We start from the raw sequence: 284,567 nt of genomic DNA, 5'->3' as shown, positions 1-284,567 counted from the left end.
TAGATATTCCACCATAAACTGTGACTGGTAATATTGTAAAGGGGAAGAGTTCAGCAACTACAGCAACTCAGTCATGGAGTGGAGACCACGTAAAGTTACTGAAGGAGGCTACTGAGTGCTGAGGTGTATTGTAGTCTACTTCACACTCGCGTTTTGCTTTCCGTTTGTGAGATCCGTTCAGGGCTCTCATAAGCGGTCCAAAACGGATCAGTATGCATTCCTGAATGGAAAAGGATCCGCTCAGAATGCATCAGTTCAGTCCTCCATTCCACTTGTCCGTCTGATGAAACTGAGCCAAACGGATCCGTCCTGGCACACAATGTAAGTCAATGGGGACGGGTCCGTTTCACTGACACAATCTGGCACAATAGAAAACACAGACTTTCAATGGTGTTCAAGACAGGTCCGTCTTGGCTATGGTAAAGATAATACAAAACGGATCCGTTCTGAATGGATGGAGACGTCTGTATTATCTGAACAGATCCGTCCACGTGATTCCGCACAAAACGCAAGTGTGAAAGTAGCCTAAAAGTCACCAACGCTCTGCTGACTCCATGACTGCCAGAGTCCAAACCTCCTTTGGCATCAAAATCAGCACAAAAACTGTGTGTCGGGAGCTTCATGGCGAGGGTTTCCACAGCCGAGTAGCTACCTACGAGCCTTACATCAGCAAGCATTGGATGGAGTGATGTAAAGCAGAGCCCCAATGGCCTCTGGACCAGCAAAAACGTGTTCTGTGGAGTGATGAACCACGCTTCTCTATCTGGCAGCCTAATGGACGAGTCTGGGTTTAGTGAATGTCAGGAGCACGTTACCTACCTGACTTACTTGTGCCAGCTGTAATGTTTGGTGGTGAGGAGGAATAATGCTATGGGGATGGTTTAAAAGGGTTGACCTAGAGCAGTGATGGCTAGCCTCCGGCCTCCAGCTGTGGTATTTTGCCCAGCCAATTTTCAACATGTTTGCTGGGTTTCAGCTGGTTCTCCGCTGGACAAAATTATAGTTAATGGTGCCGGACAGCGTTCCAGCAGCGTCCAGCAATGCCAAATCCGTCAGGCTGTTCCCAGCAGGAACAGCCTGTCTGAACGGTAAACGGTAATGTGACACAAACTTTAGCCATACAGGATGCATTGGATTCCATACTGGTGAAATACTTTTCCCTGGCCTTAGACAAGAGCCCCCCCACACACAAATGTACCTAAACATACCGAATTTTAAGGGTACTTTCACACTTTTTTGTTGTCCAGTATTGAGTTCCGTCACAGGAGCTCAATACCGTAAAAAAAACTGATCAGTTTTTATCCTAATGCATTCCGAATGGGGAGCATTCCGTTCAGGATGCATCAGTTCAGTCCCTCTTACGTTTTTGGACGGAGAAATACCGCAGCATGCTGCAGTTTTCTCTCCCGCCAAAATACTGAACACTTGCCGGAATAATTTACATTGAAGTGTATTGAATGGATCCGGCTTTCCAGTCTGCGCATGCGCAGACCTTAAAAAATGCAAAAAAAAATTATACCGATCCGTTTTTTCAGATGACACCGGAGAGACGGATCCGGTATTTCAATGCATCCGTCTGATAAATGCCATCAGTTTGCGTCCGGATTGCGGATCTGCCTGCCGGAATCCTCTGCTGCAAGTGTGAAAGTACCCTTAACTGTAGTCTGTGAATGGGATGCAGATTACAAACCACTGTAAAATGTCTGTAGTCTGTGGACCCACAGCAGGGCATTACAATTTCCGTTTCAGCCTTGTATGTTCTTAATCGGATAAATGGAGAGATTCCAGTAAAAACATTATAATAGGGAGAGGCTGAAATACTTCTCCCTTCCTGCTGCTAACTAAAAGCTTCCTGCTTACAGCATTTTATTTTGTATTTGACCCTTAAAAATCTTTTAACATTTCTGGAAACTAAACATTCCATTGTTTTGCTTTTTTTGGTCCAACGCCTCCCTCGTGCTTCCAGCGCTGTGGAGGTTAAAAGTGAATGGGTAGCTCCATCTTTGAGGACTATTGTAAATAATACGGTATTATAGCTAAGCTCCTATTAAAGGGGTTGTCCAGACTTTTACTAGGTGACGGCCTTTCTCCTGTGGTGGAGGGAGTTCATTACTACAGAGTTGCTCCCATTGACTTCAATGGGAGCAGTGCTGTAGCAGCGAGATCCCTCCACTAGAAGTTCACCCAAACAGCTGATCGGCAGGGGTGCATGGTGTCAGATCCCTGCTGTTTGGCTAGTGATGGCTTTTTTTTACTGAGAATAGGCCATCGCTTAGTATAGGCTGGACAACCCCTTTAAAGAGTAACTAAACTTTTATTCAACTTTTTTTTAAATTGTCCAAGATGCACTAAAACTATATATTTTAAATATCCTTATTAATTGATTTTGATTTTTACTAAAGGAATTGACACCGAAAGGCCTGATTTCCACTGTACTTTAAATTCACTTTTCTTTCAGATCGCTGACTTGTCAGAGGGGTATGGACTCTGCATTGTATCAATGGGGCCGCAGAGAACGGTGTACGGGCAGGAGCACACAGTGCCTACCTGTATTCCCTGAGGTTAGCTAAATGCTGGCATAGCACATCAGTACCCTATGTGACCGTGTGCTATGCCAGGATTAGCTGAGCTGAGCGGGCTCCTGCCTGTGCCTGCTTCGCTAAGCTAAGAGTATTGCATATCAGGCACAGACAGACCCCGCTCTGCTCAGCTAATCCTGGCATAGCACATTGTTACATGGTACCCATGTGCTATGCCAGCATTTAGCCAACATCAGGGGGCACAGGCAAGAGCAGCAATGTATGCTCCCACCTGTACTCCATTTGCTGCGGCTCCATTGATGCAATGCAGAGTCCGGACTCCGTACACTGTTGACAGTTCAACGATGTGCGAATATAGGGCCACATTTATTAAGAACCCGCGTTTTAGGACACCGGTTTAATAAGGCTCTGCGCTGGTGTGTGTCCGCCGAAGTTATGAAGAGATGCCGGCCTCTACATAACTTCGGCACATCCACTGTCGCCTCTAAAAGTAAGGCGTCCTTTCTTGTTGTCTTACATTTAGACCATTTTCTACACCTACTTTTTTAGACCTGGCGTGAGTGGGGAAAAGTCGCAGATTGCGGCGCAAAGAACCTATGGCGTAGTTCTGGATAGTAAATTACCCCCATAGTGAATTTAAAGTGTGGTTGAAAATAGGTGCAAATTTCTTTAGTAAAAAGTCAAAATCAATTAATAAATGACCTAATTTTTTTTTAGGGCATTTGGGACATTTTTTTTCCCCTTAGGCCCTTTGCAAGACGAGCGAGTATTTCGCACAGGTGCAATGCGTGATGCGAACGCATTGCGCCCCGAACTGAATCCTGACCCATTTATTTCAATGGGTCTGTGTACATGAGCGTTGTTTTTCACGCATCACTTGTGCGTCGCGTGAAAATCGCAGCATGTTCTATTTTTCTGCGTTTTTTCACGCAGCCCTGGCTCCATCGAAGTGAATGGGGCTTCAGTGAAAAACTCATAGCACCCGCAAGCAAGTGCGGATACAATGTGTTTTTCACTGATGGTTGCTAAGAGATGTTGTTTGTAAACCTTCAGTTTGTTATCACGTGCGTGCAAAACGCATTAAATCGCAATGCACTCGCATGGAAAAAACGGAACAACTGAGCGCGATCGCATACAAAACTGAATGAACTTGCTTGCGAAATCGCGCATTTTTTCACTGAAGGCATCTGCAACGCATCCGGACCTAATTCGCTCATGCTCGTCTGCAAGGGGCTTAAAGTTGAATAAAACGTTAAAGTGGTAGAATTAGTTTGTTTCCTACAGCAGATATCATACAGTATCTGCTGTACAGATGGCACTTCAATGCAAATCACCAGAACAAATTCTGTACCAACAAAGAGCCAACAAGGAATGCTGGGAGATTTTGCTCTAAAGCCTTCAGAGTTGTGAATGCAGCACTGGAATGTAATGCACGTTGTAAAGGATCAGTACAAGACAAGTAATGGAATGTATTGCAAAGTTGCTCCATTTTTTTTTATTCCGCTTGTACAATGGTGTTCAGCATTGGGGTTTGCCAGGTGTTGGCCCCCACCAATCTGATGTTTATGATCTAAGCACAGGATAGGTCATGAACATTAGAAAGTTAGAATACCCCTTTAAGAAACAAACTAGGTTTCATTCTTAAAGAGGGCCCATCCCCTATCCCTGCCATGTCTGTTTTTTTTGTAAATAATTGTGTTCCACATGAAATGACAATGCTGGAGCTATCTATTCTTGTGATTCCTTGTTGTGTCGTTTCTCTATAATTCCTACTTAAAATTTATAAATAAATGTACAACTAGGTGTTAACCAGTTGGGGGTATTCCTACACAGTCATACTGTTCTCCACATTACATTTGATGCAGATTTTTCAGGTTCCATTGGTAGTCGAAGATACTGTATACATTCTTAGACACAGAGCTCTCCTAGGTGGTGGCTTTGGAAGACACTTTAATAATATACTGTATGAAGTAGCTTTTTTTTCTAGCAAATAACACAGTCATTGTATGGCGAAATGTATAAATCTTTTTGACATACTCTGTATGAATACCTCATGGTTCTCAACAGCTCTGTTGTACTTGCATGGATCCTTCGTTACTTATTTCCAAGAGAAAACAATGTGTTCTGACCACACGATAGTCACAAAGGCCTACGCTTATTACAGTACAGTTAAGCTCTGTCTGAAACAAGCTGTGTACCTGTGGGATCATTCACATGGTCAGGACAGATTTTCTGCCACAAATAAGCTTTACTTGCTGAAACCAATATTTAAAATCAACAAAACACACTGTTATAGCAGTGGGTGTCGGACCACTGTGCTAACAGACGGATTAATCTTGGGCTTAATCCTAAGGACATTATCATGGCAGTCCCCTGGTATTCACTTGGTGGGTGTGACCTCAGGGCCTCCTTTATGTTGGTGTGGTGGAGCTTGAGGTCAGTTTGATTTTGTTGTCAGTCTGTGTTGGAGCTCTGCTCCCTGGCTGAATGTCTTGGTCTGTGTGAGCCACCCTTATTTATTACATTGTTTCCCTTGCTTTGTCTGTGTGTCCCCTCCGGTGTGTTTCTGTTTTGCCTCCACCTGGTGTACGTTGTTATGATTTGGGCCTTGTTTGGAGGTTTGTGTTGTGGTGTGTTTGCTCCAGGAGGGGCTTGCTTTCCCGGAGGGGTTTAAGTGAAGGCAAGACTGTGGGTTTCCCAGCTTGGAGCCTCCTTCCATCACGGCTGCGGCAGGTAAGTGTGGATAGCATTGTTATGTTGCTGTGAAACTTACCTGCCGTACTGTTTATCCCATGGTCTTGCATCCTGTCTGCTACTGGGCCTCTGGAGACACCATTCATCCGTGGTGAAGGATGAATGGGTGGTCTCTGCCCTGTCACCAGGCCTAGGGCATAGCAGGGATAGCAGGGTCCTAGGTTGGTGAGCATAAGCCCCCTTACCTTCTGAGGCGGCTTATGTGCTAGGAGTCTAGGGAGAGCTTAGGGTTACATTAGGAGGTGACCTGCTCCCTGTTTCCCTGCTATCTGGCATTGCAGCCTCAGCCATTGCACGGTGGGGAGGGGTTTCCCACTCCCCGCCGTGACATCAGGGCTGGCAGAGTGCATGCAATACGGTAAACACTCCGAGGTCGAGGCAGGAAGAGTGCATGCAATACGGTAAACACTCCGAGGTCAGGGCTGGCAGAGTGCATGCAATACGGTAAACACTCCGAGGTCAGGGCTGGCAGAGTGCATGCAATACGGTAAACACTCCGAGGTCAGGGCAGGCAGAGTAGAATCAATCCGATAACAGTCACATATCAGGTTAGCAGCAGAGAGGCAATACAGGTAAATGGAAAGTGGTCAGTACATAGGCAGACAACAGGACGTCTTTTGTAGAGAACTAATTAAGCAATATAAAGATTCTTTATTGTTCAGACACCTTTCAACATGGGAAATGTCCCCAACACTACCAATCATTGGCTGAGGAAAATTACGGCAGAGATTGGGTGGCTTTGCAGGCATGGAGTGATTTGCATTACAGGAACAAGAGGCAGGTCCGGACCGCAGCTGCAACTATAACACATGCAAAGTCTTTAACAAGAAACAAAACATTTGAACCTACGGTATGCAGTGTACGTGAATCATATAATAATCTTTTTTTAGTATGGTGACACGCCTGTTGACATAGCTAAAGTAGTATTAATTTTGGCATGACACAGTAATGTTGAAGCATTGTAAGAAATGCACCCAGAATAATGACTAAATCTGTCTGTAAATCAATGTAAGTGACACTTAATGTACTACAGAAATTACAGTTAATATATGACATAATCCATATTTACTCCAACTTTGGTCTCCACTTGTTACACAGGAATTCTTATGATGCGTGTTGTGACTGTCGCACTTAGTTTATATAGAAATAATCGTTGTGTTACTGAAGATGTGACATGACAAATACAGATGTACAGTCCTGTATATAGCATGTAATAATAGAAACAGAATCGTAGTGAATGGATGGAAAGTAGGCACATTTAAATTGGAGTTTATACACCTCCAGGCATCTCTATGTATACAAACTGAAAAGAATGGTGTGGTATTAAACAGGCAGGAAGTTCTCAAACCCACACGCAGTTGTGCATATATATACAGGGGAGCAAATCCTGCACTTGTGGCCCGTTGCTAATGACGATCCCCAGCAAAAATGCATACAGTGCCTGCTTTCCATCTACAGGCTACATTTAGGTGCACCTGTGAGGCCTGGGCCATACCAGCCAGTCTTGAGTGGGGCTCGCAGACTCCTCCCTCCTCCCATTGCTAGCATGGTTACATGCTGGAGGTAACTAGTGAGTTGTTTGTGAGTCGGCCTCATGCTCCTGTAATTTGCCCACTGGCCCCTGGTAATGCCCATATGGCACAGTAGGTGAGTGTTAGGTCCCGAGCTACTTGAGAAACATTGGCGCGGTGCTCGGGCTCAGACATGTCCTACGCCGTAGGACATGTTGGCTAATCTCTCAATTTTAAAGTCAGTTTGAGGGTTTAGTAAGACCGCAGAGTGCACCTGTCTTCCTATTATTTTGTTATATTGTTATATTGATTATCACAGCCACATAATTGCTATCTTGTGTAGGATGTCTATTGTGGTACTTTTGTTTCGCTGCGGGCATCCTCCACTGTATGCATTTTTGCTGGGGATCGTCATTAGCAACGGGCCACAAGTGCAGATTTGCTCCCCTGTATATATATGCACAACTGCATGTGGGTTTGAGCACTTCCTGCCTGTTTAATACCACGCCATTCTTTTCAGTTTGTATATATATTAGTCCTTTAGTGCAACGAGGCGTCATCATTGCTCTTGTTGCCCCCAAGCTCTACTCCTTTCTATGGCCAGACCCTCCCTGGCTGCTTTGATTGACAGGGTCAAGCAGTGGGGAAAATAGCGAGGGAGAGGCTGGCCACAGAAAGGAGTGGGCTGGTGCAACAAAAGCAACAGTGGTGTCCTCATTGCGCCAAAGGCACGTGCCCACTGCGCGCGCTGTCTCCTCATACAGCTGATCGGCCGGGGTGCTGGGTGTCTGACCCCCGTCCATCTGATATTGATGACCTATCCGGAGGATGCAACTTTTTTTTTTACAAGGTGCATGTTTTCTTACCCTTTTTTGTTTGTTCATGCAGTGGGATTATATGTAGCCGGTCAGGTATCAGGGCTAATCCATATGAGGAGGTTTAGCAGCAGTTTTGATATTTTCTACTGCTTTTAGCACCCTTTTAATGGTTCTGTTAAAAGTTTACACTTTCCGAACAATGGGGGAGATTTATCAAACTGGTGTATAGGAAAAGTGGCTTAGTTGCCCATAGCAACCCAATCAGATTCCACCTTTTATTTACAAAGGAGCTGTGAAAAATGATAAATGACCCCAATCTTTTTCAGGATTACGATTTCCTATTCTACAAGGAAGTCAATTCAAACCTAAAAACAGAATATCTCTTTAAATCATCCTCTAGATGGAATATGTAGAACATGACTGAGCTGGTGATGGCCGTATGTCACTATGTTTCCTGATTGATCATTAAAGTATTAGAACTCTTTATGACACATTACTGTAAAGATCTTGTCAGTTAGTACCTGCTCGTCATGACGTCACGTGCACACCTCTTTATGGAATTCTTGTAAATAGGTTTCGGGTCTATATAAACATATTTCGATGAACACAACGTATTATTGATGACAAATATCCTTCCTATGGTGCATCATAGAAGCCACATGGTCTGTCTGTATGGTACATACACCTGTCAGACTAGTTTATCTCTTTATTTTCTATTTTTACCTAAAGTGATATAACTTCTATTATATTATTACCCTTATAGCTACATTTCAGTCTCTGAATAGCATCATCGCAACAAAACAATACAATATATAAAATGATGGGCATATTCTTCAGAAACTTAGATCAGTGTCTTTTTTTTATTTGACCAGAAATGACTCCGCTGGATATCTGTCCCAGGACAAAGTGTAAAAATAACTCAACATCATTGTCCCATCTGTAGAATTTTATAGCAGCACCTGCTTCTTCACTCCATTTCCTACCAATGCCTCTTCTGCTCACTGTATGACACGGCAGAACAATTGGTGGCACCGCATTCAGTCCTTTGTGGAACTGTTCAATGCCCATCTGTCATTTCTATATCAGAAAAGAACAGAGGGGAGTCAACTGTATTATAAATCATTTAACCCCCTCTACTATCTGTTACAGGCCCTCAATGTCAAGACACAACTCATAATTGTATTTATGCTCGGTTCAGAAGATGAAAAGTATTTGTTTTGTACAGAAATCCTTGCTTCATTAACCCCCTTATCCTCTTTGCATTTTGGGGCTTAGCGACCAAGCAATTTTTTTTTTTCATTTTTTTCATCTTTGCATTCCAAGAGCTATACTTTTTTTAATCTTTTTGTCGATGTAGCCGTATAAGGGCTTGTTTTTTGCCTGTCTTTTGTAGTTTTTAATGGCACCATTTTGGGATACATATAATTATTGATTAACTCTTTGTGGTAGGGGAAAGCAATACCGCCTTTTTAATTTTTAAGTTGTAAATGTTACGACTACAGATGAGCAAATTTCTCAAAAATTCGATTCGGCCGTTCGCCGAATCTTCCGAATAAATTTGGTTCGATCCGAATTTATTTGTGGCGAATCGTGTTAAAAAATCATTAGCCAATTCTGATGCACAATATGGACCATGTCATGCAGGCCTTACAGCTGTTACATAGACAGGATCCGTTGTACGTCTAATTTTTCCTTCCTTCTGACAGATAAGAAGAAGGGTCAAATAAATTATGTCAGCCAGGCCAAAAGGCAAAATAGTGGCCCAGTCATGAAGTGGGGAGGGCGGGAACAGCATGAGAAGTCCACAGAGTGGCCCTATGACATAGTGGTGAGGTGGAAGCAGCATCAGGAGACCACAGACCACAGGAGACCACAGAGTGGCCCCAATGACAGAGTCTGGAGGTTGCAGCAGCATCAGAAGGAGGTCAAAGAGTGGCACAATGACAGTGTGGAGGTGGCAGCAGCAGCATCAGGAGGCCACAGAGTGGCACAATGACACAGTGTGGAGGTGGCGGCAGCAGCATCAGGAGAGGCCACAGGGTGGCACAATGACAGTGTGGAGGTGGCAGCAGCAGCATCAGAAGGCCACAGAGTGGCACAATGACACAGTGTGAGGTGGCGGCAGCAGCAGCATCAGGAGAAGGCTGCAGGGTGGCACAATGACAGTGTCGAGGTGGCAGCAGCAGCATCAGGAGACCTGAGTGGTGAGGTGGCAGGAGCATCAGGAGACCACAGAGAGACCCATTGACAAAGTGGGGAGGTGGGTGGCAATGCCAGTACCAGCTGAAGATGGTGGGTTAAAGAAGGAGCACTTGGCATCAGATGTGTGGGCATCAGGCGGGTGGCAGCATCAGAATAGTAGCTGAGGCAGGTAGCCAGAAGAAACCAGTCTCTTTTGTCAAAGTGTTGGTGTGGCACCATGGATGATCTAGTCTGATGCATCAGGCATTGGTGGGTGGAAATCCCGGCTAATCCACGCCTGATTCATCTTGACAAAGGTCAGTCTCTCCACATTTTGGGTGGACAGGCGAGTTCTTGGGTAACTATGGATCTACAAATGGCCATGTTCACCTCCTCCGGCGCTTAACAAAAAAAATGCCACACCGCCAAGTAGGTGATTTTAGCCCCAACACTTCGCACTGACTGACTGCTACATCACAGGGATGGCTGGCTGCTGATTGGCTGCATGCATGGCATGATTCGTTACCACGAAGCGTGAGGAAATTCAGATTCGGTGCGAATCAAATTTTTCCTGAATTCGGATCGAATTCCCACTTCGTCAACTTTGATTCGCTCATCTCTAGTTACCATGTTCACTTTGCGGCATAAATAACATGATAATTGCATTCTCTGTTTTTGCATCGCTGCATCCCAAGACCCATAACTTTTTTTTTCCTTTTACAGAGATGTGTAAAAGCTTGATTTTTGTGGGACAACTTATAGTTTTTATTGTATCATTTGGGGTACATAACACGTTTTGATCTTAACCCCTTCCTGACCTTTGACGTACTGTTACATCATGGGAACCACTGAGTTCCCGCAATTTGACGTAATAGTACGTCATAGTAATCGCACGGGCACCGAAGCGTGCGCGCGCGATCACTGCAGGGGCTCGGCAGTCCGTGGTAGTCGGGCCCCTGCTGTATCCGCCGGATCGCTGTAAAAGCCGATGCCGGCGGATTAACCCCTTCTATGCCGTGGTCCGCGCTGACCGCGACATAGAAGAGGTTTGTGTCGGGGCAGGGAGAGCATCGAGTCCCCGCGCTGCTGTGGCGGGGACCCGATGCGACACAAGGCAGCCCGATGCCATGCAGAGGCTGCCCAATGCCTTGCACGGCATCGGGAACTGCCTTCTACAGGAGCCGAGGAGATCCAGCCTCAGGCTGGGTCTCCTAGGCAACCTGTTAGTGTATGACTCAGTGTCATACACTAACAGGCAATGCATTACAATACAGATGTATTGTAATGCATTGCAGAGGGGATCAGACCTCCCAAAAGTGAATTTCATAAATAAAGTAAAGCAAAAAAAGTAAAAAAAAAATTGTTTTTAATAAATTAATAAAGTAATAAAATAATAAAGTGAAAAAGAAAAAAAAAAACGCCCCTTTCCCCTTATTTTGTAATAAAAAACTGAAAAAACAAAACAAAACCCACACATATTAGGGATCGGCGCGTCCGTAATGACCGGCTCTAAAAATATATCACATGATCCACCCTGTCCGATAAACACCATAAAAAATAAAAATAAAAACAATGTAAAAAAAAGCAATTTTTGTCACCTTACATCACAAAAAGCGCAACACAAGCGATCAAAAAGGCGTATTTTCCCCAAAATAGTATCAATAAAACCATCACCTCATTCCGCAAAAAATGAGAGCCCCTACCTAAGACAATCTCCCAAAAAATAAAAAGACTATAGCTCTCAGAACATGGAGACACTAAAACATCATTTTAATTGTTTCAAAAATGCTATTATTGTGCTAAAGTGAAATACATTAAAAAAATATACATATTAGGTATAGACACGTCCGTAACAAACAGCTCTATAAAAATATTACATGATCTAACCCCTCAGATGAACACCGTAAAAAAAAAAAAAAAAAACTGTGTAAAAAAAAAGCCATCTTTGTCACATTACATCACATAAAATAGCAACAGCAAGTGATCAAAAAGGCGTGTGCCCCCCAAAATAGTACTAATCAGACCGTCACCTCATCCCCCAAAAATGAGACCCTACTGAGAGAATCGTTCAAAAAATTAAAAAGCTATGGCTCTCAGACTATGAGACACTAAAATATCATTATTTTTATTGTTTCAAAAATGATATTATTGTGTAAAACTTAAATAGGAAAAAGTAGACATATTAGTATTGCCACGTGCGTAACGATCTGCTCTACAAAAAAGTGAAATTCTGAAATTTCATCTCCATTTTCCATCATTCTTGTGGAACACCTAAAGGGTTTAACAAAGTTTGTAAAAATCAGTTTTGTATACCTTGTAGTGTGTAGTTTCTAAAATGGGGTCATTTTGGGTGGTTTCTATTATGTAAGCCTCACAAAGTGACTTCAGACCTGAACTGGTCCTTAAAAAGTGGGTTTTGGAAATTTTCCGAAAAATTCAAGATTTGCTTCCATACTTCTAAGCCTTCTAATGTCCCCAAAAAATTAAAAAAATGATCCAAACATGAAGTAGACATATGGGGAATGTAAAGTAATTACTATTTTTGAAGGTATTACATCTATTATAAAAGTAGAGAAATGTAAATTTGGAAATTTTTCAAAATTTTTGGTAAATTTGGTATTTTTTTATGAATAAAAATGTTTTTTTTCTTTACTTATTTTTATCACTGTCATGAAGTACAATATGGTGACGAGAAAACAATGTCAGAATGGCCTGTATAAGTAAAAGCATTTTAAAGTTATCACCACATAAAGTGACACATGTCAGATTTGCAAAAAATGGCCTGGGCAGGAAGGTTAAAACAGGCCCGGGGTTGAAGGGGTAAAATTTTTGGGGCAAATACACATATATAGCAATTCAGACATTGTTTCTATGGTATGTTTGTTTTTTTATGGCGTTCACTGTGCAGGATGAATTACATGATTAAGTGCATAGTACAGGTCGCTATGCGCAGTGCCAAATATATGGAGGGGTTATTTTGGAATTTTCTTTCCAATGAAAAGCATTTTTTTAACTTGGAGATTTTTTTTATTCTTTTTTTGTGACAAATACACAAAATGCAGCAATACTGGCTTTGTTTTTAACAAATTTTTTTAACGGCATTCACTATGCAAGATAAATGACGTGGTAATTGCATAGTGTGGGTTGCCATGAACACGGTGATGCTAAATACGTATGTGGAGGGGTTTTTATTTTTGCAATTTTTTTCCACTGAAAAGCATTTTTTTTTTACTTTAAATCCGGTTTTCTCTCAGCTTTTCCTAAGGCCTCTTTCACACTACCGTTTTTTTCTTCCGTTTTGCGGTCCGTTTTTTGCGTTCCGTATACGGTCCGTATACGGAACCATTCATTTCAATGGTTCCGCAAAAAAAAACGGAATGTGTTCCGTATGCATTCCGTTTCCATATTTCCGTTTTTCCGTTCCGTTGAAAGATAGAACATGTCCTATATTTGGCCGCAAATCACGTTCCGTGGCTCCATTAAAGTCAATGGGTCCGCAAAAAAAACGGAACACATACGGAAATGCATCCGTATGTCTTCCGTATCCGTTCCGTTTTTTCTGAACCATCTATTGAAAATGTTATGCCCAGCCCAATTTTTTCTATGTAATTACTGTATACTGTATATGCCATACGGAAAAACGAAACGGAAACACAACAGAAACAAAAAACGGAACAACGGATCAGTGAAAAACAGAACGCAAAACACTGAAATCGACATACTGTAGTGTGAAAGAGGCCTAAACCAGTGACAACACGTTCATCGGTCACATGGCCTAGGAGCTGCTCATATTAGTGAATGAGGCTGAGCTGCGATAGCAAGCATAGCTGCTATACTATGTGCTTGGTGAACATGGAGAAGACTGTGAGCGCTTATGCCTTCTAAATCCTATCCACAGGATAGTGTTCAAAGAAACAGTAACGGCAGCATCTCCAGATATTCTTTATTGGACGTGCTTCAACGAATGTGTACAAAAATTGCAACGTTTCGGCTACATGGTAGTCTTTATTCAAGCATAGTAACAATTGATATGCTTGATAAAGGCTACCATGTAGCCAAAACGTTGCAATTTTTGTACATATTCGTTGAAGCACGTCCAATAAAGAATATCTGGAGATGCTGCTGTTACCGTTTTTTTTTTAACGCTAATCTGTGGACTGCTGAGGATCTGCGGTCGTGGTTTGGCTGGTGCATTCCGGTAATGTCGAGAAAGCCAGTGGGTGCTGCTCTACATTATCTTTTTCACTATCCATAGGATAGGTCATCAGTATTAAAGTCTTGGAAAACCCTTTTAACTCTGTTTATTTTTGTACCATTTATTAGTCCAACAAGGGGACTTTGACTTGCCATCCTTTGATCGCTCACATAGTACACTGTACTACTTATGTATTACAGTGCACTATATGCTGTCAGTAGCACACTGATAGGCACTATTAGGCTGCGGCTCTGGCATAGCCTGATAGGCATACACTGCAGGCAGACATGGGGTCTTCATTATGCCCCTGGCTGCAGTGTACAGACATTAGCACCCGACAATCTCATTAATGGGAAGCCGATGCCTGACAGAAGGAACCCCCATGACTGCGGCATCCAACAGGTTAAACGACCGGATCCTTGCTTCTGCAAATTCCTGCTGTTAGAGCAAGACTGCCCTCTAAAAAAAGCCAAGTAGTGACCCCCATAGAAAAACACGCATTAAACTTTATTAAGGAGTTAATCAAACAAATTAGAGAGTATAAGGGTGAAATCATACATCTGAATGGGGTTGTTGTGGCGGCATGTGCATGTTTTTCTGCAAGCCCTATCCAGATAAATAATATACCTGCTTCCACAAAATACTGATTAAGGGGTTTGATATACCTGCTTCCACAAAATATTGATTGAGACCTGCGATATACCTGCTTTCACAAAATACTGATTAAGGGATTTGATATACCTGTTTCCACCAAATATTGATTGAGACCTGCGAGATACCTGCTTCCACAAATACTGATTAAGGGTTTTGATATACCTGCTTCAACAAAATATTGATTGAGGCCTGCGATATACCTGCTTCCACAAAATACTGATTAAGGGGATTGATATACCTGCTTCCACAAATATTGACTGAGGCTTGCGAGATACCTGCTTCCACAAAATACTGATTAAGGGTTTGATATACCTACTTCCAGAAAATATTGATTGAGAGGTTTGATATACTTGTTTCCACCAAATATTGATTAAGGGGATTGATATACCTGCTTCCACAAAGTATTGATTGAGGCCTGCGATATACCTGCTTCCACAAAATACTGATTAAGGGGGTTGATATACCTTCTTCCACCAAATATTGATTGAGGCCTGCTAGATACCCACTTCCACAAAATACTGATTAAAGGGTTTGATGTACTTGTTTCCACAAAATATTAATTGAGGCCTGCGATATACCTGCTTCCACAAAATACTGATTAAGGGGTTTGATATACCTGCTTCCACCAAATATTGATTGAGGCCTGCGATACACCTGCTTCCACAAAATACCTATTAAGAGGTTTGATATACCTGCTTCCACAAAATATTGATTAAGGGGTTTGATATACCTGCTTCCACAAAATTCTGATTAAGGGAATTGATATACCTGCTTCCACAAAATATTGATTGAGGCCTGTGAGAGACCTGCTTCCACAAAATACTGATTAAGAGGTTTGATATACCTGCGTCCACAAAACATTGATTGAGGCCTGCGATATACCTGCTTCCACAATATACTGATTAAGGGGTTTGATATTCCTGTTTCCACCAAATATTGATTGAGGCCTGCGAGATACCTCCTTCCACAAAATACTGATTAAGGGGTTCGATATACCTGCTTCCACAAAATATTGATTGAGGCTTGCGAGATACCTGCTTCCACAAAATACTGATTAAGGGGTTTGATATACCTGCTTTATAAAATATTGATTGAGGCCTGCGATATACTTGCTTCCACAAAATACTGACTAAGGGCTTTGATATACGATTGAGGCCTGCGATATACCTGCTTCCACAAAATACTGATTAAGGGGTTTGATATACCTGCTTCCACAAAATATTGATTGAGGCCTGCGATATATACCTGCTTCCACAAATACTGATTAAGGGGATTGATATACCTGCTTCCACAAAATAATGATTGAGGCCTGCGAGATACCTGCTTCGACCGGTCCTGCACTGCTTTCAGCTCTGCTTTCACAGGCCGATCAGTGGCTAACTCCGCTCAATTTGACAGTTGGTATAGTGGTGTGTACCTCTAGCAACATCATCACAAGTTCTTTTCTGTCAGGTAAATGCCTGATTTTTGGGGCCTGTACTCCAGTGGCCTACAGTAAAAATTGTATCCAGTGACCGCCTAATGCAGTGTTTCCCAACCAGTGTGCCTCCAGCTGTTGCAAAACTACAACTCCCAGCATGCCCGCACAGCCAAAGGCTCTCCAGGCATGCTGGGAGTTGTAGTTTTGCAACAGCTGGAGGCACACTGGTTGGGAAACACTGGCCTAATGTACCTCCAGCCACCTCATCACAAGTTCTTTTCTGTCAGGTGAATGCCTAATTTTTGGGGCCTGTACTCCAGTGGCCTACAGTAAAATCTTTATCCAGTGACCGCCTAATGTACCTCCAGCCACATCATCACAAGTTGTTTTCTGTCAGCGGAATGCCTAATTTTTGGGGCATGTATTGGCCTACAGTAAAATTTCTATCCAGTGACCGCCTAACATACCCCCAGCCACACCATCACAAGTTCTTTTCTGTCAGGTGAATGCCTTATTTTTGGGGCCTGTACTTTCGTGGCCTACAGTAAAATTTGTATCCAGTGACCGCCTAATGTACCTCCAGCCACATCATTACAAGTACTTTTCTGTCCGGTGAATGCCTAATTTTGGGGTCCTGTACTGGCCTACAATAAAATTTGTATCCAGTGACCGCCTAATGTACCTCCAGCTACATCATCACAAGTTCTTTTCTGTCAGGTGAATGGCTAATTCTTGGGGCCTGTACTGGCCTACAGTAAAATTTGTATCCAGTAACCGCCTAATGTACCTCTAGCCACATCATCACAAGTTCTTTTCTGTCAGGTGAATGCCTTATTTTTGGGGCCTGTACCTCCGTGGCCTATAGTAAAATTTTTATCCAGTGACCGCCTAATGTACCTCCAGCCACATCATCACAAGTTCTTTTCTATCAGGTGAATGCCTAATTTTTGGGGCCTGTACTCCAGTGGCCTACAGTAAAATTTTGTATCCAGTGACCGCCTAATGTACCTCCAGCCACATCATCACAAGTTCTTTTCTGTCAGGTGAATGCCTAATTTTGGGGTCCTGTACTGGTCTACAATAAAATTTGTATCCAGTGACCGCCTAATGTACCTCCAGCCATATCATCACAAGTTCTTTTCTGTCAGGTGAATGCCTAATTTTTGGGGCCTGTACTCCAGTGGCCTACAGTAAAATTTTTATCTAGTGACTGCCTAATGTACCTCCAGCCACATCATCACGAGTTCTTTTCTGTCAGGTGAATGCCTAATTTTTGGTGCCTGTGCTGTTCTTTTCAAATTGAATTCCTGCACTGCATTATTATCTCCTTTTACCATGTTGTTTCAATGTATTGTTCTCTGCTGCCATCTGCTGGCCAGAATTCGTATGCTGCACGCCTTGTTCTTGTTAAATAAAGTTTTTTTCTCTGGGCGTGGTTTTAGCAGCCTTGGTCCTTGTCACTTCCTGTAGCCATTTTCAGTGCTGCATTCCTTTGTGACTGGAGACACACACCTTGGCTTGTGAAGGCATCAGTTTTTGACCAGCAGTTAGCCTCAGGAAAGACATCCACATGACAGCATCTACTCTGCTACTGCATTCCTGTATTGCATCACCGTATGTCGCTGCTTTGGATCAAATAAACCCACTGTCACGAGGGTATCTAGAACCACGCCTGACTCCGTTATACCCGGGGTCAGGAAGTCGCAGCAGTCAGGTGCCAGGGGTCACCATCTTTCCCTCTCTCTTGGGCAGGGCTTTCCCTTTTCCCTCCCTGTGCGTGTCGCCGGTCATTACATTATATCTGGCCCTTATTTTGTGTAGGTAAAAAAATAAAAATAAAAAAAATATTTTTTACCTATTTAGAATCCAGTATGGATCAAATTGCTGCTCTGTCCAAACAGTTTCATGGCCTGTCTTTGGAGGTGGCAGGATTGAAGGCGTCGGTCCTCCAGCAACAGCAGCAATTACAACTGACCGCAAGCCTAGCGGTTGCTACTGGTAACCAGGTTGTTGCGGAACCCAAGGTCCCTCTCCCTGACAGATTTTCTGGGGGAAGGGACAAGTTTTTGACATTCCGTGAGGCCTGTAAATTATATTTTAAACTGCGCCCTTACTCCTCTGGTAATGAAGAACAGCGGGTGGGGGTTGTTATTTCCCTGCTGCAGGGGGACCCGCAGTCCTGGGCGTTCTCTTTACCTACTGATTCCCAGGCTCTTCGGTCAGTGGATGAGTTTTTCGGGGCCTTGGGTCTCATATATGACGACACTGACCGAGTTGCACTGGCTGAATCAAGATTACGGAGACTCCTACAAGGAGAGCGGCCGGTAGAGGAGTATTGCTCTGACTTCCATAGGTGGGCTACGGATACCCAATGGAACGACCCGGCTCTCAGGAGTCAGTTCTGCTCTGGGTTATCCGAAAGGGTTAAGGATGCGCTTGCATTATATGAGACCCCCTTTTCCCTTGATGCGGTTATGTCCCTTTCTATCCGAATAGATAGACGCCTTAGGGACAGGTTGAAAAAACCGGAGCCATTGGTAACCCCTCCCAAGCAGCAGTTAGTCTGTACGTACTTAGACGAGCCTATGCAGCTAGGAGGAACTACTCGTCAGGTCCGTCCTCCTGAGGCTCGCCGTAGGCGTGGGGTTTGTTTTTTTTGTGGGGAAAGGGGTAATTTCATTAAGGTCTGTCCTTCTTTCCTCAGAAACAAAAGACCGTCGGAAAACTACTAACCCCAGGCTGTGTGGAGGATGTCAGCCGGGGGGTATACGTTTCCTCCATACGTACATCGCAATTTGTGTTGCCAGCGGTTATTGTTTTTGGTGATAAGACTGAGACTATTTCTTTCTTTCTAGACAGTGGAGCAGGGGTAAATTTGATAGATGCCCATTTTGCCCGCACTATGGGTTTGTCTCTCTGTACGCTACAGAGACCTATTCCCATATTCGCTATTGATTCTGCTCCTCTGTCTCAGAGAAACCTCACCCACATTGTTCATAATTTACACCTTCGGGTAGGGGACCACCATAACGAGATGCTTTCATGTTATGTTCTGGAGGGGCTTCCCACTCCGGTAGTGCTGGGTCTTCCCTGGTTGGTAGCGCACAATCCAGTGGTGGATTGGCAGGCCAAGGAGATATTGGAGTGGAGTGAGCAGTGCAGAGAAAATTGCTTAAATAGCAATTGCTTAGTCGCCTCCATAACTACCCTACCTACATTTATTTCGGATTTTGAGGACGTTTTTTCTGAAAAGGGTTGTCAGAGGTTACCACCTCATCGTCCTTATGATTGCCCGGTTAACCTTATTCCCGGCGCAAAATTACCCAAGACCAGGTTAGGCCTCTTTCACACTTGCGTTGTTGGGATCCGGCATGCACTTCCGTTGCCGGAGGTGCCTGCCGGATCCGGAAAAACGCAAGTGTACTGAAAGCATTTGAAGACGGAACCGTCTTCCAAATGCTTTCAGTGTTACTATGGCACCCAGGACGCTATTAAAGTCCTGGTTGCCATAGTAGGAGCGGGGAGCGGGGGAGCGGTATACTTACAGTCCGTGCGGCTCCCCGGGCGCTCCAGAATGATGTCAGAGCGCCCCATGCGCATGGATGACGTGATCCATGTGATCACGTGATCCATGCGCTTGGGGCGCCCTGACGTCACTCTGGAGCGCCCGGGGAGCCGCACGGACGGTAAGTATGCTGCTCCCCCGCTCCCTGCTCCACTTTACCATGGCTGTCAGGACTTTAGCGTCCCGGCAGCCATGGTAACCACTCTGAAAAAGCTAAATGTCGGCTCCGGCAATGCGCCGAAACGACGTTTAGCTTAAGGCCGGATCCGGATCAATGCCTTCCAATTTGCGGCAAGTGTTCCGGATTTTTGGCCGGAGCAAAAAGCGCAGCATGCTGCAGTATTTTCTCCGGCCAACAAACGTTCCGTACCGGAACTGAAGACATCCTGATGCATCCTGAACGGATTACTCTCCATTCAGAATGCATTAGGAATGCATTAGGATGCATTAGGATAATCCTGATCAGGATTCTTCCGGCATAGAGCCCCGACGATGGAACTCTATGCCGGAAGACAATAACGCAGGTGTGAAAGAGGCCTTATATAATCTTTCAGGTCCAGAGAGACAAGCCATGAAAGATTATATCTCCGAGAGCTTGGCTAAGGGACACATCAGACCCTCTTCTTCACCCGTGGCTGCAGGGTTTTTCTTCGTTAAAAAGAAAGATGGGGGCCTGCGTCCTTGCCTAGATTTTCGTGAATTAAATCAGATAACCATCCGAGACCCATACCCTCTTCCTCTCATTCCTGACCTGTTTAACCAGATTGCGGGTGCTAGGTGGTTCTCCAAACTTGATCTTAGGGGGGCCTACAATCTGATTCGTATTAAGGAGGGGGATGAGTGGAAGACAGCGTTTAACACCCCTGAGGGGCATTATGAAAATCTAGTTATGCCTTTCGGTCTGACCAATGCTCCTGCCGTCTTTCAACATTTCGTTAATGACATTTTTAGTCATCTAATCGGCAGGTTTGTGGTAATATACCTAGATGATATTTTAATTTATTCGTCGAATCTGAAAACACATGAGGTGCATGTCAGACAGGTACTGCAGGTCCTATGGACGAGTGATAAGGCTGGCCGCAGGTTAGCCTGGATTTGTGGGAGGGACCTGTACCTGTTTTAAGCGGTCCACTTCTCCCAGGCAGCACGTCGACATTCGGACATCGCTACTTCCGGGTGTGACGTCATCACCAAGCGTCCGCTAGTGTTGGAGCTCCTAGACGCCGGGTGGTGCTTTTCGTTTGCTACAAGCTTTTTCCAGCGTTGGTCGGCATGACTGAGCCGGGTGAATGTCGTGGTCCTTGACAGCCTGCTGCGGCTTCATCCCGTTCAGCCGTTCCGCGCTTTTCTGGTGGAAGGTTTCTTACGGGGATTCCACACTGGGCTCATAGCCTTGCCTCAGCAGACACATGAATGCCCCAATCTGCAGTCGGCTTCCAACCATGCTGATCTGGTGGATCTGCTGCTGGCAAGTGAGCTGGAGAAGGGCTTTATCATCGGTCCTTTCCAGTCTTCTCCATTTTGCACTTGGAGGGTGAGCCCGGTGGGGGTGGTGCAGGGTAAATACTCAAATAAATTCCGTTTAATTTATGACTTGTCTGCTCCACATTCTTCCCACGTTCCTAGTCTCAACTCTCTGATTCCGTCTGAAGAGTTTTCATTGAAGTATACTTCCGTGGATCAGGCTATCCAGGTCATTCTACAGTCAGGCAGGGGCGCTTGGCTGTCCAAGGCAGATATCTCTGATGCGTTCAAACTGCTGCCCATTAGCCCATCTCTTTGGCAGTGGCATGGCATCAGATGGAGAGATGCGTACTATTTCGCCACAAAGTTGACGTTTGGTTCCAAGAGCAGCCCCAGTCTGTTTGACAAGTTAGCGCAGGCTCTGGAATGGATTTTGTTGGAAATTCAGGGTTGCCAGAATGTCATTCACTACCTGGATGATTTTCTGTTGATAGAGGAACCCTCACGGGCGCCTGCTGACTTGCAGGTTCTCTTGCAGGCGTTCGAGGAGTTAAACATTCCGGTGGCTGCCCACAAAACGGAAGGGCCTGCGCAGGTTGTCACATTCTTGGGGATCTCTCTGGATTCACGCACCATGTCGGCAAGTTTACCATTAGACAAACTCGATAGGATCAAATCAGGTGTCCGTTCCTTGCTCAGGTCTCAGGTTTGCACCAAGAGAGAATTGCAGTCTCTGTTGGGCATGCTGAACTTTGCCATGAGGATCATTCCTCAGGGCAGATCATTCATTTCAAGGTTGTTAGTCTTACTGCAACAGACCAGTGATTTGGACGCATCAGTGCATCTTGATACTAACGCCCGGGCAGATCTGTTCATGTGGGACGGATTTCTTAGTGGGTGGAATGGCATTTCCATGTTTATTCCGAGGGCCACTTCTGATTCTCCACACGTATTTTCAGACGCGGCTGCCTCGATTGGTTTCGAGGCCATATTCGGCCCTCACTGGTTCGCCGGCTCATGGCCCTCGCACGTACTACAGATGCCGGGGTTTTCTCAGACGTCGGCATTGTTCGAGATCTATCCTATTGTGGCAGCCGCTACAGTTTGGGGGCGTAGGTGGTCGGGTCACACGGTGGTTTTCCACACTGACAACATGGCGACCGCAGAGATCATTAACAAGGGTAGGTCCAAATCGCTACTCATCATGTCTTTCATGCGTAGGTTGACCTGGATAGCTCTGGATCAGGGGTTTAATTTCCATGCACAGTTTCTGGACGGGGTCAGCAATGTGGCGGCTGATGCTTTGTCCCGTTTTGACTTTGCACGCTTTTTCTTACAGAACCCAGAAGCAGACGAGGTGGGCACCCCGGTACCGGACTGGCGGCGGCTGGTCTTGGACTAGACTCTCTGTTGGTGGTTGCCAGTTCTCTCATTACGAAATCTTTGTCCACCAGTACTTTGAAGTCATACCGCCGAGCATGGGTAGTTTTCTTAGACTTCCAGTCGGTATACCCTAGGGGTGACGCTGGTCAGGTCAAGTACATGGTGGCTTTCATATCTTACTGTCACTCAGTACTAGCGTTATCCTACAACACCGTCAGGCTATATTTGGCAGGGGTGCAACATTTTTTGGCACTTCAAGAGCCAGATAGACCCTCCATTTTTTCAGCTCACCCAATTAAGGCCATCCTCAGAGGCATCCAGAAAAGCCAGGTCACGGGCAAGCCGAGCCGTCAACCTATTACGGGGGTCACATTTCGTAGTCTGTCGGACGTCCTCTCGTTGTCACCGTTCGGGGCCCTGCCCAGCCTGGTGATCAAAGCAGCGATGTACCTGGCCTTTTATGGGTTTCTCAGACCTGGTGAGGTGACACAGGCCAGACGAGGGGCGGTGGCTCTCCGCAAGGGAGACTTAGTCAGGATGGGCAGTATCTTCCATTTGCAGTTGCCTCACAATAAAACCAGGCAGGTAGGTCTTGGCCATGTAGTCAAATTCTTCCAGACCACAAACACCTGGTGTCCAGTAGCAGTCTTGGACAACCTCGCGCTGGCCCTTAGTCTCCACGGGCCCACCGACCCGTTGCTACCATTCCCTGTTGAGCCACTCACGACCAGCCAGTTCACCAAGCATATCCGTACCCTGTTGGCCAGTATTGGAGTGAATCCGGCGCAGTTCTCGGGGCATTCTTTCCGCATTGGTGCGGCATCCGCAGCGTCCAAACATGGAGTTCCTGCGCACATCATCAAGCACTTGGGGCGCTGGCGCTCAGGGTGCTTTGTCCGGTATATCCCGGAGCCTCTGGCAGAATTGGTCCAGGCATTTAGTACGTTGGCAGAATAGCACGGGGGCCATCCTTCCCTCACTGGTGGGTTTTTGCCCCCTTTTCCAGGCATACCGACCTAGTGAGGCCATGGCACACCTCAGGCCAGTTAGGTAGGGGGGGTTGTGGTTGGGCGTCCTCCATTCGCCAGGTCCTGACCACAAGTGATAAGGCTGGCCGCAGGTTAGCCTGGATTTGTGGGAGGGACCTGTACCTGTTTTAAGCGGTCCACTTCTCCCAGGCAGCACGTCGACATTCGGACATCCCCTGCCCACCCATGCCCATTTCTTCAGGCAGTCATCCAACTTTCACATCCAGGGTATGCCCCCTTTTCCAGGCATACCGACCTAGTGAGGCCATGGCACACCTCAGGCCAGTTAGGTAGGGGGGGTTGTGGTTGGGCGTCCTCCATTCGCCAGGTCCTGACCACAAATAAACTATATGCTAAAATTGAAAAATGTGTCTTCGCCGTTCAGGAGATACAATTCCTAGGTTATTTTTTTATCTGCTTCAGGTTTCCGTATGGATCCCAGGAAGGTCCAGGCAATTTTAGATTGGGATCTTCCTGAGAACCTCAAAGCACTGCAACTGTTCTTGGGCTTCGTGAATTTCTATAGGAAATTCATTAAAAATTATTCACTTATTGTAAAACCCCTTACTGACATGACTAGGAAGGGGACTGATTTTTCTAAATGGTCTGACGCCGCTAAAGTTGCTTTTTCCTATCTAAAAGAGAGGTTTACCTCAGCACCTGTACTAGTCCAACCTGATAGACCTTTTATTGTTGAAGTCGATGCGTCAGAGGTGGGAGTGGGGGCGGTGCTGTCTCAGGGTCCGTCTCCTGGCAAATGGCGTCCTTGTGCTTTCTTTTCTAAAAAACTATCTGCAGCAGAAAAGAACTACGATATTGGCAATAGGGAACTATTAGCTATTAAACTAGCGTTGGAAGAATGGCGTCACTTTTTGGAGGGGCAGTCCACCCCGTCACTGTGTTTACGGATCACAAAAATCTTCTGTACCTCGAATCAGCTAAGCGTCTCACCCCTAGACAAGCTAGGTGGTCGCTATTTTTTTACCAGGTTTAACTTTGTGATTGGTACAAAACAAGATAGAAAAAAGGGAAATAGCTCACCCTCTCACAGTCACAAAGAGGTGCTCTGGTCTAAAATGATTCACCCTTCAAAATGCAAGAAAACGTATATGATTGAAAAGACCGGCACTCTCAACACACGGGACCATATGGTTAAATGCAGATCACAATGTTTAATTGATATATATATAAAAGAATAAAAATATATAAAAATATAAAATATACACTAATATTGGGTGATAATTAATGGTTTCACACAATATTGTGCCAATCCTACAAAGATGACATTAGTTTAAAACGTCCAATGTTCAATACAGGTTTATATCATGTAAAAAAAGATCGCTGTAGGTAAAAAAGACCATGAATATTCACATATAAATTCCTAGAAGGAAAGAGAATAGAAGTCCTTTTTGGTTCTGTCCCGAATATAGACGGACAGTGCAAGGTGGTATTTGCTAAAATAAAGTCAATGTTATATTATATATGACTGTCTTTTTCTTCATATGGATATCGCTTTAGCGATTAATGGTCATATGCGCTTGATGATCACCCACTGTGTGGGCTTACCTTCCCTTTCTGCCGGTCTGTCAGTCGGATTCCTCGGGGCTCGCTGAGAGCCGGCGTCCCGGCTGAAGCGCTGTCAGCGTCCCACGTGGGTTTGGAGGAAAAGTTTGTCGCTCCGGAAGTGACGTATCGGCATGCAGGAAGGTATTCGATACTTCGCTCAGACTCGGCTGTTCGTTGTAGCGGCTGAGGTAAAACTTACAGTGCACTGTAGTTGAAATTATTTGTTTCTCACAGATGGGTCATATTCTGATCTCCAATTTGGATCTCTTAGTACCAAACGCGTTTCGGGAAGCACTCTTCCCTTCTTCATCACCACTGAAGAAGGGAAGAGTGCTTCCCGAAACGCGTTTGGTACTAAGAGATCCAAATTGGAGATCAGAATATGACCCATCTGTGAGAAACAAATAATTTCAACTACAGTGCACTGTAAGTTTTACCTCAGCCGCTACAACGAACAGCCGAGTCTAAGCGAAGTATCGAATACCTTCCTGCATGCCGATACGTCACTTCCGGAGCGACAAACTTTTCCTCCAAACCCACGTGGGACGCTGACAGCGCTTCAGCCGGGACGCCGGCTCTCAGCGAGCCCCGAGGAATCCGACTGACAGACCGGCAGAAAGGGAAGGTAAGCCCACACAGTGGGTGATCATCAAGCGCATATGACCATTAATCGCTAAAGCGATATCCATATGAAGAAAAAGACAGTCATATATAATATAACATTGACTTTATTTTAGCAAATACCACCTTGCACTGTCCGTCTATATTCGGGACAGAACCAAAAAGGACTTCTATTCTCTTTCCTTCTAGGAATTTATATGTGAATATTCATGGTCTTTTTTACCTACAGCGATCTTTTTTTACATGATATAAACCTGTATTGAACATTGGACGTTTTAAACTAATGTCATCTTTGTAGGATTGGCACAATATTGTGTGAAACCATTAATTATCACCCAATATTAGTGTATATTTTATATTTTTATATATTTTTATTCTTTTATATATATATCAATTAAACATTGTGATCTGCATTTAACCATATGGTCCCGTGTGTTGAGAGTGCCGGTCTTTTCAATCATTAACTTTGTGATTACCTATCGTCCTGGGGCAAAGAATACCAAGGCTGATGCACTATCTCGTTGTTTCCCTGGAGGGGGTAATGTGAGTGATCCGGTGCCCATTCTTCAAAGAGGAGTGGTTGTTTCTGCGGTACACTCTGTTCTGGAGGGGAAGGTGTTAGAGGCCCAGGGGGACGCCCCGGTCTCTTGCCCCTCAGAGAAATTGTTTGTACCGTTGAACCTGCGTTTCGAATTATTAAAAGAACATCATAATTCAGCACTTGCTGGGCACCCGAGTAGTAAAGCAACCTTGGAGCTATTGTCTCGTCGTTTTTTGGTGGCCAAGGTTGCGTCAGGATGTATTGGATTTTGTGTCTTCTTGTTCTACCTGTGCGCGCGCAAAAGTTTCACATACACGTCCTGCAGGGTCTCTATTACCACTCGTCATTCCCAATAGACCATGGACACATCTGTCAATGGATTTTATCACTGACTTACATTTGTCTGCGGGTAAAACAGTTATTTTGGTAGTAGTGGACAGGTTTAGCAAAATGGTACACTTCATTGCGTTACCCGCACTACCTAATGCTAAGACTCTTGCTCAGGTATTCGTCAGTGAAATCGTGAAGCTTCACGGGGGGTCCCCTCCGATGTTGTTTCGGATCGGGGTACCCAGTTTATTTCTAAATTTTGGAAAGCCTTTTGTTCCCGTTTGGGGGTACACTTGTCCTTTTCCTCAGCTTTCCATCCTCAGTCGAATGGACAGACTGAGCGTACCAACCAAAACCTGGAGACATATCTAAGATGTTTTGTGTCTGAAAACCAAGAGGTGTGGTCATCATATTTACCGTTAGCTGAGTTTGCCATAAATAATCGTCGTCAGGAATCCACTGGCAAGTCACCATTTCTTGGTGCATATGGTTTTCATCCCCAATTCTGTACCTTCAAAGAGGGAGGGTCTTCTGGGGTTCCCGAAGAGGAACGGTTTTCATCATCTCTTTCATCGGTATGGCAGAAGGTGCAAGCTAACTTGAAAAATATGGGAGGTAAATACAAATGCATGGCTGATAAGAGACGGTCGCCAGGTCCGGACCTAGGAGTGAATGACTATGTGTGGTTGTCTACTAGGAATATTAAATTGAAAGTTCCCTCTTGGAAACTGGGTCCTAGGTTTATTGGTCCTTACAAAATTGTAGCCATCGTCAACCCCGTGGCTTTTCGCCTGGAGTTACCTCAGAATTTTAAAATCCATAATGTCTTTCATAAGTCGTTACTCAAGAAATATGTCCCACCTCTAGAACCGTCACCGCTGCCACCCCCTCCTGTTGTTGTGGATGGTAATCTAGAATTTCAGATATCCAAAATTGTTAATTCTCGTCGGGTCCGCCGCTCTCTTCAATATCTGGTGCATTGGAGAGGGTACGGTCCCGAGGAAAGAATGTGGGTTCCTGCGTCTGAGGTAAACGCCGACAGGCTAGTTCGGGTTTTTCATGCCTCTCATCCTGAGAGACCTGGTCCTGAGTGTCCGGAGGCCCCTCGTAGAGAGGGGGGTACTGTCACGAGGGTATCTAGAACCACGCCTGACTCCGTTATACCCGGGGTCAGGAAGTCGCAGCGGTTGGCTGCGCGCTCTATGTAAGATAGGGCTGTTTCCTTATGGTAGCTTTCTGGGTTTGCTTTGCAAACCCTTTTGGCTCACTCAGGGATCCGTAGCTCCTTCTCCTCAGCTGTTCCTTGTCCAGCACTCCCAACCTCCTTATATTCCCCTCTCACACTTCTCTGGTTGCCAGATATAGAGCTTCCTGCCTGGACATCTATTCTGACCCTCTGGAGCTGTGTTGCTGCGTTCTCTGGTTGTTGGTCCAGAACGCTACCCTCCGGATCCCTATTGAACCTTTGTGGTCTGCTGTGGTCGCCCACCTGGGTGTATGTGTTTGTCTGTATTGTCTGTCCTCTCCCTGGTGTTTCCCTCTTAGTGTCAGTGGTGCGGACTAGCGATCCCACCGGCCCGTTCACTATCTATCTATCATATCAGGGAAAGCCAGGGTTTAGGCACGTGATCGCGCACGGGTGAGGAACCCGTCTAGGGACATCAGGGCAGTCAGGTGCCAGCCGCAAGGTGAGTCAGCGGTCACCACCTCTCCCTTGGGCAGGGCTTTCCCTTTTCCCTCCCTGTGCGTGTCGCCGGTCATTACACCCACGTTTGATTGCATCCTCATGTCTACGTCTGGATCCATCTAACCTGAGCATCTGCCGGTCCGGTCTGCTCCACTGCTTGGATACGAAGGTAGGACAGTCACAAAGTCATTATCAGTTGCACCTTCATTCGCCTTCATGTGGGGACAGAACAGTCAAAAACTGCCTTAAAGCCTTATACCCCAGTCAATATCTGTCTGAATGTCCAATGCCTGGCTGCAGGTTCTCTCAGATCCCAGTGCCACACTCAGGAACCTCCCCTGCAACAGGCCCACTCCCAGCAAATCTGCCCAGCAACAGTGCATGCCCCATAAGCCTAAGGGGAAGCACGGCGTGTCCGCAGTAGATATACTCTTGCTCGGAAGTCCTCCACTACTCACTAAGCCACTTTCTACATCCTATATTAACCCTTGCTCGCATGATATAAGAACTGTTCACGCACGCGGGGCCTCCCTCAAACCAAAACCCCGCAATTCACTCAAAACACTTTGGTAACCTTATTGGGGTGCCTCATCTGAGCCGCACTGCAATTTTCAGCCCCCAATTCGAAAGTTCATTTTCTTAAAGAGACAGCGCACCTTAAATCAAAATGGCCGAAAAGGACCTCGTACAGTTCCCCAGTGATGAAACAAAGCAAATGCAACCTGATACTGATCATTATGAAGAGCAGGAGGTAGAACCGACACTTCCAGTGGACCAAGTCGCGTGACCAAGGCGCTCTCTCAAACCAACTATAAAGATCACGGAAAACTATCACACCAGGAAAGATGAGCTATGTGACAACCTGGAAGAGCTATGGGAACGAGTTTCCTCCCTCATATCAGGACTTAAGTCCTCCTCAGGCGATGCCACCAGTTTACAAGTTGCCGTCGGGCGGCTGAACGCAGCCCATGAAAGATACAAGAGACTGTCCACAAGGTACAGTACAGACCAAAAGTTTGGACACACCTTCTCATTCAAAGAGTTTTCTTTATTTTCATGACTATGAAGGCATGAAAACTATGACTTAACACATGTGGAATTATATACATAACAAACAAGTGTGAAACAACTGAAAATATGTCATATTCTAGGTTCTTCAAAGTAGCCACCTTTTGCTTTGATTACTGCTTAGCACACTCTTGGCATTCTCTTGAGGAGCTTCAAGAGGTAGTCCCTTGAAATGGTCTTCCAACAGTCTTGAAGGAGTTCCCAGAGATGCTTAGCACTTGTTGGCCCTTTTGCCTTCACTCTGCGGTCCAGCTCACCCCAAACCATCTCGATTGGCTTCAGGTACGGTGACTGTGGAGGCCAGGTCATCTGGCGCAGCACCCCATCACTCTCCTTCATGGTAAAATAGCCCTTACTTTCAAAGTTTTCCCAATTTTTCGGCTGACTGACTGACTTTCATTTCTTAAAGTAATGATGGCCACTCGTTTTTCTTTACTTAGCTGCTTTTTTCTTGCCATAATACAAATTCTAACAGTCTATTCAGTAGGACTATCAGCTGTGTATCCACCTGACTTCTCCTCAACGCAACTGATGGTCCCAACCCCATTTATAAGGCAAGAAATCCCACTTATTAAACCTGACAGGGCACACCTGTGAAGTGAAAACCATTTCAGGGGACTACCTCTTGAAGCTCATCAAGAGAATGCCAAGAGTGTGCAAAGCAGTAATCCAAGCAAAAGGTGGCTACTTTGAAGAAACTAGAATATGACATATTTTCAGTTGTTTCACACTTGTTTGTTATGTATATAATTCCACATGTGTTAATTCATAGTTTTGATGCCTTCATAGTCATGAAAATAAAGAAAAATCTTTGAATGAGAAGGTGTGTCCAAACTTTTGGTCTGTACTGTATATAACCTTTCTAAAAGACTCTAATATTGAAGAAGCCCCGTCAGAATTGTGCAAGGCAGAATCAATAGACAGACAAAGAGACGCCATGGTGCTGGATGCTAAAGATAAAGTGGAACTCCGCATCTCTCATTTGCAAGAAACTAGATCACACAGATCGCATTCATCCAAACATTCCTCGCGGTCCTACAGATCATCATGCTCTAGAAGCTCCGCCCTGAGCGACAGATTACTAGAGGCCCGCATAAATGCAAAGCAATCCAAAGTGAGGCGTTCCTTCACCGAAAAAGAAGTCCTTGCGAGGGCAGAAGCACAGACGGCGGCGGCCAAGAGGGCAGAAGCGGAGGCAGAAGCCAAGAGGGCAGAAGCGGAGGCAGAAGCCAAGAGGGCAGAAGCAGAAGCAGAGGCTCGAATAAAGATCCTTGAATCAAAGCTGTACTATGTGATGACGGGTGTATACCCAACACAGTTCTGTGGACATAATGTTTGAACTGTTAAGGCTACTTTCACACTAGCGTTCGGGTGTCCGCTCGTGCGCACCGTTTGAAGGGGCTCACGAGCGGCCCCGAACGAATCCGTCTGGCCCCAATGCATTCTCAGTGGAGGCGGATCCACTGAGAATGCATCCGCCTGCCAGCGCTCAGCCTCCGCTCCGCTCAGTGAGCGGACACCTGAACGCTGCTTGCAGCGTTCGGGTGTCTGCCTGGCCGTGCGGAGGCGAGCGGATCCGTCCACACTTACAATGTAAGTCAATGGGGACGGATCCGCTTGAAGATGACACAATATGGCTCAATCTTCAAGCGGATCCGTTCCCCATTGACTTTCAATGTAAAGTCTGAACGGATCCGCTCAGACAACTTTCACACTTAGAAAATTTTCTAAGTTTTAATGCAGACGCATCCGTTCTGAACGGATGCGAACGCCTGCATTATCGGAGCGGATCCGTCTGATGAAACATCAGACGGATCCGCTCCGAACGCTAGTGTGAAAGTAGCCTAACACTGTTTGAATTTGCACATGTCTCTATTTTGATTGTACCGAAAAATTTCAATAAAACCTAAATAAAAATAAATAAAAAAAGATCCTTGAATCAGAGAGGGAAGAGGAAATCGCATTAGCAAAAGTAAGACTACTTGAGCAAGCATTGAGCCAAGGCTTTGATTCAGTCTGCTTACCACCAGAGGAGATAGGCGATCAAGTCAGCTCTACCTGCAGTGCCAGCGATACCCAGAACACCCGAGCAATCCAATAACAGTCGCCCAGACGCGCCCTATCAAGGGCAGTTATTACAGCAAGATGGCTACCAGGTGTTTCCTGGCCTACCTCCACAGCTCAAGCAGCAGTCATCAAAATCTACAGAGGCTAGACCACAGCTCAACCCTGCAGCAACATCATTCTACCAGGAAGCATCTCACCCTTTCACGCCACGCAGCCTATACGCCCCAGGGGCACCACAAGTTGTCATGGCAACAAGCAGTGAGAAATCAGATATGTCTGAGTTTGCCAGGTTTATGGTGAGCAGAGAGCTAATTAACACCAGTCTCTCAAAATTTGATGAACGTGCGGAGAGCTACAGAGCCTGGAAGGCAACCTTCAAAGCCGCCATCGCCAACCTCAACCTAACCGCAGAGCAGGAGCTCGACCTCTTGATCAACTGGCTGGGCCCAGGCTCCACAAATCGCATCAAGAGCCTTAGAACTGTCTATGTGGGACAAGCAGAAGCAGGTCTCGCTGCAGCCTGGCAGAGACTCGAACGCACCTTTGGCAGTGCAGAAGCAATAGAGAAGGCACTATTCAGAAGACTGCAGAACGTCCCCAAGATCAGTCTCAAGGATGTCCATAAGCTTTAGGATTTAAGTGATTTGCTCATGGAACTGGAGCTCGCCAAAAGAGACCCTCGTCTGTCCGGGCTGTGCTACCTGGATACAGCCCATGGGGTGAGTGAACCCAATTGTCGTGAAGTTACCATACAGCCTGCAAGAGAAGTGGGCGGCATCAGTCTCAAGGTACAAAAGAGTGCATGACGTCACCTTTCCCCCATTTATTCATTTCTGTAGGTTCATCGAAGAACAGTCCCAGATGAGGAATGACCCCAGCCTCGACTTTCTGGAGTTCAATAATACAGCTTCAGTGACACCATCATCAAGGTATGAAAGTATTGTGCATAAACACAGAGATTTAAAGAGCAGCGTGAGTGTTAGAAAGACTAACCTACCATCATCTGCAGTACCCACTGGTAAACAGTACACTACCTCATCAGGAGACAAGGCCTTCAATCGTGAATGTCCCATTCATAAAAAACCACACTCACTGAACAAATGCAGAGGATTTAGATCCAAAACCATACAGGAGCGTAAGAAAGTCCTCACCGAGCTTGGGGTATGCTTCAGGTGCTGCGCTTCATTGGAGCACATGGCTAAGGACTGTAAATCCTCTATCAAGTGTGAGGAGTGTCATAGTGAAAGACATGCCTCAGCTATGCACCCAACTCCACTCACAAGGGATTCACCTGCTGCTGTCACCACCAGTCCTGCTCAAAGTCATGGCGGGGAGCCCCAGAACCACGCTAACACAGCCACTGCTGTTTCCTGCTCATGCTTGGACGTATGTGGGGAGGGCCAGAGTCAGAAATGTTGTGCCCGCATATGCCTAATCAAGGTCTACCCGGAGGGGCTACCAGAAAAGGCAGTAAAAATGTATGCCATCATTGACGACCAAAGCAACCGCTCCCTAGCAGGACCTAAATTCTTTGAAGCCTTTGGAATAAAGGGATCGTCAGAACCCTACATCTTAAACACCTGCTCGGGTCGCATAGAGACTAGCGGCAGGAGGGCACAAGGATTCATCGCTTGTTCCGTCAGTGGAAATACGGAAATACCTCTACCGACGCTGATCGAATGCGATCAAATACCCAACCATAGGGATGAAATTCCTACCCCGGAAGCTGCATTTCACCATCCACACCTAAGGCACCTAGCCAACGTTATCCCACCTATGGACAACAACGCCGAAATTCTACTCCTGCTTGGCAGAGACGATCTAAGGGTACACAAGGTGCGTCAACAGTGTAATGGTCCCGACTATGCACCATACGCCCAGAGACTGGACTTGGGATGGGTAGTCATAGGAAACGTATGCTTGGATCAACCAAGAATCCGCTCTTTCAAAACGTACGTGCGTGGAGATGGACGCACAACTTGCATTAAGCCTTGCCCTCATCACTATGAGGTGAAAGAGAAGCCTCCAGACCTCATACAACCACCTGACGACATTCCTCCCTTCTTTGCCGACAACTTGGGATGATTAGTCTTTCACACAAGCAAGGACGATGATAAAGTAGCTTCGTCAGTAGAGGACAGAGAATTTATCAAGATAATGGACAATTGGTTTCATCTTTAAGGAACTCATCACTGGGTTTCTCCACTACCCTTCCGAGCTACCAGGGTGAGACTCCCGAACAATAGGGAACAAGCTCTGTCTAGATTTAACTCTCTTCAGCGTACCATGAACAGTAAGCCTGAGATGAGAGAACACATCGTTGCCTTTATCGACAAAATATTCCGCAACAACCATGCAGAACCAGCTCCATTCTTAGGGAAGAACGACGAGTGCTGGTACTTGCCTTCATTTCCTCAGGTTTCTGCGGTACAAGAATAATGACACCAACGCAGAGATGGCAGAATATCGAATGAGGGTACACGTATTTGGAAACAGCCCTTCACCTGCCGTGGCAACTTACGGCCTTCGGCGCACTGCATTAGAGGGAGAATCCAAGTACGGTAAAGACGCCAGAGACTTTGTAGAAAAGGACTTCTACGTAGACGATGGACTCAAATCACTACCGACTGAAGAAGAGGCTATCGATCTGCTTAAAAGGACTCAAAGTATGTTGTACCAAGCTAAACTTAGACTACACAAAATTGCTTCAAACAGCCTGGCCGTTATGAGGGCCTTCGAATCAGGCGATCATGCACCAGGATTCAAGGACATTAACTTGGGACTGGACAGTCCACCTGTGCAGAGGAGCTTGTGCCTCAGATGGGATCTCTCGGCTGACTCCTTCGGTTTTCAGATAAGTTGTGCAGACAAGCCATTCACAAAACGAGGTGTCCTATCAGTGGTAAACAGCCTATTTGATCATACACCATACAAGGTAAATCTCTACTGAGACAGTTTTCTGAAACAGTCAAGGATTGGGATACCCCACTTCCCTCCGAGAAAGAGCAAAAATGGGAAGCCTGGAAGCGATCCTTGTGTGCCTTGGATGAGATCCACATCCCGAGATGCTATATTAAAACCTCACTTTCCTCTAGCATAAAGAAAGAACTCCACATGTTCTCGGACCCCTCCACGGAGGCCATCGCAGCGGTTGCCTATCTGAAAGTGACAGAACCCAACAACCAAAATCACGTTGGATTAGTCTTTGGTAAGGCTAAGTTAGCCCCCAAGCCCGATCATACTATTCCCAGACTGGAACTTTGTGGGACTGTGTTGGCAGTGGAGATTGCGGATTTCATACAACAAGAACTGGTTGTCGACATAGCTGAAGTCCAGTGTTACACTGACAGTAAGGTCGTTTTAGGTTACATCCACAATCGGACCAAGAGATTTTATGTGTACGTTAGTAACCGCATAGAGAAAATCAGGAGGTCCTCCAAACCTGAACAATGGCACTATGTATCATCCAAACTTAATCCAGCAGATCACGCCACTAGGCCCATGTCTATAGGTTCCTTTACTAACTCTACTTGGCTTACAGGTCCAGAGTTTCTGCTTGGAGAGGCGGACGAATGTGTACAGGAAGTTTTCAGCATCCAGGATCCGGATAATGATCCAGAAATCCGCGCTGAATTTAGTGCATTAGTCACTGGAACAAAGAAAACCGCCAGCTTCGGTTGTCAGCGCTTTGAGCGTTTCTGCAGTTGGATGAGACTCGTCAGAACTATTGCAAGGTTAGTGCACATTGCAAGATGTTATCATAATACTCACCAAGATAAAGATTGTCATGGTTGGCATGCCTGTCATAAACCCTTCTCTGCTGAGAACATCTCTCATAGTGAGTACCTCATATTACGTCACGTCCAGCAGAAAAATTTCAACATAGAATGGAAGTGCTTGTACAACAAACAGCAGATTCCTTTAAAAAGTCTTCTTGCCAACTTAAATCCAGTTATCGACAGTTTTGGCTTGCTAAGAGTTGGTGGTCGTTTGAATCAAGCCCACCTGGGAATTGCAGAACAAAATCCTCTCATCATTCCCAGCAAACATCATATCACCGTCTTGCTAATCCGACACTACCACGAAAGGGCCGAACACCAAGGCAGGCAAATTACTGAGGGCAAATTACTGTCTGCAGGCCTTTGGATTATAGGTATGAAAAAACGTGTGGCCCAAGTACTGCATGAATGTGTGCACTGTCGTAAAGCAAGAGGAAAACAACTACACCAACAAATGGCCGACTTGCCTGCGGATAGACTATGTACAGAGCCGCCTTTCACCTATGTTGGCCTAGATGTCTTTGGGCCATGGATGGTGTCCGCACGCAGGATCCGCGGCGGTCACGCAAACAGTAAGCGTTGGGCTGTACTATTTACTTGCATTAGTGTGCGAGCAGTTCACATAGAGGTGATAGAATCTATGGACACATCCAGCCTTATTAATGCCTTAAGACAGTTCTTCGCAATCAGAGGACCAGTTAAACAATTGAGGTCTGACCAGGGAAGCAACTTCATCGGAGCTTGTAGAGAACTTAACATCGACACCAAGTCCATTCAAGATCAGTTGGCGGAAAAAGGTTGCACCTGGATTTTCAATCCTCCTCATAGTTCCCACATGGGGGGCTCCTGGGAGAGAATGATCGGCATCTCACGCAACATCTTAAATTCTATGCTGATGGATGTAAACTCGTCAAGACTCACACATGAGACTCTAGTCACCCTTCTCGCCGAAGTTTCGGCGATTATCAATTCAAGACCCCTTGTGCCAGTGTCTATGGATCCTGAAACACCAGCCATACTGACTCCGGCTATTCTACTAAGGCTACTTTCACACTAGCGTTCGGGGCTCCGCTTGTGAGTTCCGTTTGAAGGGGCTCACAAGCGGCCCCGAACGCATCCGTACTGCCCTAATGCATTCTGAGTGGCAGCGTTCAGCCTCCGCTCCGCCCAGCAAGCGGACACCTGAACGCTGCTTGCAGCGTTCGGGTGTCCGCCTGGCCGTGCGGAGGCAAACGGATCCGTCCAGACTTACAATGTAAGTCAATGGGGACGGATCCGTTTGAATTTGAAACTATATGGCTCAATTTTCAAACGGATCCGTCCCCCATTGACTTTCAATGTAAAGTCTGGACGGATCCGTCTGAAGCTACTTTCACACTTAGAATTTTTTCTACAATATAATGCAGACGGATCCGCTCTGAACGGATCCCAAGTCTGCATTATATGAGCGGATCCGTCTGGGCAGGCGCCAGACGGATCCGCTCTGAACGCTAGTGTGAAAGTAGCCTTACCCAAAAAACTGAGAATACGCTAATACCTAGTGGAGAATTTACTCATGCTAACATCTATCAACACTGGAAACATGTACAATACCTGAGTTTAAAGAGACAGGGGGCACACCAAATACTAAAAGGAGTGCAAAGGGTGGAAAAGCTACATATGACAAGTCATCTGACCCAAAGAGAGAGTCAAAAAGGGCCACCCCATGAATGCACATCCAACCATAAAGGATATAAAAATATATATAAAGTTTATTGGACACAACAACACACACGCATTAAAAAATTGTATACAACATAGAACAAAGTGCGGTATGCAATAGAATGTATGAAACCGACACACACAGGTCCACTGAGCTATCGCATATAAATGTATGCGTTATCAACCAGCATATAAAACAATACAATAAGACACATATAGCAAATGTAAGGTAAGGTAAGACCACTAAAATTGAAGATACAGATAGACCAACATAAGGTCAAATATCAAGAGCCAAAACCTACATATCCAGCTGGTGCAGTGGACCTGGAAACATGAAAAGCGCCCAACGCGTGTCGCCGGAGCAATTCGGCTTCCTCAGGGGTAAAGCAGATTACTTCTGGAAAAGGGGGCGAAAGGAGTACCTCAGTATTCTTCAAGGAAGAAGAAAATGGCAACACCACAAACCAAACTTGAAGGAAGGAGATCTTGTATTGATGAAAGAGCAACAAACCGAAAGGATTGACTGACCTATCGGACTAATTTCAAAGGTTTTCCCTAGCAAGGATGGCAAGGTTTTAAGGTGGAGTTGAAGATCTTCAGGAAGGGCGAGCTTAAAACGTTCTCAAGACCAATTAACAAACTCATTTTAATATTACCCATCGAGAACGTCCCTGCTGGGTGAATAGAACTGTATCTAACTCCGCAGATCTCCATTCCAAGTTGGAAAACAGGACTAAACTACACTGCGTGCAGAATTATTAGGCAAATGAGTATTTTGACCACATCATCCTCTTTATGCATGTTGTCTTACTCCAAGCTGTATAGGATCAAAAGCCTACTACCAATTAAGCATATTAGGTGATGTGCATCTCTGTAATGAGAAGGGGTGTGGTCTAATGACATCAACACCCTATATTAGGTGTGCATAATTATTAGGCAACTTCCTTTCCTTTGGCAAAATGGGTCAAAAGAAGGACTTGACAGGCTCAGAAAAGTCAAAAATAGTGAGATATCTTGCAGAGGGATGCAGCACTCTTAAAATTGCAAAGCTTCTGAAGCGTGATCATCGAACAATCAAGCGTTTCATTTAAAATAGTCAACAGGGTCGCAAGAAGCGTGTGGAAAAACCAAGGCGCAAAATAACTGCCCATGAACTGAGAAAAGTCAAGCGTGCAGCTGCCAAGATGCCACTTGCCACCAGTTTGGCCATATTTCAGAGCTGCAACATCACTGGAGTGCCCAAAAGCACAAGGTGTGCAATACTCAGAGACATGGCCAAGGTAAGAAAGGCTGAAAGACGACCACCACTGAACAAGACACACAAGCTGAAACGTCAAGACTGGGCCAAGAAATATCTCAAGACTGATTTTTCTAAGGTTTTATGGACTGATGAAATGAGAGTGAGTCTTGATGGGCCAGATGGATGGGCCCGTGGCTGGATTGGTAAAGGGCAGAGAGCTCCAGTCCGACTCAGACGCCAGCAAGGTGGAGGTGGAGTACTGGTTTGGGCTGGTATCATCAAAGATGAGCTTGTGGGGCCTTTTCGGGTTGAGGATGGAGTCAAGCTCAACTCCCAGTCCTACTGCCAGTTTCTGGAAGACACCTTCTTCAAGCAGTGGTACAGGAAGAAGTCTGCATCCTTCAAGAAAAACATGATTTTCATGCAGGACAATGCTCCATCACACACGTCCAAGTACTCCACAGCGTGGCTGGCAAGAAAGGGTATAAAAGAAGAAAATCTAATGACATGGCCTCCTTGTTCACCTGATCTGAACCCCATTGAGAACCTGTGGTCCATCATCAAATGTGAGATTTACAAGGAGGGAAAACAGTACACCTCTCTGAACAGTGTCTGGGAGGCTGTGGTTGCTGCTGCACGCAATGGTGATGGTGAACAGATCAAAACACTGACAGAATCCATGGATGGCAGGCTTTTGAGTGTCCTTGCAAAGAAAGGTGCCTATATTGGTCACTGATTTGTTTTTGTTTTGTTTTTGAATGTCAGAAATGTATATTTGTGAATGTTGAGATGTTATATTGGTTTCACTGGTAAAAATAAATAATTGAAATGGGTATATATTTGTTTTTTGTTAAGTTGCCTAATAATTATGCACAGTAATAGTCACCTGCACACACAGATATCCCCCTAAAATAGCTAAAACTAAAAACAAACTAAAAACTACTTCCAAAAATATTCAGCTTTGATATTAATGAGTTTTTTGGGTTCATTGAGAACATGGTTGTTGTTCAATAATAAAATTAATCCTCAAAAATACAACTTGCCTAATAATTCTGCACTCCCTGTATGTTTTGCATTCTAACATGTTCTTTTTACAGGTTGTTTATATTTTATGGACATTCGTCGTAGTGAAATTCCCGAAGTGAATTTCAGACGGGGAGTGTGCTGTTCTTTTCAAATTGAATTCCTGCACTGCATTATTATCTCCTTTTACCATGTTGTTTCAATGTATTGTTCTCTGCTGCCATCTGCTGGCCGGATTTCGTATGCTGCACGCCTTGTTCTTGTTAAATAAAGTTTTTCTCTCTGGGCGTGGTTTTAGCAGCCTTGGTCCTTGTCACTTCCTGTAGCCATTTTCAGTGCTGCATTCCTTTGTGACTGGAGACACACACCTTGGCTTGTGAAGGCATCAGTTTTTGACCAGCAGTTAGCCTCAGGAAAGACATCCACATGACAGCATCTACTCTGCTACTGCATTCCTGTATTGCATCACCGTATGTTGCTGCTTTGGATCAAATAAACCCACGTTTGATTGCATCCTCATGTCTACGTCTGGATCCATCTAACCTGAGCATCTGCCGGTCCGGTCTGCTCCACTGCATGGATACGAAGGTAGGACAGTCACAAAGTCATTATCAGTTACACCTTAATTCGCCTTCATGTGGGGACAGAACAGTGCCGGTACTCCCGTGGCCTAAAATACATTTTTTCTAGGCGCCAGCAGGGTACATTTTTGAGAGTGGCCCCTGATTAAAATACATATTTTTTTGTGGGAATTTTTGCCAATGATCCCCCTCTGGCATGTCACTATCCATGTGGTGTACTTCTAGTAAGTATTTGGTGGCTGCAAATATGACCTGAAGGTTTTTCAGGTTCGCCTGCCATTAAAGTCAATGGGGCCCGCCTTAAATGTCTATGGGGCTGAGCTGCTCCTAGGCCACATGACCCATGAACGTGCCGTCACTGGCCTAAGAAAAGCTGTAAGAAGACCACGGATCTCACAGGAATGCTGGTGCCTTCTCAAACAGCTCATCGGCGGGGGTCCCAGGTGTTCGACCCCCACTGATTACATACTGATGACCGATCATCAGTTATAAACTCTCCGTTCTGTGATTTTGCACACTATAAGAAAAAGAGTTGGCCCCTGGTGGTCAGAACCGTGTAAGTGTCATAGGTTGGCGCCTTTTCAATAGGGGGCAAGTACGACCACCACTACTGGATTGCAGGGTGGTCGTAACCATGGAAACAAGCAGTGTATAATGTGATGGAAAAATGAATCAAGCCAGCAAAGTAGGCAATATGGACAAATACATTAGTAAGTGTCTTACATTTCTCTACATGATAAATGCCATTTGCTGAAGTGAGACAAACCCTTTAAAGGGCTTCTGTCAGCCCACTAAACCGTATTATTTTTTTTGTTTTGTTTACTAATAATCCCTACACTGCGATCTCTGCATACATAAGTAAAATAATAATTTTCGTTCAGTAGAATTTGATAAAATGCTATTTTTATAATATGTAAATTACCTTGCTACCAGCAAGTAGGGCGGCTACTTGCTGGTAGCAGCCGCATCCTCTGACCCTAATGACGCCCCCTCCGCATCATTCAATATCTGGCGCCTGCGCCGCGGCCGTACCTATCTTCAATCTGCGCAGGTGCACTGAGAGGCGGCCACTCACTCGGCCGCTCCATCCTCAATGCGCCTGCGCCGATGACATCACATCTACACCCGGCGCAGGCGGCCGAGTGAGTGGCCGCCTCTCAGTGCGCCTGCGCAGATTGAAGATAGGTACGGCCGCGGCGCAGGCGCCAGATATTGAATGAAAACGGGCAGGGCCAGCAGAGAACGATTCCGTTCCCTGGCCCTGTCAATCACAATGCGGAGGGGGCGTCATTAGGATCGGAGGATGCGGCTCCTACCAGCAAGTAGCCGCCCTACTTGCTGGTAGCAAGGTAATTTACATATTATAAAAATAGCGTTTTATCAAATTCTACTGAACGAAAATTATTTTACTTATGTATGCAGAGATCGCAGTGTAGGGATTATTAGTAAACAAAAAAAAAAAAAACGGTTTAGTGGGCTGACAGAAGCCCTTTAACAACAGTAGGTGGATGAAGGTCATATTTAATGTACAGTTGTGGTCGGAGGGGGGGTGATATAGCATTTCCTTCAACAATTAAATGGATCTAATGGATGCCGTCACGTTTTTTCAGAAAATAGTGTACAAACCACAGACATTATATTCACATTTGTATGGGTTGCATTTAGAGAAAAGCATTGCAATTCAGTTCAATGAAAAGCTTCATGAATTTGCTGTAATGTTGTATAATGGAATCAAATGGTTGGTTTTAATGAATCTCAGGCAACTTACTTATCTGAGGTGCGCGCTCGTCTCAATTTAATTGTTTTAGAATGAAAACACCCTTAGACCTCTTGCACACAAACTTTTTTTTTTTCCGTTTATGTTCCGTTTTTTGTGTTTCGTATACGGAACCATTCATTTCAATAGATCCGCAAAAAAAAATACGGAAGGTATCCCGTATGCCTTCCGTATTTCCGTTCCATTCAAAGATAGAACATGTCCTATTATTGTCCGCATAACGGACAAGTATAGTACTGTTCTATCAGAGGCCAGCTGTTCCATTCCGCAAAAAACAGAATGCACACAGACGTCATCCGTATTTTTTGCAAATCTGTTTTTTGCGGACCACAAAATACTGAAAAAGCCATACTGTCGTGTGCAAGAGGCCTTATTAGGGACATTAGTAGCAGTGACGCATTACATTCCAGAGCGGAGGAACCTATTACCAGCACATCATGGACCAAGTCAGATGAAAATCCTGTCTAAACCTTTTCCCGTGCTGGGAAGAAGCATTTATGTAATCATACATCATTATCCCCAGTTTAGGGACAATCATGTCTCTGATCTGACGGGGACTTGTCATCTGGTGTGAGTTTTCTAGTAGGAGCCAAGTCACCCACTGCAGACATGACCTTCCGTCTGGGCTTGTGACCCCCCCAGGTCACTTTTGGGTTTGAGGCCATTAGTTAGAGAGTATGATTATAGGGGCGGTGATTCGGGCAGTGTTACTTCATATTGGTAATTACCTACATAATGACTTGCCTGTGTAATCTATAGAAGAATACATCAGTATAACTGGAAGCAGATGTCTGATCAGCTGTAATATATGCTATTTCTACATAAAAGGAAGGCCCCTTTCACACGTCTGTGAATCACATGCTGTCCACGGTCTCCACGGACCGCTCACATATTCAGCGATTTTAGTCTTAGGCTACTTCCACACCAGCGTTTTTACTGGATCCGGCAGGGTTCAGCAAAAACGCTTCCGTTACTGATAATACAACCGTCTGCATCCGTTATGAAGGGATCCGGTTGTATTATTTTTAACATATCTTTAACATAGCCAAGACGGATCCGTCATGAAGTCGAGTTTAAAGTCAATGAGGGATGGATCCGTTTTCTATTGTGTCAAAGAAAACGGATCCGTCCCTATTAACTTGCATTGTGAGTCATGATGGATCCGTCTTGCTCTGCATCCCAGGACGGAAAGCAAACCGCAGCATCTCCGGTATGAGAACGGAAGGGAATGCATTTTGGAGCCCTCCGTTCTGTTCCGTTCTCTTCCCACTGACAATGAATGGGGACAAAACAAAAGCGTTTTTTTCTAGTATTGAGACCCTATAACGGATCTCAATACCGGAAAATATTAACGCTAGTGTGAAAGTAGGCTTAGAGGGCTTTTTCTTTTTTTCCTCCCTGCCATAACTTTTTTTTTTTCCGTTCACAGTCATATGAGGGTTTGTTTTTTTGTGGGAGAAGTTGTATTTTTTTTAATGGCACCACTTACTATTGCATGAAGCTTGAAACAAAATAGCAAAAGGGGTGAAAATGAAAAAAGAAAAAATTGTTTTATGGGTTTTGTTTTTACAGCATTCCCTATGCAGTAAAACTGACCTGTTCCCTCATTCTCCAGGTCAGTACTATTATAGCAATACCACATTTAGGCTCCATTCACACGTCCGTAGAGTGTTTTGCGGATCCACGGATCCGCAAAACACGGACACCAGCAATGTGCATTCCACATTTTGCGGACCGCACATTGCCGACACTTAATAGAAAATGCATTGCGGACAAGAATAGGACATGTTCTATTTTTTTTCAGGAATGGAATTACGGACCCAGAAGTGCAGGTCCGCAATTCCGTATCCGGGCCACACATCGTGCGGCCCCATAGAAATGAATGGGTCCGCAATTTTGCGGAACGAAATTGCGGACGTGTGAATGGGGCCTTATATAGTTTTTCTTTAGTTTTCTTTAGTTTCATTACTGAAAAAAGTATAAAAACTTTAGCAAAAATGTTATTTTTTTCCATTGCCATATTCTGACCCAATGCAACTTTTTTTTATATTTCCATCTAGGGCTCAGTTTTTGTGGGGAGGTAGTTTTAATTGATGACTTTTATTGTATGACTTTTTGATCACTTTCTATTCAATTTTTTTGGAAGGTGAAGCAATGAAAAAACTGCATCAGCCATTTTTTATTAAATTTTTTTCTTTACAGCGTTCACCGTACAGGATGAATACATTTATATTTTAATAGTTTAGGCGTTTTGGGATGCAGCGATGCATATGATATTTTTGTTTAAAGAGTAACTAAACCTTTGACAAAAATTTTAATAAGATGTCCCTAATGCCCTAATAAAAGTTTTTCTATTTTTATTAGACTTTTCCCTACATAATGCGCACCATCCCTGTGCACTTAAAGTTCAGTTCTCTGTACACCGCTCAAAAGGGTTTTGGAACCGCGCTGCTAGAGACTATGTCTCCCGGTCATCAGTGAATGAAAAAGGGTGTCAGCCCCTCTCCTCAATACCCGCCGGATCCAGTCCTCCCCAGAACTCTCTCACTGCAGGATTGAAAGGAAATGGGCAGAAAAGTGAAGCACCCTTTACACTCTTTTTATAAAAGGTTTTATTCTACTCACAAAGGTTCGTAGACAAAAGGCATAAAATCAATATCAGTCGTCACATTCCTGCCCGACCCGGGTTTCGCTACCTTGCTTCTTCAGGGGCCTGAAGAAGCAAGGTAGCGAAACCCGGGTCGGGCAGGAATGTGACGACTGATATTGATTTTATGCCTTTTGTCTACGAACCTTTGTGAGTAGAATAAAACCTTTTATAAAAAGAGTGTAAAGGGTGCTTCACTTTTCTGCCCATTTCCTTTCAATCCTGCAGTGAGAGAGTTCTGGGGAGGACTGGATCCGGCGGGTATTGAGGAGAGGGGCTGACACCCTTTTTCATTCACTGATGACCGGGAGACATAGTCTCTAGCAGCGCGGTTCCAAAACCCTTTTGAATTGCCTATATCGGTGTGAACGACCTACCACACTACTTCGGGACCTGCAGCAGCGCAAGTAACTTGTCCGTGTTGGGACACAGGACTGACTTTCTGTTTTTTGTATTTGCTCTGTACACCGCTGACTGCTTCTGCCTGCTCCGCTAAGCTAACAGCTGACATGCAGTTCTCTTAGGTTAGCGGAGCAGGCAGAAGCAGGAGCCACTCCGCTCAGTTAATCCTGGCATAGTACATGGGTACAGGGTACCTATGTGCTATGCCAGGAGTTGGTAAACCTCCGGGGGGCACGGGCAGGAGCAGCAATATGCACTCCAGAAGTAGGAGGGGCCAGCAATACCATAGGGCAGGCAAGATACCGCCCCCGCTGAACCAAATGCCACAGTACAGCACAAAATACTGCCACCTATGTCACAGTATTCAACTGTATTGCTGTCCTGTCCAGGTGCATAAGAGAGAAAAAGATCATTATGTACCCAGCTGCGGCCGTGAGGAGGGCTTTAGTGGCCCTCCTAGGCATTGGCCCACCGGGAAATTTCCCTGTAGGGTCAATGGCCAATCCGACCCTGGCTTTAGGTAGGGAAAAGTCTAATAAAAATACAAAATTTATGAATAAAGTATATTAGAAAAACTTATTAAAATTTTAGTCAAAGGTTTAGTTACTCTTTAATTATTTTTATAATGGGCAACGGGGGTGATTTAAATTTCTATATACTTTAGATATATTTTATATAGTTTTGTGGGAAAAGATTCATTATAACTTGTATTTTAAATCCTTGCTCATTCTGGGCTTTGAAGTCCAGGAGGAGGTCCTATCAGTGATTGACCTACAGTCATAGAGGGAAGGCTGTCAATCACTGACAGGACCACCTCCTGGACTTCAAAAGTCACATAAAAGTATATATCAATCTGCTCAGCTCCTCCTGCTCTGTAACCTGCTGCCTGCAGATTATTTAGCATCTTCATGGTGAGAAAGTGATGAGAAGCTCGAAAAGTCAAAAATTGGAGCGCAAATATGGCATGTGTCATAATTAGCGGATTTTTAACACCACAAAAATGGTGTTAAAACATTAATAATTTAGTGTTTGCTTTTTTAGGCAAAAAAAAATAAAGCCTAACTTGATCAGAGTTTGAGGGCTCAGTTCTAAGGATAGGTGCTAGTTGCAGAGGTGGGACCCACACCTATCAGACTATGCCTCCTATGTATGAGAGGCCACAACCCCTTTAAGGGCGTATGCACGCGGCCGTTGGTCAGCCATGCTCGTATTGCAGCACCCCGCATTACGGATCCGGAAGGCCGGTGCAGAACGGAGGCACAGAACCCCAACTGTGTGCTTCCAGGGGGTTTCTGTCCATGTCTCGGCACCGCAAAAAAATAGAATTTGTTCTATTTTTTTGTGGTGCAGATGGATCACGGAGCCATTCAAGTTGAATGAGTCCGGATCCGTCTGCAGAATCCGCATGTATGTTGTCCGTGTGTTGGGGACCGCAAATCAACGGCTGTGTGAATCAGTCCGCAATAGATGGGCACCAGCCGTGTGCACCCCACATCACGGATGCGGACCCATTCACTTGAACGGGTCCGCAATCTGGGAGAAGCGGTGCGGAATGGAGGAACGGATCGGAAGCCCACGGTAGCACTACGTCTGTCTGTTCCTCCGCACGCATGCACTACTTTTTTGCGGTGCGGACAGTCAGATGCGGATCGTGGACCCCATTCAAGAAATTAGTCCGTGATTAGCATTCAGCTGCCCCACAGTCGGTGCCCGTGCATTGCGGCCAATACATGGTGGTGTGCATGAGCCCCAAGTGTGTAGCTATGTGAGCGGTCTGTGGAGACCACTGACAGCACAAGTGCCTGAGTCTGACATGGGGAAGCTGTCACAGTTTGGGCTGCATGGTGTCCACCCCTTCAGCTATGAGCCGGGTGACCAGGCTCCAGTATACAGGACTGTACATGACATCTCCACACATCACGGGCCGGGCTGCCAGCAGACAAGCCGTCTCCATGGTAACTGACCCGCGCTGTGCTGCGTATCCCTCCGCCGCTTGCATTTCTGGGTGTGCTAAAATCTTCTCGCCGTGCACCTAGCTAAAGTATAAGACACTTATCTCCTCTAAAGGAGCCACAGGTTCATGGAATATTATGTACAGCAGGTGAGCGACAAATAATCCAAACGCCGCGGACTATTTCTCCCCGCGGATGGATAGGCTGACTCTAGTGAGTTTACTTTGCAAAGTTTTGTTTGGCAGAGAGTGAGGTAAGGCGGAGGGCGCGAGCTGCCCTGGAAGATGGCGAGGGGGGTGCGATAGGAGGAAGAGCAGGCTGGGTGGTCTCACCTCAGAACACATTGCTAGGTATCACACATGTGGGGGACTACAACACCCAGTGTGTATACTATATGTATCAGTGGGGGACTACAACACCCAGTGTGTATACTATGTATCAGTGGGGGACTACAACACCCAGTGTGTATACTATGTATCAGTGGGGGACTACAACACCCAGTGTGTATACTATGTATCAGTGGGGGACTACAACACCCAGTGTGTATACTATGTATCAGTGGGGGACTACAACACCCAGTGTATATACTATATGTATCAGTGGGGGACTACAACACCCAGTGTATATACTATATGTATCAGTGGGGGACTACAACACCCAGTGTGTATACTATGTATCAGTGGGGGACTACAACACCCAGTGTGTATACTATGTATCAGTGGGGGACTACAACACCCAGTGTGTATACTATGTATCAGTGGGGGACTACAACACCCAGTGTGTATACTATGTATCAGTGGGGGACTACAACACCCAGTGTGTATACTATATGTATCAGTGGGGGACTAAAAAGTGAGGGACTACAACACCCAGTGTGTAAACTATATATGTATCAGTGGGGGACTACAACACCTAATGTGTATACTATGGGCCAGATTCACCATTCCTCTGACGGCTCTCTCCACTTTCACATATGGCTAAAGTCAGATTTATGATTGGCCCTTTAAGACTGTAATAAATCTGGTTTGACGGTAGCAGTTTATCCGTCAGTAAGCAGCTTTACAAAATTCGCACGTCTTTACGAAAAAGTTGCATGTTCTATTAAAAAGTCTCATAAGATAAGCATGGTCCTCACTGGAGTGAAATAGCACAATTTTTGTGACTTTTTAAATAGTCGCAATAGTAAATCTGTCTAGAGATTCATTTACATAAGAAAACACGCCCACTTTCAGAAAACTGGCGAGCATAGCGCAGAGCAGAAAAAAGTCGCACATTTTTGTGACTTTTTCACTCCATTATTCTGACTTGAGCTAATGATAAATCTGGCCCTTGGTGTGTGTGTATATATATATATATATATATATATATATATATTTCTTGAAGAGGCATTTGGTGGATGAGACTTGTTGGGTGTTTTTACATTTTGCATCATTTTTCAACACATCCTGTCTTTTTTTGGTTTTTCGGTGTTACTCCTCCACACCTCCCATCTTTTTGAACGTTCAGAGGAGGACACTTATGGTTCATTGTGTGACAGATCCGTTTTTCCTGCATATCTATAGACTTCCATGGTTTTCTCTTACTAAATAGTGCAAAAATAATCTGAATATAGACATTTCTAAAATCCCAACTGCATCAAATAATGAAACCAGATAGGAGGCGGCTCTAATCTACAGAGACCTGCATCTACTGGATCACTATTGTAAATGCAGTAATGAAAATCTAGGACACTTGGGGGGGGTCTGCACATTTATTCACCTGTAGCCGCGTCGAGGACCTCAGTAAAGCCGCACACGTTTTTTTCTGATGTAGTTTCAGGCGCTGTCCACACGTGACTGAAGTGATGCAGATTTGCAGTTGCAGATTTTTGTGCAGTAAATCCACGGCGTAGCACGGTACCACAAAGTGTAGAGGACACTAATCTCATGTACACGTTGCAGGTTGTTTCTGCAGCATGTCAATTATGTTTGGATTTCACACTTTTTAATGGAAGGATGAGATCTGCGGCAAAACCGCATCACATCTGCACCTAAAACGGCTGTTAGACATTGAGGATTTTGGTGCAGATATGCTGTAGAAACGCACGGATGTTTGTGCGGATCTTACGTGTATTCACCCGCAGTCGTGTGCAGGTGGCCTTAGGGTCCAAAACTGCACAAAAAGTACTGTCTCCTTCGAAAAAGGTGAAATCTGTGGTGGAGAGCCACAGCATCAGGGCTCATCACACGACCGGACTGGCTAAGTGACCGTATTGCAGACCATAAACAGCCGGTCCACAATTGACCATTGACTTGAATGGGTCCACAATCCGCAAGATACGACCGAAGATAGGACTTTGCGGAGTGGAGGGACGGATTGGAAGCTCTACAAAATGCTTCTGTGGGCTTTTAGGTCCGTGCCTCCACACAGCAGAAAGATAGAACATGTCCTATGGCGTATCTTGGGTCCGCACCGCAGCACAAAGGTCACACGGCCAGTGCCTGGGCACAGCATGGGCACTAAGCCATTATGCCCTAAGGCCTCATGCACAGAGCTGTACTTGTGGTCTGCATCTGATCAGCATTTTTTTCTGGTCGGATGCAGATCCATTCACTTTAATAGGGCTGCACACCGTGTGCTGTATGCATCCATATGTCCCTTCTGCCGCCCCGCCAAAAAACTTGAAACACAAGTTCGCTCATCCCTACTGTTCGGTTACGTGTAGTATAAGAGCTGTTGCACACGAGCGAGTCCACTGCAGGATTTCCACTCCGTGTGTGAGCGTGGTCCTCTGTTTCGGACATTGAGGAGCGCATTGTATCATTATAGATCAATCTTCTGCTTGACCTTACTTCTACAGGATCATACTGACCTAAAGCTGCCCCCATGATTCTGTAGAAGTAAGGTCAAGCAGAGGATTGCACAGCATTATAAATCATGATAAGGCCTCATGCACACGACCGTTGTGTGTTTTGCGGTCCGAAAATTGCGGATCCGCAAAACACGGATGGCGTCCATGTGCGTTTCGCAATTTGCGGAACGGTGCGGAGAAGCCATTAATATAACTTCCTATTCTTGTCCGCAAAATGGACAAGAATAGGACAGGTTATATTTTTTTTGCGGAGCCATGGATGCGGACAGCACACGATGTGTGCTGTCCACATCTTTTGCTGCCCCATTGAAGTGAATGGGTCTGCATGCAAGCCGCAAATACTGCGGCTCGGATGCGGACCAAAACAACGGTCGTGTGCATGAGGCCTAATGCTGTGTGCTCCTGACAGTCCAGAACAGAGAATCACACTCACACACTGAGAGTGATTCCAACAATTTACTGGCTCTTAGGAAATGGCCCTAAAGAAGCACATTTTTCCTGCCTCCTGTTTTGGAATGTGAGGGGTGCACAGCTGTGGGGTTTAGCTTTGCTCAGTGGCTCCACCTGTTGACCACTCTCTGAATGCTCTCAATGCTGTTCATTAGAAATGAGTGAATCGACTTCGGATGAAACATCCAAAGTCGATTTGCATAAAACTTTGTTCTAATACTGCAGGATCTCCGTACAGTATTAGAATGTATTGGCTCTGATGAGCCGAAGTTACTGCTTTGCGGAGTCTCGCGAGACTTCGCATAATAACTTCATAAAATAATTTGTACTGTAAAAAAAAAATTAGACTTAGAACTGAACCCGAGTTTGGGAAATGTTTTTTACAGTACAAATTAATTTATGAAGTTATTACGCGAAGTCTCGCAAGACTCCGCAAAGCAGTAACTTCGGCTCATCAGAGCCAATACATTCTAATACTGTACGGAGCTCCTGCAGTATTAGAACAAAGTTTTATGCAAATCGACTTTGGATGTTTCAGCCGAAGTCGATTTGCTCATCCCTACTGTTCTTGTGTTGTTACTTGACGCTCCCTCTAGTGGTCAGTCTGTGGAATGGTGCGGGTAAGCTACTTTCTGTTGAGCCTGGTCTGCCTGCTACCCTGGAGTAAGGCCGCTTTCACGTAGTCAGTGATTCATTGACTGAGAAGCAGAAGTAGAGCCTATACAGACATAAGGTATAATGGCGGGGTTGCTCCTGTTCTGTGTTTAGATCTGCACCTGGTTTTGGCTCAGTCACTGACCAAACGCTGGGGGTCATTTATGACGGGCGATGTGAGGCCAGGGCAGGGGAGCAACAAAGACGGCTGGTCTTTGTAATGAGTAATGTGTAAAAGCTTCCTAAGAAAAGGGAGGAGGAAAACTTTCTGATCAACTAAAGATTAATTCAGAAAAGCATTATAGAATGCGCCCGTATTCTGTCCGCTGAAATCTGACTTTTACTTTTCCTTTCGTGTAGCATCAGCATTGCCTGTAGCTCTGTTCAGTTTGTCCGTTTTTCTGTCTGCATGGCATCAGTATTTTGCATCAGTTGAAAAACTGAATGCCCATCCAGCGCCATCCATGAAGAAACAGATGTCGTCTGTGCTGTCTTTTTTCCCCCACAGACCAGTTGATTTGAACGGGTGAGGCTAGTGTCAAAATAGTAAATGCTGCAAATTTCTCTGGACGGATCGATGGTACTTGAAAAAAGTCAGACATGTTGATTAACCCACTGGGGGTCATTTACACCTGTTACTTTTTACACCATTTTTACGCCATCCTCGTCACTGGAGAATGGTGGAGACAAAGCAGAGGCCAGGCCAAAGGCCCCAACAAATTCACGAACATTTACGCCTGGAAACAAGCGACTGAAAACGACTCCACTCAGGGGCTAAAGTAGTTTTCAGTCTAAGCGCATGGACTGCCGGAGGATGCGGCTAATTTATGACAAGGCGCACACCTCGTCATAAATAAGGTGCATCCTCCAGTGGTGAAGAGGCTATCGAAGGCTGGTGTAAAACGCCGGTCTTTGATAAATGACCCCCATTATCTTTAAAGTTCAAGCGTTCAGTCCATGTGCCGTCCACCTTACAGGCGCTCGTTTGAATGAGCCATTACATATTGTGATCAGTTGTTGGACCACCCCTGCTTCAGGGTGCTGACACACTACGTCTTTTTGTTTGAGTTTTTTGGCTTTTAATAAATGCCATAAAATTCTGGTGTATTTTACAGCTTTTTCTTTTTCCTATAGTGAACTCCGCACTCGTAGCATACTGCAATTTTTTTTTTTAAAAGACACGGAGGAAGAAAAAAATGCCAGCAGACCGTCTTATAGAACCACTACAAAAAAAAATATGTTAGTAGGGCATTTTATAAACTTATTGGCCAAAACGTAACGTCTGGCTGCAGCCTTTGTTGTCCATCCCCCCTCCCCCAACAAAAAAAAATACCTGAAATTGTATTTTTTCTTTAATTTCAGCATTTTCCATCCCAAGATCTTCTGGCTCCATGCTGAGTGCCTAAGTCTTACGTTGCGTTACCAGCAGGCACTGCGGTCGCAGATCTTGTCTCTAGGGAAATGATTGCTTCAGAGTCTGAAGAGTATGACAGCGGCCTCCCTACTGATAGTGAATCCAGAACCCAGCAAAGAACATTTTCTTCACAAAAAGATGATTTGTCGGATTATGGAACTGACCGCTCTTCTCCAGACACAGGTAAAGTGCTATCGGAGAAGGGTGGCCCATATGAAGCTAAGATTCAAGCCACCGCCATGGATTTAAGACAGAAGGCTGAAGAAAGACATGAGGAGTCAGCAAGTAAAGAGAAGTCCCACACAGTGACGTGCACAATCACCATCTGTTTTGCCATCCCATCACCACCCAAAAAAGGTACATTTTAGTGTTACTTTGCAAAGTAATATACTTAAAGAGGTTGTGCCATCTCAGACAATGGGGGCATATCGCTAGGATATGCCCCCATTGTCTGATAGGTGCGGATCCCTCCTCTGCGACCTGCTTCTATCTAATAAACGGATCCTTGAAAGTCACAAAGGGTGCACCGCACATTCATGGCCACCGATTCCATTCATTTCTATGGGGCCGATGGAAATAGTCGAGCGCTGGCTCAGCTATTTCCGTCTGCTCCATTGAAATTAATGGGAGCAGTGGCAACAAATGCGCGTTACGCCCTCCATGATTTTCTAGGCTCCGTTTATGAGAGGTGGGACCTGCACCTATCGGACCATGGGGGCATATCCTAGCGATATGCCCCCATTGTCTGAGATGACACAACCCCTTTAAATAGGGCAAATTTACTAATTGGGGGTCATTTATCAAAGACCAGTGTTTTAAGTCGGCCTTTGCTATTCCCTGCGCTACAGGAGGATGCGCCTAATTTATGATGAGGAGCATGCCTCGTCATAAATTAAGCACATTATCCGCCTGCGCGCCTAGATTGAAATCTGCTTCACCCCCTGACTGGAGTAAATTTCAATAGTCATTTATGCCTGAAAACAGGCATAAATATTAGTGAATTTGCTGAGACTGATGGCCTGCCTCCTTCGCTCTCAATGGTGAGGACAGGGTAAAAATGGTGCATGGTCCTAAACTTAGAAGCACGGACGTTCAAGAAGTCTCAAAATGGGCCCGTGTGACTCTTTTATGCCAGTTTCTGCCATAGTCCTCTTAAATAAGGGTACTTTCACACTAGTGTTATTCTTTTCCGGCATTGAGTTCTGTCCTAGGGGCTCTATACCAGAAAAGAACTGATCAGTTTTATCTCCATGCATTCTGAATGTAGAGCAATCCGTTCAAGACGTATCAGGATGTCTTTAGTTCAGTCTTTTTGCCATTTCAGGACGGAGAAAATACCGCAGCATGCTACGGTTTTATCTCCATCCAAAAAGACTGAACACTTGCCGGAATGCCGTATCCGACATTAATTTACATTGAATTGTATTAATGCCGGATCCATGATTAAGTGTTCTGGCAAAACGGATCCGGCATTCTGGTCTGCCCATGCATGCAAAAAAAGTTTTTACCGGATTCGTTTTTCCGGATGACACCGGAGAGACGGATCCGCATTTCAATGCATTTGTCAGACGGATCCGCATCTATCTGACAAATGCCATCAGTTTGAATACGTTTTGCCGGATCCGGCAGGCAGTTCCGGCGACGGAACTGCCTGCCGGAATCCACTGCCGCAAGTGTGGAAGTACCCTAAATTACCTCCATTCCATCTAATTTTTACATGTAAATTTAGGGGAAGATTTATCATTAGGGCACTTTTTGAAGTGAAAGTTGCACCAAATTTTTCAGACTTTGCACATTGTTTGATAAAGTTGTTGAATTCTTAAAGGTGTTTCTCGCCCATATTCATTGGGGGACACAGAGACCGTGGGTATAGCTATGTCCTCTAGGAGGCGTTGACACTAGTAAAAGCTGTTAGCTCCTCCCCTGGCAGCTATACCCCCTCCAGCCTGGAGAGGGAGCTTCAGTTTTTTCTAGTGTCAATAGAAGGCAAGACCTCCCTGCTCTGCAGGGTAGCTTCTGAAGATTTTTTTATTTTAGTTTATTTTTTTCCTTCTGTTTCAGATGGGAGAACAGTGGATGCCTCGCCTCCCTGTTCTCCCGGGGTCGAGTTGCCCCCACAGAAGACAAGGTGGACCAGGGCAGCCTCGCTCCCCTGCATCCCGCCAGCCAAGGGGTCACCCATCCAAGCCCCCCTTTTCCAGCGTCCTGCCACTACGGTGCCAGTAGCTGAAGGGGTGACCCTGCTGGACCAGAGGAGGGGTGAAGATGGCGGCAGGATGAGGTGAGTACACGGGAATAGGTAAGTATTAACCCTCTTCCCCCTCCCTCCCTAATTCATTTTCACTCAGGGGCCCACTCCACATTGAGGGCAATGGGGAAAGGAGAGAAGGTTGCACTCCCCTTGACAAGGATGGAAGTGGCTGCTCGACCTTCACAGCACACGTACGATTAAGGCATTGCCGCCTACCTCGTGGCATCTCTAGCCAGTTTAACCATTCCAGGGGCAGTCCCTGTTGTGGCGGCTTTCTAGTTCCCCCCCTTACTAGGCAAGGGCACACTCCATCGGAAGTTAATGACAATGCCTGCGCCATTATACAAAAAGATGGCGTCCGACATAGTCACTGGTCGGCAACCATCTCTGGTCTTTACCCACCTCCCCCTGCGATGTGCCTAAGATCGGCGACTCCAGCGGAGGCCTAGAGAAACGGAGACGGGCGGCTGCACGGGTTGCTGAGTAGAAGGAGTTAACTGCAGCGCAATACCAGAGGACAGCTGAAGGGGGGGAGAATCGAGACGCTCGGTCACACATCAGAGGAGGCTCCGCTCCCCGATACCTACCACAATTTACACCACTTGGAACGGACGCCGGAGCGCCGCTCCGGAAGGGGTTAACTGCTGCGCGATCGGCCCTGCACCGCATCGGTGTTCCGGCCCGCGCTTTTCTCTCCCCTACCCGCGTATCGCCTCTGGTGGACGCCCCCAGTCAGTCCGGCCGGTGCAACATTCGGCGGAGGGGGGGGCACTCTCAATACAGTGAAGGACCACTGCAGGATCCCAATCCGTCCTCCGGGGCCGTTTGGTTCATAATTCTCCACCTGCTCAATACAGCGGAGAACCTCTGGAATTCCCAGACCACTGCAGGATCCCAATCCGCCCTCCAGGGCAGTTTTGGTTGATGTTTCTCTACCTGCGCAATCCAGTGACGGACCGCTGCAGGATCCCAATCCGTCCTCCAGGGCCGTTTGGTTGATGATTCTCCACCTGCGCAATCCAGTGACGGACCACTGCAGGATCCCAATCCGTCCTCCTGGGCCGTTTGATTGATAATTCTCCACCTTCGTACATCACGTGGAGGACAGCTGAAGTATTCCAAACCCACCCTCCGGGTCGTTTGGTTGATAATTCTTCACCTGCGCAATTCAGTGAAGGATCTCCGCAGGATTCCCAATCCGTCCTCCGGGGCCGTTTGGTTGATGATTCTCAGCCGGTGCAATTTTATACAGGACCTCTGTTCCCATTCCACCCCCTGGGTGGTTTGGTTGTTAAGCCCCCTCCTGCGCATTCCGCATCTGCCAGGGGCGAGATTCTGAGGGGCAGACCTGCGCGCTAGCGGACCACAGCAGGTCATCTTCTCCTCGAACATCTCCGCACCCCCTCCCTTCCTCCCCAGGTCACGCTCAGGCGCACCCTCTCTCACAGGAGCGGGTCCGTCCGAGGGGGGGGGGGGGGGGGTAGTCAGAATTGCTGATTCAGACCCGGACATGAATCCGAAGCAATCTCCTAAGATTGCGTCTACGGTAGCCAGCAGCACTTGCCGTAGGCATTACCCCCTTCCTTAGGCGGAGTAATTGCACTACTTTGGGTTACAGTACTGACCTTATACATTGTTCCCTGTCATGGGTGGACTAAGTACAATAACACTGATTTCAGTGCCGGACGTATACATTCCCCCTTCTGTAGGTGGTGAAATTGCATCTCCACTGGGTTCAGTACCTGCTGTATTCATTAGCTCCTTCCATAGGTGGCGCGATGACATTATCACTGGTTACAAGGTGTGCTGTATGCATTACCCCCTTACTTAGGTGCCAATTGCACTCCCACAGGGTACAGGACTCACCATATGCACTAGTTCTCGCCGTGGGCATTAACCCTCCTTCTTAGGTGGGGTATTTTCCCTACCACTGGCTTAAGTACTCCGTACGCATTCCACCTTCCATAGGTAGGGTAATTGGACCACCATTGGCTACGGTCCGACTGTCGCGCTATCCTCCCATAGCCGGAGTGTTACACATCACTGTGCTTCCTGCCTGCCTTACTCCCTTTCGCAAGTGATCCACGAGCGGGGGAATAACTGAATATCTTCAGATATGGCAATTCAACAGTCGGTACTCGACGGTGCCCGGTACTCTTACTCTAGTGCTATATGAGTGCCGCCAGTGGATACGGTGGCTATTCTCATTGTGTTCTTTTTGGTGCTGGTTTTGGCCATGATTATAACCCCTCTGTCTTCTCAGGGGGTTTACTAGCATCACTTGTGTCCTAGAGACTCCCATCTCCATGGGTCTTCATTGTTCCAGTCGGTCATGATATTGTCCGCATCAGTAGTAGTGCGTACACCATTGCACATATATGGTGAGTACGTTCCAGCGAGTCAAGTGCTTCACTGACTGTATTCTCTATCCACCACTCCTCCTTCTCTGGGAAAGTGGTTATGCTGGCGCTCTGGTAGCAGCTACAGCGTGTTTTCCTCCACATGTGCAGCCTTTCGCTAATGCTCGAGTTTGTGGTTGCTGCAGTGGGACATCCCCTGGCGCCAGCTTGACAGTTGCTCCTGTTCAGCGCCGTTCAAGGTAGAGTTTTTAAGGTTGCTCTACTTAAACTGGGGCAGTATGGTACGTAGCTTCTATGGATAGTCTCAGGCCTCCCTCTCAGTTTTTATTTTTTATTTTTATTTATTTTTTGCTCTGATGGGGCAAGCACTCGCTATTACAGTGGGAGCGGTATTGTATACCACTACATACTTCGGGTCTATCTGTTTAGTTTTTTCGTCAGGTGATGGACTCTTCTACAACTGAAATCCTTGGCTACTTCTGTATAGCGCCAGTCTCTACGGGAAATGGGCTTGGACCTAGCCTATTCTTCCCCTGTCCCTTTCCTCCTCTGGATCATGTTTGGTAGTTCCTATGTTACTACCTTCCCTCATCTGCATCTGCACGGGGTATTCTTTTAGTGGCCTTCCATTCCAGGCACGCTCCGGTCCCAACTGCTGGGCTGTGGCGCCCTCCACATCCCTCCTGTTATGGGGACTCCTTCCATTCCTGGTGCCCATGGAAATCTTCCTTTACCGCCTTGGGATCTGAATATAGTTCTCTCAGAGTTCCTGTCTTCTCCCTTTGAGCCCTTGGGGAGATATCTCTCCGGCTCCTGTTCTAGAAGGTAGTTTTTTCTTGTGGCTCTCACATCCATCAGACGGGTGTTTCGTGTTGGGGGTGCTCTCTTGCAGAGAACCCTTCCTGGGTCTTCACAAGGATAAGGCGGTTCTCTGGCCCAATCCTTTTTTCTCCCGAAGGTGGTCTCTGTCTTCCACTTTAATGTAGAATTGGTCCTTCCTTCACTGTTCCTCTCCTTCACTCCCTAGGGCAGGGAGTTACGTCATTATTGGCAGCCTCCAGTCCCTTCCAGCGAACCCCTTTTTTGTCATCCGGAGGATCCACGCGAAGGATTGGCGGCCTCCGAGGTGTCAATTGCACGATGGATTCGGTCTGCAAATGCTGTACCATTCCGCACCGGTGCGGGGTTCCGCCCTTAGGTGTCACGGCTCGCTCCTCTGGGCGGTGGATACTTCTTGGGCTCTGAGGCATTGCGACTCGGCTGCGCAGTTGTGTAACGCGGCTACCGGTCCTCCTTACACACATTCACAACATTTTTCCAGGTGCATTCTTCTGCATCGGCGGCCGCTGCTTAGCTTAGGTCTTGCAGGCGGCAGTTTCTTAGATACCAGCAGGGACGCTTGCTTCCATGGGTCTGTGGCTTTTTCCCACCCTGTGGACTGCTCTTGAACGTCCCACGGTTCCTGTGTCCCCCAATGAATATGGGCGAGAAAAGGAGATTTTTGTATAACTTACCAGTAAAATCTCTTTCTCGCTCTTCATTGGGACAGAGCACCCACCCAGTATTGTTGTTCGGCCACAGTTGTAGCTGTTTCTGGTTTGGACCCAGTTGGGTCCTTTGGCATGGTTGGTGTTCCATGTTTTCTCTTTGGTTGGCTTGCTTCTCCTACTGCTTGTGCACAAACTGAAGACCTCTCTCCAGGCTGGAGGGGGTATAGCTGCCAGGGGAGGAGCTAACAGCTTTATCTAGTGTCAACGCCTCCTAGAGGACATAGCTATACCCACGGTTCCTGTGTCCCCCAATGAAGAGCGAGAAAGAGATTTTACTGGTAAGTTATACAAAAATCTACTTTTTCAGAGACTTTTTAACTGATGACCTGGATATCAATTTGTTATCTGTGGAAGTCCAACACCCAGGACCCCACCGATTAGCTGTTTGCAAAGGCATCACTGCTCCTGTAAGCACGGCGGCCTCCTCGCAGCTCACCACACACAGCGCCGTACATTGTATAATGGCTGTTCTTGGTATTACAGCTCAGCCCCATTCACTTGAATGAGACTGAGCTGAGCGTAGGCCATGTGACCAATGAACGTGACACCACTGGCCTATGGAAAGCAGCATGAAGACTTTTGAAAACAGCGGGTCCCTGGTGTCGGACCCCAAACTATTGGTTAATACGTTTTGGAAAACCGTTTTAACCCTTGTGGTCATTTTATATAGATCGATGTTTCAGGAAATTATCGGGAAACAACCAAATGTTCCTGATAATTGCCTGATCGTCAGTGGAGATGAAGCTGCATTTACTTGCAGCAATCTCCTCTGCAGTGGAGGGACAAGCTATCGATACAGAGATCACTTACTGGTGTAAAGTAGAACTGGCTTCGTTGCCCATAGCAACCAATCAGATTCCATCTTTCATTTTCCAAAGGAGCAGTGAAAAATGAAAAGGTGGAATCTCATTGGTTGCTATGAGCAACGAAGCCAGTTCTACTTCACACCAGTTTGATAAATCTCCCCCATTGTGTTTTATACTGGAGAATCTGCTGCCCAGAAACAATGATTTTTTTTTGTGTTGGCTCAAATACACAGTCACCCGATCATTGACACCTTTGAACCGGCCAGTCATTGGGAGCCAGCATTCCTTCAAATGCTCATCCTCCATCATTGGCCCAGTGATCGGTCTGTGTGAGGGTCCATTCACACGTCCGTAGAATGGTCTGCATCCGGGTGCGGACCCATTCATTCTCTATGGGGCAGGAATGGATGCGGACAGCACACAGTGTGCTATCCGCATTTCCGGAGCACACCCCCAATCTTCCGGTCCACGGCTCCGCAAAAAAATAGAACATGTCCTATTCTTGTCCGCAGTTCTATGGGGGTGCCGGCCAGGTGTATTGCGGATCCGCAATGCACTAAAGACATGTGAATGGACCCTAAAAGGACCTTAACACTTTTGTCTAGAAATACTACTGCAATTTTTTTATGCCATCCCCCTACTGGAGTGAGATTGTGACTTTTTTAAGTCGCAGTGATAAATCTAGAGTGAAAAAACCCATGCCCACTTTCCCACCCACTAAAAAATTAGTGGCGTAAAAGGGTAGGACAGTTCTACAGAGGCCAGGACATTCCGTTCTGTAAAATGCGGAACGCAGACCGCAGAAGCTGCTGCGGCCGTGTGCATGAGCACTAAGGCATATTTTATGCCAGAATCATTTGCCAAAATTTTGACCCATTTTGTTGCATCTTAAAGGGGTCTTCCACCTTTTAAATATTAATGACCTGTGTATTATCCTTCTTTACTTTTTATATTTTATGTAGAAGACTACGAAACCATTGCTGATCATAAAGGGAAGGGAAACGGTAAGCACCACAAGAAGGTCATTGAAGCTCCGAAAGCCCAGAAATATTTCCACTTTGAGTACTTTCTTCTCCCTGAAGACACCGAACCCACCAAAGTGGATGTAGTGATGTTTGGGGTTGTGGCCAAGCTGTACATGGAGCATGAGACTCGGGTGAGTTGTAGAATATTTGAAATGGGCTATTATGCAGTGTATGCACTTATTAAGGAAGGAATCGTATCTATAGTGAGGTAGCTCTGGCTGTGATGATGGCATCATTAGTGGTTTCTTACAGTATACTGGCCACACACGTAAGATCAATGTCTGCCAAACCTTATCATCTTCACCTGCACCAGCCAACTATCTAATGTGTGTGGGGACCTGACGGCAGATGTTGGTGGAAAGAACAATTGGGCACGAGAGGTGTCTGGCAGCAGCTTACCCCATCACCCCATTCAGAATACATGAAAGTGTGGCTGAGCCCAGCATGCATGTATATGGGGTGCCTAGTAGTCAGTGTTAAGCTCTATTCACATCACATTAAAGGGGTATTCCCATCACAGACAATGGGGGCATATCGCTAGGATATGTCCCCATTATCTGATAGGTGCGTGTCCCACCTCTGGGACCCACACCTGTATCGAGAACGGAGGGGGGAAAGTGGAGGTTTCCCAGGGTCTGGCCACCGCCAAGCGCTCTCCCCATACAAGTGAATGGGAGCACACCGTGCTTGCATGGCCACCAATCCCATAGGGCTGACGGAAATAGTCGAGCACCCCACAGAAATGAATGTAGGGCGGCTGCGCATGAGCACCTTTTCCCGCTCTGTTCTCGGTGTAGGTGCGGGTCCCAGCAGTGGCCGCACCTATCAGACAATAGGTGCATATCCTAGCGATATGCCCCGATTGTGTGTGATGGGAAAACCCCTTTAAGTGCCTAAGGACGTATATGCTCCAAATATATCCGTAGGGCTCGATTCAGCTGATAGAGGTGAAAAGTCTGTCCTTCTGGTGTCAGACCAGTATACATGGTATATCTTTTTTTTGTGGTTTTGAATAGAAGAGTATAGTAGGGAATACAGTAAAAAAAAATACAATGCAGTACCTGTTTTTTTCTACAATGGGAACCTATTAGGGTGTCTTGTCACAGCCCCCATCACAGATCCTGCCAATGTGTACCTCCAGCCTAGGCTTTTAACGTGGTGTGAGTAGTTCCCTAATGTCCATTTGTAAGGACTGAGAGGGGAAAATACTTTTCTCACCTAATGAGTTCAACTGACTTATCCGTCCACTGTATTCTTTTCTTCTATAAGCCAAATGGCACAATCTTCTTTTTTTTGTGCTGTTTTGGCTAATGGTAGAACTGTCCATGTCTATGCTTCTCTTACATAAGGTGACATATTCTTGTGACATCTGTGCTTTAAAGGGGTTGGCCAGTTTCCAGGGGTCGACTCCCAGCACCCCCGCCGATCAGATGTATGAAGAGAACACAGCGCTAGTGTGAGCACTTCTGTTTTCCTGCTTGCTGTTGACATTGCAACGACGAGCAAGTGTAATTACAGCTCCCCTGTCCCATTCACTTCAGTGGGAAGGGGCAGATGGAGTGTAACTGCGCCTGTTCACCCCTGCGATGTCAGCGGCAAGCAGATAAACAGAGAAGAAGACACATACAAGCACTGCGGTCTCTCCAATCAGCTGATTGGATAGGTCATCAATATTGGAAACTGACCAACCCCTTTAAAGGTTTTTTTTTCCTCTCGCCTCCACAACGGCATGACTTCCGTTTGTGTTCCGTATGTCTTCAGTTTTTTACGGTCCGCAAAAAATCGACTGAAAAAAAAGAGAGGAAAAAAAAAAGAATGATTAAGGACTTCAAAAATACAGAAACGGATCCGCAGAAAACAGATGAAACCATTCCGTATGTCATCCGCAATTTGCAGATCCATTGACTTGAATGGGGCTGCGGACAATAGTAGTACAAGCTTCATATTTTTGCGGACTAGAAATGCGAAAACACAGATGCGGACAACATACTGAACGTTGTCCGCACATTTTATTCACCCATAGAAATGAATGGATCCGCATCTATTCCGCAAAATGCGTAATGGATGCGGATAAAATTATACGGTCGTGTGAATGTACCCTTACCTGGAGGTTACTTCGCCTTCTTCAGGGGCAGGAAACAATTAGATCAGTGCATAAAACGCCCTCTCCCATGTCCTGCTCCAGTTATTTCCTGTCCCTCAAGGAGTGCAGGAGAGTCAGTGCAAGCAAGACCGCAAGGTTTGTTATCCCGGTCCTTGTACCGGAGGGCTGGTGCAGGGGGTAGGGGCTCGGGACTTTCGCTTGTCCCTTCTACCTCTAAGTATAAGTCCGGCAGATGCCGGCAACTCCGGGCTGATATCCCTGCTCCAGGATGCGGGAGCATGTGAGGTGTTGAGAGCGGAGTTCCAAACAGGCGCATGCGCAGAGGCACTGGAGAGCGAGACGTCGTCTAGACGGAAGTGAGGGCGCGGCGTGATGACGCCAGACGATTTAGCGTCCACCACTGCTTTGACGAGGAGGTGTGAACGCTGGAGCATGGTGTCCCATACACGCTGCTGGACATTAGGTGGTGTGAAACGTCCCTGGTCTCAGTGGGAGATGTTGGCCACAAATCTTCGGATCCTCCCAGGCCCTTCAGTCCGGTAAGTCTCCTCCAGGAGGGCCCTTTTACTTGGCAATGATTAATAATCACTGGGGGATTTCATGCAGGTTCTGTCTGCTCTTAGGTGACGGCTCCTTTGGTTACATCCAGTGTTTTTATTTTTTTGGGCTAAAAGTCTCCTTTGCATTGTAGGGCAAAAAGAGTGCAAAAGCCATTGGAGAGCCGTCACAAAAGAAGAGATGTGCCATCTGTAAAAAGACCCTTCCTGCTTCCACAAAAAAAACGGCATTACCTGCAATTATAAATTTAACAAACACATCCAATACAAAAGATTCAAGATGGAGACAATAAAGTCTACGATCAATCTACTTCAGAAAGACTGCTTCATGGTAACCCTAGATCTTACAGACTCATACTATCATGTCCAGATACACCCGAGATAAAAATTCCTAAGACTGGCAGTCTGGCTGGGGGGAGAAGTGCAACATTTTCAGTTCCAGGTCCTTCTGTTCGGCCTCTGTTCAGCCCCCAGAGTCTTTACAAGATCATGGCAGAGGTAGCATGCTTCTTTCATCACTCTGAGGTATTGCTTATACCTTACCTCAATGATCTTCTGATTGCCGCTCCTTCAGAAGAAACTCTAAGGCTGAACTCCCAAAAATCAAATCTCCTTCCAAGCCAACGATGTGTGTTCCTAGGTGTGCTCTTGGATTCGGGTCGGATGACCTCTTTCCTTCCAATAATAAGACAAAAGGATCTAATTTTCAAGGTATCGGAATTTTGCCAAAAACACAATGTGTCAGAGACATAATCACCATCTTAGGCCTCATGACTTCAACGATACCTGCAGTAAAATGGGCCCAGGCTCATTCAAGAGTACTTCAGTCTTACAGACATCATTAAACATAAAACTAGTAATACCTTCAAAGATAAAACCATCTTTTAATTGGTGGCGAGATCTTAAAAATCTTTCCAGAGGAGTAGAATGGTGTCAAAAGGATCAGCTTGTCTTAACGACAGATGCAAGCAGGCAAGGCTGGGGGACTCACCTAAAAAATCAAGTAAAACAAGGACTGTGGAGTCCCTATCTGGCCCAGTCATCCCCAACATGAGGGAACTTTCAGCAGTGTGGCAGGCCCTAAAAGCCTTTTCCCCACTTCTAAACTTAAACCATGTAAAAGTCTTATCGGACAACACAACGACTGTAGCCTACTTGAACAAGCAAGGGGGTAAAAGAAGTCGTTCCCTATCTCTGATTTCAACAAAAATCTTCAGGTTGGCGGAGAGAAACCTGATGTTCCTTTCGGCTGTACACCTAAAAGGAGAACAGAACTGTGTGGCAGATTTCCTAAGCAGGAGAACACTAAAAGAAGGAGAATGGAACCTTAATCATAAAGTCTCAGATGGGGTCTCCCAGAAATCAACCTTTTTGCCTCAAAAGAGAACAAAAAAGTTCCAACATTTTTCTCCTTATCCCACCAGGACCAACCATTACAGGCAGATGCTCTAACGGGTCAGTCGCCGCAGGGCCTTCTATACGCCTTTCCACCATTCGCCTTAAATGGGTTGTCCGGGTTCATGCTCCGATGCTCTCCTTTGCCCTGCGCTGGATTGCACAGGGCAAGGGCACTTTTATTTACAATAACACACTGCCGGGCAGAAGCTTCCGCCCAGCAGTGTGTTCGGTGACGTCACCGGCTCTGATGGGCAGGCTTTAGCGCTGCCCTAGCCGTTTTACAGGTTAGGGTAGCGCTAAAGCCCGCCCATCAGTGCCGTTGACGTCACCGGGCTCACTGCTGGGCGGAAGCCTCTGCCTGGCAGCCCTATGGAGAGCCCGGTTCGTCACCGGAACTCCAGAAAATGCCTTTGCCCGGAGTATGAACTGCTCCGATGCTCAAGTCAGGGGGGCTGCCTGGGAGAAAATGGGGATATGTCCGGTTTCAGCTCTGAACCAGGACAACCCCTTTAATACCAAGAGTACTAATGAAAGTGATGGAGGACAGAGCACAACTAATTCTCATAGCCCCCTTCTGGCCGAAGAGGGCCTGGTTTCCCGTTCTGAAGTCCCTATCAAAACAGGACTTTTGGCATCTTCCTTAAATTCCGGATCTCCTATACCAGGGCCCAGTGATACATCTAGGCATTCCTGAACTTCGGCTGATGGCTTGGAGGTTGAACGGGCAATTTTAAAAAGTAACGGATTATCGAATGCAGTCATAGATACATTAATGCAGAATAGAAAGCAAGTGACATCAAAAATATATCTTCAAGTTTGGAAATCTTTTTTGCTGTCAGTGTCTGAAGTCTGGAACCCATCCATGGCTCCGGATGTCAATATAATATTGGATTTTTTGCAAGCAGGCCTAGAGAGAGGCCTCAGAGTAAGTACCCTGAAGGTACAAGTATCTTCCCTAAGTGCCTTTATGGGAACCAGATTAGCTGAACTGGAATTAATAAAGAGGTTTTTTAAGGGAGCTAGTAGAGTTCATCCTTCCATTAGGTCTAAGGTACCCCCATGGGACTTAAATCTGGTCCTCTCAGTTCTAATGAATACTCCCTTTTAACCTCTTGCCGATATTTAAAAAAAGTAATTGTCTTTGAAAACTGAGTTTTTACTGGCAATTACCACCGCCAAAAGAGTGGGAGAAATTCAAGCCTTCTCGATATCTCCCCCTATCCTACAATTCTTAAATATAGAATAATTTTACGGCACTCTCCAAATTTCCTTCCTAAAGTGGTCTCTAAGTTCCATTGCTAAAAATAAATATTTCTTCCTTCTTTTTGCCCGAGGCAACTTTAGAAAAAGAAAGAAGATTTCAGAATTCGGACGTTAGGAGATGCGTCTTACAGTACCTTGAAAAAACTAGAGACTTTAGGAAGTCGGGTCAGTTGTTCATTCAGTACCTAGGCCAGAACAAGGGGAGAGCTGCAAGCAAAGACTCCATAGCAATCTGGATTAAACAATGCATTTTGCTATAGGGAAAAGAACATTTCTCCCCCGCTGAAACTAAGGGCACATTCAACCAGGGCGGTTTCTACATCTTGGGCGGGGGGCACCTATGCTTCCTTAGAGGAGATTTGTCAGGCAGCCACTTGGTCTAGCCCGTCTACTTTCTTCAAACATTACAAACTAGACGTAATTTCTAATAAGGACTTGAGCTTCCGGAGGAAGGTTTTGTCTGCTGTTATCCTGCCCTAGAAAAGTTCTCTGTTAATCCTCCAGGTAATGCTGTTGTGGAGGCGAGAGGAAAAAAACTAAATTACTCTTACCGGTAATTGGATTTACCTTTTAGCCTCCACAACGGCATGGATAATTTCCCACCCCAATTTTCCTGTTGTGTTCATATTATTTTGTATGGATGATATCCTTGTTCTTTATTACTTCATTAAATTGATTCATCTCTTCTTGAGTTACTAGGGTATTAAATGGAGCAGGACATGGGAGGGGGTGTTTTATGCACTGATCTAATTGTTTCCTGCCCCTGAAGGAGGTGGAGTAACCTTCGGGTAATGCCCTTGTGGAGGCTAAAGGAAAATCCAATTACCGATAAGAGAAGTTTTCGTTTATCCTGGATTGATGCCCTTATTTAACTGGCCCCGGCTCCCTGCCACTGTGTTCCGACACCCTGGTTTCATTTGGCAATCTTCCAGTCCTTGGCCTGTTTACTTCTGACCTGGGTACAGACAGGATCACATGTGCTGCTGCAACCAGTGACTGACCTCAGCGGTGATGGGTCAGCAAGTGGCAAGTCACTGCTGTGTCATGTGCCATTGGGGAACTTGTCAATGCTGAGGCCAGTCATTGCAGCCATGACCCCATCTGTACCCAGAACAGGCCCAGGACTAGAAGATCAGCAAAAAAAAAAAGCCAGGTTGCCGTAACAGAGCAGCGGGGAGCAGAAGAGTATGTTTTTTTTCATCAAGTACCACATGCTCTGGAGGCAAAAAAAGGGCCATAATCCTGGAAACACCTTTAACCCCTTGGATACCGGAGGTTATTTTGTTTTTGCTTTTTCGTTTTTCTTCCCTGTTTTCCCGGGCCAACATAGGATCTGCAGTTCTAATACGATGGGTCTCTTTAAAGACTCGGCATATTAGAATGAATAACCGGCATCCCCAATCGCCACATGGGGATGCCGGTCTTAACCTGGAATTGCATGCTTCTGGGTTTTTCGCAATTTAGATGCCATGGTCGCACTTGACCATGGCATCTGAATGACTGCGATCGCCATTATTGCCAGTTGCGCACATTACCATTAGGCCTCTGCTGTTTGAAACAGCAGAGACCTGCCGGCTATGGCACCCGCTGCACGCGTGAGCGGGCGTCTTGTTTAAAGACCTGGGAGCCTAAGGGTTAATGTCCACACATAAGCAAACCAGCACTATTCAAGTAGGTTAGAATGTGGGCATTGATATGAAGTGATTGCTCGGGGAAGTCAATTAAAAAAATGTAAATCGACCAAGTCAGTCGATTCCTTTTTTTTTTTTTAAAGGGAAGCTGTCACCATGTTTTCCCATATAAAAGTTAATGTACCTTCAAGCTTGTCTACCTTGATAGTTCCTAGCGATCCATCCATAACCTTCTCAGGACTAACATGTCCTATTAGATCACCCTCTAAAGCTTTCCTGCCGTTATGCTGATTTGCATAAATAATTCCTTCCCCTCACACCATCAGAGCCTATTCCCCCTCGACTTTGATTGACGGCGAATCTTCTCCTTCACTGCTTGTAATCTCGTCTGAAATCGCGCACTTGCCCTTTCTTAGTTAGACCAATCAGATACTTTAGCGTTTGTCCCCTCCCTCTCGCGCCACTCCGTGCTGGAATGTTCTCAACTATCCGCTCCCCCTGCGACAGAAGATAGCGCAAGTAATTAGGGAGTGCGCATTGCTGCGGGCACTACGTAGTGGTAGTGTGGAAATACTTACACAACGTCGTCTTGCCTGTACTGAGTATTGCGCATGCGCAAGATTTTATCTATAGGGGCGTTTCTTAGGCGGAGCTGAGGAGCTTGACTCCGAGAAAATATGACTCTTCTCTGGTCACACAAGTAAGATATGACTCGTCTATGTTAATTTGCATAAAAGGCGGGAAGTACAAAATGAATCATACTTATTTAATTCGTCTGCAGATGAAATTAAAAGTGTAATTTATATGTTTAGGGCAACACAATGAACATTTAGAAACGCATAGTACAGATGTAGCAGGGTTAACACTCAAACTCAACTCTAATTTATTAACTCATCGCGTTATCTTGAAACAAATGCCATTAAAAAGCAATTGAAGGTGTTTGCTTAACGCATTTAGTTTAGATAAAGCCACGAGTGTTAACTCTACTACATCTGTAGAGGTGACAGGTTCCCTTTAAGCTAAATCAGTTGCAGTACACCTCATGACCAGCAGGTGGGGATGTGGAATGGACAGATCTGTTTTCTATGTTTATTTGAGCTTCTCAAACTGAAGAGACAAAATAGTACATGCTGCAAATCTATAGTAACAGAAAAATGAAGACCATTTTTTGTAATCGGTAATATGAGAAAACGATAAGATCCAAGATATAATGAATAGGCTTAATGAATAGAGCATTCTGCCAATTACAGGGCACCCTGGCACCCAATGGATTTTAGGACATGACCCTGACAGATGGAACCATATAGTTGTAAGGAAGCAGTTCTTAACAGCTTGTTTCCTTCCGGGTGCTTAGAGCTCTCTAAAGCATTCCCAGGTATATAGGATATTTTCTGATAAATATTGAGGCGTCCCTGTCTACAGAGTTCATATATTTCAATGCATGTTATAAGGATATTAATATATTCTGCTGAGATCCACCTTTAAATGTTGTACGTCTTTATGCTATGATTTGATATTACATACAGTATGTGATGTAGATGTAGCTTTTAAGCTTTGTAATATGAAAGAATGAAGATATTGTACAGTAGATATGTACCTATAATTTAATGTGAGCTGTACAAACCTGTCAGGCAAATTAATGTGTAACAGCGTCAAATACGGTAATTAATAATTCTGCCTCATTATTTCCAGTTATTAAAACCTTGGCAAGAAAATGAGAAAATTTGGTTGACATGGAACCACAGCGTTGAACTCTGTGTCACAAAAGAAGTTTTATTAAAAGCGTTAAAACATCAGATCCATGTGAAAGTGTGGAGCACTAAAGACAAAGTGTCCGCTAAAGCTAGATTTGATCGACCAAAGGCTTTTCGAGTGTCAACTGTGAAACAAGGGGAAGACCCTGAAGGTATGCTGATGTTAAAGAGGACCTATCGCCACCAAATGCAGTGCAATCTGCAGGCAGCATGTTATAGAGCAGGAGAAGCTGAGCAGATTGATGTATAGTTTTATAGGAAAAGATTCAGTATTAGGGCTCATTCACACAAACCGTTTGGTCGCTGGGCCTATGTTGCGGACCGCAAATAGCAGTCTGCAAAATACAGGTACTGTATGCGGACCCATTGACTAGAATTGGTCCACGATCCACAAGATACGCCAAAAGATAGGACATGTCCTATCTTTTGCAGTGCGGAGGCATGAACCTAAAAGCCCACGGAAGGGCTTCCAAGTGTTTCCATGGGCTCCGCAAAAGATAGGGCATGTCCTATCTTTTGCCATATCTTTCGGATCGCAGACCCATTCAAGTCAATGGGTCCACATTCGTGATGCAGAGTTTACGCGGCCGGTGCCCATGTTTTGTGGACCACTATTTACAGTCCGCAATACGGTCATGTGAATGAGCCTTTGCTTGTATTTCATTCATTTATAATCCTGCATACTCTGGTTTTGAAGTCCAGTTGGCGGTCCTATCAGTGACTGGCAGCTATCTCCTTATACACAGTCATTGAGGGAAGGCTGTCAATCACTGATAGGCTAATCACTAGGCTAATCAGTTTTAGTCTAGTGTTCGTAAGAGGCAGACATGACCTGCTGTTTTATTGCAGGTCTTGCTGTTTTTCTTTATTTTTATTTTTTTCCATTTTCTTTTCGTCTGCAGGTCTCTGCCTGCTGCAGGATGGGGCTCTATCGTGGATAACCACTTTAGTTGCACCCCCTGCGGGCGCGTACATTGAGTACCTTGCCGGTCACCCAGTTCCCCTTTACTGCATCCGCAGTAGCATGCCGGCAATCCCACGTAAGGCTCCCTTCACACGTCCGTATAATGGGTCCGCGTCCGTTCCGCAAATTGCGGAACGGGTGCGGACCCATTCATTCTCTATGGGGACGGAATGGATGCGGAGAGCACACTATGTGCTCTCCGCATCCGCATTTTCGGAGTGCGCCCCCGATTTTCCGGTCCGTGGCTCCGGAAAAAAATAGAACATGTCCCTTTCTTGTCCGCAATTGCGGACAAGAATAGGCAGTTCTACGGGTGTATTGCGGATCCGCAATGCACTATGGACGTCTGAATGGACCCTTAGTGCGAGTTTGCTAAAGGGGTGACCCTGCGGCACCTGAAGATGCCGGGAAGGTAAGTATTTTCCTCTGCGTCCCTGCTTTTTTCTCCCCCCTTCTGGGTTCCCTTCTCCTCCCTAGCCACCCACTCCTCACCATCCTGGTTCTTCCTCAGCCTCTCCTTCTTCTAATTCAGTCCCCGGCTTCGGCTGGGACTAGGCCGCATGTTTCTCCGGCCTGTACCCGGCTCCCAGGTGCTCCTTTTGCCCCCCCGTTTTTCCCCTCCCCTTGCGTCGCCTACCCACAGGAGGCCCCCACCTAATTTTCTTTCTCCGGAGGGCCCCCATTTTTTTCAGCCACTTAATAAATCGAGGCCCCGGATTTTCCTCCGTCTAGGCCGCATTCTTCTCCTGCCCCCCATCCGCTTCCCGGGCTTTTTTCTGAGCCCCTTCCTGTCTCGGCTCAGGGGAGGGGTCCCCTGCCCCTCCTATCACAGTTATGCGCGGGCTTTGCCTGAGGGGGTGGAATATTTGCTTTTCTGCTCCTGTACTCTTCCAGTACTCTGGGGATCTCCTGGTACAAGCTTCCTGCATGTTCGGTGGCTGCTGCAGCATCTCTTCGGGGGGACAGAACCTGGGGTCTGGTAGGGAAGCCTCTGGCTGGCAACTTTTTTGCTTTTCAGGCTTCCCCTTAGCCACCATGTCCTCTTCCTGAGTAGACTGTCTGTCCCAGCCTCCCCCCGGGGTCGCCACGTACTTATGTGCACCCGTTGCAATAGGAGGTTGCTATGCGGTTAGCTTTGTGCGCAGTGCCTTGTCCCCAGGCTCCCTCAGGGCTCCCCCCGCCCCCCTACTGCATAGGTCCCTCCTGAATGGACCCCTTTTCTGTCCCAGGCTATAGGGAATTTAGCCCTACCCTCCCAATCCATGGTGGAGTTATTGGACCGCTTGCCTGCCCAATTGCGTCCACATGTGCCCCCCCAGGGACTCCTCTGCTCACTGGGTACGCTCAGCTCAGACACTAGGTCCAGTAATCGACCTCGGGTTGTCAACTAGGTCCTGCTCCTCTTCTGTGTCGTCCTTGGGTCACTTCCAGGACAGAAATCCCTGCTCTCATGCGGCAGCATCACCCCCCCTTGGAGTCCTTTGCTTTCTGCCTCGGTTAAGATCAGGGGCAGAGTCCAATAGCGGCCTAGGGTCTCCCCTCATAGGTCCCGCTCACCCCCTGCATCCTGGTTTCCTCCCAGGATGGGATTAGCACTGAGAGAAACGCCTCAAGTTTCTCCTGCCTCATTGGGGGACTTCTCTGCACCGATTCTGACTCGGAACAGAGCATCAGGCGGTCTTCCACCATACAGAATCTCTCTGGGTGGTCAAAGACAAATGTCCACTGAGGAACCTCTCCTCTCCAGGGTTGGTATCCCCTTTAGTGCATTTTCAGATGGCACTCCCCTGGTTGCACAGGTAATTATCCACACAGGTAAGTCAGCTTGCCACCTCTTCTGTAGGTGGTGCTTTACCCGCCACCGTGTTTAGCACGCCGGCACACCTATGTGGTGTCCCAGGTATGTACGCCTTCCCCTTCACAGGGTGGTACTTGTACTACTGCCAAATGCTGTATTTGGCAGATCTTCCTGGTTCCAATCCAAGGTATCTCCTTTTTAGCTGGAGTAATTTAACTACAGGTCCTTCTCAAAAAATTTGCATATTGTGATAAAGTTCATTATTTTCTGTAATGTACTGATAAACATTAGACTTTCATATATTTTAGATTCATTACACACAACTGAAGTAGTTCAAGCCTTTTCTTGTTTTAATATTGATGATTTTGGCATACAGCTCATGAAAACCCAAAATTCCTATCTCTAAAAATTAGCATATCATGAAAAGGTTCTCTAAACTATTAACCTAATCATCTGAATCAACTAATTAACTCTAAACACCAGCAAAAGATTCCTGAGGCTTTTAAAAACTCCCAACCTGGTTCATTACTCAAAACCACAATCATGGGTAAGACTGCCGACCTGACTGCTGTCCAGAAGGCCATCATTGACACCCTCAAGCAAGAGGGTATGACACAGAAAGAAATTTCTGAACGAATAGGCTGTTCCCAGAGTGCTGTATCAAGGCACCTCAGTGGGAAGTCTGTGGGAAGGAAAAAGTGTGGCAGAAAACGCTGCACAACGAGAAGAGGTGACCGGACCCTGAGGAAGATTGTGGAGAAGGACCGATTCCAGACCTTGGGGGACCTGCGGAAGCAGTGGACTGAGTCTGGAGGAAGACTGGGGAGAGGGAAATGCCAAAATGCCTGAAGTCCAGTGTCAAGTACCCACTGTCAGTGATGGTCTGGGGTGCCATGTCAGCTGCTGGTGTTAGTCCACTGTGTTTTATCAAGGGCAGGGACAATGCAGCTACCTGTAGCTATCAGGAGATTTTGGAGCACTTCATGCTTCCATCTGCTGAAAAGCTTTATGGAGATGAAGATTTCATTTTTCAGCACGACCTGGCACCTGCTCACAGTGCCAAAACCACTGGTAAATGGTTTACTGACCATGGTATTACTGTGCTCAATTGGCCTGCCAACTCTCCTGACCTGAACCCCATAGAGAATCTGTGGGATATTGGGAAGAGAAAGTTGAGAGACGCAAGACCCAACACTCTGGATGAGCTTAAGGCCGCTATCGAAGCATCCTGGGCCTCCATAACACCTCAGCAGTGCCACAGGCTGATTGCCTCCATGCCACGCCACATTGAAGCAGTCATTTCTGCAAAAGGATTCCCGACCAAGTATTTAGTGCATAACTGAACTTAATTATTTGAAGGTTGACTTTTTTTGTATTAAAAACACTTTTCTTTTATTGGTCGGATGAAATATGCAAATTTTTTGAGATAGGAATTTGGGGTTTTCATGAGCTGTATGCCAAAATCATCAATATTAAAACAAGAAAAGGCTTGAACTACTTCAGTTGTGTGTAATGAATCTAAAATATATGAAGGTCTAATGTTTATCAGTACATTACAGAAAATAATGAACTTTATCACAATATGCTAATTTTTTGAGAAGGACCTGTATTATCCGGGGCTATTTTCAACACACCCTCCTAGTCGGGGAGTGTTCCAGGCCACCGTATTACTTCTCCAGACGCTGTAGTCAATACACCATCCTGGTGCTAGTGTGCACCACGCAACCATATTACTCCCTTATTAAGCGGAGTACCTGTACAATCTCCAGAGGCTGTATCCATTGCACCTATCTGGTTCTAGTGTGCACCATGCAGCCACATTACTCCTTTCTTAGGTGGAGTACCTGTACCATCTCCAGATGCTGGGGTACCTGTACCATCTCCAGATGCTGGGGTACCTGTACCATCTCCAGATGCTGGGGTACCTGTACCATCTCCAGATGCTGGGGTACCTGTACCATCTCCAGATGCTGGAGTACCTGTACCATCTCCAGATGCTGGGGTACCTGTACCATCTCCAGATGCCTGGTGTACCTGTACCATCTCCAGATGCCTGGTGTACCTGTACCATCTCCAGATGCTGGGGTACCTGTACCATCTCCAGATGCTGGGGTACCTGTACCATCTCCAGATGCTGGAGTACCTGTACCATCTCCAGATGCTGGAGTACCTGTACCATCTCCAGATGCTGGAGTACCTGTACCATCTCCAAATGCTGTAGCCATTACACCTGTCTGGTTCTAGTGTGCATCACGCAGTCATACTACTCCTACACAGTTTCCCCTGTGATCTTTGCTGGGGTCTTCCAGATCCAGGGCTATAGGGATATTTCCAGCATGGAGAGTTCTGGAGAGAGCCCTAAGGACCCAGTCACCCCTGCACCTATGGTAGGAATGGGTATGGGCCTGAAGAAATGTAAGTGATCTACATTTATCTTCTTTCTCTAGAGATAGTGATTTTTTGTTTGTTTAAATTTCCAGGGTGTAACTGAGAAACCCAGAAAAGCTACCGCTAAGATACGTCATAAGGAATGTGGTATCTGTAAGGCTAAACTAGTGCTTCATACACTAAGCCCCTATGTAAAGGGTGTATTGAGAGTACCATAGCGGAAGAATCCCCTAGTATGGTCAAAAGTATGAAGAAAATGATCAGAAAAGAGTTAAGTCTTATGTCAAGTAAAGAACGCAGGCGAAAGAGCGCCAAAGATAGCACATCTTTTTCAATTGTAAATTCTGACCTCTCTAGTTCAGAGGACGATCTTGAAAGCGGTGAAAGGAAGTCTGTTACATCCTCATCAGATGAGGAATGCAGTGGTAGGCCCTTTTTTCCTGTTCAGGAGGTAGATCAATTAATCAAGGCAGTCAGGGCAACTATGAATCTGGAGAATGCAAAAGAGGTTCGCTCGATTCAGGATATCATGTTTGGGGGCCTGCAGACTAAGAAACGAAGAGCCTTTTTTATCCACAAGAATGTAGGGGCCATGATGAATAGAGAGTGGAAACATCCGGATAAAAGAAGCTTTATCCCATCAGTAATCAAAAGAAAATATCCGTTTGAAGAAGGTGAATGTTCTCTATGGGATAGGGCTCCCAAAATTGATGTGCCCATAGCTAAAGTGTCTCGAAGGTCAATCCCTACCCTTTGATGATTTGGGCAATCTTAAGGATCCGATGGACAGGAAGGTTGACACCTTTTTAAGGAGAACATGGGAATCCATAGGTGCATCCTTTAAGCCTAATATAGCTTCCACCTGTACGGCTCGGGCACACATATTGTGGATTAAACAGCTGGAGACGCTGATCTGGGATAAGACTCCTAGAGATAAATTATTAGAATCGGTTGAGGCTATTTGAAAAGCAGCCGATTTTTTGGGCAGACGCCTCTGCGGATGCAGTTAGGTTGTCCGCTAGGGCTTCATCCATGGCTAATTCTGCTCGTAGGGCTATTTGGCTCAAGAATTGGTCAGGGGATGTGACGTCAAAAAAACGCTTATGTGGTATCCCTTGTGAGGGGAAATATTTGTTTGGGTCTTCCTTGGACGACATATTAGAGAAGGCAGGGGATAAAAAGAAGGGGTTCCCGTCTTCTTTTCAGTCGTCCTTTCGTAAGCAGGACCTTTTTCGCAGAGAGGCAGAGGAAATAGGGATAGGAATAGGAGTCCAGCAAATAGAAGTGACAGATGGAAATTCTCCGGGTTCAAAGGGCTGCTGTTCAAAAATCAATCCAGGGACCCCCCTAAGAAAGACAGCTCCCAATGACGCCAGGGTGGGAGGAAGATTACAATCTTTTCTCCCAGCCTGGTCCAAAATATCCAACAGCGCTTGGATCCTGCGCTCATTAGAAGAGGGATTCAAGCTAGAGTTCAAAAAGTTCCCTCCGCAACCATTCAAAATTACGTGAGTAGATCATTCAACTCAGACTGCCTTAGAAAAGGAGGTTTCAAAACTCATTCAAAAAGGTGCACTCATTCAGTGTCCGGAAGAGGAAAGGGGCACAGGATATTATTCTACTCTGTTTTTAGTAAGAAAACCAAGTGGAGAATACAGGACTATCATAAACTTGAAGTCTCTAAACGAGTACCTGTTATACCAACGATTCAAAATGGAGACTATAAAGACGGTAATTCAGCTTCTTTACAAGGACTGTTTTATGGCAGTTTTAGACATCAAAGATGCCTACTATCACCTTCCGATTTTTCCAGGGCACCAGAAATATCTCAGAGTGGCCTTAAGATTCCAGGGGGAGCTGAAGCACTTTCAATTCCAGGTATTACCTTTCGGAATCTCGATGGCGCCAAGGATTTTTACGAAGTTAATCTCAGAGATGGCAGCCCATATCAGGGAAAGAGATATCCTGTTTGACCCATACTTGGACGACTTTCTGATTGTCTTACCAGAGATGCTTATTTCAGGTCCAACAGGTGGTAGAAATCATGACAACCCTGGGCTGGATCCTGAACAGAGAAAAATGGAGACTTATTCCAGAAAAGAAACAGTTCCTGGGAATCTTACTGGATTCAGTGTCTCAGAGATCCTTCCTAACCTCAGAAAAAATTCTGAAAATAAGGTCAGTGGTTCACACCCTGATAAACAATCCGTGTGTGTCCATAAGGAAAGGGATGTCAGTACTGGGAACTCTGACCACCTGTATACCTGCACTTCAATGGGCTCAGATCCATTACAGAGCCCTCCAAGAGGAAATCTTGGGGAACTGGTCAGGAAAAATGGATGACCTGGAAAACAGTATAGTGATATCAGCCCAGACTTGTCAGACACTGAAGTGGTGGCTGTCACTAGAGAACCTGGGGCAGGGAGTCCCATGGAGGATCGAAGATCCCCTTATAGTTACCACAGACGCCAGCCCAGTAGGGTGGGGGGCTCATGTGGGAGAGACCTTGCTTCAAGGATTATGGGACTGCCGGATTTTGGACAGTTCTTCAAATCTAAAAGAGCTTATGGCGGTTTTTCTGGCCCTTCAGGATTTACTCCCTCTGATCAGGGGTCGACACGTGATAATTTTATCCGACAATGCCTCGGTCGTAGCATATTTGAATCATCAGGGTGTTACCCGGTCCATGTCCCTGCAGTCCCTGGCGGTTCAGATTTTTTCCCTAGTGGAGGGGGTAGCTTTGTCCCTCCCGACCCTTCATATCAGAGGTGTGGACAATTGGAAGGCCGATTTTCTAAGCCGTCGATCTCTGGATCAGAGGGAATGGTCTCTGAACCCTTCTGTTTTCAGCAAGATTGTCAAGTTATGGGGGATGCCTCAAGTAGATCTTTTTGCCACCGGGGAGAACAGGAAGGTAAAAAGATTCTACTCCCTGTCTCCCAGGGATCGACCAGATGCGATAGATGCTTTGGTTCAGCCTTGGAGTCAGGGTCTATTATATGCCTTCCCTCCACTTCAGTTGATACTGAGGGTTCTCAAGAAGGTCAGGGAAGACAAAGCCAGAATCATCATGATTGCTCCCTTCTGGCCACGTCGAGCGTGGTTCTATTGGCTGAGAGTGATGTCAGTAGCAGATCCTTGGGTCCTTCCGGAGATCCCAGATCTTTTTTTTCAGGGTCCTATTGTCCACCCCCCTGTGAAAAGGCTCCATTTGACGGCGTGGCTTTTGAACGGCGCCTTTTATTAGATAGAGGTCTTTCTGAATCGGTGGTTGCTACCATGCTGTTAAGTAGGAAGCCGGTGACTACTAATATCTATGCTAGAACTTGGATTACCTTTTTTAAGTTTCTAGGAGTCCCTCCTTGCACATCCTACCCTCTTCAGTTAAGTAAAATCTTGGATTTTCTTCAGAGAGCTGTGGAGAAAGGTCTAGCACTAAGTACTAAAAAGGTCCAGGTGGCCGCTCTCAGTGTTTTATTCGATTACAGGTTGGCGTGTCATCCTTGGATCATAAGGTTTTGTAAATCAATATCTAGGAGTCTCCCTGCCAGGAATTTCAAAGCTCCTCCTTGGGATCTTAATCTGGTGTTAAGGGCCTTGGTTAAACCTCCCTTTAGTCCTGTAGACTCTCTGCCAATTAAGTTCCTGACCTTGAAATGTATTTTTTTGGTAGCTATTACATCAGCCAGGAGAATTAGTGAGCTTCAGGCTCTTTCCATTAGCCCTCCATATACGATTTTCCAAGATGATTGTGTCCGTCTTAGGCCAGACCCAGCATTTTTACCCAAAGTAGTATCGGAATTCCATAGAAGTCAGGAAGTGATTCTTCCTTCCTTCCTTCTATGAGAATCTGAGGAACGAGGAAGAGGCAGATTTCCATTCTTTGGATGTTAGAGAATGTGTCCTACGGTACCTAGAGGCTACAAAAGGTTGGAGGAAGTTTTCTTCATTGTAGTTGTGGAGAGAAGTTTAGAGTGGCACTGCACAATGTATCAAAAACCCCTCTTCTTTGACAACAAATCATCGACCCGAGTACTAGGCAGGTGTACTTGCGCTGTGAGCGATGCCGGCGGTGCTCTGTCCCACATGTAACCAGGCAGTTACGGCTTCATAGTTTTGCACACATAAGAGATAAAAGGATGGCACTCACCGCTTATGCGCTGAAACAGATACTTTTATTCCTGGTAGAGAGTGGACAACATACAAGCGTGCTCCAGCTGAGTTAGGCGATGGCCGTTTCGCACCTCAGTTCTTCGTCTGGCCCATGTATGAGTTGATCTCCATGTCTGGCTCAGTTCCCTCACATGGTGGGCCTCTAACTCTATCACATCCCGCCTCCATTTATCAAAGGGCCTATCCATCGGGAAATCTAATGTCGCCATTAGTACAGCATACAAGGTAGACACTGGTTTGTCTAGATGAGTCCGCCTTATTGTTGCCTCCACCGGACCGCAGTCTAACGCAAGTGGTCCTCTACCAAATTGGGCACTGCAGGCATGTCGAAGCTGGAAGTATCTATATAAAGAGTGTTGGGGTAATTAAAATTCTTGCTTAAGGCTAATAAACGACCTGAATAAACCCTCTCAGGCCAGAACTCAAAGTCCGGGAGAGATATCAATTCCGGAAGGACTTTGTTCCTCCATAGGGGTAAATATGGTGACGAGCTCTCCCCACTCTCTTGCGCTATATGTACCTTTACTCTCTTATTCCAGACTGCTAGCGTCGCAGCCATTGCAGGTGTGAATATATGCGCTGCATAGGCTCCCTGTCTGTATGCTAAATTTGCGAGCGCTTCATAAGACCCCACCAGAGCCGCTTCTAAAACAACTGCCGGATTACTCGCATCAGCTCTAACCCACCATCCCACATAACTCAATTGTACAGCTTCATAATAGATGCCTGGAGGGTTTGTTTTGCTATTCTGGGAGATTGATTATGCCACAGAAATGGGGTGAACATCTTGTCCAGCAGTGAGAAATGCTTTTTAGGTAGAGACATTGGCGCCGCCCTATATAAATATAATAATTTTAGCAAGAGGATCATTTTAATAATGTTCACGCGTCCCACTAAAGTTAGAGGCAAATTTTCCCAGGCTTCCAATTTCCTAGCAATATAAGCCATCGTAGGTACTATGCTCAGTTGGTAAAACTTTGTCGAGTCTTTATGGATGACGACCCCTAAGTATTTGAATTGTTCTACTATTTGCAATTTAGATGGTCTACAGACTCGGGCGGGATTATCATCTATCAGGCAGAGGATTGACTTTCTCCAGTTCACCCGTAACCCAGAAAAGCGCCCAAATTCGTCCACTACATAGATATACTAACATGTCGTCTGCTTATAAAGAAAGTTTCTTGTTATTCCCGCCACTTCCCATCCCTCTATAGCTGAATTAGATGGAATTAGCAATGACAGAGGTTCCATTGTCAAAGTAAAGGGGAAAGCGGACAACCCTGTCTAGTGCCTCTCCCTAAGGGGAAGGGGTCAGAAACATACCCATTGACTTTTACCCGGGCAGTTGGAGAATTATAGAGTATCCTCAGCCATCGCAAGAAATTTGGTGGAAATTCCATTCGCCGAAGCATGGCCCACATGAAACCCCATTCCACCGAATCAAATGCTTTTTCATTATCTAGCGACGCTAGGGCTCTCCCACCCCTGTTATCGTGTTGTATCTGCAAGTTGGTGTATAGTCGTCTCAAGTTAATATCCGTGGTTCTCCCAGGCATGAAGCCCGACTGGTCCACTCCTACAACAGAGAGGATGGCATCCCACAACCATAGCACCAGTACTTTTGCCAATATCTTAGCATCTAGATTCAGCAATGATATGGGTCTATATGAACTAGACTGCTCCGGAGGTCTCCCAGGCTTATGGATCACCACAATAGGGGCTTCAGCGAACGAGGAGGGCAAAACGCCCCGATCAGAAGCATAGGCAAATAGCTTCCCAAGTCTGGTACTGTGTTCTTTAGGATTGAGCTTATACCACTCAGCCGGGAACAGTTTCTTTTGGTTGTATTCCGTAAGATGCAGGCAAAATCTACGCTGCGCCTCTAACCAAGTCCCCTTATTGTCATTGTTCGGATCCCTTACGTACTGTTGCTCCTTGTTAGAGACTTCCGTCTCAAGTTTAGTCCTCGTGGAGCGTAGTTCCTTTCTATGCGTCACTATAGCAGTTATTAGTGACCCTCTCATAACAGATTTGAAAGCATCCCACTCCATCAAGGGATCTGAGGTCCCCTCATTATTCGTCCAATATTGTACCATACTGTCATAGTTAATAGCCGCCACCGGAAGAACATCAAGCCACATCGGACTCAATCGCCACCACCTATTAGGAGGGGCCATAGGCTGTGAAAGAACCAATAAAAGGGGAGCGTGATCAGAAAGCCCCCTAGGTAAGTAATCATTATTCTTAAGATAGGGTAATAGACCTGTGTTTATAAAAACTAAGTCTAGACGAGACATAGATCCGGTGGAGGCAGAGCAACACGAGTACTGTAGAAGAGCGGGATGAAGTTGCCGCCACGCTTCCACAAGACAATTTGCTTCCGCCCAATTTGCGAGTGCCCTATTGTGGGATGCTTGCGGCCGTAACCTATCCTTAACAGGATCCAACGTGGCATTAAAATCTCCCATAATAAGGAGAGGGATCCCTGGGAACGATAGAAACTTCCCGTGCATAGTTAGAATGCACTGCATGGTAAACTGACCCCACCCATGGGCGTCTAAGAGCTAGAACTTTCTGGCCACTTAAATGTGTTTCTTGCAATATCACTATGTCAGGGTTATACCCCTTCAAATAATTGAATAATGAACGTTTGATCTGATCATTGAGACCCCTAACGTTCCATGACACCAGCTTAACTAATGCCATTACACCACTAAAGAAATGTAATGTAATCTGCGGACCCGTGAAGGAATAAACATTCACATACATACAGTACAGACCAAAAGTTTGGACACACCTTCTCATTCAAAGAGTTTTCTTTTTTTTCATAACTATGAAGGCTTCAAAACTATGAATTAACACATGTGGAATTATATACATAACAAACAAGTGTGAAACAACTGAAAATATGTCATATTCTAGGTTCTTCAAAGTAGCCACATTTTGCTTTGATTACTGCTTTGCACACTCTTGGCATTCTCTTGATGAGCTTCAAGAGGTAGTCCCCTGAAATGGTTTTCACTTCACAGGTGTGCTCTGTCAGGTTTAATAAGTGGGATTTCTTGCCTTATAAATGGGGTTGGGACCATCAGTTGCGTTGAGGAGAAGTCAGGTGGATACACAGCTGATAGTCCTACTGAATAGACTGTTAGAATTTGTATTATGGCAAGAAAAATGCAGCTAAGTAAAGAAAAACGAGTGGCCATCATTACTTTAAGAAATGAAGGTCAGTCAGTCAGCCGAAAAATTGGGAAAACTTTGAAAGTAAGGGCTATTTGACCATGAAGGAGAGTGATGGGGTGCTGCGCCAGATGACCTGGCCTCCACAGTCACCGGACCTGAACCCAATCGAGATGGTTTGGGGTGAGCTGGACTGCAGAGTGAACGCAAAAGGGCCAACAAGTGCTAAGCATCTCTGGGAACTCCTTCAAGACTGTTGGAAGACCATTTCAGGGGACTACCTCTTGAAGCTCATCAAGAGAATGCCAAGCGTGTGCAAAGCAGTAATCAAAGCAAAAGGTGGCTACTTTGAAGAACCTATAATATGACATATTTTCAGTTGTTTCAAACTGTTTGTTATGTATATAATTCCACATGTGTTAATTCATAGTTTTGATGCCTTCATAGTCATGAAAATAAAGAAAACTCTTTGAATGAGAAGGTGTGTCCAAACTTTTGGTCTGTACTGTACATACGACAACATACAAATACAGATAAACTGCTCCTAACTCCCCTAAACCCCCACCCTACCCTATCCTTCCCAACATGGATGAGCCTAGTCCCTCAAGTACAACAAGAACTCTCGGGTTTAGAATAACCTGTAACCTACACTCCCGCTCCCTACAGAAGTATCAGTGTACTCATATAGAGCCACAAGAAAAAGTGGGATATAAACAGAAAACACTTAACTCCTCAACCAGCGTGTCTCCTCACTCAAAAATTATTTTTGGCTACCCGCCAACCTTTGCATAACTTATACCTCAGTTATGTGAACCGACCATTGAGAACACATAAGATACTTAAAGATAACAAGGCCGTCAAATATCTACGTCTAGATCTCTCTCAGTTCAACGGCGCGGTCTGACATCTGGCAGCTTGTCAATCCAATCTGCAGCTGCTTCAGGGGATTCGAAAAAGCGTACAGTCTCTCCATCTTGAACTCGAAGTCTAGAAGGATACATCATGGCGTACTTAATGTGCAGATCTCGCAGACGCGCCCGAACCTCATTAAATTGCCGCCTCCTTTTTTGAACTTCTGAGGTAAAATCTGGATAAAAGGATAATCGGACATTTTCATACGTAACTGTGCCTTTCTGCCGAGCTGCTAACAGGATAGCGTCTCTGTCCCTGTAGTTTAGGACTTTCATGATGAATGGTCTTGCAGGGGCACCTGCGGGGAGCGGTTTGGTTGGGACCCTATGAGCCCTTTCGATGACGAAACAGGTGGAGAGGGTCGCAGGCTGTAGAACATCTCTTATCAGCTGTTCAGCAAAAATTTCACGAGTGTCCCCCTCAGCCCTTTCAGGCAAGCCTAATATACGAACATTATTCCTTCTACTTCTGTTTTCTGCGTCTTCAGCCCTGGCCTGCAGCATCTTAACTTGCTGCTGTAGTTGTCTGGTATCAGCCTCTCCAGCTCAAGCCAAATCTTCCACATCCCCCAATCTGCGCTCCGCTTCGGCGGTTCTTTCACGTATTTTATCAAAATCATGCCGTAGGCAACTCAGATCAGATTGAACATGATCTATCTTGGCAATAAGAGTCGCCTGACATGTCGCTTGCCTTCATTATCTGGAATGTGCCCTCAGAACCAGCTACCGCTTTAGGATCCATATCTCCTTGTTCTGTTTGGCTTTCAGTATCCATGTAGGATTTAGCAGCTGGGGGAGCAGCAGGAGTGTTGGTTTTGTGGCCCATATAAAGCAGGCTCTCACGTGCTGATGCAACAGTGTACAGATAAGATTAACTCTGCCTACTCTGCCTTGGTCTTACTGTTACACAGCTGTATTAGGTTAGTAGGCACTCAGCAGTATAGAGAGAAATGAGAGAAGACACTGGACTCATGCACTTACATGCAGCAGCTTCCCAGGCCCGGAGACTGTAATTGATGCTGTAGCTGGGATATTTAGAGGGCTTGAGCTCCAGCCAGGTCAGGGGGTACTTGAGAATATGCAGCTCTGCCCGTCTGTCCCAATGTCAGCGCTAGCTCTCCGTCTCTGCCCCGCTCTCTCACCTCCAAGATGGCGCCCGCCACGTGTCCACCATCTCTCTCCAAGGCTCCCGCTCCACTGCTTTGCCCAGCACAGACTCCTGGAGGACGCTGGAGGGTTCGCTGCCGGACAAGACCTTGTCACTAGTATCCAGGTAGGGAGACGCTTGTGTTCTCTCAGCAGTGGGGGGGTCCCTCAAGAAGCCGCTCCGTACTTCACCCGCTCGGCAGGCCACAGGCCACGGAGGATTCAAGGTTCGGCCGCGCAGTTGTGCAAGGCGACTACTGCTCTCCTTATGCGCATTCTGTAAATTTTGCCAGGTGCATACTTATGCATCGGCGGGCGCTGCCTTGGGCCGCATAGTCTTGCAGGCAGCAGTTCTTAGTTACCTGTAGGGGCGCTTGCTCCATGGGTCTGTGGTTTTCCCTCCCTGTGGACTGCTTTCGGACGTCCCACGGTTTCTGTGTCCCCCAATGAATATGGGCGAGAAAATATAATTTTTGTAAAACTTACCAGTAAAATCTCTTTCTCGCTCTTCATTGGGGGACACAGCACCCACCCAGTATTGTTGTTCGGCCACAGTTGTGGCTGTTGCTGGTTAGAACCTAGTTCGGTTCTTGGCATTGTTGCTGTTCCACATTGTTTCGTTGGTTTACTTGCTTCGCCTACTGCTTCTCACAAACTAAAGCTCTCTCTCCAGGCTGGAGGGGGTATGGCTGCCAGGGGAGGAGCTAACAGCTTTATCTAGTGTCAACGCCTCCTAGAGGACATAGCTATACCCACGGTCTCTGTGTCCCCCAATGAAGAGCGAGAAAGAGATTTTACTGGTAAGTTTTACAAAAATCTCGTTTTTCCCACCTGTCTTACAGTGGAAGGAGGCTTGCCCTGGTTCTTCAGGCATTTTCTCTCCTGCCAGGTTCCCTCATGGTCTAATTTTTCTTGTGGGCTCTGTCCTCTTATAGAACCTCCTCCTGGAGCATCCTTCTATATGCAGAATGCTAGGTCATTACCAACAGGCACCTTCCGGTTGTGCTGCTCTGCTGTTTCTTCAGGGGGGGCCCTGGTTCTTCTATATCAGGCATGCTCAACCTGCGGCCCTCTAGCTGTTGCAAAACTACAACTCCCAGCATGCCCGAACAGCCTACAGCAGGGAATTGTGGGAGTTGTAGTTTTACAACAGCTGGAGGGCCACAGGTTGAGCATGCCTGTTCTAGATCCTTCCTCGGGCTCTGTAGTGCGCACTAGTTCAACTCTTGGTTCTTGCGCAGGACATCTAGCCCTGCTCCTTATTCTCTAGCTTCTTATTTTTCCCACCTTTGGTGGAGCTGGGTGTTTCCCTTTGTTCCTTTCTTGCATATAGCCTTTTTTACCAGGCACTTGTCCTTGGGATCCTGGCAGTCTCCCATAATTTTTTTATTTGGACTCTTCCTGGTCCTGGAGCCTCTCGGCTCACTTCCTTCGTTTTCTATCTACCATTTCATGCTATGGCCTCGCCTGGTCTTGTTTGGTCACAGGGTTCTCCAGCACCTGTGCGTCCAACTTTTTGCATGAGATTTCCCTCTCTCCCTCGGGGACTGCTTTGGGACGTCCCATGGTGCTGTGTCTCCCAATGACATTAATGAGAAAATTAGATTTTTGTACCTACCGTAAAATCTGTTTCTCGTTCAATTCATTGAGGGACACAGGTCCCACCCTCTGTTTTCATTTCTCTTACTGTCACCGGGCTGCTGTTCTTCTTCCTTCCCCGGTCCAGGACGTGTTGGTTGTTTACTTTTGTTTCTCTCTCCTACTGCTATTGGTACAAACTGATTAGCCTAGTGGCTGTGGAGAAGGTAAAGACCACCTGGGCGAAGCCAACCTTTTTGATATCTAGTGTCGCCTCAGCGGTAGCTGGGCATATACCCATGGTCTTGTGTCCCCCAATGAATTGAACGAGAAAGGGATTTTACGGTAAGTACAAAAATCCAATTTTCTTTTTATTATTGTGGTGGGTCAAGAGGTTGTCTCACTTCAGCAAATAGCATTTATTATGTAGAGGAGGTTAATTAAAGGCACTTACTAATGTATTGTGATTGTTCATATTCCTCCTTTGCTGTCTGGATTCATTTTTCCATCACATTATACACTGCTCGTTTCCATGGTTATGACCACCCTGCAATCCAGCTTGCACACTATAGGAAAAAGCACCTGCCTATGTGCTGTCGGGTATATAAAGCAAATGCTTTATATAAAGATTTAAAAAATTAACGGATCAAAAGAAAAATTATGCAAACGATATTGATCCAGGAGATGGACATAATCATCTCAAAACGAGTTCGATCAAGAACCTGATTATTTTGTGCAATCAGTAAAACAGGGTACAAGCGTCTATGTAAAAATTATTATACAATAGTTTAATATACAATCAAAAATGAATCAACATAAATTTAAATAATATACAATGATATGCAGTGCCCAGAATTCACCACTATATGATGCCAACAAAACAATACTCAACCAACACAAGAATATTATGCAATACAGCTTTAAATTTGTGAGAGATATACAATCAATGGATTATGCGGAAAACTCAATCAAGAAGATGACAGATACGAGCCCTTGCTTTGCCCAAAATTGATGACCAAACTCAGATATGGGGTAGTATTGCAACAAAACTTATTGGCTTGATATCAAACTAGGGAATACTAAGATTCACGACAGAGTTTCTCCAATATTATCCCCTTTATTCAGTTATATGCATTGTAACTGAAATCAGAGAAAATACTGATGTGGCAACTAACGTTACACGTCCGCAAATGAGCGGGTATCTGACTAAGTATCAAGCCAATTAATTTAGATCAATACTACATAAAACAAAAATATACATTACCCAAGGGTCAAGTGATGTGCAGAGCCTTGGGGCAGCCAGCTCTCAAGAGTTTTTCCCGATAATCCAAATGATTCTCCAGAGATCTATAATCCAAATGTTTCTTTGTTTGTTAGTTTTTTTCTTTCCTTTCTTTTTTTTTTTTCTGGTAACTGGTTTCTTAACCCAAAACTTATCAGATGAACACGCCCTCCGAGTTTGGAACTTCCAATCATTGTTGGATGGGTGTGTGCATTGATAAGGAGCCTGACGTCATAATACTACCCAGAATGCACTTTTGCTACTGATGTAGTATTAACTGCTCATATCTAGGTGGCACTGTTGTATTAGCAATAGGCATCATACCATTAAGGGTTAACTCATACATGCCTGATATTTTCACTACTACACCTCTGACGTCTAGAGGCCTTGTCTCAGGGCCGAGGAACAAACTTTGATACATGAATATATACTTTGAGGAACATCTAGACAATTCTTACACTGTGGAATTCATGTTCAGATATGAAAAACAATGAAGCCTCAGAATCTGCAGGTGCGGTGTATCTTCTAACTTTATAAATGTATAATATATTGTTACTATAACACTAGCTCTTGAACAGCACAGTAATCTTCTCATGGACTTACTTTGGCCTACATGAAAATCCATACAAAACAGTGAATATAAATCATCATTGCTCTTAAAGGCAATGAATACCCATTATAACTAAAATAAGTAGATATAACTGTTTATACTTATGAAAAAGCACAACAGTGCGCTCCCACGGTTCTGGTAGTGTTGCCTCCTAGTGGTAGCTGGGCGTATACCCATGGGCCCAGGGCCGGCTCCAGGCTCATTTGGGCCCTTGGGCGATAAAGTCTCAGTGGTCCCCCTTGTGGCATTTTGCACTGCACTTACAGCAATGAAACTGCATGTATTATAGATTAAATACCTTACACAAAGCATGCTACAGAGCGGATATATGTGAATCAGTCCTTATGTGCCTACTTTTATTTTCTACCCAGTGTTTCAGTCCCTCAGGTCTAATCACAGATATGTGCCCCCTCACAATAGATATGCCAAGATATGCGCCCCCTCACAGTAGATATGCCAAGATATGTGCCCACTCAGTATATATGCCCAGATATGTGCCCCCTCACAGTAGATATGCCAAGATATGTGCCCCCCTCACAGTAGATATGCCCAGATATGTGCCCCCCTCACAGTAGATATGCCTAGATATGTGCCCCCCTCACAGTAGATATGCCTAGATATGTGCCCCCTTCACAGTAGATATCCCAAGATATGTGCCCCGTCACAGTTGATGCCAATATATTTGCCCCCTCACAGTACATATGCCAAGATATGTGCCCCCTTCACAGTAGAGATCCCCAAAATATGTGCCCCCTCACAGTTGATATGCCAAGATGTGTGCCCCCTTCACAGTAGATATGCCAAGGTATGTGCCCTCTTACAGAGGATATGCCGATATGTGCCCAGTGCCCTCTTCACAGATGTGTCCCCTTCACAGGAAGTGAAAAAAACAAATGCTGTGGAGCGCTGGCGGCTCAATGGTGGAGCAAATGGTTCCCTGCTTCAGTGGCATGCCTATGGTGTTTGGCACTCGGGCGGGTCCTTTCTCTGTGCCCCCTTCATAGTAATAATCCCCATTGTGCCCCCTTCATAGTAGAAATCCCCATTGTGCCCCCTTCACAGTAATAATGCCTCTGTGCTCCTTTCATTGTAGTAATGCCCTCTGGCTCTGTGCCCCCTCCATAGTAGAAATGCCCATTGTGCCCCCTTCACACTAGTAATGAAAGCCCTCTGTGCCCCTCCTGATTATTAATGCCCTCTGTGCCCCCTCTAGAGTAGTAATGCCCTCTATGCCCCCTCCATAGTAGAAATGCCCTCTGTTCCCCCTCCATAGTAATAAAGTCCTCTGTTCCCCCTCCATAGTAATAAAGTCCTTCCTTGCCCCCTCTGTATTAAAAACAAAAAAACACAGTAACTACTCACCTTGTCCCGCTCCTGAAGCTCATAGTCCTCTCTTCCCTCTAGGCACAGATCGCTCTGCAGCACTATGTGGGCGGACCCTATGCAGGTTACCGGGCTGCAGGCTCCACCCACACAGGCTGGCAGCGCGATCCGTGCCTGCAGGCTGAATGATGAAGCGCGGAGAAGTCTTTCTGCTCTACCATTCAGAGCGCCGCCGGCCTGAAGGAGGGGAGGAGCGCGGGGAGCTGAGCGGTGAGTGACAGGACCCAGCTCCCGGACCTCCAGCAATGAGCCTAGTCTCAGTATATCAATATCTGATTGGCGTGGGGCCAACACCTCCACCAGTCAGTTGTTCCAGTAGCTAAGCTACACAGCTCTGTCCATCGTGTAGTGCGGGGATGCTCAAAATGTGGCCCACATTCAAGTGATTTTAGTCAGAAAGCAAGTGAATTCTGATGAGGCTGCCAACATCAATCAATAGGGAGAACTTGTGCGAGCTTGCAAAGCCAGACTTGGAGCACTTCCTGGGATTGGAACTGCCCCTGGGGTACTTGCAGCTATTTTGCATATAGAATAAAACTTCTTGCCAATGAAAAGGCTAAGAAGAAACATAAAGGTATGTGTGAACACATGGTGGCATACTCTACCATGCATTGAGAGTTGTTGTTTTCCAAGAGCTATAACTTTTCAATTTTTGGATTTGTATAAAAATGTAGTGTACCTATCCATGCAGACATGCTGGACTGTTCAATATATACATTTCCATTCTTCTCTTTTTATGTCTTTGGCTGCAGTAAAGCATTTAGTATTGAATCAGAGAAAACTTTTTGAGGACAGTCTGCCCCGACAGAGTTTTTTTCCTGAAAAAAATGGAAATGTAGTGTATAAAGATGACTACAATACTGAAGGTAAGAGCGTGTTTTCTGTTATATCTGGGTACTAGGGCTGGGCGATTATGACAAAAATGAAAATTGTGATTTAATTGAACATGTAACCTCGATTTCGATTATAGAATGGTTATTTTGGGGTGTGGCTTGGCAGTGCTCCAGACTAAAAAAATAACCAGGAGCCATTGTCTCCTAAACGGAAAAATTTAGAAGCAAATTTACATTTTTAGTCGCCAAATTTAAAATGCATATAATTATAATTAAAAAAAGGACTTGGCGGAGAAGATGAGACGCAGGTCACAGTAGTGAGCCAGCACTACATATAGGAGAATACATACCTCTTACCTCCAATGACATCTTCTGTCATGTAGACCTTCTCTTTCCTCTTCTCCTCTGTTTGACCCAGACCGCCATGACAAATTCTTTCAGCCGCATTTTGTCTCTACAGAGTTTGTTACACAGACACGTTAGATTTCTAAATTTTTTCATCAACCTCACCATCCTGGTGTCCCCACAATGTCTGCCACTCCTAATACTGTGCCCATTGTGCTGCCAGTAATAATAATAAAACGCTAGATTGTGCTCCAGGTAATAATGCTTGTATAGTGTTCCCAAAAATAATGTCCCCTAAGGCTACTTTCACACTTGCGTTGTTCTTTTCCGGCATAGAGTTCCGTCACAGGGGCTCTATACCGGAAAAGAACTGATCAGGTATGTCCCCATGCATTCTGAATGGAGAGTAATCCGTTCAGTTTGCATCAGGATGTCTTCAGTTCAGTCGTTTTGACTGATCAGGCAAAAGAGAAAACCGCAGCATGCTACGGTTTTCTCTCCGGCGAAAAAACTGAAGACTTGCCTGAACGCCGGATCCGGCATTTTTTCCCATAGGAATGAATTAGCGCCGGATCCGGCATTCAGAATACCGGAATGCCGGATCAGTCGTTCCGGCATGCGCATGCGCAGATCGGTAAAAATGTGAAAAAATGTACAAGACGGATCCGTCGATTCGCATGACAAGCGGAGAGACGGATCCGTCCTTGCAATGCATTTGTGAGACGGATCTGGCGGGACTGCCCGCCGGATCACACTGCCGCAAGTGTGAAAGTAGCCTAATATGTCGCTGTAATAGAAATGCTCCTACAGTGCCTCCCCAATAGTAATTTCCCCCACACTGCCCTCACATAATTATTTTCCCCCACACTGCCCCCACATAATAAGTTCCCCCCACACTGCCCCCACAATAGTAATTTTCCCCCATACTGCCCCCACAGTAGTAATTTTCCCTACACGACCCCGACATAATAATTCCCCCCCTCACTGCCCCCACAGTAGTAACTTCCCCCCTCACTGCCTGACAGTAGTAATATGCCCCACACTGCCTGCACATAGTAATTTTCTCCCACACTGCCCACACTTTCCCCCAGTGCCCCCCTTCTGGCCAGTAATGTCCGTCAGGGCCACCCTTCTGCCCAGTAATGTCCGCCAGTGCCAGCCTTCTGGTCAGTACTCGTCTGGCCAGTAATGTCCCCCAGTGCCCCCCTTCCGGCCAGTAATGTCCCCCAGTGCCCCCCTTCCGGCCAGTAATGTCCCCCAGTGCCCCCCTTCCGGCCAGTAATGTCCCCCAGTGCCCCCCTTCCGGCCAGTAATGTCCCCCAGTGCCCCCCTTCCGGCCAGTAATGTCCCCCAGTGCCCCCCTTCCGGCCAGTAATGTCCCCCAGTGCCCCCCTTCCGGCCAGTAATGTCCCCCAGTGCCCCCCTTCCGGCCAGTAATGTCCCCCAGTGCCCCCCTTCCGGCCAGTAATGTCCCCCAGTGCCCCCCTTCCGGCCAGTAATGTCCCCCAGTGCCCCCCTTCCGGCCAGTAATGTCCCCCAGTGCCCCCCTTCCGGCCAGTAATGTCCCCCAGTGCCCCCCTTCCGGCCAGTAATGTCCCCCAGTGCCCCCCTTCCGGCCAGTAATGTCCCCCAGTGCCCCCCTTCCGGCCAGTAATGTCCCCCAGTGCCCCCCTTCCGGCCAGTAATGTCCCCCAGTGCCCCCCTTCCGGCCAGTAATGTCCCCCAGTGCCCCCCTTCCGGCCAGTAATGTCCCCCAGTGCCCCCCTTCCGGCCAGTAATGTCCCCCAGTGCCCCCCTTCCGGCCAGTAATGTCCCCCAGTGCCCCCCTTCCGGCCAGTAATGTCCCCCAGTGCCCCCCTTCCGGACAGTAATGTCCCCCAGTGCCCCCCTTCCGGACAGTAATGTCCCCCAGTGCCCCCCTTCCGGACAGTAATGTCCCCCAGTGCCCCCCTTCCGGACAGTAATGTCCCCCAGTGCCCCCCTTCCGGCCAGTAATGTCCCCCAGTGCCCCCCTTCCGGCCAGTAATGTCCCCCAGTGCCCCCCTTCCGGCCAGTAATGTCCCCCAGTGCCCCCCTTCCGGCCAGTAATGTCCCCCAGTGCCCCCCTTCCGGACAGTAATGTCCCCCCGTGCCCCCCTTCTGGCCAGTAATGTCCCCCCGTGCCCCCCTTCTGGCCAGTAATGTCCCCCAGTGCCCCTCCCTTCTGGCCAGTAATGTCCCCCCCCCCCCCCCCCCTTTGGCCAGTAATGTCCCCCAGTGCCCCCCCCCCCCCTTTGGCCAGTAATATCCCCAATGTCGGCACTTATAAAATAAAATCCCAAATCTTTTACTCACCTGTGTCCACATAATAAGTTCCCCCCACAATAGTAATTTTCCCCCATACTGCCCCCACAGTAGTAATTTTCCCTACAAGACCCCGACATAATAATTCCCCCCCTCACTGCCCCCACAGTAGTAACTTTCCCCCTCACTGCCTGACAGTAGTAATATGCCCCACACTGCCTGCACATAGTAATTTTCTCCCACACTGCCCACACTTTCCCCCAGTGCCCCCCTTCTGGCCAGTAATGTCCGTCAGGGCCACCCTTCTGCCCAGTAATGTCCGCCAGTGCCAGCCTTCTGGTCAGTACTCGTCTGGCCAGTAATGTCCCCCAGTGCCCCCCTTCCGGCCAGTAATGTCCCCCAGTGCCCCCCTTCCGGCCAGTAATGTCCCCCAGTGCCCCCCTTCCGGCCAGTAATGTCCCCCAGTGCCCCCCTTCCGGCCAGTAATGTCCCCCAGTGCCCCCCTTCCGGCCAGTAATGTCCCCCAGTGCCCCCCTTCCGGACAGTAATGTCCCCCAGTGCCCCCCTTCCGGACAGTAATGTCCCCCAGTGCCCCCCTTCTGGCCAGTAATGTCCCCCAGTGCCCCACCCTTCTGGCCAGTAATGTCCCCCAGTGCCCCACCCTTCTGGCCAGTAATGTCCCCCAGTGCCCCACCCTTCTGGCCAGTAATGTCCCCCAGTGCCCCACCCTTCTGGCCAGTAATGTCCCCCCGTGCCCCACCCTTCTGGCCAGTAATGTCCCCCAGTGCCCCACCCTTCTGGCCAGTAATGTCCCCCAGTGCCCCACCCTTCTGGCCAGTAATGTCCCCCAGTGCCCCACCCTTCTGGCCAGTAATGTCCCCCAGTGCCCCCCCCCCTTTGGCCAGTAATGTCCCCCAGTGCCCCCCCCCCCCCCTTTGGCCAGTAATATCCCCCAATGTCGGCACTTATAAAATAAAATCCCAAATCTTTTACTCACCTGTGTCCTTTCGCCGGCGCTCACTCGCTGCTGGTACGGCACAGGATGATGCGATGCAGATGCGCACACGTCAGTGCTCTGCGTCCCGGCACAGGAGGGCGCGATGGGATTTTACTACCACATAGGCCTCAGTCTTTCTAGGCCTGAAGCCTATGACGGCGTCGGGCAAGAAATTATGGGCTCCCACAATATTCAGCTGCAGCGCGGCGGTCCAGTCGCAAATGGCGACAAGACTAAAAAGTCTTGTCACCATCTGCAAATTTCAGGGCGCACTGCAGGGCTCCAGATGGCGACCAAAATAAGAAGAAGGCAGGAGGAGGAGGGGAGGGGCTGTGGCCACTGCGCCACCAATGAAGAAAACTGACCTGAAATACAAATACAGGAGGCGGGTGCTGGAATCCAATAGCCGGCACCCGACCTCTGTGACAGGGAGCTGCGATCAGCTGCAGTTGAGTTAACCCTTCAGGTGCGGTACCTGAGGGGTTAATTGTAGCTGATCGCAGCCCCCTGTCACAAAGGTCGGGTGCCGGCTATTTGATTCCAGCACCCGCCTCCTGTATTTGTATAAGAAACGTTGGTGGCACAGTGCGCCCCCCCCCCCTTCCCCAGTATAATAAACATTGGTGGCTCAGTGGGAAGTGCCAATGAGGGTTAAAAATAATAAAAGAAAATTAACTCACCTCCTCCAGTTGATCGCGTAGCTGCCGGTCTCCTGTTCTTACTTCTTTCTTCAGGACCTGTGGTGACGTCACTGAGCTCATCACATGGCCCATTACCATGGTGATGGATCATGTGATGAGCACAGTGATGTCACCACAGGTCCTGAAGAAAGAACCATGCGTGAAAATCGCACTGCATCCGCACTTGCTTGCGATTTTCACACAGCCCCATTATCTTCTATGGGGCCTGCGTTGCGTGAAAAACGCACAAGTGATGTGTGAAAATCACCGCTCATGTGCACAACCCCATAGAACTGAATGGGTCCGGATTTAGTGCGGGTGCATTCCGGTATTTTGAATGCCTATGGGGAAAAATGCTGGATCCGGCATTCAGGCAAATCTTAATTTTTTTTTCGCCGGATATAAAACCGTAGCATGCTGCGGTTTTATCTTTTGCCTGATCAGTCAAAATGACTGAACTGAAGACGTCCTGATGCATCCTGAACAGATTACTCTCCATTCAGAATGCATGGGGATATGCCTGATCAGTTCTTTTCTGATATAGAGCCCCTGTGACGGAACTCAGTGCCGGAAAAGAAAAACGCAAGTGTGAAAGTACCCTAAAATATTAAGTTTAAATCCCCCCTTTCCCAATTTTACATATAAAATATATAAACAATAAATAAACATATTACATAGCGCTGTCCAAACTATTAAATTATTCAAAAATATCTCCTATGCGGTGAGTATTCGCCATTTTTTAGTCACCTTGTCACCCCAAAAAATAGCATAGGACTGTTCTATTATGGGCCGAATGTTTCATAAAATGCGAAATGCACGCAGCTTTTTTTGGTGTTTTTTTTTTTTTTTTTGCTCGGTATTGAGTATCGCAATACTTTTTTATGGTGACGAAAGCGAATCAAAATTTTGGTTTCAAAACAACCCTACGCCGATCTGATCGGCGTAGCGTTGTCACGATAACAAAATTTTGATTCAGTTTCGATTTGGCGACTAAAAATTTGATTTGGCTCCTAAATTTTTCAGTTCAGGAGCCAATGGCTACTAGGTATTTTTTTTAGGCTGGAGCACTGCACTGGCTACCGTTTTGGTCGCCATCTGGAGCGCTGCTTGGGGGCGTGGATCAGGGAGTGGCTGAGCACAGGGTGTTATACAACACCAATGGTTTGGGATATTTTTTGTAATGGAATCGTGCATATTTTAAGGATGTTCTCTTGTTCTCTCCTACGTTACTCACTATATGCTACCCATTTAGTGCCCCTTACTACCTCTCAGGGTATATACAGGAGTACACAGCAATATAAAGGCCCTGTATATTGCTGTGCACTCCTGTATATACCCCTCTATATTTCTGTATTCCCCTGTACTCTTCTATATACCCCTCTATATTGCTGTATACTCGTGTACTCCTGTACAAAGGTAGAAAGCTTAATGGGAGGCACGGATCAGAGCCCAGACTTGGCCACAACAATATGAGGAAATAAAGGTAGAATCCAGGTTCCCATAAAAGCGATGTCTTTATTTCTTCAGCGGTAAAAGCATATACCTAACACCAAAGGTCTACGCGTTTCGGACAGTAAAATCTTAGTCCTTAATCATGCCGTTTGATTTCACAGAGCTGGCACAGGTAGCAACCCTTCAGGAAATGTGTCGAGAGCAGACTTCTTATACACAAGACATTTCAGAGTCTCTAATATAGATTTTTACCCTATCCATTCCAGATCCCCTGCTCTCGATAGATTTCAGGAATTGGTGGAAAAGGATCTCTGTAAGCTCCATGAAATAACCAATTGCCATGATAAAAAGGACAATGATAACTCTCCTGAACATTTCAGGAGAAGTAACATGTCCAAGGAGGAATTTGTAGCACTGCGGGACACAATAGTGATAAAGGAGGCTGATAAGGGGGGGTCAGTGGTGTTGCTGGATAGCGATGTGTACAAAACTGAAATCTTAAAAATGTTGCAAGACAGATCTGTATATAAACCGCTTAAAAGCAACCCACTCCCTTTCTATCAGCTTCGTTTGAGAGAGATTTTGCAGGAGAATTTTAATCTGAGGATATTAAATCAAAAAGGAGTAGATTTCATTTTTGTAGATCAGCCTATTATTTCCATTTTCCATGTGTTGCCAAAGGTACATAAAGGAGGGTTTCCACCCCCTATGAGACAGATAGTGGCGGGCATTGGCTCGTATTCCGAACGGCTGTCGGAGTGGGTGGATTCCCTCCTTCAGCCTTTGGTACCTCAGATGCCCGGCTTTCTAAGGGACACAGTGTTAAAGTCCTTTTAAAACTTTACATGGACTAGGGAATATGTTTGGATTACGGCAGACGTAGTCTCTCTTTACACCAACATCCCTCATCATTTGGCAGTCCATGCGCTGGTTTTTGTCTTCATATAGCAAGTATACGCATGAATTACAGGATTTTCTCTGTATGGCACTTGATTTTTTATTAAAGCATAATTTTTTTCATGGCGTGGTGGGAGAAGTATATATATATAATTTTTTTTTTTTTTTTATTATTTTTTTTTTTTACAGAGACTAACCCATTTTTAATCTCCATTAAATGGTATAGACGCTACATCGATGATTTGCTGGTGGTATGGAGAGGAGATGTGGCGGACATACCATTTTTTTGAGATTTTTTTAAACCAGTGCATGGACTCTATAAAATTCTGTTTGTCCTATAATACAATATCCATACCTTTTTTTAGATCTTTGCCTTCAGGGGGATGCGGCCACGGGAGTGGTTCTGACTTCCACCTTCAGGAAAAATACTGCAGGCAACATCACCCTCCTTGCCACGTCCTGTGCATTTGCTGTGGATATATGAATGTCAGTAAAAGCGTTACATCCACAGCCAATGGCAAAACCCACAAAATAAATCAACTCCTGAACTGCAATACTGATTCTGCAATATATGTTATCAACACCTTTCAGATATTCCTCACTTTAAAACACGAAATGTTTCTGCCGCTAGTTTACACTTTGCGGTAGTTCACAAGCAGAATACTGCGGCTTCTTCGGTCCAGGGAATAGAAAGAGTGTCTCGCCCTATTAGAGGAGGTGACCACAGAGCAGAGAAGCATATTGGATGTTCAGTTTGGGGAGCTGCGCGCTCAACGGTTTGAACAAAAAATATGACTTAGTTTTACAATATAAATAAAAAAAAAATTAAAAGTGATTTTCAGTGCACAAGTTGGGTGTCATTGTTGAGGTTTTCCCCCGTCCCCCTCACAATCATGTGATGTGTGTGGATAATCAGCATCAGGTTTTACTTTGTTTAAAATGTAGTGGTTTTTCTTTTCAATTTGTATGTCATGATTAAGGACTAAGATTTTACTGTCCGAAACGCGTAGACCTTTGGTGTTATGTATATGCTTTTACCGCTGAAGAAATATAGACATCGTTTTTATGGGAACCTGGATTCTACCTTTATTTCCTCATACTCGTGTACTCCTGTTACAGTTACTAGTAGCTGGATCTGACTTTTCTCTCTCCTCTGTCAGGCAGGGAGCTGACGGGCTCCGTATCTCTGCTCTCTGACATTATAAACACTCATTATAGCTCAGGTCTTATCTTACTGATAAGAATGTGGCTTAAAAATGTGTTTATGACCTGTTAGTAATTTAGAGGACCAGCACAAAGTGAAAGTAGGATGCACACAGCTAGAAAAACAGTTAACCCTTTGTGTCAGAACGGCTCAATGTTTTTAGTAAAAACCAATTGAAAAATTTTTTTTTAGCCCCAAATGATGAAAATGCAGTCATAAAAAGAAATGGCTCCTGAAGGTGTAAATAACCTTTAAAGAAATTCTCTTTTTCACGCATGTTTCTGAGTAGGGTTAGTAAAGGTATTTCCAGTTAAAGGATCATTCATATACAGTTAAATTCCTGCCATGTAACGCTGTCCTTTGTTCAGTTATCATCATTATGTACAATGTAATTTCCCAGCAAGATGTAATGTGACCAGCTGTACATGTAAAACAGGCATTAGCAAATTGTAGCCAGTTCTTACATCCAGCTCCAAAATCTACGAGCCATCAAAACACATTGGGCCGACCCATCAAGTTAAAAAAAAAATGCAGCAAATACATTGCAACTTAGGATGTGCAATCCTAGCCTTAAAGAGGACCTGTCACCACAAATGCAGTGCAATCTGCAGTCAGCATGTTATAGAGCAGGAGGACCTGAGTAGATACTGTGTGTGTGTATAGATTCAGTAAAACTAGTAATTTATACATTAACCCTTTTGCTACCAGCGCTGTACATATACGGCACTGGAACGATCTCTAAACATGGCGCCTGCTCGCACGTGCAGCAGGTGTCATGGCCGGCAGAGATGTTTCAAACAGCAGAGACCAGCGGCTAATTACCGTGACCGTCAGTAATGTCGATCGCGGTAATTAAGTGCTTTAGTTCAGGCATCCTCAAACTGCGGCCCTCCAGCTTTTGTAAAACTACAACTCCCACAATGCCTTGCTGTAGGCTGATACCTGTAGGCTGTTCGGGCATGCTGGGAGTTGTAGTTTTGCAACAGCTGGAGGGCCACAGTTTGAGGATGCCTGCTTTAGATGCTGTGACCAAGTGAGATTACGGCATCTAAATGCACAAAAACCCGGAATTTCCTACCGATACCCTGAGTGGCCAAATCTAGCATCAGTACTTGCGCTGAACACTTTCAGCCTCGCTGATGAGGTTAAGTGTTCATGCTGCAGTTCTTATTTTGGCCACCAAATGGCAGGCCAGGATAAGAAATGAGCAAATAAGAGTTTAAATGGCATTTAAAAAATCCCTGACAGACCAAAATTAAAAAACATAATTTATAAGCTCATATATGAGCCACAAAATCATAACCAAAAATTCAAAAAAGTATAAAAAAATATATAAAAGTTTAAATAACCCCACTTTATAATTAAAAAATAAATACCTGGGGGCGGAGCCTAGCGGCGCATGGAGTAGGACGCACGCCGCACTAGCTCCGGCAAGAATCCTGAATTAAATACCTACAACGGTGGCGATATTACTTACAAACAGCTGTAGGAGCGGGGGACATAGCCAGCAAGCGGTCCGGTGCTGAGAAAAATCATTATGCCTGCAAAGAGAGGCAAAACGCCGAGCCGGCAGGACAGAGGCAAGATCCCAAGATGGCGCTGAGGAGGAAGAGTGGCCTGATCTGAGGGCAGCGGTGAGTCAGGGAGCGGCAGCGCGGCTAGAGCGCTTCGCTCACAAGTCACACCAGTCCCCCAGTCAGGTATGGGGAGAAGGAGAGGGCACCCTGGCACAAGTGGAGGAAGGCTTAGGGGAGCAAGATGGCCCCTGTAATGACGACCAGCAATTCCCAGCTCAGCATGAGGGGGGGGCGAGTGCCAGCAGGTGCAGCACTGAGAAGTGCCTGCCAGTGATCAATGCCCCTGAGCCCACCTTGAAAGATGTGATGGCAGCTATTGCTAGTTGCAACGCCACCCTCCAGAACATGAATATTAATATTGGAAGTCTAAAAGCGGACATGTCCATTATCCGTCATGACCTGCATAAAGTGGCTGAACGCACCTCAGAAGTAGAAAGGAGGGTCTCGGATCTGGAAGATGGGGCTGTTACCCTACAGAGAGAGAGCCTGGCTTCGTCAAAGGATATAGCGGCACTCTATGCTAAAACCGACGACCTAGAAAACCGCTCTCGCCGCAACAATATAAGGCTGGTGGGCATTCCTGAGAAATCTGAGGGCCCAGAGGCTACTGATTTTATTGAAAAATGGCTTGCGGAAAAATTCCGTGATAGAGGACTCTCTGCACTTTATGCTGTGGAACGAGCACATAGGGTCCCCACCAGGCCTTTGCCGCCAGGACGTCCGCCACGTCCAATACTGGCCAAAATCCTGCACTATCGAGACAGAGACACTATACTGAGGGCCGCAAGGTCTCATCCTGATTTAAAAATTAATGGAGTTCAGGTGTCTCTGTTCCCTGACTATTCGTCGGATGTACAGAAAAAAAGAGCTCGCTTTGTGGAGATTAAACGGAGGCTGAGAGATTTGCAAGTACAGTACTCCATGATGTTCCCGGCCAGACTCAGGGTGGTGGCGTTTGGATCCGCGGTGTTCTTTGAGGACTCGGACGCTGCGGTCAAGTGGCTGGATCAAAATGAGCGTCGCCTTAGGATTCCATCAACAGACACCTGAGACTGTTGGATATTCCTGCTCCTGATTGAAGTTCTGATGTCCACTGGACCGTCCACCCACCGTTGTGGACATTTTCTTTTTTCTTTAGCCGGTTGCTGAAGAAATTTTGTGGGTAGAGCATACGCCCGAGGTTGCTCCCCACCTTTCTAATGTGCCTGAGTACGGTATCGTGCTGGATGCTGTGCTGCTTCAGGCGCTGTTGGGCCAGGTTCACAATGTTGGCCCCAAGTTCATTACTGAATCTAATTATGCTGCACATGTTCATTGCCTGGGGAGGGATAGTTGGGTGGGGGGAGGGAGGGGGGATGGGAATAGCGTGGGTTATTATCGTCAAAGGTGCTTATGATGGCAATTCTAAAATGCTGAAACGTACAGTCCTGGTATATTTTGTCCGGGGGGGAAAAAGAGAAGAGATGGGAATCTGTAATCTGGTATTTAACATTGTTTTTCCCTGCGGCTGCTGGGAGGTGGAAAGTTGTAGATCTCAAATGTACTTTTATATATGTAAGCATTCTTATGGGACCTGTTACGAGAATACTTAGCTGGAATGTGAGGGGAATGGCGGATGCTACAAAGAGACACGGTCTGTTCCGTTACCTGTCTAGATATCAGCCGGCAATAATATGCTTGCAAGAAACGCATATGACCAAACAATCTATACATGTCATGCAAAAGCCGTGGTTGGGTTATTCGGTGCACTCCGTCTTCTCCTCGCATTCCAGGGGGGTTAGTATCCTAGTTCATAAGAATATCATATTTGAATGCCTGAGGGTATGTGTGGATGAAGAGGGAAGGTTTATAGGAATGCATTGTGTGGTCCAAGGGATGAGAATGGTGTTAGCAACAATCTATATACCCCCACCATTTTCCTCGGTACCTTTAAGGAAGCTTATAGAATTCATGGCAGAGTTTTCTGAACTTCCAATGTTAATAGTGGGAGATTTTAATAATGTACTTGACAGTTCGCTTGATAGATGCCAGATCACACCTAGTGGTAGTAATATGGGTGAAACCTCGTTTGCAAGAATACTGAGGGAAGTAGGTCTGTTGGATGTATGGAGAGAGACCCACCCCCTGGACAGGAAGTACTCGTGTTGCTCCTCGACATATGGCTCCCTGTCGCGTATAGATCTGGGTCTGGTAAATGCTCATATGTTCCCGTTTGTACAGACCTCAGAGTATCTTTCTAGGACCCTATCTGACCATTCCTTATTTAGCATCACCCTTGATATATCTGTGACGGCCAGGCCGGGGGTTAGGTACTGGCGACTAAATGCCTTTTGGTTAAAACTGATGGGTGACCCGTCCGATATGCTTCAATCCCTTAGGGAATATTTTTGTATAAATGAAGGGACTGCGTCTCCGTTAGTCGTCTGGGATGCGATGAAGGCCTTCCTCAGAGGATCCTTTATTAAAACAGTCAGTCGGATTAAATCTAAATCTAGAGAGCTTGATCGGCAGAAACATGATAATATGAAGATAGCGGAGGAAGCTTTTGTGTTAAATCCTTCTATCATGACAAGCAATACCTTAAAGACTAGGCAGGAGGAGTTGAGGTGTCACCTTTTGGAGGTAGCAGAGAGGAAGCGACTGTTTTACAGGCAGCAATTTTTTACTGAAGGTGAGAGTGTAGGCCATATGCTCTCTGTTATCGCAAAAGCGCAGCAAGGATCACAATGTATATCTGGCCTGTTAGATGCTGGCGGCGTCCTCAGGCGTGATACGGATAACATTCTGAATATACTAAATAATTTTTATTCCTCTCTGTATGCTTCCAGGGTGACATGCTCGGATGAAGAGATTGACACCTTTTTGGCCACATTAGATCTTCCTAAGCTTTCCAGGGAAGACAGTATGCGGTTAGAGGAGCCGATTGAGCTAGAAGAATTGAGGGCGGCATTGGCTGCTATGGCTAATGACAAGGCTCCGGGTTTGGATGGGCTTCCGGCGGAAGTTTATAAGTCCTTTGCGGAAGTGTTGCTCCCGGAACTTCTGAAGGTATTCAATTGTTCCAAGGAGAGGGGGGTGCTACCTCCGTCTATGCAGGAGGCGGTAATAGTAGTCATTCCTAAGCCGGACAAGGATCACTCTCTCCCTGACTCATATAGACCGATATCGTTACTCTCCACTGATGTTAAGTTGCTTGCAAAGGTCTTGGCCATGCGTCTGTCTAAAGTGATTCTGTCTATCATACACTCTGACCAGACTGGCTTCATGCCTCAGAAATCAACGTCAATTAATATTAGAAGAGTGTTTGCCAGTATTCAACTTCCAGCTGATAATGTTGGAGATAGAGCTATCCTTTCTTTGGATGCGGCCAAGGCCTTTGACAGCATTGAGTGGAGATTCCTGCGGAGAGCTATGGCGTATATGGGATTTGGAGATGAGTATATATCCTGGGTCCGGGTGCTATACTCTAAGCCCGAAGCATGTATCAGGGCGAATGGAGGGGTGTCCCCCAAGTTCTGTTTGAGCCGGGGTACTAGACAGGGGTGCCCGTTGTCGCCTCTGCTATTTGCAGTTGCGATTGAGCCATTAGCCGCAGCAATTCGTAAATTAATGGACATCCGGGGGTTCCAATATGGGACAGTTAATAATAAAGTGGCGATGTATGCAGATGACACCTTGCTTTTTCTGGGAGATACTGGTCCATCGTTGGAAGCGGCTATGAAAATCATTGATTGCTTCGGGGATCTGTCGGGTCTGACTATTAACTGGAGTAAGTCGGCGATTATGCTGCTCGACGGGCAAGTGCAGTCACAGACAGTGAGAGACAGAAATATTCCATGTGTAGCGACCTTTAAGTATTTGGGTATCCATATATCTCCGAGAATCCGAGACTTTGGGCGCCTTAACTTTGACCCGTTGGTTATCAAATTTCGTAATAAGACTAAGGCATGGTGTAAACTATATCTGTCGGTGGCGGGAAGAGCTAATCTCATTAAAATGGTGTTGATGCCCCAGCTACTCTATGTTCTGCATAACTCCCCGGTCTGGCTGTCAAAATCCAAATTTGTTCCTATCAATGCTACTTTCAGGGAGCTCATATGGCGGAAGGGGCAACCGAGAATTAAGCTTGAAACGTTGCAATATCCTAAAACAGAAGGGGGCCTTGCAGTGCCAAACCCCTGGGTGTACTTCCTGGCTGCACAATGCCAACATTTTAAGGGGTGGATGGAACTGGAGTCGAGTGAGATGTCGTGTCAGTTGTTTAAACATTGCTTGTCCTCTAATGACCTAATGCTGATCCTTGAGACTAGGGGGGCCGGAAAGAGTGGTCCGATGGGCGATTTGGGACATCTGATGCAGTCCGTATGGAATAAGGTCAAGCTCCTGAGGGGGGTTTTCGGCAATACGGAATATACTCCACTGTGGGGCAATCCTGTGCTGCCGGAATTCCTCTCCCTGTCTGAGTTTGGGGCATGGAAAAGGAAGGGTATTCTGAGGTTGGGCCATCTTTTGGAGGAAAAGAAGTTCATGTCATTTGCCAGATTTCAAGAGAAGTATGATCTGCCTAGAACTCTCTTTTATAAGTACCTTCAGGTGAGACATGCTTACAACTCCACATTTAAAGGTACGAATGTGGTGGCTGGGAGAGATGCTGCATTGCACCAGATTCTGTCCAGGGGGACGAGGAGAGGTATGATTTCCTGTATATACAAGCTGCTGCTTGAGAAGTTTCTAATGTCGCATCCGCTTACGGCTAAAAGTAAATGGGAGAAAGATGTTGGCGAATTAACTGATGACCAATGGTCTGACATACTGGAGGCGATACCTCTCTCTTCCTTGAGTGAAGGACGTAAACTCTCGCAGCTGTTTATTGTCCATAGGGTCTACAAAACACCGTTTTTTTTGTTCCGTATAGGGTTCAGACCCACGGATGAGTGTCCAAGATGCTCTGTGGTGTCTGCAGATTTGTTGCATATGATGGGGACGTGCGAGAGGTTAGGGAGATACTGGGAGTTGGTACGTCAGACAATACAGGATGTATACAAGGTACGAATACCCTCTGACCCGAAAGTGTGTGTGTTAGGATATGTCTCTGAATTGGCCACTGGGCAGGTGCATAAAATAGCTATAGGGAGAATGTTATATGTCGCTAGGAAGTTAATAGCCCTACATTGGATACAGACAGCGCCGCCAATCCTAGGCGAATTCCTAAGTGCGGTTGACACAATGCTAAGTTATGAACGGATGGTGTACCAGAAGCGTGGATGTCCAGCGAAATTTGAAAAATTGTGGGATCCATGGCTGTCGTTTCGACGTCTGAATAGAAATGTTTAAAAATGTGCCTTTGTATTTTGTAGGTTAGGGTGGGGTGGGATGGGGGGGGGGGGGGTTGGATTGGAACTGGATTAATACACATAGTTTGGTGCCCTTTTTGTTATTAGTCCTATGGACAATATGTCTTTATGTCATCCTTGTATGTATTGTGGAAAAACGTGTATTTACACTGTAAAATGTTTAATAAAAATTATCTGATTTAAAAAAAAAAAATAATAAATACCTAAACAACAATAAATATAGACATCATGGGTACCACTGCAACCGAGAACGTCCATACTATTAAAATAGAAAAAAAAATTCCAATACGGCGAATGGCGTAATGGAAAAAAGGGTCAAAATGGCAGATTTTTTTCATTGCTTCTCTTACCCCAAAATTTTTTATAAAATGTGATCAAAAAGTCACGCACACTCCAAAATGGTATCAATGCAAACTACAGATTGTTCTGCAAATTTTTTTTTAATCAAAGTTTACATTTATTTTTACAATATTTAAACATAAAGAACCTATACATATGGGGTATCGTTGAAATCATACTGACCCAGAAAATGAAGGGCATGGGTCAGTTTTGCCGTAAACGAAACGCAGTGGGAACAAAACCCGTAAAATGGCGGAGGAATTGCGTTTTTTTTCCAATTCCACCCCATTTGGAATTATTTTACCGCTTCCCACTACATTTTATGCCATAATTAATGGTGAACGTAAATATAAAAAAGATATGGCTCAAGGAAAATAGGGAAGAAAAATAAAAACGCAAAAACTAAAAAACCTCCGGTATCATAAGGGTTAAAATATTTTCTATTACTGATTTTATTCTTCACAGGGGAGGTTTTATTGAATCTTTATCCAAAAATATATATATGAATCTGCTCAGCTCCTCCTGCTCTATATTATGATGCCTGCAAATTACACTCTAGTTACCCTTTAAGCGCCATTTACTCCGGCACATATCACTGCAATGATCGGGGACGAGCATTCATATGAATGTTTGTTCTTGACATTGCCCTATCAGCTGCATTTATATGTATATATATATAAATCTGGCCTGTATGGGGCGGGGGTTGTTAGTATGATTGTCCCCATAGAGTGTCATCCCTATTTACACAGGGAGATTTGCTGCCGACAATGACGACTTGTAATGTGTAAATGATCTGAACACCTGATGAACTACCCTTTTAATTGTTCATTGGGTGATGAGTGCCACATTTACATGGGACTGCTATCAGGAACAAGTGTTCATATGAATACTCTGTCCCAATAATCCACCTGTGTAAATGGGCCTTTCCATGTGACTTCATACAGTAGGAATACAGCTCCTTAATGATATTTATAGCAGAACTGGCACAGCCCCTCTGTAACTTACCCAATCATTGAATAAGCCCCCCAATATCTTACCCAGCAGTCCTATGAGGCCCTCCCGCCTACCTTTTTAGTTGGATGTAGCTGTTGGAGCATTTTTGATCAGTCCATCTCCTCAGTAGTAACAGTAGTCCCACAACCGAATTACAATGACCTTCACCCCCAGTAGTCGCAGCAATGTCCCTCCCACAGTAGTCACAGAAGACCCCCTTCTGCTAGTGCCTCCACCTCCTTACACAGTATGGACAGCAAGTCAGTGACAGCATCCGTCTCCATGTATTTGGGCTCTGGAAGGGCCACGAGGTAAAAAGCCATCATTATTGTGACACAATGACAGTTTTGTCCTGTACTGATGTAGAATAATTCTCAAAGTAGTGTGTCTATTTGTCCTTTTAAGGGCCAGAAAACCATTATGTGTGTGTATGTGTGTGTGTATATATATATATATATATATATATATATATATATATATATATATACACACTCACCTAAAGAATTATTAGGAACACCATACTAATACGGTGTTGGACCACCTTTTGCCTTCAGAACTGCCTTAATTCTACGTGGCATTGATTCAACAAGGTGCTGATAGCATTCTTTAGAAATGTTGGCCCATATTGATAGGATAGCATCTTGCAGTTGATGGAGATTTGAGGGATGCACATCCAGGGCACGAAGCTCCCGTTCCATCACATCCCAAAGATGCTTTATTGGGTTGAGATCTGGTGACTGTGGGGGCCATTTTAGTACAGTGAACTCATTGTCATGTTTAAGAAACCAATTGGAAATGATTCGAGCTTTGTGACATGGTGCATTATCCTGCTGGAAGTAGCCATCAGAGGATGGGTACATGGTGGTCATGAAGGGATGGACATGGTCAGAAACAATGCTCAGGTAGCCTGTGGCATTTAAACGATGCCCAATTGGCACTAAGGGGCCTAAAGTGTGCCCAGAAAACATCCCCCACACCATTACACCACTACCACCAGCCTGCACAGTGGTAACAAGGCATGATGGATACATGTTCTCATTCTGTTTACGCCAAATTTGGACTCTACCATTTGAATGTCTCAACAGAAATCGAGACTCATCAGACCAGGCAACATTTTTCCAGTCTTCAACAGTCCAATTTTGGTGAGCTCGTGCAAATTGTAGCCTCTTTTTCTTATTTGTAGTGGAGATGAGTGGTACCCGGTGGGGTCTTCTGCTGTTGTAGCCCATCCGCCTCAAGGTTGTGCGTGTTGTGGCTTCACAAATGCTTTGCTGCATACCTCGGTTGTAACGAGTGGTTATTTCAGTCAACGTTGCTCTTCTATTAGCTTGAATCAGTCGGCCCATTCTCCTCTGACCTCTAGCATCCACAAGGCATTTTTGCCCACAGGACTGCCGCATACTGGATGTTTTTCCCTTTTCACACCATTCTTTGTAAACCCTAGAAATGGTTGTGCGTGAAAATCCCAGTAACTGAGCAGATTGTGAAATACTCAGACCGGCCCGTCTGGCACCAACAACCATGCCACGCTCAAAATTGCTTAAATCACCTTTCTTTCCCATTCTGACATTCAGTTTGGAGTTCAGGAGATTGTCTTGACCAGGACCACACCCCTAAATGCATTGAAGCAACTGCCATGTGATTGGTTGACTAGATAATTGCATTAATGAGAAATAGAACAGGTGTTCCTAATAATTCTTTAGGTGAGTGTATATCGCACACGGGCTATAAAAAGTCTACAAACCCCTGTTAAAATGTCAGGTTTCTGTGATGTAAAAAAATGAGACAAAGATAAATCATTTCAGAACTTTTTCCACCTTTAATGTGACCTATAAACCGTACAACTAAATTGAAAAACAAACTGAAATCTTTTAGGTAGAGGGAAGAAAAAATATAAATATAAAATATTATAATTGCATAAGTGTGCACACCCTTAAACTAATACTTTGTTGAAGCACCTTTTGATTTTATTACAGGACTCAGTCTTTTTGGGTATGAGTCTATCAGCATGGCACATTTTGACTTGGCAAGATTTGCCCGCTCTTCTTGGCAAAAACACTCTGAATCTGTCAGATTGCGAGGGCATCTCCTGTGCACAGCCCTCTTCAGATCACCCCACAGATTTTCAATCGGATTCAGGTCTGGGCTCTGGCTGGGTCATTCCAAAACTTTAATCTTCTTCTGGTGAAGCCATTTCTTTGTTGATTTGGATGTATGCTTTGGGTCGTTGTCATGCTGAAAGATGAAGTTCCTCTTCATGTTCAGCTTCTAGCAGAAGCCTGAAGGTTTTGTGCCAATATTGACTGGTATTTGAAACTGTTCATAATTCCCTCTAGCTTAACTAAGGCCCCAGTTCCAGCTGAAGAAAAGCAGCCCCTTGGCATGATGCTGCCACCACCATGCTTCACTGTGGGGATGGTGTTCTTTTGGTGATGTGCAGTGTTGTTTTTGCGCCAAACATATCTTTTGGAATTATGGCCAAAAAGTTCAACCTTGGTTTCATCAGACCATAACGCCTTTTCCCACATGCTTTTGGGAGACTTCAGATGTGTTTTTGCAAAATGTAGCCTGGCTTGGATGTTTTTCTTCGTAAGAAAAGGCTTTCGTCTTGCCACTCTATCCCATAGCCCAGACATATGAAGAATACGGAAGATTGTTGTCACATGTACCACACAGCCAGTACTTGCCAGATATTCCTGCAGCTCCTTTAAAGGGCTTCTGTCACCCCACTAAACAATTTTTTTTTTTTGGGGTACTTATATAATCCCTATACTGCGATATATCTATACATTATGTTATTAATCATTTTCGTTCTGTAGATAAGGCAAAAAACATACTTTTATAATATGCTAATTACCTGTCTACCAGCAAGTAGGGCGTCTACTTGCTGGTAGCAGCCGCAAAAAAACGCCCCCTCCTACTGTTGATTGACAGGGCCAGCCGCGATCTCCTCCTCCGGCTGGCCCTGTCTGCATTTCAAAAATCGTGCGCCTGTCTTGATTCGGCGCAGGCGCTCTGAGAGAAGGAGGCTCGCCTCCTCAGCACTCCCTCAGTGCGCCTGCGCCGATGACGTCACCGAAAGAGAAGACGTCATCGGCGCAGGCGCACTGAGGGAGTGCTGAGGAGGCGAGCCTCCTTCTCTCAGAGCGCCTGCGCCGAATCAAGACAGGCGCACGATTTTTGAAATGCAGACAGGGCCAGCTGGAGGAGATCGCGGCTGGCCCTGTCAATCAACAGGAGGAGGGGGCGGTTTTTTGCGGCTGCTACCAGCACGTAGACTCCCTACTTGCTGGTAGACAGGTAATTAGCATATTAGTGGGGTGACAGAAGCCCTTTAACCACCTCCGGACCGCTGTACGCACAGACGCGTCCTGGAGGTGGTTGTTTCATTCCGAGTGGACGCGCCGGCGCGTCTTCTCGCGAGACGCGAGATTTCGGTCACAGCCGGCCCGCGCATGCGCATCGCGGGCCGGCAAAAGTTCGAGGAGAGTTGCATCAGCAACCTGCCAGCCAATGATCGTCGCTGGCAGGTTGCTGATTTTTAAAAAATCGAATCACAAACCAGATAACAGATCATATTAGTAAATATGATCTGTTATATGGCTTCTCTGCTCCTCTGCTGGTCCTTTTCGTCGGTTGGATCCAGCAGAGAAGCAGACATCACTGTGAGTACACCAAACAGCACACCTTAGCCCCAGATCACCCCCCTGCACCCCAATTAACCCTTTGATCACCCCTTTGATCGCCCCTGTCAATCACTAGTGAAAGGAAAAAAAGTGATCAGTGTAAACTGTCACTTTTTTTTTTCCACTGGTATTGGCTGTTAGGTTTTAGGGATAGTTTAGGCCCCTTGGTTAGGTAGTTAGCGTCAGTTAGCGCCCACCCCACCGCACCGCAGTCACTTTTATTCGCTGATTAGCGTATCGCTAATCAGCATTTGTACTTTTATAGTATCTGTAAGTGATCAAAACTGATCACGGTCAGATCTATAATAGTATTAGTGTCACTTTAGTTTGCCCTCCACCCAAAACGCAGTGTTTGCCCGATCAGGCCTGATCGGTCGCCCACACGTGCGTTCACCCACGCCCGCCCCACCGCAGTGACAAAAAATTATTATTTTTTGATCACTGCACATTCACTTTACACGCACTGCGGCGATAAAAAAATCTGTTTTGATATTTTTTATCAACCGCAGCGGCCTCCGGTACTTCGCTAGCCTCCCCTTTGTAAGACAGGTTTGCTTTTTTTCTTGGGTAGTCTCAGGGAATACCCCTAAATTTAGTAGTCCAAAATGTCAAACAGGGGGTATTCTTCTGAAGAGGCCTACAGGATTCTGACCCAGTCGGATGAGGAATGGGAACCCTCATCTGACGAATCTAGCGGGTCAGAATATGAACCTGTAGAAAGCAGTGGCTCTCTGACCCAAAGTTCGGACGAGGAGGTTGAGGTCCCTGGCAGCACCAGGCGTACCCGGCCCCGTGTCGCTAGACCACAGGTTACGCAGGATCCGCTTCAAGAGCAGCAGAGTGGGGCTGTCGCTGCCGGATCACGTGGTGAGGCATACACCAGCAGCGCAGCCCTTCCTGGACCTAGTACCAGCACTGCCGTACAACCTGGTGAAGTAGCGAGCACCAGAAGGGCAGTTGAAGCTGGTACGGTGGCACGTGCAGTAGTTACCCCGTCGCAGCCACCGCGCAGACAGGCCCGTAGACCCCCTAGAGTCCCTGAGGTGCTGGCAAACCCTGATTGGCAGTCACCAACTTCAGCCGCACCTGTAGTTCCCCCTTTCACCGCCCAGTCTGGAGTTCGGGTTGAGACGGCTCAAATCGCTTCGGCCCTGGGATTTTTTGAGCTGTTCTTGACTGCGGAGCTCTTGGACTTAGTCGTGGCAGAGACCAACCAATATGCCACACAATTTATAACCGCAAACCCGGAAAGCTATTATGCCCAGCCTTTCCGGTGGAAACCAGTCCAAGTTTCCGAACTTAAAATTTTTCTGGGCCTTCTCCTCAACATGGGCCTGACAAAAAAGCATGAATTGCGGTCATATTGGTCCACGAACCCAATTCATCACATGCCCATGTTCTCTGCTGCTATGTCCAGGACACGATTTGAGACCATCCTGCGTTTTCTGCATTTTAGCGACAACACCACCTCCCGTCCCAGAGGCCACCCAGCTTTTGACCGGCTCCACAAAATTCGGCCCCTCATAGACCATTTCAACCAGAAATTTGCAGATTTGTATACCCCTGAGCAAAACATCTGCGTAGACGAGTCCCTAATACATTTTACCGGGCGCCTTGGCTTCAAACAATACATCCCAAGCAAGCGTGCCCGGTATGGGGTCAAATTGTATAAGCTCTGTGAAAGGGCCACAGGCTATACCCACAAATTTCGGATCTATGAGGGAAAAGATCAGACCCTGGAGCCGGTCGGTTGCCCTGACTACCTGGGGAGCAGTGGGAAGACAGTCTGGGACTTGGTGTCACCCTTATTCGGCAAGGGGTACCATCTTTATGTGGACAATTTTTACACAAGTGTGGCCCTCTTTAGGCATTTGTTTCTAGAACGGATTTGCGCCTGTGGCACCGCGCGAACTAGTCGCGTGGGCTTCCCCCAACGGCTTGTAACCACCCGTCTTGCAAGGGGGGAGAGGGCTGCCTTGTGTAACGAAGAACTGCTCGCGGTGAAATGGAGAGACAAGCGTGACGTTTACATGCTCTCCTCCATTCACGCAGACACGACAATCCAAATTGAAAGGGCAACCCGTGTCATTGAAAAGCCCCTCTCAGTCCACGACTATAATGCGCTCATGGGAGGGGTGGACTTCAATGACCAGATGTTGGCTCCCTATTTAGTTTCCCGCAGAACCAGACGCTGGTATAAGAAGGTGTCTGTATATTTAATTCAATTGGCGCTGTACAATAGTTTTGTTCTCTACAGTAAGGCTGGGAGAACAGGATCCTTCCTCAAATTCCAGGAAGAGATCATCGCGAACCTCCTTTACCCAGGAGGTTCCGTGGCCCCATCCACCAGTGTAGTTAGCCGTCTACACGAGCGACATTTCCCCAGTGTCGTTGCTGGTACCTCAACCCAACCGCCACCCCGAAAAAAATGTTGTGTCTGTAGCAGGAGTGGAATAAGGCGTGACACCCGCTATTTCTGTCCTGACTGTGCTGACTACCCTGCCCTATGCTTAGGTGAGTGTTTCCGGAAGTACCACACACAGGTACACCTAGCATAGGGATTGCATCTCACAGGACAGGCACACAGGGCTATTAGGGCCCTTTTACTCACAGCTGCTGCAAACCTCTCCTTTCACCTGGGATAAAGTGCATAACGTACTTCGCCACATCTTTGGGCGATTTGCGCTTTGCACATTGTCCCATGGGGAAGGAGAGGTTTGTTCTATAAAGGTAAAAAAAACTAAACAAAAAAAAAATTACCGGTAAGTAAAAAAGTTACAAAAGTTAAAAAAAGTTAATATGTTCTGTTCTAAAGTTAATAAAGTTATTGCTTTGCGGCCTGTTTTTTTTTTTTTTTTTTTTTTTTTTTTCCTTTCAGGTGGACCAACCGATCGACTAGCTGCAGCACTGATGTGCATTCGGACAGAAGCATTGCGCTGCTGTCAGATTACACGCAAGTCGGTGTATGCGGCGCTGCAAGACGAGATTTCTCCTCTGCAGTAAAAGATACGTTTGCCGAGGCATATGAGCTGAGGAGGTGGCGGTGTTCATATACTTTGGCAAACACTTTGTATATATAAAAAAAAAAATCCCGGCAATGATTTATTCATCCACATCGATTGATGTGAATGGAGAAATCGGGTTTGCCAGGGCATACGAGCTAAGTGGGCATGGATGTTGGGCGGAGCTCCTATGTCCTGGCAGACGCCTTTCCCCTACTTTTTCTTTTTTTGGCAGAGATTTTTTCATCCACATTGATTGATGCGAATGAAGAAATCTGTGCCGTTCATTTTTTTCTTTCAGCCCAGCGGCTGAACGGAAAAAAAAAATCTCATTACCTGTATGCTCAATATAAGGAGAATAGCAGAAACTCCTAATGCTGGGCATACATGTAATGATTGCGGAGACCCTCAAATGCCAGGGCAGTACAAACACCCCACAAATAACACCATTTTGGAAAGAAGACACCCCAAGGTATTCGCTGAGGGGCATATTGAGTCCATGAAAGATTGAAATTTTTGTCCCAAGTTAGCGGAAAGGGAGACTTTGTGAGAAAAAAAAATAAAAAAATCAATTTCCGCTAACTTGTGCCCAAATTTTTTTTTTTCTATGAACTCGCCATGCCCCTCATTGAATACCTTGGGGTGTCTTCTTTCCAAAATGGGGTCACATGTGGGGTATTTATACTGCCCTGGCATTTTAGGGGCCCCAAAGCGTGAGAAGAAGTCTGGTATCCAAATGTCTAAAAATGCCCTCCTAAAAGGAATTTGGGCCCCTTTGCCCACCTAGGCTGCAAAAAAGTGTCACACATGTGGTATCTCCGTATTCAGTAGAAGTTGGTGAATGTGTTTTGGGGTGTCATTTTACATATACCCATGCTGGGTGAGATAAATATCTTGGTCAAATGCCAACTTTGTATAAAAAAATGGGAAAAGTTGTCTTTTGCCAAGATATTTCTCTCACCCAGCATGGGTATATGTAAAATGACACCCCAAAACACATTCCCCAACTTCTCCCGAGTACGGCGATACCAGATGTGTGACACTTTTTTGCAGCCTAGGTGGGCAAAGGGGCCCACATTCCAAAGAGTACCTTTCGGATTTCACAGGTCATTTACCTACTTACCACACATTAGGGCCCCTGGAAAATGCCAGGGCAGTATAACTACCCCACAAGTGACCCTATTTTGGAAAGAAGACACCCCAAGGTATTCCGTGAGGGGCATGGCGAGTTCCTAGAATTTTTTATTTTTTGTCACAAGTTAGTGGAAAATTATGATTTTTTTTTTTTACATACAAAGTCTCATATTCCACTAACTTGTGACAAAAAATAAAAACTTCCATGAACTCACTATGCCCATCAGCGAATACCTTGGGGTCTCTTCTTTCCAAAATGGGGTCACTTGTGGGGTAGTTATACTGCCCTGGCATTCTAGGGGCCCAAATGTGTGGTAAGGAGTTTAAAATCAAATTCTGTAAAAAATGACGAGTGAAATCCGAAAGGTGCTCTTTGGAATATGGGCCCCTTTGCCCACCTAGGCTGCAAAAAAGTGTCACACATCTGGTATCTCCGTATTCAGTAGAAGTTGGGGAATGTGTTTTGGGGTGTCTTTTTACATATACCCATGCTGGGTGAGAGAAATATCTTGGCAAAAGACAACTTTTCCCATTTTTTTTATACAAAGTTGGCATTTGACCAAGATATTTCTCTCACCCAGCATGGGTATATGTAAAAAGACACCCCAAAACACATTCCCCAACTTCTACTGAATACGGAGATACCAGATGTGTGACACTTTTTTGCAGCCTAGGTGGGCAAAGGGGCCCATATTCCAAAGAGCACCTTTCGGATTTCACTCGTCATTTTTTACAGAATTTGATTTCAAACTCCTTACCACACATTTGGGCCCCTAGAATGCCAGGGCAGTATAACTACCCCACAAGTGACCCCATTTTGGAAAGAAGAGACCCCAAGGTATTCGCTGATGGGCATAGTGAGTTCATAGAACTTTTTATTTTTTGTCACAAGTTAGTGGAATATGAGACTTTGTAATAAAAAAAAAATTAAAAAAAAATCATCATTTTCCGCTAACTTGTGACAAAAAATATAAAGTTCTATGAACTCACTATGCCCATCAGTGAATACCTTAGGGTGTGTACTTTCCGAAATGGGGTCATTTGTGGGGTGTTTGTACTGTCTGGCCATTGTAGAACCTCAGGAAACATGACAGGTGCTCAGAAAGTCAGAGCTGCTTCAAAAAGCGGAAATTCACATTTTTGTACCATAGTTTGTAAACGCTATAACTTTTACCCAAACCATTTTTTTTTTACCCAAACATTTTTTTTTTATCAAAGACATGTAGGACAATAAATTTAGAGCAAAATTTATATATGGATCTTGTTTTTTTTGCAAAATTTTACAACTGAAAGTGAAAAATGTCATTTTTTTGCAAAAAAATCGTTAAATTTCGATTAATAACAAAAAAAGTAAAAATGTCAGCAGCAATGAAATACCACCAAATGAAAGCTCTATTAGTGAGAAGAAAAGGAGGCAAAATTCATTTGGGTGGTAAGTTGCATGACCGAGCAATAAATGGTGAAAGTAGTGTAGGTCAGAAGTGTAAAAAGTGGCCTGGTCTTTCAGGGTGTTTAAGCACTGGGGGGTGAGGTGGTTAATGTTGCTGTAGGCCTCTTGGTAGCCTCAGAGACCAGTTTTCTTCTCGTCTTTTCATCAATTTTGGAGGGACGTCCAGTTCTTGGTAATGTCACTGTTGTGCCATATTTTCTCCACTTGATGATGACTTCACTGTGTTCCATGGTATATCTAATGCCTCGGAAATCATTTTGTACCTTTCTCCTGACTGATACATTTTAACATGGAGATCCGTCTGATGCTTTGGAAGCTCTCTGTGGACCATGGCTTTTGCTGTGGTATGTGACTAAGAAAATTTCAGGAAAGACCAACTAGAGCAACTGAACTTTATTTGGGGTTAATCAGAGGCACTTTAAATGATGGCAGGTGTATGCTGACTCCTATTTAACATGATTTTGAATGTGATTGCTTAATTCTGAACACAGCTACATCCCCAGTTATAAGAGGATGTGCACACTTATGCAACCACATTATTTTAGTTTTTTTGTTTTCTTCCCTCCACCTAAAAGATTTCAGTTTGTTTTTTCAATTGAGTGGCACAGTTTATAGGTCACATTAAACATCACAGAAACCTGACATTTTAACAGGGGTGTGTAGACTTTTTATTTCCACTATATATATATGTATATAGTACAGACCAAGAGTTTGGACACACCTTCTCATTCAAAGAGTTTTCTTTATTTTCATGACTATGAAGGCATCAAAACTATGAATTAACACATGTGGAATTATATACATAACAAACAAGTGTGAAACAACAGAAAATATGTCATATTCTAGGTTCTTCAAAGTAGACACCTTTTGCTTTGATTACTGCTTTGCACACTCTTGGCATTCTCTTGATGAGCTTCAAGAGGTAGTCCCCTGAAATGGTCTTCCAACAGTCTTAAAGGAGTTCCCAGAGATGCTTAGCACTTGTTGGCCCTTTTGCCTTCACTCTGCAGTCCAGCTCACCCCAAACCATCTCGATTGGGTTCAGGTCCGGTGACTGTGGAGGCCAGGTCATCTGGCGCAGCACCCCATCACTCTCCTTCATGGTCAAATAGCCCTTACTTTCAAAGTTTTCCCAATTTTTCGGCTGACTGACTGACCTTCATTTCTTAAAGTAATGATGGCCACTCGTTTTTCTTTACTTAGCTGCTTTTTTCTTGCCATAATACAAATTCTAACAGTCTATTCAGTAGGACTATCAGCTGTGTATCCACCTGACTTCTCCTTAACGCAACTGATGGTCCCAACCCCATTTATAAGGAAAGAAATCGCACTTATTAAACCTGACAGGGCACACCTGTGAAGTGAAAACCATTTCAGCGGACTACCTCTTGAAGCTCATCAAGAGAATGCCAAGAGTGTGCAAAGCAGTAATCAAAGCAAAAGGTGGCTACTTTGAAGAACCTAGAATATGACATATTTTCAGTTGTTTCACACTTGTTTGTTATGTATATAATTCCACATGTGTTAATTCATAGTTTTGATGCCTTCAGTGTGAATCTACAATTTTCATAGTCATGAAAATAAAGAAAACTCTTTGAATGAGAAGGTGTGTCCAAACTTTTGGTCTGTACTGTGTGTGTGTGTGTATATGTGTGTATGTATGTATATATATATATATATATATATATATATATATATATACTCGATACTCGGCAGTATACAGTTTGCTTGTGCAAATTTTGTCACCTAGCAAAGTAAAATGTTATATTTTGTACCAGCATTTTATATTGTGTAATAATTCTGAACAGTATGGAGTTGGTTCCCAGCAAAATGTTGTGCTGAAAAACGTAATGGATTGTGATTATAAGGCCCAGCATGAATTATTTTATGTCCTGCACCCAATAAACTTTAAATTGCTTCGTTCCTGAGCTCAGCAGCAGGCACTATGCCGGTTATAATGTCCAGGAACGTAAACTACAGCATATCTGTTTATAGTGCTCCTCAGATGTCATTTAGTAAGTCTTCTGCCGTCTGTGACCAACTTTTATGTTTTGTGTGCTATTTCAGTGAAACTTTCTGTGACAAATCTCTTGCCTACAAAGAATATAGACTTAAACCAGAGATTGTGACCCTTAAAGCAGTTCTGACTTATAGTAGACAGACCTGGTTGTGCTTGTCAGCCTTGGAAAACTGATTTATTTATGACTCGGTTTTGCAATGATTTCCCAGAATTTTAGGTTAGAATCAGGTTGTATAGCAGAAGATACAGAAAATGTGAAGCCCAACACATGTAAGATAAGAAAATTATTCAAACTATTTTTAATACTCGTTTCCTTATCTCTGCCAGGCCAGCAGATTTGTGCAATGCATTTCTGAGATGGTCAAATGCGGCAGAAGATATGACGGTCACATTTCTTTCACTATAGCTTTGCATATGCTGACCTTTTCCGTGTGTTCTCTCTTGCTTGCTTGTCCTGTGAAGTCTTCATTGTCAGGAGTATTCAGTCAACAAGGTTATGCAATGAGTTAGCACCAATGTCAAAATCTCATCCGGGTCATAAGCTCTATGATCCTAAAGGCCAGTGATTACTAGTAGAGCTGGGATGAATCCAATTTTTTCTGAATCCGAAAAGGTTCTCGAATATATTGAATCTTTAGAATCTCGAATCCTACGAATCCTGTACATAAGAATTATGGGGATGACACTGTTATGGAGGGGGATCTGGGGATGACACTTATGGGGGGTTCTGTGGATGACACTGTTATGGAGGCATCTGTGGATGCCACTGTTATGGAGGGGGATCTGTGGATGCCACTGTTATGGGGGGGATCTGTGGATGACACTGTTGTGGAGGGGGATCTGTGGATGACACTGTTGTGGAGGGGGATCTGTGGATGACACTGTTGTGGAGGGGGATCTGTGGATGACACTGTTGTGGAGGGGGATCTGTGGATGACACATACCGTATATAGCATCTTATTCTATATGTGTCATCCACAGATCCACCCCATGACAGTGTCATCCACAGATTTCCCCCCCCCTCCCTATAACAGTGTCATCCACAGATCCCCCTCCTTATAACCGTGTCATTCACAGATCCCCCTCCCTGCCACTCACAGGAGTGTACATTTGACAGTCACATTTCTAAACTGTAATCCATATCCTGTAGTAACTTTAACTTTAAATAAGCGGCCGCTCATCTCTACTAGTACCTTACACCACTCTTCAGCTAGCTTCGTTAACATGGCCAGGCTACAGCCTACAGGCATTGCGCGGGCGGCACTCACAGTGACGTCACGCGCCTGCGCCGCACACTGCCTGTTAGTTATTACCGAGCGAGCGCTGATTTAAAGTTACTGCAGGACCAGGTCAGAGGATACAGATTACAGTTTAGAAGTCGTCCCACCTCTAATTACTAGTCATTTTTTTTAGATGTAAAGGGGTTATCCAAGACTATAACAGACCTCCCAGAGAGGCCGATTGTTGGTGGTCCCCGCCGAGTGTCCGAATCATATCTGTTCCCGCAGCAGGGAAATAAGGGTCCAGCTATGGAGTGATGAAGACCGAATCCAGAAGCGAGGACCAGGTAAGTATGATCACCACCGCGGGTTGCCCACTCTGTGGGGTTTGTTATAGTCTTGGATAACCCCACTAACTAAAGAAAAGTCACATAATGTTCCAAAAGTTATAAAGTCATGCAGCTGCTATGAGGTCCTCGGAGAGAGTGCTCTGCCTGCTTGATACCATTTCCCTTGGTACTAAGGTGGCAAGAGTCTGGGCTGAACTTTTCATCTCCAGGAGAACTGCCTTGTTAGCATGCAAGGGGTGGGAAGCTGGCCCAAGGGTCAATGAACTGAGATGGGTGGGGGGAACATACAGTCGTGGCCAAAAGTTTTGAGAATGACACAAATATTAGTTTTCACAAAGTTTGCTGCTAAACTGCTTTTAGATCTTTGTTTCAGTTGTTTCTGTGATGTAGTGAAATATAATTACACACACTTCATATGTTTCAAAGGCTTTTATCGACAATTTCATGACATTTATGCAAAAAGTCAGTATTTGCAGTGTTGGCCCTTCTTTTTCAGGACCTCTGCAATTCGACTGGGCATGCTCTCAATCAACTTCTGGGCCAATTCCCGACTGATAGCAACCCATTCTTTCATAATCACTTCTTGGAGTTTGTCAGAATTAGGGTTTTTTTTGTCCACCCGCCTCTTGAGGATTGACCACAAGTTCTCAATGGGATTAAGATCTGGGGAGTTTCCAGGCCATGGACCCAAAATGTCAACGTTTTGGTCCCCGAGCCACTTAGTTATCACTTTTGCCTTATGGCACAGTGCTCCATTTGTGCTGGAAAATGCATTGTTCTTCACCAAACTGTTGTTGGATTGTTGGAAGAAGTTGCTGTTGGAGGGTGTTTTGGTACCATTCTTTATTCATGGCTGTGTTTTGGGGTAAAATTGTGAGTGAGCCCACTCCCTTGGATGAGAAGCAACCCCACACATGAATGGTCTCAGGGTGCTTTACTGTTGGCATGAAAGAGGCTTCATCGGAGAATATGACTTTGCCCCAGTCCTCAGCAGTCCATTCACCAAACTTTCTGCAGAAGATCAATCTGTCCCTGACGTTTTTTTTGGAGAGAAGTGGCTTCTTTGCTGCCCTTCTTGACACGAGGCCATTTTCCAAAAGTCTTCGCCTCACTGTGCGTGCAGATGCGCTCACACCTGCCTGCTGTCATTCCTGAGCAAGCTCTGCACTGGTGGCACTCCGATCCCGCAGCTGAATACTCTTTAGGAGACGATCTTGGCACTTGCTGGACTTTCTTGGACGCCCTGAAGCCTTCTTAAAGAGAATTGAACCTCTTTCCTTGAAGTTCTTGATGATCCTATAAATTGTTGATTGAGGTGCAATCTTAGTAGCCACAATATCCTTGCCTGTGAAGCCATTTTTATGCAACGCAATGATGGCTGCACGCGTTTCTTTGCAGGTCACCATGGTTAACAATGGAAGAACAATGATTTCAAGCATCACCCTACTTTTAACATGTCAAGTCTGCCATTTTAACCCAATCAGCCTGACATAATGATCTCCAGCCTTGTGCTCGTCAACATTCTCACCTGAGTTAACAAGACGATTACTGAAATGATCTCAGCAGGTCCTTTAATGACAGCAATGAAATGCAGTGGAAAGGTTTTTTGGGGATTAAGTTCATTTTCATGGCAAAGAAGGACTATGCATATCATCTGATCACTCTTCATAACATTCTGGAGTATATGCAAATTGCTATTATAAAAACTTAAGCAGCAACTTTTCCAATTTCCAATATTTATGTAATTCTCAAAACTTTTGGCCACGACTGTACACCCGGATCTTCTGTCCGCTCTCACACTCAGGCCTGCTGCTCCGCACCACGGTTAATAGACTCCTCTGGCATTGCAAGCAGTTAGTTACTCCTGCACCCTGGTACATCTACTCCAGACATCCCCAATCTTTTGTACCTTATGAGCCACATTCCACTTGTGAAGGTTAGAAGCCAAGTTCAACTCAAAAATGAAGAAGAGAAATTTTAATTATGAGGAAACAAGTGACCATAAAATTGCCACTTGTATCATACACTTCGAATTGGCACTGTTTAATGGTTATGATAGGTCCGCTATAATGTGGATTGCCTGTACGTATAGTTATAATCCAGGACTCCCATGGCGAGCCACACAGAAGGGGGTCACGATCCACATTTGGGTGCAGAGCTACCAGTTGGCAACCACTGACCTTCTCCTTCCTCCTCTGGATACATTCTCATGTTGGTCCCTCCCTGGGCGGCAATGCCAATGTACAACACTCTGTGCCATCTCACTGCCACAGTGGTCACGTGACCTATCGCAGAACATCATTGTGCATGTAACGTAGTATCATCTCAGACAATCCTTTTAAATGGAGGAGGATCGGAGGGCAAGTATATATTTATAGTGAGGAACAGAAGTATTTGAACACCCTGCGATTCTGCAAGTTCTCCCACTTAGAAATCATGGAGGGGTCTAAAATTCACATTTGTAGGTGCATTCCCACTCTGAGAGACAGAATAAAAAAAATTAAATAAAATTAGCGACTCACATTGTATGATTTTTTAAGAATGTCTGTCTTTGTCTTGCACTGCTGAACATAAGTATTTGAACACCTGAGAAAATGAGTATTAATATTTGGTACAGAAGCCTTTGTTTGCAATTACAGAGGTCAAAGGTTTCCTGTAGTTCTTGACCAGGTTTGCACACACTGCAACAGGGATTTTGGCCCACTCCTCCACACAGATCTCCTCTAGATCTGTCAGGTTTCGGGGCTGTCGCTGAGCAACAAGGAGTTTCATCTCCCTCCAAAGATGTTCTATTGGATTTAGGTCCGGAGACTGGCTAGGCCACTCCAAAACCTTGATATGCTTCTTACGGAGCCACTCCTTGGTTATCCTGGCTGTGTGCTTCTGGTCGTTGTCATGATGGAAGACCCAGCCACGTCCCATCTTCAATGCTCTGACTGAGGGAAGGAGGTTGTTGCTCAAAATCTCACAATAAATGGCCCCATTTATCCTCTCCCTAATACAGTGCAGTCGTCCTGTCCCCTTCGCAGAAAAGCATCCCCAAAGCATGATGTTACCACCCCCATGCTTCACAGTAGGGATGGTGTTCTTGGGATGCAACTCATCCTTCTTTTTCCTCCAAACGCGACAAGTGAAGTTTAGACCAAAAAGTTCTACTTTTGGTCTCATCTGACCACATGACTTTCTCCCATGTCTCCTCTGGATCATCCAGATGATCATTGGCAAACTTCAGATGGGCCTGGACATGTGATGACTTGAGCAGGGGAACCTTCCGTGCAATGCATGATTTGAAACCATGACGGCGTAGTGTTCTACCGACAGTGACCTTTGAAACTGTGGTCCCAGCTCTCTTCATGTCATTGACCAGCTCCTCCCTGGTAGTTCTGGGCTGATTCCTCACCTTTCTTATCAGTGATACCCCACGAGGTGAGATCTTGCATGGAGCCCCAGTCCGAGGGAGACTTTAGCCTCTTCCATTTTCTAACAATTGCTCCAACAGTTGATCTATTTTCATCAAGCTGCTTGGCAATTGCCCCTGTAGCCCTTTCCAGCCTTGTGGAGGTCCACAATTTGACAGCTCTTTGGTCTTGCCCATGGTAGTAGTTGGCGTCTGACTGACTGTGGGGTGGACAGGGGTCTTTAAAGAGCTCAGACAGGTGCTACTAAGTTAGATTAATGAGTGGAGTAGAGGTAGACTTTTTAAAGGCACAGTAACAGGTCTTTGAGAGCCAGAATTCTTGCTGTTTCTCAGGTTCAAATACTTACAGTACAGACCAAAAGTTTGGACACACCTTCTCATTCAAAGAGTTTTCTTTATTTTCATGACTATAAAAATTGTAGATTCACACTGAAGGCATCAAAACTATGAATTAACACATGTGGAATTATATACATAACAAACAAGTGTGAAACAACTGAAAATATGTCATATTCTAGGTTCTTCAAAGTAGCCACCTTTTGCTTAGATTACTGCTTTGCACACTCTTGGCATTCTCTTGATGAGCTTCAAGAGGTAGTCCCCTGAAATGGTTTTCACTTCACAGGTGTGCCCTGTCAGGTTTAATAAGTGGGATTTCTTGCCTTATAAATAGGGTTGGGAACATCAGTGGCGTTGAGGAGAAGTCAGGTGGATACACAGCTGATAGTCCTACTGAATAGACTGTTAGCTGCTTTTTTCTTGCCATAATACAAATTCTAAGTAAAGAAAAATGAGTGGCCATCATTACTTTAAGAAATGAAGGTCAGTCAGTCAGCGGAAAAATTGGGAAAACTTTGAAAGTAAGGGCTATTTGATCATGAGGGAAAGTGATGGGGTGCTGCGCCAGATGACCTGGCCTCCACAGTCACCGGACCTGAACCCAATCGAGATGGTTTGGGGTGAGCTGGACCGCAGAGTGAAGGCAAAAGGGCCAACAAATGCTAAGCATCTCTGGGAACTCCTTCAAGACTGTTGGAAGACAATTTCAGGGGACTACCTCTTGAAGCTCATCAAGAGAATGCCAAGAGTGTGCAAAGCAGTAATCAAAGCAAAAGGTGGCTACTTTGAAGAACCTAGAATATGACATATTTTCAGTTGTTTCACACTTGTTTGTTATGTATATAATTCCACATGTGTTAATTAATAGTTTTGATGCCTTCATAGTCATGAAAATAAAGAAAACTCTTTGAATGAGAAGGTGAGTCCAAACTTTTGGTCTGTACTGTATGTTCAGCAGTGCCTGAATGTATGATTTTTAAATACATTCTTTAAAAATCATACAATGTGATTTCCTTATTTTTATTTTTATTTTTTTATTCTGTCTCTGAGTGGGAATGCACCTACAATGTGAATTTCAGACCCCTCCATGATTTCTAAGTGGGAGAACTTGCAAAATTGCAGGGTGTTCAAATACTTCTGTTCCTCACTGTATGTAATGTATAAGAGGTTATGGATGGAGCCTGATGGAGAGCTGCAGTTGTTGGTAGACCCTACAAATATGCAGTAGACTGCCCAGCTGGCCCTAACACGAGGACTGCCCATGCGGAGGGAATGGCAGGTTAGGGAAATTGTGTATTACAGATCAGAATGCTAGGTAGTATAGGAAAGGAAGGAACAGCTACCATGCTGACCTTCAAGGATGAAGGTGTAGTGGAGGAGTTCACGTTCTCAAACCCCTGCCTGGCGTCCCAGGAAAGCTTGTCCCTCCTCTGCATATGGGTCTTTACCCATTATGTTCAGGATTAGTAATGCAGTTTAGGTTATCGGTTTTTGCACCTCTCAGATTTCTTGTACTTGATGGAGATGTTCAGAGTTAATCATTATAAACCATATTCCATTTTAATTCTAATGTAATATAATAATGTAATTGTTTCTTTTATTGTGTCATTTTCTCTCAGTTGTGACCATTAATTTCCACCATTTTGGACGTCTTCCAGTGCTGATAGAGCCTCGGCAGTGTCGTGAAATAATCCAATTACTCTTTGCAGTACAATTAGCACGGGGGCCGTGCTGTTATTTAAGCTTGACTCTGCAGATTTCTCCTAAATGTTACTTGTCTTAAGGTTCTCAGATGCTTGGCAATCAATCATGTCACCAAGTTTCTTTATGCTCTACTGATGATATCAACAGCCAGAGAGAATGTTTTCAGGATCAACCCAGATTTTCATGCAGGTCCATCAATCACTTTTCTCAGTAAATGTGAGAAGATGTAAAAGCAGTCCTATAGCTTAATTTGTGCCGCAGATCATGGGGACCTGTGTGAGGACTATACACAGACATTTCTTCTAGGACCCTGGCACATTGTGCTTTCGTCACACAGCCTACGCTTCTATGGTTGCTCACTTTTGATCTGACCTCAGGCCTGAGAACAGCTATGAATATATATTCAGTGCTGCGACTTTCCTGGTCCCAATGGCATGTTCTGATATGTACCATTTGCTGCATGGCTTTTGCAGATCAATGCAGAGGGAAAAGAATGTGACATCCGTATTGCATCTGTTTTTTTTTTTTTGCGGATCCATTGTAACAATTCCTATCCTTGTCCGCAAAACGTACAAGAATAGGACATGTTTCTTTTTTTTTTTTTTTGCGGAACGGCTATGCGGTCATACTCAAACGGAATGCAAACAGAGTCATTTCCGTTTTTTGGGGGGACCCTTTGAAGTGAATGTTTCTGCATATGGGCTGCAAAAAAACAGAAAGGACACGGAAATAAAATATGTTTGTGTGCATAAGCCCTTACTGCGAGCGCTGGTGCCATCTCAAACAATTAATCAGTGGGTTCCTGGGTGTCAGGCCCTCGCCGATCAGATACTAATGGCCCATCCAGAGGATAGGTGATCGGTGTAAAACTCCCAGAAAACCCCTTTAACTAGAAAAAGAAGAGCTTCAGAAAATTAACATGCAAATTATAAAACGGAGTTGGAGAAGCTAGAGATCTGCAAATTAATGGGCATGTCCAAAACGATGATCTAACTGACCTGAGCACTAGAAACCAGAAACCCCCAAAATAATAAGATTTCTAGACCTACTATGAAGTTCACTGATTTAAACAATGTTAACAACCAAGCTAGGGGTTTCTGTCAGTTTTGATAGCAAGAATGGCACCGCATGCAACTATATTATTCCTATCAAATGGCTGAGGAACCTCATTATAAGTCAGCATGGTCTATCTGAAACCGTTCAAATCCGTCGTACTACAGATCCATTACAGCGTCCTAGCTTCTGTAATTGCTTGTTCACACAGGCGATGTTTGCTTGCTGTCCCAGCGTAGCACGGACAGCATCCAGTCTGAACATTGACCCATTATACTCAGTGTGCTAATTCACGTGTGTTGTTGGTCGTTGCAGAGAATATTGCAGCGTGCACTATCAAGCTCCAATTTTAAAAGGGTTTTCCGAGATTTTAATACTGATGACCTATCCTCATGATAGGTCATCAGTATCTGAACGGCGGGGGTCTGACACCCGGGAACCCCACTGATCAGCTGTATGAGAAGTCACCGGCGCTCCTGTGAGTGCCGCGGCCTTCTCGCTGCTCACCAAGCACAGCGTTGTACATTGCGGCCTTCTCGGTGAGCTGGACAAAGGAATAAGAAAAAGAACAAACAGCAGGTGGCGCTATACAGATCCATTTTATTGAATAACTCCGTGGCTATACTTAATTTTAAATTACATGGAATTACTAAAGTATTCAGATCCAGGTGCTGGTTTGAAAAATATTTTACGTGGGACAACCCCTTTAAGGAGGTAATTTTAGTGCTCTCAAAGAAAAGAGCTGATGTGGCTTAATATATTAAATAAGTAAAATGGAGAGTGAAGTGCATTTGTAACGATCATGACTAATCACAGTTCTTTTCTAGTCTTCTCCAAAAAATGTAGTGTACTGAAAATGATAAAGCTAGTTATTGTGCAATTCTTGAAATTCTTTCTAAGAATTATTTGTCGATTGGGCATTGGTGCATTTTTAATGTGTGATTAGTCATGTGATCCAGACTTCATTACTCAGCTTTTTTAGTATCAATTTTATTGATATTAGTATCCAAAGTAGTAGTAATATCCAGAGTATTAAACATATTACAAATCTAGGGGAATCTGGCTCACCCTAGGCATCGGTAACATATCATTAGAATTTGCCTGATTGACTGGAGTGTGGTCTATGTGATGTTCACAGATCACTAGAATGAAGTGGAAGTGATGCTTGAAAAGCTATTGACTATAGTGCCTGACTCTGCTATATGTCACCAATATCTGTTCTGAGCCAACCACTTAATTCTTAAAAAGTATTTGCCCTAAAATCTGAATATTTACATTTCTGCAAATATGGGATCCTGGGTAATTTCATTGTCTTTCCTTTAGATTGTGTTCCCGTTATTTTACTAGAAAGTCATCTGAGTACTTAATCTTAACAGGAACCTGTCACCTGGTTTGGGGTGACTAAACCACTAACTTGGTGTTATGCAGCTGGGATTTATGGTCCCAAACCTGCCCACAGCAAACCCATCTGTGCCCACAAACACTAAGGCCTCTTTCACAGTAGCGATACAGAAGTACCGAAGAGCTGAAGTTAGTTATTCACAAAGTCGTACAAGACTTAATTGAATAACTTTGGTAATTGATTTTTAAAGTGGAAAACCACTATAAAACGTGAAACCGAACTCGGCTTCAGTTCCGAGGTACTAGTCTGAACCGAAGCCGAGTTTGGTTTTAAGTTTTAAAGTGGTTTTCCATTTTAAAAGTCAATTACTTAGGTTATTGTGTGAATGAAGGAATGAAAACCGAATGGGACTCTTCTCCAGTGGCATTGGGTGCAGGCATACTGCGCCAGTGAAGCCAAGGATCTGGACTCTTTCCCAGTAAGGACTCATGCACACGACTGTAGCCTGTTTTGCAGTCTGCAAATTGCAGATTCCAGCCATGTGCATTTTGTGGAAGGGAACATGTGGACCGTAACGGAACAGTCCTATCCTTGTCCTTAATGCAGACAAGAATAGGACATGTTCTATTTTATTGCAGGTGCCACGGAACAGACATATGGATGCGGACAGCACAAGATGTGCTATCTACATCTTTTGCTGCCCCATTTAAGTGAATTGGTCCGCATCGGACCCACAAAAATTGCGTACCGGATGCGGACAAAAAATACTTTTGTGTGCATGAGCCTTAGTTTTGTTTCTCATCTACTGTTCTTTGCAGCGACGTCAAGGTTTGCTGTGGGCAGGTTTGGCATCCTAAATCTCAGCTGCATAACACCATGCTGGTGGTTTAGTGGTTTGAAACCAGTATTCATTAAACAAAGGTTTGTCTCTTGTGTTTCACTTTTCTATGGCATTGGAATTCCCTGACGGATGTTAATGTATCCCTCCAAATTATGATTTAATGTACTTTTTGTCATTTATTTTAACAGCCCTGAAGCGTGCAAAACTTGAGAAATTTCCACCTGCCATATTCCCAGAACCTAGCATGTTGGACCTGGAGCTGGACACTTCAGTCAAAAGGTAGCAGTTTTCTCAACCGGCCAACCCCTCTACCTACACCAAGTTTGGTTTAACATGCTACCTGCATATTGAACTGCATTTCTTTCTGATTATTGTGTTGTTGGTTTTTTTTTCAATCTGCGCTACCGCCCCCATTCCCGTCTTGTGATATGTGCCCCCTTTGTTTTGGTGCCCTATATCTTAATCCACTGTGGTTTGCCAGCAGAACTGCAACCATGGGTATTCTCCCAAGGTGTAGTGGGCATGTTCGCTCTGATGCAGCACAATCATTATAGACCGTGTCAGACCGACCTGCCGCATGAGCTTTCAAGATGCATTGCTGATGATTGTTGCTAAGGGGATTTTACAGCTTGCCGTGATGTTGTCTGCCTTCTGCTTCCATCTAAAGTTTTTGTTGGTGATGCATGGAATAAACTCTTTGCTATCATATCTCACTAGACCATGCAATGAAGGGTTAGCGTCAGGGCGAACATGCCCACTCCACCTCCGAAAAATCACTGTTGGGAATCTGCAGTGTATTAGCATCTAGGGTGCCAAAACACAGGGTAGACATATCACGGGAACAAGGGCAGCAAATTGGGAAAAAGATGCCCACAAAACTCAGGGGCACACAGATTTTATTTGTCAAAGTGATAAACAGAGGCTCTTCAAAAAGCCTGCCGCTGTAGTATGAGTTCTTAGAACAAATCATTTATAGTACTTGGCACCTTGCAATTGTGTATGTGGGGTGCCAATCAGAGGGCAGAGAGACCCAGGGGTCTGCAACGTTCGGCACTCCAGCTGTGGCGAAAGTACGACTCCCAGCATGCTCGCTTGTCTGTTCTCAGATCTCCCATAGAAGTGAATAGAGCATGCTGGGAGTTGTGGTTTCACCACAGCTGGAGTCACAGAGGTTGCTGATCCCTGGACTAACCTCTCAGATGAGATGGGTCCCTATTTTATTTGACACCATTTTTTTGGTATTGGTGTGGGGATCCTTGTGTCTGGCTCACTCCACTCAATCTGTGATGAACTTGTACAGTATCATAACTATGACTGGAATATAATAAATTATAAATACAGACGGCATATAATATATTTATGATGTAAAAGCTGTTTGCCGTAATATTTTTTGACAAGTTATTACAAGTTGCAACTATACAAGATGACATGCATTGGCATGATCTGCCTCCCTAGTCGCTAGTATCTCTTATTGATCTTTTTGACAGGTTAGAGATGTCTAATACTGGCTTATCCGTCGTGGCTCAGTGTGAAAAATCGCCAGCAGGACAGACTGGAAAGAAGAAATCGGCAAAGAGCTCGGCAGACATGAAAGTCAATTTACAGGGACTCCAATCGAACATACAATCTTCAAAAGATCAGAAACTAGAAGCATCATCATCCAAGGGAGAACATGGTGTTCTGCACCATCTGAAGCACTCTGATACAGTTATCCCATATGAAGGTACATGTATAGAAAGTCTCCACAGCTGTATTTTACAGAGTATTTCTGCTTAAGCAGAAAGTGGACACATATCCACATGAGCTCCCCTGCTGATCATTACGTCAAGAATCTCCAAATCCCTCCATATCTTTATTATACTGTAGCTATGTAGCTTTAAAGGGGTTTTCTAACTTCAGTTTGTATTTTAAATTACTCCGACCCATTGGAACTTGTCAAAGGAAGCATACTTACCTGCTACCAAATGCTTGGTTTTGACTCTGTCTTTACTGTGCTTTGGTCCTTGCATATAAACTTACTGCACAGGTGTGAGTTACATGCACCACTGCAGCCAATGGATGGCTGCAGCAGTGACGTATCCCCAAATAAAGCCTTAACATAGCCTTGCAGAGCAGGTAAGTATGCTTCCCTTGACAGGTTTCCTTGGTTGGGGAGATTATTTAAAAACACATTGAAATTGGAAAACACCTTTTAGATCCCCTGTTTGATTCATTTTTCTGAAAATGTGAAGCTTTTAGAGTGGGCATGAGGTACATATAAATTGCATATTATGCATTTTGGGATAAACATACATAAGAAAACAAATCCAACAAAGCGTTGCACAAAAATATGGAGAAATCCAGCCTCCATAAAAATCTGTAGTTTATGCAAAAATGCAAAAAGCCATACACACTGACAACAGCGTCTACGCATTTCAGGTCATCTTATACAGACCCTTACTCATGTAATGAAATGCATAGACACTTGTCTGTGTGTATGGCTTTTTCTCTTTGCATAAATAAACTACAAAGCTGTTGGTGGGAGTGTTATGGTATGGATAATGTTTTCATGGCATTCTCTGGGACCACTCATGCATGTGGAAGGCACTCTCAACCAATTTGGGTATGACTCCATCCTTGCAGATCACATACACCCATACATGCTGAATGTCTTCCCTGGGGTGGATGGGGCAGAAAGACAATGCGACATGTCACACTGCTAGAAATGTCCATTCATTGGTAGGAAGAGCATGACCAAGGCTTCCAAATACTACCCTGGGTCCCTAACTCCTCAGACTTGAACCCAATTGAAGAAAACCACAGAAATAGGATAATAATGCACTTAGTAAAGTAGATGCAAACATTATACATGGACAACGTCTTTTTCCATGTATAATGTTTGCATCTACTTTACTAAGTGCATTATTATCCTATTTCTGTGGTTTTCTTCAATAATATGGCCAGGGACATCCGCACATTTGTATATCATATTGTGCAGGATGTTTTTATCTTAGTTTTTTCTGTGGATTATTTTTGTTTTTGAACCCAATTGAACAGCTGTGGGACCACCTGAATGGTCATGTTCGCTCTATGGATCCTCCTCCACCCCTCCTCCAGTAGCTGAGGGATGCAGTGCAGTCAGCGTGGCTCCAGATATCTGTGACAACCTAGTACCAGGACCTTATAGAGTCACTTCCAGCCCGGCTAGCTGCTGTCCGTGCTGCACACGGTGGTTAGTCTTGATATTAGCTGGTGGTCATAATAATGGGACTCGACTGTGTATGTGCAGATGTTATAGCTGTGAAAGTGACATATATAAAGTTTATGAAGCTTCACTGAGACCCTGAAATAAAAACCTCAGGGTATTACATCAGCCAGTTGTTTCATTGTAGTAAATTATATTCTAAGAGTCCTGGTTACTGAAGGTGGCAAAAAAAAAAACGCACAGATCTCAGAGCATACTGCCGGCGTTAACTAATTAAACTGCCATTAAAAACCACCGTGTGCTAGGTTCGATAAGATCTGGGATAAATGGTTATCGTATAGGAATAATGAGGCATAGTTTGGCATATGACTGCCTTGGAGGTGTTGGAAGGAGAGATTTTGGAGATAGGCGTGGTATCTGAGGTTACATATACAAGCGACCAGGATGCGGAATGTCAATTCTGATGGAGGTCCTGGGATGGAGGAGTCGTGTGAAAAGGCAGGGGATAAGGCCATATATAGAGTGTGGGCTCTGGTTCTTTGCATCCTGACCAGGGGCATTGATGTTAGATGTGTTGTGCCCGTCTCATCGCTGCGGGGGGGGGGTTATTATCAGTGATGGCCAGTTTGCAGTGTTCGCCCGCGACCTGCAAACTGGCAAACACATGCGACCTGCCATCTTGACTCACAAGTCCGGCGATGCACAGGTAAGCCCTTACCTGTGCCTGTGCGTGAGTCGGTCTGAAATCAAATGCGGTCACCGGGAGCAGGCAGTTCCGAGAACAGCCGCCGGGGGCCTTCACCGGGCTGTTCTCGGAACTGCCTGCTCCCGGTGACCGCATTTTATTTCAGACCGGCTCGCGCACAGGAACAGGTAAGGACCTGTGCATCGCCGGACTTGTGAGTCAAGATGGCAGCCTGCATGTGTTCGCAGGCGAGCACTGCGAACTGACCATCACTGTTATTTATATGTTGAGATACATTTGAAAGGGTATATTTTTGCTTAATGTATCCACTATTGTAACATGGCAATCAAATGTGTTTAAAGAATTGCTTATTGTCTGAACATCAGATTTTTATGTGTGGATATCTCCTCCTTGTATTTATTTCTTGTTTTTGTTTGTATTTTGTAAAATTGTTAATAAAAAATTATCTGCTTAAAAAAAAAAAAAACACAGTGTGGCATTTGCATAGCACAGGCAACGACCCTGTTGTTTTTGTGCTGCGAAAGCAGTGCGGTAATTTTGGATCTTGTGAACCTTGCATAATGAGAGCAGGCTCAGTGTGGCATCTGTTCTGTAATTTGATATTCAGCAATTATAGCCAGTCGTCTTTACACAGACTAACTTAATGGATGTTGTTTTTTCGGAAACTACTGTATTTCATTACATATTTATTCCATTATTTCCCCAGTCAGGAAAAAATCGGAGACAGAGAGGTATGAAAACACGGCAAGCGCTCGAATACCTCAAGGAGAAAGGAAGTGCTTGACTTTGAGCATTGATTTCATGCCGCTCCTTGCGGGTAAGTGTAGACAGTGGCTGATGTATTGTGGAAAAGCAGCTCAAAAGTGGCTGAATAGCATGAGATTATACAAACCCTAAAAATACTGTGCACCTGAAGTGCCTCATCATACTGTTCACATTCCCTGCAGCTGTGGTATTTTGGTTTTGGGTGTCGGCTGTGTCGGCAATATGTTACAGTAGTAAACAATAAATTGAAGAATTTAATCCACCAAAACTGTTCCATGTTTTTCTTTTTTACTCTCTGCCTTCCCGAAGCCGTAGCTTTTTTTATTTTTACGTTCATTTTATTTATTTATTTTTACGTTATAATGGTACCATTTAATATTGCATGTGATGTAAAAGGAAGCTGGAAAAAAATTCCATATAGGGTATGTGCTATTTTTTTTGTTAGCGCTATGATTTTAAGGTACTTTCACACTTGCGGCAGCAGAGGATTCCGGCAGGCAGTTCCGTCGCCGGAACTGCTTGCCGGTTCCGTCAAAACATATGCAAACTAATGGCATTTGTCAGACGGATCAGGATCCTCTTCCGTATGACAAATGCATTGAAATGCCGGATCTGTCTCTCCGGTGTCATCAGGATGCCGGATCCATTTTTCCGGAAGACTCGGAGCCGGATCCGGCATTAATGCATTTCAATGGGAAAAAAATGACGAATCTGGCATTCCGGCAGGTGTTCCGGAATTTTGGACGGAGATAAAACTGTAGCATGCTGCGGTATTATCTCTGTCCTAAAAAGGCAAAAAGACTGAACTGAAGACATCCTGATGCATCCTGAACGGATTGCTCTCCATTCAGAATGCATTAGGATAAAACTGATCAGTTCTTTTCCGGTATTGAGCCCCTAGGATGGAACTCGATGCCGGAAAAGAATAACTCTAGTGTGAAAGTACCCTTACACATTTGTACTGTTGCATTGTACAAATGAAATAAACAAATAAATATTGTTGCATTATCATAACCAAAAGCAGAAGAAACCAAAATGCTTTTTTTTTTTCTCTTTTTGGACCCCTAACTAGTGTTTTTATTGTAGCTTCACCATTTTGCTACTATAATATTGTTGCCCAAGATTGGCCTATTAATTATAGGCCCGTTCCTGCTTCGGCTATGTCAACATACAATTAAAGGGGTTGTCTGAGTTATTTTTTTGTTCTTTGTATGTTTCTTATTAGGCAAATGTAAAGGCTTTACAATTCACTTCCTTTATCTGCAGTTGCTGCTTTCTCAGATTTCAGTGAGGGTCACATGACCTGTGATGTCAGCTTCTCTCCCTGCTCTGATGATGTTTTGTGCACAAGCCTGAGAGATCAGATATGTGTCTGTACACCAGACGTCACTGTGCTGGCCACGCCCCCTGCACTGCTGACACCAAAATACCACAGCTGCTGTCTCCCCTTTTTGTCTCCCTCTTACTGGATACTTCAGGAAAGATTAACCCCTTCAGCAGCAGAGAGGGCTGGAGGCTTTGGTGAGCAGCTGCAGGCAGTGAAGAGACACAGGATCTTCCCTCCTCACCCTGCAGACACAGAGCTGACAGACTGTAGGAGTTCTGCAGAGCATTGCACAAGAGCAGGTAGCGGGAAGATCCTGTGTGTATCAGCAGTGTCATTATACAGCTGGGACTTGTAGTCCTACACATACAACATGTTGCTGAGTATCCCAGCGGTCAGACATGTCACTCAGGGCAGCACTTTTATTCACTCCCTTTTCAGAGCAGGGGGAGCTGCACAAATATTCATGAGGAAAACCTCAGAGATTGTTGTTATTGCAGGTAAACAAAGGGCCAGAAGAGAACCAGGGAAATGAGGAAATGGAACTTTTTTGCCTAAAATTTGCTTAGTTTATGTATATATTGCTGACCATCAGATTTAGGGCTCATTCAGACGGCTGTATGCTATACGCAAAAATGCAGATCCGTTTTTTTTGTGGATTAGATGCTGACCCATTCACTTCTATGGGGCCCTTTTCTATTCCATGGTTCCGCAAATCAAATGAAACACGTCCTATACTTGTCCGTGAAAATCAGGACATGACCCTATTGAAGTCTATGGGTCCGCAAAAATACTGAATGCTATCCTTTTTTTTGCGGATTCGTTTTTTTGCGGATCCGCAAAAAAACGGATAGAATTCAGTATTTTTGCGGACAGCATACGGCCGTCTGAATGAGCCCTAAGGCTCCATTCACACGTCCGCAATTTTGTTCCGCATTTTGCGGAACGGAATTGCGGACCCATTCATTCCTATGGGGCAGCACGATGTGCTGCCCGGCACACGGAATTGCGGACCCGCACTTCCGGGTCCGCAATTTGGTTCCCGAAAAAAATAGAACATGTCCTATTCTTGTCCGCAATTGCGGACAAAAATAGGCATATTCTATAGTGCCGGCAATGTGCGGTCCGCAAAATGCGGAACGCACATTGCGGCTGACCGTGTTTTGCGGATCCGCGGCTCCGTGTATCCGCAAAACTCGGACAACCCCTTTATCTGATAGAATAAGTCGTATCCGCCAAGTTTCTACTCAGACATTGTATTATCATAAGAAGTGAGACCAGCATTGAGGCTGACGCCGCACTATGGGCCATCTTTATTCCAAGCTGTCATATCTCCCTGGAAATATGTACTATTCTTTGAGAATTATTTTCAATCATCTGAAAGATCAGTGGGATTCTCAGTTCCACTGTATGTTACTTGTAATACCGGACTCGTAAAAATATCACAAAATTTTGGAACCTGAATAATACATAATAGCTGGTTCCCCAGTGCAGAGAATGTAAATTGTCTTGTTACATAGCAGTGCTGAATGTGCGGCTTTTACTTGTTCAGTTTCATCCTCATTGTGTAAGGTGTTTGTTAAGCAGATATATTCTATCCAGTTTGTACCATGTCGGCTTGCTGGCATTAAATTTACATGTGGTTTCTACAACATGGACAGATAGGTCCTCTTTTAAAAGAGTTATCCAACCCCTATAATGACCCCCCCCAAATACCTGGGCCCCTCATATACATTATACTTACCTTCTCCCCGACACCTACGTAGCTCCGGATCCCTGCACGGCTGCATCTCCTCGTCGCTCAGATCAAAACATCTACCGATGGTGGAGCAGCCAATAGCAGGCCGAGATGAGGATGAGCCTCCCTAGCATTGCGGGAGACGCTAGAGAGGCCTGTCCCCTTCGTGGCCTGCTATTGGCTCCACCCCCCTGACGCCGGATGTTTTGATCCGCGAGACAGGGAGACGCAGTGGTGGCCTGGGTGGCAGATTGATCGTGCCATTCACATAGGTTTTTCACTTTTTATTAATACTTAAATTAGGCCTTCAGTGCATGGAGGGGGGGGGGGGCACTTTTCCCTACGAAGCACCAGAACTCCTCCGCTCTGTACTGATGGCCGCTCCTCCCTCTTCTTGATCGACAGGGACAGACATTTCTTCTGGTCCTGTAATCCTGCGCCATAGATTACACTTCAGCACATGCGCAGCAGATCTGCCTCTGCTTCCCCAGCAACGCAGATGACATCATCCTCCACCCAGAAGAGGGGGCACTTGCCTTTGTTCAGGTGGAGGAGGAAGTCATCAGCACATGCTTAACAGGGATCTGCAATGTTGGGGAAGCAAAAGCAGATCTACTGTGCATAGATTACAGAGCCAGATGGGATGCTCGACCCTATTATTGACCTGACAATGTATTGCAATGCAGCTTAGAGAGCTGACAGAGGGGGAACGTGGGGGCAGTAAGAAAATAAAAAGAGTGATCTGGAGTATGTATTACTGTAGAAAATGATCCAAAATCGGGGTGACAGATTCCAAAAGTCAATTTATTTCAGTAACGCAAATTAAAAGGAATTGCATTAATGCAGCTTAAAATTAGAATTTTGTAAAAAGGTCCAATATTCTAGGCTCAAAGTGTCACACTCTAGTCAGCTAATTAATCCATACCCCCTGAGCAAAGGGGACCTCAAAATTGAGACTTTGGGGTTTCATAAGCTGTAAGACATAATCATCCAAATGATAACAAATAAAGGCTTGAAATATCTCGCTTTGCATGTAATGAGTCTATCTCATATGTTAGTTTCACCTTTTAAGTTGCATTACTGAAATAAATGAACTTTGCACAATATTCAAATTTTTCGAGTTTCACCTGTATAGTTCAGTGGGAAAAGATTAGTAAAACTTAGAATGTATACATTTATATCTCTGCTTTTTTTTTTTTTTTTTTTACTTAAAACCGTCCCATGTACAGCTATGAGTGACTGACAGCTATAGGCTTGTTCACATCTGGGTTGGAGGCTCAGCTCAGGACATCTGTGGCATGCAAGACTTTTTTTGTCCAGTAAAAAAAAACAAGTTCCTAAACAAAAACTGAACGGAATCCATTGTAGTCAGTGGAGTCTGTTCAGCTCCATCCGGGTCAGTTACTGTTTTGCCAAATACAGCACTTCTGTTATTTTGATTGTTCTCCTCCTATAATGGATCAGAATAACGGAAATGCGGTGATAGATAGGGAGTGCTATCAATCATTGAGAACACTTCCTCCATGTACAACTGAAGACAGAAAATGCAGAGATTTAAATTTATAAATTACAAGTTTTATTCAATCTTTTCTCACAAAACTAGATATCCGTCTGCTCAGCTCCTCCTGCTCTGACGCTGCCTGCAGTTTACTCAATAGTAACTGATACCGGCAGACTTTACATAGGGCTCTGTGCTCTGCTTTGTCACACAGGCCGTCCTGCAGTGTCATTAGGAGGACGGATTACATGCTCATAAATATGACAGTGGCCATTTTGACTATTTCACAGATTGTCCCCTAAACAAAACGAGCCATTATCGATAATTAAAGACCTTTATAAGTTTATTTATAATAACATGCTTTTCAGTATTTCCATTTTTTTCTTTCCTGGAGAAGCTCTTTAATGTGCAGTAAGTGTAGAACAGTACATATATTGTAGTTACATGCTCTAATTAGTTCTGTGGATGCATACTGCAGCAGGGGTGGTTCCCGAATGACAGCTTATTGCCTATCCACAGGGTAGGTGATAAGTGTCTGATTGGTGGGCGTCTGACAGCTGGAGTCCACCAATCCCATGACTAAGGGATCCAGTGGCCCCCATTGCAGTTAAGCTGCAGGGTCAGGACTCTGCTGTTTCTGACACTCCCATATAATTTGAATGGAGAGGCACAGCTCCATTCAAACTGCGGTCACAGGGGGCCCAAATCTTGTGATCAGTTCATGTGTATGGAACTACCAGACATAGAAGAGTACAGTGCTCTGCTATTTCCAGAAGGTCCTATAGAGATGAATAAAGGAGCAGTGTGCATGCCGATTTGTGGGCCCTTTGGGGTTCAAGTCCCCATTGTCAAGATTGCTGGAGGTCCCAGCGGCAGGACCCCCTACCAATCTAATGCTTATCCTCTATCCAATAACAGAATACCCCTTTAATTGTCAGGACTGGATTACAGTGTCTAGGCCCAGGCAAATGCATACTGAATAATTAAATCCTGCTACTGGAAAATAAAGCAAATCAAGTAGCACCAAAGCTGGAGACATCTGCCGTAAAATGTTCAGTGGTGACTCGGCCATTGATAGTAGGTTTGAAATGTGAATAATGGTTGCATTTGTTTACCAGTAAATAACGTTACATAATGTCCTTTTTCTCAGGAGATCTGTCAGTCATCAGTCGTCTGCAGGAGTGCTCATATCATATATTAGACTGTTATGTGACTTTGGCCCTAAACACTCCATTACTGTCCGATCAGCAAAGACATGATCTCAATCCAATGGTTATTCGCATCCTTTCAGCTACATGTCTCCCCACCTTACCAACGCCAATTAGTGTTTTACAGGTAACGTATTGTATTTTACAGACCATATTCCAAACTCAGATGTTCTGGTGTATTAGTCACTGCATAAACTTTGTGAACTGTTGCTTTATATTCCTAACAATGAATTGTACAGCGAGTTCCAATTCTGACTCGTTAACAAAGAATAGGTACCATGTAATTTAACACTACGGTGATTTAAGGATATCTTTAACTTGTAGGATACCAGTGCTGTATATATACGGCCCTGGGAACTGTGTTTTAAATCCCAGCGCCATACAAGTACGGGGTGCTGATCAGGGTGCTGTATTACAGTGTGTAATTAACTTACAGCCAATGCATTGCAATACAGATGTATTGTAATGCACTGTACAGGGGATCAGACCCCCAAAAGTTGAAGTCCCAGAGTGGGACGAAAAAAATAGACGCAACCTGCTCTATAAAAATATCACATTATATGCCCCCTCAGGTGAATGCTGTAAAAATAAAATAAAAACGTTGCAATTTTTTTGTCACCTTGCGTCACAAAAAGTGTAACACCAAGCGATCAAAAAGTCTTATGTACCCCAAAATGGTACCAATCAAACCGTCATCTCATCCCACAAAAAATGATACCCTACTTAAAAGACAATCACTAAAAATAATATAAACCAGTGGCACCTGTAAACCAATCCATCAAAATCTGTGCTGTTGCCGATTTTAGGAAAAAGTGGGTAACAAATTATGGGGTGCTTTTTCTCCTGCTACCCCCTGCTAAAGCAACATTTTATAAGAAGAAATGAAACTTTCAAACTCCGTAAAACGCTTATGGGGTCAAAGTGCTCAGTACACCCTCTCTTCAGAATGTCATCAATATTTGATTGGTCTGAGTCCCAACATCTCCATCGATCAGCTGTTTGAAGAGACTGCGGTGCTCCAGTGAGCACCGCAGTCCCCTCCTAGGCCAGTGACATCACCTTCATTGGTCACAGCACAGTCCCATTCAAGAGAATGGTCCTGGGCTGCAATACCAAGAACAGCCAGTATACAATGTGCTTGGTATGCTGCAAGGAGGCTGCAGCACTGTGACCTCTTCAAACAGTTGATCGGTGGGGTGCCCGCACTTAGACCCCCAATCAGTTATTGATGGAGGACAGGTCATGAATATTATAGTTTCGGAAAACCCCTTCAAAGCGGACCTGTTATCCCTCCTGACAAATCAGTTTTACTAAATTCTTGTGTTCCCTATAAAATAACAATGCTCAAGCATAATGTCTTAGAACTCTGTGTTGTGACGTTCCTTTGTTATTACTTTTCGAAAATTAGAAAATAAAGTTTTACCACTTGGGGGGGTGTCCCTAGATACTGAGACAGTGTAGAGACATTCTTTGACAAGGGAATTGGTAACACCCAGTAGTCAATTTCTTCATACATTTTAAGGAGGATTGGCTGTCATGTTAGTGCATGGGCATTACATCGTTGCTTATACTACATACAGTAACTGGAAGAGGGCCAGAGCTGGTGAGAGCATAGTAAAATTATTAAAAGATAAGTAAAAGTATCAATGATATTTTACACTCATGGAAACACCTCTAAAAGTCCTGAAACCCATTTTAAGGAAACCTGTCACATTGAGTAAGCAGTCTGATCTGCAAGCAACATGATATAGAGCAGGAGGCTCTAAACAGATGCATATTTTTTCAATGAATTTCCTGCTCTTTCTATGCCTTGGATCCCCAGGGCCATTCTTTATCTGTGACTGACATCCTTCCCTGTATGAGCGTTGTTTTAATGTGAATTCAAAAGATTTGACAATAAATAAGCGTACACAGGCTAAGTGAATAAATACATTTACTAAATGTGAGAATAAAACAGACAAATGACATACAGAGTAGTAAAAGTAAATAACAATCACTGGCCTGCACACAATATGGGGGGGGGACTCCGGATGCCATGTTGTAGCACATGATCGACACCCCATAGTTATACAAGAGATATGGATAGTGTTTCAAATCAATACATCCTACCTGGATGAATTTCCTCAATGGAGCGCCAATTAACTATCTGTGTTTACAAGACTTTATACCATTTTAGCCTTTCCTCCCAAGGATGTCCATTGTGTAGCACGCAAGTCTCTGAGATAAGCACTCAGGAATGCAGCCTTCTCAGCACAATGGGTGATGGGTATGTTATCTAACTATCCCTACCTCACTACATTACATAGAATATCATTATAGAATTAGATATTAAAGGGGACAGAACCAAGCAGTACTTAATTATGTGTGTAAAATACCCTTACAATACAAGCGTGCGTACAGAGAGAACTTTCACTCACTGAGTAGGACCGCCCACTGGACTCCTAATCCGAGCATGAGCCAGCACTTAAATAAAATGCAATTATACAGTCATACGAAATCTTCTCCCATGAAATTGTATATCAATGTGCTCAGCTCCTCCTGCTCTGACATCTTGCCTGCAGATCAGACATCATGTTTAACTGTACAGGTTCCTTTTGAGCATGGCTCCATGGTAAGAAGTTTGAAAGAACAGCAGCTTTTGTTTTATATTTTTTCCACTGAAAAACTGGAGAGGATTTGAAAACCTAAAGAATGCCTGTTGTACGCTGATCGATTATTTATCCCCTATCATATGGAACACCCCTTTGATAAATCCCCCAATGATTTACAGTAATTAGCTTGTTATTGAGTCAGGTATTTTCTGCTCATTATTTATACTGCTTGGGTCAAAGCTAATTGCATCAGCTATTACAAAGTGTACTAGCGAAGGTATTAAGTCAGACGTTAACAGCACGTGTTCCCTCCAGCTTTTCCCATGCAGGGAAAAAGGAGAATATTGCTCTAGAGTTAATCAGCCAAATGCATTTTTATAATTGAAGTTTTCTTTGACTAATGTGCAGAGTAGACTATTGAACAGATATAATGTAGTCAGTGCTTCTGAAATTAAATGTTTAAAAATGAAAAAGAGAATTGATTCAGCTAAAAATGCATTTTCTTGTTAATGTCATTGGGGGACACAGCACCATGGGTATATGCCCAGCTACCACTAGGAGGCGACACTAGATATCAAAAAGGTTTGCTCCGCCCAGGTGGGCTATACCCTCTCCACAGCCACTAGGCTATCAGTTTTAGTCTAGTGTCTGTAGGAGGCAGACATGACCTGCTCTGTTTTTTGCAGGTCTTGCTGCTTTTCATTTTAATTTTTAAATTTATTCTTTTTTCCTTTCTTCTGCAGGTCTCGGCCTGCTGCAGGATGGGGCTCCATCGTGGATTACCACTTTACTTGCACCCCCTGCTGGCGCGTACTTGAAGTACCTACGCCGGTCACCCAGTCCCCCATTACTGCATCCGCAGTGGCATGCCGGCAATTCCACGTAAGTGTTGAGTTTGCCGAAGGGGTGACCCTGCTGCGCCTGAAGACGCCGGATGGTAAGTATTCTCCCCTGCATCCCTGCCCCCCGGGTTAAACCCCCCTTTCTGGCCAAGGGATGGGATTCATTTTATTTGTGGGGCCTGGTTAGGTCCCTCCTTTCCCCTTTTTCTACCCTCCATTGGGTATCCTTCACCTCCCTGGCCACCCATGCCTCTCCCGGCCTTTCTCTCTACTTTAGTCCCCAGCTTCTGCCGGGACTAGGCCGCATCTTCCCCGGCCTGTCCTCTGGCTCCTTTGCCCCGTTTCTACCCTCCCTCAGCGTCGCTTCTCCTCAGGAGCCCCCCCTCACCCGTTTTTTTTTTTTTCGGGGACGCGGTACCTGGGGTCCGGTAGGAAAGCCTCTGGCTGGCTGTTTTTCTTTTTTTTTTTCAGGCCCATATCCTCCTCCAGAGGGGACTCTCATTCCCAGCCCCCGCTCCTGGTCGCCATGTATTTTACATGCGCCCGTTGCGATAAAAAGTTGCCATGCGGTCAGCCTTCCCTGTTTGTGCGCAGTACCTTGCTCCCAGGCCCTTCATGTCTCCCTGACCACCCCTTCTGTGTCGGTCACTCCTGAATGGGCCTCTTCCCTGTGCCAAGCCATAGGGAACCTTGTTCAACTCTCCCACTCCATGGTGGAGTCGCTGGAACGCTTGCCTGCCCAAATTGCGGCCACCTTTGCCCCTCCCAGGAACTCCTCCACGGACGGGGCACACACATTCAGACACCAGGTCCCGCAAACGACCTTGGGTTGTCACAACTAAGTCTTACTCCTCCTCGGCATCCTAGGGTCACCCCCAGGACAGGTCTGAGGCTGTTGACGTATTCTTCCCTGCTGCATCTTGCGCCTCCTCGGTGAACACCTCCGCACCGATTCTGACTCTGAACAGAGCATCAGGTGGTCTTCCACCATACAGAATCTCTCTGGGTGGTCAAAGACAAATGTCCACTGAGGAACCTCTCCTCTCCAGGGTGGGTTCCCCTTTAGTGGATTTTCAGATGGCACTCCCCTGGCTGCACAGGATATTATCCACACAGGTAAGTCAGCTTGCCGCCTCTCCAGTACGTGGCGCTTTACCCGTCACAGTGTTTAGCACGCCAGCACACCTATGTGGTGTCCCAGGTACGTACGCCTTCCCCTTCACAGGGGGGTACTCATACCACTGCCAAATGCTGTATCCGGCAGACTTTCCTCGTTACAAGGTATCTCCTTTTCAGCTGGTGTAATTTCTCTATTCCAGGGGCTATATTCAACACACTGTCCTAATCGGAGAGTGTTCCAGGCCACCATATTACTTTGAACCAACAGATAGAACATATAAATTTCAACTCCTATCCTGACCAACCCAGTAGCCCCCAAAATCAATGAGGAAATATTCACATATAATATGTAGCAAATCTTTATTGATGGTAAAAGAAAATATATAGACATGGTGAAGACAAAAGGGAGGAGGAGGCCAAAAGATCCCCTTACCCCAGATAACCCCTGATAGAGGAGGCCACACAGAAGCGACACAGGTAATCAGCTCAATACAGTAATGGTATAAATACCCATGGGTAAAAAATGTACATGTAGCCGAAATGATGCACAATAAAGAATAATCAAGCTATTATTGTGCATGGAGATGTAAATACATACGGTGAATGGGGACCAATAACAAGCCGGAACCATGTCTAGTCAAAAATTAACACGCAATAGTATGTTAGTAAGTCCGCATACCAAAGTATGTATGCTAAGGCTACAAGAAACAGCAAATTGAAGCTGCAGATGCAGATTTCTCAGACGTGTGTCTATGCTTGTATTACCAGGGCCTGCTACTGTTTCCCTTTTCCCTGAGACTTCATGTGGCCAAGTATATCTCTGGTCTTACGCTTCACAGCGATATTTTGATAGTTTTTCGGGGGCTCGATCCTAGCCTCCTTTTTATGGGAAGCAGGGCTTTACGTTCATTCTCCTGGCCATTACCTAGGGGTTGGCTGCTTTCTCTAGCAGGATGGGGTTTCCACCGTCTCATAGGATGTTTCTCTTTGCCCACATGCCTTGCTGGGTCCTCTTTCTGGTCGGGTTCCTTTGCTTCCTGGCCTTATAGAAGCGCCTTCCTTTTCCCGAGGGGCGGTCTACAGGGTCTTTTACAGTACAGTAGCTTGTTTCCAGGAAGTTTTTCTCCTTGGTTAAGGACTGCTCCGTCCTTTTTCCAGGCATTTTTCCTCCTGCCAGGTACCCTCATAGTCTAATTTTCTTGTTGGGTCTGTCCTCTTATGGATTCTCCTTCTGGAGCATCCTTCCATATGCACAGTGCTAGGTCATTACCAACTGACGTTGCTGTGCTACTCTCCTGTTTCTACAGGAGGAGCCCTGGTTCTTCCAGATCCTTCCTCAGGCTCTTTAGTGTGCACTTGTTCAGCTCTTGGTTCTTACGCATGACATCTGCCTTGCTCGCTATACTACCTCGGGAGGAACCGGGTTTCCCCTTGTTTCCCAGGCACTTGTTCTTGGAATCCTCACGGTCTCCTATATTTTTTCCTTTGGAACCATTTTGATGCTATGGCCTCTCCTGGTCCGGTTGGGTCACAGGGTTCTCCAGCACCTGTGTCCAACTTTTTGCATGAGATTTCCTCCCCTCCTTCAGGGACTGCTTTAGGATGTCCCATGGGGCTGTGTACCCCAATGACATTAACAAGAAAATCGGATTTTTGTACTTATCGCAAAATCCCTTCCTCGTTCAATTCATTGGGGGACACAGGTCCCACCCTTTGTTTTGACTTATTTTCCTGTCACCGGGCTGCTGTTCTCGTTTTTTTTTCCTGGTCCAGTACATGTTGGTTCTTCTCTTTTGTTTCTCTCTCCTACTGCTATTAGTACAAACTGATTAGCCTGGAGTCTGTGGAGAGGGTATAGACCACCTGGGCGGAGCCAATCTTTTTGATATCTAGTGTCGCCTCCTAGTGGTAGCTGGGCATATACCCATGGTTCTGTGTCCCCCAGTGAATTGAACGAGAAATAGATTTTACGGTAAGTACAAAAATCCAGTTTTCTTTTTATTATTGTGGTGGGTCAAGAGGTTGTCTCACTTCAGCAAATAGCATTTATTATGTAAAGGAGGTTAATTAAAGGTACTTACTAATGTATTGTGATTTGTCCATATTGCCTCCTTTGCTGGCTGGATTAATTTTTCCATCACATTATACACTGCTCGTTTCCATGGTTATGACCACCCTGCAATCCAGCTTTGGTGGTTGAGCTTGCACACTATAGGAAAAAGCACCTGTCTATGTGCGCTCCCACGGTCCTGGCCACCTGAGAGGCTAGTGCTTTTTCCTATAGTGTGCAAGCATGACCACCACTGATGGATTGTCATGAGTAAGGGCTCACATTCTAAGTAGCCCGAAACATGTAGACTAAGATTGTTTTTCCTGGATGTATTTTTATACTGCGTCAATAAATCGATTTTACCTCTGCGAGACTGAGCTGGATTTTGCTTTTCGTTTGGACTTCAAGTTACCTGCATCCAGGTGCGGTTTTTTTCTGTGCTCACAGCAGAGAAGGAGCAGGTGAGAGCAGCTTTTTTTCTCAATTATTATGTGAGCAGTGTATAATGTGATGAAAAAATGAATCCAGCCAGCAAAGGAGGCAATATGGACAATCACAATACATTAGTAAGTGCCTTGTATTAACTTTCTCTACATGCTGAAGTGAGGCAATTTCTTTAAAGGGACGCTTCCATCTAAAATAAAATTAAATGACATATTTTCAATCTTTATGTGAATATTCTATATAATTAAAAAAAAAAAAATGGTTGGATGGCTTTCTGGATATAATGTTTTGAAGGCACTCCATTTAATCTTAATTCCTGCCCTGGTTCTTTTAACTTCTTTTTTGTTTGGAGCATGGCAAACATCACTAGGATATACCACCTGAGGAACCCTGTGCATGGGGGCAGCGTGCTCTCCATTCATCCTTGTGGGAGTTGCCAAAATAGCCTAGCAAGTGTGCTGGGTTCCTTTTTGGAAGTCCCATATGGGTGAATGGAGAGGGCCCAGTGCAAGCGTGGCCACCGATCTATTCAATGCTATGGGACTGCTGAAATCAGTGGTCAGAGAGCCTTCCTGTAGGGACTCAATTAGAGCATCACACATTGCACTGATGAGTACGATGCTCTTCTGTGGACATCTTTATCTAGGCCCATCAGGAGAACAATAGAGCTGTCATACTCTGAGCCCAGTTCCAGACATATTATTATAATGAGGATTACCTTGTAGATCCTTTACTCATTTTACCCTCACAGCAGCAGTAAACTGACAATGGATTACCTGTCTATATGGGAGGTTTTATAATTTGCTCTGACTCCTACAGAAAGACAATATTTTGTATGTAATTTAATGGCATAGTACTGCCAAAAAGAAAAAGCCAAACTTTCTAAAAATAATATTTTTCATGAAGGATTAATAAAAATAACAACAACCCCTTCTTGAGAGAATTCTCCCTTTGTGAACGGCAGTTTATTGTATTAGGAAGTCCGGAAAGGTTGTCATAGGGTCTAAACAAAAAGCAGAGTTGTAGGCAGATAAGGTGCACCTCTAGTACAGATCTAGGCCCCGCGGGGTACCTGAGCAAGACAGCCATGGAACCGCATGAAAAAGCAATAAGATTCAGTCCCATTCAGTATATTTGACAGCCAGGAATCATACAGGCATGAAGTATCAGACCTTTCCCACAGGTTAGAAGGTAGGCAGGTGAGTGGGATATATGTTTGCATTTCTAGTATAGAGGCCCTAATATATTGGAATAAATGTCCTGAAGGTCGTCAGTGACCACTGCTAGGCACCTACCTATGAGAGCAAAGTAGGTAAGCTTTTGGACTCGCCTAGAGATGCTTAACGTCATACTGTGGTCTGGCTCACATCATATTTCCTCTGTATGCAGATGGTGCTAAAGGCAAGCCTAATACTGGTCTCATGGTGGGAAGCCAAGGTTTCAGTTTGAGTGGGGACCTGTGTGGGAAAGCCCAAATCCTCAACCACGTGCCAAGATCTATAGTTCAGCAGAGGAGGAGGAATAAATGGCTGAAGGACTGAGCGGGAAAAATATAGCATGTGTCCTGTACATAGGCTTTGGAGGATGCAGCCCTTAAAGGGGTTGGTTAATTTTTGATGTTTTTTGGCAAACTCCCTCCTAGCAAGACCTGCAAAAGGGAAGCATGCTTACCTGCTCATTCTCTTTCCATATTTGGCTGCGTCGCTCGGGTCCCCTGCTGTCAACATCCACTTTTATCACCATTGCATGCAATCACTGGATGCAGCAGTGACCTGCTCCCCAGGTCCATTGGTTATTTGACACAAGGGGGACAGGTCACTGCTGCGGCCAGTGATTGGCTGCAGCGGTGTTAAATTGTATGTTGACAGAGTGGTACCCAAGTGAGACAGCTGAGTACAGGGAACAAAGGAGCTGGGACCCAGGTAAATATGTTTCCCTGTAGCAGGTCTGGCTAGGGAATGGGGGGGCGGCAATCTGAAGCTCTTTTTGTGTAAGTAGGACAGTTTAGTATTCAGTTCTGTCTCTCTGAGCGTTATTGCCTGGAGCCAAATCTGAAGCATTGCTTTGAATAGTGTGAATTTCTTTGGTGCAGCTAAAGACATGTGGCTGCTTGATAGGGGATGATTAATTAAAGTCACCCCCCTTGGATCCGCTTTTAAAATATGCTATAGACAAGTATAAATTACATCTTCCTCACATTTTGAGCATTTCATTGGAATATCTGCTTATAGCAGTAGGAGTACAGTCTGCCAATAATGACATAAATGACAGATTTTTCAAATCAAACCTGTTGGCAAACGTGGCTGCTTGTTGTTAGTTGCCTGGTAAGGCTGCGTTCACATCAGTGCTAATCATTTCCATCATTCTGCCCCATTATAGGAGCAGAGCAGTGAAAATCAGTGAAACTAATGGCACCAGATGTACCCCATTGACTATAATGGTGCCCGTCGGGTTTCCCTTAGGGAGACCAGCAGGCAGAACTATTGTGTCCTATATTTTTTCAGGAAACCGTGACAGAGGCCCCCAAACGAGCCTCCAACAGATGTGAGCATAGGAATATAAATTATTCTAATATGTTCTTAGTAAAACATGACACTGGTTAATGAGTGCAGTTATGTTAGGGAGTTTTTACTTTGGGCTATTGAGTAATACAGAGATGTAGCAATATGATGGAGTAAAGAAAAGTCACTTAGAGGTTATCCAGGAAATAATAATGATGACCTATCCTCAGGATAGGTCATTGTTATCACATCCTTGGGGTTCCGAGTCCTGGCACCCCTGCCGATCAGCTGTGTCAGGGAGCTTTCCAAGCACAGCGTCGTACATCATATAGTGGCAGTGCTTGGTATTGCAGCTTTGCCCCATTCACTTCAATGGGGCTGAGCTGCAACTAAGCCATGTGACCGATGTACGGTGATGTCACATGGTCTAGGAAGGAGCTGCGGTGCTCACGGAGCGCTGGCCTCTTCTAACAGCTGAGGACACTTGTATTGTATTTGCAGTTTCTTTATTTTTCTTTAAAACATAATCGCTGGTGCGGGCACTTACTCAGTGACAAGCGAAGGCCGTTTCTCGCTCAGTCGTGCTTCGTCTGGCCTCCCTGCAAAAGGATCTAGTGAGTGCCGCATTTATTATCATTTTCTCACAAGACAAGTGGATTTTAGTCTGTGATGCAGAGCAACACCAGGGAATTACACGTGTGCGCAATACCATGAGAATCCCATAAAGAGGTGGCAGTGCCGACCCCAGATTTTTAATAAGTATACACAGTAAAAGCTGATAGGTCATCAATATGATTTACCAGATAAGCCCTTTAAAAGGGTATTCTGGTTACTAAAAGTTATTCCTTATCCACTAGGTAGGACAGGATAGGGGTTATCTGTGGGGGTCTGACCACTGGGACCCCACTGATCCTGAGAATGGGGGGCCCTTGCTCCCATCCTGATGGAGTGACAGGTAGAGCCTGTGCACTGCCTCATTCTGTATGGGACTGCTGACTCTATCTCAGTACAGTGCCCAAGTCTCCCATAGGGAATGCATGGAGCGGTAGGGAGCATGCTTGACCTGCCACTCAATCAGAATGGGGGTACAGGATCATCTATTTCGGGATCAGTGGGGAGTCCGACTGCCCAGTCAGTATCTTTTAGTAACCAGGATATTTTAGGTTTTAAAGACAAAGGGTTTTTCACCCAGTAACAGTACCACTCCTGCCCATGGGTTGTAATTGGCATTGCGGTTTGTTGCCATACAAGTGATTCGGACTGACTACATTACCAAAAATAGAGCTGTTACAGGAGAATGAGCAGTCTTGTTTTTGTAATCCCAGGCAACCCCTTTAACGTCACATAGTGTCCCCAGCGTATAATGTGTGTTATCTTTATGTTTTCCAGGAGAAGTGTATCCCAGTGTACTGCAGATACAGATTCCAGGATCATCTTTTTCACCAAACGCATGGGCAGACACATGGAACACACGTCTTTTTCAAAGACGTCTATGTTGTTTTCGTAGGAACTATGAGTCCTGGAAAGTTGCGTGAATTTCTTCTTGGCCCGCCTATAGAGATTGAGGTACATGATCGAGATCAGAAAATACAGGAGAATATCAGCAGGCCATCACTTTTTGGCATGGAGCCTGAAGATGAAAAGCTAAGTAATGTCGGACTTATAACTTCTAAGAGCACTATTCATAACCCCTTCACTCAGCGAGACAGGTTGTCGGATCCTTATGGAATTGCAAAAATGAGATTATCTGAACTGGTCTATGGGGCAACATACCTGAATATATCTGTTCCCATCCTCAGCTGTGAAAGTCCAGATGCTACAGAGCATCGCTCCGATGGCAAAAGTGGTGGAATAATTGGATCAGATATTGATAGACAAGTGTCTCCCTTACCAGTAGGACATTATTTAGATGCCCAGTCTCATCTCAAAGTAAGAGTAGACCTGGCAGTGCCACTTTCCTCTGAGGCTGTGACTCCTGATTGTCCTTTTGGACGTATCATCTACATTTTTGATTATAAGAACAATAAATTGTTTCAAGATCTTATCATGAAGATAACAGAAATCAACTGTCGTGCTCTCAGTCTTCAGCCTGACCCCAGAGGTCTCTCCTTGGATGCTGTCTCCAGAGTGTGTTTAACAGATGATCAGAAAGGCGACACTTCGCTGGATGTTATCACCGGTATTCATATCATGGATGGAGACATTCACCTCTTTATTTTAGAAGGTCTGCGACAAAATGCTGTGAAAGAACTGTGGGATACAGTGCCATCCAGGTACAAACTATTGTTATATAATAGTCTGGAATTGTATATACCAGGGATCTGCAACCTCCAGCACTCCAGCTGTTCTGAAACTACAACTCCCATAATCCTACTTTCACTACTATAGGGGTTACAAGAACAGATGAGTAAGTGTGCATGGTGGGAGTTGTAGTTTAACAGCAGCTGGAGTGCCGAAGGTTGCTGATCCCTGGTCCTATACAGTATACATGTGAGCGGTAGAGACAATAATATGTCTGATCTTTGTTTTACAGAGAAGCAGAACAGAAGGGAGGGCTGGAGATTCTGTACAATTCAGATATGACTTTTCACGAGCGTTTATACAAAGATCTTGGAGTGTTGGTGTGTCACGTCCATCTGCACGAACCTCTGTACTCTTTAGTAAATCAGCCACTTCTCTACATCAGAGACATGGTCCCTCCATTATGCTTCCAAGCTTTGTCCAGGTAGATTTAACTTCTTGGTTATTGTTTTTTTTCTTTCCGTACAATAGAAACTAGGGTTGTAACGATACCAAAATTTTTATTCGATTTCGATACCATAAAAAAGTATTCTGATACTCTATACCATTCGATACCACGCAAAAAAATAAAACACCAAAAAAGATGCATGCATTCCGCATTTTATGGAATGTCCAGCCCATAATCAAACAGTCCTATCCTATTTTTTTGGGGGGGACAAGGTGATAATAAAAAATGGCGAATTGCGCAGTTTTAATAAAAAATTTTTTTCTGTTACTGCTTTCACCACATAGGAGATTTGTTTTATATTTTAATAGTTTGGACTTTTCGGATGTGGCAATATGTAATAACTAGATTTTTGTACTTACCGTAAAATCTGTTTCTCTTCCGTTCATTGGGGGACACAGGCTTGACCATGGGTATAGCTGTTGCCACTAGGAGGCGGACTCTAAGCACAAAGGTGTGAGATCCTCCCTTCAGCTATACCCTTCCTACAGGGACTAAGCTAAATCAGTTAGTGCAAAAGCAGTAGGAGAAGCAAGACAAAAACAGGAAACCAAACTATATACAAACCCAGAACCACATAGGCCATAAGAGGCCCGTAAAAGAGAGAACGGGTCGGAGCTGTGTCCCCCAATGAACGGAAGACAAACAGATTTTACGGTAAGTACAAAAATGTAGTTTTCTATCTGTTTCATTGGGGGACACAGGGTTGACCATGGGACGTTACAGAGCAGTCCCAAGGGTAGTCATAAACAAAACAAAAAAACGGCCAATCAGAGAACCGCAGTCTGCAAAAATCTACGCCCCAGAGAAGCATCAGGAGACGCAAAGGTGTGTATGGCCAAACAAATCCATCGGGAAATGGAAGTTTTAGACACATCCAGCCCTCGTCTCGGCCGCTCTGGAATGACTAATCCAGAGTGTGGAGCGACTGCTCACGAGAATGAGACTGGTCAGGACAAAATTAAGGGATAATGATCTCTTCATTGAGATGGAATGCCGACACAACCTTCGGAACGAAGGACTGAACAGGGAGCGAAGGACTACTTTGTCCTGATGGAGGATCAGGAAAGGCGACTGACAGGAAAGATCTGCGAGTTCCGACACCCTACGGATGGAAGTGATTGCCACCAAAAAGGCCACCTTGTAGGACAGGAAGCGAAGCGACACCTGCTGCAAAGGCTGAAACGGTGAAGACTGGAGAGCGCTGAGCACTAGATTAAGATCCCAAGGATTCAACGGAGGACGGAAAGGGGGAGCAGCGTGTGCAACCCCCTGCAGGAAGGTCCGAACCTCAGAAGGCGAAGCCAAGTTCTGCTAAAAAAAGGATGGAAAGAGCCGAAACTTACCCTTTGAGGGAGCTGAGAGCCAGCCCTTAGTCCATACCCGACTGCAGGAAAGACGAGAGTCGCGGCAACGAGAAACTAATGGGAGACAGCTGGTGACGCTCTCACCAACTAAAGTAGGACTTCCAGGTCCGGTGGTAGATTTGGTAAGACAACGGCTTTCTGGCCCGAATTATAGTCTGGACAACAGCATCCGAGAAACACCAAGCCCTTAGTACGACGGCTTCAACAGCCATGCCGTTAAATGTAGCGACCCTAAATTCGTGTGCAAGATCGGTCGCTGCGACAAGAGGTCCTCCCGAAGAGGAAGATGCCAGGGTTCCTCAGCGAGGAGCGTGACTAGAGATGCGTGCCACACTCGGTGTGGCCAATCTGGGGCCACGAGAATGACGGTTAGAGCTTCAGACCTGATCTTCTGGAGGAGACATAGAATTAGAGGAAGAGGAGGTAACACGTAAGAAAACGTCAACTGACTCCACAGAATCACTTGTGCGTCGCACACCAGGGCCATGGTATCGTTGGACCGCACCCTGAAGTTCTTGACCTTGTGATTGAACTAGTAGGCCATGAGATCCACGTCTGGCCAACCCCATCGCTCACTGATGGCTTGAAAAACCTGCGGGTGAAGAGCCCATTCGCTGGGATCGAGACTCTCCCGGCTGAGGAAGTCGGCGATCCAGTTGTCGACGCCGGGGATGTGAACTGCCGACAGCGCCGGATCATGGCTCTCCGCCAAGCTGAGAATGAGAGCTGTTTCCGCCATGACTGCCGGGCTCCGGGTGCTGCTTTGGTGATTGAGGTACGCCACGCCTCAGTTGTCAGACTGAACTCAAACCGGACGTCCTCAGAGATGGTCGCTCTCAATTCCAGAATGTTGATTGGGAGGGAGCGCTCCTCACGTTTTCCAAAATCTCCCCCCCAACCCCTGAGGCTTGCGTCCGTTGTCAGCACCTGCGGACAAGAAAAGGCATTTTCTATGAGAGTGCCGGCAATGTGTGGTCCGCAAAATGCGCAACGCACATTGCCGGTGTCTGTGGTTTGCCGATCCGCAAAACACATACGGACATGTAAATGGACCCTAAGGACATGACTGCCGGTTTAGGATCCATCCGAAGCGTTCCCGGGTGTCCAGGACTATGCGCAAGCTGTCCGCCGTTGCCTGGAACAACGGACCCTTTATGAGGATATCGTCTAAGTAAGGGATCGCCACTATACCTCTGGCATGGAGCAGGGCCATGACTGCCGCCAGAACCTTCGTGAGAGATTCTGGGAGCTGTGGCCAGGCCGAACGAGAGGGCCACAAACTGGTAGTGAAAGGGACCCACTGCGAACCGGAGAAATTTTTGATGACGACGCAGATGGGAACATGAAGATAAGCGTACTTGTTGTCTATCGAGGACGGGTACTCTCCCGGTTCCATGGACGCAATGACCGATCTCAGGAACTCTATCCGGAAGCGGCGGATCTGAAGGAAGCGGTTGAGTGCCTTGAGGTCCAGAATGGGACGGAATGTCCCTTCCTTTTTGGGGAGCACAAAGAGATTGGAGTAGAACCCGCGAAAATGGTCGCAGGAGTGGTCGGAGGAGATGAGCGAAAAAACCGGGACAGAGGGGATGACCTTAATTCAACCTTGTAATCCTCCGCAATGACCTCTCTCACCTAAGCATCCGAGACATGAGCCAGCCAAACATGCCGAAACAGATGAAGCCGGCGGCCCACCCTATCGGGGGGGCCCGGAAGCTGCACGTCATGCAGAGGAGGTCTTGGGGTTAAAGGACTTGGGGCCCTGTTGACGGGAACACCAGGAAGGGCGAGGTTTTGAAGGAAGGCTTGCGCTTCTAATCCGTGGCAGACTTGTCGGTTGGCTGTTTGGGTCTGGAAAAACTCTGAAAGGGGCGAAAAAGAGGTTTACGCCTTTTTGACTTGTTGAAACGAACCCTGTTCTGTGGTAAATGAGTGCTCTTACCACCTGTAGCGTCAGAAATGATCTCGTCCAGGCGTTTGCCAAAAAGTCTGCCTGTTAAGGGGAGGGCCGTCAGGGTCCGCTTTGAAGCATCTGCCGCCCAGCACAAGAGAGCCATAGGGTACGGCGAATAGCCACCAAAAGGGCTGACGAGCGGACCATAAGCCTGGCCGCGTCCATAGAGGCTTCACAAATATACGCCCTGGCATTGGAGAGCTGCAGGGCAATATCGGCTAGTTTCCCCGAGGAGAGACCCTGACGTAAATAATTTGCCCAGTCACCCATCGCTTTGCTAACCCATGTAGAGGCAAAAACCGGTCGCAGTGCTGTGCCCACTGCTTCAAAGGAAGATTTCGCAAAAGATTCAAATTTTTTATCCCTGATATCAGAGAAAGAAACCCTATCTGCCACCGGCAAAGTGGTGCATTTAAAACCATGATGTGGGCGGAGGCAGAAAACGATGCCAAGAATTTGCCCCAGGATACAACTGAAGGAGTGGGAGCGCGGAGAACTCCATGCCACGCCCCCAACGTGTAGGGAAGCGCAGGCCCGACTCTCTGCCGTTCCTGCCAAAGAGGCCTCCACCCCCCACTTGCGTGATACCAGAGCTTACCGCAAAAGCGAGAGAAGAGGCTGTGGGGAGCCGATGCTGGAGTAGGCCGCAGAGAAGCAGCAGCCCCAGTGGAGCCCGGGATCGGACGCAACGCAAAGGAGGAATGGCCCCTGGATAGAGCGCAATGCGCACCGGAGGCTTCTCCAACCTCTCCCGACAGGAGAAAGACGTATGGAGGGGACAAGGCTTCCGTGGGGGAATACAGTGAAGGTAACCTGAGAAGGGGAGGGAGTAGGAAGGAGGGGAGCACCTTTTTATTTGGCCAGAAATACTCACCCGTCCGGCGTCTTCTGCCCCCCTGGCTCCAGCCGGATCATCACCTTCGGTGTGCGGCCCCTTGGGGAGGACCGCTACACCAGAAACAGAGGGGACTTGTAGTGGGTGGCCGTGGTGATCCAAAGGCTGGCGGGATTCCAGAGGCTTTAAGAACCTCTGGTCCTCCTTGAATTCTGGAGAATGGGAAGGAGCAGCGGGCTTGGGGACCCCCTGGTCTCCCATCTCCTCGGTGGGAATGCATGCAGCTAGGACCGCCTGAAATCCCGCTAAAACAAAAGAAAAGGAAAAATCAAAAAAGGGGAAAAAATTTGCAGACCTAAAAAGCAAGGAGGTCTGCCTCCTACAGACACTAAGCTAAAACTGATTTAGCTTAGTCCCTGTAGGAAGGGTATAGCTGAAGGGAGGATCTCACACCTTTGTACTTAGTGTCCGGCTCCTAGTGGCAACAGCTATACCCAATGATACGGATGAGAAATATTTATTTATTGTACAGTTGCATCGGGTATGGCATTATCGATGCCCAATCGATACTTTTGTACCAGTATCGATTCGATACTGGGATTTGCCTTTTACCGATACTAGGCTGCGCTACTGCGCTCCTCCCCTCTTTCTCTTTCCATTGGCAGCAGCAGCAGCACAGGGGGGAGGGAGGGACTGCTTCCTTCTCCCTTGTGCTGCTGAAGGAACATGGCGCGTGCTGAGAGCAGCGCGCACCATGTTCTCTGATACTAAGCTGTACAATAGCGCAGCATGGTATCGGTAAAAGGCAAATCCCAGTATCGAATCGATACCGGTAGAAAAGTATCGTTTGGGTATTGATAATTCCATACACTGTGCAACCCTAGTAGAAACTAATATTAAAATAATTTCTAAACATTTGAATGTACATTAACCCCTTCAAGACATGGCTATTTTCCGTTGTTGCATTTTTGTTTTCAACTCCTTGCCCGACCAGAGCCCTAACTTTTTTTTATTTTTCTATTCACATAGCTATATGAGGGCATTTTTTTTATATTGCATACGATGTACAGGGAAGCTGGAAAAAAATCCAAAATAGGTGTCATTGGAATAAATTCCCCCACAGTTTTATTGGTTTTGTAATTACAGCGTTGCCTATGCAGTAAAACTGACTAGTTCACTTCAGGTCCGGAAGCGTTTTATAAGGCGTAAATACTGATGACCTATCCTTATCATAGGTTATTAATGTCAGAGCAATGCTAGTCCAAATCCTGGCACCCCCAATGACCAGCTCTTGGAAAGGGCTGCTGCACTCAGGCCTCTTCCTGAGGCTGTGATATCACATCCGTCAAATCATATGGCCTCTGTGCAATACAGTCCTATTGAAGTGAATGTGTTTGAGCTGCAATACCAAGCATAGCAGTACAATGTATGGTACTGTCCTTACTACGCTATGAAGAGGGTACTGCGCTTGTCCAAGCTCCATGGCCTTTTTAAATAGCTGAATGACAGAGAGCTATTCTGACACTGAAGACCGGAACAGCACATTAATATTTTAGTCCCAGAAAACCCCTTTAACCACTTTGTGCACCTGGACGTAGCTGTACATCCAAGGTGTATGGAGCGGGTTTATGAGCTGAGCCCCCTCCATACGCAGTGAATGCCTGTGTAATACAGTTTATACCCTGATGCAATTACCGGGATCGGAGATAACTCCGATCATGGCCATTTTAGGGCCTTAGATGCTGTGGTTAGTAGTGACTGCTGGCTGTGAGAGAGAGAGGGCTCACTCTGACCAACACCTCTTCAAATTTGCCGGGGCGACGTTCAGTAGCCATTGTAGCCTGAGGTTTTATGAAAGCTCCCTGACTGGCCATAGTAACCTATTGCAGAGTATGGTACAAGGATAGCAGGGGTGAAAATAATGTTTTTAAAAGTATAAAAAAATAAAAAATCATTCCCCCTTACTAATTTTATATATAAAAATAAATAATAAAATATAAACATAATTGGTATGGTATTGAATAAAAAGCTTAGCTGCAGTACACCGCCACAACAACTACACAGTGTACAGAGCTGTCCGCTTCCAGCTCCATACACTGTATAGCTTGCAGTGCCAGCAGCTGCCCGAAACTGATTGGTGGGGTTGTCGTATCCCCAAGATATGATATTGATGATCTATCTTTAGGATAGGTCATCAATACCTATAGCCCGGACAACTCCCTACACTCCTCTGGTTTATCACCAACACCAACAACTCAATTTTTTGTATTATTGCGTTTTTATAGGTTAGACTATCTCTGCAGTGCCAAGAAGTTACGAGATGTCATTCAGAGAGACCTCCTGCCTTCTGTAGAAATGATTCACCTGCTGAGTCGAGAATTTGGAGTTCCACTTAAACTTGGAGATTTGTTTGCAGATGCAGAACATACTTTCAGCAAAAAGCTGGTTATTTCAGAGAAAGAAGACAAAGGTTTGCGATGTCCTCTGCATATACCCTTAGATAATTTTAATGAAAATTACATTCACTTTAAGAGGGAGAATGAGAATAACAAGACAAAAGACCACATTCAGGTAAGTACAGGTCCCCGGAGAGGGAAACTGCCAACTTCTCCATCTTAACATCTACATAGCATTCCTGACTTTCATTCTTCTTCTTGCTCCTAATGGGGCTTTACGAAAACTGTAGAAGACTCATAATTATACATAAAAGGGGCTACCTCTTTTGATAAAAGACCAGGGTCTTGGATATGTTGACGATTAGCAGAAACTTTGTTCATCCTGAAACCTCTTCATTCTGTAATTGATCTTTGACACAAACTTTAAAGGGCATCTGTCAGCAGATTGACACTGGCTGACCTGTTACATGTGCACTTGGCAGCTGAAGGCATCTGTGTTGGTCTTATGTTCATATGTGTCCGCATTACTGAGAAAAATTAAGTTTTAATATATGCAAATGAGCCTCTAGGAGCAACAGGGGCGTTGCTGTTACACCTAGAGGCTCAGCTCTCTCTGTAACAGCTGAGCCCTCTCCACTTTGATCGACAGGGCCAAGCAGCAACAACATCATCACGCGTGTCTGTTGAAATGATGAAATCTGTGGTGTAGACTCCAAATTAATCCTTCAGTGCACATGTGAATAGAGCCTAAGCTCACTATTGATCACAAATGTTATTTGATCTTGTGGTCACTGTTTCTGGACAGCGTTGTTTTTAGTGCAGTAAGTTTTAAAATCTCCTCTTTCGCTTACAGATGAACATTGACCGTGTTTGGCAGCTGAATAGAAAGTTGAAAAAACTTGAAGTGGAGTATGTGGAGATTGTTCCTGTGGATGGGGTGACTGTTCACAATTACAGCTCGCAGACGCTCAATTCTGCAGAACTGGCGCTAAAGATTTTACGACAGAGATTAGCTGCGGTCAGTGATCCCTTATTTATTATACTTACTTATATAGCGCTACTATATTCCGCAGCACTTTACAGGCATTATCATCACACTGTCCCCAAAGGGGCTCACAAACTAAGGTCCCTATCAGTATGTCTTTGGAGTGTGGGAGGAACCTGGAGTACCTGGAGGAAACCCACGCAAACACCGGGAGAACATACAAACTCTATGCAGATGTTGTCCTTGGTCAGATTTGAACCTAGGACCCCAGCGTGGCAATGCATTAGTGCTAACCACTGAGCCACCATGCTTCCCTAATGTGAAAAGATCTTTATTATGTATTTGAACTTTTTTTCAGATGTAGACAAATTGAGTACTGACAGTACTTCAGTAGTAACATTGTGTACTGGCTGGTAGATTGTACCTTTAAACTTCTATACGTCCATTGCATGCTTGGGATTTATCCGACTATTTGAAACTGATGACCTGATCACTTGAATGGGGCTGAGGCCACATGACCGATGCTCGTGATATCACTGGTAAGCAGCAAGAAAGCTGCAGCACTTACAAGAGTGCCAGGGCCTTCTCCGATCATCCCGCCCGCCCCCTCTCATTTCCAGGATGGCCGAGCCATAGTTTTTTCAGTTTTTAGGCAATTATCTTGGTTAGGGTATGATTTTTGAAGGATGAGATGACGGTTTGACACTCTGCTGGAAACGGCTGACATCTGTGCTGTAATGTCAGCCGTTTAACCCCTTCCATGCCGCGGTCCATAGGGACCACTGTATGGAAGGGGTTAACAGGGAGGGAGCTCCCTCCTTCTCCCATCGGGGGCTGCTGTGCCTTTTCAGCCCCCGATTCTTGGCGGGATCACAGAGGGAGGGGGCCCCCCTCCCCATCACCCGCTGCTCTGTTGTGGCAGCGGGTGATGGTTACCATGGCAACCGGATGCCTTCACAGGCTTCCGGCTTTCCATGGTGCTGATCAGACTTCTGCTAAAGGCAGAAGTCTGATCAGACTAAGTGTAAAGTGAAAATACGGTACAGTACAGTACACTATATAGTATACTGTACTGTATTATACAGACATCAGACCCACTGGATCTTCAAGAACCAAGTGGGTCTGGGTCAAAAAGTAAAAATAAAAAAAATTAAATACACTACACATATTAGGTATCGCCGCGTCCGTAATAACCTGCTCTATAAAAATATCACGTGACCTAACCCCTCAGGTGAATACCGTAAAAAAAATATATATAAAAACTGTAAAAAAAGCTATTTTTTGTTCCCTTACATCACAAAAAGTGAAATAGCAAGCGATCAAAGAGTCATACGCTCCCCAAAATAGTGCCAATCAAACCGTCATCTCATCCCGCAAAAATCATACCCTACCCAACATAATCGCCCTAAAACTGAAAAAACTATGGCTCTCGGACCATTGGGAACACTAATACATGATTTTTTTTTTTTTTCAAAAATGAAATAATTGTGTAAAACTTACATAAATAAAACAAAGTAGACATATTAGGTATCGCCGCGTCCGTAATAACCTGCTCTATAAAAATACCACATGATCTAACCTGTCAGATGAATGTTGAAAATAACAAAAAATAAAAACTGTGCCAAAACAGCTATTTCTTGTTACCTTGCCTCACAAAAAGTGTAATATAGAGCAACCAAAAATCATATGTACCCTAAAATAGTACCAGCAAAACTGCCACCCTATCCCGTAGTTTCCAAAATGGGGTCACTTTTTTGGAGTTTCTACTCTAGGGGTGCATCAGGGGGGCTTCAAAATCTGCCTTCCAAAAGCTGTATGGCAATCCTTTTCTTCTGCGCCCTGCCGTGTGCCCGTACAGCAGTTTACGACCACATATGGGGTGTTTCTGTAAACTACAGAATCAGGGCCATAAATATTGAGTTTTGTTTGGCTGTTAACCCTTTGCTTTGTAACTGGAAAAAATTGATTCAAATGGAAAATCTACCCAAAAAAATTGAAATTTTATCTCTATTTTCCATTAATTCTTGTGGAACACCTAAAGGGTTAACAAAGTTTTTAAAATCAGTTTTGAATACCTTGAGGGGTGTAGTTTGTAAAATGGGGTCATTTGTGGGTGGTTTCTATTATGTAAGCATCACAAAGTGACTTCAGACCTGAACTGGTCCTGAAAAAGTGGGTTTTAGAAATTTTTCAAGATTTGCTTCTAAGCCTTGTAACGTCCCCAAAAAATAAAATGTCATTCCCAAAATGATCCTAACATAAAGTAGACATATGGGGAATGTAAATTAATAACTATTTTTGGAGGTATTACTATGTATTATAATCTCAGAATGGCCTGGATAAGTAAAAGCGTTTTAAAGTTATCACCACATAAAGTGACACTGGTCAGATTTGCAAAAAATGGCCTGGTCCTTAAGATGAAAATGAGCCCGGTCATTAAGGGGTTAGACTATTTTTCACTAAATATTTGTAGATGGTGCAGATCCAAGAGCTTCCCTAGTAAACAGCTGATTGCTGCCTATCCATGTCCTGGAACCATCAACAGTCTTCTGTGCTCACAGGGGAAATGTGCTATTACAGGCTGGCCTTTAAATGAATGGTCGTCCATGTATAATGTGGACCAGGGCCCGATCTACTAAGATCAGAACCCTCTTTCTTAGTGATTCTCTGCAGTGGCTTATAGAGGATGATTGTAAGAGGGTTCATATGGACAAGGGTTGTTTTGATGACAACTTTTAAAGTGCTAAAAATCAGAGAGAGACAGGGCCGTCTTTACCAAGGGGCAAAAGGGGCAGCTGCCCCGGGCCCAGTTACTCCTGGGGGGCCCAAGGCAGCTGCCTCTTGAGCCCTGCTAGCCACTGCCCCGGGTGTCAGGCTGTCAGCTCTACCAGGATTCCAGGCATCATGATCGTACTGTGTTAAAGTTGTGATTTAGGACCTTAATGACATCATCACCATGTGACCAGTAACCTAGCAATTACTGGTCACATGGCTATGAGGTCATCACAGGTCCTGTGGAGTGTTGCAGAAGTTAACTGTGGAGCTTTTTTGTGTGAAGATTACATCAGAAAAAGGTGACTGGCTGTTATGTTAATATACTGTAAACTACTATATACACTGCGTGCAGAATTATTAGGCAAATGAGTATTTTGACCACATCATCCTCTTTATGCATGTTGTCTTACTCCAAGCTGTATAGGCTCGAAAGCCTACTACCAATTAAGCATATTAGGTGATGTGCATCTCTGTAATGAGAAGGGGTGTGGTCTAATGACATCAACACCCTATATTAGGTGTGCATAATTATTAGGCAACTTCCTTTCCTTTGGCAAAATGGGTCAAAAGAAGGACTTGACAGGCTCAGAAAAGTCAAAAATAGTGAGATATCTTGCAGAGGGATGCAGCACTCTTAAAATTGCAAAGCTTCTGAAGCGTGATCATCGAACAATCAAGCGTTTCATTCAAAATAGTCAACAGGGTCGCAAGAAGCGTGTGGAAAAACCAAGGCGCAAAATAACTGCCCATGAACTGAGAAAAGTCAAGCGTGCAGCTGCCAAGATGCCACTTGCCACCAGTTTGGCCATATTTCAGAGCTGCAACATCACTGGAGTGCCCAAAAGCACAAGGTGTGCAATACTCAGAGACATGGCCAAGGTAAGAAAGGCTGAAAGACGACCACCACTGAACAAGACACACAAGCTGAAACGTCAAGACTGGGCCAAGAAATATCTCAAGACTGATTTTTCTAAGGTTTTATGGACTGATGAAATGAGAGTGAGTCTTGATGGGCCAGATGGATGGGCCCGTGGCTGGATTGGTAAAGGGCAGAGAGCTCCAGTCCGACTCAGACGCCAGCAAGGTGGAGGTGGAGTACTGGTTTGGGCTGGTATCATCAAAGATGAGCTTGTGGGGCCTTTTCGGGTTGAGGATGGAGTCAAGCTCAACTCCCAGTCCTACTGCCAGTTTCTGGAAGACACCTTCTTCAAGCAGTGGTACAGGAAGAAGTCTGCATCCTTCAAGAAAAACATGATTTTCATGCAGGACAATGCTCCATCACACGCGTCCAAGTACTCCACAGCGTGGCTGGCAAGAAAGGGTATAAAAGAAGAAAATCTAATGACATGGCCTCCTTGTTCACCTGATCTGAACCCCATTGAGAACCTGTGGTCCATCATCAAATGTGAGATTTACAAGGAGGGAAAACAGTACACCTCTCTGAACAGTGTCTGGGAGGCTGTGGTTGCTGCTGCACGCAATGTTGATGGTGAACAGATCAAAACACTGACAGAATCCATGGATGGCAGGCTTTTGAGTGTCATTGCAAAGAAAGGTGGCTATATTGGTCACTGATTTGTTTTTGTTTTGTTTTTGAATGTCAGAAATGTATATTTGTGAATGTTGAGATGTTATATTGGTTTCACTGGTAAAAATAAATAATTGAAATGGGTATATATTTGTTTTTTGTTAAGTTGCCTAATAATTATGCACAGTAATAGTCACCTGCACACACAGATATCCCCCTAAAATAGCTAAAACTAAAAACAAACTAAAAACTACTTCCAAAAATATTCAGCTTTGATATTAATGAGTTTTTTGGGTTCATTGAGAACATGGTTGTTCAATAATAAAATTAATCCTCAAAAATACAACTTGCCTAATAATTCTGCACTCCCTGTAGTGGGGGACTGTATACTGTGTGGGGGCCTGTATACTATGTGGTGGGCTGTATACTGTGTGGTGGTCTGTATACTGTGTGGTGGGCTGTATACTGTGTGGTGGGCTGTATCCTGTGTGGGACTGTATACTGTGTGTGGGACTGTATACTGTGTGGTGGGCTGTATACTGTGTGGGGGGCCTGTATACTGTGTGGGGGGCCTGTATACTGTGTGGGGGGCCTGTATACTGTGTGGTGGGCTGTATACTGTGTGGGGGGCCTGTATACTGTGTGGGGGGCCTGTATACTGTGTGGGGGGCCTGTATACTGTGTGGGGGGCCTGTATACTGTGTGGGGGGCCTGTATACTGTGTGGTGGGCTGTATACTGTGTGGGGGGCCTGTATACTGTGTGGTGGGCTGTATACTGTGTGGGGGGCCTGTATACTGTGTGGGGGGCCTGTATACTGTGGGGGGGCTGTATACTGTGGGGGGGCTGTATACTGTGGGGGCCTGTATAGTGTGAGGGGGCTATACTGCTGTACTGTATAGTGTGGGGGGTCTGTATAATGTATACAGAGGGTGCGGTATAGTGTTGAGTGCTATACTGCTGTACTGTATAGTGTGGGGGGCTGTATCGTGTATTGTTTGGGGTGCTGTATACAGTGAGGTGTTGTATATTGTGGGGTGCTATATACTGTGGGCTGCTATACTGCTCTACTATATACTGTGGGGTACTGTATAGTGTGGGGTGCTAAACTGCATACTGTGTGGTGCTGTATACTATAGGGTGCTATACTGCATACTGTTGGGTGCTGGGGTGCACTGGAACACTAGGGTGAGCCGAGCCCCGGTCTCCTTCCTGCAGAGCGGTGCCCACTTCCAGCCTGAGCCCAGCTGCCCAGAGCACTGACCCTGAGCCGCTGGAGTCTTCAGAACGAAGTATTTACAGTCATTCACTGTACTCTACCAGATGTGTGGATTTTTTGTGTGTGTGTTGTGTGGGAAAGCGGGATCCAGGGGGCCCAAGTAAATTTTTGCCCAGGGTCCAATCAATATTAAGGATGGCCCTGGAGGGAGACCCTTTCTTATAGAAGCCATGGCGTCAGTCAGCTGTAGTTTTACATGGTGGATATTCAGATGAATGGTTATGTAGATAAAGGCAGCATTTAAGTGCTGCAGTAGTAGTGCCCATTTTATTCACTGGTTAAGGTCCATTATCTCATAAACTAGTACAGTGATGGCTAACCTTTGGCACTCCAGCTGTGGTGAAACTACGACTCCCAGCATGCTCCATTCATTTCTATGGAGTTCTGAAAAAAGCCAAGCAAGTGTGCATTTTGGGAGTTGTAGTTTTACCACAGATGGAGTGTGGAGGTTAGCCATCACAGCACTAGTATATCACCAACTGGCTTCCCTGAAACCTGGTCCGATATTTCCGAGAAGACATGACCTGTTTACAGTAGGCATAAACTAATGTCATTTAGCTCAAATATGCTTGGAAAAGCAGTCAGCAGATCTTGGACAAGAATTATAATACTGAACAAGAATTTTAGAACTATTTTCTCCACTGCCTTCTTTGAGGTCGGCTTTAGTAGTAAGGATTTCCTGGGAGAGACAACCGTTTAATTAGCGAAGTTGTCAGCCACTGCGTCAGCTAATTAGTGGCATGTACCACATACCAATAGTGTATAATAATGCTATGAAAGACAAGGTAGCTTAAACGTTTACTGAGGATGTGGGGCTCTCTAAATGAATTGTATCCCTGAATTATTCCTCACAGGAACCAAACCACAGATACACCTACTCTCTAGATTACCAGTCAGCTACTGTGAGTCCAGTAGATGTTGTACAGGAACTGAAAAAACAAGCTGCAAAGTCCAGAGCGGACTGGATGACGTCAGATGGTTTTCTGTATCCAGGATTCAGGAGCAGCATTGAAAGCAACAAGCACCCCAAAAAACCAGATGATGCTCGGATCCTGGAATTAACCAAGGTATGTAATGAAAGATTCACACAGTCGTGTTAACTGGTCTTGGAGACGGCCTCATTTATCAAATTGCCTCAGGCTGGTGATAAACCTGGTGCATTGTTAGACACTTGTGTAATTTTACATTGCATATTGGTTGGCTTAGGGTGCATTTACACCAACAGATTATCTGACCAATTTCTGTCCAATTAGACCAATAGTTGGTGTGTAAATGGCCATCTGATCAATGATTGGTCAGAAAATCTGTTAGATAATCTGTTGGTGTAAATGCCCCTTAAGGCTGGTATCACATCTGCGCTTTTTATTGCGCCAGTGTGTTCCAGACTGCTGACGTACTTAAAAAATACTACACGCAGCATTTTGGGACATAATGTTGGTGCAAAGTATGGCAGAGTTCACATCTGTGTAGCTCTGACAGTCTGATCTGGTGGAGGAACAGACTGACACACACCCGGATACCACCGTGCACAGCCAGATCCACATTAGCTGTAATGGGATCTGGTGGGGATCCGGCGGTGCGCGGTGGTATCCGGTTGTGCTGGATACAGTAAACTCCTGAAGCCTGTTCCTCCACCAGAACAGACTGCCAGAGTTAAAAACGCAGATGTGAACCCAGCCTTACTTTGCACTAAAATTGTGTGCCAAAATGTTAACGCAATTTTGATGCCACAGTTCTCAACACAAAGCCAAGCTCCCGATCAAGCATGGCACAAAAAGTGTTTAAAAGACATAACAAATGTTCATATCGCTCATATGGCGCATTATCACTGCACATAATCTACCAGTTTCTCCCCAGCGTCCTCTTTCTTTGTTTAGGTAAGGAGTCATTATTTGTGTGTATGTCACTGTAAATATGTTTGTGCACATTTATCCAAGTATGTATAGTGTATATATTGAGACTGGATGCCTGTTTCACTGTATGTAGTGGTTATGAATGTATTCATGCCTATAGTGACTGTATACTTCTGCATGTAATGTATGCATATATGTACCTCTATGGCTATGTGTATGTTTAGATGTGTGTGTATGTGCTGAATGTCTTAAAATGATGATTTGATATATGCAAAGGAGCCTCTAGGAGCAACTGGGTCATTGCCTTTACTCCTAGAGGCTCTGCTCTCTCTGCACCTGCGGCACCCTCTCCACTATGATGGACAAGACCAGGCACTATGATGTTTTCACTGTCTGGCCCCCTGGCGGTGACTTCAGATGCATAGTGTTAATGAACCATAACTGGTTCAGACATAGCGGACATGATCAGGAACAGGTTCTGAGTAGAGCTGCCAATACTAATGAGCCCTCAAGACTTACAAGGAAAATGTACCGGCCGCCCCTATACGAGTCTGTTCAATAGGCTTCCGTCTAGATCACTGTACTAGACCACGTGATGTGTGATCTGGAACAAGCAAACGTGTCATTTTGGTACAGTCTACTATAAAATACTTGGTAATGAGATTGTTTCAGTGTTGCTTTAGGGCCCTTTAACACAGGCCAAGGATCAGGACAATAATTGGGACTAACGTAATATAAACGCTTGTTCCCGACAATTGTCAGGTGCCGCCAATGACCTGACAAGCTAGCAAAGGCTTGTTTGTTGACTTGTTTGCGGCACCTAAAAAATCACCATTTGTGGACAGCACATTGCCTCGCCTAAACAGACATGTGCTCCCCACAACCAATGACTCTGCAAGAGGACGAGCAGTCATAGTAGCGATCATCCATTCCCCATACAGAAGGCATGTAAATTCAGCTCACACAAGTGATTTGTTCATCCCTGATGATTGCCCTGTGCATCAAGCCATATAAAAGACCCTAATGGACAGATCATAGGCTACCTCAATGGGAGCTTAGATAAGAACAGTATCATTGAGATTTCAGTATTTATTTGTGGCTGTACATGTGTACACAGCGGAAAACAATAAAAAGCTATTTTCCTAACGCTCATAAAACAGAAAGGTCAGCTTTGACAGCCAAATAGTCCTTGATATTTTTAATTAGCTTTTAATGGAAAGTGTCAGCCCCCAATCTCATTCTCTGAAAGGTCAGGCTGCAAAAGTAAATACCCATGTATGTCTTGTATTGCAGGTCTGGAAAGAAAATATTCTGCACGCAAACAACCTCCAGCCCACGCTTTCCCGGGACCACTGGAGTTGGGCAGATCGCCACCTTGAATTTGACCTATATAAGAAGCCCTGTGAGAGGGGTTCTGTGTCTGCCCCAGGCACGGTCCAAGTTATCGGTGATTTATTATTTTTTTTAAACTATTTCCTAATTACATGTAGAACTCATTATAAATACAAGCAGAGCTATGGTCCCTCAAGACTGATATAATTAGCAGGCCTTATTGCTGCTCGCATGTAATTAACAGCACCCTGAAAAAATTCAGCCAAAAACACATCTATCATTCGCCTGGCAAAGCCGGTATATTTAGATGTGTCTAGACCTCCCATGAGCGCTCAATGTGCAAATGAATAAAATCCATGAGATTGTGGAGTAGCTGTAAAATGACTGCAGGGGAAAAGTCTGCACAAACAAGAGGCGTAACAAAGAGCGCACAGAAGAATACTGAGACGCTTTCTCCGTTCCTTAGATAACATTTGTTATATTAGCTTCAAACTTTAAAGGGGTATTGTGGTTATAACAAGTCAACCCCTATCCACAGGATGGGGGAATAGATATCAGATTGGTGGCAGTCCTACAGCTGGGACCCCCACTGATCACGAGAACGGAGGCCCTGTACCCTGTGGAGCCCCCCTGAAATGGATGGAGTGGCTGGAGAGTACAGCGCTTTCTACAGCATTTCCAGAGAAATGAATGGAGCAGCAGAGTGCATTTCCAACCAGCCACTCCGTCCAATTTATGGGGGCTCCATTGGGTGCGGGGCCCCCCGTCTCGTGATCGTGGGGGTCCCATCGTTAGTATCTCCTAACTTGTTACAATACTCCTTTAAGCAGTCTGGTTTGCTAAATGTATTGCCAAGTAGCAATGGTTGGAGTGCAGGATTGCACTTCACAGTGAGAGCCATTACACGTTGTAGTTCTAATATCTTCTGTTCATTCAGAATATTCTGTATTCAGATTCATCAAATTCAGATTGTAAATGTCATGTCTGTGTAAAAAAGAATATTGAATATTTTTTGCATAGTTTATGTGATAGTTTTAGAATTGCTGTATAAGTGACAGTTTACAATAAGTTGTCGTATTAAAGGACATCTGTCCAGATTTGTACCTGCATCACTGAAAAAATGTGTTAAATATATGCAAATGAGCCACTAGGAGCAACGTGGGCGTTGCCATTAAACCTAGACCCTGCTCTCTGTGCAACTGTCGCAACCTCTGCACTTTGGTTGACAGGGCCAGGCAGTGAAAACGTCATCATGCTTGGTGCTGTCAATCAAAGTGGAGAAGGCAGGCAGCTGTAGCAGAAAAAGTAGAACTTTTAGGTGTAACGGCAACGCCCCTGTTGCTCCGAGGGGCTCATTTGCATATATTTAAACATCATTCAATGCAGGCACATATGAACATGGGACCAACACAGATGCCTTCAGCTGCCAAGTGCACATGTAACAGGTCAGCCAGTGTCATAGGGACAACTCTGCTGACAGATGCCCTTTAAATTATTTAATAGAAGCACTTTACTATCGAGAGATGCATGGAACCACATATTTTTCTGACCTTTTCTCTCTCATAGATGAAACTTTGCAGGAAGAAGCTATAGAAAGTGTTCAGCCCGCAGATATTAAGCAAAAAATGAGATTCCATCGATGTTTGCCTCAGACAGAGCGAACAGCACAGGGACCTCATGCAAGTAACCAGCAGAGCAGACTTGAAGGACTGTTAAAAGATAAAGGAGCCAAGTTGTCTCTGAGAAAGTCTGGTCTTGCACTTCAGGTGGGAGATTCTTGGCCATTGTAATATGCTGTATTCCCACTTACATTACAACTTCCAGCATTCAGTAAATTATACATAATTACTCTCTGCTAATACAGACCTTTTCTATAGAAATATGCAAAAAGTTCCATCCAGAGCTGAATCATTCACCAGAGCTTTCTTATTATAGGTTTAGGTAGATTATTTAGATACCACAAAGTCCCTGGAAATCACTCTAAAATGTTGTGGTTTATTTAAGTTACATTTTTTATCTCTGTATGCCATGAGCTTTAAATGTATCATTAGGATAAAAGCCATTTTTTGTCACCTTATATCACAAAAAGTGTAATCGCAAGCGATCAAAAAGTCATATGCACCCCAAAATAGTGCCAATCAAACCGTCATCTCATCCCGCAAAAATAATACCCTACCTAAGACAATCGCCAAAAAACTAAAAAAACGATGGCTCTTTTGTTTCAAAAATGATATTATTGTGTAAAACTTAAATTAAAAAAAGTAGACATATTGGGTATTGCCACATCCGTAAGGACCTGCTCTATAAAAAATATCACATGACCTAACCCCTCAGGTGAACACCGTCAAAAAAATCAAATAAAAACTGTGCTAAATGGGGTGTTTCTGTAAACTACAGAATCAGGGCAATAAATATAGAGTTTTGTTTGGCTGTTAACCCTTGTTTTGTTACTGGAATTTTTTTTTATTAAAATGGAAAATCTGCCAAAAAAGTGAAATTCTGAAATTTCATCTCCATTTTCCATGAATTCTTGTGGAACACCTAAAGGGTTAACACAGTTTGTAAAATCAGTTTTGAATACTTTGAGGGGTGTGGTTTCTAAAATGGGGCTATTTATGGGTGGTTTCTATTATGTAAGCCTCTCAAAGTGACTTCAGACCTGAACTGATCCTGAAAAAGTGGGTTTTAGAAATTTTCAGAAAAATTTCAAGATTTTCTTCTAAACTTGTAAGCCTTGTAACGTCCCCAAAAAATAAAATAGCATTCCTAAAATGATCCAAACATGAAGTAGACATATGGGGAATTTAAAGTAATAACCATTTTTGGAGGTATTACTGTCTATTATAAAAGTGGAGAAATTGAAATTTGCTAATTTTTCCAAATTTTGGGTAAATTTGGTATTTTTTAAATAAATAAAATGAAATATTTTGACTCCATTTTCTCGCATATTCCATTGGGGGGACACAGACCATGGGTATAGCCTAGGTCATTACTAGGAGGAGACACTATGCAAATAAAAAAAGAGAGCTCCTCCTCCACGGGCTATACCCCCATGCTCCACCAGGAGGACCCCAGGCTTTGCTTAGTGTCGGATAAGGAGGTGACATTTCTGCTCCTGCAGGGTTGTCCCTGAAGACTCTCTACTATTGTTTATTTTTTTCAGCAAGAGGACACAGGGTCGGATTTTGCTTCCCTGGTCTCTCAGTGGAGCGAGCGCCGGGGTCGAATTGGCGTCCCCGGCTACCTCCAAGAAGATAAGTGGAACCGGGCTCGACCTGCAGCTCCGGCGGCCTACCAGATCCGGGGCCACCTACTCCTGCCCTCCTTCCAGATCACTGCCACTCCTTGGGCCAGCTGACTGAAGAGGTGAACCCCGCTGGTGTGGAGCAGAGGGTGAAGACTGCAGGATGCAGATAAGTATATGCTGCACTCCTGCAGAACCCCCTGCCCTCCCTCTGTCTCCCTGTGTGACACTTAGGGCCCGCTTGGGTGAGTGGTGTTGGAAGGGGGAAGGATTCCTGTCTTGGGGCAATCGTTCTTAAGCAGCAGCTTCCTCGGCCTCCTCCCACAGCAGTACACTGCCTGTGCCGCTCAGTTCTCCTACCCCTCCGGCGGCCGCTCGGCACTATCCTTAACACCTGCCACGCCGTTTTTGGCGCCGGGGCTGTTTTTTCATCCTTGACGCGATTGGTGGGTGGAGCCCTATTTCTTCAGCTCCGGCGCTTCCATTCTGTCTCAGCGCTTCTCCACCCGTGGCTGCTCCTCACTGGTCGCGGTAGGACAGTTTGTTTAACCCTCAGCTTGCTGCAGGAACGGTAGGAGACCCTGACCTTTTCCTTTTTTGGGGATTGTCGCCATCATGCCAAAACCTAGGGCCCCCCAAAAATCCTCCAAGGCGGCTCTTCAGGCCCCACTGCGGTCATGTAAGGTCTGCTGTTTGCCACTATCGGTCACTGGATCCTGTGACCCTTGCCTTGCCTCTGGACAGGATCACCCTCCCCCTCCTCTCACTCAGCCCAGTCCTTTCCGCCCCCTTCGGAGCCCGCGGAACCCGCCTGGGCCTCTGCCATATCTAGGGCAGCCGCTGATTTAGCCCAAGTCTCTCATGCTGCCATGGCCTTTATGGAACGCATGGCGACCACGGATCCTGTGGCTAACACCACTCCACCTCCCAGTGGTTCCCACAGAGGACGCTCGACCGCTAAGAGGCAGCGTACGCAGCAGCATCCCTCCTCGGATGACTCTGCATCCCCTCCTCGCCTGGAGGCGCGTTCAGACACTTCCCCTCCTCGCAGGGACCATAGGTCTGAAGGGGAACGATCCAGCTCGGATGAGGACACAGAGCTGGAACCCTCGCCCAAGCTGTCCACCATGGTGGCAGACTTGGTGGCTGCGGTCCGGGACACCTTTGATATCCAGGGGGAATCTCCTTCCACTAGTAGCCAGGAATTCCCTCTTTTCCATTCTAGGAAACCAGAAGCGGTTGTATTCCCCATTCATGGCGAATTCGCCAAGGTCCTTTCTAAGGCCTGGGACCGCCCTAATCACCGATTTTCTGCCACAAAACGCATGGATACTCTTTATCCATTTCCGGCAGAAAATATGCAGCAGTGGTCTTCCCCTCCTAAGGTCGACCCACCGGTGGCCAGATTGGCTAAGAATACGGCCATACCTGTCTTGGACGGTTCCTCCCTACGGGACTCGGTTGACAGGCGTTTGGATTCTCTTTCCAAAGCCATCTTCACTCTGGCAGGCACAGGCCTGCGGCCCGCTTTCGCCTCGGCCTGGGTAGCCAGAGCGCTTTCGGTATGGTTGCAGCGCCACCATCAGGACCTCGCGGAGCAGGATGCCTCTGCGGACACCTTGAACTTGGTCCTCCAGATGTCTCAGGCGACGAAGTTCCTCTGTGAAGCTTCCTTGGATGTTAGCATTCTCTTTGCGCGTGTTTCGGCCCTCTCGGTCACGCAGCGCAGAGAGGTCTGGTTTAAGGTTTGGGACGCTGACGCTTCCTCTAAGCGTTCCCTCACTAACCTCCTCTTTGCGGGTTCCAGGCTTTTTGGTGCTAAGCTGGACGAGATTATCTCGGACGCGACGGGAGGCAAGAGCACCAACCTGCCCCGATCTAGATCCAAGCGCACCTTTGGAGCTCGGTCCTCCGGTTCTAGGAACCAGTCCTTTCGTCGCTTCTCCTCTTCCAGGTCTGCGGCGGCCCTTTTCCCGGGTGGCTCTCAGGACTCCCGCAAGAAGCCTGCCTTTAAGCCCCAACCTTCCTGGCGCCCGCGGACACAATCAGCCCGCCCCGCGGCTCCCAAGCAGTCCTTCTTCCTGAAGGGGCGCCCCCACCTCTTGCGGTGGGGGGCCGACTGCTCTCCTTCCAGCAGGTTTAGAGAGCTCACATCCGGGACGCCTGGGCCCTGGAAATTGTAACCTCCGGTTACAAAATAGAATTCGCTTCCAGGCCTCCGGAACTTTTCTTCCCTTCTTGGGTTCCGGGGGATCCGGTCCGGGCCTCGGCCCTTTAGCAATCGGTCTCTTCCCTTTTGGACAAGGGAGTGATTGCCCCAGTCCCCCTAGCCTAGAGGAACAAGGCGCAGGTTTCTACTCCAACCTATTCGTTGTGCCAAAGAAGGAGGGATCGGTGCGTCCGGTCCTAGACCTGAAGCTATTAAACAGGTGGAATCCCTCCGCTCCGTTATTGCTTCTCTTCTTCCAGGGGAGTTCCTCGCGTCTGTGGACATCCAATACGCCTATCTGCATGTCCCTATCACAGAATCTCACCACAGATTCCTGCGCTTCGCTGTTGGTGGACATCATTACCAGTTTGTTGCCCTTCCCTTTGGGCTGGCGACAGCCCCTCGGGTATTCACAAAGATCTTGGCGCCGCTCTTGGCGCTTCTCCGTACCAGAGGCATATCTCTGTTGACTTACCTGGACGACATACTGATAAAGGCTCCCTCCCTACCCCAGGCCAAGGACAGCGTCCGAATCACTGTTCAGACTCTGGAACAGTTCGGCTGGCTGATCAATTTCCAGAAGTCCTCTCTTCATCCTTCCCAGAGAGTGACCTTCCTGGGGATGATTATGGACACCACGGCAGCTCGGATATTCCTTCCGGATCCCAAGTCCTCTCGGATACAGGAGTCTGTGTCTCGCCTCCTGCACTCCCGACGTCTCTCCATCCGGGAGTGCATGAAGGTTCTGGGGCTTATGGTGGCCTCCTCCAGTTTCACACTCGGCCTCTGCAGCGGGCGATCCTGTCCTTTTGGGACAGGACATCGCGTGGTCTGGACTCTCAGGTCCGCCTGCCTCCTCGGGTTCGTGTAGAACTCCCCTGGTGGCTGTCCCCTCAGAACCTGACTTCAGGGAGGTCCTTCCTTCCGATCTCCTGGACGGTCATCACCACCCACGCCAGTCTCATGGGTTGGGGTGGCGTTCTCCAGGCCCAGACGATTCAGGGGGTTTGGTCGGCGGCGGAAGCCTGCTTTCCGATCAACGTGCTGGAGCTCAGAGCAATTTTCCTCTCCCTTTCTCATTGGACTCCTCTCCTAGCAGGTCACCCGGTAAGGGTCCAGTCGGACAATGCCACAGCCGTGGCTTACATCAACCATCAGGGCGGGACCCACAGCCGGACGGTGATGCAGGAGGTGGAAAGGATCCTCCAGCTGGCGGAGACTCATGTTCCAGTATTGTCGGCAGTGTACATCCCAGGGGTCGACAATTGGAAGGCAGACTTTCTCAGTCGCAACACAGTGGATCCGGGAGAGTAGTCTCTACATCCGGATGTATTCGAGGACGTCTGTCGCCGTTGGGGCCACCCGGACGTGGACTTGATGGCGTCCAGGCTCAACAACAAGGTTCCCACGTTCCTGGCCCGTGCTCGGGATCCAGAGGCGTACGGGGTGGACGCGCTGGTGTCTCCGTGGCAAGACTTCCCCCTCCTCTATGTCTTTCCACCACTGCCTCTACTCCCAAAGGTCCTTCGCAAGATCCCGACGGAAGGGATTCCGACCATTCTCATCGCCCCCGATTGGCCTCGCCACGCCTGGTTTTCGGATGTCACTCGGATGCTGGCAGACGTTCCGTGGCCTCTTCCTCTCAGGGAGGACCTACTGTCTCAAGGACCGCTCTTCCACCAGAATTTGCGGTCTCTTCATTTAACGACGTGGCTGTTGAGACCGCCATCCTGAAGAAGAGGGTTTTCTCGGACTCCGTTGTGAAGACCATGATCAAGGCCAGAAAACCAGCATCCTCCCGGATATACTATCGTACCTGGAAGGCCTTTCTTGCCTTTTGTGAGAAGCTAGGCGTTTTTCCCCTTCGTTTCTCTGTTCCGGTGGTCCTCTCCTTTCTCCAGTCAGGCTTTGAGATGGGAATGTCCCTGAGCTCCCTGAAAGGTTAGGTCTCTGCTCTAGCCATCTTCTTTCAGCGATCCCTGACTCTGCTCGGTCCTGTGAGGACCTTCCTACAGGGGGTGGGCGCATTCGGTTCCTCCGTATGTTCCTCCCCTGCCCCCCTGGGATCTCAATTTGGTTCTGTCTTTCCCCCATGCGGCTCCCTTTGAGCCTCTGAGGGAGGTTTCCTTGAGTTTTCTCATCTGGAAGGTGGTCTTTTTGGTGGCCATCACCTCGATCAGGTGGTGTCGGAGCTGGCCGCTCTTTCCTCTAGGGAGCCCTTTTTGGTCTTCCACCGGGATAAGGCGGTGCTACACCCAGTCCCTTCCTTTTTCCCCAAGGTGGTCTCCGCCTTCCACCTTAATGAGGATATAGTCCTGCCCTCTTTTTGCCCATCCCTGGCGAACCTCAAGGAGCGCGCTCTCCATTCCCTGGACGTTGTCCGTGCTCTGCGGGTGTACCTTTCGGTTGCTGCCCCCTTCCGCCGTTCGGACTCCCTTTTTCGTGATTCCGGAGGGGCCTCGTAAGGGTCTGGCGGCTTCCAAGGTTTCCGTGGCTTGGTGGATTCGGTCGGCTATTGCCTCTGCCTATCGTTCCCGTGGCAGGGTTCTCCCAGCTGGGGTTACCGCGCACTTCACCAGGGCGGTGGGGGCCTCCTGGGCTAGGCGTAATCGCGCCTCGGCATCTCAAATTTGTAAGGTGGCCACCTGGTCGCCTTTACATACCTTTACAAAGTTTTACCAACTGCACTCTTTGGCATCGGCTGATGCTGCCGTTGGGCGCAAGGTATTGCAGGCGGTGATTCCTGTTTGACCGTTGGGCGTTTCCCCCTGGAGGTGCTGATCTTTTTCCCACCCCATGGACTGCTCTGGGACGTCCCATGGTCTGTGTTCCCCAATGGAATGTGCGAGAAAAGGAGATTTTTTTTTGTGAAACTCACCTGTAAAATCTTTTTCTCATCTTTTCTATTGGGGGACACAGCTCCCACCCATTCTTGCCTGTTGCAGGAGGGGTTGGTTCAGTTCTTCGAGACCTCATGGTTAACGGGTCCGATGGCGGTATTCCTTTGTTCTGGTCTCTATTTTTTTTGCCTCCTTCTCCTGCTGCTTTTGCACGCACTAGGGTCCCCCTGGTGGAGCATGGGGGTATAGCCCGTGGAGGAGGAGCTCTCTTTTTTTATTTGCATAGTGTCTCCTCCTAGTAATGACCTAGGCCAGTGGTGGCGAACCTATGGCACGGGTGCTAGAGGTGGCACTCAGAGCCCTCTCTGTGGGCACCCAAGCTATGGACAAAATCCATGGTGTACCAATATACCTTAGACTTTTCCTGCCATTCATCAGTGAAGGGCACACTATGAATGGCACACAACACAGGCAGCGCAGGTTATTATAGCTAAATGATACAGTACATAGAATATATACTGTACTGGACTGTAGTATTCAGGTTAAATGGCTGTGTTGGTACTTTGTGATAAATAAGTGGGTTTTGGGTTGCAGTTTGGGCACTCGGCCTCTAAAAGGCTCACCATCACTGACCTAGGCTATACCCATGGTCTGTGTCCCCTCAATGGAAAAGACGAGAAAAAGATTTTACAGATGAGTTTCACAAAAAATCTCCTTTTACCAGTGTCATGAAGTACAATATGTGACGAGAAAACAATCTCAGAACGGCCTGGATAAGTAAAAGCGTTTTAAAGTTATCACCACATAAAGTGACATGTCAGATTTGCAAAAAATGGCCTGGGCAGGAAGGTGAAAACTAGCTTGGGGTTGAAAGGGTTAAAGAGGTATTCCCGTTGTTACTTGTTATTCTCTATCCGAGCGCTATCTCCAGAACTCCCATTGAGATGAATGGAGCAGCGGTGTGCATGCTCAACCTGCCGCTTCGTTCATTTTGGGGAGTTTTGAGGGGTGTGGCGTCCCCTTTCTAGTGATCGGTGGGGTCCCAGCAGTAGGACCCCCACCAATCTAGTAGTTATCCCGCATCCTCTGGATAGAGGATAACTTGTAACCACCAGAATACACCTTTTAGGCTGTTTTGAATGTTAGAGGTAATTGACAGTCCCACCACTTCATGTGCACCCATGGAACTATTCATCATATGGTTTAGGACATATTCATGGTCTGGTTATAACCAGGCCATGCTTGTTTTCCTTTATTTAAAGCACATTTTAATGGTTTAGCTAACCTATGGGATTCCATCTGTGGAAACTACTGAAATATTTAGAAATAAACTAGTTTTGAGCACCACAGCATCTTTGTCTGACATGTCCTAATAATTAACTCATTCCCTTCCATGTATTTTATGTACTGTTTTTAAGAAAAAAATATTTTTTGTGCCTGTGGTTAAATGGTTAGACCTCCTAAAATGTATTTCTTATTTTTTGTAGCCCATGCCAGCATTGGCCGTAATACCAAAGTCGGGAAGTAATGGAAGCAAAATGGGGATCAACGGCATTGGTTTTATTCCAGGAGAACTTAAAGATCACAGCTTGAAATGGACTGACAATGCTATTCCCTGCCATAACATGAACCATGAGACGTACCGGAAGCTGAGAGGGAAAGACTTTACGTAAGTTCCCATCATCCCCCAGGGGACATTCATGACTTACAGATCGATTATTGCACTGCTTGCCCAGGTATTACCCCTTCAAGACTGTCGCTGTACATGTACGGCGGAAGTCCATTCTTTAAAAATGGCTCCCACTGGCGAGCGCAGTGGGCACCATAGCTGCTGGGCTTCTGCTGTTTCAGGTCACCCAGTCCCCATTGACTGCATCCGCAGTGGCATGCCGGTATTCCCACGGTCCCCGTGTTGAGTCTGCCAATGGGGTGACCCTGCGGCGCCTGAAGACATCGGACGGTGAGTATTTCCCCTGCGTCCCTGTCCCAGAATTAGTGGGGGTCCCGTGTTGGGTCCCCTGTCGTGGCTGGGGATGGGATCCACTTTGTCGGGGGTCCGGGGTGCTACTCCCCCTTCTTTAACCCCTTCTCCCCCAGGCAGGGAGGTATTTCTCCCTCTGGGAGGGGGGGGGGGGCCTTTCTCTCTTCCCCTCCCTCCATTCTCCCCCCCGGGGTCCTTTTCTCTCCCTGGTTACCCCGCTTCCTTTGCGGCCTTCCCCCCTTCACTCCCCGGCCTCCCATCTACTTTAGTCTCTGGCTTCTGCCGGGACTAGGCAGCGTTTTCTCCGGCCCGCCCCCAGGCCCCTGGTGCTTCTTTTGCCCTGCTTTTCCCCTCCCTGAGCGTCGCTCCTCCTCAGGAGCCCCCTAACCGTTTTTTGTTTTGCTTTTTTTTGTTCATTCCGGAGGGCCCTCGGTCTCCCGCGTTTCCGGCCACCTCATTAATCGAGGCCCTGGCTTCCACCACTCCTAGGCTGCGTTCTCTCCCTTCCCAGGCTTTTGCTGGCCCCTCCCCGCTCCTCTCGGCTTCTGGAGGGGTTCCCCCACCTTCTATGCCAGCCAAGCGCGGGCTTTAACACTGTGGGTGCTGTTTTCTAGAAGAAATAGCCCCCATCTTGCCAGCAGGCGGATCCAGTAGACAGCCTTTGGCTGACTGCTTTCTTTTTCAGGCTCCCTCTCAGGCCTCTTGTCCTCTTTCTGAGGACTCCCATTCCCAGCCCCCCTCGGGTCGCATGTATTTGGGTGCGCCCGTTGCGATAAAGGGTTGCCACGCGCCCTCTCATGACGCCCTCACCTACTTCTCTGTCGGTCTCCCCTGACTGGGCCTCTTCCCTGTCCCAAGCCATAGGGAATCCTGTCTGACTCTCCCAGTCTATGGCAGAGTCGCTGCACCGACTGCCTGACCAAAGATTGCGGCCACCTCTGCCCTCCCAGGGACCCTTCCGCGGATGGGGCACTCTCTCTGCTAGGTCCCGCAGACGACCTCGGGTTGTCACAACCATGTCCCGCTCCTCCTCGGCATCCTCAGGTCACTCCCAGGACAAGTTTGAGGCTGGTGACAAACACTTCCCTGCTATTCCATCCGCTGCCTCGGGGGACACCTCTGCTCAGATTCTCTCTCGGTAGCAGAGCATCAGGCGGTCTTTTACCATACAGATTATCTCTGGGTGGTTAAAGACAAATGTCCACTGAGGAACCTCTCTCCTCCAGGGTTGTTATCCCCTCTAGTGGACTTTCGGATGGCGCTCCCCTGGCTGCACAAGGTAAGTCAGCCCGCCATGTGGTTAGCATGCCGGCACACGTGGTGTCCCAGGTACGTACGCCTTCCCCTTAACAGGGGGGGACTTGTACCACTGCCAAATGCTGTACCCAGCACTGCAGCTATTTCTCTGTACCAGTGGCTATATTCTACACACCCTCCTAGTCGGAGAGTGTTCCTGCCAGGCGCTGTAGCCAAAACAGCCATTCTGGTGCTAGCGTGCGACACGCAACCATATATACAGAGGGAGCCCTGGTTCACCAGAGTGAGTGCCTGGAGCCATTACAGTACACTATGCAGCCGTATCCGAGCAGCTACATTACTCTCTGGTGCTCCAACTCCTGAGGCTGTAGTCATTACACCTGTCTGGCTCTCTGGTGCTCCATCTCCTGAGGCTGTAGCCATTTCTTATCCCTGGTTCTAGTGTGCACCAAGCAGCCACATTGCTCCCTTTAGAGGTAGAGTACCTGTACCATCTCCAGATGCTGTAGTCATTACACCTGTCTGGTTCTCTGGTGCTCCATCTCCTGAGGCTGTAGTTATTTTACACCTGTTTGGTTCTCTGGTGCTCCATCTCCTGAGGCTGTAGTCATTACACCTGTCTGGTTCTCTGGTGCTCCATCTCCTGAGGCTGTAGTTATTACACCTGTCTGGCTCTCTGGTGCTCCATCTCCTGAGGCTGTAGTTATTACACCTGTCTGGTTCTCTGGTGCTCCATCTCCTGAGACTGTAGCCATTTCTTATCCCTGGTTCTAGTGTGCACCAAGCAGCCACATTGCTCTCTTTAGAGGTAGAGTACCTGTACCATCTCCTGAGGCTGTAGTTATTACACCTGTCTGGTTCTCTGGTGCTCCATCTCCTGAGGCTGTAGTCATTACACCTGTTTGTCTCTCTGGTGCTCCATCTCCTGAGGCTGTAGTTATTACACCTGTCTGGTTCTCTGGTGCTCCATCTCCTGAGACTGTAGCCATTTCTTATGCCTGGTTCTAGTGTGCACCAAGCAGCCACATTGCTCCCTTTAGAGGTAGAGTACCTGTACCATCTCCAGATTTGCTGTAGCCGTTACACCTCTCTGGTTCTATTGTGCACCATGCAGCCCTATTTCTCCCTTACCAGGCGAGGTATAGAGGCCCTCTTCTAATACAGTAGCTATTTCACCTCTCTGGTTCTAGTGCGTACCACGCAAATATCGCTCCCCTCTGACGTGGAGTTCCTGTGCCATCTCCAGATGCTGTACCCTTTACACCTGTCTGGTTTTAAGTCTGCACTACACAGCCATATTTCTCCCCTATTAGGTAGAGTACCTGTACGGCCTCCATATACTGTAGCATTTCCAAATGCTGTAGCTATGTTCCACTCTCATTATAATAAGCTCCATGCAGCCACATTACTACTATTATAGGCGGAGTGTTTGCAGTATTTTCAAGAGCTATGCCCTATTGGTACAATCTGCGGCCCATACGGCTTCTGCATTACTGGGCATATCCCTCCCTTCCCTGGCTCTGATCTGTGAAAGGCAATCATGTGGCCCCCTATTCACGTGGAGTGATGTTTCCATCTCCTGATGCTGTATTCATCACTGTTCTGCTTCTAGCATACATGGTATACCTGGTAGCCATATGTCTCCCCCCTTCCTGGGCAGAGTAGAGTTGCCTTGTTAGTTTCAGTATATGGCTGGCCTGTTCAGATCCGACACCAGGTGCAGTTCCTCCTGAACCAGGCCCTCTAGTCTTCTCTTTGCCTCTGTACTAGGAATGATTTTTACTTAATTGCCTGACGCACTATTTAACAAGACTTCCCAGTCCTGTTATGCACCAAACAACTGCTCTCCCTCCGTTAGGAGGTTGTTGGCTGGCATGCCAGGATTGTTCTTTGTCAACCCTGTAAAGTACTACTGCATGCCGCACAGCCACGTTACCCCATTTCATGATGGAGTACTCGCGTTGTTATTACTGCTCCTCTGCTTTCTTTTCACAGTTACATGGCACAGTCCTGGCAGAGTACAGGGATCACCACTGGATGTTCTTTCCTGCAAGAGTACGCAGCTATCACGGTCGGCGTGACTATCACATACGTGACACAGAGGGAGGGAACAAGGAAGGCCCTGACCAAGTGAGAGGGAAGGTGGTGACCCCTGACTCACCTAGCGGCTGGCACCTGGCTGCCCTGACGTCCCTAGACGGGTTCCTCACCCGTACGCCGATCACGTGCCTAAAGCCCTGGCTTTCCCTAAGCTGAGCCCTAGATAGTGAACAGGGCGGTGGGAACACTAGTCCGCACCACTAGCTCTAAAGGAAAACACCAAGGGAAGGACAGACAATACAAACTCAACATATAATCCCAGGTGGGCGACAACAGGAGACAACAAGAAGCCCAACAGGGATCCGGAGGGTAGCACTCTGGAACGACAACCAGGATTCACAACTCCAGTGGGTCAGTATAGATGTCCAGGCAGGAAGCTCTATAACTGGCAACTAGAGAAGTGTGAGGGGAGAATATAAGGAGGTTGGGAGTGGCAGACAAGAATCAGCTGAGGAGGAGAAGCTACGGATCCCTGATTGAGACAAAAAGGATAGCAAGGCAAACACAGAAAACAATCACTAAGAAACAACGTGATCTTTAGATATAGAGCGCGCAGCCACCCGCTGCGACCTCCTGACCCCGGGTATAACGGAGTCAGACGTGGCTCTAGATACCCTCGTGACAGCAGCGTTGTGAGCACCAGCCGCTACTACAGTTTTGGGTCATCGCCGGATGTTCTCCACCATACAGAATCCTTCTCGGTGGTCAATGACAAGCGTCTTCACTGGACGTCCTCTCTGATATGGCTGTGACAGGACTAGTGAGTGCCACACACGTGCCGGTGGGTGGTCTTTTCCGCGGCTTGCTCTGGTATCAGACAGGGTCCCGTACCTCTTCCATGGTCTGGGTGTTCTTGGTACTCCCTTATGTTTTCTGATTAGTTGTGCTACATGACACTAGGGCCGTTCCCTTGGGCCTTTCCGTTGTCTGCACCTGTCCGTTTCTTCCCACTTCCTTGGGGGTTTCATTGTGCTCTGCTGGTAGCTGGTTTCTACATGTCAGTGTAGTCTCTCCCGGCTTCCCCTGCGGACTTCTGCATCCTTTCTGACATATGGATGATTGGCGATTATTTTACCAGATCCAGGCTGCTGTACTTGCCCCTTCTGGGACAGTGTTATACAGTTGGCTGGTCACTATACTTGGGATGGTTGGTCACCCATGGCCGATGTTGATTCCTTGGTTTTCTGGCTATTGTTGTTCTTAGGTGGTCTGGTTCTTTGGACCCTTCTTGAGCCCCTCTCTGGGTAATCCTGCTTGGAGTCCCTGACCCCACTCTTTCTTAGACCATCTAGCTGGCCGCTCCCTTCTGGGGAAGCTACCCATGGCATTTTGATCACTCAGGCTCTGTATGACAGCTGCTTATTTGGGCCCGGTTTGGTCCTTTTCCCTCCTAGGTTGTTGCCTTCTTGAGATTGTAACCTCTCTTCCCATCCCCCCAGGTCAAGTACCTGGTACCTAGTTGTTTAGTGCTATGGTTTGTAGTTTACATCGTATTGGTCACTTTTGGAACGGAGCTTTCCCTCGTTGGAGAACTGTTCCTCCTTAGGCTGTTTGGAGTCCTCTCCTTCTACTCCAATATCTCTCAGACCAGTGGGTCTCCGCTTGTATTACCAGGGCCTGCAACTGGTTCCTTTTTTCCCTGTGACTTTATGTGGCCATGGATTGCTCTGGTCTTACATTTCACAGCGATATTATGTCTTCCAGAGGCTTGTTCCTCGCCTCCTCTGTATGGGAAGCAGGTCTTTACTTTCCTTCTCCTGACCATTACCTAAGACCCCCCTCCTCTGGGGGTTGGCTGTTTTCTCTATGGCAGGAAGAGGTTTCCACCTTCTCATAGCGTGTTTCTCTTTCCCCCCTTCCTTGCTGTGGAAGGAGGCTCGCTCCCTTCCCTTGTGAGTCTTTATGATTTCTCTCAAGCGTTTAGCCTCCAGTGCTTCTTTGTTTCCTCTCTACCCTGGCCTTTACATGTGGTTGGCCACGGACAGGCCGTGTTTTGGTCTGAGACAACTTAAAGTTTTAGTCTTTAGTTGAGGACTGCTTCCGTCCTTTTTCCAGGCATTTTATCTCCTGCCAGGCACCCTCATAGTCTATTTTTTCTTGTTGGGTCTGTCCACTTAGGGCTTCTCCTCCTGGAGCTTCCTTATCTATGCAGAGCGCTAGGTTGTTTCCAACTTACATCCTTCCATATGCAGAGCGCTAGGTCGCTACCAACAGACGTTGCTGTGCTACTCTCCTGTTTTCTCAGGGGGAGCCCTGGTTCTTCTAGATCCTTCCTCGGGCTCTCTAGTACACTCTTGAGTCTCGCGCAGGACATCTGGCCCTGTCCCTTTATCCTCTAGCACTTTATTTATTTTTTCCCACCTTGGGTGGAGCTGGGTGTTTCCCTTTGTTCCTTCTTGCAGGCCTTGTTTCCCAGGCACCTGTCCTTGGGATCCTGACGGTCTCCCATTTTTTTCTTTGGAACCATTTCATGCTAGGGTCTTTCATGGTCCTGTTGGGTCTCATGGTTCTTTTGCACCTGTGCACCCTTCTTTTTGCATGAGATTTCAATCCCATCCTCGAGGACTGCTTTAGGACGTCCCATGGTGCTGTGTCCCCCAATGCCATTAACGAGAAAATTGGAATTTTGTACTTACCGTAAAATCCGTTTCTCGTTCAATGGATTGGGGGACACAGATCCCACCCTTTGTTTTTACTTCCTGTCACCGGGCTGCTGTTCTCTTTTCCTTCCACGGTCCAGGACATGTTGGTTCTTCGCTTTTTTTTCTCTCTCCTACTGCTATTGGTACAAACTGATTAGCCTAGTGCTGTGGAGAGGGTATAGACCACCTGGGCGAAGCCAACCTTTTTTGATATCTAGTGCCTCCTAGTGGTAGCTGGGCATATACCCGTGGTCCTGTGTCCCCCAATGCATTAAACGAGAAATGGATTTTACGGTAAGTACAAAATCCAATTATCCCACAAAAAAACAAGCCCTCATACAATTATGTAACAGAAAAATAAAAAAGTTATGGCTTCGGGAAGGCCGGCAGAAAAAGGGAAATGCAAAAGCCAAAATGGCCCAGTCCTGAAAGGGTTAAGGTTCATGAGCAATTTGAAGATGCAAGCACCTTTAAGTGCTGGCAGTAGGAAGGAAATGGCGATCTAGACTCATGTATTACTTTAGAAAATTAATAAAAATCGTGGTGATGCCCAGTAGCCTGTGTCACCTATGGAAAGATTCATGCTTTCCTGCTCTCCACTGGTACAGTACTGCGCGCTGTCTCCGGCCCCTTGATCTTCCGGGCCCTGGCTTGTTTTTTTCTGACCGGGAATGGACATGGCCCCGTGGTTTCACTGGTGTCATGTCCCCAAGTGTAGTGGTGATTCACTTGATTGGGATTGGGCTGTAGCACCAGGCACAGCTGCCCATAGGATGAGATGCTGTGCCTATTCCTTGGATGCACACAGAAAAATAAAAGAGACTTCTACAAAATTTGGATAATAGCATAAATTTTAAAGAATTAAAAAATCAGGGTTATACTCACAGAGCAACTAAAGTAATAGTTGGAATGGGTGGACTACAGTACCCAGAAAGATTATCAAAATTAGGGTTATTCACTTTGGAAAAAAAGACGACTAAAGGAAGATCTAATAACTATGTATAAATATATCAGGGGTCAGTACAGAGATCTCCCCCATCATCTATTTATCCCCAGGACTGTGACGAGGGGACATCCTCTGTGTCTGGAGGAAAGAAGGTTTGTACACAAACATAGAAGAGGATTCTTTACGGTAAGAGCAGTGAGACTATGGAACTCTCTGCCCGAGGAGGTGGTGATGGGGAGTTCACTAAAATAGTTCAAGAGGGGCCTGGATGTATTTCTGGTGTGTAATAATATTACAGGCTATAGCTACTAGAGAGGGGCCGTTGATCCAGGGAGTTAGGGTCCATTCACACGTCCGCAAAATGGATCCGGATCTGGACCCATTCATTTTCAATGGGGCCGGAAAAGATGTGGACAGCACACAGTGTGCTGTCCACATCTGCACTTCCGTTCTGCATCCGCACTTCTGTTCCCCAAAAAATTGAACTTGTCCTATTCTTGTCCGCAGACACTGACAAGAAAAGGCATTTCTATTAAAGTGACGGCCATGTGCGGTCCGCAAAATGCGGAACGCACATGGCCGGTGTTCGTGATTTGCGGACCGCAAAACACTTGTGGACGTGTGAATGGACCCTTATTCTGATTGGAGTCGGGAAGGATTTTTTTATTTTCCTTAGGTAAGGAAAATTGTCTTCTGCCTCATGTTTTTTTGGGCTTTCTCTGGATCAGCTTTGGATTATAATAAGATGAACTAACCTAGTAGGTCTTTTTTCAGCCTAACAGATTCACAAATAGTCAAATTGGCTCTCGACATCGAAAAAGTTAGTTTAGATTTCACTGCTTTTCCCACTGCTTAGGATTGTCAGCTCCTACAATTGCCAAAAACAAATCTTATTCACCAAGCCATCTGCTGTGTTACCTTCAAAAACAAGGAGGTGAGCTAGAACCTTGCCTTGGGCACACCAGGATCCTTAGGCTGGGTCATCAATATCAGATCGGCAGGGGTCCGACACCTGGGACCCCCACTGATCAGCTGTTAGAATAGGTTGGGTGCTCCGTGAGCGCACCGGCCTCTTCCTAGGTCTCGTTCATCGGTCACATGGCCTAGTTGCAGCTTAGCCCCATAGACGTGAATGTGGCTGAGCTGCAATACCAAGCACTATGTACAGTGCTGTGCTAGAAAAGCCGCTGGGAGCTGGCTGCGCTAGAGAAACAGGGAGTGCGGCACCTAGGGCTGCAACGAGTACTCGACTAAATCGAGTAATTTGACAAAAAAAATCCTTGATGCAAATTTTTTGCATCGAGGATTCGTTTGTGTCACATAAACACGGAGCGGGAGTGAAGCGCTTGCTATTACTCCTGCTCCGTGGTCTCCCGCTGGCCCGCAAAATACTCACCTTTCCGCCCCCTGCTAGCTGCTCCTGGGCACCACTATCTTGCCTCACGTGTCACCAGGTCTGCTGCTGTGACCCGGAAGTGACGTAAAGGGACGGCCTACAGCTGACGCTTGGTGATGGTGGATCTCGGCTTATCGGAGCAGCAGGAGACTTCCTTGTAGCGCATACGTCACCAAACAGACTGCTAGTTATTAGTGTAACTACTGCCCGCGTCTCCTTCTCCCAGAATATCAGCCATTGCTGGGAATGTTTATATCTGCCACGTATCCCACCAGCTGCACTGCAGACTACCAGACAGCTGCATTCAGCAGTGCTCTCGGTAGCACCTGCCTGACACCTGGAGTCACAAGGTGTCACTTACCTCCCACAGAAGGTGGATAAGGCATGAGGCAGACTTTCCATTGACTTCCATGGAGGAGGGCTGTTGCATCATTGTCATATTGCACTCATGTTAGTCAGCTGTAAGCTATGATGATGCAGATCTGCTGACTCTCCCAGGGCTCCTGACACAAGCTGCCTGTGCACAGTGCTGGTTGTCAGGAGAACATTCATGCCTCTTTAGTTCAGTATACAAAGAGGAATAAATGGCTGCCAAACAACCGGGGTGCCGCTTATCTGCCTGCGGAAACAGGATCAGACATGTCTAGATCTAGTCTGACCCTGACAACATTAGCGGGATCAAACCACAAAAGCTTCACTAATAACAAACACCTAGAAATAGACTGTACAGTAATCTAAACAGTAGTCTGATCCTATCAGCTCAATGGGGTTGTCCAACTCCTGCTCAAAAACATGGTTCAGTGAACCAAGGCATTTTTTTTTTTTTTAAAGAGTCTGAACACTTTTAATTAACTTTTAAATGGGAACTCTACATATACTGGGAGTATTCAGGCTTCATAGAAGTCTATAGGCCCATCTTGATTTTATCCTCAACAGTGAGGAGAGAGAGTGTGATATATGTGAGTGCTTCTCTCCCCTCGTTCTAGGGATCGTGGGGGTCTCAGCACTCAGACCCACACTGATCTAAACTGTTGATATATTGAGCTGATGGCGCTGGGGTGGGGATGAGCTGGTGGCACTGGGGGAGTGGAACTGAAGGCACTGGGGAATGGAGCTGATGGCACTGGGGTGGGGGAGAGCTGATGGCACTGGGGAATGGAGCTGATGGCACTGGGGTGGGGGAGAGCTGATGGCACTGGGGAATGAAGCTGATGGCACTGGGATGGGGAATGGAGCTGATGGCACTGGGGTGGGGATGAGCTGATGGCACTGGGGGAGTGGAACTGAAGGCACTGGGAAATGGAGCTGATGGCACTGGGTGGGGGAGAGCTGATGGCACTGGGAAATGAAGCTGATGGCACTGGGATGGGGAATGAAGCTGATGGCACTGGGATGGGGGAGAGCTGATGGCACTGGGGTGGGGGAGAGCTGATGGCACTGGGGTGGGGGAGTGGAACTGAAGGCACTGGGATGGGGGAGAGCTGAAGGCACTGGGGGAACGGAGCTGATGGCACTGGGGTGGGGGAGAGCTGAAGGCACTGGGGGAACAGAGTTGATGGCACTGGGGTGGGGGAGAGCTGATGGCACTGTGGGATAGTGGAGCTGATGGAACTAGGGGGAACTGATGCACTTGGGCTGATCACACAGGGGGAACAAAGGGTGTTGGGAACTGATGGCAGGGGGTCTTATGAGTTTTTATAAAGGAAAACAGTCTATTAATTCATTTTTTCTTATTAGATTACTTAATTAATCGTAAAAATAATCGCTAGAATACTCAATTTCTAAAATAATCGTTTACTGCAACCCTAGCGGCGGGCAGCTCCTTGAAACAGCTGAACGCGGGGGTGCTGGGAGTCGGATCCTGATAATCTAACAATGATGACCTAACCTATCATTTGCTGGTAAACCCCTTTAACAGACTTGATCTGCCCCTTGTGCTTTCGGGTTTATCAAATCTGCCTCATCTATTGTCCCACTTCAGGAGCTCTTCATTTCCACTAGTGGTAGGAGGTTACTAGTTGTTAGCTTGTTGTCACTTCCTATCCCTTCTTATGAATGTAACCTGTTCCTCTAAAAGTTAACTTCAGCAAACACAATCGATCGGCAGATTGTTTCTGAGGAAGCCGAATAGAAGTAGTAGAGTGTGTTTTCATACGTTATCCGCCATGCAGCATTTCTCTGGTCAGGATTATAAGACTGGAGTCAGAACTGATGTCGCCAGAATGGCCCTTTAATAATTTGTCGCAGCCTAGTTTCCCTTGATGGCGGTATTACACTTTTGTATTTGCAGTGCTCACTGTTCCTGACGCTCACTAATATGCCTGAAAAAGTTAAATCCGCTGCTTTTGTAATTTGTGCAATGCCTAGTAATACATTTTGTCACATACTCAGACCCACCTAATAGGTAATTGCTCTCCTTCCTTCATTATTCAGGTCATTTAAATTCCCCCATTACCATTTTATAGCTAATGGATGTTCTCCTCTGAATGCTTAACAGAATCTCCACTGAATATTCAATTTATGTGTTTCTTGGTTCTTACAGCTCTAATTCTACAGACCATTCAGTCATTTACAAGAGGAAAATAAAGGAGTTGAGCGGCGAGGAGAAAAATTCCTTCATCCTCTTAAAGTCTGCACCATCAGTTGTCAAAGCCAATTCCACACCAAAGACGGCGGATGAATTTCAGAACGTTGTTCTGATCCAGAGCCACAAAGGTTTTCTGCTTCATATTCAATAATTGGCAACCACCCATCCTACATACAGATGACCTTTGTCAATAAAATGACACGTCATATGAAATCATGCTCTTTAGTCTTGTGTTACATATGCAGGAAGATGGACACCGTAGAAAATCACTGAGCGTCTGAGGACAATAATTGACTTCTAGAAAGACTGTTTTGATGACTATTACTTTTGCGTTGAGTATGCTGCTCTGTCTATAGGCAGAACGTTATGGGGCAGAAGATGCTGAGCAGCATGCACAACATCACAGGTTTGTAACTTTCTACAGGATAATGCTAGGTGTGTATTTTTGGAGGTTAATCAAAGTTCTCCTGTGCATTTTTGCATTTGTCTGGTTTAGGAAACCTAATTTCAAATCCCATGGTAAAGGGGTTGTCCCACGAAAAAAATTCTACAGTTTTCAAACCAGCACCTGGATCTGAATACTTTTGTAATTGCTTGTAATTAAAAATGATTTTTCAATAAAATGTATCTGTATAACGCCTCCACCTGCTGTTTTTTTTTATTTCTTTGTCCTGCTTACTGAGATGGCCGCACATGCTCAGTTTCATCCTTCAACTGCCCCCTGAGCTGTGATAGGGAGAGCTGAGAGACGCCCCCTGAGCTGCAGCAGAAAGGACACTCCCCTTTATCTGTCAGCTTCATATAAATCTAGTAGAGCAATGAATGTGGAGATCTCTGGAACATGTGAGGTACAGGGCTGGTTCTAGTTTTGTTAGAAAGATTGTCATGTACTATATAATGTCTGATTTATATTTTTTACATTAGTCATGGGATAATCCCTTTAAGTCATTCTGAGCTCACAGAGGGAAGTTCAGGAGCTCCATAATTATTTGGATAGGAAAATGGCTGCATTGAGCGTTTCTTTATTTTCCTTCAACTTCACTTGCCACCATGTAATGCTTAATTTCTCCGATAGTGGTGCTGCAGAGGAATATAACACTTTCACTTTCTGCAAAGTACCTTTGCAGATTACAGCCAGTCGCTGCCAGTCCCAGCAATGGGACATCCTGTGGTGGGACATCCTGTGGTGAACAGATTATGGGGAACCAGTCTTTAACAGGGGCTATGCCATGATTGATGTAAAAAATGAAAATCAGATATATAGCACACGACAACCTCTTTCTAACAAAGCTAGAACCAGCCCTGTACCTCACATGGATCCAGAGATCTCCTTATTCATTGGCAGCTCAAGGGATGTGTCCTTTCTCGCCCATTTCCTTGGGGGACGCAGGAGACCTTGGGTATAGCTCATCTCCATAGGAGGCGTGACACTAAGTGAAAAACTGTTAAGCCCCTCCTCCAGCAGCTATACCCTCAGCCTGGAGAGAGAGACTTCCAGTTTTTTGCTTAGTGTCCAATGAGGCAAGACACTCCCTGCTCTGCAGGGCTGTTTTTTCTCCTTATTTTTTATTTTATTTTTAATCTGGATTTTTTATTTTTCAGGGACAACAGAGACGCCTGGACCTCTCTGTTTCTCCCGGGGTCGAGTTGCGCCAGTGCCGGTCACCCGTACTGCTGCCTCCCCCACAGAAGACAAGGTGGACCAGGGCAGTCCAGCTCCTCTGCATCCCACCAGCGTAAGGGTCGCCCGCACACCAAGTCCCTCTTCCAGCGTCCTTCCACTACGGTGCCAGTAGCTGAAGGGGATACCCTGCTGGAATGGACCGAGGGTGAAGACTGCAGGACGGTGAGAGGTGGCTGCTCCAGCCCAACCCCCCTCCCCCCCCCCCCTATCCCCCAAGAACTTGGCTGAGCTGTTAGGGCGCTTAAGGTCTAGGGCCTGCGGTTCCCCTCTCCTTATTTCATTCCTGCTTCCAGAATGGCCGCAGTTTCACTAATTGCCGCAAACTCTGAGAACACCGGCGCTGCTGGTGGCCGCAGCGCTTTTCTTTTTCCCCCAGCCGGTATCCAGGACCGAACCTGCTGGCCAACGTTAACTGTTAACCCCCTCCCAGCGCCAGTGGCCCCAGCCTGAGTTTAGGCCTCTCCTTTTTTCCTAGGTTATATTATCCCTCATGACCAACATGTCGCATCCCACAGGGGCCCCCAAGCCCTGGTACCATGCCTGTACCGCCTGTAAAGAACCCTTTTCACGTGGGCAATCTGATCCGCATTGCTCTGCATGCCAGGCCCCAATGCAGGGTCCCCCAACTGCCGTGCCGTCCCCCGTTCCCTCTGGCCTGCCTGACTGGGCTAGGTCCTTGTCCCAGGCCATGGAAAATCTCACCCACATAGTAGGCCGCCTTGTAGATAAACCGCCTACCCCGCAGGCTGCCACACCTCCTGTCGCACCCTCCGGGTCTACCGCTTCTGCCACCCCCACTGATTCCCTCACACTCAGTGAATCCTCCAGGGCCCGGCACTCTCAGAAGTGCTCCAGAACAGAGTGCGCATCCTCCTCGGATGCGTCTCTCTCTCTGCCACGCGTGCGGACTCAGTCGGGCCTCTCCTCACCTCTGGACACGCCCTCTGAGAGAGATCTGGCGGATTCGGATGCGGACATGGACTCGACACTACCGTCCAAACTAGCCTCCGCAGTGGGTCACCTCATCACCAACATTCGTGATACTTTTAAGATACACGATGACCCTCCCAGCACTGACCAGGCCGGCGTGTCTTTTTTGCGCTCCAAACAGGCGTCCAAAGTTTTTCCTTTCCATGCCGACTTCTCTTCAGTGGTCTCTAAAGCTTCGGCTCGCCCTGATGCCCGCTTTACCTCTCCCAAAAAGCTGGACATATGTTACCAATTTCCAGCGGATTGTGTTGCCACGTGGGCGTCCCCGACTAAGGTTGACCCTCCCGTGGCCCGTCTAAGAGCACGGCCATTCCTGTAGCAGACGGTTCCTCGCTTTATTCCACCAAGGACCGTCGTATGGAGTCCCTCTCCAAGGCCATCTTTGCTGCCTCAGGTTCAGCCCTCAGACCGGTCTTTGCCTCCGCCTGGGTGGCGAAAGCGGTCTCCGAATGGGGCTCCCAGCTTGAACAGCATTTGAGATCGGACGTCCTCATTCAGGACCTCCAATTCTTAGCTCAACTGATAGTTCAGGCAGGAAAATTTATCTTTGATGCTTCTCTCGATGCGGGTGCCCTCATAGCACGCTCATCTGCCTTAGCCGTTTCCGTCAGGAGGGAACTTTGGCTGAAGGTTTGGGCGCCGCCTCCAAACGTTCCCTTACTGTGCTACCATTCACTGGCTCCCGTTTATTCGGGACCCATTTGGACAAAATTATTTCAGAAGCCACGGGTGGCAAGAGCACCCATCTTCCCCAGTCCAGAACCAAAGGCACCCCTCGAGGTCGCTCTGGTTAGTCTCGTTTTCGGTCCTCCTGCTGGTCCTCCGGGCCTCGATTCGCAGCCGGTTCCTCATCTGGCCCCTCCCAAGATAGGCGCAAGAAGCCTTTTTTCGGGCTCCACGGCCAAGCAGTCCCCCGCCTGAAGGTGCGCCCCCACCCGGGTGTGGGGCCGCCTTCTCCTTTTCAGGGGCGTCTGGCGGGCTCATGTCTCCGATGCCTGGGCGCTCGAAATTGTATCCTCCGGATACAAAATCGAGTTGGCTTCTCTCCCTCCGGATCGTTTCTTTCAGTCCCGTTCTCCGCGGGACCCCTAGTGTGCACCCGCCTTCTCCGCAGTCATTCACACCCTTCTAGACAAGGGAGTCATTGTTCCCGTGCCTCCGACGGACCGATTCAAGGGTTTCTACTCTAACCTCTTTGTGGTCCCCAAAAAAGAAGGCTCGGTGCGGCTGATCCTAGACTTTCCGCGGTGGCCTCCCTTGGACGACGTCCTCATCAAGGCGCCCTCCTTTTCTCAGGCGTCCGCCATCGTGGACCTCACTCTGGAGACCCTGGGGCGGTTCGTTTGGCTTCTCAACCTTCCCAAGTCTTCCCCGTTTCCCTCCAGATGGTTGATCTTCCTGGGGATGCTGCTGGATACGGAGGCAGCAGAGGACCATCTTCCAATGGACAAGCGTCTGGCCCTCTACTGGTCAGTTCGCAATCATCTTCGCCGCCCGTCCTTCCAATCCAGCATGCGGGTGTTGGGACAAATGGTTGCCTGCTTCGAGGCGATTCCGTTCGCACAGTTTCATTACCGTACCTTTCAAAGGGCGATCCTCTCTGGCTGGGACAAGTCGCCAGAGAGTCTGGACCGGCCCTTCCTTCTAACTCCCCAAGTTTGGGCCTCCCTCCGCTGGTGGTTACGGACCCCCCTCCAGGGGAAATCCTTCCTTCCAATGACATGGCAGGTGGTTACCACCGATGCCAGTCTGCAGGGTTGGGGGGGTTTCCTCCCCGGTCCGTCCAGGGCACTTGGTCTCGATCGGAGTCCAAGCTTCAGATCAACGTCCTGGAATTGAGGGCGATCTTCTTGTCGCTCCGACACTGGACTCCCCTGCTAAAAGGCCATCCCGTTCGTGTACAATCGGACAATGCCACGGCCGTGGCATACATAAACCACCAGGGGGGCACTCGCAGCGCCGCGGCAATGCGAGAGGTTACCTGCATTCTCCTCTGGGCGGAAGCTCACGTTCCGGCCCTGTCAGCGATTTATATTCCAGGGGTGGAAAACTGGACGGCGGACTTCCTCAGCCAGACCACCATCGACCCGGGCGAGTGGTCGCTACACCCGGAAATGTTCGAGTCCATTTGCCTTCGTTGGGTTCGTCCGGATGTGGACCTCATGGCATCCAGGTTCAACCACAAGCTTCCCACTTTCCTGGCCAGGGCAAGGGACCCGAGGGTGTACGGCACCGACGCCCTCGTTCTTCCGTGGCAAGAATTTTCCCTTCTGTATGTGTTTCCTCCCATTCCCCTACTGCTTCGGGTTCTCCGGAAGATTGCGGCAGAAGGCCAGATTGGCCCCGCCGGTCTTGATATGCCGATCTGATGCTGCTCCTGGGAGACGCGCCGTGGCCATTACCTCTCAGAGAAGATCTCCTCTCTCAAGGGCCGATCTTCCACCAGCATTTCAGGTCGCTACGTTTGACGGCGTGGCTGTTGAGACCGCAGTTTTGACGCAACGGGGGTTTTCCGCGGATGTGGTTCGCACCATGATCCGTGCCCGGAAGCCTGCCTCGTCCAAGATCTATTATCGGACTTGGAGGTCTTATTTGGGATTCTGTGAGAATCTGGGTGTTCCCCCTCTCCGTTTCTCTCTCCCCACGGTTCTGTCCTTCCTCTAGTCCGGCCTGGACCTGGGTCTCAGTTCCTTGAAGAGTCAGGTATCGGCGCTGTCCATCCTCTTCCAGCGTCCCCTGGCTCCTCTCGGTCCTGTCAAGACCTTCATCCAAGGAGTGGCTCACTCGGTTCCTCCATACCATTCCCCGATTCCGCCCTGGGACTTGAATATTGTGCTCTCGGCGCTCCAAGCTTCCCTCTTCGAGCCGTTATGATAGATCTCCCTACGACTTGTCTTTTAAGGTCATGTTCCTTGTGGCCATCACGTCTCTCAGACGGGTGTCCGAATTGGCGGCCCTTTCCTGTTCCGAGCCTTTTCTGGTCTTTCACCAAGATAAGGCTTCTCTCCGTCCCGTCCCTTCCTTCCTCCCGAAGGTGGTCTCCGCCTTTCATCTCAATGAGGACATCGTCCTCCCTTCTCTGTGCCCATCCCCTTCCCACCACCGGGAACGGGAACTTCAACGTTTAGAGGTTGTTAGGGCCTTGGAGATTTACTTGGAGATCACCTGCCCCTTTCGTCGCACGGACTCTTTTTGTGGTTCCGGCTGGTCCGCGCAAGGGGTTGGCGGCCTCCAAGGTGGATATCGCCCGTTTCATCAAATTAGCTATTGCTGAGGCTTACCGCGCAAGGGCAGGGTTCCGCCTTTCTGTGTCACTGTTCATTCCACCAGAGCGGTCGGTGCCTCTTGGGCCCATAGACATCGGGCTTCGGCTGAACAATTGTGCAAGGCGGCCATTTGGTCTTCCGTGCACACCTTTACCAAGTTTTACAGGGTGCACACATCGGTGGATGCTGCTTTGGGCCGCCTGGTCTTGCAGGCGGTGGTTTCATGATGCCTACGGTGACTTTGCCTTGGGCTGTGGTCCCTCCCTTCTTGGACTGCTCTCGGACGTCCCAAGGTCTCCTGTGTCCCCCAAGGAAATGGGCGAGAAAACAAGATTTTTGCATAACTTACCAGTAAAATCTCTTTCTCGCTCTTCCTTGGGGGACACAGCACCCACCCATCGTTATTTGTTCTACAGGTTACAGTTTGGTTGCCCCTGTCGGGTAGTTGACTTGTTTGGTTCCACTTTGTTGGTCATTGCCTTTTTCTCACTACTTGGACACGCAACTGGTAGTCTCTCTCTCTCCAGGCTGAGGGTATAGCTGCTGGAGGAGGGGCTTAACAGTTTTTCACTTAGTGTCACGCCTCCTAGGGAACTGAGCTATACCCAAGGTCTCCTGTGTCCCCCAAGAAAGAGTGAGAAAGAGATTTTACTGGTAAGTTATACAAAAATCTCGTTTGTCGCTGCAGCTTTTTCTGTCACAGCTTCTAATAGAATATTTGTCTCATGACCGTTAACAGGGGTGGATTGGCCAAAGACCTTACAGGGAAGTTTTCCGGTGGGCCGATGAACCTCCTCACGACCGGCGGAAGTTTTTGAAGGTGTATTTTGTGCTGCTAGGGCAGTATTTTGTGATGGACAGTGGTATTTGGCTCTGTTGGGATTGTATAATGTGCCACAATATGGTATTGCTGGCCCTGGCTTCCATCAATTTGGACTGAACAGGGCCTTTTTTTAGTATATTTTCCAGTGGCCACTTTAAGTTCCCAGTCCGCCCCTTACAATTAAAGATTTAAACTGAGCGCGTGCAGCCACCTCAGTAAGGTGGACAAGAAATAAGGAAAATAAACAGCATGTTGACTATACAGATACATTTCATTAAATCACTTAGAGGCTATACTAAATTTTTTATTACATTCAATTACAGAAGTATTCATATCCAGTTACTAGAAGATTTTTTTGTAGTAAAACCCAACAGAAATTCCTTTAATGATTTGAAATAAGCAAGTTGATTGAAGGTACACTGAGCACAGAGGGTGATGCAATGTAATAAAAAAATAACACATATGGAAAGCAAGCAGTAATAAAAAAATAAAAAAACTAGAAGATCTCACAATTGCAGTAGTTTATATTCAGATGTGTGAAAGCTATGTTGTCATTCTCCATAATTCCATATGTTGGGTGCTTACCACTGATGCCTTTGCCCAGTCTGTCGGTAACATACGATTCCCAACATATGATCAATAATGATCAGTGTTAGCAGAGGGAGGGAGACTCCTTTTGTGCCCCTCAAATGAACTCCAGCATCACGATTCTCAAGTCATATTTTTTTCGAGAAATGTTGTATAAATTGAGTATTTTTAAAAAAAATATGTTTACATGGAAAACCTTAATCATATAATAATAAGTTGTCAGGAAGCTATACAGGCCTTTACTAATTGATTTCCATTATATACACCAATCAGCCTGCCTAATATTTTGTAGGTCTCCTTAGTGTGTTGGACTCCACAAGACATTTGAAGATGTCCTGTAATAATTTGCACCAAATTTTTTGAGGTGCAGCCTCCATGAATTGGAAATTCCCCCCCCCCCCCCCCCCCCCCCCCCAACACATCCCGCAGATACCTGATTGGATTGAGTTCTAGGGGATTTGAAGACCATGCCAACGTCTTGAATTGTTCTTCAAACCATGTCTGTACACTTTTTGCAGTGTGACCGTGTGAAAGAGCCAATGGCATGAGGGAATACCTTTGCCATGAAAGAGTTTACCTGGTCTGTACAGTGCTTAGGTAGGTGACTAAGTTACATTAACATGAATGGCAAGAACTAAGGTCTCCCAACAGAACATTTCTCAGAGCACCCAACTGCTTCCGGTAACCTGCCTCCTTTGCATAGTAGATCCTGGTGCCTTCTTTTTCCCTGGTAAGTGACGCACACCCACTTGGCCACTCTTCTTTCATTCCTCTATGGACCTGTTCTGATGCTCACTTGCACATTTTTGGTGTTTTCAGCAGTAGGCACAGTCCCATGTGCAACAGTTTTTTCTTTTTTCCATTATGTGCAAATAGAGCTCTTTTATGGGTCTGGATCAGACAGGCTAGCCTCTGCTCACAACATGCATCAGTGATCCTTGCTGTCAAACAATTATGTCCAAGAAACGTTCCTTATTTCTACTTTCTACCCAAGATTCAGAAGTCTTTGGACCGAACCCCTGGGCGCCCAATCATATGTTATAAATTACCAAACATCAGATATTTCAGCCTATGTGGATAATTTGTTGCAAAGATATGTAGTACAACTTCCATCTTATCTCCATGACTCAGGCCATCTTATCACCCTTTTTAAAGGAATAAAAAGGGAAGAAAATAATATATGGATACATTTAGATGTAACATGCCTTTACAGCAATATTAAAAAAAATTAATAAATTAAAATCAGGATCCAGTTATGCCCCAGAGGGAATTCATCCTTTTAAGCTATCCATTTTATACTCATCCATAACTATTTTACATACGATGAGGAATTTTATATTCAAAAGAGGCGCACAGCTATAGGAACCAAGTTTGCACCATTATATGGGTTCTTTTGAGACAAAAGAAGGTTTATCACATCCCCAGATACCCTTCTACAAACGATTCATAGACAATATAATTTTTATTTGAAAAGGGGATCATCTGTCCCTAGACCTATTTAGTACATCATTAATTAAGAATTATTTTAATTTGACTGCTCACTTAGAGAATAGAAAGATTTTTATTTTTGGATCTTCATATCTTTGTTGATGCTAATAGTTATCTTGATTTTGGTAGTTGTCACCACAAAAAAACTGAAGAAAAACCTCCCTTACAGTCAGATGAAAAGAATTAGATGCAAGTGCTGAATAAAAAGAGATTTTGATGACCAGCTAGCCATAGTCAGATCTAGATTTCAGGAGAAAGTTTACCCACAGGGCCTGATTAAGGAATCCACTGCCCCTATTTAGAGAGAAGAGCAGGTGGACTATGTTCGGGGAAGAGAGAGAGTGGAAAAAGATAGTAAACACAATCCCTGTAGATTGAACTTTATTACAAAATATAACATAGAACATGGCGGTATCTGGCAGATCCTCAATAGACATTGGTCTATCCTTAAAAATGACCCTATTTTAAGAGATATCATTCCTGAAAGACTCACCTTTAGGAGGGCCCCAACTTTAAGAAATTTGGTAGCCCCATCCTGTCCGAAGTTAGAAGGGTTGGCTATAGGGTCAAACCTTGAACTACACCATGGGAGAAGGATTGGTGGAGAAGAATAGCTCCTTCAGATGTGGTTCTGTACGATGCAAATGCTGTGACATCTCTTATGATGTACACAATTATTACACTAAAGCCACCTCAATTGCCGTTTGAGATTTGTGGTTTATCTTATCTAGTGTCCATGTGGACTACAATATATAGGCCGCAAGACACAGACCGTAAGGGAGAGGTTAAATAATCATTGATGAAATATCAAACGTGGATACATGGTACAAAGTGTATGCAAATATATTATGTCATGACAATGACTCTTCCCACCTGAAAATCATAGTTATAGACCAAGTTATAGGTCATTTTCAATTATTTTTTCAATTATTATGTCCGAGAGACATGTACAGGATATATAAATTTTAACTCGCTTGTACCTTTCAGTTCTAATGAATCTTTTAAATTTAAAGTTGGAAAACATTAGATTTTTCCCCAATTTTTTTTCTCTCCCCCTCCTTCCCCCCTTCAAATCCATAACTAACCTTATGATCCTGAGATGGTTGGTTCTTTGAATAAATAATCTGAATGATAATTTTATGATTTCTTAAGTTTCACACAATAGGAAATTCGTAATTATTTATATTCACCCTTCTCCCAGTCTATATTTTTTGTAGGATTATAAAAAGGTTTTGGATTGTACTGTATAATGAATATTGGATTATTATAGCGTCACAGATATTTTAATAAAGCATTTTATTTGGTTTATACAGGATGGAAGTCTTAAATATATTCATATAATTTCCTATGATATACCTGTATATCTTATACATACATGATGATATTTTTTATTCATAATATATTTTATATTTTTATCATATTTTCACTTTCCTTTATTACATTTTTTTATGATTATATATGGAGGTTCTTGTTTTATCGATTTATGTTTATACAGTATATAAATACAATGATTTTGAACACTAATAATTTGGTCGTATGGATTTTTTTTTCTTACTTTTTTTTCATATATTTTTTCATATATATGATTTTTTTCTTGTCTATTTTAAAGGGTTTTTCCAAGAATTCAATACTGATGACCTATCCTGAGGACAGGTCATCAGTATCTGATCAGTGGGGGTCTGCCACCCAGGACCCCTGCCGATCAGCTGTTTGAGAGGGATGCGGCGCTCATAGTAGCGCCACGGCCTCTCAGCTTTCCCTAGGCCAGTGACGACACACTCATTGGAGCTCCATTCATAGAAGTGAATGGGGCTGAGCGAGATGCCAAACACAGCCACTACAGAGTGTACGGTACTGTGCTTGGTAGGCACAGAGAAGGCCGCGGAGCTCACAAGAGCGCCAGTGCCTTCTCAAACTGATCAGTGGAGGTCCAGGGTGTTGGACCCCCACCAATCTTGGAAAACCCTTTTAACTTATTTGTCATCCCATAGCCAGAAAAATGATTGTCCTAATGCACATGCGTTCCACAGTGGAACGCTACACAGAAAAGCCGAAGTTGACGTAGTAAATCGCTCTTTTTTCTATAGAACCCCCTGGAAGCACTGCAGGGTGACATTCATCACCTCTTTGGCTAATCACCTCTTTGGCTAAGGTAATTAAGATGCATTCTGGGGTGACTCACATCGTACTTCCAGCTTTCGCACTTGGGCTTGCGCATTGGATAGAGATCCCTCCTGTGCATCCAGTAGTGGGAAATGAAATCTGTACTTGGAGATTGGTCTGCACTCCATGGTGAAACACACGCCGGGAGTCTCATGAACTATATGGGCCTTATACACTAAAACAGGATTAACTCCTTCCTGGAGTTGTAGATATCCTGAGTCTTTCTCTATATGTAAGTGATTGTCTGTACTTTGCCTTTAATAATTGTTGCTCCTGAGGAAGGGGAAGTTTGTGTTATCCCTGAAGCGTTGAGCCGAATAAAAGTTTACCATGCAGCCTGAAAGTCGGTGATGTTCATCTCTGGGATGGCTGATGAGCTGGCCTGGCGCGAGAGATGTGGGAGATTGGTGTCTTGAGGTTATACTGTCTCCTCCCTCTCAAGTACTGTGAGTAAAAGGTTACCCCTTGACACCCCCAGATTCGTCTCCGTACAGCATTCAAATGTGAGGGCTCCGACAAGGCAAATTCGTTGAATAACTTCAGGATTTCATTTTTAAACTTTAAAACTATTTTAAAGGATTGGATCCAAAGTCTGCTTTGGGACCGAGGTACCAGTCGGTACTGAAGCCGACTTCATGTTTTAAAATGGTTTTAAATTTAAAAAATCGATGGCCAAAGTTATCCACCGAAGTCTTGCCAGATTTCGGGAATAACTCACTTCGTCTCGCAGGAGCCCATACATTTTCATGCTGTATGGAGACCCTTAAAACGAAGTTTAGAGCAAATCGACTTCTGATCTAGGATCCAATGCTCGATTCACTCAACACTAGTAATAGGTGGAGTTAGAGTCAGAACTTTGCCTTACTGCTCCACAGCACCACCCACAAGGACTCCACAACCCTTCTCCAATCACCACCCAGGCCAAGATGTGTGTTTTAGCCATCCCCTTGTCCATAAGACAGCCTGAGGCCCCACCTTCAACCTGCACCATCTGTCTAGTGGACTATGTAGCTGGAGAACAAGGCAATCCCACTGAGTGCTCCCACTTCTTCCATACTACCTCATTGTCAAATGGCTACAGGCTAAAAATGCCTATCTTCCCTGGAGGTATAGTACCAATCTGACGTTGGGTTCCTCCCTGTGTACCTAGAAGACAGTGGGAAGATTATTGTAATCACCACGGCACCCATGATGCCCCCCTTCATTTGTCATGTTTACATTCGACAAATGGAGCAATTTAGCATTTTATGGAGGAGATGTGATATATGGTGGTGCAGCGCAACAGGGAGTATTCTTTACTACGTAATAATAAATTAGGATTTTTGAGTGTTACGCTGCCATGTAATTTTCTATAAGAGAATGCCACAAGTAACATCTGCACGTGTTTTATAGGAACATGAACGCCATAACTGGATTGAGGTGTACAGGTTAAGGTGCTGTAAAGTCTATCATGTGCAAGCAGAGGGTCAGCAGCTTTTCCTACGCAAAAATATACAAGTGAATACCGTATGTACATTTAGCTGATATTTCTATTTTATGTAGGTCACAGCTACGGTATCTTAGTTAAAGAGGACCTTTTATGGGTCCTGGACATTGTCATATAACTAGTGGATTATGTGGGTCATACTTACGGCATATTACAGCGCTTATTATTTTCTGTATGTGCTGCTCCGTTCGCCCGCTACAGGAAGAGATGGCCCTGTTTCTCAATGGGTGTCTCCTTCTCCCTGGCTGTGAGCTGTCACAGCCAGGGAGAAGGTGAGCTTTTTTTTCTCCCTGTGATGCTCTCCGCTGCGATTGGACAGCTCATAGCCAGGGAGAAGGAGACGCCCCCTGAGAAACACCGCCGTCTCCTCCTCCCTGTACCGATGCTGTGAATTTACATACCAGGCGGGAAAAGTGAACGCGGGCAAACGGAGCAGAAAATGGTAAAGCGCTGTAATCAGCGCCATGGCTTGGATGTTAGGAACAGAGTATTCTTTCTCTGGCACTTCCCCCCCCATACTTTAAAAAATTGTGCCACCTCACCATAACATTGCCCTCATTATACAACCTTCACAATAGTTATGTCCAGATATGTGCCCCCCTTAAAGTACTTATCCCTTCATAGTGCTCATTTCACAGTAGTAATGCCTTATCTGTGCCCCCTTCACAGTGGTAATACCTTCTTTGTGCCCACTCACAGTAGTTATGCCCTCTGTGCCCTTTCACAGTAGTAATGCACTCTGTGGCCCCTTCACAGTAGTAATGCCCATTCTGTACCCCCATAATAGTTATGCCCCCTCACAGTAGTTATACCCTCTTGGTGCCCCCTTCCCATTAGTAATGCACTCTGGGCCCGCCTTCACAGTAGTACTGCCCACTCTGTACCCCACAACAGTTATGCCCCTTCAAAGTAGTAATGCCCTCTGTGACCCTTCACAGAAGTAATGCCCATTGTGTGCCTTCACAATAGTAATGCCCATTGTGCCCCCTTCTTAGTAATAATGCCCACTATGTCCCCTTCATAGTAGTAATGACTATTGTGCCCGCTTTATAGTAGTAATGTCCACTGTGCCCCCTTTATAGTAGTAGTGCTCTCAGTGTGATTTTATAGTAGTAATGTCCTTTGTGCCCCCTTTATAGTAGCAATGCCCTCAGCCCCTTCTTTATAGTAGTAATGCCCTCTGTGCATTTTTATTGTAGTAATTCCCTCTGTGTCCCCTTTATAGTAGTAATACCCTCTGTGCGCTTTTATAGTAGTAATGCCCTCTGTGCCTCCCTTACGGTAGAAATGCTCACGGTGCCCCCTTTGTAGTAATAATGCCCTCTCCTCTGTGCCCCTTTTGTAGTAGTAATGCCCTCTCCTCTGTGCCCCCTTATGGTAGTAATGCCCTCTGTACCCCTTTATAGTAGCAATGCCCTCTGTGCCCGCTTTATAGTAGTACCCATGTGCTATTCCAGGAGTTAGGGCAGGAGCAGTAATGTGCGCTCCTGTCCGTACTCACAGCGCTGCTGCAGCCCTATTGATAAAATGTGTACTCTGTACACCGCTGAGCTGTCTCAGCTGTGTCAGTTTTAAAGGAAATTTGTCACCAGAATCATCACCATTAAACTAAAACTATTGTCTTGCAGCACTTACTACCTCCTTTACAGATGTGCTTTTCTTTTCTTGCTGCTTGGTTTCGATCTTGAAAAAATCCACTTTATTCCTTATGGAAATGAGCTAGTATGGTACCCGGGGAGTTATTTTTGTTCGAAGGTGCCCAGCAACACCCTCATTGACTGCTTAGGCCTGCCCTCCAGCAGAGCCCTGCCCACACTGCCAAAGTACCGATACCTGGTTTAATAACCATGATATAACTGTGCTTGATTGTCCAGCAAACTCGCCTGACCTAGACCCCATAGAGAATCTATGGGATATTGTCAATAGGAAGATGAGAAGCACCAGACCCAACAATGCAGATGAACTGAAGGCCGTTATCAAAGCAACCTGGGCTTCCATAACACCTCAGGAGTGCCACAGGGTGATCGCCTCCATGATACGTTGTACTGATGTAGTAATTCATGCAAAAGGAGCCCTGACCAAGTATATCATTGAGTGTGCCCAAAAAACATATTTGCTATAACGTTTTCAAGACTTATAAAGACACAACATTCACAGTAATGGTGCAGTATAGCTGTTGTAAGTACATTTGTAAGTTGGATATACCCATTCTGCCTTAGGATACTTATATTTAGGGCATTTAGCTGTGCTTCTCATCCCAATTTTTTTTAACAAAATGGCAGTATAATATAACTTGTGCAAGAACATAGACTGTGTATATTTATCTTCATAAGTAGCCAACTTTGCCTATGTAGCCAGGAGGGATTTCTCACTGTCTGTTTAGGCACATATGACATTCGTCAGTGTTGGAGACCTGGATGACAAGTCTTGTGGAGCTGTACACACTGTCCGTATAATGTCACCTTTACATAATGGAAGTAACTCCGCTTTCTCAGGACCCTGCCTACCTATGTCACTACTTATCAGTGAGGGTGGGGCTTTATCTTGGTGCAGTTTATTATATTGCCACGTGGTTGTAACCCAGCTTTCCTAGGAAACCTTAAAGGCAACCCTGCCTAGCTATTTCACTATTTAGGAATGAGATGGGGGATTTATCTTGGTAGATTGAGTATTCTGCAGTTTATTGCAACTTAACAAGATTGTAACCCAGCTTTCCTGTGAACCTAAAAGGCAAATCTTCCCAGCTATGGCAATATTTAGGAGTGGGAAAGGGAATTATGCTGGTAGATGTAATAATCTGCAATCTCTTTACAGTGCCACATGGTAGTAACCCAACTTTCTCAGGATCCTGAAAGACAATCCTGCCTAGCTATGGCACTGTTTGCGTGTGAGGTGAATGAATTATTTAAACTTCTTATTTAGCAGTCTCTATTACAGGTCTATATAATTTATTTAACACACTTACACCAAGATATTCTGTAGCACTTTACAGGCATTATCATCATTAATTTGTTACCCAGCTTTCCCGGGACCCAGAATGACAAATCTGTCTACCTGTGCTGCAGTATGAAGGATTTGTCCCCGGGATTGTTACTTCGCTTTTCCAGGCTCCTAGCTAGCAAATCTACATTACTGGGTATTTACCAATTTATATGCAGGCTGGTCTGGCATTCTGCAGTCTGGGAAAGCAGAGTAATAATCTCTGGGGGCAGTGATGAGGACATATTGGTTATGTGAATCCATCTTATGGTACCAGGGCTACGAAATCTGTTGTCACCACTGCAGGTGCATAGTGTTGTCACCCAGCTTTTCCAGGACCCTGAACGGAAACCGGGTCTTGCTATATAAAGGGATTTATCATAGATCTTAAATATATTATCAGGACAATCAGGAGATTCCTTCAAACAAAATGGACATGCTCACTGTGTAGACAAAATTTATCCAGACTAAACCCAGTCCCCTTATCCTCAACTTCCTGGCTCACGTGCATTAGCAGCATACAGGGGAGAGACATGGCTGCAGCCTGAGAGAACAATGCACCGCCTTTCTAGTTTATTTTTCATGGTCTGCAAATCATGATATCTGATGAAACGAGTAAATAAAGGCACATAAGGAGATACTATTATAGTGTCTGTGATGTGTGGTCCGTAAATTGTGGATCGCACATTGCAGGTGTCCGTGTTTTGCGGATCCGCAAAACACTTACGGATGTGTGAATGGACCCTAAGTTGTTATAATGGGAGAATTATTCTAAAGATATTTATCAGAGATTTAATGGAACAGCTAAAAATGAATTAGTGGAGCGCCATTAGAAACCACTAAAATGTAACCGCTCTCTACTCTGACCGATGATGGGTCTCCGCTCAGAACCCACAACTCTCTATGATAAGAAAGAAGAAAATGTTAGAACAGGAATGTTCAACCTGCCTCCCTCCAGCTGTTGCAAAACCACAACTCCCAGCATGCCCTAATAGCTGTAGGCTGTCCAGGCATACTGGGAGTTGTAGTTTTGCAACAGCTGGAAGGCTGTAGGTTGGGCATCCCTGTGTTAGAATGATTGTGTCACTGAATGCATGATCCACAGTAGATAAATAAATATCAGGAAGGTGTGCCACTGAAAATAGGTATTTGGAATTTACTAGGTACAGGTGTATGCCTTTCCTAGTTAGAGGTTGAGTATAAGGGTCAGACCAGCAAGGGACAATAAGGTGGCTAACGGGAGCCATATGGCAAAAGAAGCATCTCTGGTGTTGGTGCATGTGGCATGTATTTTTTTGCATCTAACTGTTATGACCAACATGGGTCTCTCTGTTACTTTATGTTCACCTAGTTACTAACTTTACTTGGACAGTTGCTATGCAACTGCTTTGCATCTGAATTTGGGTTTGGTTATCACTTAGCTTTTCTGGGTTGATTAGGGTGGAGTTGCTGATTGGTGAGCCTTTATATATCCAGGCTTTGCTCCAATTTGGTTGTTGGGTATAGTGTTTGTTAAGTGCATTCCCTTCCAGACATTTTGTATAGGCTTGAGCGAATCGAGCTTCAGATTATAGATCCGAAGTCAATTTGTTCAAAAACTTCATTTTAATGCTGTATGGAGACGTATCTGCAGGTGCAGGGACGTTACACTTTAATAGCATAAGGTATACATTTCTGTTCTTGCTACTTTATTATTTTTTCTTAAAAGGGACCTGAGGCTGTTATTGCTAAATGTTATGCCTGTGTCAAATTCTGGAAGTGCTGGTAAAACTTCAGTTATCCAGTGCCATTAAAGGGGGTTGCCCGAGTTATGAAAAAAAAATATATAGCACTGAAAATCTGATGGGCAGCAATATATAACTAAGCTAAGCAAGTTTTATGCCAAAAAAATATATATATTTCCTCATTTCCCTGGTTCTTTTCTGGCCATTTGTTTACATGCAATAAAAACAATCTCTGCCCCTCCCCCTGCACTGCTAAGGGAGTGAATACAAGTGCTGCCCTGAGTGTCATGTCTGCCTGCTGGGAGAATCAGCAGCATGTTGTATGTGTAGGACTACAAGTCCCAGCTGTACAATTACACTGCTTAAGGGAGTGGATACAAGAGCTGCCCTGAGTGCTGGGAGAATCAACAGCAACTTGTAAGTGTAGAACTACAAGTCCCACCTGTATAATGACACTGCTAATACACACAGGATCTTCCCCCTACCTTCTTGTGCAATGCTCTCTCTAGTCTGTCAGCTCCTGTGCCCAGAATTGTCACTGCTGCAGATACCCAGTCTGTGCAGCTGAAGGGGGTTAAGAATCCTAGGAGAGAGCAGCCCAGCAGTGAAGGGGGCGTGGCCAGCACAGTGAAGTCTAGTTTACAGGCTTGTAGAGGAACTTTATCAGAGCAGGGAGAGAAGCTGACATCACAGGTCATGTGACCCTCGGTGAAATCTGAGAAACCAGCCACTGCAGATAAAGTGAGTTAATTGTAAAGTTGTTACATTTGCCTAGTTAGGAACATATAAAGAACAAAAAAATATATCATAGAAAGCAGTGAATGTGATACAATAAGTATTACTAAGGGCTTATGCACACAACTGTTTTGTGGTCCACAAAACTCGGATAATTTTCGTTTTTTGCAGCCCCATTGAAAAAAATGGTTCGCCATATGGGCAGCAAAAAAAAAAAAAAAATAAACAAAAAAAATTTGTTTGAGTGCACAAGCCCTAACCTGGAGGATTCCCCCAGCGCTCCTGTCCTGCAGTGATGATGTTGCCACTACCCACAAATGACTACTGCAGGCAGTCACAGCATCATCACTGCAGGATAGCAGAGATAGAACGGAGCACTGGGGCAGCTTGGGACTTTTCAAGTAAGCAGTACTTTTGTTATTTCATCACATCCCATGCTTTTTTAGATACTTTTGAATATCCCAAACAAGTTTATAACATGATACAGTCAACCCCAGTCAGCAATTATAGTTATGCTATAATTTTCAGTACACAAAATATGAGTTTGAGTCACACACACACATACAAAAACGCCATAATGATCTGCTACATGAGCATTATTACAGTAGACATAAATAGCAGATAGCAGAATCAGCAGTACCAACCCTGTATTACTTCAGTAATGGAAGATTGCAAAGAGATGTTCTTGCTGCCTGAACAGCGGAATGAAGAAAATTGCAGCACTCTAGATATTAAGAAGTCTAGGTTTATTTACATAAACTACCTTTTTATCTGGAGTGCTGCAATGTTCTCTATTATAATAGGCCTATTTAAAGTTGTCTTTCCATGACTGGATCCATTTCCCATTGCTTGCCATTTCGGATTGTTCATCTAGCCTCTTCCTCTTGGCAGAAACAGTCCTCGCTGCATGCTCACTCCATGAGGGTACAGCTGCCCAAACAAGCCTCAGTTAGTACACTCGTCTTCCAGTTGGGTGATGTCTGATGCAGCTCGGCATCCTTGTAAGGCTATCCATTCTACATGAGAAGTCTAGTGAACTACAGTTGCAATAAAAAGTATGTGAACCCTTTGTAATTATATGGATTTCTGCACAAATTGGTCATAAAATGTGATCTGATCTTCATCTAAGTCACAACAATAGACAATCACAGTCTGGTTAAACTAAATAACACACAAAGAATTAAATGTTACCATGTTTTTATTGAACACACCATGTAAACATTCACAGTGCAGGTGGAAAAAGTATGTGAACCCTTGGATTTAATAACTAGTTGAACCTCCTTTGGCAGCAATAACTTCAACTAAACGTTTCCTGTAGTTGCAGATCAGACGTGCACAACGGTCAGGAGTAATTCTTGACCATTCTTCTTTTCAGAACTGTTTCAGTTCAGCAATATTCTTGGGATGTCTGGTGTGAATCGCTTTCTTGAGGTCATGCCACAGCATCTCAATCGGGTTGAGGTCAGGACTCTGACTGGGCCACTGCAGAAGGCGTATTTTCTTCTGTTTAAGCCATTCTGTTGTTGATTTACTTCTATGCTTTGGATCGTTGTCCTGTTGCAACACCCATCTTCTGTTGAGTTTATCAAAATGTCTTGATAAACTTGGGAATAAATTTTTCCTTCGATGATAGCAATCCGTCCAGGTCCTGACGCAGCAAAGCAGCCCCAAACCATGATGCCCCCACCACCATACTTCACAGTTGGGATGAGGTTTTGATGTTGGTGTGCTGTGCCTCTTTTTCTCCACACATAGTGTTGTGTTTCTTCCAAACAACTCAACTTTGGTTTCATCTGTCCACAGAATATTTTGCCAGTACTGCTGTGGAACATCCAGGTGCTCTTGTGCAAACTGTAAACGTGCAGCAATGTTTTTTTTGGACAGCAGTGGCTTCCTCTGTGGTATCATCCCATGAAATCCATTCTTGTTTAGTGCTTTACGTATCGTAGATTCGCTAACAGGGATGTTAGCATATGCCAGAGACTTTTGTAAGTCTTTAGCTGACACTCTAGGACAGTGTTTCCCAACCAGTGTGCCTCCAGCTGTTTCAAAACTACAACTCCCAGCATGTCTGGACAGCCTTTGCAGGCATGCTGGGAGTTGTAGTTTTGAAACAGCTGGAGGCACACTGGTTGGGAAACACTGCTCTAGGATTCTTCTTCACCTCATTGAGCAGTCTGCGCTGTTCTCTTGCAGTCATCTTTACAGGATGGCCACTCCTAGGGAGAGTAGCAGCAGTGCTGAACTTTCTCCATTTATAGGCAATTTGTCTTACCGTGGACTGATGAACAGCAAGGCTTTGGGAGATACTTTTAGAACCCTTTCCAGCTTTATGCAAGTCAACAATTTTTAATCGTAGGTCTTCTGAGAGCTCTTTTGTGCGAGGCATCATTCACATCAGGCAACGCTTCTTGTGAAAAGCAAACCCAGCCAGAACTGGTGTGTTATTTTTATAGGGCAGGGCAGCTGTAACCAACACCTCAAATCTCATCTCATTGATTGGACTCCAGATGGCTGAGACCTCACTCCAATTAGCTCTTGAAGATGTCATTAGTCTAGGGGTTCACATACTTTTTCCACCTGCACTGTGAATGTTTACATGGTGTGTTCAATAAAAACATGGTAACATTTAAATCTTTTTGTGTTATTAGTTGATGCTAAGGCTACTCGAATCATTACAGCTGAGGAGTATGCCTTCCTCTACCCTGCACATCCTCGCAGATCTACTTTCTATTGTTTCCCCAAAATCCACAAAGGGGTGTCCCCCCTTAAAGGGAGACTTAAAGTCTCAGGTGTAGGCAACCTCAATCAGAATTTGGGATTATACATTGACTGGGTTTTGGCACCCTTTGTGACTGCATTGCCATCCCATGTAAGGGACACTACAGACCTCCTTAAACGTTTAGAGGGTCTGGTATTGGAGGAGACTTGCCTTTTATCAAGTGTTGATGTGGAGGCCTTGTATTCCTCCATACCTCATAGGCTTGGCCTGATAGCTGTTGAACACTTTCTCAGGTCCCGTGGCTGTCAATATCGCGCCCACAGCCAATTTATCCTCCGTATCCTTGAATTTACCCTGACCAGAAATTTCTTCTCTTTTGACAACAAAATTTACCACCAGCTCAGGGGTACTGCGATGGGGAGTCCTTGTGCCCATCGTATGCAAAATTATTCCTGGGCTGGTGGGAGGAGACTCTGGTATTCAGGGATGAGTCGGAGGATATATCCAAAATTGGTCTGTGGGCGCGATATATTGATATCTTTATTTTATGGAATGGTGACCAAGTTGGGTTTGAGTCCTTTGTGTTGCATCTCAATCAAAACGAGATTGGGATGCATTTCACTTGTGAGTCGCAGCCTACCGTTTCTGGATATCAGGATTACTAAAAATACCAGGGGTGAATTAGACACCTCCATCCACAGGAAACCAAACTCTACGCATTCCCTCTTGAGATGGGAGAGTAGTCAGGAGGGGGATTCCAAGGGGTCAATATCTCAGATTGAGGCGGAATTGTTCAAATAAGCAAGAATTCATCACCCAGGCAGCTGACCTGAGGACGATGTTTCAACAAAGGGGATACTCCGACCATGTCCTCAGATCCGCATATAAGGCAGCTTTGTCTCGTCCGAGATCTTCCCTTCTAACCTCCAATCAAACTTGTAGCCCACAGGCTAAAGTGTTACGAAATGTCACCAATTTTGATAGGGGATCTAAACAGGTTAAACAGATTGTATGTCGTCAGTGGGAGGTCCTTAAAATGGACCCTGATTTAGATGATGTATAAGGGGAACACCCCCAGATCACCTATAGACAGGGGCGTAATCTGCGCGACAAGCTTGTGCATAGCCACTTCTCCAACGTGATGCAATCCACCTGGCTGCGGTTTAACATTGTTGGGTGTCATAGATGCGGCAATTGTGTAGCCTGCGAACACATTCAGACAACCAAATCCTTCATGAGTTAAGTTACAGGTAAACAGTACTTCATCTTACATTTCATTAACGGCAGGTCCAAGAGAAGTGATATACCGCATACAGTGTGAATGTGGGATACATAGGTAAAACCATACGTGAGTTCAGAAGATAGGTGAACACCTGGGGGGACAGCTCACACAAACGAGATACCCCGGTGTCGAAACATGTACATACAGTCCATAATGGTAGAGCCCAATTGATGTTTATGGGCATTGATCTTGTCAAACCCCCATTTAGGGGAGGTGACTGGGATAGGAGTCTTCTCCAGCGCGAATCGCACTGGATATTCTCCCTTAAGACATCTGCCCCTTTGGGCCTCAATGAGAGGCTTGATTATGGCTGCTTTATTTAAAACCCCCCATAGGTTTTCTTTATTGGGGGGACAGAACAGTAACCTCTTGAGTTGTTGTATCATAACCAGATGGTATGTGAGCCCTGTTCTTTGTTATCTTGCAAAAAATGTCAATATAATCTTGCTGGGATTTTGTTTGCGGCGTAACTAAGGATGCGCCAGATCCAGTGCGCCCTGCATAGTTTCCTGTTTATCAGTGTCTAGGCAACCACCATAGCCGCTTCCCCGCATCTGAGATTGGCCACCTGTATTATGTGATGGCGGCGCCTGGGTCTGATGTCGCACGCGGCACTTACGTGTGTGACATCAGAGGCCGAAGCCGACGATCGCAGGGCGGTCCCTCTAGGAAAGGCGCGCTTAGGTACTATTTAAATCCCACATATGTATGTATCCTTGTGGCTGGTAGATTGTTACTTTATCTCCCCAAACTATAGGGACACTACCTAATTGAGGATTATCACACCCTCATATACCGACCAGCATAGGAGTATTATCTCCTCTGCAGAACTGCATCCTAACACCGTGGGGTGACAGTATACAAGATTTTTTTTTTTACTTGTACCAGTTATTGCTGCGGTTTTTTGTTTTAGTTTTCCCTCTTTGTACCACCTTTTCCCCTGAAGAGTCGACACGACAGAAACGTGCCACGTCGGGAGGTCTGAAGGAATTGTAACTGGCAATATTTGTTATTTTTCAGCACTAGGGATCAGGTCCTGGATAGGGACAGGTATCCAGACGGGGTTGCCCTTTTCAGGGCGGGTGCTCTGTATAGATAGGCAGAATGGAAACAGTCCCCTTCCCCTTCTTATAGGGTCATATAGGGCAAAGCTTCAAATCGCCTCTACAGACACCACGCCCCCACAGGATGACCTCCAATCCGATGTATACCCAATCCAAGCAGATAGCCCCTCCGTGTTGATCCTAGCAGCCTGTTTGGTCTGGTAAAACTGCTTGCACCCTCACAGGTGGAGCAGATTTTCTTTATTTCACTACCAGCATTGGGGTACCAGGCTTGGACCCCCTTTTTAATGTTTATGTCGATGCATCTTAGTGGTGTGTTTTAACTGCATATCAAATTAAAATCTATATTTTATTAAGCATAATCCCCCTTCCCAGTGGGCCCTTTGGTGTTGAACCTTGGAATATTAGTGAGGCTCCTATATTTTTGACCCTTAATTGCATTTGTGTTGTGTTATTAGTTTAAGCAGACTGTGATTGTCTATTGTTGTGACTTAGATAAGGATCAGATCACATTTTATGACCAATTTGTGCAGAAATCTATATAATTCCAAAGGGTTCACATACCGTATATACTCGAGTATAAGCCGACCCGAGTATAAGCCAAGGCCCCTAATTTTACCCCCAAAAAATGGGAAAAATTATTGACTCGAGTATAAGACTAGGGTGGGAAATGCAGCTATAATGTAGAGTGTATGTGTATATAATGCACACACTCTACATTATATACACACATCTGCAAGAGGGTGACTCAGATTGATGGGAGCCTGACTCTGACTCCCTGTATTTAATGCAGAGCGTGTGCATTATATACACACACACACACACACACACACACACACACACACACACACACTCTGCATTAAATACAGGCAGCCATCCACAGATCTCCCCCCTAAACAGTGCCATCCACAGATCCCCCCCCCCTAAACAGTGCCATCCACAGATCCCCCCCCTCCTCTAAACAGTGCCATGATGGCACTGTTTAGGGGAGGGGGGGGGGGGGGGGGATCTGTGGATGGCACTGTTTAGGGGAGGGGGGGGGGATCTGTGGATGGCACTGTTTAGGGGGGAGATCTGTGGATGGCACTGTAGGGGGATCTGTGGATGGCACTGCCATCCACAGATCCCCCTACAGTGCCATCCACAGATCCCCCTCCCCGACGCTCACAGCAGTATATTTATAAACTACCGTAATCAGTACTTTAACTTTAATCATTGCTCATTGCTGAGCTCTCGATTCTTACTTTGCCTAATAGCTCCGGTAATAGCAGGCAGTGCGGAGGGTGGCGCTCACTCACTGACGTCACGCGCCTGCTCTTCTCACTAGGCGGCGCAGGCGCGTGACGTCAGTGAGTGAGCACCGCCCCCCGCACTGCCTGCTATTACCGGAGCTATTAGACAAAGTAAGATAGCAAAATAAATAATCCAGGGCTTTACTCAACATCTCCTATAGCGACCCCTATAGCTACGCCACTGTTGGTCTGTATTATGGCAATGTAAGTTGTCATAATACAGACCTAGACTCGAGTATAAGACAAGGGGGCTTTTTGAGCACAAAAATATGTGCCAAAAAACTCGTCTTATACTCGAGTATATACGGTACTTTTTCTTGCAACTGTATATAATCAGTATTATAACACCAATAATACCATTCTGTATGGGCTGTATTACACCAACAGATTATCTGATCAATCATTGGTCAGATGGCTTATTACACACACAGATCTTTTGTTATATACACACACCAACTATTGGTCAGATTGGACAGATACTGGTCAGATAATGTATTGGTGTAATACAGCCCTAAGGAGACAGCCCGTGCCCCGCATCACTTCTAATGGCTACAATATACACTATAAGACCCCTAAACCACTAATTGCACCATAAATAACAGACACTGGCAGCTTGCATTCTGCTGTCGATTTGTAACCTAACGTCTTATGCTTGTTTTCTCCTCATGTTATATGATACACTGTTATGCTTTAAAGTGTAACTGTCATATTTTATTTTTTTATTTGCTAGTTTATTAGAGCTAGGCATGTATACCTGAGTTAGTCTGTCAATCATTTCAAAAGATCTGTAATTACCTTATAATAACAGCTTTCATTAATGTCCCTTTCCAATGCTCCCTTAAAAGACAGTTGCTAGGGCTTGTCTGTCTTCCTTTTAGTATAAACAGAAGACAGAGGGGCGGTCCTTCAAACTGCATGCCTGCATTAGGCCTCAGAGTGAGGAGGCGTGTCTCAGTAATCCAATCTGATTGGCTGGCAGGGAGCTGCTGGCTACAGCAAGTGTGTATGGGAAATGAGGGAAAGCAGTTTTGGCCTCAGAGAACTGGCAGAGGAGCCATCTTGAGAAGGTCCTCATATTATAAAAACAGCCGTAACTAAGGGAAAAACTCAAGGAAAACTGGTATGTGAAGAAACTAAAGATTGCTTTATGCATAATGCAGCAGTGACATATGCTAAAAATATAATTTTTTTTATGAAAACATGACAGTTACCCTTTAAATACAAACTGTACATGTGCATTAGTCAAGAAAATGCACCTACACATATAAAAGCATCTCATGAACACAACCCATACATAGGTAAGTTTATTTTGTGGGCTTATAGTACCCCAGTAAACACAAAGATCTCTTATAAAATAAGACTACAAATATGTTTGTGTATTACAGGTTAAGAACAGATAAAAAAAAAAAAGTTGTAGATTTATCAACAATTGTACAAAGTTACAATACACTCCAGACCAGCATCGTTAGCACATCGTGTAAAGTTATATGGACATTCTGCAGCAACTCTTGCTTCTTCTGGCTCGGTTTTTAGAAAGTTCTGTCCAGAGGGTGAGAACACGTATAAGCACGGTTTTCTAGAACATGCTTTGCTATTTTCTTAATACTTTCGTCCTGATTTTCTGGACAATCTGATGAGGAAAAGAAAAAAATAAATAAATGTATCAGGTGTAACAGGGTACAAAGAGGGGGGAGGGGGTTGGATATGCATAGCCAGCCCCACATATTTCATATAATCTGTGCCAGTAAATTGGAAATCTACACCATCTACCTTGCTGGCATAGATTTCAGTTTTGACACACAGAAGCGCCACAATTATTAAAGGGGTTGTCCCACGAAAAATATTTTGCCGTTTTAAAAGCAGCACCTGGATCTGAATTCTTTTGTAATTGCATGTAATTAAAAATTTTGCATAGCCACTGAGTTATATCTGTATAGCGCCATTTGTTCTTTTTTTTTTTTCATTTTTGTCCACCTTACTCAGAAGGCCGCACAAACTCAGTTTCATCCTTCTACTGCCTCCTGGGCTGTGATAGGGAGAGCTGAGACACTCCCCCTGAGCTGTAGCAGAAAGGACACTCTCCTTGAGCTGCTGCCAACTTGATATAAATCTAACAAAGCAATGAATGGAGTCATCTCTGGATCCATGTGCGTTACAGGGCTGGTTCTAAGTTTCTTAGAAATAGATTGTCATGTACTATATATGATGTGTTATTTTCATTTTTTCATTAGTCATGGGATAACCCCTGAGGTGTGACTCCAGCAAAGAATATATTAAGACCGGCGTCTCAATGCCCCCATTTTTAGCCTACACTAGATTCCTTAACAGGGTGCACATCCTATGAATGATGAATCTGGTGAATGTCATCTCCCTCAAAGTGTTTTTGTCTATGTGGTTTTATATCTTACATTTTCCCAGCTGAGCCATCATGTAGCAGTTCTTGAAATAAGCTTCAGAGCAGAACATATTTGCAAGCAGCACCTACAGTAGAAAGAAAAAATATATTATAAGTAGAAATTGTCTACTTTGTGACTATTATCACATATATTACAACATAAGGGCCAATTAGTAGTTATACAAAACATTAAAAGGGTATTTCTCATCCGTATTATTGGGGGACCCAGGCAAGACCACCACTAGGAGGCAGACACTAAGCAAAAAGTGTTATCGCCTCCCACAGGGCCTAAACTAAGACCGTTTTAGCTTGGTGTCTGTAGGAGGCGGCATATCTGCCAATTTATTTTTCTTTCTTCTAGTTATTTTTATGGGTCTATGAGTGGTCACAGCCACCTGTCATCCCAAAAATGAGGAGGGAGACCAGCAGGTCATTAAGCCTCCTGCTTGTTACCTCCATTGCCCATCAGCAATTGGGTCACCTTAACTACCAAGTACCCCCTTTTCTGGTCTAGCTCCCCTCCCCAAGGAGAGCACACCAAAAAAGGTGACTTAGCTGGACAGGGTGGAGCAGAAAACGGTGGAAAGGTATGTATTACCAAAAGCTTACCACTGTTCCTCTGCCTATCCATCCTCCAGAGACCTCTTCTATCCTAGGAATCTGGGGGACTTGGTCCTGGAGGGGATAATGTCCCCTTCTACCCAGAACAGTGACACCATTCTCTTCCCTCTGGCTCTAGGGCATGCTTTCCCAGATCCACTGATGAGACATCTCATCCTGGTCCAGAGTACTCGGCCTGTACCTCCTGAAAATCTCTGGTTATCTTCTGGCTTCGGCCAGCCAGGGAGCATCTTTCCCACGGTATGTGATATCTTTGACACTGAAGCTCCTGTAACGGTCTTTCTGCCTCCTTCCATTGTCGCCTCAGCAGCGCTGAGTAGGTCCCATGGGCCTCAGCTCCAGTCCCCGGCTTAGCTTCTGGCCTAGGCCCTAACTTAGGAGGTGGAGCCGGGAATACTCCTCTTCGGGGCAATACTCTGTTTCTTGGCCTGCACTGCACTCTTCTCCAGTTTTTGTTTTGGCTCAATTTTGCACCTTTACCTGCTTCACCCTTGTCCAACAGCAGATCCTCCAGAACTCTATACAGCTTTACTTAGGGGACCACATTCTAGGCAGATTGGGTAATCTACCCTAATTGGTTCCTCCTCCCTTTTCCTACTGGAAGATTCTTGCCATACCAAGTTTCAGAGCAGTCAATCTGAACCCCTCTGCGTTTCCTGCTTCATTCCACCACCTCACATCCGTGATCCCAGTCCAAGCTTTTTTGTCGGTCCCTAAAATTTTTCCAGGATCACATGGACTTTGATTCCTCATTGTCCCTCCCTTTAAGGCATGGAATCTCCCAGTTAGTTGCTTCTCTGTGCCAAACAACTTTAAGGCTACATGCACACAACAGTGGAAAAAAAGTCAGTTAAAAAACAGATAAACTGTTCACTGTTACCTTTCTGAGAAACTGATGCTAAAAACGGTCCCATTCAATTTTTTTGGGGGGGGGGGGGGGGCTGTCAGACAGGTGAAAACAGACGAGATAGAACATGTTTCATTTTTTGAAGTCTGTTATTCACTGGCCATCAAAAAAAACTGCTGTGTGAATAACCCCATAGACTACCATTGTTCTTAAAACCGACGTGTGACAGCCATTAAAGAAGTTGGAAGAGAGAGATTGTTATCATGCTGTATAGAGCACTAGTGAAACCTCATCTGGAATATTGTGTCCAGTTCTGGAGGCCCCATTTACAAAAAGTTATAGTTAAAATGGAATGGTGCAAAGGCTTGGTAAAAAAAAAAACGGCACAGGGTCTCATGCATAAAATATATCAGGAAAGCCTTAAAGAACTTAATAACCTTGAGCAAAGAAGGAAAAGGGCAACATGACAGAAATTTTAATTATGTTAAAGGTGTAAAAGTTCAGGAGGGAGGTGAAGTGTAACTGCCATTAAATTTTTATTTATTTTTTTGCTAATGTGAAGAAACAGTGACAGGGAACATTTTTGTAATATACTTAATTTAGGCAAAACGTTTATTTATGCTAGATTACTTGGGCTGAAATGTCCCTTAGCAGCTCTCTTTCAAATGAGCGTTGCTAAGGGACATCCATCTTCTATCAGCATAGTACTGTGCTGAATAGAGACTGGCTGTGCTGGGAGCTGCGGGCCTCTGCCTGCCCTTCTCCCTCGTAGCCTGATGGGGACAGGAGCCCGATATGTTTAAATTAAAAAGAGGTTGTGCGGGTTCAGAGCTGAGCCTGGACATACCCATAATTTCACCCAGGCAGCATCTAAAGCCACCATTCTCGTTGGATTCGTTTGACCATTGTGGAGGCATACCAAACCAAGGATAGAGGACTTCCTTTCCAGATCTCTGCTCATTCTATTCGGGTGGTAGGCAACTCTTGGGCTATTAGTCACCAGGCTTTGGTCCTCGAGATGTAGAAGACAACTACCTGATCATCTTTACACACACTCTCTAAATTTTTTAGGGTTCAACAGTTTTGCAGACGCATCACTTGGGTGAAAGGTTCTGCGGACAGCAGTTCGCTGACCTCTTTCCTTCTACAGTTTTTTTTCCCCCCAGCCTTAGGACTGCTTGGAAACATCCCATGGTATTACCTGTGTTCCCCAATGGTACGTATGAGAAAATCTTTTTCTCTTCTGTTCACTGGGGGACATGGCTAACCCAGCTACTTTTTTTTCCCTTTGTTGGACTTGTTCTCAGTTTGGGGATTGTTTGGTTCTGGGTTGTTGTATAGTTCTTTGAAAATTATGCTTCTCCTACTGCTCTTCTACACAATGTCTTAGCTTAGGCCCTGTGGCCCAAGGTAAAGGTTGTGGAACTCGATTTTTGTACTCACTGTAAAATTTGTTTCTCTTCCGTTCATTGGGGGACACAGGCATTGACCATGGGTATAGATGTTGCCGCTAGGAGGTGGACACTAAGCACACAAAGTGTAAGCTCCTCCCTCTTCAGCTATATCCCTTCCTGCAGGGACCAAGCTAATCAGTTTAGTGCAAAAGCAGTAGGAGAAGCCAGACATAAGAAAATCACAATATGTGCAAACCCAGAACCACAATGGCCCATAAACAAAAAACTGGGTGGGAGCTGTGTCCCCAATGAACAGAAGAGAAACAGATTTTACGGTGAGTACAAAAATCTAGTTCTCATCCGTCTCATTGGGGGGCACAGGCATTGACCATGGGACATTCCAGAGCAGTCCCTGGGGTGGGCTTAACTACAACCCCCCTGCCAATCAGAGAACCACTGTTTGCAAAACTCTACGCCCCAAAGAAGCATCAGAAGATGCAAAGGTTTGCACCCTGTAAAACTTAGAAAAAGTATGCAGATTGCCACCTTGCACACCTGAAGCCCCGTGAGGCTCCCACTGCCCGAGCCGAATGAGCAGTCACCTGGAAGGGCGGGCCCCGGTCCTTAACGCGGTACGCTTCCACTAGCCAAACAAATCAATCTGGAAATGGAAGTCTTTGACGCTGCCAGCCCTCGTCTCGGCCCCTCTGGAATCACGAACAGGGAATCCATCCGCCTGAAAGATGCCGTCTGGGACAGATTGATACGCACTGCACGCACCAGATCCAGATTATGGAGGGACTGTTCGAGGATGAGACGGGTCCGGACAAAATGAAGGAAGAATAATCTCATTAAAATGGAATGTTGACACCACCTTTGGCAAGAAGGACTGCACAGGACGAAGGACCACCTTATCCTGATGGACCAACATGACAGAGCCGCGAGTTCCGATACTCTACGGATAGAAGTAATTGCAACCATAAAAGCCACCTTATAAGACAGGAAGCGCAGCGACACCTGCTGCAAAGGCTCAAACGGAGAAGATTGGAGAGAGTTGAGCACTAGATTAAGATCCCAAGGATCCAATGGAGGACAGAAGGGGGGGGGCGCAGCATGCACCACCCCCTGCAGAAAAGTCTGAACCTCCGAAAGTGAAGCTAAATTTCGCTGAAAAAGAATGGAGAGAGCCGACACTTGCCTTTTGAGGGAGCTGAGAGCCAGCCCCAAGTCCATGCCCGACTGCAGGAAAGCCAAAAGTCGAGGCAAAGAAAAACGAACAGCTGTCTCTGCACGCACCAACTAAAGTAGGACTTCAAGTCCGGTGGTAGATTCTGGAAGACGACGGCTTCCTGGCACGAATCATAGTCTGGACCACTGCATCCGAAAAACCCTGAGCCTTCAGTACGGCAGCTTCAACAGCCATGCCGTTGAATGTAGCGACCCTAAATTCGGGTGGAAGATCGGCCCCTGCGACAGCAAGTCCTCCCGAAGAGGAAGACGACAAGGTTTGTCGGCGAGAAGTGCGACTAGGAATGCATGCCACACCCTACGCAGCCAATCTTGGGCCACGAGAATGACGGGCAGTCCCTCGGACCTGATCTTCCTGAGAAGCCGCGGAATGAGCAGTAGAGGAGGAAACGTGAACCGACTCCACGGGATCACGAAGTCCTCAACCTTCTTGTTGAACCGTGAGGCCATGAGATCCACATCCGGCTGACCCCAACTCTCGCAGATGTCCCAAAAGACCTGCGGGTGAAGAGCCCACTCGCCGTGATCGAGACGCTCCCGGTCGTGAAAGTCCGCGATCCAGTTGTCTACGCCTGGAATGTGAACCGCAGATAGTGCTGGAACCTGTTTCTCCACCAAGCTGAAAATCAGTGCCGTCTCCGCCATGACTGTCAGGCTCCAGGTGCCGCCTTGGTGAATATGTTTGCCACCGCCGTGGAGTTGTCGTGACTGCACCCACACTGGACAACCCCTGAGATGGTCGGCCCAGTGTTGTAGAGAGCCGAATCGCCCTCAACTCCAGAACATTGATTGGAAGGGAGCACTCCTCGCATGACCATACCCCCTGGACCGAGATATTTTCCAACACTCACTCCCTCCCTCCCCTCCCCCAACCCAAGGCTTGTGTCCGTTGTTAACATCCTCCAACGGAGAGGGAGAAACGAACGCCCTGATGTCAACATCGGATAGGCCATCCACCATCTGAGGGCCCGGCGCACTGGGGCAAGGAGACGCATTGGCCGATCCAAGGAGTCTGGGGAGCGATCGCAGCTCGACAGAATGGCTCGCTGAAGCGCTCTGGTATGGAACTGAGCATAGGGAACTGCTGAAGATAAGCGTCCTTGATGTCTATCGAGGACAGGTACTCCCCCGGTTCCATGGACGCAATAACCGACCTTAGTGACTCCATCCGGAATCTGCGGACGCAAAGGAAACGGTTGTGCGCCTTGAGGTCTAGAACGGTACGGACCGTCCCCTCTTTTTTTGGGAACCACAGAGAGATTGGAGTAAAACCCCTGAAAACGGTATTGCGCAGGAACCAGAACATTCACACCTTGCTGCAGCAGCGTGTGAATTGCCAGAAAAAAAAAGAATCAGTGGTGCCGGAGGAGACGACCGAAAAAAACGGGACGGAGAGGAGGATTTGAAATCCAGCTTGTAGCCCTCTGCAATGACCTCTCTCACCCACGCATCTGAGATGTGAGCCAGCCAAACATGCCGAAACACATGAAGGCGACAGCCCACCCGAACGGAGGGTGCCGGGAGCCGCCAGTCATGCAGCGGAGCTCTTATGGTTAAAGGACTTGGAGCCCTGTTGACGGGAATGCCAGGAAGGCCGCGGCTTGAAAGCAAGCTTGCGTTTCTGGCCTGCGGCCGACTGATCGGACGCTCCCTTGGGGCCGGAAAAACTCTGAAAGGGACGATAAAAAGGCTTCCACTTTTTTGCCTTATTAGACCGCCCTCTATTCTGTGGTAAATGGGTGCTCTTACCACCTGTAGCGTCCGAAATTATCTCATCCAGACGCTTACAAAAAAGTCTGCTGCCGGTTAATGGGGGGGCCGTCAGGGTCCGCTTTGAAGCATTATCTGCCGCCCAGCATGAGCGCCCGTCCATCCTCCAGGGCCACGCCCCTCGCTCTTAGGTCACCCCCCCCCCCCCCCCCCATGGACTACAGGCAAAGGCTTTGTCGATCCAGCTGCCAGCTCCCTGTGCACGTCGCTGGCACCGGAAAATACCTTAGGACTCGGCGCAGGGAGCCGGCGCATGCGCAGTTGGATCGACGAAGCCTGTGCCAGTAGTCTGCGCGAGATTACGACGCTTGGAAGGAATGACGTCAGGGCAAGTGCAGTGAATAAATTAACTGGTAGGCGGTGCTGGGCTCCGGAACGATGGGCGCGGCCGGGCTCCAACAGATCATGGGACAACTCCTTGGGCTCCTTATCAAGGTAATTTACATAGCAATAAAATCGCTTTTTTGACGAATAAAAGACACACAGAGCAGTAACAGTGGGATCATTCAAGACTGATGGGCACATATCAATATCTCTGTAGGGTAAATCCTGGTGACAGAATCCCTTTGAAGGAGATTGCTGCCCAAGTCCACATGTGGGGAGGAGGGAATACTGGCCGGGGTCCTGGAGGGAGGGTGGAGGGGAGCACTGCTCCTACTCACCTGTCCGACGTCTTCTGCCCCCCTGACTCCATCCGGATCACCAGCTTCGGTATGCGGCCCCTTGGTCAGGGACACTATACCGAAAAAGAGGGGACTTTCGCTGTGGCGGACGTGGTGATGCACTTTCTGGCGGGAGATAGAGGTTTTTACAGGGATCTCTGGTGCTCCTTTTCTTCTAGAGAGCGGGAACGAGCAGGGGGTTTGGGTGACCCCCTGGTCTCCCGTCTCCTGGGTGGGAGTGCAGGCAGTTTTTACCCGGACTGCCTGAAGCTTCCAGCTAGAAAAAAAATTAGTAACGCAGGAAGGTCTGCCTCCTACAGACAACTAAGCTAAAAACTTATTAGCTTGGTCCATGCAGGAAGGGATATAGCTGAAGAGGGAGGAGCTTACACTTTGTGTGCTTAGTGTCCGCCTTCTAGCGGCAACAGCTATACCCATGGTCAATGCCTGTGTCCCCCAATGAGACGGATGAGAAAATGTTTTGCTTAGTGCCCACCTTCTAGTGGCAGCAGTTATACCCATGGTTTCCGCCTAGCAGTGTGAGAATGTAAACAAACAGCCCTTGCCCTGCGATATGCCCCTCAGCTCTGAAACCAGACAATTAACCCATATGAAACATAACCTAGAGTAGTCAAGGTTGTGAAATTAATGAGTATTTGAAACTTACTTCATGATCATGGTTGCGCAGGCCAATGCTGATAGAACGACTCGCTCTAGATATTACTGCAGTCATGGCATACAGATTAATAAGAATATCTGCCACTCGCTTCAGTGCAAGCTGCTCATCCACAATTGTCTGCAAAAAATAAAAAATAATTATTGTAAAAGGATTTGGCCCATCTCAGACATTGATGGAATATCCCTAGATATACCTTTAGACCAGTGTTTCCCAACCAGTGTGCCTCCAGCTGTTGCAGAACTACAACTGCCAGCATGCCCGGACGGGCATGCTGGGAGTTGTAGTTTTGCAACAGCTGGAGGCACACTGGTTGGGAAACACTGCTTTAGACAAATATAAAGATTGGGCAGCACAGCTGTAAGTCAGGTATAGGCGGAGTGCCAGCGGCTGTGAAGGCGATCCCCCTCCAAATAATAAGCGAGAAAAAGACTCCTTGAGAAAGATCCCAGGAAGCGGATCGAAACGTTGCGGGTCTGGTAGATATACCTTTAGATAGGAGTGAGTCCCAGAGGAAGGGCGAACTGGCATAGCCCCTACAGGGAAATTTCCTTGTGGACCGAAGCCCAGAGGCCACCCAAACCCTCCTCAAAGACATCAGCCAGGTACATAACGATCTGATGATCTCAGTATTAATTAACGTAAGAGCACCATGCACTTATGCACCTGGCCAGTGGCCTCAAGTATGCTCCTGAATTCAACTGTATTGCTATGCTTAGGACGGTGATAAAGTTAAATACTGCAGCACTGTGGTATTTGGTTCTGCACTACAGTATTGCTGGCATTGCCTACTTGTGTTGTCCCACCTTCTGCCAATTTTGATCCACCTACAACTTGTGGCCACTCAGGCGCGGTGAGGAAGCTGGCAGCCTGCGAGCGTCTTTCCCTCACCGCGCCTGCGCCAAATGCTAAACGGCACGAGGTTTCACCAGGGCACAGGGCTGGCAGACAGATGCGAGCGCTGCCTGGCACTGTCAATCAGGACTTGGAGGGAGGCGACAAAGGTGGGAGAACGGAGCCTCTAGGAGCAGGAACAACGCCCCCCCCCCCCCTGCTCCTAGAGGCTAATTAGCATATTGTAAACTTTATATTTCTGGCGTAACGGGGGCATACATAAAAGTAGGAATAGGCTAGTTAGGTTTAGCTGACATTAGCACATCGCTAATGTCAGCTAGCTTAATAGGGTTAAATCTGGTGACAGAAACCTTTTAAAGGAAGATTCCACAATTTCAATATTTATGGCCTATCCTCAGCATAGGCCATCAATATCAGATCAGTGAGGCTCCGATACTCCGCCCATCCCATCAGTTTTTTCAAAGTAGCCCCAAAACTACACAGCTCCATCCTTTCTGTAGTGAACAGATCTGGCAACCCCAGCGCTGCTCCCATTGAAGTGAATGGGAGCCGTGCGGCAGTTACAAGCAGTGTCCACTGCACAATGGGTGGTGTAGTTTTCACACCAACACTACTCTGAAACAGCTGATTGGAGGGAGTGCAGGGTGCTGGAACTCAGCTGATATTGATAGCCAGTCCTGAAGACAGGCCTAATCCTTAAGGGGTTAACAAGTAAGAAATAATCATGAAACATAGCAATAATGAAAACAAAGTTCTTACCTTACCAAACCTGTACAGCAGACTTTCCACTGTGCTGCCAAAATTATATGTATTCTCCTCCAGTTTCTGTGCACTTTCCTGTCAATTTAAAAAGTGTAAATCCAAGAAAGTTACTGATATCTCAGCGAAAGTGGTCAGAGAAGCAATAATTAACAAAATAGTGTCTAGGGAGCAGGACAGTTATAATACTAAGTCATATATTAAATGGGTCTACCCATCTTAGGATATTCTTCTATCTTGCTAGGATAAGCCGTAACATTATGATCACAGAACCTGAGAACAAGGGGACACAGTTTTGCATGAGACTCAGGTGAAGGGAAGCTAGAGAGTGTGTAATCAGGAAGCCATTGACATTTCCTAGCAATATGCTGTTACTTTTTGCAAAGTAATAAAAAACATTTAATGTAAAGAATCACTCACTTCAAGACTTGGGTGCACGACTCCATCTTTTCCAGTTAACCCTAATTTGACTTTCCTCCTCATTGAGCTTCCTAATCTCTTGCCTATCATTTCAAAGGCCACAGAAAGACTCCCCTTTCTCAATTCCCTGATTTAAAAAAAATTTAAAAAAAAAGAGCCCACATGCATTACCACAGTATGAATGCAGACAGAATTTACATATAATACATATTACCAACTCAATACATTTCTCGACCACAAATTCCACCTAAAGGGGTTGTCTCATCATGGACAATGGAGGCATATCCTACATTAAATCCCACACCTAATGAATGGGGGGGGGGGGGGGGGCGTGTGCGCGCTACACTCCCATTTACTTCTACGGGGAGCCATCTTGGTGGTGGCCGGACAGGAGTCCTCCAGCCACCACCTTGCCGGGCTCTATTCTCGATATAGGTGTGGGACCCGCACCTATAAGACAATGGGAGCATATCCTAGTGATATGCCCCCATTGTCTATTTAAAGGGGTTGTCCCACTTCAGCAAAAGGCATTTATCTTGTAGACTAATGTATTGTGATTGTCCACATTGCTTCCTTTGCTGGCTGGATTCATTTTGTCCGTCACATTATACACTGCTTGTTTCCATGGTTACAGACCACCCTGTAATCCAGCAGCGGTGGGTGTGCTTGCACATTATAGGAAAAAGCACTGACTTCTCTGGTGGCGGGGACCGTGGGAGCGCACATAGGCTGGCCCTTTTTCCTATAGTGATAGTGTGCAAGCACGGCCACCGCTAATGGATTGCAGGATGGTCATAACCATGGAAACTAGAAGTGTATAATTTGATGGAAAAAGGAATTAAGCCAGCAAAGGAAGCAATATGGACAATCACAATACATTAGTAAGTGCCTTGTATTAACCGTCTCTACATAATAAATTCCACTTGCTGACGTGAGAGAACCACTTTAAAGTGTAACTGGCATTTATTTATTTTTCTTCTTCTAAAGTGTATGGACAGTGATCGGGAACATTCTTCTAATACACTTTATTAAGTGAAGTTGTACATTTATAGTAGAAAATTTGCCATAAAATGTCCCTTATCAGCGCTGTCTAAACGAGTGTTACTAAGGCATTCCTAATACAATACAGTGCAGTTCTAACTGTGAAAACAACTGAGCCCTTACCTGCTGCCCTCACTGCTCCCTCATATACAGTACATTATATTACTATGTGTACCCAAAAAAAGTGTTAACTCCGCTGCTATTTTTATACTGATCAGCGTGGCCAGCATTGACATCGAACAATCCTGCTGTATCCACGGCGCGCTGAATAACTAACCAGCCGCCAAGAGATACATGAGAGAGAGAGCAGTAAGCACTCACTATTGTGAATGCAGGGAGAGGGCTATAGGGACAGCTATACCATGTCACCGTCTCTATATACTGTAGAAGAGCGCTCTACGGGACATTTCAGGGCAAGCTTTAAAGTATATCAGAAGAATGTTCCCCATCAATGTCCCTACACATTAGAAGAAAAATTAATTAATCGCAGTTACACTTTAAAGGAATTTTTTAAGCTTAAAAAAAATACAAAAAAAAGTACCTATGTGTGTGTGTGCATGCTTACCAGATGATGCCACTAGGAGTTATTATTCATTATCCTGCCCAGTTGTTTTAATGCTGACAGATTTGCCGTGGGCAGAATTACCAATGTAAAGTACTACAGTTCAATACTAAGACACAGCTCTGCTACTAAGACAATTTTCTGTCTAGTATATCGTTCACTATTCATTGTAACAAGACATGTATTTCATGTTGTGGAATGCCTATACTAGAACCACTAGTGAAGAATACAAGGATTTTGCATTTGTTTCTTTTAAAGGGGTTGTGCAAGAATGTTTTTTTTTTTTTTTTGGCAACCCCCTCCCCATTTCATCATACCTGTAGATGGAAGATTACTTACCTGCCTTCGAGTGCTGGCTCCCTGCTCCTTCTTCCGACCTGCCGGATTCCCCTTGCACCATGTGACTATTTGTCATGATGTAAGGGGAACCAGTCACTGCCCCGGCCAGTGATTGGCTGCAGTGATGTCAAACTGGATGTTTACGGTGAGGTTGGCCAGCGGAGCATCGCAGGCCGGAAGGAAAAGGAGCAGGGAGCCATCAACAAAAAGCAGGTAAGTAATCTTCCCTTTACTGACCCTCACCCGGTTTTTATACTCACATTTGCTGTAATTAATGTTGTAGTTGATTGCATACATTAGCCCTTGGAGCCTGCTGTTTAAAACTGCAGGTACCCGTGGCTATGGCGGATACTGCACTTGCGAGAATGTGACATATTTAAAGTCCTGACCGCCGATGTACATAGTCGTAGGGTGGCCAGAAACAGGTTAAAAAAGGATTAACGATTGCACTTACTTTAATTTATCAGTCAAAATCCTTCCTGCATGCTGCATCCCTGTGAGGGCAATATACATCCGCAGGATTTCATTGGTCCCCTGAAACCAAGGAAGCATGCAGAGTTACAATGCACTGGGTATTAGCAATGCTAATAATTGTCAGCAAAAGAGAGTCAAATGGGAAAAAAAGGACAATGATCCATGTATAAGACCAATAAAACTGGAGATTTTACTCCAAAGTTGCACTATATATGCATGCACTGAGTGAATTTGTAAAATACAGCCTACAATACTAATGATGTCACATCAAAGAAGCTTCATCTCCGTAGGTAATTGTCCGGAATAAACAAAATCAAAACTCACCTCAAAAATAAGAAGAATGCGACTGTCTCGTAGATAACGTTCGTATGGATAATCCTTCATATATCCCAAGCCCCCAAGGATTTGCAGTGCCTCGCTGACACACTGCCATGCCCCTTCAGAGCTGAACACCTAACACAAAAAAAGAAGAAGCAGCTGGAGAGTTACCTGGACTTCTAGGTTGCCAGAATAACATGGACTAGTAACAAATTCATATACACAGCGTGCAGTAAGCTCCCTCTAGTGGTGAAAAAACACAGCTAGAATTGTCTCATCACTGTCTGTGCATATGGTGATGTGTATCACAGACTCAAAGCTCTAACAGATGTATAGATTATGAAATGAATATAGACAGGAAGACCTCTCTGACCGCTAATATTGAAGACCAGATTTTCCTGACAACTGCTTACAAGAGTCTGCAAACATGCAGAGAGCCTGTCCGTGTACTAGATTTCAACCAAAGCCAATCTGTCTTTTATGGGTTTGCTTTATAACAACCCTTTCGATGTAACTTTTATGACATGCAAATTAGTTGTTAAGATTTACCCGATTTTGTCTGCAACCACCATTAACAAATGTGTACTGTAATAGGATACGGACAGCAAATCTAGTAAGGATCCTTCACAGTCTTTGCTGTTTTTTTCTGGCAGAAGTGTTGGGAGATAAGAATTTTCACGTCTGAAACTTACCTTAACCATGGCTGCTTCAACTGAGCAATCTGGAAACCCAGGTCGGTCCATCATGCCAGCTGTGAGGTACGCCATGCTTTCCATCACATAAGCCTTCTCAGCCATGAGAGCAAATTTCTCCTACAGAATAAAAATTATTACAAATAAACATGGAGGATGTCATCTCCATTGATTCACAGCATGTAGTTGGCATTATATTACATTTCTCATATATTGGGTATATAACTATTTGTCTAGTACACGGGTGTCAAACACAAGGCCCGCGGGCCGAATCCGGCCCGCCAGACCTAGTCATGTGGCCCGCGCAGCCGATATGCGGCAGGCGAGCGAGCTGGCGGCGGCGGCTGGGCACAGGGAGATGAGCGCTTCCATTGTGGAAGCGCTCATCTCCAGTCATCTGTATCGCCGTCCTCAGGACAGCGATACAGATGCCTGCCTGTGCTGCGGTAGGGGAGGGAGAGGCGTGTCCCTTTCCCTTCCTCTGATAGACTGCAGGCACTAGGCCGGCAGCCTATCAGAGGCCGGCGCAGGCAACGCGATGACGTCATCGCGCTGCCTGAGCCATACAGCGTGGGACACAGGCCAGAAGAGGCCTGCATCGCATCACTGACATGGAGGTAAGTATGTGGTTTTTTTTATTATTTTTATTATGTACAATACGATTACTGGCAAAGGGGGGGCTGTTTGTGATTACTGGCAAAGGGGGGGCTGTTTGTGATTACTGGCAAAGGGGGGGCTGTTTGTGATTACTGGCAAAGGGGGGGGCTGTTTGTGATTACTGGCAAAGGGGGGGGCTGTTTGTGATTACTGGCAAAGGGGGGGGCTGTTTGTGATTACTGGCAAAGGGGGGGGGCTGTTTGTGATTACTGGCAAAGGGGGGGCTGTTTGTGATTACTGGCAAAGGGGGGGCTGTTTGTGATTACTGGCAAAGGGGGGGCTGTTTGTGATTACTGGCAAAGGGGGGGCTGTTTGTGATTACTGGCAAAGGGGGGGCTGTTTGTGATTACTGGCAAAGGGGGGGCTGTTTGGGATTACTGGCAAAGGGGGGGCTGTTTGTGATTACTGGCAAAGGGGGGGCTGTTTGTGATTACTGGCAAAGGGGGGGCTGTTTGTGATTACTGGCAAAGGGGGGGCTGTTTGTGATTACTGGCAAAGGGGGGGCTGTTTGTGATTACTGGCAAAGGGGGGGCTGTTTGTGATTACTGGCAAAGGGGGGGCTGTTTGTGATTACTGGCAAAGGGGGGGCTGTTTGTGATTACTGGCAAAGGGGGGGCTGTTTGTGATTACTGGCAAAGGGGGGGCTGTTTGTGATTACTGGCAAAGGGGGGGCTGTTTGTGATTACTGGCAAAGGGGGGGCTGTTTGTGATTACTGGCAAAGGGGGGGCTGTTTGTGATTACTGGCAAAGGGGGGGCTGTTTGTGATTACTGGCAAAGGGGGGGCTGTTTGTGATTACTGGCAAAGGGGGGGCTGTTTGTGATTACTGGCAAAGGGGGGGCTGTTTGTGATTACTGGCAAAGGGGGGGCTGTTTGTGATTACTGGCAAAGGGGGGGCTGTTTGTGATTACTGGCAAAGGGGGGCTGTTTGTGATTACTGGCAAAGGGGGGGCTGTTTGTGATTACTGGCAAAGGGGGGGCTGTTTGTGATTACTGGCAAAGGGGGGGCTGTTTGTGATTACTGGCAAAGGGGGGGCTGTTTGTGATTACTGGCAAAGGGGGGGCTGTTTGTGATTACTGGCAAAGGGGGGGCTGTTTGTGATTACTGGCAAAGGGGGGGCTGTTTGTGATTACTGGCAAAGGGGGGGCTGTTTGTGATTACTGGCAAAGGGGGGGGTGTTTGTGATTACTGGCAAAGGGGGGGCTGTTTGTGATTACTGGCAAAGGGGGGGCTGTTTGTGATTACTGGCAAAGGGGGGGCTGTTTGTGATTACTGGCAAAGGGGGGGCTGTTTGTTATTACTGGCAAAGGGGGGGCTGTTTGTGATTACTGGCAAAGGGGGGGCTGTTTGTGATTACTGGCAAAGGGGGGGCTGTTTGTGATTACTGGCAAAGGGGGGGCTGTTTGTGATTACTGGCAAAGGGGGGGGCTGTTTGTGATTACTGGCAAAGGGGGGGCTGTTTGTGATTACTGGCAAAGGGGGGGCTGTTTGTGATTACTGGCAAAGGGGGGGCTGTTTGTGATTACTGGCAAAGGGGGGGCTGTTTGTGATTACTGGCAAAGGGGGGGCTGTTTGTGATTACTGGCAAAGGGGGGGCTGTTTGTGATTACTGGCAAAGGGGGGGCTGTTTGTGATTACTGGCAAAGGGGGGGCTGTTTGTTATTACTGGCAAAGGGGGGGCTGTTTGTGATTACTGGCAAAGGGGGGGCTGTTTGTGATTACTGGCAAAGGGGGGGCTGTTTGTGATTACTGGCAAAGGGGGGGCTGTTTGTGATTACTGGCAAAGGGGGGGCTGTTTGTGATTACTGGCAAAGGGGGGGCTGTTTGTGATTACTGGCAAAGGGGGGGCTGTTTGTGATTACTGGCAAAGGGGGGGCTGTTTGTGATTACTGGCAAAGGGGGGGCTGTTTGTGATTACTGGCAAAGGGGGGGCTGTTTGTGATTACTGGCAAAGGGGGGGCTGTTTGTTATTACTGGCAAAGGGGGGGCTGTTTGTGATTACTGGCAAAGGGGGGGCTGTTTGTGATTACTGGCAAAGGGGGGGCTGTTTGTGATTACTGGCAAAGGGGGGGCTGTTTGTTATTACTGGCAAAGGGGGGGCTGTTTGTTATTACTGGCAAAGGGGGGGCTGTTTGTGATTACTGGCAAAGGGGGGGCTGTTTGTGATTACTGGCAAAGGGGGGGCTGTTTGTGATTACTGGCAAAGGGGGGGCTGTTTGTGATTACTGGCAAAGGGGGGGCTGTTTGTGATTACTGGCAAAGGGGGGGCTGTTTGTGATTACTGGCAAAGGGGGGGCTGTTTGTGATTACTGGCAAAGGGGGGGCTGTTTGTGATTACTGGCAAAGGGGGGGCTGTTTGTGATTACTGGCAAAGGGGGGGCTGTTTGTGATTACTGGCAAAGGGGGGGCTGTTTGTTATTACTGGCAAGGGGGGGGCTGTTTGTTATTACTGGCAAGGGGGGGGCTGTTTGTTATTACTGGCAAAGGGGGGGCTGTTTGTTATTACTGGCAAAGGGGGGGCTGTTTGTTATTACTGGCAAAGGGGGGGCTGTTTGTTATTACTGGCAAAGGGGGGGCTGTTTGTTATTACTGGCAAAGGGGGGGCTGTTTGTTATTACTGGCAAAGGGGGGGCTGTTTGTTATTACTGGCAAAGGGGGGGCTGTTTGTTATTACTGGCAAAGGGGGGCTGTTTGTTATTACTGGCAAAGGGGGGGCTGTTTGTTATTACTGGCAAAGGGGGGGGCTGTTTGTTATTACTGGCAAAGGGGGGGCTGTTTGTTATTACTGGCAAAGGGGGGGCTGTTTGTTATTACTGGCAAAGGGGGGGCTGTTTGTTATTACTGGCAAAGGGGGGGCTGTTTGTTATTACTGGCAAAGGGGGGGCTGTTATTACTGGCAAAGGGGGGGCTGTTATTACTGGCAAAGGGGGGGCTGTTATTACTGGCAAAGGGGGGGCTGTTATTACTGACACAGAGGGGCTCTTATTACTGGGGGCTGTTATTACTGACACAGAGGGGCTGTTATTACTAGGGGCTGTTATTACTGGCACAGAGGGGCTGTTATTACTGGGGGCTGTTATTACTGGCACAGAGGGGCTGTTATTACTGGCACAGAGGGGCTGTTATTACTGGGGGCTGTTATAACTGACACAGAGGGGCTCTTATTACTGGGGGCTGTTATTACTGACACAGAGGGGCTGTTATTACTAGGGGCTGTTATTACTGGCACAGAGGGGCTGTTATTACTGGGGGCTGTTATTACTGGCACAGAGGGGCTGTTATTACTGGCACAGAGGGGCTGTTATTACTGGGGGCTGTTATTACTGACACAGAGGGGCTCTTATTACTGGGGGCTGTTATTACTGACACAGAGGGGCTCTTATTACTGGGAGCTGTTATTACTGGCAAAGGGGGGGCTGTTATTACTGGCAAAGGAGGGGCTGTTATTACTGGCAAAGGGGGGGCTGTTATTACTGGCACAGAGGGGTTATTACTGGGGGCTGCTATTACTGGCAAAGGGGGGGCTGTTATTACTGGCAATGGGGGGGCTGTTATTACTGGCAAAGGGGGCTGTTATTACTGGCAAAGGGGGCTGTTATTACTGGCACAGAGGGGCTGTTATTACTGGCACAGAGGGGCTGTTATTACTGGCACAGAGGGGCTGTTATTACTGGCACAGAGGGGCTGTTATTACTGGCACAGAGGGGCTGTTATTACTGGCACAGAGGGGCTGCTATTATCTCCAAATACTTATTATGAAATCTCATTAGGATAAAACACAACATCAGCTCCGCCGAGCCCCCGGCCAAAGTGTGGAAGTGGCGTCCGAGATCCCCAAGGGCCAAGCCAAGTAACTAAGTTTTCCGGCCCTTTGAGGGCTGATGCGGCCCCCGATGAATTTGAGTTTGACACCTCTGATCTAGTACATTTGAACGTTAGATTACACTGCATTTACATTGACACCTCTCTTACCATTTTATATGTGTATAAATTACAATTATTTTATTAATAATAAAATCCCCTATTCTGAAGTCTTTTGAACTAAAGCTGCATAAGGCAGATCACAGAACTAGAAGATTCTAGAACGGCTGCCATAAAGACATGTTCCTGCAAAAAAAAGGACAATAACTAGTTCTGCCATGTTGTCAAAGAGCTAGGGCTGGAGAGACACACTAAAAGTACAATATTTTAGACTATAAGACGCACCTAGGTTTAGACAACAGAAATCAGGAAAAAAAAAAAATCTTCCCTGGTAGTTTAGTGAATGACAATGACAAACATTTGTAATGTGCTTTTCTCACAGGGGTGCAAAGCTCAGGGATAGTTGTGCGGCTGGGGAGACTCCCTGGGAAGCCAGTGGCTGCCATATAGGCACTAAGAAACCTGAGCACCCGGCGGAAACCCATGGAGAGACCATATAATGTGCCGGACATTTGCACAACTCTATTTGGTGAGTGCATCTACCACCAACGCTTTCCTATCTAATGTAAGGTTTGAAACAATGGAGCACCTTTTGTGTTGTTGTATTCCATAGCATTAGCATGGAGAGGACTTTGTTTTTCACCGCCCTCTCCGTCAGGCTCACCCTCCACTCCTGCCTGCACTGATCATACAGATTGTTGTCAGGCAGGGAAGGAGGTGTCCAGATACACACCACTCTGTATGAGCGCTCTGCCTGATCATTAAGGAAGCAGTCAGGGAAGTCTGGCACTGCTGGACCACCTTAACTGCAGACTACATAGGCACTTTTAAGCCAGAATTTTTCTTGCCAAAATAGTACATCGTATAATTAAAAAAAAAAAATACAGTACTTCCCGTCCCAGCAAGATTAAAGTGGCCGCCAAGACTCTGTATTGAATGTGGATTGCAACGGTACTTTCATATTTCAGTTGCCTCCTCAGTATTGACACAATTAATGTTAAAAATGGATTCTGAAGACTGCTTACCTGTATAAGTTCAAAGTCACTGAGTTTCTTGTTAAACTGTTTCCTTGTGCAGGCATATTCTGCTGTCATTTCTAGATTACATAAAAAAAAAAAAGAGAACATTACCATGAAAAAAAATAAAAGTGTTAACAGATGAATGGAACGTATTGATAAAATGATGCAAAGTAAACTGATATAACATTCAGTATTACAAATAACCAAAATCAGACTAAACATAGGGCAGCCAAATCTCACTCACTCAGGTCTTCTAAAGAGAAAAACTCATCACTGCTCACTTATGTTTTGACGATTATATTTTCAGGAAGTTGAAAGTTACCGACAACATAAAACAAATATTTGCTTCAGCAAATCTCTACATGGTCCTTTTGTGTACACAAATCTGAATTGTATGCTGAGAAATACTAGCATTAGGTTACAAAAAGCTGGAGCTGCACTAGCCACAGATTCTGGTCACAACATATATCCCCATGGTTCTGTCAAGACCAGCATTAGTATGGATAATGGGTCCATGGTCTACATTTTGCAGGCAAGTATAGGAAATATTCTATCTTTTTGCAGAACGGAGGTACGGCTGCAGAAAGCACAAGCATGATCCCTGTGCTTTACACATCAGTAAGCCCATTCTGCAAAAAGAATAAGTCTGCAAGATGCAAACCGTGGACCCATTGAATTTAATGGGTCCGCAAAAAAATGTGGACGGCACACAGACTGCACCCGTATTTTGCAGATCAGTGGTTTGTGGATCGCAAAACAGACACAGCCGTGTGCATGAAGCATAAGGGAGCTGGGACTACCACCTTTCTCTAGAGAGCAATTAACTCAGCTACGTATAGCGTACTATATAGGAGATGGAATGCTTACAGCTGAATGACATTACTACCATGAACATCCTGAGCTGCTCTTAATTGGAGGACCACTTGTCCTTAAAAGATGACTATTTCATCCTTCTATGCGGGTTGATATCCTGTTTTCAGCAGGGTATTACAGGACTACCGCCACCTGCTTTCAGTGGGAGTACCAGGGGTTTTGTGATATTCATTTTATAAAGTGTATTACAAAAATGTGTTTATTTTATTTGGCACCATAATTTTTGTTTGCAATTACTCAAAAATATATAAAATACCTCTTTAAACAATAGTACTGAGCGGGAACATGTGGCTCACTGATAGTTTCTGCTTCCCTCACAGCAAGCCCAGGGTTTGAGACATGGCAGAGCCAATCCAAAGAAAATTACAGGACTCCATAGAGCAGAGCAAGGACTCCTAAGCAGAGCAACGTTACTGGTACAACGGACACAACCGCGCAGATTAGTACTGAAATACTGGCAATGTCAGCACTGAATGGATTGCGGTATCGATATTCTGATGCATGGTGCAACTGTAAACACTAAATAAACTGATGGAAGAATGATGGCTGTGTTAGAAATAGGTCACATTACCTATCAATTTCTTAATTATTCCTGCCGAGGCACTGCCCATACTGAAGCGACCACTATTCAGAATATTCATAGCTACCTGAAAAATAAAATTTTTTATTTTTTTTTTAAAACATTTGAAAAATTACATTTAGTTGAAGAAGAGCAGATGATGTATGTGACAAACAGTGGAGTATGAGATGGAGAAAAGTTTACATTGTAAAAGGGGAACCCAGAATGAATAATTTGAATATAGACAGAAAAAGGAACCGCTAATCATGAGGATAGAAAGAAGTAAAACTCACTTTAAAGCCTCCTCCAACTTCACCGATGACATTCTCAATAGGAATCCTAGTGTTCTCAAAATGAAGCTCACAAGCTGTAAGATAATTCAAGTAAATGAGGAGAAAGTCACAAAAGAGCAGCATATTACTAATAGTCGTACAAGGTACAGTCCCAGTGGGAAGAGCATTGATTGACTTTTAAGACCTGGTTTATCGAACAGACATTATTCCAAAGGCACCTCTGCAACTGGTTTAAAGTGACTGAAAAACTCAGGACAAGCAAACTGAGGCAGAGTTCTGATAAATTTACCTCTGTGAATCTCCTCCATTGTTCCGGGGGCTGCCCCTAGAGGGCCTATGGGGGCTGCATACGCTTTCACATTGAACTAAAAAAAGGACAGTATTTAATAGCTCCCTCTAGTGGCAGCTGAGGGCAGCAAGAACATTGAGGGTCATTTACTATTATCCCTACACAAGAAACTGTCGTAAAAAAGTCAAAGAGGGGGTTCCTAACTTTTTCAACATCATTGTGCCTAAATTTAGGAGCAAGTGGCGTTTCTTAGCTACACTCACCACTTTCTGAAAAGAGGGCATGGAGGGGGATAGGCCCATCGCCCCACATATTTGTTATTATTGACACCAGTTTTCAGGTATAAATGATGACTGAAATCAATGCCATCTTCGAGCTGGTGTAGATTTCAATCTAGGTGCATGGACTGTAGGATGATGCGCTTAACTTATGATAATTTGTGCCCCTCGTCATAAATTAAGGGCATCCTCCCACGGCACAGGGGGTGGCAAAACCGGCATAGCACACGCCATTCTTTGATAAATGCCCCCCACTATGTTTTGAATCCATGTCTACGCAGTTGAACTGGATCGCAGAGTCAGAAAACAAAATTCTGACATCTATAAAGATATATTCAGAAATTAATGTTAAAACGATGACGATGATAAAAGCTGGATTCTAACAGGGAGGTTTTGATGTTTTTTTTTTCTTTAATCAAACAAGGGTGGATACAAAAGAGAAGTACAAAACTTTTTCATCCAATTTTGGAGGGGAAAAAAAGCCTAAAATATTACTGATCTATTAGTGTTATTAAGGTATGTACACTGTGAGGACATGTACAGTTACATGGCTCGGGGGTCAGAGATTCAGTTTTCGACCACCACCAATATGCACAGGCAGACTAGTGCTAAGACTCCACAAACCAGCGTCACAAGCTGCAGGACTGTATGTTCTTCTCATAGGGATGAGACGGGAAAGGAGTCCAGATTATTATGTAGCCCTAGTCCTTGTACTGAACAGTCAGAATTTCACACTGATGAGAGAGAAATGTTCTTACTGTTTGATCCTCTGATCCCTAACTTATCCTCAGGCTTTCCATGAGTGACACCACCAAACGCCCGCTCCACGATGAAGGCTGTTATTTTATCCTTTGTAGTTCCATCTTTATCTACAACATCTGTCCTTGCAAATACGGTAAATATGTCTGCCAGGCCTCCATTAGATATCCAGATCTGGAAAGAGGATACAATTTTAACATCCAACACAAAGAAACACACACATTTAATAACATGACGCGAATGTCTAAACTACTGATTAGGGATGAGCGAATCGATTTCGGATGAAACATCTGAAGTCGATTTGCAAAAAACTTCGTTTCAATACTGTACATAGCGAGCGCTCAGTACAGTATTAGAATGTATTGGCTCCGATGAGAGACTTCGGGTAATAACTTCAGAAATAAATTTCTACTGCTAAAAACCCTTTACCGAACTCTGTTTCAGTTCCAAGTGGTAGACTCGCTGCTCACTGGATGTGCAGCACAGGACCTCGCTCCTGCGTAATGATGTTACACAGCCCTGACTGGAAGCAGCAGGACCTGTAAAACGTCCTCACGCTGGAGTGCAGATCCTGTCCTGTGCATCCAGTGAGCAGCAAGTGTTCCCCGCGATGCAATAAAATGGATGAGGAGAGTTTTTTGGTTTTTTTTGCACAAGAAGAGTGGGGAAAGGGGGCATTAATAATACTGTGGTCTCTAATGGGGGCCTTATTAATACTGGGGGCCACTACAGGGGGTCTTATTAATACTGTGGGCCACTAATGGGGCATTACTAATACTGGGGGCCACTAAATGGTACATTTTTAATACTAGGGGCCACTAATGGGACATTATTAATACTAAGGGGCACTAACGGGGGCACTCATTCTACTGGGGCCTGTGTTAAGCCACACCCCCACAGTTTAACTTGACCGTTTTTTTTTTTTTGTATTCATGTTAAATTGCAGTGTTGGCACTTTGTGATAAATAAGTGGGTTTTGGGTTGCAGTTTGGGCTCTCGGTCTGTAAAAGGTTCACCATCACTGCGATAGTATGCGTTTGTAGTCTGTTTCCATGGATACACATAGGTCTGAATTTGAGCTGCTGATGCAAAAGGCAGGAAATTTTTAACTAAGGGTACTTTCACATTTGCGGCAGAGGAATCCGGCAGGCAGTTCCGTCGCAGGAACTGCCTGCCGGGTCCATCAAAACGTATGCCAACTGATGCCATTTTAAGACTGATCAGAATCCTGATCCGTCTTACAAATGCACTGAAATGCCGGATCCATCTTTCCGGTGTCATCAGGAAAAACGGATCCGGCATTTATTTTTTTCACAAGTGTTCCAGATTTTTGGCCGGAGATAAAACCATAGCATGCTGCGGTATTATCTCCTTCCTGATCAGTCAATAAGACTGAACTGAAGACATCCTGAACGGATTGCTCTCCATTCAGAATGCATGGGGATAAAACTGATCAGTTCTTTTCCGGTATAGAGCCCCTAGAACGGAACTCAGTGCCGGAAAAGAAAAACACAAGTGTGAAAGTACCCTTTGTTAGTTGCTTCTTTTATTTCTGGTTGCAAAAATGGATATAGGTTTTAAGTAAGGCAAAAGGTACACTCCATGAAAATACAATGTGTTATACTTCGAGATGAGTGAATCGAATCCCACGAAGTAGAATTCGATCCGAATTTCAGGATAAATTCGATTCGCCTCGAAGCCGAATTTCCTCGTGCTTCGTGTAAGCAAATCAATTTAACCTGAAATAGTAAAAACTATTTGCTCACAATGGGCTGCCAGCCGCCATCTTGATTGAAGATCTCGGCCAAAATCCCGTGTATGGTGACGTATAACGTCGCCACGTCGGCCAGCGTGGTCGGTGAATCAGCAAAATCGAACTTTAGAAAAATTCGCTCATCTCTAGTTATACTGAAGAGGCAGCACATGACTTCGGTCTTTGATACACTGTAAGGCACAGGACCTCAGTTTTTCCAGGAGTGTTCCTTTAAATTGACATTTGTGATTGTGATTTAACCTAGAACTTTATGAACAAATATTACTTCTCTGTTCCTAATCAGAGAGAGTTATAATCAATTTAATTTCTATTTACTGTCAAAATCTAAGGGTATACACAGCGATTTAGGGAGCGAATATGAATTGGGTTGCAGTCCGACTTGCACGTTTGCCATGACTGACATGCAAATTGCAAAAAATCCAGCAGTGCTGGATTTTTTTTTGTGACTTGCATGTCGCAGCCAACGTGCGAGTTGCGCTGCAACCCCATTCATTCCTATGCCGTGCTATAGTGTGATCTGTGGTCGATAATTCTAATGTGTTGGCATTTGGTTGTTGCAGGTTCTATAAAACTGCTGGCATTTCAGAAAACGGGGCAATGATGTGTAATAGTCAGTATTAATTAATCCATATTTTACCTTTGAGCCATTGAGGATATAATGTTTTCCATCTTCACTTAAAGTGGCTCTAGATTTTATTGAAGCAGCATCGCTCCCACTGGATAGGGAAATAAATTATTAGTATTGGCACCAGTAATGACAGATTGCCTAATATGCTCAGTCTGATAATCCATATCAACCTATAGCTGAACTTTGGAATAAAAAGCATTTATCAGCTCAGTAACTCTGGAGCCTCGGGTGGCCCTGGCTTCTGTGACACAATCTTTATAATGTAGGGTGAGCAAATAAGAATGATCGAAGGTAAGTGACCTGATAATAAAGCAGGACATTAGTGGGGAGAGCAGAGTCCTGCAATCCATTAGCATGGTAACGGTCTTTCCTTGGACTCACATCTCTTACAATCAAAAACTTGTATACTGAGCGCCCTAGGCCTAGACTTCTTTTTTGTCCACATTACAAAAAAATCTATGTGAAATTGCTACCTATAGGGAATTCATTGAGTAGCCTGAAAAATCGCTTCCAAATCGCTGAAGCCAAGTGATTATCTGGAGTGATCTAACTGCAGCGATTTCACAGATATTTTATTGGCAAGAGATTTTCATGTAAAAAAAAAAAAAAAAGCTAGATATTGACTTATTCACATCTGCAACGATTTCACGGCAACTTTATCATTCCAGCGATGCTTACTTTGCTGCGATTCTGAAGCTACTCGATGCATTCCCTATAGACTGGGACTTCAAAACAATCTCACAGTAATTTTTTTTTTGTAGTGTTAAAATAAATAAAAATCTAGGTGTAGCCTCAGTCTTAAAGGGTTTCTGTCACCTGAAAAATGAGTATTAAGCTGGCTGACATTGGAGATGTGCTAATGTCAGCGGAACATAACTATATTAGTGCCATCTCACTGCCTGCAGCCGTTATTGAGAAAAACAAACTTTTATATTATGCTAATTAGCCTCTAGGAGTAGGGGGGAGCGTTGCACCTAGAGGCTCCGTTCTCACACCTCTTTTCACGCCCTTCTTCTCTTGATTGACAGGGCCAGGCAGCATTGCTCTCCTCCCGCCAACAGTGTCTGCAGTGTAAATCTCGCACCGTTCAGTATTTGGCGCAGACGCAGTGAGGAAGCCGGCAGCCGCCAAGTGTCCTTCCCTCACTGCGCCTGCGGCGAATACTGAACGGTGCGAGATTTACACTGCAGACATGGCCGGCGGGAGGAGAGCAGCGCTGCCCTGGCCCTGTCAATCAAGAGAGGAAGGGCGTGGAGCATGGACATGTGAGCAGCCTGTGTACGGACCCTGGGCCCTCTTAAATACCTTTTGCAAGTCTCTCAGTGGCCAGTCTCTCCTCTTTTGGGCATGGTGGAACGCTCTGGACGCCGAGAGACCCGCTTCATGCCGGCAGAACCGCAGATAGCGCTGTATTTCTCCCAGCAGCCGCTGCCCGTGCCACACGCTGGCACCACCAAGATGGCGCCGATGGAAGCGACGGGGCCGGACGCGCTGGAACAGCCGCGTCTCTACTTGACCCAAGCTCCTGCTAACCTGCTCTCCGGCTATCCTGTCATTACAAAGGCAAAGGCCACTTTCACCTTCAGACCAACATTACAGGGTCACCCCCTATGGCCACAACAGAAACCTTGCCACTCAGTGCCCCTGAGGCATCTCCAACTTAGCGGGGGACCCTATGATGGAACAGATGTTACCGCAGGATCTGCCAGATACCCCTGCCATCTTTTATTCTCAATCAGTCTCAGAGGCCTCTGATTCGGCGTCCTCAGCCTCCTCTTCGCCTAACAAACGCGCTAAAAGGCCTAAACTACGTGATATTTGGTCACTGCTCAGTACTCTTCCCACTAAAACGGACTTAGAGGCGATGTTATTAAAGCTTGAATCTAAACAAGACAAGGCCATTGCCTCAGTCAAAGCTGATATTAGCGCCATTTCTACCAAACTGACCTCCCAGGAGAGTCTTTCTACCTCTCTGGACTCACATCTGACACAGGTGGAGGCGAGCGTGGCCTCTCAAAAAGCCCTAAACAGACACCTGCTGCTTCAACTTGATGACCAGGAGAATAGAGGGCGCCGTAACATTAAGCTGCGAGGGATCCCTGAAGAGATTCAATCTTCAGAATTGCGTAAAGCAGTGACGACTATCTTTAACACCCTCCTCGACAGGCCGGAAGAGATTGAACTGGACAGGGTCCATCGAGTCACGGGTCCCCGACGTGTAAGTGCCTCCCACCCACTAGACATGCTGTGTCGCGTCCATTTTTTCAGAGAAAAAGAGGACTTGATCCAGAGAGACTGGAGACGAGGCCCGGTACCTTTTGCAAATTCTCAAATCCACATTTTACCAGATGTGTCTAGAAGAACCTTGATGATGAGGCGTATTCTGAAGCCGATCCTCCAAGTTATTACTAAAGCTGGAGCCACGTATCGATGGGGACACCCCTTCCACCTGATTGTCCACAGGAATGGAACCACATTCGCTCTTCTCTCGCCGGACCAGGCGGAGGACTTGTCCCGCTTTTTGGATGTACCTATAGTATCACTACCAAACTGGTGGGACGTCCCGATCCATGCATCTTTTGTCCTGGACTCATCTAGTCTTTAGGGTGTTTGTGACAACCGGACATTGCCTCAAGATGTACCAATGGGGGGGACAGGTCGTTCTCCCCGCTCTGTTCTGGATTAATGAGCCTGTGCTGGGGCTTGAAGGCCTCTACTGTCATAGCCGGTAACTGGCTCTCTCAGAGCCACTGTGTAGGATGATCCAAGTCCTACTATCTCACTCATGTCGTGTGGGCTTATTGTTATTGTTTTTCCCCTAGCTGTTTGGTTCTTGTTTGCCACTCAGATTAATATGACCTGGGCCCAGGGACTGGGACGTATTTTCTGATTGCTCTCACTCTCTCCAACTAGGTCAAGCGAATCTTGGTCGACTCTCTCAGAGCTTTCCAAGAATCGCATAGCGGAGTTTTTCTTTGCAGGCTTTGTTTTACCCTCTCTGGACTAGCCGGTTAGGGTTATATTGTAAAGTCTTCTTTGTTTTGTCTGGTCTTGTCTTGTCTTGTCTTGTCTTGTCTTTCCCCCTCCCTCTTGTTTCCTATGTCTGTTAGTTCGTATTTTTCACTCTCCCCTTTCTTAGCAAATTGAAGCTATGACTACTGTCCAGTTTGCGTCGATCAACGCCAATGGGCTGAATACCCCTGAGAAGCGCTCCTCCATTCTCCGGCTCCTATGGAGCAAGAAGGTACAGGTAGCTTTTATCTAAGAGACCCACTTCCGCAGGGATGCTATGCCGTCGCTTAAATCCCCTAGGTATCTGGATACCTATCATAGTTGTTTTTCGGGGTCAAAGTCGAGGGGAGTAAGCATACTCATTGCCAGATCTGTTCCATGGGAATTCTTAGATGCTCGCACTGACGACAATGGTCGCTTTCTATTCCTCAAGGGGCGTCTAGCAGGGCAGCTGTACACCCTAGCAAACGTATACCTGCCCAACACCAAACAACTCAAGGCCCTAACTGGGATTTTGACTCGCCTGGATGATATTGCGGAGGGCACCCTGTTGGTCGGGAGGGGGGATCTCAATGTGGCACTAGACCCTTTCGTGGATGTCTCTAGAGGGACCTCTCACCTTGCCCATTCATATCTTCGGGATTTCAAAAAGCTTCTCCATACCCATCAGCTAGTAGACATGTGGCGGGTTCTTAACCCTGAGGTCAAAGACTTTACGTTTTATTCAGCAGCGAGGGACACTTATTCCAGACTAGACTATTTTTTACTAAGACACTCGGCGGTGTCCCTCTTAGCTTCATCAGTTATAGACCCGCTGACCTTCTCGGACCACGCAATGCTTCATGTTTCCTTGAATTCCTTCCTCCCTGCTCCGAAATCTTGGCAGTGGCGATTAAATGAATCCTTACTGAAAGATCTGGAGGTAGCTCAGGAGGTACATACGGAGATCTCTCAATACTTTGAAACCAATCAAACTGATGATATGTCACCTATCTCGGTTTGGGCAGCTCACAAATGTGTAATCCGTGGGGAATTCATCAAGCATGGAGCGAGACGTAAGAAAGAAAGGGCAGCTGAAATCTCTCAGCTTTTAGCGGAAATAGTCACCCTTGAACAGGCCCATAAAAAGTCTCACGCAATGGCTGCACGCACTACCCTCTTTTTAGCCAGAAGTAAACTCAAGGAGAAGTTGGATTTACGTACAAAAACCATTCTAGCTAATGGCAGCAGGTACTTCTTTAAGTTTGGAGAGAAAAGTGGCAAATTGCTAGCCAGATTACTCAGAGAGCAAAGAGCAAGAAATTATATTCCCCGTATAGCCACTGCCCGAGGATCACTCCTTAATGACCCAGCCGCTATTGCAGAAGTCTTGCTCAGTATTACCAATCCTTATACAATCTCACAGCCCAACGACACTACTGGGTCTCTGCACTCAGTGATGAACAAGTATCTTGCTGATTCGGGTATGCCAAAGATACCTACAGACTCCCTCCTAGACTTAGACAGGCCGATCTCTACCGAGGAAATAGCAGAGGCTTTAAAAACTATGCAACCCAGTAAGGCCCCGGGTCCTGACGGCCTCCCTGCCTCCTATTACAAGAGATTTTTACCTCTTCTCCAGGCCCCACTAGCTAAAGCACTCAATGTACTCAGCACAGGGCATCCACTCCCTGCAGACATGTCACATGCTCATATCACAGTAATACATAAGGAAGGAAAGGACCCCACCCTCTGCGGCAACTATCGTCCCATTTCACTCTTAAACGTGGACCTTAAATTGTTCGCTAAAATCCTGGCCACACGGCTGGTTCCGCTGCTATCTAATCTCATACACAATGACCAGGTGGGTTTCATTCTGTCGCGTGAGGCGAGAGATAACACCACTAAGGTTCTCAATCTGATTCACCATGCCAGGATCCGAGATGCCCCACTCTGTCTCTTGTCCACGGATGCTGAAAAAGCCTTTGACAGGGTGGGGTGGCCTTGGTTGTTCGCGGTATTGCGCTACGTTGGCATCACCGGTCCTTTGGCGACATGGATCCGAGCTCTATATATAGAGTATCCGTCTGCGGCCACGAAGGTGAATGGTGTGCTCTCTCCGTCTTTTGCAATTCGGAATAGGACCTGCCAGGGGTGCCCCCTCTCCCCACTGATCTTTGTTCTTACTCTGGAACCGCTCCTGAGGGCAATCCAACAGAACCCGAATATATCGGGACTCTCAGTTGAGGGCAAAGAATTTAATATAGCAGCTTATGCGGATGATCTGATGTTCACGCTTACTAACCCCAAGATTATTTTCCGAACTTGATGGCGGAGTTTTACACATTTCACGGCCTCTCTAATCTGAAGATTAACTTTCAGAAATCAGAGGCCTTGAATATTTCTCTACCGGACACGCTTGTGTCCGACTTGGTCGCTTCCTTCCCATTCAAGTGGGCTTCCGGAGCAGTGAAATATCTGGGCACGTTTATCCCCTCGGATCTGAAGGAGGTGTACCACAGGAATTTTATCCCTCTCCGGGACCGGACCAGGGAAGATCTTAAGAGGTGGTCGAAAGGACTACACACATGGTTTGGAAGAAGTGCTATTTTTAAAATGAACATCCTCCCACAAGTGTTATACCTCTTTCAGACCTTCCCTATTAAACTCCCCTCTAGTTTCTTCAACAGGATCCATGGGGACTTATTCAGATTTATCTGGGCCAGGGGTAGCCCGAGACTTACTAGATCTCTTTTACACATCCCGAGGGACAAAGGAGGGCTTGGCTATGAGCTGTGCACTGCGATTGGCCAGCGCTGCAGCAAGGGACACGTCTCATACAAAAAAATCAGTCCAGTACAACAGAGGGAGCGCAGACACCGGAGCCTATACCGGGCGAACGGAGCGGTGCCCAGACATACTAGTAAGTGCAGGGGGACCCCTGGGCGCCGCTCTGCCCACTGATATAGTTAGTTTTTAGTTTGTACACTAGTGAAAGGTACTCTTTAAGTAAATATTACTCAGCCTCCTTGCTCCAAAGGATAGTGGACTGGTGTCGGCGCACACTGTTTAAACAGTGGGTCTCGATCGAATAACTGTGCTTGAGCTATCCTCTGGCCTCCTTGCCCTGGGTGGATATGAAACTCCCTTCCGCTCTTTCTAACCATCCCACAATCTGTCCCACCATTACACAATTTCATAAAGTCAAAGAAAATTCTTTGATCTCACCCTCCCCGTCACCATTGTTCCCCATTTTAGGAAATCCCAGTTTCCCAGCGAGTTGTCGAGGAGGACCGGTTTTGCAATGACGGTTAAATGGTAGGTCCCATGCTCCCTTTTTCAGAACCTCGGGCAGATGGTTTACTTATGACGATATACTGAAAGTGACAGATCCCTGCCCTTTGGGATTCTGGAGATCCAGACAACTGACACATTTTCTATCCTCTATTCCGGCCTCCGCAGGGTTTGACAGGTCTCTTACCTCTTTTGAGAAAGCTTGTGTTGGGTCGGGCGCTTACAGACATTCCCTATCTGAATGTTACCAGTCCTTGGTGGCTCCTCAACAGGTCTACCTGCCCCCATATGTGGCGAAGTGGTCTCAAGACCTGGGAGTAGACTCCCCCCCCCCCCCCCCCCTGATCACTGGTCAAAACTATTCTGCCTGCTCTACAGGTCATCCATGGCGAGTAGGTTCCAGGAGGCGGGATATAAGATAATGTCCAGATGGTACTATGTTCCGGTCAGATTACAGAAAATGTTCCCATCTGCGTCCCCTGTTTGCTTGCGTTGTGACTCCATGGGTTCAATGTTACACATTTTTTGGGAATGCCCAAAAATCTGTCCTTTTTGGCAGTCAATCCATAAAACATTGTCCTCAATTTTCCGGTTTACGGTACCGAATACACCTGGTTTATTTTTATTATTCCTATCGGATCTCCCAATGAGTGTGCTTCGTAAGACCTGTCTGTGCTCCTTGGTGATAGCGGTTTGGTCATGCATCCCTGCGAGGTGGAAGCTCTCCTTGCCTCCGACAATTAGCTGCTGGATCCAAAAGGTGGAGGAGATCCGGAGAATGGAGGAACTTACTTCGCAGCTACGAGCTAAGCATAAAGCTTTCCTTGATGCTTGGGTCCCCTGGTTTTCCTTCCAGGAATCCCAGGAATTTCAGAACCTACTGTCCTGAGAAGCTGAACTTATCAACCTTGTACTCTTTTATGCTCCCCCCCCCCTTCCCCCTGTGTTCATTGTCCGTCAAAGTTTTGTTCTCCTTATATCACTATATGTTTGTTGGAAGCACCTTTCAATATGTTTACAAGTATGTCATTTCATTCCTGGGCATTTTTGTTTCTGAGGCCAGGAGTACGTTTTCATCAATATCTCCCGGCAAGGTTCCTGCTTAGACAAATCAGATCCTTTTTCAACGGGGTTCTTCACCCCATACTACAGTTGCCAGCAGGCTTTATTAAGATGACTGTAAAATGATGACCTCTCATTGTAGTGCATTATCTTTGACGTACTCAATGTATTCTATCTACTTTGCTGATGCACGGTTTGTTATCCGTATATATTTAAATAAAGAATAAAAAAATATTAAAAAAATGAGAAGGGCGTGACATGAGGTGGGAGAACGGAGCCTCTAGGAGCAGGTGCATGGGACCCAGTCATAGCAGGAACCAAAAGCAGCCTGGAACAGGGTAGTGGTAGGACTGCGGGCAAGTCATTTTTTTCATGTTCAGCGGGACAGGTGCAGACAAAAGGGGATGTTGGCACCAACATCATTAAAGGGAATCTGTCACCCCAATTTTGGACCACTCTCTACGGTAATACATAAGTAGTCCTGCAGATAAGGAGTCCAGATCTCTATTATTTTCCTACTGCCCTTAGTTCCCTCGCTGTCAGCGCTCAGAGCTGCACTGAAATACATGGTCAGGACTGCAGTGCATGCGCACAGGAGTCCTCTCCATTATGTTAGCACTGCAGTCCGGACGGTGCATTTCAGTGCAGTTTTGAGAGCTGACAGCGGGGGAACCGGGGTCAATAGGAAAATATAAAATGATGATCTGGACTCCTTATTTTCAGTACTACTCATGTATTACTGTAGATTCCAAAACTGGGGTTACAGATTCCCTTTAACATCTGACTGTTGGACTATCTCAATTTTCAGGGCATTAGCATTTTTGTGTCAGAAAGTAATAGTAAGTGGGATGAAAAAGGAGGGCGCATGCGCAGCTGCCCTCTATTCATTCCTATGTGTGTGCACTGAAAATAGCCGAGTACTGGCTCAGCTATTTCCATCAGCCCCATAGAAGTGAATGGAGCGGTGGCCACGCTTGCGTGGTACGATTCCCATTTGTTTCAATGGAACTGCTGAAAATAGTCGGCGCTCCCTTAGGAATGAATGGAGGGCGGCGTTCTTGCAGGCTCCGTTCTAAAGATACCCTAGCGATATGCCCCCAATGTCTGAGTGTGACAAGTCCTTTCACTTCCTATGGTGTTGACCACAATCTTTTACTTTCATGCACATAGTTGTTTTCTGTGGCTACTTCCAGCGTTCAAACCTGTTTCATTGTTTCCTGCTCTACTGTACCTTCCTACTTACTCTTTTGGCAATTATTTCCAATATCTCTCTTTGCCCCACAATTTCTGGACTGCCCTTCTATATTAATGCCTTCCACACAGAGTTGCCATATGTTCCCTCCATTCTTCTTTTAGATAAGATAACCCCTGGATGTACCCTATAACTACATTATATATAGGGGATGACACCTGGAGGGCTTGGTGTGACAATGTGTTATAAAGGGCATCTGTCAATTCTGGAAAGCCCTATTAAAAAGGGGTTGTCCCACTAATAATATTCTACAGTTTTCAAACCAGCACCTGGATCTGAATACTTTGGTAATTGCATGTAATTAAAACTTTATTACAGCTACCGAGTTATTAAATGAAAGCTATCTGTACAGCGCCACCTGCTGCTTCCTCTTTTTCTAATTTCTTTGACCTGCTCACTGAGATGGAAGCACATGCTCAGTTCTATCCTTCAACTGGCACCCGCTGCAGCAGAAAGGACACTCCCCTTGAGCTTTCAGCTTGATATAAATCTAGCTGAGCAATGAATGTGGAGATCTCTGGATCCATGTGAGGTACAGGGCTGGTTCTAGGTTTGTTAGGGACAGGTTGTCATGTACTAACTAGACTATGTAGGATTCTATTTTTTTACAATAACCATGGGGTAACCCCTTTAGGTTCTATAATACATGTAAAGAACAATTGTTGCTGGCTACAGATCAGTAATTTGTATGTTGATACTCACACCCATTCCCCCACACATCAGCAGTGGAATGCATAGAGAGGCCTTCTCCTGGAGTCCTCTCCATTATGTGTGCATGAGTCCTTTCAATGCATTCCACTGGTGTACATTAAAGGGGTTGTCTCATCATGGACAATGGGGGCATATCGCTAGGATATAGCCCCATTGTCTTATAGGTGTGGGTCCCACCTCTGGGACCCGCACCTATATCGAGAACGGAGCCCTGCAAGTGAAGGAGGGCACTCTGCGCATGCGCAGCCGCCCTCCATTCATTTTCTATGAGGCCGGCGAAAATAGCCGAGAGCTGGCTCGGCTATTTCCGTTGGCCCCATAGAAATGAATGGGAGCGGGGGCCGCGCATGCCAGACGGGAGTCCTCCAGCCAGCAACTTGCGGGGCTCCGTTCTCGATATAGGTGCAGGTCCCAGCAGTGGGACCCGCAACTATAAGACAATGGGGGCATATCCTAGCGAAATTCCCCCATTGTCCATGACGAGACAACCCCTTTAACTACACCTGCTACTAAATTTGGGGGGGGTTCCCATAACATATAGGAAGGCTATAACATATCAGTGGCAAGAAATTTCCTGTACACGCCAGTCCCCTAGCAAATTCTACTACAATTATCCAAATTTACTGCGGATTCCTAGAAATGAAACGGTCCTGTAAATTCTTCCTTATTTTGTAGTCAAACATTCAGGGGGAAAAAAAAAAAATGCAAAAGCCGAGCAAAAGCAACATTACCTTCCAGGCTCTGTGAGGCAAAACGCAGCAATGTGTTCTCCAGATGCCAGTTTAGGCAGATATTTTGCTTTTTGCTCGTCATTACCAGCAATCAGTATTCCCTGAAGAAAAGACAATAAAGCAGAAGTAGGTCTACAAATCTTCACACGGGATAATCTCCCATCCCTCGGCCAATCATAATAAAATCAAATGTCTGTGTTATTAGAGAAGACAAGCGAGAGGAATATCACATTTCCATCAGCCCATCGTCATAACCCAACACATGAATGACAAGGTGAACACAGGCACATCAAAGAAACAGAGAGAAGGACTATTAACTGCCTCCAGGACCGGTCTGAAGGGCGTTGTAGTCATTATCATTTAGGCCTCAGCTATACTTGGAGATTGGTTTTCCCCATTATCAACAATGTAATACACGTAGGACACTGAGATAGTAGTAATGTAGAAAGCCGAAAATTGGTTCCAGTGCAGGCAATCAATTGGATGTGATTTCAATAGCGCAAATAAAGGATGATGGGAATACGGCTTATTAATTCACCACGGAGCAGATATCACACAGGCATGCTGGGCTTCATTTGGGAACAGTAATGCAGAAAGAAAACATTAGAGGAGCTGCCCATGGAAACCAGCATCTCATCAGCAATAAAAATAAAAGGACTCATTATGAGTTAGACTCTGTTCACATCTGTTTGGAGTGTAGGTCAAATTTGACAAGAAGAACAGCACTACATGCGGCATTATTTTCCCATCAAATCATGGGTACCATGGAGGAGCCCAGAAAAACGTCAATGGGATCTGTCAGGAACCAATGCTATTCACTGTCTGATGTATCCAGCACTGCAGAGCAAAACCTTCTCTTGTCAAAATTGAAACCCCTCTTGACTTTAAAGGGGTTGTCTGCTTTTTTTATATTGATGACCTATCCTCAGGATAGGTCATCAATATCAGATCAGTGGGGGCTGACTGCTGGCACTAGGGATCGACCGATATGGATTTTTTTTTTTTAGAGCTGATACTGATAACCTGTGAACGAACTTTCAGGCCGATAGCCGATAACTTATACCAATATTCTGTGCATTTTCATTTTTGGAAGGAAAATAAACAAATTCCTACACGATTCTGCTGTTAAATGAACATAATCACCAAAAAAATTAATGAAAATAACTTACATATGTATGAAGATCCAAACAACTTTATTGTAAGTATATATAAACATATAAACAATACATACATATATAATAAAACAGGCAGCACAAGGCGGGACACACAGATGAGGAGCAGGACCCAAGGAGAGGCCGGGAGATCGATGCACGAAATAACAGGGAAAAAGAATGCTAGCTGAAGAGCATACCTCAAAACCTCATAGCAGCAACGCCCCAAACAAAGTGCAAAGGAGGCGATTGTAGAGATTGAGGTTGAAATAAAAAGGACAAAGTATAAACATACCCTGGATGGTAACCCAACGGAAGAAGCCAGATCTGCTGGCGAAACGGCGTTGGGTCAGGAGTCGGCCGAGAGATCTCTGCACCATCCAGGGTATGTTTATACTTTGTCCTTTTTATTTCAACCTCAATCTCTACAATCGCCTCCTTTGCACTTTGTTTGGGGCGTTGCTGCTATGAGGTTTTGAGGTATGCTCTTCAGCTAGCATTCTTTTTCCCTGTTATTTCGTGCATCGATCTCCCGGCCTCTCCTTGGGTCCTGCTCCTCATCTGTGTGTCCCGCCTTGTGCTGCCCGTTTTATTATATATGTATGTATTGTTTATATGTTTATATATACTTACAATAAAGTTGTTTGGATCTTCATACATATGTAAGTTATTATCATTCATTTTTTTGGTGATTATTATGACTCCTTGGGGGTCCGATGTTTTTGATATTAATCTGTCCGGTTAATATTGGTTGACCACTGTTAAATGAACATGTTTTATCATATAAATCGAATGCAAACACCCTCCCCCCCCCTCACTGACTACCATGGCCTGCTTGCTTATTAGATCTGATATTGATGATCTAGTCTGAAGATAGGTTATCAACATAGGAAACTGGCCAACCCCTTTAACAACCTGCCAACTCTCAGCTATTTTCTGTAACACATTAGGGGAGTGGAACATGGACTGGTTACTATTGACTTTTTTCAGATAGTATAGCTTCATTGCCATTCATCCAGCACACCCCACATTATAAATTGTATATAAGCAGACTATTCAATCAAAGACAGACTGTTACCAGTTTATGCTGCGCTGGACTCCACACAATACACTGAATGTGCTTCTGGGACAGGTAGAATCGGGAGCTCATGAAAGCGAGGACTCTTGTGCTCAGGCAGTGTAAAGACTCCAGTGCTCGGCTCTGTATACTCATTTTATAAAATACCTGGGTAAATTCAATTAAATGACCTGGTCTTTTGTTCAAGGTCTGCGTCATCAATTTATGATGCCCTCAGAAAAGGCAGCATAAAACTAGCGACAGGTTCCCTTTAATTAAAATTTACATTCGGTCAACTTGAATTCTATTGGTGATTTTGCCGGGGCTGAAGTTCACCTTGGTCGCCTAAGCAACCATGACACTCTGAAGAGAGTGCTCAGTGTCAGGCAGCAGGGTGAGGACTGCTTTAAACACTCATGCCTCCGAATTGGAGCAGCTATAGACATGGGTCAGAAATGATAGCAGGTGAAAGTGAAAGCAGATTTCCCCTGCTTTCTTTCCCAACTCAATTTTAACCAGCTATATCTCCTGATAAGTAAGTGGAGATAAAGCTATGGTTCTAATCCTGTTTTAAAGCTTAGACTGTCAGCTTCCAAACAAGACCATGTCTATACTTGGTCCCAATACAGAGATATGATTGGTTAAAGCATCCCTCCACTTCAACTGTCTGTGACCTAAGCCAGCTGGAAAGCTATTAATGCAAACCTCCCCTGAGAGTGTCCTCATATTCTAGGCACTTATGGGGTACACTGGGTGGCTCTCTATTAGAATGTTTTTTTTTGTTTTTTTCTCCTCTATTACTTTTACAAGCATGACTTACATGTTATTACCTCGTGCTTTCTTGAAAGAACTTAAAGGGATTCTGTCACCTCGTTTTAGTTTACAGAGATCGCCGCTAGCATGTCCGCAATATACCTGTCCTATAGGGCTGTGTGCTTTTATTGCGTTTAAAAATGATTTTATAGCTATGTAAATGACCCTGGTAAGGTACCCAAGGGGCTGTACTAACCTTCTTGGAGCCCAGCCACACCCCCCTGTGAAGGAGCCCAGCGCCACCTGCATCCTCCGACTCTCCTCCTTGCTCACAGTTAGATCGCTGTAATCTCGCAATGTGCGAGCTCGCGCATGCGCAGTTCCTGATGCCAGCACAGGGAAGGAACACTATACCGACACTGCGCATGCGCGAGCTCTCGCATCGCGAGATTACGGCAATCTAACTGTGAGCTAGTAGGAGATTCGGAGGACGCAGGCGGTGCTGGGCTCCTTCACAGGGGGGCGTGGCTGGGCATCAAGAAGGTTAGTACAGCCCCTTGGGCACCTTATCAGGGTCATTTACATATCTATAAAATCATTTTTTAAACACAAGAACACAGCCCTATAGGACAGGTATATTGCGGACATGCTAGCAGCGATCTAGCCGTGCATGTCCGCATCTCTATGACCTAAAACGAGGTAACAGAATCCCTTTAATCACCTTTGACCTGTGACCCAGGGAGCAAAGGGTAGCACTATGTGATATATATATATATATATATACACATACACACACACACACACACACAGATGCAGTTGAATTAACAGTAATAACGCATTAACTAGATGTGAGAACTCCAAGTGTGACTGTTAACTCTGCTTAGTGGCGTCGCTAGGGGGGGCGAGGGGGGGCAATCCCCCCCCTATGTTGTCCTTTGCCCCCCCGGTTGCCCCCCCGCTGATTCCCCCAGGTGAATACTAATGAGCGCTTCCATTATGGAAGCGCTCATTAGAACCGAGAGACCAGGAAGTGGTGAACGCTCTGTACTCACCACTTCCTGGTCCTCGGCTGTCGGCTGTGCAGGGCTGCGCACAGCGTGAGGGCGCTCTGTGACCTCACGCTGTGCGCGCCAGTTCAGAGCACAGAGTCGACTGAGGAGAGGCAGGCGGCGTCCAGGAGCAGGAGAGGTAAGTGATTTTTTATTTTATAAAAAAATGTGGCTGCTGGGGGCATAAGGGGGCTAATAGAGAGGCATATGGGGGCTAATGGTGAGGCATATGGGGGCTAATGGTGAGGCATATGGGGGCTAATGGTGAGGCATATGGGGGCTAATGGTGAGGCATATGGGGGCTAATGATGAGGCATATGGGGGCTAATGATGAGGCATATGGGGGATAATGATGAGAGGCATATGGGGGCTAATGATGAGAGGCATATGGGGGCTAATGATGAGAGGCATATGGGGGCTAATGATGAGAGGCATATGGGGGCTAATGATGAGAGGCATATGGGGGCTAATGATGAGAGGCATATGGGGGCTAATGATGAGAGGCATATGGGGGCTAATGATGAGAGGCATATGGGGGCTAATGATGAGAGGCATATGGGGGCTAATGATGAGAGGCATATGGGGGCTAATGATGAGAGGCATATGGGGGCTAATGATGAGAGGCATATGGGGGCTAATGATGAGAGGCAGCATATGGGGGCTAATGATGAGAGGCAGCATATGGGGGCTAATGATGAGAGGCAGCATATGGGGGCTAATGATGAGAGGCAGCATATGGGGGCTAATGAGAGGCATAATAACAGTGTCATCCACAGATGCCCCCATAACAGTGTGTCTTCCACAGATCCACCATAACAGTGCGCCTGCGCACTGACGAGAGACAGAAAGAAGGGGAAAGAATCCGCGGAAGCAAGCAGAGGACGGCTCAGCAGACGACTGAACAGCTTCTTTTGTAAGTAAATAGTTTTATTATAAATGTATCCCTGCATACCGCAATTCTCTGGTATTTTGTAATCTTATTTATATATACTTATTTTGTTTTTGCCCCCCCATTTTTGACTGTGGTATCTTTGTGCCCCCCCTATATATTATTCCTAGAGTCGCCACTGACTCTGCTATATCCGTACATATCTGTGCACGTTTACTTTTTTCTTTTTCTTTTTTAACTGTTGTGGAAGGTCCCTTCATCAGGCCGTACACCTCATTAAACCACAGAGAATGTTGAATAAGTAGAAATGTATTTATTTTTTTCGGATTTTCTAAACCTGTGGTGTGTCTTATAGTTGGAACAATACGGTATATTTCTCATATTAAAAGGGCTGAATTTGGAGGCTGGGAATTAAAGATGTGACGTTACATTTGGAATTACAATTCCACTGAATAAATTTCTAGAACAAAAGTGCTACTAAAATCAGATGTAACAGAGCGATATGGTTCTGACATTAGTACCAATTGCTTGGTATCCCTGGTGCCACTAATGCAAAACAGTATCTTCAGCTGCCAACAGCTGTAAAGCCACAACCAGGAGCCTGAGAGGACATGTAACTGCTGAGTCACTGGTTTCTTATTTTACCATAAAGAAGACCTGTCACCACTCCTGACATTCCTGTGTTAATAGCTTCATGCATTCCCCGTGTAATAACAATTCTGGAGCCTCTATTCTTATGGCTCTATGTTGTGTCATTCCTTTCTTATTTATACTAGAAGTTATGAATGAATTGCTAGCAGTCCGCAGTAAGGGTACAGAGGGGTGGTAACCAGTTGGGGGTGTGTACCTGCACAGATTCATTCTATCCAATCAGTGGTGCCATTTTCAGACTGTGCAGGTACACCCCCCCCCCAACTGGTTACCTGCCCTCTGTACCCTTACTGCAGACTGCTAGCAATTCATTCATAACTTCTAGTAGAAATAAGAAAGGAATGGCACAACATAGAGCCATAAGAATAGAGGCTCCAGAATTGTTAGTACGTGGGGAATGCATGGCGCTATTAAACCAGGCATGTTAGGAGCGGTGAAAGGTCCTCTTTAAATGCACAAATCACTAGGCAAGTTACAATCAAAATCAAATAAACCTATGTCTTAGTGCCGTCTCTCCAGGGCACCAGACAAGATGCCAGTTAGGTCCACTGAGGTCATAGCATTTCATTTATATCGTACCTTTAGCCCTATGGCTTGGTGAGCGGCCAGAGTTACAGCTATTGAACCGTCCAGCGACGTGATCTCTCCTAGTCGAGCATACATTGTGTTTGATAACCCTAGGCCTCCTGCATGACATAACACATACACAAGGTGTCATGACACACTTGAAATAGTTTTTATACATTTGTTAAAGTTAAAAGTGTATATAATATAATATATATATATTAGGGCTGCACGATAAATCGAAAAAATAATCGAATCGCAATAATTGGCAAATGCGATATGGCCGACCCGAAAATGCTGCGATTATATATGAAGGGGCTCCGCGCACATAACTGGCTTTGCGTGTAAAGTATTTTACTAGTGTGTGAAACAATCTCTCTCCTATTGATAACAGGTCCAGCCTCTGTACTCACTGTCACGATGAATGCACTGCAGCTAACGGCAGCGAGCTGGCCGGCCGGCGCGTGACTGACGTCACTTAGTAACGCTCCTGCTTCCTGAAGTGGGAGGAGCGTTACTAAGTGACGTCAGTCACGCGCCGGCCAGCTCGCTGCCGCTCGCTGCAGTGCATTCATGGTGACAGTGAGTACAGAGGCGGCCATGTAATCAATAGGAGAGAGATTGTTTCACACACTAGTAAAATACTTTACACACAAAGCCAGTTATGTGCGCAGTTTAGGACACATGAGGGGACACATAGGGCCATGAGGGGGACCAGCATAAGATGCTATGTGTCATAGCACAGATCTCCCACATAACGGCGTCCTCCACAGATCCCCCACATAACGGCGTCCTCCACAGATCCCCCACATAACGGCGTCCTCCACAGATCCCCCACATAACGGCGTCCTCCACATAACGGCGTCCTCCACAGATCCCCCACATAACGGCGTCCTCCACAGATCCCCCACATAACGGCGTCCTCCACAGATCCCCCACATAACGGCGTCCTCCACAGATCCCCCACATAACGGCGTCCTCCACAGATCCCCCACATAACGGCGTCCTCCACAGATCCCCCACATAACGGCGTCCTCCACAGATCCCCCACATAACGGCGTCCTCCACAGATCCCCCACATAACAGCGTCCTCCACAGATCCCCCACATAACAGCGTCCTCCACAGATCCCCCACATAACAGCGTCCTCCACAGATCCCCCACATAACAGCGTCCTCCACAGATCCCCCACATAACAGCGTCCTCCACAGATCCCCCACATAACAGCGTCCTCCACAGATCCCCCACATAACAGCGTCCTCCACAGATCCCCCACATAACAGCGTCCTCCACAGATCCCCCACATAACAGCGTCCTCCACAGATCCCCCACATAACAGCGTCCTCCACAGATCCCCCATAACTATGTCATACCCAGCCGCGTCAGCGGCTTATATGGGAAAATCCAAGCAAATAGACCTCTAGCACAATTCCCTTAAAATATCGGATCGCACATCGTTATCGCAATTTTTAGGGCCCTAATCGCAATCGCACAAAATTCCCATATCGTGCAGCCTTTATATATATATATATATATATATATATATATATTTATTTAGTGGCAAGTTGCATTTCAATGTTTAGAACAGGTATGGCCAACCTGCGGCTCTCCAGCTGTTGAAAAACTACAACTCCCAGCATGCCCAGACGGCCTACAGCTATCAGCTTACACACAGCTGGAAAGCCACAGGTTGGCCATCCCTGGTTTAAAAAGGAATATGAAGAAGAAAAGTTATAAAATGGGAAGATATATTTACTAGAATCTCCTGAACTGAAGAGGGAGGAGTGGAAGGGGAGATGAAGCTGGAAGACATGGATGCAGGTGAAAGACATCTAAATGGTCCACACTAGGAAGAGTCTACCCACACAGCCCAGTTATAGAAAGAAACCTGGCATTTACAGAAATATTAGAAACTGATAATATCCTAAAGGAGATGTAAAGAGGTTAGACTCCCAAATTAAGAATACACTTTACCTAATACATATCTACTCCTGCCTAAGAAGTGATTGGAATATTTTGTGATGAGAGGTTTCCTTCATAAGTCCACAAGAGATACACTGCACTAAATGATAAAATGAGCCATCATTTCAGATGAAAAAAATAAATTAAAAACCTAAAATTAAATAAAAACTGGAGGATCTGGTAACAGATCTTTGAAATGCATGAGCAAATCTTACAGTAAGGTGATGACAGGTGTGTACTGGGGCATGCTGTTCTATACTCCAGTGAGGAGATAAATTACATTACGTCCCGAGACAAACCTCTAATTTGCATATACATCATCCGAATAAATGTTCATAACCAGGACTGTAACATGGGGAAAGAAGAAATTATGAGAGGAGCTGCATATAGACCCAAGTGAATCCTCTACTTACCATACTCCTCAGGAATCTGCATGCCAAACAGCCCAAGGTCCTTCAATCCTTTCAGTGTTTCAGGAGGTATTTTGGCATTTTGATCAATCGCTTTAGAATCAACTGCAAAATACAAAATATAACATTAACTGAAAACGTTGAAAGAAAAAAAATCCTACAAAATCCTCTAGACCACATTTAAGCACGTGAGAGGCACAGAAGTTATTAAATGAGTACATTTATTTTAAACATTTATGATGTCCCACTGCCCGTCCACCTCTCCACTGTATTCTGTCACAGTGGCCATAATTATTATTGCTCAAACTGCTTTTTTTAAACAATTAACAAAAGGAAATGTTAGATGTAAAAGTAGGATTTTTGTCTTGCCTGTAAAATCCTTTTCTCGCTGAGTTCATTGGGGGAGACACTAGTAGGCAACACTAACAAAAGTGTTCGCTCCTCCTCTCAGCTATACCCCTCCTGCAGACACTGAGCTAATCAGTTTGTACGAAAGCAGTAGGACAAGCCAACAGAAAACAATAAAAAGTAAGAAAGGCAAAGATGGGTAAGAATCGAGAACCGGAGGGACCCATCAAGGAGAGCCAGCAATGTACTTACGGGGTGGGAGCTGTGTCCCCCAATGAACTCAGCGAGAAAAGGATTTTACAGTTAAGACAAAAATCCTACTTTCTCGCTCGTATCATTGGGGGACACAGAAGACCATGGGACGTTAAAGAGCAGTACCATGCGGAGGGAACAAGGCCCCACATAGAATTGCAGGAGGAGGACACATCCGGACCCCTGAAAAAGGACAGGGAGAGCCATGCCCAGGAAGGCCAGCCAGAGAGTGGCTGAACACCCAGATGCCCCGGCTGGGCAGAAGAACAGCTCCGGGGACATAAGCCACGGCTTAGGAGAATTCAGAAGAAGTGGAGAGCAGACCGAATATCCACAAGATGGACAAGAATGAAAACAAGTCAGGCTCCAGAGCAAACGGAGAAACTACGGAATATACCGGAGAGAGAAAACATAGCCTGGGCCCAGAAGACTTCTAAGGAAGGTGATACCCAAGGATCAACACCCCAGGAAAAGACCCCCCTGAAAACAAACTGAAAATGGTGTCTGGATACCAAGAACCAGGCAACTGCGGACATGACCAATCTTGACACCATGGTGACTTATTCCTGGCCAGTATAGTACAGAGCTGGCGTGCGCGCTCGCGGCTCTGTACTATTCTGGCCGGGAAGTAGTCACCATCGCGCATGCTCGGCAGCGTGCGCGTTCAGGACAGCGAGCGGCCCAGCCGGGAGAAAAGAAGGAGTCTTCTGCACAAGCGCGGCCACCGGGATTCTGGAGAAGAGCGGTGGCCGTAACCAGGGGAGACCGAATGACAACAATGAGGTAAGTGGGGATGAATTTGTGGGGTGGGAATTTGTTAATCAAATATATTTACAAAAATGATCACTGTCAAATCATTAACAGATTTAACAGTGATCATTATGATGGGATAACCCCTTTAAAGGAAGAATGCAAAAACTCCCCCTGGGAAGAGGGTCACACAGTAGTAGCCACAAAACAGAAGTAGCCCAAAAATCTACTGCCAGCGCAAAGACTGCCTCATAGAGAGGCCATACCAGCACCCATGGCCTCTCCAGAGGGGAGACTCCACCTGAAAATCAGGTCAAAACAGCAGTAGCCAACATGAACGGTTGGTAGCACAAAACTCCACCAGGAAAGAAAGAAAACTGGCAACCCATGCAGACGTTTCACCTACTGAAAGAGTGTGGACGCCAAGCATACCAAGGAAAAACAACAAAATTAGAATGCTCCGCATGGGGACTCAAGGTGCGAGGAGAGGCAGGTCATGGGTCAACACCTTGGAAAGACCGAGGATGCCACGGGTAGTGCAGAAACTACTGGTTGTGCAACTACTCGGTCAATAGAAGGAGGGTAATGCAACAGGATCTACAGTATGCGATTGTGGTGCAACTAGTCCACCTATAGAAGGTGGAAATTCAACAGGACACAAGATAACCAGGATTAGTGCAGGTATGGGGTAATGCGACAGAACATATAATCTCTGGTGGAAGTGCGATTACTCCGCCTAAGGAAGGAGAGTAATGCTACAGTCTGTATAGGATCCAGTGGTAGCGCAACTACTCCATGGAATGAGGATAATGTCACAGAATGTACAGTACCCAGTGGAAGTGTAAATACACCTACTATGGAAGGAGGGCAATGCTCCCGGGAATATACGATCCAGTGGTAGTGCCAATACTCTGCCTATGGAAGGAGGGTAATGGTACAGGACTTACAGCATCTCCAGTGGTGAAGTAAATACTCCGCCTATGGAAAGAGGCCTTGCTACCGGATGTATAGGGTTCCATGTGCAAATACCCTGCCTATGAAAAAAGAGCAATGATACAGAATGAATAAGATCCAGTGGTAGCACAAATACTCCACCTAAGAAAGGAGGGTAATGCTACAAGCTGTACAGTATCCAGTGCAATTACTCTGCCCAAGGAAGGCGAGCAATGCTACAGGCTGTACATTATACCATGGTAGTGCAATTACTCCGCCTATGGAAGGGGGTAATGCTACAGGCTGTGTACAGTATCCAGAGGTAGTGCAAGTACTCCGCCTATGATGGAGTGTAATGTTACAGTCTGTACATTATACAGTGGTAGTGCAATTACTCCACCTATGGAAGGGCGTAATGCTACAGGATGTACAGTATCCTAGTCGTAAGAAGCTAGTGGCAGGGCAAGCATGCCGCCTATCCATTGCGCCACTGGCTCCGCTGTAGCTATAGAGAGGACACAGTGTAAGCCTGAACGTGGGGCACTACAAGCACTAAAATAACAACCTGGTCACACACTGCTATAGGGCAATGGGAACTAAGCCCAAAATAGAGGCGGAGCTTCAAGGGTTAATAATAATAATAGCTGTGGCATTTACATGTAGCCCCAATCCTATCAACCCTTTTAAGAGTGATAGGTAATTATTTTTCCCCCAGCCACAGAAGCACTGGGGCAAGGAAGGGGGTTAAGTAGGTTGAGGGCAGAGCTCAGTGGGCCAAAGATATTGGCGCAAAAGTTTTGCGCTTTGAGGGTACAGTCCCCGCCCCCAAACACTCTGGGAGAACACGGCATAGTAGACTGCAGAGTCGGGGCCTCGCGTACAGGTGGGGCCAACTTCAAGATGGGAGAGCAGAGCATGGAGGAGCGGGAGAGTCAGGGGGATCTTTCCCTCCGAACAAAGAAGGTCGGGAACAGGCGTACCGACGTCCAGTGAGAGAAAACAGCAGCCACCCAAGGAGGCCTGCGAGCGCTGGAGTACCACCAGGCCTGGAGGAAGGTGAGGGGGCTGGGGACCGGAGTCGGACTGAGGCCTGGTGAGAGGCCAAGGTTTTGAGGAAAAAAACATTTTACTGTGTTCACCTTAGAGAACACAGGAGAAGGGGACCCAGCAGCAGGTTAACCCCCAGAACCCAGTACAGGGAGGAGGGGAGGAAGGTTAACCCCTGGGGGAAGGGGTGACAGTGGCCAGCAGGGAACAGTAGGCAATACTTACCTATATGGTTTTTGCTCACCCTGATTCCAGCAGTGTCACCTTCCTCAGTGTGCTGCCCCTTGGGGAGGGCGACTACACCGCTAACAGGGGGGACTTATGGAAGTAGCAGCAAGGTGACACTGTAGCTGGCGGGTAACAGAGGAAAACAAGCAGCGGGCTTGAGGACCCACTGGTCTCCCCCCTCAAGTGTGGGGAAAACAGGTAGTTGGAGGCCATCTGTAGTCCGATCGGAAAAAGAAAGAAAGAAAAAATCTTTGGCAGACCTGCAGGAAAACATGTCTGCCTCCTACGGACACTAAGCTAAAACTGATTGGCTCAGTGTCTGCAGGAGGGGTATAGCTGAGAAGAGGAGCTAACACTTTTTTGCTTAGTGTCGCCTCCTAGTGGCAGCAGCTATACCCATGGTCTTCTGTGTCCCCCAATGATACGAGCGAGAAATGTGATTTAAAAGGGAGTCTGTCACCTCGATGAGGCAAGAGACTTGGAGGGCGGGCAGGCAGAGACTGGGGAGGAGTAAAGTGAAAAGAAGGCAGAGCAGCCTGGGCACCAACACACTGAACGCCGCCCCTGGGCACATTTGCGAGTGCTCATTTGCATATGAATTAAACTTTGTTTTTCCTGCTGGTGCAAGTCTAAAGAAAAGAACAAAAGGTACTGTTACAATCCTGTATAGGTGTGCTACAGAGCCATGTAAGCACTGTATATGGCCATATGGAGGTGACAGACCTCTCTTTAAAGAGCCTCTGTCAGCATGATCAACCCCATTAAAGCAGGCATACTACCTGATAGGTATCATTTTAATCAGCATTATCAATCCTTTTTTTTGCCTGCATGGTAAACAGCTGCAGACATATATGTGTTCTATTGATATGCAAAAGAGCACATTCAGCACCAGGGGCCAGGACGGAGTCCCTGGAGCTCTGCTTTTGTAATGCTCCTGCACACTCCCCTCTCCTTGACTGACCGGGATAGACATCAAGCAGCAGATGCAACCATGTTTCTCATATATACCTGAGAAAGCAGTATTAGCTTTCTAAGCTAACAGGTCTATAGCCTGGAGGTATAAGTGTTCTACCTTCCATATAGAAGGTTTCAGGTTCCAATCCCAAAAGAGACTTGTAAACTTTTTCTTGAGTTCATTTTTATCTCCCTCATTTAACACATAATAAAAGGTGTAAATTAAAATCTTACTGGTTTGCCTAGCAAAATGGCCTGATGCAAGTAATGCTGTACTTGCTCGGCTCTCAGTAAGTATATATCATGTTATGACACTGTTCTAGGATATATTTTACTTTTCCTGATACTCCTATATAATACTCCCCATATCTAGCTCAAGCCCTGTTTCTCAGTGCATGATTGCATCTGCTGCTTCTGCCCTCACCATGCTGAAGTCCAGCCCAATGCTCAAATGCGTTCATTTGCATGTGAATAAAAACACAGATATTTCTGCAGCTGTAAAACACAGACAAAAGAAAATTATCGCTTTACTAAGCATAATCAACTTTACCAAGTAGTATCTTTGGTGCAATAGGGTTGATCATGCTGACAAAGGCTCTTTAAGAAATACTACACTCAAGAAAATAAGCCAACGCCATCGTCTCACCTTCTTCACTGAAGAACTTCTCCACGGGTCCTACAAGCTGATTGATTTCCTCCAGCTCATCCTTGCTGATATCTGGATATGGAAACACTTCTTCCTGGTAGACAAAACAAGAAAACTCAGCTTTGTGAATATGGCTAAACGATAAATCCCGAGTGAGACACATGCAGGTTTATTTATTGTCTGTATGTCACAATGGTGTCCTTAGGCTACTTTCACACTGGCGTTTTGGCTTTCCGTTTGCGAGATCCGTTCAGGGCTCTCACAAGCGGTCCAAAACCGAACAGTTTTGCCCTAATGCATTCTGAATGGAAAAGGATCCGCTCAGATTGCATCAGTTTGCCTCCGTTCCGTCTCTATTCCGCTCTGGAGGCGGACACCAAAACATTGCTTGCAGCGTTTTGGTGTCCGTCTGATGAAACTGAGCAAAACTGATCCGTCCTGGCACACAATGTAAGGGTCCATTCACACGTCCGTTATAACACTCCGTTTCCGTTCCAATTTAAAATCGGAAAGTTTTTTCGGATCCATTAATTTCAATAGCCTCTGCAAAAATTAGGAAAACACAAATCATAGTGCTGTCCGAATCACGGAATCCGTTCCGTTTTCCTATTTTCGAGTATGCGGATCCTGAAAAAAAAAAAATTAAAGCTTGTCCTACTTTCTGTCCGTTTTTCGGGTCTGTTGTCCATTCAAGTCAATGGATCCGCATAAATGAGGATGACATGCACAAAATCATCCGAATGTCATCCGATTTTGCGGATCCGTTGACAGGAAAATGGATGAAAAAAAACGGAACGGAAACACGAAACGAATTCAGAAGCACTTTAGTAAAAAAAAACGGAAGGTTGTACTGAAAAACGGATCCGCAAAAAAAAAAAAAAAAAAAAAAAAAAAGGAATGTTTATCTGGAAAGGTAAAAATACTGACGTGAGAACGGACCCCAAGTCAATGGGGACAGATCCATTTTCACTGACAATAGAAAACGGATCCATCCCCCACTGACTTTCAATGGAGTTCATGACGGATCCGTCTTGGCTATGTTACAGATAATACAACCGGATTTGTTCATGACGGATGCAGATGGATGTATTATTGTAACAGATCCGTTTTTGCAGATCCATGACGGATGTGTGAAAGTAGCCTTACTTCAAAACCTACAAGGTATCTGCGGGTGGCAGACTATCAGATGGATATAAATAAGCTACATGATATAAATGACCTCTGTCTCCTTCTGCTATTGGCACATTCCCTCCCCATCTCTAGACCCACTGATGTTCCCTATAGGTCAGATGTCTGTCACGGCTGGATCCTGGCGTAGAGGACCTGCACAAATCCCAGGCTAAAGGAATCGAAATTTCCTCAAAATTTACAACTGGCATTTACATTTTTTTGGGTTGTTTTCTACTGATGTAATAATGACTTTTTATCGAATGCTTCCTGAAACAGAAGAATCATACTTACCTGCTCCCCGCTGCTGTGCCTCCATTGCGTCAGTGTTCTGGTCCCCAGGGTGTTTACAGCCGGCGTTGCATGGGCATGGCATGCTCTGCTGCAGCCAATAATTGGTTTCAGCAGTGACGTTGCCACAAGCGGCACATCACCTCTGAAGCCAGTCATTGGCTGCAGCAGAGCATGTGACCACGCCTACGCACTGCATGGGGACTGGAAATTGGACAAAATGGAGGCAGTGCGAAGGACCGGATCGGTGGGGAGCAGGTAAGAATAAGGCCTCATGCACACGACCGTTGTGTGCATCCGCGTCCGTTCCGTCATTTTTCACAGTTTAGCGGAGGTCCCATTCATTTCTATGGACCTGTGAAAAAAAACCTGATAGTCCTCCGTTTTTTCTCCGCGTCGGTGATCCGTGATTCCAGTCCGTCCAAAAAATATAACCTGTCCTATTCTTGTCAGTGGAAAACAGAGGACGGACCCATTCAAGTCAATGGGTTCGTCAAAAAAAAACAGATGCACAACTGGTATGTCGTCCGTGTCCGCATCCGTTTTTTTCTACAAGACCTTGGTGCAATAAAATTACACTTTTCATTAACCTTCCTTTTTTCCCCCCCTGTCAGACAAAAAAAAAAGGAAGGCACAAGGAAACACAACTGAAGCAAAATCGGACACGGACCACTGAAGCCAAATCACTGACAGTGAAAAAACACTGTCGTGTGCATGAGGCCTAAATCTTATGTTTTAGGAGTCAGGCTGCGAGCATTAGATAAAAATAAATTTTTACTGGAAAACCCCTTTAACCACCTCAGCCCCCAGTGCTTAACCCCTTAAGGACTCAGCCTTTTTACACCTTAGGACCAGGCCATTTTTTGAAAATCTGACCAGAGTCCCTTTAAGTGCTGATAACTTTAAAACGGTTTGACTTATCCAGGCCGTTCTGAGATTGTTTTTTCGTCACATATTGTACTTCATGACACTGGTAAAATGGAGTCAAAAAAAAAATTTTTTTTGCACCAAAAAATACCTAATTTAACAAAAATTTGAAAAAAATTTGCAAATTTCAAAGTTTCAGTTTCTCTACTTCTGTAATACATAGTAATACCCCCAAAAATTGTGATGACTTTACATTCCCCATATGTCTACTTCATGTTTGAATTGTTTTGGGAATGATATTTTATTTTTTGGGGATGTTATAAGGCTTAGAAGTTTAGAAGCAAATCTTGAAATTTTTCCGAAATTTACAAAAACTCAATTTCTAGGGACCAGTTCAGGTCTCAAGTCACTTTGCGAGGCTTACATTATAGAAACCACCCAAAAATGACCCCATCTAAGAAACTACACCCCTCAAGGTATTCAAAACTGATTTTGCATACGTTGTTAACCCTTTAGGTGTTGCACAAGAGTTATTGGCAAATAGGGAGGAAATTTGAGAATTTCATTTTTTTGTCTAATTTTTCATTTTAACCCATTTTTTCCACTAACAAACCAAGGGTTAACAGCCAAACAAGACTGGATCTTTATTGCCCTGACTCTGCCATTTACAGAAACACCCAATATGTGGCCGTAAACTACTGTACGGCCACACAGCGGGGCGTAGAGTGAAAGGTGCGCCGTTTGGTTTTTGGAAGGCTGATTTTTATGGACTGGTTTATTTACACCATGTCCCATTTGAAGCCCCCTGATGCACCCCTAGAGGAGAAACTCCCTAAAAGTGACCCCATCTAAGAAACTACACCCCTCAAGGTATTCAAAACTGATTTTACATACGTCGTTAACCCTTTAGGTGTTGCACAAGAGTTATTGGCAAATGGCGATGAAATTTGAGAATTTCATTTTTTTGCCTAATTTTCCATTTTAACCCATTTTTTCCACTAACAAAGCAAGGGTTAACAGCCAAACAAGACTGTATCTTTATTGCCCTGACTCTGCTGTTTACAGAAACACCCCATATGTGGCCGTAAACTACTGTACGGGCACACAGCGGGGCGTAGAGTGAAAGGTGCGCCGTTTGGTTTTTGGAGGGCTGATTTTGCTGGACTGTTTTTTTGGCACCATGTCCCATTTGAAGCCCCCCTGATGCACCCCTAGATTATAAACTCCATAAAAGTGACCCCATCTAAGAAACTACACCCCTCAAGGTATTCAAAACTGATTTTACAAACTTTGTTAACCCTTTAGGTGTTGCACAAGATTTAATGGAAAATAGAGATACAATTTCAAAATTTCACTTTTTTGGCAGATTTTCCATTTTAATATTTTTTTTCCAGTTACAAAGCAAGGGTTAACAGCCAAACAAAACTCATTATTTATGGCCCTAATTCTGTAGTTTACAGAAACACCCCATATGTGGTCGTAAACAGCTGTACGGGCACACGGCAGGGCGCAGAAGGAAAGGAACACCATATGGTTTTTGGAAGGCATATTTTGCTGGACTGGTTTTTTTGACACCATGTCCCATTTGAAGCCCCCCTGATGCACCCCTAGAGTAGAAACTCCAAAAAAGTGACCCCATTTTAGAAACTACGGGATAGGGTGGCAGTTTTGTTGGTACTAGTTTAGGGTACATATGATTTTTGGTTGCTCTATATTACACTTTTTGTGCGGCAAGGTAACAAGAAATAGCTTTTTTGGCACCGTTTTTTTTTTTGTTATTTACAACATTCATCTGACAGGTTAGATCATGTGGTAATTTTATAGAGCAGGTTGTCACGGACGCGGAGATACCTAATATGTATACAATTTTTTTTATTTATGTAAGTTTTACACAATGATTTCATTTTTAAAACCAAAAAAATGTTTTAGTGTCTCCATAGTCTAAGAGCCATAGTTTTTTCAGTTTTTGGGCGATTATCTTAAGTAGGGTCTCATTTTTTGCGGGATGAGATGACGGTTTGATTGGCATCTATTTTGGGGTGCATATGACTTTTTGATTGCTTGCTATTACACTTTTTGTGACACAAGATGACAAAAAATGGCTTTTTTTACACCGTTTTTATTTTTATTTTTTTACGGTGGTCATCTGAGGGGTTAGATCATGTGATATTTTTATAGAGCCGGGCGATACGGACGCGGCGATACCTAATATGTATACTTTTTTTTTATTTATGTAAGTTTTACACAATGATTTCATTTTTGAAACAAAAAAAATCATGTTTTAGTGTTTCCATAGTCTAAGAGCCATAGTTTTTTCAGTTTTTGGGCGATTATCTTGGGTAGGGTATGATTTTTGCGGGATGAGATGACGGTTTGATTGTTACAATTTTGGCGTACATGCGACTTTTTTGATCACTTTTATTACCTTTTTTGGGAAGTAAGGTGGGCAAAATTTCAATTTCATCATAGTTTTTTATTTTTTATTTTTATGGTGTTCACCGTTCGGGTAAAGTAACATGACCGTTTTATAGATCAGGTCGTTACGGACGCGGCGATACCAAACATGTGTAGGGAATTTTATTTTTTTCATTTTTTATCAGTGATAAATGTGTTTTTTGATTTTTACTTTTTTTTCACTTTTATTCACTTTTTTTTGACCCAGACCCACTTGGTTCTTGAAGATCCAGTGGGTCTGATGTCTGTATAATACAGTACAGTACAATATATATTGTTCTGTACTGTATTTTACTTACACTGAACAGATCTATGCCTTTCAGCACAGATCTGTTCAGCACCATGGACAGCAGGACGCCTGAGAGGCGTCCTGTTGCCATGGGAACCTTCCCCGTCTGCTCAGTACTGCTCAGAACTTCGCAGACGGGGAAGGGTAAGGAGGGGATCTCTCGGGGGGCTCTCTGGGGGCTCTCTCCCTCCCCATCGGGGGGCTGCAAAGGCACAGCAGCCCCCCGATGGGAGAGGGAGGGAGCTCCCTGCGCTGTTAACCTTTTCCATACAGCGGTCCGTACGGACCGCTGTATGGAAAGGGTTAAACGGCTGACATCGCATCGCAGATGTCAGCCGTTTATACCAGGGTGCCAGCAATGTGCTGGCACCCTGGTATCCCCACTAGACACCAACGATTATACAAGGGGAGGCGGGCGGGGGATCGCGATCCCGCCTGCCGCACCGCCCGCCTCCCGCACCGCCCACACCGCCCGCAACCCTCCCCCTGCACCTCCCGCCACCATAAAAATCATTCGGGGGTGCAGGGGGGGGGTGAATAAAACTTTTTTTTTGTTATATAAAGTTTCTGATCCCCGCGGTCAGGGACTGCGGGGACCAGAAACTTCAGAAATCGCAGCAAACCGCAGGTCTGAATTGACCTGCGGTTTGCCGCGATCGCCGACATGGGGGGGGTCACGGGACCCCCCCGCGCATTTAGCCTAGGTGCCTGCTCAATGATTTGAGCAAACACCGGGTTCCGATCACTGCCAGCCGCACGGCAGTGATCGAAAATACACAGGGCGTACATGTACGCCCTGTGTCCTTAAGTACCAGGGCACAAGGGCGTACCTGTACGCCCTATGTCCTTAAGAGGTTAAACACCCTGAAAGACCAGGCCACTTTTTACACTTCTGACCTACACTACTTTCACCGTTTATTGCTCGGTCATGCAACTTACCACCCAAATGAATTTTACCTCCTTTTCTTCTCACTAATAGAGCTTTTATTTGGTGGTATTTCATTGCTGCTAACATTTTTACTTTTTTTGTTATTAATCGAAATTTAACGATTTTTTTTGCAAAAAAATGACATTTTTCACTTTCAGTTGTAAAATTTTGCAAAAAAAACGAGATCCATATAGAAATTTTGCTCTAAATTTATAGTTCTACATGTCTTTGATAAAAAAAAAATGTTTGGGTAAAAAAAAAATGGTTTGGGTAAAAGTTATAGCGTTTACAAACTATGGTACAAAAATGTGAATTTCCGCTTTTTGAAGCAGCTCTGACTTTCTGAGCACCTGTCATGTTTCCTGAGGTTCTACAATGGCCAGACAGTACAAACACCCCACAAATGACCCCATTTCGGAAAGTACACACCCTAAGGTATTCGCTGATGGGCATAGTGAGTTCATAGAACTTTTTATTTTTTGTCACAAGTTAGCGGAAAATGATGATTTTTTTTTTATTTATTTTTTTCTTACAAAGTCTCATATTCCACTAACTTGTGACAAAAAATAAAAACTTCTATGAACTCACTATGCCCATCACGAAATACCTTGGGGTCTCTTCTTTCCAAAATGGGGTCACTTGTGGGGTAGTTATACTGCCCTGGCATTTTAGGGGCCCAAATGTGTGGTAAGGAGTTTGAAATCAAATTCTGTAAAAAATGACCTGTGAAATCCGAAAGGTGCTCTTTGGAATATGGGCCCCTTTGCCCACCTAGGCTGCAAAAAAGTGTCACACATCTGGTATCTCCGTACTCAGGAGAAGTTGAGGAATGTGTTTTGGGGTGTCTGCTGGGTGAGATAAATATCTTGGTCAAATGCCAACTTTGTATAAAAAAATGGGAAAAGTTGTCTTTTGCCAAGATATTTCTCTCACCCAGCATGGGTATATGTAAAATGACACCCCAAAACACATTCCCCACCTTCTCCTGAGTACGGCAATACCAGATGTGTGACACTTTTTTGCAGCCTAGGTAGGCAAAGGGGCCCATATTCCAAAGAGCACCTTTCGGATTTCACAGGTCATTTTTTACAGAATTTGATTTCAAACTCCTTACCACACATTTGGGCCCCTAGAATGCCAGGGCAGTATAACTACCCCACAAGTGACCCCATTTTGGAAAGAGACCCCAAGGTATTCGCTGATGGGCATAGTGAGTTCATGGAAGTTTTTATTTTTTGTCACAAGTTAGTGGAATATGAGACTTTGTATGAAAAAAAAAAAAAAAAAAAAAATCAGCATTTTCCACTAACTTGTGACAAAAAATAAAAAATTCTAGGAACTCGCCATGCCCCTCACGGAATACCTTGGGGTGTCTTCTTTCCAAAATGGGGTCACTTGTGGGGTAGTTATACTGCCCTGGCATTTTCCAGGGGCCCTAATGTGTGGTAAGTAGGTAAATGACCTGTGAAATCCGAAAGGTGCTCTTTGGAATGTGGGCCCCTTTGCCCACCTAGGCTGCAAAAAAGTGTCACACATGTGGTATCGCCGTATTCAGGAGAAGTTGGGGAATGTGTTTTGGGGTGTCATTTTACATATACCCTTGCTGGGTGAGAGAAATATCTTGGCAAAAGACAACTTTTCCCATTTTTTTATACAAAGTTGGCATTTGACCAAGATATTTCTCTCACCCAGCATGGGTATATGTAAAATGACACCTCAAAACACATTCCCCACCTTCTCCTGAGTACGGCGATACCAGATGTGTGACACTTTTTTGCAGCCTAGATGCGCAAAGGGGCCCAAATTCCTTTTAGGAGGGCATTTTTAGACATTTGGATACCAGACTTCTTCTCACGCTTTGGGGCCCCTAGAATGCCAGGGCAGTATAAATACCCCACATGTGACCCCATTTTGGAAAGAAGACACCCCAAGGTATTCAATGAGGGGCATGGCGAGTTCATAGAAATTTTTTTTTTTTGGCACAAGTTAGCGGAAATTGATATTTTTAATTTTTTTCTCACAAAGTCTCCCGTTCCGCTAACTTGGGACAAAAATTTCAATCTTTCATGGACTCAATATGCCCCTCACGGAATACCTGGGGGTGTCTTCTTTCCGAAATGGGGTCACATGTGGGGTATTTATACTGCCCTGGCATTCTAGGGGCCCTAAAGCGCGAGAAGAAGTCTGGAATATAAATGTCTAAAAAATTTTACGCATTTGGTTTCCGTGAGGGGTATGGGGAGTTCATGTGAGATTTTATTTTTTGACACAAGTTAGTGGAATATGAGACTTTGTAAGAAAAAAAAAAAAAAAATTCCGCTAACTTTGGCCAAAAAAATGTCTGAATGGAGCCTTACAGAGGGGTGATCAATGACAGGGGGGGTGATCAATGACAGGGGGGGTGATCAATGACAGGGGGGGTGATCAGGGAGTCTATATGGGGTGATAACCACAGTCATTGATCACGCCCCTGTAAGGCTTCATTCAGACGTCCGGAGGCGTTTTGCGGATCCGATCCATCTATCAGTGGATCCGTAAAAATCATGCGGATGTCTGAATGGAGCTTTACAGGGGGGTAATCAATGACAGGGGGGTGATCAGGGAGTCTATATGGGGTGATCACCACAGTCATTGATCACGCCCCTGTAAGGCTTCATTCAGACGTCCGGATGCGTTTTGCGGATCCGATCCATCTATCAGTGGATCCGTAAAAATCATGCGGACGTCTGAATGGAGCTTTACAGGGGGGTAATCAATGACAGGGGGGTAATCAATGACAGGGGGGTGATCAGGGAGTCTATATGGGGTGATCACCACAGTCATTGATCACGCCCCTGTAAGGCTTCATTCAGACGTCCGGATGCGTTTTGCGGATCGGATCCATCTATCAGTGCATCCGTAAAAATCATGCGGACATCTGAATGGAGCTTTACAGGGGGGTAATCAATGACAGGGGGGTGATCACCACAGTCATTGATCATGCCCCTGTAAGGCTTCATTCAGACGTCCGGATGCGTTTTGCGGATCGGATCCATCTATCAGTGCATCCGTAAAAATCATGCGGACATCTGAATGGAGCTTTACAGGGGGGTAATCAATGACAGGGGGGTGATCACCACAGTCATTGATCATGCCCCTGTAAGGCTTCATTCAGACGTCCGGATGCGTTTTGCGGATCCGATCCATCTATCAGTGGATCCGTAAAAATCATGCGGACATCTGAATGGAGCTTTACAGGGGGGGTGATCAATGACAGGGGGGTAATCAATGACAGGGGGGTGATCAGGGAGTCTATATGGGGTGATCAGGGGTGATCAGGGGCTAATAAGGGGTTAATAAGTGACCGGGGGGGGGGGGGGGGGGGTGTAGTGTAGTGGTGCTTGGTGCTACTTTACTGAGCTACCTGTGTCCTCTGGTGGTCGATCCAAACAAAGGGGACCACCAGAGGACCAGGTAGCAGGTATATTAGACGCTATTATCAAAACAGCGTCTAATATACCTGTTAGGGGTTAAAAAAAACACATCTCCAGCCTGCCAGCGAACGATCGCCGCTGGCAGGCTGGAGATCAACTCTCTTACCGTCCGTTCCTGTGAGCGCGCCCGCCTGTGTGCGCGCGTTCACAGGAAATCTCGGCCATCGCGAGATGACGCATATATGCGTGACTGTGCGCAGCGCTGCCACCTCCGGAACGCGATCCTGCGTTAGGCGGTCCGGAGGTGGTTAAAGGGAACGTGTCATCAGAAAAATGACCTATTGTTTAAATCACACTATTAATGTTTAAGAATTTTTGACTATGTTATTTTTAATTTTCCATGTCAATATCTATATTTAAACAAAAAACATAAAATCCTGCAGTTTCCAACGGCAGGTCATTTTCTGATGACACATTCCCTTTAATGCTTTCTAAATGCTGTTAAGAACAGGAAATAGAAAAAAATAATCTGCAGAAAATAAAAAAGAGATTATCTGGTTTTACCTGGCAGAAAAAAATGTTTGCGACACATTTCCTTAAGGCCTCATGCACACGACCGTTGTTGTGTTCCGTTCCGCAAAATGGGGTTCCGTTGTTCCGTGATCCGTTTCTGTTTTTGTGTGTCTTCCTTTATTTTTGGAGGACCACCAAACATAAAGGAATGTAAAAAAAAGTCTAAGACAGATTTGCCATGCAAATGATTTGAAAAAAACGGACTTGGACGCGTATGACAATCTTGTGTGCCTCTGCGTTTTTTAGCGGTCCCATTGACTTGAATGGGTCCGTGAACCGTTTTCCGCGAAAATAATAGGACAGGTTATATTTTTTTGACGGACTGGAAAGACGGATCACGGACGCGGATGCCAAACGGTGCATTAGCCGAGTTTTCAACGGACCCATTGAAAATCAATGGGTCCGCAGAAAATCACAAAAAAACGGCGCAACGGACACAGAATAAAACAACGGTCGTGTGCATGAGGCCTTAAAGGGACCCTGTCGCCTGTACTATCCAGCCCTCACTGAGGGCAGCAAGGTGTAGTGGCAGAACCTCTGATTTTATAGTACAGGCATGCGGAACCCTGCAGAATGTGCCAGCTCTGCAAGGCAGATGAGTCTTGCTGTCCCCACCCTACAGCGCTCCCGGACTGTGCTGCAGGGATCGGCATCTCAGTAATATGACCGCCAGCTCAGGAGTGACAGGTGAAATCAGAGGGTCAGTCACTACACTATGCTGCTCTCAGTGAGGAGAACATAGTCGAGGGGACATGTTCCTGTTACCTGCTTTAATAAATACTTGTATTCGCCATGAAGTAACAATTCTGGAGTATTTTTCTTAGGTCTCTACACTGTATTGTTCCGGTTATTCCTCCTGGAAATGTATGAATTGATAAGTGGGCGTTACAGTTGGAAATGTGTTCATAAACACTCTGACAGTGTCCAATGTGCAGGGACCCCTGCCCCCAATCAGAAATCTCCAAATACAGCAGGACAGTAGCAAGGAGTTAATGAGCATTTCCACCAAAAATCTAATTGGCTGTACAGTCGCTATGCCGCTCTCCCGCACGGACCGCTAGGCCTGCAGGGGTACATGACACAGGGATTCTCCATTTGACCAGTCAGGACTTGCACTAGGCATAAGAAGTTTAAATCCATGCATATATTTTTCCTTTAACATATAGGCAAAGTTCATTAGTGATCCTCCCAGAGAACCATTCCGAAATCTCCACACGGGTCTCCCTAGGACACTCATCCCATGCTTAGAAAGCTGGCTCTGGAATAATAATGATTTATAAGGCTGTGCGCCCCTGTGAGAACCTGTGGAATGTATTGTATTACACGGACAGCATTATGTCGGTGTAATTCATTAGATTCCTGGACTTTCAGGGTCACATCATTATAATGTGATGTGATCCTCTCAGAGGAGTGGAGGTCAGAAAGGACCTCAGACTGGAACACGCTGCGAGTGGACACCTGGCTGCAATTATCAGGATCAGGGATAACGCCAATTCTGGTCATTTAACCCCTCAGATTCTCAGGTCAATAGTGACCACATCAAGTGAGAGGTTTGTCAGGGAGAGGGCTCCCTCTGTCTTCCAATCTGGACCCCTTGCTGAAATTGCAGGGTTGTGGTCAGTTGTTATGGCAGCCTTGGTCCTTGTGAAGGCTCCAAAGCATGCCATAGGAAGGGAGAGTTCACATCACTGTTTCATTTTCCATTCTTCTGATCCATCAGAAGAACAACAAAAAAACAAACAAACCAGGCATCACGTTCGGGTGTGGGAGGGAAACGCCACACCGAACATAGGAGGGAAAGGGGTAAGGGAATAAGGCCTGGAAACTAGGGAAAGGAGATGGACACCTCCTAGTAAAACCCTAATCAAAGTCCTGAATAACTACCAGTATGAACAGAGACCCCAGAGGTAGGCGAGTTCATACACAGGAATATCTAGTGTCCTAACTCACCCTATAGGATCCTGGTACTAATGTCAGGACTGAGACAACCTGTTCCTCCAGAAGGAAGGACGAACAGAAGTCTCCCTCAGGCCTTAATACAAATGACAGGGAAATGAAACACACAAAATAACCCAAACAAAATACAAAAGGGAAAGAAAACACTTAACTTCAAGTGGCTATGGCAGCACCAGGAACTCAGCCGAGATCCACATAAAAGTAATCCACAACTCAAACAGAAGCTATAAACCGTATAGCATAGTGGGAGAAACAACAATAAATAGAGAAGGTTAAAAGACCATAATAGCCACACCTGGGGAAAGAAGGGGGTGGCAAGCACCAGAAACAACACAGACGTGATTTGATCAGAAAAACAGAAAACATGTCAGATCAAATCATGTATTGCCATTCTCCTGACACCTGTCGCTGGAATGTCCGTGACACCAGAATCCTGTAAAAAAAAAAAAAAAAAACGGATCCTGTTGCACATTTGGCATCAATTTTATTAATTTCCATCTGAAATCATTTTTTTATACGAAAAAAAAAGTACTGCATGCAGGACTTTTTCCGTCTAAAAAATGGATTGCAGACTGAAATGGCTCAAAAGGATTCCAAATGTGCAACAGGATCCGTTTTTTTTCTGTTCTTCTGACAGAACTCTACTTAAGACAGCTGGTTAAGCCCCGCCTGTGACACAGCTTAGTAGAAAGCTATTAAAAATCTAAAACTGCAACAGTACACTACTGCAGTCTATGGATCGCATGTTAAAATCCTTTTTAAAAAGCTAAAAAATTATAATTCTAATCACTTCCCAAATTTATATGTAAAAATAATAGAAAAAACAAACAATTTGTATCGCTGTATCTGAAAATGTTACAGCTGACCGGCGTGGATGCCAGGAGTCAGACCTCCACCGATATTGACCTACCCTGTACCTGAGGCATAGTCCTGAGGCATAGACACTAATAATATTACCTACTCCATATTAAAACATGACCGTCAGGTGGGTCATGAGGACTGGAGTTGAGGAACACTGCTCTAGGGAATTATTCACTCTCTCTATGATCCTGCCCATGTTTGCTCAACTCTCTCTGTGCATAAACAGATTCGAAGAAGAAACTACTTAAAAGATTTATCATCATCTTGAAAGAAGGTGGACAAGTGAAGATCCTAAGCAGACCCTAAATTTACAGGTGTTTGTGTCTTTATCCCCCCTTGTTTCCATTCCGACACTACTCTCCTCTTCTGGTCCACAATCATTGGCTGAGGTGGGTCATCATGTATTGGCTGAGCGGGCCTTTCAGGCGTGTTGAGCTGAGGCAGAGGTGGAGAGCAGCCGGGAATGAAGCAGTGTCAGAATGGTAGGGGGATGAGTGGAGGTGAGGAATGCTTCTTTTTTTATTTTAAAAGTTTTCCTTTACACATGAATTTGGCCCTAGCATTCCTTTTACCCGTTTCAAACAGCAGAGGCCTGGGCTAATGTCTGTGACCTGCAATAATGCTGCAGGCGTTTAACAGTTTAATCAAGTGTGACCACAGCATCTAAACAGCGAGAAACCCAGAAGCGCGCGCTTCCGGTTTAGGACCAGCTCCCCCATACAACAATCAGGTAAGCCATTTGTTCGTTCTAATAAGTTGAGTCTCTCTGAAGAGACCCAGCATATTAGAGCTGCAGTTCTTAAGGAGGCCTGCAGGTGACAGGCCTCCATAGGAGAACCACAAATAGAGCTTAGACAAAAAAAATAAAAATCTGAATACTGCATATTGTAACCGCCTAGAGGGGCAAAAAATAAAATAAAGTTTTAAAATATATAAAAACAGAATCACCCCCTTTCCCCAGAATAAAAAAAAATACATAAACAATAAAAAACAAACATTATTGGCATTGCCACGTCCGAAAACGCACGTACTATTAAAATATAAAACTATATATCCCATGCAGCGAATGACGTAACTGAAAAAAATCAAAATGGCGTTTTTTTCACCATTTTTCCATCGTTTCACTTACCCTAAAAAAATGTGATCAAAAACACACACACACACTTCAAAATGTTATCAATAAAAACTAAAGATGTTCCCGCCAAAAAATGAGCCCAAGCAGCTCGGTAGACATAACTATTAAAAAGTTATGGGGGTCAGACTACCGCAAAAACATTAAAGGGAAACAGTCAGCAGCAAAAGCCATCCCAAACCGCCAGCAGTACCTTCAAGTAGCCGGCAGTGAGTTTCAAATGATGATTTTCTTACTGCATTCTGATGAGGCAGAAGTATGAAAAAACGATCTTTTATCCTCCGTCCGCGCTATTTTCCATTCAGACTTGAAGTCAAGGGGTTAGTACAGAAATAGATTACACAAGAAGTAGCGTAAAGCGGTGGTAAAAGCCCCTCACAAGAGCTTAACTCAGAAACTAATAGAAAACCTACAAAAGAACACAGAGCTAATAAGCTGTAAAAATATTGTTTTATTAAATATATAATTAAAAGCATACAAGGAGATGACAGACAAATGCACAAAGTGCAGCACAATCCTGGGAAAGTTGATGGAGTACAGAGAAAATATAAAAACGGAAATGACCCAAGTACAAATACATCCAAATAGAACGAAGCTGCCATATGAAATATATATTGAAAGAGTGCCCACTGTTGGTAGGAGTGATATAAAGTGCAAGCTATATATATATATATATATATATATATATATATATATATATATATATATATATGCAAACAAAGGAAAGAGGTGACCCTCCAATGTGGGTCTTTGAATATATATATATGTATACCTATTCAATTGGTTTAGGCGGATGATAAAGTGCATGTGCAAGTTACACAACAGTAACGAGAAAAAACACACATAGTGAATGTTTGATCAAGAAGCGAAAAAAAATGCAAAAGGTATAACACGCAAGCAGGTAAGTAGAATGAGGTCACATTACCGTGTATGAAGTAATAACGGGTCCACAGGAAGACTGCACATCTCGACGCGCGTTTCGATTTGAAACCTTCCCCAGAGGTCAGTTATACCGCAAGGGAATGCCATAGGGACAAAAACTGGCGGAACTGCGATGTTGGAATTTTTTGCCTGCTTCCGACTACATTGCATGCCATAATAAATGGTGTCATTAGAAAGCACAACCTGTCCCGCAGAAAACAAGCCCATAGATGGCTGTGTGAATGGAAAAATAAAAAAGTTATGGCTCCGTGAAAATACAAAAATGGAAAAACTTCAGGTACCCAAGGGGTTAAAGACAGTGGTTTTGTTCACTAGCATTTTCTCCCTATAGAAATTGTGTTGGCAAAATGCATAAAAAAAAGCCAAGAGTTACAGCATGGTGGGGGAAATGTATCAGAACTGGTGTAAAGGAAAACTGGCTTAGTTGCTTATAGCATCCAATTAGATTCCACCTTTCATTTTTTTTAAGCACCTATGGAATATAAAAGGTGGAATAAAATTTGTTGCCAAGTACTGCGCCAGAAAGACAAAAAAAAAAATAAAATGACCAAAAACACCAGTAACAAAAAAAAATTCCAGCAAAAACCTACAGTATATATGAAAGCACTGTTTGACTTGCAATATGTTTTGGCTTTGGAGCTCACAGAACAGATAAGGAGGGATAAATCACACAGGACTCAAGACTTCACCCAGATGTACAGGTCCTTCTCAAAAAATTAGCATATTGTGATAAAGTTCATTATTTTCTGTAATGTACTGATAAACATTAGACTTTCATATATTTTAAATTCATTACACACAACTGAAGTAGTTCAAGCCTTTTCTTGTTTTAATATTGATGATTTTGGCATACAGCTCATGAAAACCCAAAATTCCTATCTCAAAAAATTAGCATATTTCATCCGACCAATAAAAGAAAAGTGTTTTTAATACAAAAAAAGTCAACCTTCAAATAATTAAGTTCAGTTATGCACTCAATACTTGGTCGGGAATCCTTTTGCAGAAATGACTGCTTCAATGTGGCGTGGCATGGAGGCAATCAGCCTGTGGCACTGCTGAGGTGGTATGGAGGCCCAGGATGCTTCGATAGCGGCCTTAAGCTCATCCAGAGTGTTGGGTCTTGCGTCTCTCAACTTTCTCTTCCCAATATCCCACAGATTCTCTATGGGGTTCAGGTCAGGAGAGTTGGCAGGCCAATTGAGCACAGTAATACCATGGTCAGTAAACCATTTACCAGTGGTTTTGGCACTGTGAGCAGGTGCCAGGTCGTGCTGAAAAATGAAATCTTCATCTCCATAAAGCTTTTCAGCAGATGGAAGCATGAAGTGCTCCTAAATCTCCTGATAGCTAGCTGCATTGACCCTGCCCTTGATAAAACACAGTGGACCAACACCAGCAGCTGACATGGCACCCCAGACCATCACTGACTGTGGGTACTTGACACTGGACTTCAGGCATTTCCCTCTCCCCAGTCTTCCTCCAGACTCTGGCACCTCGATTTCCGAATGACATGCAAAATTTGCTTTCATCCGAAAAAAGTACTTTGGACCACTGAGCAACAGTCCAGTGCTGCTTCTCTGTAGCCCAGGTCAGGCGCTTCTGCCGCTGTTTCTGGTTCAAAAGTGGCTTGACCTGGGGAATGCGGCTTGACCTGTAGCCCATTTCCTGCACACGCCTGTACACGGTGGCTCTGGATGTTTCTACTCCAGACTCAGTCCACTGCTTCCGCAGGTCCCCCAAGGTCTGGAATCGGTCACCTCTTCTCGTTGTGCAGCGTTTTCTGCCACACTTTTTCCTTCCCACAGACTTCCCACTGAGGTGCATTGATACAGCACTCTGGGAACAGCCTATTTGTTCAGAAATTTATTTCTGTGTCTTACCCTCTTGCTTGAGGGTGTCAATGATGGCCTTCTGTACAGCAGTCAGGTCGGCAGTCTTGCCCATGATTGCGGTTTTGAGTAATGAACCAGGCTGGGAGTTTTTAAAAGCCTCAGGAATCTTTTGCAGGTGTTTAGAGTTAATTAGTTGATTCAGATGATTAGGTTAATAGCTCAGAACCTTTTCATGATATGCTAATTTTTTGAGATAGGAATTTTGGGTTTTCATGAGCTGTATGCCAAAATCATCAATATTAAAACAAGAAAAGGCTTGAACTACTTCAGTTGTGTGTAATGAATCTAAAATATATGAAAGTCTAATGTTTATCAGTACATTACAGAAAATAATGAACTTTATCACAATATGCTAATTTTTTTAGAAGGACCTGTATATCTCCGTAGGAAACTTGTGAACAAATACCCGGGAATCTGCTTTATAAAAGCTGTGTCCAATGGAAAACTACTGTATAAGATCACACGACCACTAGCATAGGCCAAGACTTCGGAATCAGGTGACCTCTGTAAATGACAGCTACACTGCTCGGCGTAGGGAACTATCTGCAGCTTGTGGTCAAACTGAACAAAACATGCACCAAGTATAGTAAATACAGTAGTAATACACCATTAAATTAAAATAAATAAATACTTGCACCCACAGGGTGATGCGGCACCTTTGCGTTCGTTTGGTATTACTATCCCAGGTTCCAGCACCCTAGCCGAAAAGTATGGCAGAAGGGAGGGTGGGCACAGAACACCGTCATGGTCCCGATTATAGAACCCCACAACCAATACTGCAGGTGACAGCAGAGAACATGTAGCCTTCACACACAGCAGGTACCACAGTGCGGCATGCCAGTCACTCATTAATCTGACAGCACATGACTGTCTACGATTATGGTGGAGGTGACCTGCACACTATCAAGCATTCAGAAATCTCCCATGTGATAAGAGCAAAACACCCCAGCCAACAGCTGCAGAGAGAGCCACGAAAGTGTGTCAAAGGTCTCTCCGCCAGCCCTGCGCCGTGTCACAGTCTTCACAGCCTCAGCTGCACTTCATAGTTTACTTCAGGGTTGAGGTACAGAGCCTACGGGCCTTCACACGTACTGTAGGCAGGAGACTATTAGAGAGAAACTGAATTCTGCCGTACACCGCGTCCTTCTACATTTGGACTGCTACTAGCCTGGGATCCACCAGACCAAAGACCAAGAAGAACGAAGGTCATTTATAGACTCCCTACACTAGTTTTTGGCATAAAAAGGCGCATGGATACGTTACACAAATCTTTTAATGCCCAAGTGCCTGAATTTTGGTGCACATGGCAATTTTGCGCTGCTCTCAACACTGGCAAATGTTGGGGGAGGTGTGAGGGAGTGGCGGGGGGCATCAGTCTCTGCAAATTTACGGCAGGAAACTGGCAGGAATGAAAAATGAAATCGACTCCAGGCAGGGGGAGGAGTAGATTTCAATCCAGACGCATGGACTGGCAGAGGATGCGCATACTTTACGTCAAGGCCCGAGTCTCATCATAGCTTAGGCGCATTCTCTGGCAGCGCACAGGATACTTACAGAGCAATCTAAATTAAAAGTGTACCTGTACCTTTAAAAAAAAAAAATTGATACGTCAGTGATATATCAAAGGTTTTGATCTGTGAGGGTACGAGTGTTGAGACCAACCGCTAAAATGAGGAGTTCGAAGCCCCCCACAGAGAGCGATGTCTCGCCTCACTGATGAAGATGGACAAATAGAAAATCTATGAAGATGTCCCAGTCCGTCTCCAGCAGTGAGGAGAGATGGCGCTTTTCTCTTCCTGTTTTAGCGATCAGTGGGGGGTCTCAGAACTCAGACCCCAGGCTGATCATATCTTTTAATATGTTGATATAAAATATAAAAATAAAAAAAGCTAAAAAACTTTTCAAGTAAAAAGGTACAGAAAGGGATAAGCCAGACGTTTACATTTGCATCTGTCAGTTGAGACCCCCATCCCCCCCGCGATTACTGCAGCCGAGGGTCCCCAGTGCTCATGTAAGCAGACCCTCTAGAGCAGTGATGATGAACCTTTTAGAGACCAAGTGCCCAAACTAAAACCTAAAACACACCTATTTATCGTAAAGTGCCAACACAGCAATTTAACCTAAATACTAATATAGTATATCTTCCGTGTACTTTATCATTTATCTATAATAGCCTGCCTACATTCAATGCGCTGCCTGTGCTGTTCATAGCGCGCCCCCGCGCTGCCCGTGCTATTCATAGCGCGCTGCCCATGCTATTCATAGCGCGCTGCCCATGCTATTCATAGCGCGCTGCCCATGCTATTCATAGCGCGCTGCCCATGCTATTCATAGCGCGCTGCCCATGCTATTCATAGCGCGCTGCCCATGCTATTCATAGCGCGCTGCCCATGCTATTCATAGCGCGCCCCCGCGCTGCCCATAGCGCGCTGCCCATGCTATTCATAGCGCGCCCCCGCGCTGCCCATATCGCGCCCACGCGCTGTTCATAGCGCGCCCACGCGCTGCCCGTGCTGTTCATAGCGCGCCCACGCGCTGCCCGTGCTGTTCATAGCGCGCCCCGCGCTGCCCGTGCTGTTCATAGCGCGCCCCGCGCTGCCCGTGCTGTTCATAGCGCGCCCCGCGCTGCCCGTGCTGTTCATAGCGCGCCCCGCGCTGCCCGTGCTGTTCATAGCGCGCCCCGCGCTGCCCGTGCTGTTCATAGCGCGCCCCGCGCTGCCCGTGCTGTTCATAGGGCGCCCCGCGCTGCCCGTGCTGTTCATAGGGCGCCCCGCGCTGCCCGTGCTGTTCATAGGGCGCCCCGCGCTGCCCGTGCTGTTCATAGGGCGCCCCGCGCTGCCCGTGCTGTTCATAGGGCGCCCCGCGCTGTCCGTGCTGTTCATAGGGCGCCCCGCGCTGCCCGTGCTGTTCATAGGGCGCCCCGCGCTGCCCGTGCTGTTCATAGCGCGCCCTCCACTGATGAATGGTAGAAAAAGTCTAAGGCATATTGGTACACATTAGACTTTTTCCAGAGTCAGGATGCTGACAGAGAGGGCTCTAAGTGCCACCTCTGGCACCCGTGCCATAGGTTCGCCACCACTGCTCTAGAGCAAATACATAGATCATCACTGGCACAACCTCTGTAGATCCACAGTAGACGTGTCCAGATAATAGTCAATGCTTCTCCCCATCTGCATTTACTAAATGGTCCTCTGTTATTTTCTATGGGCGCCTCATATATCTATATTTCCCTTGCAGCTGGGGGTCTCAGCGCCCCTGTGATGATGACCAACTATTATAACTATCAGGTTACCTGCGTACGGAGGGGATTTTTCTACAAAGTGAGAATCTGAAGAAAAAATAAACTTGCTGCAGATTTAAAAGGGGTTTTAAATCTCTATCCTCAGAAAAGGTTATCAGTATCTGATTGGTGGTGGTCTGACCACCGCTGATCAGCTGTTTGAGAAGACATCGGCGCTCGCAGTAGCTCCGTGGCCTGCTCTCTGCTCACCAAGCATATCGCCGTACATTGTATAACAGCTGTGCTTAGTATTGCAGCTCAGCCCCATTCACTTCTATTGGGCTGTGCCTAGGCCAGGGGCGGCTCTAGCTGTGGAGCCAGGAAGCAGTCAGGCGGCTCACTCTCACCCCATGCTCAGATCTCTTTTCCTGATCGGGCACGGTTGCTACTTTGCAGCTCCAGCTCACTCTCCACTACGTCCTGATGCACACAGTGCGAGAGCGTAGTACGCGGAGACGTTGTGCTCATCAGGTCACAGTGGAGAGTGTGTCAGACCTGCAGAGTAGCAGGTGCCCGAGCAGGAGCCCACTGCCAAGGCGGATCCGTCCCCATTGACCTGCATTATGCGACATGACGGATCCGTCTCGCTCTGCATCCCAGGACGGAAAGCATGCTGCGGCTTGCTCTCCGGTATGAGAACAGAACGGAATGGATTTTGGAGCCCTCCGTTCTGTTCTGTTCCGTTCTCTCTCCAGTGACAATGAATGCGGACAAAACAGAAGCGTTTTTTTCCAGTATGAGACCCTATGACGGATCTCATTATGCTAGTGTGATAAGCATTGCATGCAACTTGAGTCACACAACTCCTCATTCCAATCCGGTCACTTCTGATACTTACACTGGAACCAACTGCAGAACCACAACTCCCAGCATGCCCCGAGTGCCACAGTCTGTCAAAGTATGCTGGGAGTTGTAGTTTTGGCTGCTGTGGAAGAAAAGTTTCAGTAATTAGCTGTTCTCAGGTTCCTAGCAGGCGAGGTTGACTTTACCTTGGCAATGGAGCCCAGGAAGAGCTGCTTAGCGTACGCCAGACTCCGGGGCCCGGTGTGTACGAGCCGGCGTAACTCCACCGGACGGGCCCCCCATCCCCAGGCCGCTCGCCCGAGCTGGACACACAGCCGGTTCATTCCTCTCATGTCAATGTCACGGCCAGTAACTGAGTACTCCTGGTTGGACGCGACCTGCTACGTCATCAGCAGGCGCGGCTGCCGCCTGGTCACGTGATCCCGCAGGGGGTCTTGTATTTGTTTTGAACTTCCCCGCTGGGAAACTACAGTTCCCGGCATGCAGCGGGGGGCGACCTGAGCGCTGAGGTAGTCACTGGGAGACTGAGGACTGCACCAAGTTCACATCTCCTCATTTAACTGCAGCAGGCTTCCATTGTTTCCTGTATGGGAAAAGATCCTTCGTCTTTTACTATGTTTTAATGTTTGCAATGGGAAAATTGCAGCTGTATGAAGTAACATCTCCAGTATGTGATCTGCCATAGTCATAAAGTCCGTCAACTCACCATAGACTGCATGTACCGTACATTAATAAGGCTGCCTTTTCCTCCAGTCTTAAAGGGGTTATCCAACCCCCTATAATGCCCCCTCTAATGCCTGGATAGCAGGTCGCGACGGGTACAAGCCTCCCTAGCATCACCCGCGATGCTAGGGAGGCTTGTTCCTCTCGTGGCCTGCTATGGCATTCCCACCCCCACCCCCCTTTCCAGATGTTTTGATACATGCGACGTAGCAGCGGCCGCGGGCATCAGAAGCAACACAGGTGCCGGGGAGTGGTGGAAGTATGACCAGTATGAGGGGCCTGGGGACCTTGGGGGGGGGGGGGGGAGTTATAGAGCTTGGATAACTCCTTTAAAGGGGTTCTCTGGAGCCTTACCTGAATTCTCTCTTTCAGCTAACCCCTGGAAGGAAGAGAGTTTTCACATTATTTACTGTTCTGCTGCGCTGCTGATTCCACGATCTCAGCTGTGATCACATGACCGTCCGATTGGCTGCAGGCTCCTCCCATGAGGTGCTGATTGGATCTGTTCCTGTGTTTTCCTGTTCAGCTTCATATACATTATGGAGCTGAACAGGAATACACAGGTGCACATCTTGTTAGGGCCTCAGCCAGAAGCGCCAGCCGGACATGATCACAGCCAAGATCGCAGAATCGGCGGCACAACGCAAGGGTAAGTACTGCTGAAACTCTCTTCCTTCTATAGGTTAACTGAAAAAAGAGAATTTAGGTAAAGCCCCGGAGAACCCCTTTAAAAAAGTTTTCCAAGAGAATTTTACTGATAATCTATCCTCTGGATAGGTCATCAGTATCTGATCGGTAGGGGGTCCACTGATCAGCAGTTTGAGAAGGCATTAACGTTCACAGTAGCTCCGCAGCCTTCTCTCATTGTATCGCGTACATTGTATAGTGGCTGTGCTTGGTATTGTAGCTCAGCTCTAGGGCTGCAGCAAACGATTATTATACCGATTATTTTTACCAATAATTGAGTACTCTAATAAGAAAAAATGAATTAATAGACTGTTTTCCTTTATAAAAACTCATCAGACCCCCTACCATCAGTCCCCAACACCCTTCTTTCCCCCTGTGCGATCAGCCCAAGTGCATCAGTTCCCCCCAGTGCCATCAGCTCCTCTATCCACCAGTGCCATCAGCTTCCCCCCATGCCATCAGCTCCGTTCCCCCAGTGCCTTCAGATCTCCCCCACCCCAGTGCCTTCAGCTCCACTCCCCCAGTGCCATCAGCCCCCCCATGCCATCCATTGCCATGTCCGCCACTCTCCCAGTGCCTCCATGCCATCCATTGCCATGTCCCTCACTGTCATCAGATTAGCCCCTCTATGCCATGTCCCCCATTCCCCTAGTGCCATCAGATCTGCCCCTCCATGCCATGTCCCCAACTCCCCAGTGCCATCTGCCCCTCCATGCCATCCATTGCCATGTCCTCCTCCCCCAGTGCCTCCATGCCATCCATTGCCATGTCCCCCTCTTCCAGTGCCTCCATTGCCATCTGGTCCCCTCTCCTAGGGCCTCCATGCCATCCACCATGTACCCCACTCCCCCAGTGCCATCAGATCAGCTCCTCCATGCCATGTCCCCCACTCCCCCAGTGCCATCAGATCAGTCCCTCCATGCCATGTTCCGCACTCCCCCAGTGCCATCTGCCCCTCCATGCCATCCATTGCCATGTCCTCCTCCCCAGTGCCTCCATGCCATCCATTGCCATGTCCCCCTCTTCCAGTGCCTGAGCTGCTGCTAGGCCACGTGACCAAGGAACATGTTGTCACTGACTTAGGAAAAGCTGAAGACGGATGACGCTTGGTATGCTCAATCCTTGTCCCCCCAAACTCTGGATGTTTTCATCCGCGCGATGGGGAGATGCAACGGCGGCGGGTGCGATGCGGGTGTCGGGGAGCAAAGTAAGTAAAATCTGTGTGAGGGGCCCAGGCATATGGGTGGGCATTATAGGTCTTGGTATTCCAGAGGTGATAATTAACTTCGATTTCTGGAAGAACACAAGCTGAAAGTGGCAGCGTTATGGTCTGGGGAATGTTTGTGGTATTCTTTGGGCCCACTCATCCATGTGGAAGGCACTCTTAGCCGATCCTTGCAGATCACGTACACCTATATATGCTGATTGTCTTCCCTGGTGTGGACAGGAATGTCCACCGGCTAGAAATGTCCAACATTGGTTGGAAGAGCATGACCAAGGCTTCC

General features: G+C 45.8%; 2 protein-coding genes and 1 non-coding gene across 3 annotated transcripts; 2 read left to right on the top strand and 1 right to left on the bottom strand.

The window, feature by feature from the left end:
- Nucleotides 1-51,911: 51,911 nt before the first annotated feature.
- On the top strand, nt 51,912-187,283 carry CFAP92 (cilia and flagella associated protein 92 (putative)). The gene is made up of 19 exons (XM_040408789.1): nt 51,912-52,221; nt 59,794-59,987; nt 68,502-68,715; nt 88,729-88,842; nt 126,678-126,768; nt 127,977-128,212; nt 131,086-131,196; nt 136,855-137,044; nt 140,247-140,440; nt 147,018-147,073; nt 147,849-148,732; nt 148,993-149,184; nt 155,647-155,932; nt 156,611-156,775; nt 163,178-163,390; nt 165,470-165,623; nt 167,075-167,274; nt 175,289-175,470; nt 186,666-187,283. Exons 1-19 carry the CDS (start codon nt 51,912-51,914, stop codon nt 186,859-186,861), a joined length of 4,182 nt encoding a protein of 1,393 aa, XP_040264723.1. The 3' UTR covers nt 186,862-187,283.
- Nucleotides 54,232-54,356, top strand: LOC120979944. Its single transcript, XR_005774443.1, has one exon. It is a non-coding gene; the product is annotated as a U6atac minor spliceosomal RNA (small nuclear RNA).
- Nucleotides 187,284-212,402: 25,119 nt separating the features above from the next.
- ACAD9 (acyl-CoA dehydrogenase family member 9) lies at nt 212,403-282,035 on the bottom strand. Its single transcript, XM_040407492.1, has 18 exons — nt 281,838-282,035; nt 260,804-260,897; nt 255,649-255,750; nt 253,290-253,396; nt 247,161-247,261; nt 237,129-237,207; nt 234,717-234,891; nt 233,392-233,465; nt 233,111-233,186; nt 231,673-231,743; nt 226,070-226,189; nt 225,384-225,512; nt 225,040-225,119; nt 222,644-222,770; nt 222,224-222,301; nt 220,601-220,729; nt 213,405-213,477; nt 212,403-212,626 (listed from the first exon to the last, which is right to left on the bottom strand). Exons 1-18 carry the CDS (start codon nt 281,982-281,984, stop codon nt 212,526-212,528), a joined length of 1,863 nt encoding a protein of 620 aa, XP_040263426.1. The 5' UTR covers nt 281,985-282,035; the 3' UTR covers nt 212,403-212,525.
- Between the last annotated feature and the right edge of the window lie 2,532 nt (nt 282,036-284,567).

Source organism: Bufo bufo, chromosome 9, assembly GCF_905171765.1.
Source record: "Bufo bufo chromosome 9, aBufBuf1.1, whole genome shotgun sequence".
Taxonomy (NCBI): Eukaryota; Metazoa; Chordata; class Amphibia; order Anura; family Bufonidae; genus Bufo; species Bufo bufo.
The sequence above is the reverse complement of the archived record's forward strand: the minus strand, read 5'-3'. Positions and strand labels throughout refer to the sequence as shown.

Bases quoted from the DNA above. Each gene is read 5' to 3' on its own strand.
- CFAP92 (XM_040408789.1), top strand. From the start codon at position 51,912: ATGATTGCTTCAGAGTCTGAAGAGTATGACAGCGGCCTCCCTACTGAT. The intron at 128,213-131,085 runs GTACATGTATAG...TTATTTCCCCAG, and splicing joins TACAGTTATCCCATATGAAG to TCAGGAAAAAATCGGAGACA. The intron at 163,391-165,469 runs GTATGTAATGAA...CTTGTATTGCAG, and splicing joins GGATCCTGGAATTAACCAAG to GTCTGGAAAGAAAATATTCT.
- ACAD9 (XM_040407492.1), bottom strand. From the start codon at position 281,984: ATGAGAGGAATGAACCGGCTGTGTGTCCAGCTCGGGCGAGCGGCCTGG. The intron at 247,262-253,289 runs GTACGATATAAA...TCTTTTCTTCAG, and splicing joins ACCAAGCCATAGGGCTAAAG to GGAATACTGATTGCTGGTAA. The intron at 225,120-225,383 runs GTGAGTTTTGAT...CCTTGGTTTCAG, and splicing joins GCATTCTTCTTATTTTTGAG to GGGACCAATGAAATCCTGCG.